General features: G+C 49.3%; 97 protein-coding genes across 97 annotated transcripts; 52 read left to right on the forward strand and 45 right to left on the reverse strand.

Moving 5' to 3' along the window:
• Positions 1–2503: 2503 nt before the first annotated feature.
• N7458_000349 (Zn(II)2Cys6 transcription factor) lies at positions 2504–4603 on the forward strand (the record flags this gene model as incomplete). The annotated part of the gene is made up of 1 exon (XM_056903743.1): positions 2504–4603. One exon carries the CDS (start codon positions 2504–2506, stop codon positions 4601–4603), a length of 2100 nt encoding a protein of 699 aa, XP_056771510.1.
• A 526-nt stretch (positions 4604–5129) lies between these two features.
• On the forward strand, positions 5130–6805 carry N7458_000350 (flavin-containing monooxygenase; the record flags this gene model as incomplete). The annotated part of the gene is made up of 2 exons (XM_056903744.1): positions 5130–6617; positions 6677–6805. The coding sequence occupies 2 exons, from the start codon at positions 5130–5132 to the stop codon at positions 6803–6805; spliced, it is 1617 nt and encodes a 538-aa protein (XP_056771511.1).
• Positions 6806–7544: 739 nt separating this feature from the next.
• On the reverse strand, positions 7545–8648 carry N7458_000351 (uncharacterized protein; the record flags this gene model as incomplete). The annotated part of the gene is made up of 3 exons (XM_056903745.1): positions 7545–8123; positions 8192–8551; positions 8616–8648. 3 exons carry the CDS (start codon positions 8646–8648, stop codon positions 7545–7547), a joined length of 972 nt encoding a protein of 323 aa, XP_056771512.1.
• An 18378-nt stretch (positions 8649–27026) lies between these two features.
• On the reverse strand, positions 27027–28805 carry N7458_000352 (sugar porter family MFS transporter; the record flags this gene model as incomplete). The annotated part of the gene is made up of 5 exons (XM_056903746.1): positions 27027–27408; positions 27476–27831; positions 27912–28392; positions 28501–28580; positions 28632–28805. 5 exons carry the CDS (start codon positions 28803–28805, stop codon positions 27027–27029), a joined length of 1473 nt encoding a protein of 490 aa, XP_056771513.1.
• Positions 28806–30719: 1914 nt separating this feature from the next.
• N7458_000353 (Zn(II)2Cys6 transcription factor) lies at positions 30720–32758 on the forward strand (the record flags this gene model as incomplete). The annotated part of the gene is made up of 6 exons (XM_056903747.1): positions 30720–31015; positions 31185–31379; positions 31472–31612; positions 31691–31706; positions 31781–32071; positions 32318–32758. The coding sequence occupies 6 exons, from the start codon at positions 30720–30722 to the stop codon at positions 32756–32758; spliced, it is 1380 nt and encodes a 459-aa protein (XP_056771514.1).
• A 210-nt stretch (positions 32759–32968) lies between these two features.
• Positions 32969–33166, forward strand: N7458_000354 (uncharacterized protein; the record flags this gene model as incomplete). Its single annotated transcript, XM_056903748.1, has 1 exon — positions 32969–33166. One exon carries the CDS (start codon positions 32969–32971, stop codon positions 33164–33166), a length of 198 nt encoding a protein of 65 aa, XP_056771515.1.
• Positions 33167–33701: 535 nt separating this feature from the next.
• Positions 33702–35485, reverse strand: N7458_000355 (arylsulfatase; the record flags this gene model as incomplete). The annotated part of the gene is made up of 3 exons (XM_056903749.1): positions 33702–33938; positions 34020–35209; positions 35311–35485. Coding segments are annotated over 3 exons (1602 nt in total), but the record flags the coding sequence as incomplete, so codon positions are not given.
• Positions 35486–36369: 884 nt separating this feature from the next.
• N7458_000356 (glycosyl hydrolase family 79 C-terminal domain-containing protein) lies at positions 36370–38291 on the forward strand (the record flags this gene model as incomplete). Its single annotated transcript, XM_056903750.1, has 4 exons — positions 36370–36550; positions 36610–36746; positions 36916–37394; positions 37457–38291. 4 exons carry the CDS (start codon positions 36370–36372, stop codon positions 38289–38291), a joined length of 1632 nt encoding a protein of 543 aa, XP_056771517.1.
• An 805-nt stretch (positions 38292–39096) lies between these two features.
• On the forward strand, positions 39097–40728 carry N7458_000357 (MFS general substrate transporter; the record flags this gene model as incomplete). Its single annotated transcript, XM_056903751.1, has 1 exon — positions 39097–40728. The coding sequence occupies one exon, from the start codon at positions 39097–39099 to the stop codon at positions 40726–40728; it is 1632 nt and encodes a 543-aa protein (XP_056771518.1).
• Positions 40729–43062: 2334 nt separating this feature from the next.
• On the reverse strand, positions 43063–45378 carry N7458_000358 (sterol desaturase family protein; the record flags this gene model as incomplete). Its single annotated transcript, XM_056903752.1, has 4 exons — positions 43063–43621; positions 43706–43791; positions 43867–44107; positions 45335–45378. 4 exons carry the CDS (start codon positions 45376–45378, stop codon positions 43063–43065), a joined length of 930 nt encoding a protein of 309 aa, XP_056771519.1.
• Positions 45379–45550: 172 nt separating this feature from the next.
• Positions 45551–46306, forward strand: N7458_000359 (uncharacterized protein; the record flags this gene model as incomplete). Its single annotated transcript, XM_056903753.1, has 2 exons — positions 45551–45567; positions 45667–46306. The coding sequence occupies 2 exons, from the start codon at positions 45551–45553 to the stop codon at positions 46304–46306; spliced, it is 657 nt and encodes a 218-aa protein (XP_056771520.1).
• A 2-nt stretch (positions 46307–46308) lies between these two features.
• Positions 46309–47728, forward strand: N7458_000360 (NCA2 family protein; the record flags this gene model as incomplete). The annotated part of the gene is made up of 3 exons (XM_056903754.1): positions 46309–47207; positions 47313–47438; positions 47494–47728. 3 exons carry the CDS (start codon positions 46309–46311, stop codon positions 47726–47728), a joined length of 1260 nt encoding a protein of 419 aa, XP_056771521.1.
• Positions 47729–48468: 740 nt separating this feature from the next.
• Positions 48469–49264, forward strand: srgA (Rab family GTPase srgA; the record flags this gene model as incomplete). Its single annotated transcript, XM_056903755.1, has 3 exons — positions 48469–48498; positions 48563–48830; positions 48951–49264. The coding sequence occupies 3 exons, from the start codon at positions 48469–48471 to the stop codon at positions 49262–49264; spliced, it is 612 nt and encodes a 203-aa protein (XP_056771522.1).
• Positions 49265–50226: 962 nt separating this feature from the next.
• On the forward strand, positions 50227–52569 carry N7458_000362 (putative AAA family ATPase; the record flags this gene model as incomplete). Its single annotated transcript, XM_056903756.1, has 2 exons — positions 50227–51768; positions 51844–52569. 2 exons carry the CDS (start codon positions 50227–50229, stop codon positions 52567–52569), a joined length of 2268 nt encoding a protein of 755 aa, XP_056771523.1.
• A 411-nt stretch (positions 52570–52980) lies between these two features.
• N7458_000363 (RNA-binding protein with serine-rich domain 1) lies at positions 52981–53962 on the forward strand (the record flags this gene model as incomplete). The annotated part of the gene is made up of 3 exons (XM_056903757.1): positions 52981–53250; positions 53315–53420; positions 53490–53962. 3 exons carry the CDS (start codon positions 52981–52983, stop codon positions 53960–53962), a joined length of 849 nt encoding a protein of 282 aa, XP_056771524.1.
• Positions 53963–54331: 369 nt separating this feature from the next.
• atrA (protein kinase MEC1) lies at positions 54332–63234 on the reverse strand (the record flags this gene model as incomplete). The annotated part of the gene is made up of 24 exons (XM_056903758.1): positions 54332–54523; positions 54587–54705; positions 54761–54845; positions 54899–54986; positions 55085–55207; positions 55260–55348; positions 55389–55546; positions 55599–55796; positions 55852–56329; positions 56396–56495; positions 56560–56721; positions 56776–56868; positions 56924–57021; positions 57081–57384; positions 57438–57915; positions 57998–58538; positions 58595–60073; positions 60167–60646; positions 60759–60855; positions 60917–61069; positions 61124–61522; positions 61580–61872; positions 61928–62592; positions 62652–63234. 24 exons carry the CDS (start codon positions 63232–63234, stop codon positions 54332–54334), a joined length of 7455 nt encoding a protein of 2484 aa, XP_056771525.1.
• Positions 63235–63774: 540 nt separating this feature from the next.
• Positions 63775–64648, forward strand: N7458_000365 (nucleoside deaminase; the record flags this gene model as incomplete). The annotated part of the gene is made up of 5 exons (XM_056903759.1): positions 63775–63864; positions 63924–64028; positions 64120–64328; positions 64386–64483; positions 64545–64648. The coding sequence occupies 5 exons, from the start codon at positions 63775–63777 to the stop codon at positions 64646–64648; spliced, it is 606 nt and encodes a 201-aa protein (XP_056771526.1).
• Positions 64649–64901: 253 nt separating this feature from the next.
• On the reverse strand, positions 64902–65732 carry N7458_000366 (putative NADH-ubiquinone oxidoreductase 21 kDa subunit; the record flags this gene model as incomplete). The annotated part of the gene is made up of 5 exons (XM_056903760.1): positions 64902–64976; positions 65065–65267; positions 65326–65531; positions 65594–65610; positions 65673–65732. The coding sequence occupies 5 exons, from the start codon at positions 65730–65732 to the stop codon at positions 64902–64904; spliced, it is 561 nt and encodes a 186-aa protein (XP_056771527.1).
• Positions 65733–65979: 247 nt separating this feature from the next.
• On the forward strand, positions 65980–66923 carry N7458_000367 (Chromosome segregation in meiosis protein 3; the record flags this gene model as incomplete). Its single annotated transcript, XM_056903761.1, has 3 exons — positions 65980–66203; positions 66268–66346; positions 66414–66923. 3 exons carry the CDS (start codon positions 65980–65982, stop codon positions 66921–66923), a joined length of 813 nt encoding a protein of 270 aa, XP_056771528.1.
• Positions 66924–67305: 382 nt separating this feature from the next.
• N7458_000368 (RCC1 domain-containing protein) lies at positions 67306–69116 on the reverse strand (the record flags this gene model as incomplete). The annotated part of the gene is made up of 2 exons (XM_056903762.1): positions 67306–68124; positions 68199–69116. 2 exons carry the CDS (start codon positions 69114–69116, stop codon positions 67306–67308), a joined length of 1737 nt encoding a protein of 578 aa, XP_056771529.1.
• Positions 69117–69758: 642 nt separating this feature from the next.
• Positions 69759–71620, reverse strand: N7458_000369 (RibD family protein; the record flags this gene model as incomplete). Its single annotated transcript, XM_056903763.1, is given in 2 exon segments — positions 69759–69903; positions 69915–71620. The coding sequence occupies 2 exon segments, from the start codon at positions 71618–71620 to the stop codon at positions 69759–69761; spliced, it is 1851 nt and encodes a 616-aa protein (XP_056771530.1).
• A 552-nt stretch (positions 71621–72172) lies between these two features.
• On the reverse strand, positions 72173–75614 carry nic96 (linker nucleoporin NIC96; the record flags this gene model as incomplete). The annotated part of the gene is made up of 5 exons (XM_056903764.1): positions 72173–72499; positions 72559–73283; positions 73386–74373; positions 74435–75083; positions 75157–75614. The coding sequence occupies 5 exons, from the start codon at positions 75612–75614 to the stop codon at positions 72173–72175; spliced, it is 3147 nt and encodes a 1048-aa protein (XP_056771531.1).
• A 450-nt stretch (positions 75615–76064) lies between these two features.
• On the forward strand, positions 76065–76539 carry N7458_000371 (cytochrome c oxidase assembly protein COX16; the record flags this gene model as incomplete). The annotated part of the gene is made up of 2 exons (XM_056903765.1): positions 76065–76388; positions 76459–76539. 2 exons carry the CDS (start codon positions 76065–76067, stop codon positions 76537–76539), a joined length of 405 nt encoding a protein of 134 aa, XP_056771532.1.
• A 1489-nt stretch (positions 76540–78028) lies between these two features.
• On the forward strand, positions 78029–80401 carry ptpA (uncharacterized protein; the record flags this gene model as incomplete). Its single annotated transcript, XM_056903766.1, has 3 exons — positions 78029–78524; positions 78603–79594; positions 79652–80401. The coding sequence occupies 3 exons, from the start codon at positions 78029–78031 to the stop codon at positions 80399–80401; spliced, it is 2238 nt and encodes a 745-aa protein (XP_056771533.1).
• Positions 80402–81121: 720 nt separating this feature from the next.
• On the forward strand, positions 81122–82905 carry N7458_000373 (F-box domain protein; the record flags this gene model as incomplete). The annotated part of the gene is made up of 2 exons (XM_056903767.1): positions 81122–82022; positions 82079–82905. 2 exons carry the CDS (start codon positions 81122–81124, stop codon positions 82903–82905), a joined length of 1728 nt encoding a protein of 575 aa, XP_056771534.1.
• Positions 82906–83228: 323 nt separating this feature from the next.
• Positions 83229–83898, reverse strand: N7458_000374 (uncharacterized protein; the record flags this gene model as incomplete). Its single annotated transcript, XM_056903768.1, has 2 exons — positions 83229–83301; positions 83387–83898. The coding sequence occupies 2 exons, from the start codon at positions 83896–83898 to the stop codon at positions 83229–83231; spliced, it is 585 nt and encodes a 194-aa protein (XP_056771535.1).
• A 1362-nt stretch (positions 83899–85260) lies between these two features.
• N7458_000375 (uncharacterized protein) lies at positions 85261–85907 on the reverse strand (the record flags this gene model as incomplete). The annotated part of the gene is made up of 2 exons (XM_056903769.1): positions 85261–85566; positions 85593–85907. The coding sequence occupies 2 exons, from the start codon at positions 85905–85907 to the stop codon at positions 85261–85263; spliced, it is 621 nt and encodes a 206-aa protein (XP_056771536.1).
• A 601-nt stretch (positions 85908–86508) lies between these two features.
• Positions 86509–88475, forward strand: N7458_000376 (FGGY-family carbohydrate kinase; the record flags this gene model as incomplete). The annotated part of the gene is made up of 3 exons (XM_056903770.1): positions 86509–86721; positions 86796–87356; positions 87417–88475. The coding sequence occupies 3 exons, from the start codon at positions 86509–86511 to the stop codon at positions 88473–88475; spliced, it is 1833 nt and encodes a 610-aa protein (XP_056771537.1).
• Positions 88476–89022: 547 nt separating this feature from the next.
• On the reverse strand, positions 89023–92678 carry N7458_000377 (calcium/hydrogen antiporter; the record flags this gene model as incomplete). The annotated part of the gene is made up of 5 exons (XM_056903771.1): positions 89023–89275; positions 89336–89499; positions 89576–90532; positions 90600–92455; positions 92531–92678. The coding sequence occupies 5 exons, from the start codon at positions 92676–92678 to the stop codon at positions 89023–89025; spliced, it is 3378 nt and encodes a 1125-aa protein (XP_056771538.1).
• Positions 92679–93274: 596 nt separating this feature from the next.
• Positions 93275–94622, forward strand: N7458_000378 (proteasome regulatory particle base subunit RPT6; the record flags this gene model as incomplete). The annotated part of the gene is made up of 3 exons (XM_056903772.1): positions 93275–93509; positions 93589–94264; positions 94364–94622. The coding sequence occupies 3 exons, from the start codon at positions 93275–93277 to the stop codon at positions 94620–94622; spliced, it is 1170 nt and encodes a 389-aa protein (XP_056771539.1).
• Positions 94623–97729: 3107 nt separating this feature from the next.
• On the forward strand, positions 97730–99673 carry N7458_000379 (uncharacterized protein; the record flags this gene model as incomplete). Its single annotated transcript, XM_056903773.1, has 4 exons — positions 97730–99301; positions 99358–99405; positions 99460–99552; positions 99623–99673. 4 exons carry the CDS (start codon positions 97730–97732, stop codon positions 99671–99673), a joined length of 1764 nt encoding a protein of 587 aa, XP_056771540.1.
• Positions 99674–100497: 824 nt separating this feature from the next.
• Positions 100498–102864, forward strand: N7458_000380 (putative ubiquitin fusion degradation protein (Ufd1); the record flags this gene model as incomplete). Its single annotated transcript, XM_056903774.1, has 1 exon — positions 100498–102864. The coding sequence occupies one exon, from the start codon at positions 100498–100500 to the stop codon at positions 102862–102864; it is 2367 nt and encodes a 788-aa protein (XP_056771541.1).
• Positions 102865–103318: 454 nt separating this feature from the next.
• Positions 103319–104475, reverse strand: N7458_000381 (transporter YIP1; the record flags this gene model as incomplete). Its single annotated transcript, XM_056903775.1, has 2 exons — positions 103319–103921; positions 104122–104475. 2 exons carry the CDS (start codon positions 104473–104475, stop codon positions 103319–103321), a joined length of 957 nt encoding a protein of 318 aa, XP_056771542.1.
• Positions 104476–104822: 347 nt separating this feature from the next.
• sam50 (SAM complex subunit SAM50) lies at positions 104823–106640 on the reverse strand (the record flags this gene model as incomplete). Its single annotated transcript, XM_056903776.1, has 4 exons — positions 104823–106030; positions 106094–106280; positions 106382–106498; positions 106563–106640. The coding sequence occupies 4 exons, from the start codon at positions 106638–106640 to the stop codon at positions 104823–104825; spliced, it is 1590 nt and encodes a 529-aa protein (XP_056771543.1).
• A 220-nt stretch (positions 106641–106860) lies between these two features.
• N7458_000383 (ubiquitin-conjugating enzyme E2) lies at positions 106861–107811 on the forward strand (the record flags this gene model as incomplete). Its single annotated transcript, XM_056903777.1, has 3 exons — positions 106861–106887; positions 106951–107030; positions 107088–107811. 3 exons carry the CDS (start codon positions 106861–106863, stop codon positions 107809–107811), a joined length of 831 nt encoding a protein of 276 aa, XP_056771544.1.
• Positions 107812–108338: 527 nt separating this feature from the next.
• Positions 108339–110637, forward strand: N7458_000384 (uncharacterized protein; the record flags this gene model as incomplete). Its single annotated transcript, XM_056903778.1, has 5 exons — positions 108339–108393; positions 108735–109232; positions 109288–109631; positions 109690–109814; positions 109869–110637. The coding sequence occupies 5 exons, from the start codon at positions 108339–108341 to the stop codon at positions 110635–110637; spliced, it is 1791 nt and encodes a 596-aa protein (XP_056771545.1).
• Positions 110638–111068: 431 nt separating this feature from the next.
• N7458_000385 (holocytochrome c synthase CYC3) lies at positions 111069–112183 on the forward strand (the record flags this gene model as incomplete). Its single annotated transcript, XM_056903779.1, has 3 exons — positions 111069–111146; positions 111201–111868; positions 111922–112183. The coding sequence occupies 3 exons, from the start codon at positions 111069–111071 to the stop codon at positions 112181–112183; spliced, it is 1008 nt and encodes a 335-aa protein (XP_056771546.1).
• A 394-nt stretch (positions 112184–112577) lies between these two features.
• On the reverse strand, positions 112578–114741 carry N7458_000386 (ABC1 kinase family protein; the record flags this gene model as incomplete). Its single annotated transcript, XM_056903780.1, has 3 exons — positions 112578–112755; positions 112818–114157; positions 114235–114741. 3 exons carry the CDS (start codon positions 114739–114741, stop codon positions 112578–112580), a joined length of 2025 nt encoding a protein of 674 aa, XP_056771547.1.
• Positions 114742–115532: 791 nt separating this feature from the next.
• On the forward strand, positions 115533–116831 carry N7458_000387 (uncharacterized protein; the record flags this gene model as incomplete). Its single annotated transcript, XM_056903781.1, has 2 exons — positions 115533–115853; positions 115944–116831. 2 exons carry the CDS (start codon positions 115533–115535, stop codon positions 116829–116831), a joined length of 1209 nt encoding a protein of 402 aa, XP_056771548.1.
• Positions 116832–117319: 488 nt separating this feature from the next.
• N7458_000388 (cytochrome b561 domain-containing protein) lies at positions 117320–117955 on the forward strand (the record flags this gene model as incomplete). The annotated part of the gene is made up of 1 exon (XM_056903782.1): positions 117320–117955. One exon carries the CDS (start codon positions 117320–117322, stop codon positions 117953–117955), a length of 636 nt encoding a protein of 211 aa, XP_056771549.1.
• Positions 117956–118502: 547 nt separating this feature from the next.
• On the reverse strand, positions 118503–120871 carry N7458_000389 (uncharacterized protein; the record flags this gene model as incomplete). Its single annotated transcript, XM_056903783.1, has 6 exons — positions 118503–118595; positions 118648–119840; positions 119896–120030; positions 120085–120204; positions 120263–120397; positions 120454–120871. 6 exons carry the CDS (start codon positions 120869–120871, stop codon positions 118503–118505), a joined length of 2094 nt encoding a protein of 697 aa, XP_056771550.1.
• A 778-nt stretch (positions 120872–121649) lies between these two features.
• N7458_000390 (dolichol-phosphate mannosyltransferase subunit 3) lies at positions 121650–122089 on the forward strand (the record flags this gene model as incomplete). The annotated part of the gene is made up of 3 exons (XM_056903784.1): positions 121650–121697; positions 121775–121843; positions 121928–122089. 3 exons carry the CDS (start codon positions 121650–121652, stop codon positions 122087–122089), a joined length of 279 nt encoding a protein of 92 aa, XP_056771551.1.
• Positions 122090–122578: 489 nt separating this feature from the next.
• Positions 122579–123446, reverse strand: N7458_000391 (xanthine phosphoribosyltransferase; the record flags this gene model as incomplete). Its single annotated transcript, XM_056903785.1, has 4 exons — positions 122579–122627; positions 122699–122811; positions 122892–123204; positions 123307–123446. The coding sequence occupies 4 exons, from the start codon at positions 123444–123446 to the stop codon at positions 122579–122581; spliced, it is 615 nt and encodes a 204-aa protein (XP_056771552.1).
• Positions 123447–123870: 424 nt separating this feature from the next.
• N7458_000392 (thermophilic desulfurizing enzyme family protein) lies at positions 123871–125274 on the reverse strand (the record flags this gene model as incomplete). The annotated part of the gene is made up of 3 exons (XM_056903786.1): positions 123871–124384; positions 124448–124921; positions 124979–125274. The coding sequence occupies 3 exons, from the start codon at positions 125272–125274 to the stop codon at positions 123871–123873; spliced, it is 1284 nt and encodes a 427-aa protein (XP_056771553.1).
• Positions 125275–125784: 510 nt separating this feature from the next.
• Positions 125785–126620, reverse strand: N7458_000393 (uncharacterized protein; the record flags this gene model as incomplete). Its single annotated transcript, XM_056903787.1, has 3 exons — positions 125785–126185; positions 126256–126442; positions 126495–126620. Coding segments are annotated over 3 exons (714 nt in total), but the record flags the coding sequence as incomplete, so codon positions are not given.
• A 2286-nt stretch (positions 126621–128906) lies between these two features.
• N7458_000394 (uncharacterized protein) lies at positions 128907–129851 on the forward strand (the record flags this gene model as incomplete). The annotated part of the gene is made up of 1 exon (XM_056903788.1): positions 128907–129851. The coding sequence occupies one exon, from the start codon at positions 128907–128909 to the stop codon at positions 129849–129851; it is 945 nt and encodes a 314-aa protein (XP_056771555.1).
• Positions 129852–130314: 463 nt separating this feature from the next.
• On the reverse strand, positions 130315–131978 carry N7458_000395 (tellurite-resistance/dicarboxylate transporter family protein; the record flags this gene model as incomplete). Its single annotated transcript, XM_056903789.1, has 4 exons — positions 130315–130675; positions 130738–131148; positions 131206–131521; positions 131594–131978. 4 exons carry the CDS (start codon positions 131976–131978, stop codon positions 130315–130317), a joined length of 1473 nt encoding a protein of 490 aa, XP_056771556.1.
• A 1215-nt stretch (positions 131979–133193) lies between these two features.
• On the forward strand, positions 133194–134420 carry N7458_000396 (Short-chain dehydrogenase ptmH; the record flags this gene model as incomplete). Its single annotated transcript, XM_056903790.1, has 6 exons — positions 133194–133237; positions 133310–133534; positions 133606–133613; positions 133673–133824; positions 133890–133984; positions 134051–134420. 6 exons carry the CDS (start codon positions 133194–133196, stop codon positions 134418–134420), a joined length of 894 nt encoding a protein of 297 aa, XP_056771557.1.
• Positions 134421–134848: 428 nt separating this feature from the next.
• On the forward strand, positions 134849–136607 carry N7458_000397 (succinate--CoA ligase (GDP-forming) subunit beta; the record flags this gene model as incomplete). The annotated part of the gene is made up of 6 exons (XM_056903791.1): positions 134849–134902; positions 134994–135077; positions 135169–135241; positions 135315–135414; positions 135525–136410; positions 136473–136607. The coding sequence occupies 6 exons, from the start codon at positions 134849–134851 to the stop codon at positions 136605–136607; spliced, it is 1332 nt and encodes a 443-aa protein (XP_056771558.1).
• Positions 136608–136931: 324 nt separating this feature from the next.
• N7458_000398 (F-box domain protein) lies at positions 136932–138810 on the reverse strand (the record flags this gene model as incomplete). The annotated part of the gene is made up of 3 exons (XM_056903792.1): positions 136932–138290; positions 138355–138520; positions 138575–138810. The coding sequence occupies 3 exons, from the start codon at positions 138808–138810 to the stop codon at positions 136932–136934; spliced, it is 1761 nt and encodes a 586-aa protein (XP_056771559.1).
• Positions 138811–139917: 1107 nt separating this feature from the next.
• On the reverse strand, positions 139918–140679 carry N7458_000399 (F-box protein; the record flags this gene model as incomplete). Its single annotated transcript, XM_056903793.1, has 2 exons — positions 139918–140454; positions 140536–140679. 2 exons carry the CDS (start codon positions 140677–140679, stop codon positions 139918–139920), a joined length of 681 nt encoding a protein of 226 aa, XP_056771560.1.
• A 653-nt stretch (positions 140680–141332) lies between these two features.
• Positions 141333–141596, reverse strand: N7458_000400 (uncharacterized protein; the record flags this gene model as incomplete). Its single annotated transcript, XM_056903794.1, has 1 exon — positions 141333–141596. One exon carries the CDS (start codon positions 141594–141596, stop codon positions 141333–141335), a length of 264 nt encoding a protein of 87 aa, XP_056771561.1.
• A 54-nt stretch (positions 141597–141650) lies between these two features.
• On the forward strand, positions 141651–143680 carry N7458_000401 (heat shock factor family protein; the record flags this gene model as incomplete). Its single annotated transcript, XM_056903795.1, has 6 exons — positions 141651–141976; positions 142049–142147; positions 142199–142266; positions 142327–142670; positions 142723–142792; positions 142851–143680. The coding sequence occupies 6 exons, from the start codon at positions 141651–141653 to the stop codon at positions 143678–143680; spliced, it is 1737 nt and encodes a 578-aa protein (XP_056771562.1).
• A 953-nt stretch (positions 143681–144633) lies between these two features.
• N7458_000402 (uncharacterized protein) lies at positions 144634–148994 on the reverse strand (the record flags this gene model as incomplete). The annotated part of the gene is made up of 5 exons (XM_056903796.1): positions 144634–145144; positions 145230–145527; positions 145663–145855; positions 145927–148635; positions 148695–148994. The coding sequence occupies 5 exons, from the start codon at positions 148992–148994 to the stop codon at positions 144634–144636; spliced, it is 4011 nt and encodes a 1336-aa protein (XP_056771563.1).
• A 1324-nt stretch (positions 148995–150318) lies between these two features.
• Positions 150319–150996, reverse strand: N7458_000403 (oxidoreductase-like domain-containing protein; the record flags this gene model as incomplete). The annotated part of the gene is made up of 1 exon (XM_056903797.1): positions 150319–150996. One exon carries the CDS (start codon positions 150994–150996, stop codon positions 150319–150321), a length of 678 nt encoding a protein of 225 aa, XP_056771564.1.
• Positions 150997–151300: 304 nt separating this feature from the next.
• N7458_000404 (uncharacterized protein) lies at positions 151301–153217 on the forward strand (the record flags this gene model as incomplete). The annotated part of the gene is made up of 1 exon (XM_056903798.1): positions 151301–153217. The coding sequence occupies one exon, from the start codon at positions 151301–151303 to the stop codon at positions 153215–153217; it is 1917 nt and encodes a 638-aa protein (XP_056771565.1).
• A 913-nt stretch (positions 153218–154130) lies between these two features.
• On the reverse strand, positions 154131–155312 carry N7458_000405 (60S ribosomal protein eL13; the record flags this gene model as incomplete). The annotated part of the gene is made up of 5 exons (XM_056903799.1): positions 154131–154547; positions 154645–154803; positions 154949–154995; positions 155124–155157; positions 155310–155312. 5 exons carry the CDS (start codon positions 155310–155312, stop codon positions 154131–154133), a joined length of 660 nt encoding a protein of 219 aa, XP_056771566.1.
• Positions 155313–156465: 1153 nt separating this feature from the next.
• N7458_000406 (uncharacterized protein) lies at positions 156466–157737 on the reverse strand (the record flags this gene model as incomplete). The annotated part of the gene is made up of 1 exon (XM_056903800.1): positions 156466–157737. The coding sequence occupies one exon, from the start codon at positions 157735–157737 to the stop codon at positions 156466–156468; it is 1272 nt and encodes a 423-aa protein (XP_056771567.1).
• A 1847-nt stretch (positions 157738–159584) lies between these two features.
• N7458_000407 (uncharacterized protein) lies at positions 159585–162656 on the forward strand (the record flags this gene model as incomplete). Its single annotated transcript, XM_056903801.1, has 1 exon — positions 159585–162656. The coding sequence occupies one exon, from the start codon at positions 159585–159587 to the stop codon at positions 162654–162656; it is 3072 nt and encodes a 1023-aa protein (XP_056771568.1).
• A 246-nt stretch (positions 162657–162902) lies between these two features.
• On the reverse strand, positions 162903–164061 carry N7458_000408 (uncharacterized protein; the record flags this gene model as incomplete). Its single annotated transcript, XM_056903802.1, has 2 exons — positions 162903–163501; positions 163545–164061. 2 exons carry the CDS (start codon positions 164059–164061, stop codon positions 162903–162905), a joined length of 1116 nt encoding a protein of 371 aa, XP_056771569.1.
• Positions 164062–164664: 603 nt separating this feature from the next.
• Positions 164665–166265, forward strand: arp6 (actin family protein; the record flags this gene model as incomplete). Its single annotated transcript, XM_056903803.1, has 4 exons — positions 164665–165169; positions 165242–165938; positions 166000–166062; positions 166127–166265. 4 exons carry the CDS (start codon positions 164665–164667, stop codon positions 166263–166265), a joined length of 1404 nt encoding a protein of 467 aa, XP_056771570.1.
• Positions 166266–166437: 172 nt separating this feature from the next.
• Positions 166438–166868, reverse strand: N7458_000410 (uncharacterized protein; the record flags this gene model as incomplete). The annotated part of the gene is made up of 2 exons (XM_056903804.1): positions 166438–166544; positions 166616–166868. 2 exons carry the CDS (start codon positions 166866–166868, stop codon positions 166438–166440), a joined length of 360 nt encoding a protein of 119 aa, XP_056771571.1.
• Positions 166869–167063: 195 nt separating this feature from the next.
• Positions 167064–168289, forward strand: N7458_000411 (BRcat and Rcat domain-containing protein; the record flags this gene model as incomplete). The annotated part of the gene is made up of 3 exons (XM_056903805.1): positions 167064–167464; positions 167523–168047; positions 168121–168289. The coding sequence occupies 3 exons, from the start codon at positions 167064–167066 to the stop codon at positions 168287–168289; spliced, it is 1095 nt and encodes a 364-aa protein (XP_056771572.1).
• Positions 168290–168592: 303 nt separating this feature from the next.
• N7458_000412 (3-hydroxyacyl-CoA dehydrogenase family protein) lies at positions 168593–169707 on the reverse strand (the record flags this gene model as incomplete). Its single annotated transcript, XM_056903806.1, has 3 exons — positions 168593–169323; positions 169433–169532; positions 169582–169707. The coding sequence occupies 3 exons, from the start codon at positions 169705–169707 to the stop codon at positions 168593–168595; spliced, it is 957 nt and encodes a 318-aa protein (XP_056771573.1).
• A 245-nt stretch (positions 169708–169952) lies between these two features.
• Positions 169953–173655, forward strand: tof1 (putative DNA repair protein (Tof1); the record flags this gene model as incomplete). Its single annotated transcript, XM_056903807.1, has 4 exons — positions 169953–170039; positions 170110–170347; positions 170409–172541; positions 172601–173655. The coding sequence occupies 4 exons, from the start codon at positions 169953–169955 to the stop codon at positions 173653–173655; spliced, it is 3513 nt and encodes a 1170-aa protein (XP_056771574.1).
• A 924-nt stretch (positions 173656–174579) lies between these two features.
• Positions 174580–175698, forward strand: N7458_000414 (GFA family protein; the record flags this gene model as incomplete). The annotated part of the gene is made up of 1 exon (XM_056903808.1): positions 174580–175698. One exon carries the CDS (start codon positions 174580–174582, stop codon positions 175696–175698), a length of 1119 nt encoding a protein of 372 aa, XP_056771575.1.
• Positions 175699–175986: 288 nt separating this feature from the next.
• On the forward strand, positions 175987–176958 carry N7458_000415 (PhzF family phenazine biosynthesis protein; the record flags this gene model as incomplete). The annotated part of the gene is made up of 1 exon (XM_056903809.1): positions 175987–176958. One exon carries the CDS (start codon positions 175987–175989, stop codon positions 176956–176958), a length of 972 nt encoding a protein of 323 aa, XP_056771576.1.
• Positions 176959–177116: 158 nt separating this feature from the next.
• N7458_000416 (SRPBCC family protein) lies at positions 177117–177602 on the reverse strand (the record flags this gene model as incomplete). The annotated part of the gene is made up of 1 exon (XM_056903810.1): positions 177117–177602. The coding sequence occupies one exon, from the start codon at positions 177600–177602 to the stop codon at positions 177117–177119; it is 486 nt and encodes a 161-aa protein (XP_056771577.1).
• A 441-nt stretch (positions 177603–178043) lies between these two features.
• N7458_000417 (uncharacterized protein) lies at positions 178044–179018 on the reverse strand (the record flags this gene model as incomplete). Its single annotated transcript, XM_056903811.1, has 1 exon — positions 178044–179018. The coding sequence occupies one exon, from the start codon at positions 179016–179018 to the stop codon at positions 178044–178046; it is 975 nt and encodes a 324-aa protein (XP_056771578.1).
• A 463-nt stretch (positions 179019–179481) lies between these two features.
• On the reverse strand, positions 179482–180039 carry N7458_000418 (GNAT family N-acetyltransferase; the record flags this gene model as incomplete). The annotated part of the gene is made up of 1 exon (XM_056903812.1): positions 179482–180039. One exon carries the CDS (start codon positions 180037–180039, stop codon positions 179482–179484), a length of 558 nt encoding a protein of 185 aa, XP_056771579.1.
• A 767-nt stretch (positions 180040–180806) lies between these two features.
• Positions 180807–181742, reverse strand: N7458_000419 (PLP-dependent cysteine synthase family protein; the record flags this gene model as incomplete). The annotated part of the gene is made up of 1 exon (XM_056903813.1): positions 180807–181742. One exon carries the CDS (start codon positions 181740–181742, stop codon positions 180807–180809), a length of 936 nt encoding a protein of 311 aa, XP_056771580.1.
• A 984-nt stretch (positions 181743–182726) lies between these two features.
• N7458_000420 (uncharacterized protein) lies at positions 182727–182924 on the forward strand (the record flags this gene model as incomplete). The annotated part of the gene is made up of 1 exon (XM_056903814.1): positions 182727–182924. One exon carries the CDS (start codon positions 182727–182729, stop codon positions 182922–182924), a length of 198 nt encoding a protein of 65 aa, XP_056771581.1.
• Positions 182925–183074: 150 nt separating this feature from the next.
• Positions 183075–184161, reverse strand: N7458_000421 (uncharacterized protein; the record flags this gene model as incomplete). Its single annotated transcript, XM_056903815.1, has 3 exons — positions 183075–183623; positions 183688–183955; positions 184019–184161. The coding sequence occupies 3 exons, from the start codon at positions 184159–184161 to the stop codon at positions 183075–183077; spliced, it is 960 nt and encodes a 319-aa protein (XP_056771582.1).
• A 1456-nt stretch (positions 184162–185617) lies between these two features.
• On the reverse strand, positions 185618–186349 carry N7458_000422 (bZIP transcription factor; the record flags this gene model as incomplete). Its single annotated transcript, XM_056903816.1, has 1 exon — positions 185618–186349. One exon carries the CDS (start codon positions 186347–186349, stop codon positions 185618–185620), a length of 732 nt encoding a protein of 243 aa, XP_056771583.1.
• Positions 186350–186810: 461 nt separating this feature from the next.
• N7458_000423 (uncharacterized protein) lies at positions 186811–187768 on the forward strand (the record flags this gene model as incomplete). Its single annotated transcript, XM_056903817.1, has 2 exons — positions 186811–187296; positions 187367–187768. 2 exons carry the CDS (start codon positions 186811–186813, stop codon positions 187766–187768), a joined length of 888 nt encoding a protein of 295 aa, XP_056771584.1.
• Positions 187769–188365: 597 nt separating this feature from the next.
• N7458_000424 (MFS transporter/GAL4/fungal specific transcription factor domain-containing protein) lies at positions 188366–192280 on the forward strand (the record flags this gene model as incomplete). The annotated part of the gene is made up of 8 exons (XM_056903818.1): positions 188366–188662; positions 188711–188810; positions 188891–189106; positions 189161–189427; positions 189485–189519; positions 189632–189784; positions 189874–190180; positions 190239–192280. 8 exons carry the CDS (start codon positions 188366–188368, stop codon positions 192278–192280), a joined length of 3417 nt encoding a protein of 1138 aa, XP_056771585.1.
• Positions 192281–195094: 2814 nt separating this feature from the next.
• N7458_000425 (sugar porter family MFS transporter) lies at positions 195095–196850 on the forward strand (the record flags this gene model as incomplete). Its single annotated transcript, XM_056903819.1, has 3 exons — positions 195095–195595; positions 195656–196189; positions 196245–196850. The coding sequence occupies 3 exons, from the start codon at positions 195095–195097 to the stop codon at positions 196848–196850; spliced, it is 1641 nt and encodes a 546-aa protein (XP_056771586.1).
• Positions 196851–197393: 543 nt separating this feature from the next.
• Positions 197394–198470, forward strand: N7458_000426 (uncharacterized protein; the record flags this gene model as incomplete). The annotated part of the gene is made up of 2 exons (XM_056903820.1): positions 197394–197459; positions 197511–198470. The coding sequence occupies 2 exons, from the start codon at positions 197394–197396 to the stop codon at positions 198468–198470; spliced, it is 1026 nt and encodes a 341-aa protein (XP_056771587.1).
• A 95-nt stretch (positions 198471–198565) lies between these two features.
• Positions 198566–200927, reverse strand: N7458_000427 (major facilitator superfamily domain-containing protein; the record flags this gene model as incomplete). Its single annotated transcript, XM_056903821.1, has 3 exons — positions 198566–199108; positions 199163–199185; positions 199244–200927. The coding sequence occupies 3 exons, from the start codon at positions 200925–200927 to the stop codon at positions 198566–198568; spliced, it is 2250 nt and encodes a 749-aa protein (XP_056771588.1).
• Positions 200928–201282: 355 nt separating this feature from the next.
• On the forward strand, positions 201283–201648 carry N7458_000428 (uncharacterized protein; the record flags this gene model as incomplete). The annotated part of the gene is made up of 1 exon (XM_056903822.1): positions 201283–201648. One exon carries the CDS (start codon positions 201283–201285, stop codon positions 201646–201648), a length of 366 nt encoding a protein of 121 aa, XP_056771589.1.
• A 1580-nt stretch (positions 201649–203228) lies between these two features.
• N7458_000429 (uncharacterized protein) lies at positions 203229–204761 on the forward strand (the record flags this gene model as incomplete). The annotated part of the gene is made up of 4 exons (XM_056903823.1): positions 203229–203737; positions 203811–204141; positions 204197–204469; positions 204525–204761. The coding sequence occupies 4 exons, from the start codon at positions 203229–203231 to the stop codon at positions 204759–204761; spliced, it is 1350 nt and encodes a 449-aa protein (XP_056771590.1).
• A 367-nt stretch (positions 204762–205128) lies between these two features.
• On the forward strand, positions 205129–206202 carry N7458_000430 (class I SAM-dependent methyltransferase; the record flags this gene model as incomplete). Its single annotated transcript, XM_056903824.1, has 3 exons — positions 205129–205521; positions 205589–205688; positions 205748–206202. 3 exons carry the CDS (start codon positions 205129–205131, stop codon positions 206200–206202), a joined length of 948 nt encoding a protein of 315 aa, XP_056771591.1.
• Positions 206203–207772: 1570 nt separating this feature from the next.
• Positions 207773–208590, forward strand: N7458_000431 (Major facilitator superfamily domaingeneral substrate transporter; the record flags this gene model as incomplete). The annotated part of the gene is made up of 4 exons (XM_056903825.1): positions 207773–208038; positions 208097–208179; positions 208234–208319; positions 208375–208590. 4 exons carry the CDS (start codon positions 207773–207775, stop codon positions 208588–208590), a joined length of 651 nt encoding a protein of 216 aa, XP_056771592.1.
• Positions 208591–209574: 984 nt separating this feature from the next.
• On the forward strand, positions 209575–211103 carry N7458_000432 (uncharacterized protein; the record flags this gene model as incomplete). The annotated part of the gene is made up of 4 exons (XM_056903826.1): positions 209575–210477; positions 210531–210719; positions 210770–210868; positions 210930–211103. The coding sequence occupies 4 exons, from the start codon at positions 209575–209577 to the stop codon at positions 211101–211103; spliced, it is 1365 nt and encodes a 454-aa protein (XP_056771593.1).
• A 344-nt stretch (positions 211104–211447) lies between these two features.
• N7458_000433 (uncharacterized protein) lies at positions 211448–212128 on the reverse strand (the record flags this gene model as incomplete). Its single annotated transcript, XM_056903827.1, has 1 exon — positions 211448–212128. The coding sequence occupies one exon, from the start codon at positions 212126–212128 to the stop codon at positions 211448–211450; it is 681 nt and encodes a 226-aa protein (XP_056771594.1).
• A 1362-nt stretch (positions 212129–213490) lies between these two features.
• On the reverse strand, positions 213491–213853 carry N7458_000434 (ribonuclease H-like domain-containing protein; the record flags this gene model as incomplete). The annotated part of the gene is made up of 1 exon (XM_056903828.1): positions 213491–213853. The coding sequence occupies one exon, from the start codon at positions 213851–213853 to the stop codon at positions 213491–213493; it is 363 nt and encodes a 120-aa protein (XP_056771595.1).
• Positions 213854–214400: 547 nt separating this feature from the next.
• N7458_000435 (uncharacterized protein) lies at positions 214401–216882 on the reverse strand (the record flags this gene model as incomplete). Its single annotated transcript, XM_056903829.1, has 4 exons — positions 214401–214611; positions 214673–216245; positions 216299–216430; positions 216855–216882. 4 exons carry the CDS (start codon positions 216880–216882, stop codon positions 214401–214403), a joined length of 1944 nt encoding a protein of 647 aa, XP_056771596.1.
• A 1622-nt stretch (positions 216883–218504) lies between these two features.
• On the forward strand, positions 218505–219809 carry N7458_000436 (putative phosphatidylglycerol specific phospholipase; the record flags this gene model as incomplete). The annotated part of the gene is made up of 1 exon (XM_056903830.1): positions 218505–219809. One exon carries the CDS (start codon positions 218505–218507, stop codon positions 219807–219809), a length of 1305 nt encoding a protein of 434 aa, XP_056771597.1.
• A 181-nt stretch (positions 219810–219990) lies between these two features.
• Positions 219991–221145, reverse strand: N7458_000437 (DUF3431 domain-containing protein; the record flags this gene model as incomplete). The annotated part of the gene is made up of 4 exons (XM_056903831.1): positions 219991–220108; positions 220182–220757; positions 220817–220958; positions 221022–221145. The coding sequence occupies 4 exons, from the start codon at positions 221143–221145 to the stop codon at positions 219991–219993; spliced, it is 960 nt and encodes a 319-aa protein (XP_056771598.1).
• Positions 221146–222807: 1662 nt separating this feature from the next.
• Positions 222808–223581, reverse strand: N7458_000438 (uncharacterized protein; the record flags this gene model as incomplete). Its single annotated transcript, XM_056903832.1, has 1 exon — positions 222808–223581. The coding sequence occupies one exon, from the start codon at positions 223579–223581 to the stop codon at positions 222808–222810; it is 774 nt and encodes a 257-aa protein (XP_056771599.1).
• An 898-nt stretch (positions 223582–224479) lies between these two features.
• N7458_000439 (uncharacterized protein) lies at positions 224480–226704 on the forward strand (the record flags this gene model as incomplete). Its single annotated transcript, XM_056903833.1, has 5 exons — positions 224480–225104; positions 225173–225403; positions 225562–226229; positions 226289–226345; positions 226408–226704. The coding sequence occupies 5 exons, from the start codon at positions 224480–224482 to the stop codon at positions 226702–226704; spliced, it is 1878 nt and encodes a 625-aa protein (XP_056771600.1).
• Positions 226705–227072: 368 nt separating this feature from the next.
• On the forward strand, positions 227073–227969 carry N7458_000440 (F-box protein; the record flags this gene model as incomplete). The annotated part of the gene is made up of 1 exon (XM_056903834.1): positions 227073–227969. The coding sequence occupies one exon, from the start codon at positions 227073–227075 to the stop codon at positions 227967–227969; it is 897 nt and encodes a 298-aa protein (XP_056771601.1).
• A 475-nt stretch (positions 227970–228444) lies between these two features.
• Positions 228445–229386, reverse strand: N7458_000441 (uncharacterized protein; the record flags this gene model as incomplete). The annotated part of the gene is made up of 1 exon (XM_056903835.1): positions 228445–229386. One exon carries the CDS (start codon positions 229384–229386, stop codon positions 228445–228447), a length of 942 nt encoding a protein of 313 aa, XP_056771602.1.
• A 935-nt stretch (positions 229387–230321) lies between these two features.
• N7458_000442 (TFIIH/NER complex subunit TFB2) lies at positions 230322–231952 on the reverse strand (the record flags this gene model as incomplete). The annotated part of the gene is made up of 3 exons (XM_056903836.1): positions 230322–231549; positions 231620–231707; positions 231763–231952. The coding sequence occupies 3 exons, from the start codon at positions 231950–231952 to the stop codon at positions 230322–230324; spliced, it is 1506 nt and encodes a 501-aa protein (XP_056771603.1).
• Positions 231953–232083: 131 nt separating this feature from the next.
• N7458_000443 (PaaI family thioesterase) lies at positions 232084–233197 on the forward strand (the record flags this gene model as incomplete). Its single annotated transcript, XM_056903837.1, has 9 exons — positions 232084–232110; positions 232174–232214; positions 232294–232306; positions 232370–232435; positions 232549–232591; positions 232652–232857; positions 232915–232933; positions 232985–233063; positions 233128–233197. The coding sequence occupies 9 exons, from the start codon at positions 232084–232086 to the stop codon at positions 233195–233197; spliced, it is 564 nt and encodes a 187-aa protein (XP_056771604.1).
• A 501-nt stretch (positions 233198–233698) lies between these two features.
• On the reverse strand, positions 233699–238204 carry N7458_000444 (RNA helicase aquarius; the record flags this gene model as incomplete). The annotated part of the gene is made up of 4 exons (XM_056903838.1): positions 233699–234129; positions 234194–237670; positions 237738–237838; positions 237903–238204. Coding segments are annotated over 4 exons (4311 nt in total), but the record flags the coding sequence as incomplete, so codon positions are not given.
• Positions 238205–238524: 320 nt separating this feature from the next.
• N7458_000445 (THO complex subunit THO1/HPR1) lies at positions 238525–240814 on the forward strand (the record flags this gene model as incomplete). The annotated part of the gene is made up of 4 exons (XM_056903839.1): positions 238525–238764; positions 238840–238918; positions 238975–239093; positions 239150–240814. The coding sequence occupies 4 exons, from the start codon at positions 238525–238527 to the stop codon at positions 240812–240814; spliced, it is 2103 nt and encodes a 700-aa protein (XP_056771606.1).
• Positions 240815–244255: the final 3441 nt, after the last annotated feature.

The following is a 244255-nucleotide window of genomic DNA, read 5'->3' on the forward strand; positions in this document are numbered from 1 at the left end:
AGCTTGGTTGATTGTATTGAATCTGCTTGTCTATATGATTGATAATTGACATGATTTTTGTAGAGAAAACAGGGCGTATATATAATCAATATTTTATGCAAACTTATCAAACCTCTTTCGCATGTGATTTATCTAGATCTAGGATCTAGATGCATGATGATCTCATGCAGACAGATCTAGATGCATAGTGATCTCATGCAGTAGCTGTTTGATCGGTGGTTGCTTGATTGTACGATGTCATTGATCGTAGTGATGATGTAGATCGTATACAATAGTATACGTCTTTTACGATATCATTGACCGTAGTGATGATGGTATAGCGATGTCATTGACCGTAGTGATGATGGTATAGCATAAAGCTTATAGAGATTCAGCCATCTTGTATAGGCCTTATGAATCTAGCTTGATATGCTGCATAACTGCTGCATGACGGTTTAGGCATCTTGCCCTATATCTCACAAAACTGCTATATAGTATATCAAGGCAGATTCATAAGTCCTATACAAGATAGCTAAATCTCTATAAGCTTTATACTATACCGGTTAATGATATCGTACAATCAAGACGTATACAACAGTATACGATCTATATCATTACTACAGTCAATAATATGATACAATCAAGTAAGACGTATATAACAGTGTACGATCTACATTATCACTACGGTCAATGATATAATACAATCAAGTAAGACGTATACAACAGTGTACGATCTACATTATCACTACGGTTAATGACATCGTACAATCAAGCAACCACAAATCAAACAGCTACTACATGAGATCACTATGCATCTAGATCTGTCACATGCAAGAAACAAGTTTGATAAGTTTGTATGAAAGATTGATTATAAATATGCCCTGCTTTCTCTACCAAGATTAGAATAATGTTTTATGATATACAAGCAAGATTCAATACAATCAACCAAGCTTCATTCCTACCTTACTTTTCTCTCATCTTACCTTTATGATTCTAAGCCGAATTGATTTTATCCTTCCTATTCAATCAAGGGAGAAGATCAATCTATCTTCTTCTTCCTCTCTACCTAACCTGCGCAGCATCGCTTGCTCACACTATCGAACAAAGTAATCTCAAAGAAATTGAAGGAAGAAACTAGAAGATCCTCTATATCGTATAAGCAGGAATAATCGCTAGTCCTATAGCTAAACGCTCGAGGCTAAGGCTAAGGCTAAGGGAGGGGGAATCTCTATTAAGTAGGTAGACGTATTTAATTCTATCTAGATAGTAATTAATAGAGATTTCCCCTCGGAAATCCCTATAGGAGATTCCTTAGAGATTTCTAGGGTAGCGCCTAGCGTTTACTAGTAAGGCCTATTTAGGCCTGCTTCTCTCTCTTCTTCTTCTACTTCTATAGATAGTTCTCTTATAGATTCGAACTAGATCTATTTACTCTCCTTCTGTTTCTTGCTTCCTTGCGTAGAGGCGCTAGATATCTTGTTGTTTTCTTGGTTCGATTTTTCAGACAAAAAAGCGATATCTTGTATGCATATACTTCGCTCGTTATGATGCCACCTGTTAGATAGTGGCGGTCGAGCTTTTACGCAATACATATCTTATCTCTCAGACAATTTTGGTATCTGGAAGTACTGCCTCGTAAGCTTAGAGAGAAGCTGTAGCCAATGTTTTAATTCGCCTAGGGATCCACTAATCTACCTCAATACCCAAGTCGAAATCGGAACCATCTGCCAATTACGGGGTAAACCGTAGGGTAAGTTAGGTACTGTATTTCTTGAAGGGTATCCCATCCCACAAAGGGATCTTTGTTCTTGTGGTAGGTCGGCTTTTGCCCATCGGAGTCCGAAAGTTTCGGGTCTTGGGCTCGGAAGCTACCTATCCTAGACAGTTTATGTGAGCCGGGTCGGGCTAACCTACCCTGCCTTGTCCGATAGCCGAGTGCCTACTTCTACAGGGATCTAGAATTGATTCTCCTCTAGGATAATCTACTTTTTCCTATCCGTAGTTTCACTGCAAATTAATTATAAACTGATACAAAGAAACAATATAGATGACCAGTATTGCTTGCTGGCGCGAGGCTATTGGCGTCTTCTGTTCGGAAGCGCCGGGGACTAATATGAACTATACCACGCGCATATATTCAAGTGGCATCGAGTCTTTCTACCTAAACGGCCAGTGTGAGATGGAGCGTCCCACTTAAGATGTTCGTGATCATTTAGAATTTGATTGAGGCCGAAGGAAAAGAAATTGCCACTTTACTCTGCACATAAGGCTTCATTGCAGTACCCGACCGACAATTGTTTTAAGTTCAGACATACTGGTCAAGAGGATAGTCATAGGCAGGCTAAGGTTCACAATTAAACTTAAATATCTTTCTCTTCCCAATGAATTATCGGATCTATGGGTCGATGATGGCGGCTCCATTTACCCCGCAACCCCTAATTTTGATCCACCGATTTCCCCAGAGTCTTTCTGTCGGGGATGATGTTTCGATTTCTTCCTCGGCAATAGATCCCTATCACTATCAATGACTCAACGAGTTAGCTCTGCGCAGCAGCAAACCTTTTCACGTCGCCGCAAGGCCTGTGAAAATTGTCGGCGGCGCAAAGAAAGATGCGATGGGTTCCATCCTTGCGGCAGATGCCGCACCCGAAAAGTTGAGAGTCAATGCAAGCAACTGCATTCTACGGAACATCCAGTTTCGCCGCGGCGGGATAGCGATAAACAAGCTTCTGTGACTCGTGCCACTTGCAGCAATGACGATGTTCCTATGGTACTTGCACGGAGTTTCGGATTCCTGGATGCTTGGCAAGGTCTGGATAACAGCACAAGTCCTCCGTCCCGGATGACAGTCTCTCGAAACCTCTCTATCTCGTCTTCTGTCGGCTCAATGGTGTGTCACACGTCGCGTTTGATTTGCAATGATCAGGGCGAGTACATCTTCCTAGGTCCATCTGCCAACCTCTCCGTACTTCAAAGTATCCGCCAAATTATCCACAAGGCGCTCGGTACAAGCCAATTTTCCAAGGTGCCGGCTGAGGACGACCCGATCAATTCAAGTGCAACAAATCCACTCAATAGCATTGAAACCAGCACAGAGCCTGCTCGGCCCTCAATAGAAGATGCCCTGTACTATATCCGATGGTTCTCTAGTGCTACAAGTTGTGTCTTTGATCTCTTTGGACATGACGAACTCACTACGATGATAGTTCCCTGGCTTGAGCAACCTTCCACAACCGACGCGAACACTTGTATTTATTTTCTTGTCCTCGCCATCGGAGCTCAGTGTGGACCAAAGAACCGCGATGATGAGGCTGAGGCATATTTCAACTACAGCCGCTATCTATTATCCGCAAGGCCCAGCCAGACCACGAATATTGCCATTGTCCAGATTCATTGTCTCATCGCTACTTATCTCCTCAACGCAGCATGCCCTCAATCGGCCAACATGCAGCTCGTATTGGCTATACGGGCTGCACATTCCCTGGGTATCCACCGTGCCGATATTAATGCTCTTTTTCCGCCGGCGGAGAACTTGAAGCGTGAGCGGATATGGAAGATCCTTCGTGTTCAGGATCTTTTCCTGAGCACATCACTCGGGCAGCAGCCAGCTACAACGGAGACTCGTCAGAATATATCTCACCAGGGCTACTCGGCATCCACGGATCTATGCCATATATTTGAGAAGATCCTCTCCGAGGTGTACTCGAAAGAGGAGGTGCCTCCAAGCGTTCTAGAAAATGTCAGTCAACATCATCGAAAATGGGCTTCACGCTTTCGAGAAGGTCTTGTTACAGATCACATTTCGGATGAACATGAAAGCTCAGACACTGGGGAAAAAAAACTCAATATTGGTCTATGTCATCTCAAAGAAGCCTACTACTGGACCATCATGCTTGTAACCCGCCCTTATTTGATGGATCTTGTGCAAAGGCAACTCGCCAACGAAGAAGACCCCTCGCTTCTACATGCCACTGATGACATGCATTCATCTTCGGCAAATCCTTCTAGCACTCTATTGGCCCATGCTTCAGTGAATTCGGCAGTCCTCACAATCGACCTCCTGCAATCCTTCTTGCACGAAAAGGAAATCCCGAAAAGGCTTCCCTATGTTGTCAACTCAGTCTTTAACTCAGCACTCGTGATAGGTATAGGCTATCTCGCAAACCTTGACTCGCTCTACCCCTTGAATAATGCTATGCATCTAGCGGAAAGGTTACTAGAACGCTTCCAATTCCACGATGCATTGGCAAAATGGGGTCTCAAGGTTATCCGAGATCTTCATAATACGTGCCATGAATATGTCCGAAGACGATGTGACCGTCAATTGAAGCATCAAGGCGCTCTATTAGAAGGCCTTTTTGGTGACGTGGAATCAGTTGGCCGTCCAGAGCGGCCACTTTATGTCTCTCGGTCTTGTCCGGACGGTATCTCTCAACTCCGAAGCCAGTCATCGGACTTCGAAGACTTGTATCATCTGCCCCAGACTGCGTTTTCCGAGTTACCCCATGATTTACAGATTGAGGATAATGGAACCACATGGGATCATTTGTTTTATGACTCCCTTCCCGGTCCGCTGTGGGAAGCAAACTTGGAGCCTGGCAGTCTGCCGTTTGAGTGGCCGTGATTATGTGTATCTAGTACAGTCGTTTGGGGGTTTTTTGAATTTGAATATACTTTTTAGGTCTGGTCATATTTGTTCCTCTCTCAAGAGTCCAGTGTATGACCCATCACCCACCTTCAGCAACGTGAAATAACGAACTAACTCTCGATTGTGCAGAAGTTCTGAATTCCATCATCGTACCATACATTCTCCTCCGAAGAGATCTCCGAAGTGGGGGCTTTTCGGCTTCCTCTTAAGGTTTGCGACCACTCCCTCTCCTATCGAAGCACCTGGTTTGGTTCACATTCAAGTCCGAAGGAATCATTGGAGGAGATCAATACTAAAATACTGACTTTACATGTTTCGAAGATCCGGGGGTCTTCCCCGCATTATTTGTCGGGCTCATTCGGGATGTTTGCTCAGTGAGCCGATTCCTGGGTAGGAATATGATTTATATCGATCAAAATCTCCCAATAAATATGTGAATTCCAATTCATCTACAGCTTCTATCTTCTATTTTGACTTTGGATTTCTACCTATACGTGCAACTATGGGTTCCGTGACAATAACCGAGCCTCTATTGGACGCGCTGATTGTTGGCGCGGGCTTTGGAGGTGTCTATCAACTCAAGCAACTTCGGGATCATGGCTACAAAGTCAAACTCGTCGACTCTGCCTCGGACTTTGGCGGCGTTTGGTACTGGAATCGTTACCCCGGTGCGCGAGTCGACAGTACAGTCCCGCATTACGAATTCTCTGATGCAAATCTATGGAAAAACTGGTCATGGAAGCAACGCTTCCCGGGTAGTCAGGAGATTCGGGACTACTTCGCCTATGTGGCTGATGAGTGGGATTTACGGAAAGACGCCGAGTTTAACACCTTCATCTCGCGAGCTATTTTCGATGAGCAGAATAACATCTGGCATGTCTCGAGCTCGGATGGGAAGGAATTCTCCGCTCGATACCTTCTCCTCAATACTGGTTTCTCTGCCAAAAGACATATTCCTGACTGGAAAGGAATCGACAAATTCAAAGGAGAATGGATTCATCCGTCATACTGGCCCAAGGAAGAGCCAGATCTTCGTGGCAAAAAGATTGCCGTGATCGGGACTGGCTCGACGGGAGTGCAGCTCGCCCAGGAGCTGAGCCAAGTGGCGAGCGAATTTGTACTCTTCCAAAGAACTCCAAACACTGCCTTGCCGATGAAGCAGATCAACTTCAAGGAACGAGAGCACATTCCTCCCAAAAGCACTTATTCCGAGTTATTCCAAGGCCGACGGACCAGCTTCGGTGGATTCAATTTCAACTTCACCCCTCGTTGCACCTTTGATGATTCTCCAGAGAAGCGAAAGGAGATATACGAAGAGTTGTGGAAACATGGAGATTTCCACTTCTGGCTTGGTACCTATCAAGACATGCTCTTCAGCAAAGAGGCCAACAAAGAGGCCTACGATTTCTGGAAAGAGAAAGTCAGAGCACGCATTCAAGATCCACGCCTTCAGGAGATCCTGGCACCAGAGATTCAGCCTCACGCCTTCGGCTGCAAACGTATTTCCCTTGAGAACGGCTTCTATGAGATCTTCAGTCAGCCGAACGTTTCGCTTGTGGACGTCAAATCTACACCGATTGTTCAAGTTGTCGAGCAAGGCATCCAAACTACTGAGAAAGTGTGGGAATTCGATTATGTCGTCTGCGCTACTGGTTTCGATGCCGTGACAGGTGGTCTGCTACAGATGGGTATTCAAGGCAAGAACGGCCAGCTTCTAACAGACAAATGGAAGGACGGGACGAAGACGTATCTCGGTATGGCCGTCTCAGGCTTTCCTAACATGTTCTTCACATACGGACCCCAAGCACCCACAGCGCTGTGCAATGGTCCAACCTGTGCCGAGTACCAGGGAGACTTTGTTATCGCGATGATGAACCACATGAGAAGAACGGGCTCCCGATACATCGAGGCTAGACCTGAGGCTGAAAAGTCATGGGGCGCGGAGGTTCATAAATTCGCTTATTCTTCCTTGGTGCCAGAGACAGACTCGGTAAGTGATTGTCGTTGACTACGATTCTTTCAACTAAGATCTAATCAATTCTTGCTTAGTGGTACATGGGAACAAACATTCCCGGCAAGAAACGCGAGCCTCTCATCTATTTTGGTGGTGTCCCGAACTACTATGCGAGTCTTGACGCTTGCGAAAATGGTGGATTTTCCGAGTTTGAACAGTTCTAGGTTACTTATGTGGTGATGGCTAGCCATGGACTGGGCATTTGCTCGAAGATGCGGAGAATATAGTCCTTCCCCCCGGTTTCAGCCATAGTCTCATGGTTTTATTCTTAGTGTATTTTTTTTCAATCAAGTCTAGTTTCGTTAAATAGAGCTTGCTCCATACTTTTACTCCTATCCATCTCCCTTGTGAAGATTCCGTCTTTTTGGACGTTGTCGGAACTACTTTATATAATTGATGACATGACGCTTCATCCATTCTAATCAAGTTCAGACAACATCGAGCAAATTTAGTCTGTAAAGTGGTCAGTTGTCATCCATAATTTTAGTGCAAGGGTAAAAAAGTAATGTCATCTTTTTAATCTTCAAATCAGAATCACAGTCTATGTATTCTTTGATTTTGTGGGTGTTCAGAACCCAAAGTCTGCCGCCGTACTCTACCTCCCCAGAACCGGGCATGCCGCTGGGCGTGGTCAGGAATTTAGTGCCCTTTTTCTGACCACGCTCAGCTGTAACTCGCCCAGAACCTTGAGCATCATTCAGTAAGGGCAGCGGGATCCCATTTCTCAATAGGGTTTCTGGCACCATTGTGTTTATTCACTAAGCCGAGTCTCTAGTATAATTTCCTGCGGTTTCCCATTGGTCCAACATGAGACAGCTCTACCTACTACTTGAAGAAAGTCCACCAAAGATACATAAAATTGCTGGATGATATCTCAACACTACTGATACTAGAGAATCTGATTCATTGCCTTTTTGGACAATTAATCCTGTCTTGAATCCACGAAACAGCAGTCACTGTGTTCTTTATGAATACAGTCCATTCAGGAAGAGCATGGAAGAACCAAAAACAGTGAGGCAGGCCCTGGTAATCGTCCTCGTGAACAGTAACTCCGGCGTCTTTCAAAGCACTCGCCAGAATTTTGCCATCATCTCGCAAAAGGTCACACTCCGCAGTCGAGATATATACCGCTGGAAATTTCGGGAAGACCCGATCGTCAAGCAAGATGAAAGAGCTGGCATCATCAGGCACAGCACCAGCATATTGCAGAAACTGGGCCAGAACAGAGCGCGTCAGAACTGGTGCACCTTCTCCAAACTCTTCATATGACGTATGGAGCTGCTGATATTTCACAGGTATGTTGTCGGGGTGAGCAGTGAGTGGGCTTATTGCAATCACACCACATAAACAATCCGAAGGCACCGAGGATAGCCCGGATATAATGTCTCTCGCAGCTAGCAGAGCCAAAGCCGCACCAGCTGAGGTGCCGATAGTGTAAATTTGGCTCCTGTCGCCGCCGTAGGATTGTACATTCTCGTATGCCTGCCTCGAGATGTTAGAGATTCATAGATACAATTGATGAGTTTGGGTGTTCATGCCCATTCAATGACTGTCAACGCATCTTGGAGCTGTGCTGGATGCTTATGCTCAGGTGCCAAGCGATAGTCCACACTAATGATTATAGTGTTTGCTTCCTTACAAAGTGTACGGCATATCGTATCCTCGGCTTCTAGATCTCCCAGAATGTAACCACCGCCGTGCATGTATACTCCGACAGGAATAGAAGTGCCCTCATCTTTCGGTATATAGATGCGGTACGGGATGCTCTTGATGACACCATCCGATACTCTCAGCTCGTCTGCAAAAGGTTTATAGCCCAAGGAAATGGCGGCAGCGAGCTCAGCAAACTGTTTTCGGATATCAAAAACGTCACCTTGGAGGGCTACTCTGCCACCAAAAGCATTCTCCAACTAGAGAGAATAATATCCTTAGCCAACCCAAACAATTCAGATCCTCTTATGGGACAGGAAATACCTTGAGCCAAGATTCTGCATAATTCGGTGCCATGCTTCGGATCTGTGTGACAGCGGTATATGGTGCTTAAACGTTTGTTCGATCAGAAGCGAGAATTGGCAGGTCTCTTAATTTGCAAGAGTCAATGCTTTTTAATATAAATTGAAGCATGATTCAAAGTGATGACCACGCTCATACATCAGCAGTGCCTAGAAAGGCCTTCGGATGTGATTTCGGAACATGGGACTTTTAAGGTTTGCGGGGTTTCGGACTCCGATATAGCTTTCGGAGAAGATGGGGAATTGAGATTAATCAGGATGGAAGCCTTGTTTGGCCTGAAAGATGAGTCCCTATGTAGAAAACCTGGTTCCTTCCAGTATATCTTTCCGAAGGCCTCTTTCGAGTTGTTTTTGTCTTTTTGATGCGTCTCCAAGCTCGACTAGCCTGACTGCGTCTTTTTACGCTTGCGACAGCTCATCAACAGGGTGGGGGAAATGCCAATGGAAATTCTCTGGGCAAAGAGGGAGACAGGCTGCTCGAAGGACTCGAGTATGCTGTTCGCTTGGCCGAAAGAGCCCACGAGGCCCGTCAAGCGCAGAGCCTGCGTCACCGAGGTGCTTTTCTAGACAGCTAGACCGGATACTGACCCTATTGTTGTACTCATTCACAGTGTTGTGCTCATCAAGTAAAAGACGGCCAATATCTAGAGACAGCTCTCCTTCCAGCTTCAGGTTCGAGTTGTCATCGAGCAATTCGCCATCGGCGTAGTGATAGACAGACCATCCCCGGCGTCGGAGCGTGTCAAGTTCCTCGATTTGCCAGCGTCCTCTCAAAGGGCCACAAACAATGGTGTTCTTTGCATGGGAGGTAGAACTGAAAGGGCAGTATAAAGCCTTTGAGGTGATCAGACATATCTCATGGGTCGCAAAGAAAGAAATTTTGGCTGATTTGACCAACTCCACCCTGACGCTCTTTCCGTCCGTGAGTCTGCGATACGATGACCCAAAAGACTCCTAAATATATCACGTTAATCAAAGAAATGTTTTGAATAGCGGGGAGTATTATACGTCTGTAGCTTGATAGGAGGCGCTAGTGGTCAAAAAACGATGCTAGAGGAAGGCAGAGACGGGCAACGGTATGTATATAGTAGCTCGTGCCTGCATTATGGGCCCAATGGCCAATATGGCACATGTCTCCTTCATCACGGTCTCGGCATGGTACGATTCACCAAAAAAGAAACCTAGCAAACCAGGGCCATTTAACGCATTAGAAACATGGCCGGGGTAGAAGATATTGTAATGTGACAGGTGCTAAGTTAAATAGAGTGACCGAGGATGACTACTCTTGGTTCTTCAGAAAGGGAAATTTGAAATTAGGTCTATAATGAAGACAGAACAAGGAATTCTTTATAGTACTCTCAGTCCTAAAGCTAGTGTTACCCCCGTATACTCTCTTGCTCTTTCCCTAACCCCACGCAAGGAATAATATGTATAGGCTAGGGCTAACTTCTAACGTTATAGCGACACGTTAGTGGCTAGGCACTTATTGCTTTACTATTTTCGTACTAGCGTAGGATTAAAGAAAGAATAAAAAAGCGCAAGGTAGTAATACCGGTTTCGGGGTAGATATTATCACAGAGTCCGTAATAATTAAACGATTAGGTGCTAATTTAGCTTGCTCCTAGGAGCCCTGCCAACCCTTAATTATTACCTTACAATTAATTATGTCTCAAAATTTTCACGAGCTAGGAGAAAGGGATTAGAGTTAGGGTATTCCTAGGAATAGTATAATTATTCCTATTAAAGTTCGGACGTGCTTAATAAGACGAAAGGCCGGATTACTATATAGAGGTATAAATAAAGTCGATGATTAGAATGCTAGTCTTAACTATAGCTCTAAAAAATATTTAAGTAACCTTCTTTTATCTACTTCTATCTATAGCGGACCTAATTTATTTTAAACTAATATCTACTAACTAGAAGGTGATCTATCTAAATCTAGATTAATCGTTTTAAAAATTAATTACTATATTAGATACCTCTTCTCGATCTTCTCCCTAAGCTTCTATTAGAGATCGGTAATAGCCTATAGCTAGTATATATACTTACCTTATCTTATATAAATCGTTTATTTTAGTCTATGTTTCTACCGCTCTTATATAAAAATAATATTCTCTACTAGAAAAGCTCCGCTCTTATTTAGGGAGCTAGATATAGTATATATTATACTATAAAGAGGATCCTCGATTATTACGATATAGAAGTTAATACTTAGGACTAGGATTTACGTACTATAATATTCTACACTATCGAAAATTAAAATAAAGCGATATTAGATATACTTCTTAACGACTCTTAATTAAATATTAATTACTACGACCAGGAATAGTAGACGCTATTACTCTACGTATTATCTTACTGTAAGAGCTCTATAGTATATAGGCTACTTAAACACTATAGTATCTCTATTACTATAGAGGATAGTATAGGTAGAATAGCTTTATAGTATACGATAGCTACCTACGAAGAGTGCTTTATATAATATCTTCTTTAGAAAGGGAGTAGCGTTAATATCCTAGATATCGATAGCTTTAGCCTATTAAGTATAGCTATTTACTAGGGAAATCTTTCCTTAGTAAGATAGCTTCTCTCTTATATAGTATAATATAGATAGTATAGGAGAGGTTTTTCTAACCCTAATTATTTAATACCTTTTCTATATTTAGCTATACGAAAGGGATAGGGAAAAATAGGCTAATTATTACTCTCCTATAGAGCCGATATAAACTACCGAGATATATACGAAAGGTCCTCTTTATATATAGTAGTAGAAATTAGCGATTTAAAGATTACTGCTATACTTCTTAATTAGGATAGGGTCAAGCTAAATACGACTAATATCTATAGTCGTACTATACTCTATATTACGGTAGATTAGGGATATAACGAAATATTTATACTTCTTCTAAATAAAGCTAGTATAGATATTAATACTATTAGAAATACGTCTAGTACATATGTGAGATATAGGGCAAGATGCCTAAACCGTCATGCAGTATATCAAGCCAGATTCATAAGGCCTATACAAGATGGCTGAATCTCTATAAGCTTTATGCTATACCATCATCACTACGGTCAATGACATCAAGTAAGACGTATACAACAGTATACGATCTACATCATCACTACGGTCAATGACACGATCTACATCATCACTACAGTCAATGACATCGTACAATCAAGCAACCACCGATCAAACAGCTACTGCATGAGATCACTATGCATCTAGATCTATCTGCATGAGATCATCATGCATCATCTAGAATGATCACATGCAAGAGACAAGTTGATTATAAATATGCCCTGCTTTCTCTACCAAGATAATAATAATGTTTAAAACATACAAGCAAGATTTAATACAATCAACCAAGCTTCAGTCCTACCTTACTTTGTCTCATTTCATCTTTATGATTCTAAGCCGAATTGATTTTATCCTTCCTATTCAATCAAAGGAAGAAGATCAATTAATCTTACTTCCTCTCTACCTAACCTGCGCAGCATCGCTTGCGCACAACATAAAACTATAGAAGAAATCGTTCGTGCATACTAATCTTAGTACCACGATTATAGAAGAGAGATGAATCAGGATAGAACATAATCAGCTAATCAGACAGAAGAATCAAGTAGTAGAAGGTTAATTTAGATAGTCTACTATGCCTAGTAATTCTACCCGTAATAAAAGAGATATTAAACTTGTTTATTCTAACTAGGAAATAGAGTGTAATTTATAATATAAGGAATATAATAAATATTATATAAGGAAATTAAGAATATTCGAGGTTATCTTAGAGTATTACATAGTCTCCTACCTAGATATTAATATAATTGTTAAAGATTAATCTAATATATTAGGTAGGGTAAATATAATAATATTTTACTATAGTAAAGATATAGAAAAGGTATATTAAAAGGAGGATATAAGATAGTATTTCTCTATAGTAAAACTAGAGAGGTTACTTAGTAAGTAGGTAGATTTTAAAATAGTAATCTAGGCCTAAGGCCCTTTATATACTAATATACCTCTTTAGCTCTTAATATAAGATAAAAGATAAGAGTAAAGTAAGAGCTAAATAAGAGGAAAGGAGAGGATAGATAATTACCTAATACGATAGGGATACTTCTATACCTAGCTATCTAATAAAGACGCTATATTTTTTACTAGGTAGGTATTTTATAAGTCTATTAGCTAGTATTTCGGTTATTTTAACCTATTAGACTATTAGCTACTTAGCCTAAACTTCTTACTAAATCTAAAGCTAGTAGATATCTATATAGTAAAGTTTTATCTAAAATACTAACTTCTTATAATTTAATAGGTTAATAGTTTATTTATTATTATAATTTAGTATCTCTAATTAGTTAGTCTCGAATTATATAAAGGAAAAAAAGGCGTTTTATCTAATATAGCTACTTAGCTATATAGCTAATCGTAAGTAATTTAGCTTTAGTAGTTAAAATAGTAATTTTTTTTTACTTATAAGATTTCTACTCTATTAGGCTACTAAATAGGTAAAAGATAAATCCTTTAGAGCTTCTTCGATTAGGATTATTAGTAAAGCTTATATCTAATAAAAGAATAAAGATCTAGTTATCTAATTAGCTACTACTAAAATAGATTACTAGGTCTTTGTGAGTGTGAGCAAGCGATGCTGCGCAGGTAGAGAGGAAGGAAGAAGATTGAATAAGATAGATCGATCTTTCTTCCTTAGATTGAATAGGAAGGATAAAATCAATTCGGCTTAGAATCATGAGAGAAAAGTAAAGTAGGACTGAAGCTTGGTTGATTGTATTGAATCTTGCTTGTGTGTCTTTTTATTATTGACATGATTATTATCTTGGTAGAGAAAACAGGGCGTATATATAATCAATATTTTATGCAAACTTGTCAAACCTCTTTCGCATGTGATTATTCTAGATCTAGGATCTAGATACATGATGACCTCATGTAGATAGATCTAGATGTATAGTGATCTCATGCAGTAGCTGTTTGATCGGTGGTTGCTTGATTGTACGATGTCATTGATCGTAGTGATGATATAGATCGTATACAATAGTATACGTCTTCTACGATATCATTGACCGTAGTGATGATGGTATAGCGATGTTATTGACTGTAGTGATGATGGTATAGTATAAAGCTTATAGAGATTCAGCCATCTTGTATAGGCCTTATGAATCTGGCTTGATATGCTGTATAACGGTTTAGGCATCTTGCCCTATATCTTATACCCCCCCGTAATCTTTATACTATAGTGTAGATAGTAGTAGAGTATAGAGATTAGTATAGAGTAGATAGGATCGATATATATATATACTACTATAAGATAGCTAGATATATATCTTCCTAAATCTCGATTTCACGGAGGTTAGCTAGATTCTTTAGGTCTTTAAATATTTCTCTTCTAACGTTTTTTGTTAGGAAATCTGCTAATTGTAGTTTAGTAGGGACGTATTAAACATCGACCCTTTCTTGTTTGACCTGATCTCTGATATAGTGATATTGTATATTAATATGCTTCGTCCTTTTATGAAATTCAGGGTTTTCGGCTAGCTTAATAGCTACCTTATTATCTACTAATATAGTAGGCTTGCTAGGCGTATAGCCTAGGCCTAATCTATCGTTTAGATAGTTGAACAGGTTAGCTAGATAGATAGCTTCCCGTATAGCTTCTTTTATAGCTATATATTCGGCCTCGCAGGTAGATAGAGCTACTGATTTTTGTAGTATCGAATTCTAGCTCACTATATTATTAGTGGCTAGATCTCTAGATAGGCTAAATATATAGCTAGTAGTGGATTTTCTACTATCGATATCGCCTAACTAATCAGTATTAGAGTAGCCTTTTATATATAGGTCTTTCCCTGTACAATCGTAGTGTAGGCCTAGATTTAGCCGATATTATAGATATTGCTATATCTTCTTTAATTTAGAGATATGTGATTGGTTAGGATTACTTATATATCTTGAGCAATAGGTAACTGGATAGGCTATATTAGGCCTAGTCTTTAGGCTAGTATATAGTAATAAGCTAATCTCTTTTTGATAGAGATTAATAGTTTGCTCTGAAGCTTTTGATTGATTTTTTCTTAGGTAGATCCCTTCTTCACCCGGCGTTTTCTTTGGCCGTTTGCTACTAGTAGTAGCGAAATTTGATAAGATCTTTGATATATAATCATTTTGATCGATAGTTATCGATTGATCTTGATAGTTTAGGCTGATATTATTACCTAGGAAGGTGGCTAGTTCGCCTATCTCTTCTAATTGAATATACTACCTAGCCGTAGTAGCTAGCTTATTTATATAAGCTAGATCTTTGTGTATAATGATTACATTATTAATATGTGTGATGATAATGGCCTGGGTTTTGCTATTTATATATATTCCCTCGTCGATAGGAACTCTATCGAATCCGAGGTTCGCGATAGCCTTTGTAAAGAATTTAGACTAAAGCCTTAGTGTGTAACGGGCTGTTGCCCGAGAGTGGCCATATGACTATGGCCTTCTATATTGCTTTTGCCTGCCTCCTTATGGAACCCACACTAGCTTCCGTATGCGGTAGTATATTGTCGTAGCTATACACGAACGCCCCCTTTTCCTTCCTTTCCCCAAGATTGTTGTAAACAGTTCGTGGCCTAGTTAGATTAAATCAAATCGGCTTTAGCCCTTTATATACAACAATCTTCCGATACCCTATCGTTAAACGCTCACGGAAGCTCTCGAAAAGTCTCGGACGTAGCAGAGAAAGTCTCTAAAGGCCTTAGAGCACACGATTACCCCTAAACGTATAGACGCTTAGGAACGACGACGAAGTAATAGGCACGTAAGCCCCGACCTATATAAACGAAGACGAATACTAGCGGTTACTATAATATACGAACGGCTAGTATAGAAGCAAACGAAATACTAGTTTAGGCGCGAGCGCTTATTAAATAGCTCTTAAATTATTATTACTAGCTTGTAGACCAACAGGCTTAGCAGAACGAATGCTTCCTTCGGATTAAAGAACAACTTTCCCGTCAAGGTACCCTAGTAATTAGCGATAGAACTATTCCGAACCTCCCTAACAGGGCTACGACGACTCCTCTTCCCGAATCCCTACGATCGGAACTAGTCCGCCGTCCTCGAGCACGCCTACCGGACCTGATTATATTCTCGGGAAATATAAATAACTAGCCGGCCTAGAAAACCCTAATAGAAATAAAACTACGTACTAATACGGAAGCGATTAGAGACGCTCAGGATTAATTCGCCTACGTCTTTACACGATTAGAGAAACTAGTATAGAAGAACGCTAGTACCTATATTCGGAGCTACTAAGGAACAGGGACTCCTAGGAGCCTCCTTGCCTACCTCGAATAGATATACGGAGACCCGAATACTCGGGCCCGTGCCGTAAGACGCTTATACTAGATACGATAACCCGACGATATAGCTTTCTGGAAGTTTCTACTACGGATCGAACGAGAATTTATAGACGCAGGCGCCCTTATATAGCTAGACGAAGCTAAACGGTAGATTCTACTTAGCGTGCTTAATTCGACTATAATATAATCGCTTATAAGCCGTAGTATTCTACCTACGTTTCTAGGGCTAATCGACTGACTATATAAAATCTTAAACGATTAAGACACTCTTATTATTAATAACCCCCGTACTAACACGAATATAGGTAGATAGCGTAGAACGAGCCCTATTTAGATAGACGAAATAGACTAGACTCCTACGGTTAAAAGCAGCCGTACACGAACGTACGATCTATAAGCGAAACGGGCTAGATAGGTTAAAAAGGATAAGATAGACCGACGACGTAAGGAAGGCCTCTACTTCTGCTACGGCCGCGAAGACTATTAGGTTTCTACTTACCTATTCCTCCTAGCTATTAGGCTAGATGCTAAAGTCCGGAAGGCTAAGACTGCTACTAAGAGGGGCCGAAAGAGCTAGTCTAAGGACGAGACGGGCTCCGATAGTGATTCGGAAAAAGAGTAGCTCCTGTTCTTAGCCGCGAGCAGGAGCGTAAGGGAGTAGAGGATCTTATACGGAAGGAATCGTTACCGTTCTACGTCGACGCCTAAGTAAATAGAATCAAATTTACTAAAGCTCTAATTAACAACGGCTATACTAGTTTTGCTATAGTAAACGGTCCCCTCGCGAAATCCCTTAATCTCCTGCGTATTCGTCTAAATACCCCTAGACGGCTAGATAGCGTAGTCCGTAACTAAGGATAGATCACGTATATAACGTATTTTAATATAGATATATATAGATATAAGTAACCGCGCGTATTCGTATATATTATTAAAAGCTAGGAAGACGAAATAATACTAGGCGACGCTTAGATAAAACACGTTAACAGATATTACTCTGCACGAAAAGGATACCTCGATATCTACGACTAGGACGGAGAACGAACGCGCTGTTAGAATCGTGTAGACCGTACGATAGGTCCTATAGGCATCAAAACGCTACGCTTACATAAATCCTCCGCTAAGAAAATTAAAGCTATTCTAGATAGCGCTAAGTACCCGAAAAGCTTACGAATTAGAAAGGTCACTCTCGCCGATATTAAATAGGCTCTATAGAAGAAGAAGTACACTAACCCTAAAGAGAGGCTTCCAAGGCACTATTAGAAATAGGCTAGGGTATTTAGCTAATAGCTTACGAACGCCCTACCACCGAATCGACCTAGGATCGACTACTAGATACTGCTTAAGCGCGATAAGAATAGATAGGAGGAATCGCCCCTATACGGTCCCTTATATAGAATAAATAAAGAAGAGCTATTATATCTACGGAAGACGCTCACGGATCTTCTAGATAAGAACTTTATTCGCGTTAGCTAATCGCTAGTAGCTACCCCCGTCTTACTCGTACGGAAACTAGGCGGAGGCGTACGCTTCTATATAGACTATCGTGGTCTAAATAAACTTAGTATGAAAGATCGATACCCCTTGCCTTTAATCTACGAGACACTACGTAACTTAGGAAGCGCACGATAGTTCACGAAGCTAGATATTATCGCCGCCTTTTATAAGATCCGAATCTAGCCTAGAGAAGAATAGAAAATAGCTTTTCGGACCTGATATAGCCTTTTTGAATAGAATATTACGCTATTTAGACTTACCGGTATACCTACCACTTTCTAACGGTTTATTAATCGTACCCTTCGAGAGTTCCTAGACGATTTTGTCTCCGCCTATATCGACGATATTATTATCTACTCTAGCGGATCGAGAATAGACTACCGCCGAAAGGTCGCGAAAGTATTATAGAAGCTCTAGAACGCAGAGCTATAGTGTAATATTAATAAATTAGAATTTGAACAGAATTCTATTAAATATCTTAGCTTTATTATTCGCGCAGGCGAAGGCGTCTACGTCGACCCGAAGAAGGTAGAAGCAATTCGCGTATAGGAGATACCGAAGACAATCAGGGACGTACGGGGGTTTATCGGCTTCGCTAACTTTTACCGAACGTTTATTCCTAGATTTGCCGACCTCGTAGCTCCCCTAACTAGATTAACCCGAAAGGACGCGGAATTTTAATAGAACGACGATTGTTAATATACGTTTAACCACCTTAAGGAGCATTTTATTAATACCCCTATCCTCGTATATTTCGAAGAGGACCGGGAGACCGTTGTCGAAACGGATGCTTCTAGACAGGTAACCGGCGCCGTACTATCGTAATAGTAGCCGAATAGAGACCTTACCCCGTATACCTACCTATCACAGAAGTTCTTGCTAGCAGAAGCTAACTACGAAATCCACGATAAAGAATTGCTTACGATCGTACGGGCGCTAAAGGAATAGAGACTAGAGCTAAAGATAGTATCAAAGTTCACGATTATTACTAATTATAAGAACCTACGATACTTCCGGAAGGTATAGTACCTAAGCGAGTAGTAGATACGATAGTCGATATTACTTTCCGAATTCGACTACTATCTTTAATATCGCCCTAGTAAGCTAGTAGTTCGACCTAATACGCTATCACGAAGGAGACAAGATATTCCTAAGGATATAACTAATAAGAGACTATCGAATAGGTTTCGGACGCTGCTATATTATATAAGGATTAAACTAACCCGTACGGGAACGATCGCAGGCGATAAAGATACCTAATTAGATTTTAGGACTAAGGTCCCTCTGTTCGACTAACTAGATATACAACAAGAATAGACGCGATCGAGAGCCGAAGATCCTGTATATTACGCTATTTCAGTAGTACTATAGAACGACTACTGACGAATCGCTACGGAATTAAACGTTAAGACGAGTTTGTCCGAGTGCTATCTAGACGAACGTAGCCTTTTGTGTTTCCGGCAACGAATATAGATTCCCGAGAACGAAACCCTCCGCACACAAATTATCTAGTAAATACACGATTCGTACGTTACTAGTCACCCTAGCCGAGATATAACGTACGCGATACTATTAAGACGCTTCTTCTAGCCGGGAGCCGTAAAGGATATACGTTAATTCCTACGGAATTATACTATATACGGCCGAAGCACGATTTGGCGAGATACGAAACATAGGCTATTAAAGCTACTACCGATTCCGTAGCGAATATAGGCTGAGATATTAATAGATTTTATTACGGATCTACCCCCGTTAGGCCCTATAAGCGCGACTAACTATCTTATAATCACCGATCGGCTTACGAAAGGGATTATTTTAATCGAAATAGCCGAGATTACCTTAGAAGCAGTCGCTAAGACGTTCTTAACGAATTTCTATATATACTACGGGCTTCTACTCGCGATTACAAGTAACCAGGGGCCCTAGTTCGTGAGTGCGTTCTAGCGAATCGTATACGACCGACTTTCTATCTAACAACGACTATCGATAGCCTTCTACCCGTAGACGGACGGATCAACAGAGAGGGCTAACTAGGAGATTAAACGGATCCTACGAGTTTTCACCGCCTACGCACAAGACGACTAGAGCCTTTTGCTACTAATCGTAGCAGGAGTAGTTAATAACCGCGACGCTACGTTAACTAGCCTATCCCTGTTCTTCTTTATACACGGCTATCACGTCGACCCTATCGCGCTTAATAAGATAACAGACAGCACGACGATACTTATACGCCTAGAAGCAGCCGGGCAAGCCTTCGTCGAACGCTTATAGGAAGCAACGGATTAGGCGTAGTTAGCGATAGTAGTTACGTAAGATCGCTAGCAAGAGCAAGCAAACTAGAATCGCTAGCTAGCACCGGTTTATAAAGTACACGACCGGGTATAGTTAAACCTCTGCAACGTACGCACATAGCGGCCGTCAAAGAAGCTCGATTAGTTACACGCTAAATATAAGGTACTCGACGTCCCCACGCTATATATAGTATAACTAAACGTCCCTACAAGCGTCCACCTAGTATTCCACGTAGAACTAGTCCGACTAGCAGTAACCGACCCGCTACCCTCACAGGTAGTAGACGATTCCGAGCCGCCACCGGTAGTGGTAGACGGCGAATAGGAGTATAAGGTCGAAGCAATTCGGGATATACGGATACGCCGTCGCGGGCGCCGCTCACGGATAGAAGCGTTAGTTAAATAGACCGGATACCTAGAGCCCTTATAGGAACCGTTTGAAGCTATACAAGGCGTTTCCGCACTAGACGAATACGAACGAACGTATAGCCCGGTGCCTATAGAAGACCCGACAAGCCAAGAAACCGTCCGCATTAGCTTCATGCGTCTATACGCCCCTGAAGGGGGAGGAGAGGGGTATATAACAGGCTATTGCCCGAGAGTAGCTATATGACCATGGCCTTCTATATTGCTTTTGCCTGCCTCCTTATAGAACCCACACTAGCTTCCGTATGCGGTAGCATATTGTCGTAGCCATACACGAACGCCCCCTTTTCCTTCCTTTCCCCAAGATTGTTGTAAACAGTTCGTGGCCTAGTTAGATTAAATCAAATCGGCTTCAGCCCTTCACATAGTGCTTGCTTTAGGCTATATAGGGCCTTCTTTAGATAGCAGTACTTATTTTGATGATCTTTTGGCCTATATAGGCTAGTTAGTAAGATAGTATATATATCACTATCGATATTAGTATATACGAATGCGTTTTTAACGTCGTATTGCCTAATATACTATTTTTTATTTATCGCGATTATTAGTAATATATACTAGGTTTCTGTTCTAGCAGTAGTAGAGAAGGTTTCTAGGAAATCAACACCTAATCGTTAATTAAATCCTTGTATAACCTATCTAGCCTTATAGCGAATCGTTTTGTTCGTATTTGTAATATAATTAGCCTGGATGCCTGTGGTATTTTTTATAGGCTTCTTTTTGAATACCTATCTGCCCCTAATAGGTGTTATACTAGGGGGTATATCAACGATTTTATAGGTTACCTAATCTATTAGGCTTTGATTTTCGTCCTGACAGGCCCTATACTACTTATTCCTTTTAGTTGATTGTATAGCTTGATCAAAGGTAGAGGGTTCTTGATTAGTTCCTGCCGATAATATATAATCGGTAGGCTGATCGTTAATAATAGTCTTTATAAAATCTCCTAGCAGCGTATTAGATATAGTATATATATCTTTGCTAGCAGATAGGATTTAGATCTCTATCTTATAAGACGGATCCGCTGCTATAGTAGCTTCCTTACTAGCAGTTTGCTTAGTAGGTTTACTAGCTGATTTACTAGTAGATAGGCTAGTAGATTTGCTAGTATATCTAGCAATCTTCTTTTTAATAGGGTTTACTACTTATTTAGCAGATCTTTTCTTGATTCCTAGTTCCTGATTAGCTAGATTAGATTAATTCTTTAGGAATCTACCTTCTAAGATAGTAGGGTCTCTTGACTAAACTATCTTCTTCTACTTCAGGTTATATAGCTTATAGTGCTTCTACTTACTATAGCTAATAATAATAGCTATAGATTTTCTTGGCGATAACTTGCTAGGCAGGTTTTTGTTTGTATGATAGTAGGCAATAGATCCCTAGGTCTTTATATACCTAATAGCAGGTAAGCGCTTGTGATATATCTTATAGGGTGATTTGATTTGAACCCTAGAGCACTATATAGGGTTATATTATATAGATAGGTAGTAGCTAATAAGGCTTCTCCCTATATATCTTCTTTTAATCCTGATTAGATTAATAAATATCTGACCTTGTTTATAAGTGTTAGGTTTATGCGCTTAATTAGGCTATTTAGCTCTTTCGTATAGATAGGCGTAGTTCGGTGTATAATACCGTATCTTCCTAATAATATATAGAAGTTATTATTCACGTATTTAGTACTGTTATCGGTAAATATCTCTTTAATCTTCTTATTAAGCTAGTTTTCAACTAATTGCTTATATAAGGTAAATTTCTTAATAGCTTCGTCTTTCGATCGAAGTAGAGATATATATAGATATCTTAATACTTTGTTAAGAAACGTGATATAGTAGCGATAGCTATTATAGGTCTTAGGGCTAATAGGCCCTCTAATATCGCTATATATTCTTTCGCCTATACCGTATTCGGTAGTAGAAGTAGAAGATTTATTAATCTTCCTATTATATTTTGACTATATATATATTTCGTATATATTTTGTATATAATCTCTTATCTCTGTATTAGATAGAGATATATTAGCCTGGCTTAATAGCCTTTATAGTAGTATTAGGCCTATATAACCTAATCTATTATACTAAAGTTTTAATATACTAGTAGTACTACTAGTGCTTTAGATAGATTAATCTTTTAATTTTGATTAGCTAGAGTCTTCCTTATATAGCTTTGTATATATTATATATAGGGTAGTTCGATATAGATTATCTTGCTTATGCCTAATCAGTATAATATTTCGATATTGATCGAAAATAGTGGCCTTTTCTCTATTAAATAGAGATACTGAATTTTTTAGTGTATATATACTTAAAATATTGATTCCTAATTATGGGATATAGAGTATATTAGTCAATTTATAGACTAGATTAGTATTTATCTAGAAGATAATATCTCTAGCAAGATTAATAGATAATCTTTGTGTATTTCCCTATATAATAGTTTTATTAGTTTTATATATACTATCAAACAAATCTAATTTAGATACTATATATATAGTAGTAGCTGTATTAATAATGAAAATCACTTTTGTAGTAGAAAGATCTGAATTTATTAGATTATATACACTTTCTATAGTGATATCAGAATTAGTTTCTTGGTTTGTTTTGATAGGTAGATAAATTACCTAATCGGTTTTATACGAGAAGTCATCGTAGAGTAAGAGACTTCTTAGTATATTTACTATAGATTCATTACTCAAAAATAAGTGATCTCTCGTTAGGTTTTGATTATCAAAAATTAGTAGGCTATACTAGATTAGCTATACCTCTATTATAGGTATATCAGATTCTATCTAATAATTTGATCGATAGTCAATTAGACTAATCGGTGTATAATCAATTAGATTATTAGCTAATAGGCTAGTAGATAGTAGGTTGCTAGCTGAAGTTTCCTGATGGATTTCTTCCTTGTTAGATTGCTTATTAAGTATTATAGTGATTATCTTCTTTTGTTTATTAATCTTTTAATGATCGATTTGATTAGATCTAGGCTAATTTGCTCTAGGTATCTAATTAGCTAGTCTGCTAGAAGAATACAGATACTAGCAATCTACTACTATATAGCTTCGTATATTATAATACGTATAGTATTTGCTAGAATTTGATAGTTTTTTCCAAGGTTTTTTACTAATTCGACGTTTTTAATTAGCTTGACGATTTGATTAGTGCTTTACCTGATATTTAGGCTTGCGATTAGCCTGAGAATTACTTTAACGACTGCTTTGATGATTACTTTAACGATTGCTTTAACTAGTAGCTATGAAGATTTGCTCGCTTGATTAAATATAACCGCGCGATTCGTTAATAAGATTAGCGAATAACGATTTAATCGTATAGGAATCAGAATCTCTACGAAGAGATTAAATAATATTTTGTATAATTAGTATATAAGTTTAATCGAGATTATTCAAGACCTATACGAAGACGATTTGCTTAGGGAAATCGATTCCTAAGCTTGCTAATTCGATTAGTAGGCGTCTTATCTTAGTAAGATAGTTATATATACTATCGAAATCGCCTAATTAGCTATTAAATAGGCTCTTTAACATAAGGAATTCGGTAGTAAATCCTTTTAGCCGATATTAGGTAGCTAAGGCTACCTATACTTAATAGGCCGATATAGTATCTCCTAGCTAAAAAAGTAGGCCGTCTTTGTATAATAGCTTGATTAATAATAGAGTATCTCGATTGATCTAATTAATAGTTTTGAATTTATTAGATAGAATAGCTAGCTTATTTTGACCTCTCTTAGAGATAGTAGGGCTAGTAGATCTTCTAGGTCTACTAGATCTTCTTCTTTCTAACTAAATTACAACGCTTCTATAATTAGGTAATCTTTGATTAGGTAGTAGAGTAATTGCTTTTTTATAGGACTAGTATTAATTAGGAATCTAGCCTTGCTAAATAGCAGGAAGCTTTGTGTAATCATGTTGGATTACATTAATCAGCCTTTCTTGATCAAGAATCGCCTTGATTCGGATTGACTAGGCAACATAATTTCCTTCTCCTTTAAGAGGATCGATATTATATTTGTTGATTATTTTGAGTTAAAGAAGCTTGATTAAATATTTGAAAAATGATTGTTTTTGTCAAGAAAGTTAAGATTTCTTAGTGTTTCGTATAGAGAAGTAGACGCGACCAGTAAAAATCGAGTATAAGTTTTTGAAAATAAGAAGTCGGAGGGGCTTTTTGTTTCTCTTTAAGAGAGAGAAGTTTCTCTTAAAAGTAAGGGATTCCTCGTTAAAGATAGAAGATTGAAGAAGTGGTATAAGCCGAATTGAAGTAGGATCAATTCGGGCTCATAACCTGTGAGCAAGCGATGCTGCGCAGGTAGAGAGGAAGGAAGAAGATTGAATAAGATAGATCGATCTTTCTTCCTTAGATTGAATAGGAAGGATAAAATCAATTCGGCTTAGAATCATGAGAGAAAAGTAAAGTAGGACTGAAGCTTGGTTGATTGTATTGAATCTTGCTTGTGTGTCTTTTTATTATTGACATGATTATTATCTTGGTAGAGAAAACAGGGCGTATATATAATCAATATTTTATGCAAACTTGTCAAACCTCTTTCGCATATGATTATTCTAGATCTAGGATCTAGATGCATGATGACCTCATGCAGATAGATCTAGATGTATAGTGATCTTATGTAGTAGCTGTTTGATCGGTGGTTGCTTGATTGTACGATGTCATTGATCGTAGTGATGATGTAGATCGTATACAATAGTATACGTCTTCTACGATATCATTGACCGTAGTGATGATGGTATAGCGATGTCATTGACCGTAGTGATGATGGTATAGCATAAAGCTTATAGAGATTCAGCCATTTTGTATAGGCCTTATGAATCTAGCTTGATATGCTGCATGACTGCTGCATGACGGTTTAGGCATCTTGCCCTATATCTCACATAATCTCTATTAAAAAGAGATTAGCTTACTACTATATACTAGCCTAAAGACTAGGCTAGATATAGCCTATCTAGTTACCTATTACTTACGCTATATAAGTAATCCTGACTAATCGTATATCTCCGAATTAAAGAAGATATAGCAATATCTATAATATCGGCTAAATCTAGGCCTATACTACGATTGTATAGGGAAAGACCTATATATAAAAGGCTACTCTAATATTAATTAGCCAGGCGATATCGATAGTAGAAAATCCACTACTAGCTATATATTTAGCCTATCTAGAGATCTAGCTACTAATAATATAGTAAGCTAGAATTCGATACTACAAAAATTAGTAGCCCTATCTACCTGCGAGGCCGAATATATAGCTATAAAAGAAGCTATATAGGAAGCTATCTATCTAGCTAACCTATTTAACTATCTAAATAATAGACTAGGCCTAGGCTATATACCTACTAAGCCTACTATATTAGTAGATAATAAGGCAGCTATTAAGCTAGCCGAAAACCCTGAATTTCATAAAAGGACGAAGTATATTAATATACAATATCACTATATTAGAGATCAGGTCAAACAAAAAAGGGTCGATATTTAATACGTCCCTACTAAACTATAATTAGCAGATTTCCTGACTAAAAACGTTAGAAGAGAAATATTTGAAGACCTAAAGAATCTAGCTAACCTCTAGGAGATTTAGGAAGATATATATCTAGCTATCTTATAGTAGTATATATATATATCGATCCTATCTACTCTACTAATCTCTATACTCTATTACTATTTACACTATAGTATAAAGATTATGGGGAGTGTTAAATATCAGGCAAGATGCCTAAGCCGTTAGGTAGTATATCAAGCAAGATTCATGAGTGTTAGATATCGGGCAAGATGCCTAAGCCATCAGGCAGCATATCAAGCTAGATTCATAAGGCCTATACCAAGGCTAGAACGATGTTCTGAATCTCTATAAGCTTTATGCTATTATATTATTATTATCTAATCGGATAATCAGGCATGAATAGACGCATCCTAGTTATACGGTCTATATCATTATTACGATTGAATTACATCGTACAATCAAGCAAATACACATCAAACGGCTACTGTATGAAATCACTATGCATCTAGATCTATCTGGATTGATCATATGCAAGAAACAAGTTTGATAAGTTTGCATAAAATATTGATTATAAATATGCCCTACTTTCTCTACCAAGATCTCATTATCATGTATATATATGTTCATAAGCAACAAGACGATTCAATACAATCAACCAAGCTTCAGTCCTACCTCACTTTTCTCTCATCTTGATCTATTCTAAGCCGAATTGAACTTATCCTTCCTATTCAATCAAGAGGAAGAAAGATCAATCGATCTTATTCAATCATCATCAACCTTCTTCCTCTCCTATCTACCTGCGCAGCAGATCGCTTGCTCACAGGAGCTCCAAGGAGCTCCGTAGTGTAGATAAGGATCCTTACGGACATCCGCAGCGCGGATAAGAATCTCGAGGAGTATCCGCAATCCGCAAATTACGGATTACGGATCGGCCTTAGGATCTAATAGAGCGGATATGCCGTAGCCTAAATATACCTTAGAAATTTATACATAAATAAACGTTAAACACTCTTTACTAGAGCAAATACTATCTAATAAGGGTTACTCTGGATTATAGGATCGGATTTAGATACTTCTAAAGATTAGGTAAATTACCCGATTTCCTAGTTCCGTAGGCTATTATAGAAGGAGCAGCATACTCTTTAATATTATCTTCTACTCCCTGAAGACTGCCTTATAGATATGATAAATATAAATACCTAGACTAAATACTATAAGCAGGTATTATTAAACACCACCGACAGATGAAGTGGAGCCGACACTCAAGCAGCTTTAACACTCTCCACAGTCTCGATATTGTTATACTTGTGCTCGTACTCCTCCTCATATATCTCTTCGGCACGCCTCGTCCTAATGCCCTTAAACTTGCGTAGGGGTACACCGCTAGCGAAGAGCTGGTCCACTTCCTCAAGGGTGCGGCCCTTGAGCTCGGGAATGTAGAGGAAGGCCACGACGACCATGATGATGTTGATGCCACCGTAGATGAAGGCGACCTTGCCACCTAGGTTGGCGTACTGCGCGTTGATGAGGTAAGGGATGGTGAATGAGGTCACGAGTGTCGTGAGCACGGAGATAACGCAGGCAAGGAGGTTAGTTTTTTCCTTAACGCCCTGGGCAGCAGCTTCCGAAACAAGGACATAGGAGCTGCATAAGCTGAAGTCAGTATGCCAATAGAAACGTCGGGGCGAGAGTCTTGGTGCTAAGAACTTACGCTGGAGCCCAAGAGAGGTTGTAGAAAAATTGGAATAGCATAATGGAGGCGACCATGAAGCTCTTCTCTGAGGGGTTGAGGTACCCGGGGGCAGAGCTTACTCCACCAAGAATGAAGAGGAAGGCCGCCATAAGGGTACCCCCCACCATCAACAAGGGCCGACGACCAATGCCGTCGATGAAGAACCATGTAAAGATAATAGCGACCAAAGAGACAACATTTTGGATAATATTGAACAGGAAAGACCTGTCACCAAAGCCCTGAGACTTGCAGAAGACTACCCCATACTGAGTTGGGAAGGCCTGTCCAGTTATTTGTTGGCCGAACATAGCCAAGATAGCCACGGCGGTTCGAACCTAGTACATGTGGTGTTAGCAGGATAATAAGTCTGACAAACTAGACTCCTGTTTGCTCCGAGTCACACGGAGACACTTACCCTGTTAGTCTTGTCGAAGACCTGGGTCCAGGTTCCCTTGTGCTCGTTGGCATGTGCGTAAGCAATTGCCTCAATCTCAATCTGGATGTTCTCCTCAGACGCATTCTTGCGCAGCTTGCGCGGGTTCCTGGCGCAGTCCTCGCGGCGATCGCGACTAAGCAGCCAGCGGGGCGACTCGGGCACGAATGGCAGAAGCATGAAGAGGACCGTTGGCAGAAGCAGCTGTAGGCCGATAGGAATGCGCCAGCCGGCATTGCCCCCGATATTCTTAGTGCCGTAGGTGACGCATATGGCGACCACCTGTCCTAGGATGATCATGAGCTGGATGGTAGAGCTGAACATGCCACGGAGAGCCTCAGGTGCCGTTTCGGCTTGGTAGATGGGCACGACGACAATGGCCATGCCGGTCATCCCGAATGTGATGACACGTCCGATGGTGAACATGGCAGAGTCAACCGCCGCCGTCTGCAATGTGACACCACTATTTTTGAGTAGTAGCATCTGGGTCAGTATAACAAGAAGACGCACAAGACTGTTGTTCGAGGGCAAGATGCGGTGATATACTGCGCCAGGTGGAGGAGCAACTTACATGAATGACACGATGCAAAGGACCAAGATAGCCATGCGACGACCCCATCGCTCAGCGATCCAGCCGCCTGACATGCAGCCCTGTTCTTGTGTGTTAGCTTGGTGTGCTATTCATGTGCATGAGCGACATACAAGTGCCTTGCCGAGGAACGGCGTTGCGGTCATGACGGAGGACATCCATCCCGGAAGCGCCCAGGCGCCGGTACTTTTGTTGTACTTGCCAAACCGTTGATCGAAGCTAGTCATGGCCTGGACACCTCCAAAGGTACCGACATCATACCCGAAGTTGAAAGCACACATAGCCATGTATCTGACAGGTCAGACCGGTTAGTCAGGTTGCACATCTCTCCAAATCCATGTTATGGTACGTCTGCGGTGTGTAAGAGAGCAGGGGGAAGGGTGGAGCGTACAGCATGAGGAAGATGAGCATGGCATTGAAATGATTTAGACGCTGGAATAGCGTTTCGTTCGTCGCATGATGAGGAGGGTTCGCGGCTGCCTTTTGAGATTGAATTCAAGAAGCACAAATGCACGCCGCCTAGAAAGAGGATGATGCTGATGACGATACCGTGTCCTGCGTGCCCTGACGAATCGGACCTCTTGAGCCCCTGGGAGCTTGGATCTGGGTGAAGGAGGTTAATGTTGTGATCTAGATACGAACTTCAAGTCTGCCAGGGCTTTCTCGAGCGGCTTTTATATAGGAGGAGGGCTTGTTTGGCTTCGCCAGGGGAGCGGCTTCTCCCTAGTGGCCGTGACCCTAGGGAGAAGAAAACTCGATCCCAAGTAGGGTAATTGAGGTGGATGCTGAGCGTGTCCTGGGGCCCCGCATCTTCCCCGGGCCTTGGAGATTGACGGTTCTTCATTCGTCGGCCATTGCCTTCTTTGAGCCAACTAGAGTTCTCACTCATGGGGGCGATCTTGTTGGGGACCTTTTTCAGCACAGGGCCACATCGTTTTGGTCGCGACTTGCGGGCGAACTCCGATGCGAGTTCCGGCAAACCCCCCCCCCCCCCCCCCCCCCCCCAAAAAAAAAACCAAACAAAACCGAGTTGCGAAGCGGACAAACGGACAGTACTCCATACCTCCCCACGGATACTACTTTGGCGTAACTAAACCAGCCCAAAATACGACGAATGGAATTGCTCGTGCTCTTTTCCTATGACTTGCGAGAATCCTTGGCCTCCTTAATCAGATTATCGGGTATCCCCTTGCGATACCAGACAAGCTCTGGTCGACGCATGGCAAGGTAGATATTCTGCAAAGCCTCCTCATACGTGAGCTGATTTTTGGCTGGTAACTTACCATTGACTTCTCCTTATAGTTATCACCAGGACGCAAAACAAAGTATATGGTATTAATTTGATATTGTGTGGATAGCGATTTCCATCGTGTCCTCGTTTATTAGGAACCCTTGTTATGAGAGGGTTAGAGGTGGTCACTTTGATTTAACCGCTCTGCTATATTATACAAAAGACCATTGATGGATAAGAGGGAGAGAGAGAGTAGAATGGTGAGTATACATCTAATTTCATTTATCAATCTATCTATATATATATATAAAACTGTATGGTGACTTGATATCACTTTGGTAGCCTAATCACATGACCAGGCCACGGCAGTTGTCCTGGTTATGGATAAGCCAGGTCCCAGTACCCGCGGTATCTAACTGGAGGTGGTCAAGCCCAAGTCATCAAGCAGAGCCTCACACAAATCTGCTTCATCTTTGTATCCGAGCAGGCGTGTCATCAACTCTGAGCTCGCAGTATGACAACTTGTTCTACCTCTGTATCCCCCCCCCAATGGAGAGGCCAACACCAACACCAGCACCAGCGGCCCCGGCGGCCGCTAGAGGGGAGTCTGGCCGGAGCTCGTCAGGTGCCTATGCGTATCTCATTCCTTTGTTGCATAAGAAAGGAAGGGGGCTCCATAGACTGACAGGATGGATGCGTTGAGGCTCAGGGCCAGCGTGCCTAGTTTGCCGGTCTAGGAAGGTACGTATATCTCGATGCGGCTGCTGGTCATTCACCATCTCCACCACCACCGATGAACCAGCGGCCTTTCACATCTCCCCCAGCTCATGATATGGATGGATGCTCAACACCTTCCAACCATGCTTAGGTCCGCTGTGACAAGGCTATTCCCGCATGCCGAAATTGTGTCCGTCTTGGTGTGGTGTGTCCCGGCTACGATGAGGGCCGCCGGAACATCCCCCGTGACCAGATGGCCAAGTCCACCGAGGACATCTTCAGGGCTGCCGGCAAGGAGAAGCGGAGGATAGGTTCCTGTGAACAGTGCCGGGCCACCAAGAGTCTCTGTACCCGCAACCAGCCTTCTTGCAAGAGGCGTATCCTCCGCGGCCTGAGCTGCGTCTACCGGACCAAGCTTGACAACAGGTCGCCCACTGTCACCCAGCCGTCGGGCCGTGGAACCTCCATCGGCAACTCACCGTCTCAAGATTTGCGGGGCCCGAATGTGACAGCCCCCGTAATCTCCGGCCTCGAGGTCGACTATCAGCAGTTAGTGAATTCCTCGCTAATCACCTCACTTTGGTAGTAACTCCCTCATATCGGCCTCGGCCATCTATTAGGGGGTAGATGGCGGCTTAATTTCTTCTTTACTACCCGAGCCTTTGGGATGCTAGTGCTTTTGATCCCATGCTGATGATGACATTGTGTCTTGTGCTAGACTGTGCTCTGAAATACTCCCCCAAGATGCCGGCTTGAGGTCTAGGCTCATCAGCACCTACTTTGATCGCATCCACCCCTTACGCTGTCTCGCGTTTATTCATAAGCCTTCATTTCTGCACGCATTAGATTGCGACACGGTCATGGAAGACTATGGTGAACCACTTTTGTATATCATGTGTGCTCTAGGCGCTAGGTATGGGTGGTTCCCTGAACAGCGGACCGGATTGCATTCAGCCATTCTTCCTTCCCTCTCCGCTAGCTAGATCCTTTCTGACAACATGACAGGCTTATTTTCCTTGACTCGGTGCGCAGTGGGGCATTAGTTCACCCACCTGGCTCCACGATTCCTGGTGATACATGGGCGGAAAAGGCTCGGAAGGACGTGCTCTCCGAAGCACACTTGTTCCAAGTGTCCAGCATCTCATGGTGTGTCCGCTTTGCTTCTCATTGTCGAGAACACACCATCTCTGCGCTCTTGAATGTTGCCACTAACTCATTCTTTAGGCTCTTGTTCTTCTCTGTGAGTATGGGCTGAGAACTGACCAAAATGCCATGGTCTATGTCCTCTGTGGCTACCTATTCCGTGCCATACAGCTATTGGGCCTTGACTCGCCGCATCAGCAGACCACAGTCTCGGGGTTGCCGTCTGAGATCCTTGAGGGGGAGGTGGAGAACCGCATTGTCTGGGCTTGCTATCAGATCGATCTTCCTTTAGCGTCCGGCGTGGACAGAAATTCGCTTTGGCGCGGTGACTTCCCCACTATACCGCTCCCTTGCTCCGATCGAGATTTCCTCTCTCCCATCTATATCTCTCCGCAATTTCTCTCCGATCCTGAGGATCCAGATTCGCTCTCTGTCCTGGGCCAATTCGATCTCCCCTCGCTTGTGACTGTCTTGATAAAGATACGAGCGACGGTCCTAAGGTAATGATAAAACCCATAATTTCGAGCCTACTTACGCCGGGTAGCCTATTTTCCAAAGCGTAGATTGATTCGCACAACGCCCCCATCTGAGCCCAATATCTCAGATCCTTCATCCCCGTTTATGAGCTTGATTCGGCAGCTGGAGACGTTCTAGGAGCACATACCAGATATATTCCGCCTTACTCCACTTAACTCCTACATACACAAGGAGCAACATATCGCAGGAGCAGTCTTCTTCCTCCACATGATCTATCACGCAGCCGTGTTCGACTTGACCAGGATTTCACTTGCTGGCTTCAACTTCCGGCTCGCCGGCGCCTTCGCCGGCGCGCCGCCCGACTTTAGAGCCGATTGTCAAAAACGCTGCCGCTTCCATGCAAGCGAGGTCTCAAATGTGATTCGACAGGGCTTTAGACACGGTGCAGCTGCCTTTGACCAGCCTTTCTGCGCTGACGTCGCGCTAGAATCCGCCAAGATCCAAATAATCTACACTAGCACGGTGGCTAATGACGCCGAGTCGGTTGAGTTGACGAAGACCAATCTTAGGACGAATCTCCAGCTTCTTAAAGTCTTACATGCCGGCAGAGATGGCCTGAGCCCCTATGTGAGTGCTAGGCAACTGAGTTGGCGGGGCTCACCGCAGCGCTAAGTTTGTTCATTCAAATCAGATTCGGGCCATCATACCTCGGTCTGCAGGATATCGCAGTCGAGTGGCGAGCGCGTCACATGTACGGTGGTCCCCTCCCGCTTTGATAATTCCCTGCCGAAATGGGTACAAGGGAGGCTAAATTCGTTTGATAGATCGCCGGATAGTCAGGCCGAGGTGACTGGGTCCGCTGACATACATCACCTATCTACGATGGCTCCGTTCCGTAAGGCCAGGTCTGAAGTTCGCGCCAAGCAGGTCGGAAGTACCAGTCCCGAGACGATATCCTCAGGAGGACCGGCAGGCTCGCCAAACACGTCCGTGTCGGATCAGAATCAGCAGCTGTTGTACAATATGGAAGAGCGCATTCCGACGCATGCCAATTTAGTACTACCAATCAAGGGTTGGTGATGGGGGCGGTGCATGCAAACCACCACGCGATCTACAGCATGGGAGCTGGTGGACTGTCATTAATAACCCAGGATGCATCAATGCAGCCGGAGCAGCCGTCAATGGAGGACTACATTTGAACGGCCGATGAGATGGGAAATTACCTGACATGGGATGTCTCTGACTTATCGGAGCTGCCCCCATGGATCACGTTCGACCTCCCGTATCTACCAAGCTAGGCAAGATGCTAAATAAAGTATATAATTCATGTGGACGTCTCTATTCTAATGCTATTTCCCTCCCAGATGCTTTATCATACAGCTTCTAGCTCATTTAGCGCCTGGGGTATCCGATGATATCGTAAGCGGTGGGCTACATACACCTTGGGAGGGTATACTTTGCCTGCAAGCTCAATGAATCTCGGCCACCTGAGGAATGACTGCCTTGAGCCTCTCCGGCGTGATGTCTGGCTTGCCAATGTATTTGATCCATGCATAAGGGTCGTCCATCTCGTCAAACACCGAGCCCTGGCCCTGAATTGGCGTGGGGTACTCACCGGCGACACCAACGACGCCCACGTCGCTCTTGTATTCGTCCCAGAGCGCCAGAGCGCCAGCATTTCCTTGAACAGCTCCCGCTTCTCCTCGGCCAGGTCGCACACCTCGCCGGGATCGTCGCGGATGTTGAACAGCTCCCACCGCTGCGGGCCCTTGGGCGCTGGCACAAAGGTGATCTTCCAGTCGCCGCACCGCAGGGCCCCCGAGCCAGCGATCTCGAAGCCCATCACGTAATCCTGCCCATGGATTTAGTGGGCCGAGTCCTGTATTGCTGCTGTTGTCGAGCTCCCGTGGTGGGCGAGCGATAGGAACTCGACCCAGCTACGGCCGCGCAGGGGTGCGATCTGGCGCCCCTTGTACTGCGCCGGGTGCTCGAGGCCAGCCAGCTCCAGGAACGTGGGGACGATGTCCATGACAGTGCAGAAGGCGTCAGTGATGAGGCCACCGCCGCCGGATGCGCCGGTGGCGACGCTGGTGGGCGGCTTCACGACGAGTGGTACGCGGCAGCCGCCCTCAGTGGAGTGCATCTTGTAGAGGCGGGAGGGTGCGGTGGCTGCCTGAGCCCATCGGCACCCGTAACAAACGAAGCTATTGCCGCGACCGATGTTGTCGAGGCTGTTGTCATAATACTTGTCCACGTGGGCCATGATGCGGCCGCCGACAAGCGGCATGGCCTCATAGCTGGCACCCTCGGCGCCGTTGTCGCTCATAAAGAGGACGAGCGTATTGTCATACTCACCGCGGGCCTTCAGGTACTCGATCACGCGCCCAATATTCCAGTCCATGCGGTCCACCATGCCGGCATAGACCTCCATGGCCCGGCTGGACGCCTGGCGAACGTTCTCGGGCAGGTCATCCCAGCTCTCTGGCTTCTCGTCTACGACGACCATCGGGTGGGCCTTTACTCCAGGGTCGACCATGCCTAGTGCCTTGAGCTTCGCAAGGCGCTTCTGCCGGAGTACCTCAGGCCCGCTGCCGTAGAAGCCCCGGTATTTGTCACAGACCTCCTTGGGCGCTTGTAGTGGCCAGTGTGGGGCGCTGAAGGGTAAGTAGGCGAAGAAGGGCTGCTGCTTCTCCTCTTCAGTGCGGTTGTCTAGGTACGCCATGAGCTTGTCGGCATAGGCGTCACTACTGTAGAAGCCGTCGGGTAGGCGGCTGAGAAGGACGTCATCCTCGGCGTGCAGTGCGCGCGTGGCCGTCTCGAAGAACTTGTCAGGCTCGGAGCCTGGATCCTTGTACTGCGGCTCGTAGGCATAGTGGTTTGCACACCCCGGCAGTAATGCGAACGACTTCTTGAATCCGCGGCGGATGGGGTGATGCTCTGGCTTGAGGCCCAGATGCCACTTGCCCGACATGCAGGTGAAGTAGCCGCCGTCGGAGAGCAACTCTGGCAGCGCGACGACTCGGTGGTTCAAGTAGCCCTCATGTCCCGGCTTGCCAGCATGGGCGGGCGATGCCCGAGTGATTTCTTGAAGCTGGCCGAGGCCGGCAATGTGGTGGTCAGTTCCTGGCCCATCGTTGTCAGCGCCCGCATATAGAAGCTCCCAGATGCATCACGGGCTCGGAAAGGGAAGAGCGCAAGGAAACTTACCGGTCATCAACATCGACCGCGTGGGGAGCACGCCGCAGCAACATGGTAGTTGGTGTATCGCAGGGCATTGCTCTCGGTCGCCAAGGCGTCTATGTGAGGAGTTGAGATCTCAGACCCGAAGCAGCCACAGTCGCTGAAGCCTAGGTCATCTGCGACAATGACAAGAAAGTTGGGGCGTGTGTCCTTTTCCATTGTGACCGATTGTTGTCTAAACAAGGTGAAGTAACGTTGATGTCGACGAAATGGGTGACGGTCCTGTCTGTGCCTCGGCGCTCCAAGTCAGCTCTCAGTTCAGCTCGGGAGGTTCGTTCTCTTTCTGAAGTGGCCTGGCTCAATGGTCTGTCTACTTGACGAGAAGTTCGGCGTTCGTTTACGTTTGCATTTGTGTTGGATGCGTCTTTTATCGGCGCACTCGAGCATGCTCTCTCTCGCCACCGCGACTCCAGATATTACTAGAGCAGTATTTCCTATCCCCGCCGCTAGCTAGCTCTCCCAGCCGACGCGACGAGGTCCGGGATCAACGACGTGGAGTGTGGAGTAGTAGAGTAGTAAGTAGTACATCGACTGGATCTTCAGGATCCACCATGCCGGAACTCGCACGCTGCCGAAAGCCGGGCCTGGGGAGCTCAACTCGGTCGTTCTACACAACACCAGACTTGTGAATGAAAATTATTCTTTTTCCCCTCGCCATCCCCGTGGGATTGGCAACGGCCCCAGTGGCAGGGAAAGTGGAGAATGCGGAGAAGCGTGGACCACAAGCAGTCAAGCAGTCCTCAATTAGGCTTCCCCAGACTGCCTCGGCCCTTCAGACTAACAAACTAACTCGACGTCGATACGTCGATGGAGGAGAGAGCTACAGGAGGAGACGAATGACGAGCCCCTAGTGTAGCAATGCCTTGATTAATTCAAAGCAGCAGTCTGCCTCCTTCTCGTCTCTCTTTCCGGCAGAGCATAAATAGAGCACGGGGTGGTCAGTCACACGGCCATTCACAGAGTCAAGGGTGTGCTTCATCTTGCCTCTGCCGCCCTCTCTCTGCCTCTGCCCTCCGTTGCTGCAAAAGACAGATCAATCGAACATGGCTCCCTCTCTTGCTTCAGCTTCTCTCCTTAGTCTCGCCGCTATCGCCGCCGCGAGTGCCTCTCCCTCCCCTCTAGTCGTATCATCGCCCGCAAAGGTGCCAACTGGTGCTTCTTGGAGCGTGCCCCATGATTTTGCCTCCTTCTCCTTCCCGGCTCACTTTCTCAAGGACTATGCTGGTACGATTTCACTATGCTGGAAACGGATGCCCATGATAGCTCTGAATACCCGGCCGAAGCTACAGACGGATCCAATTCCATGCAGGCAAGCAAAGCTAATGGCCATCCCACAGGCAACACCACGTACCCTAATCTCTTTTCCCGAGACATCTTCGATCTTCTTTATTCCAAGACCGGGGCTCACCCTTTCATCCGAGTAGGTGGTACCTCAACGTGCGTCTGTCCCCTTGTCCAATTCCCCCGCAATTCGTTTGACCTCACCCGTATATTCAAATGCTATGGACCAAGTTGGTCTCCTGAATCTCCAGCCCTTGCTTTTTGTTCTTTGGGTCGATATCTTTCAACTGGACTGCTGACTCGGCGAGGACCGCGGCTACAGTGATCGGGTCTGGTACAATGCTTCTCAAGAGGTTGACTCGTACAACTGGTACAACGAGTCATCCCCAACGGCCGCGTTGGGCATCGCTGACCGGGTCTACGTCGGGCCTGCGTTCTTTGGGGGCTTTAACAACTTCCCAGGCACACACTGGTCCTGGCAAATTAACAGGGGCACCGACTACAGCGGAGAGGGCGGCCTTGACAATGCTATGGAGGTGGCCAAGCTCGTCATGAACCACGTCCAGGATCGGCTTGAGAGCTTTGAGATTGGCAACGAGCCTGAGTTCTTCGTTACATTAGGTGAGCGTCAGAAGAACTACACCATAGACGATTACGTTCGAGACTGGAACAAGTATGCCGACGCAGCCTCGGAGCGTGTCCTAAAGGGCAACAAGTACAGGCTTGACGAGACTCGCTTCTTCCAGGGCGGTACCTTCATAGGTGGTCAAGATGAGGAGTGGAATGTGTGAGTGTCAATCTGAGAAACGCAACGGGTAGAAGGGATGCTGACCCCCTCGGAACACACAGAGAGAATGCATTTGCTCACGGCATGGACGGCAAGGGCCACGTCAAGACTATGTCGTACCATCAGTATGCCGCCAGCAACCAAGGCTGGGTACGATTACAGAATTCGTACATGAACCACACCGCCGTCACAGACAACGTGACGCAGTATGAGAGCGCGATTGACTTCTGCCACTCGTACGAGCCCTTTGTGCCGCTCGTCCTTGGCGAGACCAACAGCAACGCGTACAACTTGAACATGTCACAGGTTGAGGGCGTTTTCGGCTCCGCCCTGTGGCTGATTGACCACCTGATGACAGGCATGGTCCACAGCATCACCCGCTACAACCTCATCCAGGGCACCACCTTCGGCTACAGTGGCTGGGTGCCCGTCACCTCGGGCGGCCGCGACCCATACGTTCGCGCCCCTCTGTACGGCCAAATCTTCGCCGCCGATGTTCTCGGTCATCACCCGAACGTCCAGGTGTACAACCTCCCCGGCCTGCCGTGGAACATGTCCGCCTACGGCGTGTATGAGTCTGGCCACCTCGCGCGCTACGTTGTCCTCAACTTTGACGAGTGGAACGCAACTACACCTTATGAGCGCCCCGTGCAGTCGGTCAGGCTGGAAGTACCCCGCGGCGTCGACAACGTCAATGTCAGGCGCTTGACCGGCAACGGCGCGAGCGCGGATGAGGGTATCCAGTGGGCCGGTCAGAGCTGGAACTATACAGATGGCAGGCTGGTCGAGAACGGCAAGGAGATTTGGGAGACTGCCAGAGCGATCAACAGCGTGGTGCACCTTGACATTCCGAGTACCGAGGCTGTGATGATCTCGCTGGCACATAACCCTAGGTAGTAGTAGAGTGCGCCTGTAGTTGCCTATCAGGTCCAGTGCAACAAAATAAGTGAGAAGTCAGATCTGGCGAATACAGCATCCGCTAATTCATTGTCAGTTGAGTTTTTGTGGGATACTAGCTTTCAATATAGCAGACTGTCCAATGTGTGAGTGGCTTGCCGCCTTCTGGGGCTGTACGATCAAAATCGTAGTCTTTATTGTTGAAGGGGTTGTCAATAGTTTAAAACGGATGGCTGCTATTATTAACTCGTCTGTTCAATCCGAGTATCTTCTTCTTATATCAAGGCCAGTATGTGTTCGCCTGACTTTTCTATCGCTTCGTGGTTGCGCAGAGAAATCGAATCAGGTCATTGTTGCGCATCTACTAGCTGCCATCTATTTGAGGATTTTGTAACCGTGTTGATATGAGTAGCGGGAACGCGATTCCACTAGTGGTGTATTTCTGAAGACAGACTGGAATAATAGATTTATTTGAGTTATTATCATAAGTCAAACTGGATGTGCATACTAGACTGTAGCGGCAACTAGGTCAATCTGGTAGAAACCTTAATGAACCAAGCTGGACAAGTCCTACATAATCAACATATTAGCACGTACTATGTAATCCCACTCGCATTATTATTGATGGGAAATACATATACATATAGTCCATGAAGATCCCCCTGATTGTTCTGCTTCCTGCCTGCCACGTGTCAAGTCGACCCGACCCTGCAAATTGTGCTGGACTATCTTCAAAAAATAATTCATCAACATTGCCTGCTAGGCCACGGAAGGTCACACTTTTGGAAAAATCCTCATCTCGGCCATGACCAATGACTATTCGGACGTTACAGCCTGTCCCGATACGATAACTCTGACTGAATTGGTATCTGTACCACAGCCTGCCTCGTCAACGGGACGGTCAGCTATGAAAGAAACTTTCTCAATCGTGTCGGCTGAGCAAGCCGAACCTGTATCAGATGTCTCCAGAAGTCGAGCGATTGTGATTATTGCATGTATTACTTGTATCACAGGAATTGGAAACCTGTTAGCAGGACTCTTGACCGTAGGGATTCCTGTGATCGCAACAGATTTGGACATTCCCCCGACGCAACAACTTTGGCCCACCGCAGCCTTTGCGCTTGCATGCGGTTGCACACTACTCCCATGTGGTGCAGCTGCCGATATTGTTGGCCCTCGTCGTGTGAGTCTACTTGGTGGGCTGTTTCAGGCCGCTAGCGCTTTAGGCGCTGGCCTGGCCACTACCCCAGTGCAGCTTATTTTGCTGCGGGCTACGGCAGGTCTAGCTGCATCCTGCTGTTTACCCGGAGCCGTTGGGGTCGCAGCAAAACTCTTTCCTGTCAACAATAGCCCTCGCCGCCGCAGCATCGCCTTTGCAGCCATGGGAGGCGGCCAAGCTGTCGGTTTTGGGTTGGGCTTAGTGCTAGGGGGCATATTTTCAGACACTGTCGGTTGGCGATGGGGCTTCTATGTTACCGCGATCCTCAACGGTGCGGTTCTAGCTCTTGCGCTGTGGGTGTTGCCACGGGATATTGATGGTGGCCCATTTAATCGGTCGTCGTTCTCACGTCTCGCTCGTGAAGTTGACTGGATCGGTGCATTGCTCATTAGCACCTGCCTTGCCCTTCTTTCATACGAGCTGGCTGTGGCCACGGGATCAAGTGCTGAAGGGAGCATACGTCAACCTCTACATATTACCATACTATGTACAGCAATAGTACTCTTGCCTGCCTTTGTTCTGTGGATGCATCGACAGGCTCGCCTCGGTCGCCCAGCGTTGATTCCAAACTCGATGTGGACCAACCTGCCTTTTGCAGCAATCTGCGTTACTGTTTTCTTGGTCTGGGGTACCTTGAACGCAAGCGAACAGCTCACCGCACTATACCTACAGGACGTCCGTGGTGCCTCTGCTTTTACCTCGTCCTTGTACTTTTTACCTGCGCCAGTTTGTGGACTATTAATGAACATCGCCATCGGCGGCTTACTACCATATTTACGGCCCTCGTTTGCCGTACCCGCAGGTTGTCTTGTCAGCGGCATTGCGCCATTACTGTTGGCCACCCTCTCTCATCTTGATGGGCCCGGGTATTGGCATGGTATATTCCAAGCCATGGCCCTTAATCCACTAGGTGCGGATCTGATATATACAATTGCAAACCTGGTGATGACGGCAGCGTTTCCAAGCCAGACGCAGGCCCTGGCAGGAAGTGTCTTTAACATGCTTGCTCAGATTGGGAAAAGTGTCGGTATCGCAACCTCCGCATTAATTGCGCGCCAGATAACAACAGCGCACTCAGATTTTATGGGCCAGAAAGAGGCGCTATTACTTGGTTATCGAGGCGGTTGGTGGTATAATTGTGCACTGAGCTTTCTTTCAGTGGCTATCAGTTTCTATGGGTTGAAAGGCCTAGGGAAGCTCGAGATAAAAAGGGATTAGAATTCTATTGCTATGACGGCGAGAAGAATTGGTAACTTATATTCACACTTTCACTGTATTGGGATCTGTTACGAAGTGAGCTTATTCTTGATTGGCCTCTGGGAGTTGTAGGTAGAGCAAGAATTATGGAGGCAACCGCTATGGACTATCCTCCGAGTAGTCACAGCTTGACATGGAGTTCTCAAATCATACAGCCTCGGAGCAAGGTTTACAGTCTGACATACGTAAAGTAAACATTACTATACATGCTATATAGTACCGAGACGCTTCCAGGAATCATTTCAATTTCGAAGCCTGCGTGCTAAATTGCAGCCTCAATACACCTTGCGCACGAGCGACGTATGTACACCATGACACTTTTGGTCAGCTTCTTGCTGGAAGAGCCCTAATTGAGTCGAAAGAAACTCCTAGGCTCTATTAAGACATCAAATTGATCGAATCCCGCAAGTATGGCGGCTGGTACACTAATTTCGGTCCTGTCCTTTCAAAAAAACCCTGGCCATAGTTCAGAATACTGAGATGAAGCATTGTCAAGAGCTAGCATTGGGCTGAGGCCAACTTCTGAATATCGGAGGGGCACGATGAAGTAAGTAGCCTCAACGAACATCGTTGATCCAGAAGATATGCGAGAGAATGTCATTATCCTAGAAATACGTTGGCAATATCTGATATTGTTAGTCGCATCGCAGTGGAAAAGTGATGATTGTATTGGGTGCCTATGAGATAAGGAAAAAGGCGGGAAAGTTCTCTATCTGGATGAATTTCTTAATATTGATCTAGCAAAAAGTCTACCGCCCCACCATGACCAAACCCTCGATGGTGTAGTTGGATATCACGTTCGGCTGTAATGGATGATATATAACCGAAAGGTCACCGGCTCGATTCCGGTTCGAGGGAGTATGAAGTTTTTGTTTCGCGGCTACCTGACTACCAGTGGTCAGGCTATTATATTACGAGATATGGGCTATGTTGCCAGGAGTACTCCGTACAGCTATAGCCGCACCGCCCAAGACACCAAGTACTCACTCCTATAAGTAGTTAGTAAAACTTATAACTTTAGTTAACTCTCCGTTAGAATGGCACTTACGTCAAAGCGCGCTGTAATTAATTGGGGGAATCCGGCCACCACCCTCCTACACAGCCAATGCTGGTAGCTGCTCATACTATTCAACTTCATCATGTTAAAGTGGAAGTTCGTAGAGAAATTCTTAGCAAGGATTGAAAACACAATTAATTAAAATACGATTGAAAAGTGATATTAAAATCAAAACTGAAACTGAATAACTAAAGAACCAATGAAGTTTCCATGAAGAAGAATAATTTTGATAGGGTAAGCCATTAGAATCTACCCACAGTAGGACCATTTACATACATAAGGCTATGTTTCTTGGAAGCTGTCAAATTAGAATATAATGATAGGTAGGGACTTTCGCATCGCAATCAAACCCTCGATGGTGTAGTTGGATATCACGTTCGGCTGTAATGGATCATCATATAACCGAAAGGTCACCGGCTCGATTCCGGTTCGAGGGAACATTGCTTTTTTTATCCCCGATGTCCTTTTTTAGCTCTTTTTACCTTCACATGTGACGGTAAAATGTTACTTGAGTAGTAAAATATGGAAATACTCCTAGAACTGCAATTACCTGACCTGACTAGCCGGAATCTTATTCGCGCTGGTAAAGCTCGTAGACAACAGTATGTAGGGGTCTACCTCTTGATGATCAATCACCCTGCTCATATCCAGCTTCATCTGTCGCCACTTTGCATTCCACCCAGCTCCATTTGATTGACTTCCTCTTCAACGAAAACCATTCACTTCTCTCAAACTATTCTCTACTAGACAGAGCTTGGTCGATCTACCTTCAACCGGATTCGCACCTGCCGCCAAACCAAGAATCTAGACAACAGCAATACAACGGGGGCTTTTAAATCATAGGCGTCAAGATTTTGAGAATAAACATGATATTGGCCCGGACTCTAGCACCGGGGATTCATCGCAAAATTAAGTAGATACATTAGAACATTACTAGTGGTCGCGGCGCCGCATTGCACGAGGATGTGCTATACACATAGGGCGTGTTGGTTGGGAGGCTATCCGACTATGCGCGAGAAGTATCGCGCGTCATGCCATCTTGCCAATTGCCTGCAACAAGTGGACATGTCGTTTCCAGGTGAAGGGCCTGAAATTGCACCCATGACCCTCGTGGTATCAAAGAGGCAGACTAGAGGACAGGAAAAAAAGAATGGTAGAAAAAGCAGCACCTCACACGGACTATGAGCAATTGATCCAGCAGGTCAGCTTTCTCTGGAATGAGAGGTTGTCAAGTTGACTCATTGAGCCTTCTTTGACGAAGTCTGGTTCTCTCTCCGGCGCTTCAGAGCATCAGGGGTGTACTCGGTGTCCAGAACGTAGTCCCACCACCGGAAGCTGCTAGAGTAGTTGCCAATGAACTTTTCGTGGTGGAGATCATGGTGGTCCGCACCAGCCCAGAAGGGAAGAAAGTGGTGGAGACTCCAGGGGAATTCGTAGCCGCTGTGCGCGTCGATTGCCTGGAACAAGCGCAGGACAATCCAGATGTACATGGTGAGAATGTGCAAGTCACCGGTGAAGGCACACCAGACGATTGGGCAGCCGACCGTTCCGAAACCCAGAATCATGACCTCGATCGGGGATGCATATTCAGCGGCCAAGCCGAACGGAGCCGAGTATTGGTGGTGAATCTTGTGAATGGCCTTGTACAGAGGACCCCAGTGCAGAGCACGGTGGGAAAAGTAGTGCCAGGTATCTTCCATCACGAAGAAGATCGCAATCTGGTACGCCATGGTCCACACGGAGGGGAAAGGAACCGAAGTTGAGAGACCGAAATATTGAGCCATGGGGTGGAAGAGCCTGCCGTTTCAAAAGACCAATTAGTTTTGCCACCAGGGTCGCTGTGAAGACCTCGAGGGTCCAAAAGAAGATGGTCAATCTTACCAAATCTGGGGGAGTTCGACGGTGAAGTGACTCAGGAGCACGAACTTGGCACAGTCCCACTGTTCGCGCAAGGAAGGGATCTTGCTCTATCGAAGGATTAGCCCATCCATTCAAGTGACGGTTCACCTGGCCCCACGCTGGAGTCTCGGCATGTAACTTACGCTCTGAATCTTGTAGCCCTTGAAGAGACCTAAACTATCAATGAAGATCCAAGGCAGCGAGCGGCCAAAGTAGACCAGCTCGTGCATCATGAAAGACATGATACCGGTGGCGAGGACATCGTTCTGCATCCACGCGTACCAGGCAGCCCACAGCCGCTCGGCAACGTTCAAGTGGGCATTGTATTTGCCAATCTCCTCGAATTGGCCCCAGTAGGTGACCGAAGACAGCACAGTCGAGTTCCTATACGTGTTCCGAGCAGGTAGGTTAGCACGGCCATTTCGAAAAGATCGTGGGGAAAGAGGGAGGAAGGAGGCTCTGGCAGGCCGGAAGAAAGGTCACGAACATTGTGTTTCCCCTTTAGAAAAGGTGTCACCAGACGGGATTGGAGAAAGTGAAAGGAAATCAGTGGAAACGAGGAATAGAGTGGGCCAAGTCGAGAAGTGGGAGAGGTGATAATTAAAGCCAGAGGCTGTTTAAGAAGGGGAAGGGAGAAAAGGGAGTTGGAAAGTGCAGCAGATATATGAATAAGATTTATTTGTTCGACCTTCGGGGCGGGCAGGACCATTCCCGAAGTGGCGAGACCCGTTTGAATTGGTAATTTCCCCTGAAAATTAAAAAATCAAAAAATCAAAAATTAACCTAACATCCAGTACCTATTGGACTCCGGAGATGCGGGTGACACCAGTTTGTCGGGTTTGCACCTGCCAGTTGCCCGCGATAAAGGGGGTTGGAGTACTTGAGGCTATCCTCCGACCAACCATCGGCCTGCTAAACTGGGCAACACCGGGCAGGACTGGGTAAGGCCACTGGCGAGCCGATCACCATCCGAGATCCACCCTGCGACAAGAATGGAAATTCCGGGTCTCTGGTTGGCTGGTGCCTCGTCAGGCCATGCCAACTTGCCAACTTGCCAACTTGGATCTTTGCGCTTGTTCGCCCCCCGCCGAGATCGCCTTGCTCAGCCCATGCGGAGCGTAGCAGAAGATAGAATATATCCGCACGGAAATAGTAGTAACAGCTAATAACCAGAGTCTCTATACTTACCTACATAAGACATATACAGGAGATACGAGGTACGGGCATTCACTACATAGTATGCTTCTTAAATTGTATATAGTATTAGTTTCTTCATTCTTGCTGTAGGAGAACTACTGTAGTCCACGAACCCAACTCAACCATAGGATAACCATCATGATCATAATCAAAAGATCATTCAACCCCGGTTCGACGTGTTCCGTCTCTCATCAGGCTGCTCCGTACAGTAGTAGTAGGGCCCTCGGACACACTACAGTACTACACTGTACTCCGTGCATAAGTATATTTCGTACTTTGGTTGCCAAAAATGATCATCCCACCTCGGGAGGATTGGACCGCGGAGTACCGTGTACTTTCGAGTACAGTCGGGAGCAGATTGCCTATTTGCACTGTTTGCACATTACCTGACAAAGGTCAGTGCCGACAGCTTACATAACATCGATCCGCCGAAAGGTATTTGTTTGCTTGGTTTGCATAATGACGTCATGTGATTCTGCAGACCAGTAATGCCAACCTTATGGAATGATGCCCATGGCCAATACCAATACCAATACCAATACTAATATCAATACTGGACTACCAATTCGAGGGTAAATGCTGACCCGGACGTAGTAGTCGAACCTGTAGTCGACGCTCTTCTAGGCCGCCATGTCGATTGTCCAGGAGTACGTCTCCTGATCCCTCTCCGATTTTTCTTTTACCTCCTTCCGAGATGATCTGATCCCTCCATGGTTGTTCCAGCTGACACCGTCCTACCCATCTAGAACGGCCTGCGGCGTCAATATCCAACTCGATCGACTGCAACAGCAGATTACACGTCCGGAGAAGCTTCTGTATACTGAAGATGCTCCCCCGGTGCTCGTTCGTCGCCTGCAAAATGTCATCGGGTCTATCTCGGTGACCTCCAAGACCCAGTCTTTCCTTCCTGCCACTCGTCTCGTAGATTTGCTTACGGACCCATCCTTGACGCGTCAATTACCCGTCCCCGCAGACGTCCGGGTCGAGGCAGAGACTGAGACTGAGGAGCATGTGTCGGACTATCTGTGGCTGGTTGCTGCCAAAGCCTCGGTCCAGGCATCAGGCCTGGTGATGCACTCCCTGTTGGACCAGACGCTCCGACTTCAGGAAGAGACTTACTACTGGAACGAAGTGCTCGGGTCATTCTGGAATAGTGGTCTCTATACGGCCCAGACAACACCTACACGTCTCTGGCATTGGTCCAAGGGCCTCCCTTCGCTCCGAAACGCCTCCTCCGCCTCACTCTCGAGGTCCTTGGCGGCTCAATGGGCACAATTTTATCAAATCGCTCGACAGAGCATGTCGGAGTCCCCCTCCGACTCAACTGGTCCTCTCCCATCCGATCTTGCCGCTCCGAGGCTCGCCAAAAAAGAGACCGCCTCGTAGCCATGACGGACATTCATACTAGTAGCCTGGGTCTGCTTATGGAAAGTTGGCACGCCTTCCAACCCGAGAATATGGCCATGGACGGCGCCCAATTGCCTCGTGATCAGTGGCAAGAGACGGTCACCCGGATTGTGATTCTTACAGAAGCTATTCTTCAGCAGGCAATCAACCAGTCAAATGTGGGGGGCTTTGAGGAACGGGTGTTCACGACCCTCGAAGAGGACCAGGCCGGTATACACACGCTGGGCAATGGTCTGTACTCTACGCAAACTCCAGCGGATTTGATTCAGCGGCTGGTTTCCGTCCTTCGTGATCAATTGCCAGGGCACAGATCTTCGATGTCAACCTTTGTCACTTTGCATGGGCGCCCGTCGAGAGTGACTCGGTATTGGATCCCAGTCTCGCTGGCGGTCCTGTCGGGCAGTGCGTCCCTGGAGTTCTTGGCCCAGCGACAGGACCGGATCCTACAATGGATCATGGATCTCGGTGCCACTATCATCGACTTTGGCGGCAACTGGGTGGTGGACCCCATTCGTAAACTAATCGGAACCATTCGACACGACGAGAAAAGTGAAATTGCCATCATGAGCAAGAACAGCTTACTGGCTGACCGGGCCAGTCTGGAGCGGATGGTCATTGATTTTGTCAATGACCGTCCAGACACCAGCCAAGGGCAACCGCCCGTGGAAGACACAACGGCCATTGCGAACGCGGTCAAGGAAGGGGACTTGACTCCAGTCCTCAAAGCCTATGAGCGAGATCTCCGGTCACCCTTTATGGGTACCATTCGTGGAGATTTAGTGCGCGCTCTTTTGATCCAGATCCAGAAGACCAAGGTCGACGTTGAAATCGCCATCAGCGGCATTGATGCTCTCCTGAAGAGCCAAGAGCTTGTCTTTGGGTACATCTGTCTCTCTTTTCTTCTCCTTCCTCTTTCCCCTCTTCTTCTTTCATTTTTTTCTTTTTCGAATGCCTGATTACGCATGGTCTGACATATTCGGTCTAGTTTCGTTGGTCTTACCCCTGGAATTCTGGTCTCCTATGCCACTTTACGCTGGCTGATCGGGCTCTTTGGCAACCGCCGAGGTCTGCAAAGGGGGAAGAAACGACATGAGCTTCGTCGGGGTCTGAGGTAAACACATATCGAATCTGGAAGTGGTGAGGCATGCAGCTGACTGACGAATTAGGAATGTTACGCGTATCCTCACATCTGCCCGGTCGTCCGATGGGATGATGTCCTACAAGGAATCAGGTCGACTCATCTGTGAAGCCGAGGCCCTTCTCCAGAAGATCAAGCTAGTCCTGGGGGGTATTCAATACCAGGAGTTCCGAGAGGATGTTCAAGACCTGCTCGACGTCCAGAGCGGCGTTGACAAGCAGCTACGGGTTGTAGAGAGGATGAGATGGGCATACTTCCAATAAAATAGAGGGGTAGTAGTGATATTTTGGTATGATAGTTGTTGTGAGATATGAATATCATTCTGTACAGACCCATCGTGGGTACGGTGGAATATCTTTGTCCGCGTCGAGGTGCACCGTATTGTAATATGTGGCTTATTCCTTAAGTAACGATCCATGATGATTATATTATACTGGCTATTAAGTCTCTATATCAAGACATCTCCTACCCTTAAGTATACCTAAGCCTTAGCATGCCAATTGTTGCCGCCTAGCTCATCCACCTGTTCTGTTCAACGTGGGCCTCAATCGGGGCTGCTTACATAACCGGTTCATCGATCGCAGCAACGCAGTACCGTCATCACTCCGCTCGGTATTGACCACTCTAACCTTTCCCTCCCCCTCCTGGCCTTCCCCCGACGTGCTTGTGTTCTAAATATTTGAGGCTGATTTAAAGTCTCTCACATATCCAACAATTTACATTTGATTCCCTGCTTTCCTGCAGCAGCGGGTGATTTTGAAACCACCGACCCAGCGCTCCTGATAAAGTCCCTGGAGGCACCAGGAACCTGGTCACCCTAATCTCCTGCGATTCACTTTGCGATTGCTCTTTACCGACATCTTCTCTTAGCATCCTTGCAAGAGCCACTGAACAAATTCATACGATTTCCCCGTCCGACCGTGGAACGTGCTGACAGTCTTGACTGCCTCCTATCTGAAAACAACGACCCCGTAACGCCGACCGACAAACGAACCACCCCATCATGGCTGGCACACGGAATTATGACTTCCTGGTGAGTATCTTCATGGGCTGCTGGGTTCCTCCAATCACCATTTCTAACCAGAAATGTCTCACAGATCAAGTTGCTGTTGATCGGGGACTCCGGCGTGGGCAAGTCGTGCTGTCTGTTGCGGTTTAGCGAGGACTCATTCACTCCGTCCTTCATTACAACCATCGGTATCGACTTCAAGATCCGCACGATCGAGTTGGATGGAAAGAGAGTGAAGCTGCAGATCTGGGACACAGCTGGCCAGGAACGTTTCCGAACCATCACCACCGCCTACTACCGTGGTGCGATGGGCATTCTCCTGGTCTACGATGTGACTGATGAGCGGTCTTTCCAGAGTAAGTATCATATTTTCCTCCCTCTACTATATGGCTCTTGTCCTCTTGTCGTTGTTGTTCTTCCTCCAGCAAAGACACCCAGCCCACCCAAACCCATCCGTTCTAACTTATTTTAAACAGACATCCGAACCTGGTTTTCAAACGTCGAGCAACACGCGAGTGAGGGGGTCCACAAGATTTTGATTGGAAACAAGTGTGACTGGGAGGAGAAGAGGGCTGTTTCCACCGAGCAAGGCCAACAGCTGGCGGATGAGCTTGGCATCCCCTTCTTGGAGGTGTCTGCAAAGAACAACATCAACATTGAGAAGGCCTTCTACAGCCTTGCATCGGATATCAAGAAGGGCATGGATACCTCCAAGAGCGAATATGCTGCGCCACCGCTTCATATAGACCAGGGATCGGGCCAGAGTAGCACTGGAGGGAAGTGCTGCTGAAATACCCTGTACCATCACCACCATCATCGCCATGACCACTACCGCCACCTCTCCTTTTCCTAATTCCTTTGCCCGTGTCTGTTTATCTTTGCCGCGCACGCCTTCTTGATATTTTTCTCGTGCCGCACTTGGTCATTTCCCGCACAGCTGTTCCCCTCCCATATCCTTTCGCCTGCAATTTCATGTTTTAAGATTTGAAACTCCATCCGTTTTTATGGGGACCTGGCGCCTGTTACAGTCGAGTATCGTACATATCTGTCCATACCCCGTGGCAACTCGTATCCTTTTCTTGATGCTTGTATATGCCAAGTAGTGCTTACTGAGTAGTCGGTCGATCATTGATATCCTGTCTGTCTGTAGAGGATATGTCTATAGTTCTTTCTTAAGTAGCCTTCCTTTTTGAGAAATCAGTAGATATCATCCATGCTACAATAGTAGTTAATAATACATAAATGAAAAAACAGGGAACATGCCGTTTCGGCACAAGGTCTCCTCCAGATGGCCTCCGACTCGGACCCACTTTTCTTCGTTCCTATCAGTCGCCCGATAAGAGCCCTCCAGCTTCAACCCCCCACTTTAAATTTCTACAATCTCCAACAAACCAGATACTGAAAGAACCCAGGACACCGTGGAGGAGCGGACTTGCTGTACTCGGGGCCTTTGAAAGCGACTGAATTGGGGTATTGAGGTTTTTAATTCGACCAATTCCCGCCCTGCGCGGCATCAGGCACGAGTTAACAGGTGCGCTTGTTCATTTGTTGCGATTCTTGAGTAAACTTGCTAATTTGGCAACTTCAGGTTCCAGTCCAACGATCGAAAGCCTTGGCCGTGCGTGTTGCGCGTGAATATACTCCTGCAAACCGACTATCGAGAGGTACCGGTGATTCAGACTCGCTCGTTCTTCATTCCGTTTCGCGACCCGTTCGTTTACTTCATGCTCCTTTGAGTGTCCCGTCCCACACATGGCCGACGTCCGCAGTTTCACTGCTCGACCACTGTCGAAGCAGGCCCGGAGTGATCTCAAGGATGCATTCCGTATCTATCTGTCTTCCTCCTCACTGGCTGCTCTGAGGCTCCGCGCAGATGACCTATGTACCCTGTCGTCGGCCGAGGGGTCCCCGAAGACTGCAATTGCTTGGACCGCAGTGGAGAATATACAAAGTACGGTGGTACAAACATCAAGAGCTCTTCAGGATTGCTACGGTATAAAAATCGGAGAGAAAGTGGCCATCACCAAAATCGATGGGACACTTGACGATATCGAATCAATCATTTTGGTGGACTGCTCCGATCCCGAGAAGATTGAAAAACATGGCCCCATTGCCGACGGTGAAAAAAGCCACTGGGAGTGGGCTCTGGAGTTCCCGCTTCTAAGAAGCGAGGTTCTGGCGACTGGGTTGGTCTTCGAGCTGGAGCTCAAGGGTCAACGCCGCAGCTTTCGGGTGGTCAGTATACATGCCCCTGGCGCGAGCCCGAACCGTACCATCTTCCGGTTCACGAAGAACTCCAAAGTCTCGATTGGAACGGAGGTGCAACCGAGAGAAGAATCGCGATCGAGCATTGCCGTTCAGTCCGTGGGCCTGGGTGGTCTCTCGCGTCAAATCGAGGACATCAACGAAAGCCTGTCCGACTTCAACCTTGATCCACGTAGTCCGGCTATGCCGTCATTCTACGAGCATAACCGGGGAATTCTTCTATATGGTCCCAAGGGAACGGGAAAGACGGCTCTCCTGCGACAGATCGGGTCTGCTGGCTGGAAGCAAGTGTTCAGGATTGGTACATCTTCCCTGGGTCGCAGTACCAGCGAAAGCGAGTCGAAGCTCCGCAATATATTCCAAGAAGCTGCGCGTGCCAAGCCAAGTGTGATCTTAATTGACCAGTTGGACTTTATCGCACCAAAGCGAACCTCCTTCGAATCATCATCCCTGGTGTCTGTTCTGTGCGAAAATCTCGATGCGATTCAAAGTGGTTCCGTTCTTGTGGTGGCGGCCACACGGCATCCCAATAATGTTGACGATGCTCTTCGAACCCCTCATCGACTGGGAACCGAGATCGAACTACAAGTTCCTACCGCCCAGGATCGGGCCCAGATCCTTCGTGCCATTCGCGGGCCCGCCTTTGCAGGACTTAATGATGACCTGATTGATTTCATTGCTGAAAAAACACACGGATACGTTGGGGCGGATCTCTACGCTCTCCTTCTGCTCATCTGTCGGAAAGCTCGACAACGACAGCTGATTGAGCAAGGCTCCACCATTCTACCGGCAAAACCACCCTCCCAAGAAGGGGATTCATCCCCTAGTGACCTCAGTGATGCTAGCAATGGAGAGGTGTGCATCGACTTAGATATTAGAGAGACGGATATCCTTGCATCCCTGCAAGAGGTCCGCCCAACGGCCATGCGGGAGGTCTTCCTGGAGACACCCAAAGTCCGGTGGTCGGACATTGGAGGGCAGCATGAGATTAAAAAACGCCTCCAGCAGGCCGTGGAAAGACCTCTTAAGGTAAGCGCTCTTCTTATTGAGCTTCCTCCCCCTTCTTTATATTGTTTTTTGGAACCAGGCTAATTATCATCCTAGCACCCTGAACGAATGCGCCGACTCAACGTGAAGAGTAAAAAGGGAATCCTTCTATACGGCCCTCCCGGGTGCTCCAAGACTCTTACTGTTAAGGCACTGGCAACGGAAGCTGGTCTTAACTTCTTGGCTGTCAAAGGAGCAGAGATCTTGAGTATGTATGTTGGCGAATCTGAGCGATCGCTGCGAGAAATTTTCCGCAAGGCCCGCGCGGCACGGCCAAGTATCATCTTCTTTGATGAGATCGATGCCATCGCTGCTCGTCGCAGCAGCAGCTCCCAGGGCGGCGTTAATGTCCTAACCACTCTTCTCAATGAGATGGACGGTATCGAGGAATTGCGGAATGTGTTGGTAATTGCTGCCACGAATAAACCAGATGTCCTTGACCCTGCCCTCATGCGACCTGGTCGCCTGGATAACATCCTTTATATCGGTCCTCCAGACTTGGAAGCTCGACGAGAAATTCTGCGGATCTGGGCGAGTAAGTCCGTCGTCAGCCCAGAAGTTGATCTGGATGAGTTGGCATCTTGCACCGAGGGCTACTCGGGCGCCGAAATGGTCAGCATCTGTGAGACTGCAGGTGACGCAGCACTGGACGAAGAGGAGGAAACACAACAGGAACAAGATGTGAAGCTGAAGCATTTCGAGTACGCCTTGACTCAGGTGCGGCGTCAAATTACCGATGCCGTTATCCAAGAGTATGAACAGTGGCGAGATGCACAGAAATAGATATGATAGACGACCTGTGAACTTGTTAGGTTGTTGATACCCCCTCTATCGTTGTAGCCCTTTCAATAGATTCTGGTGCCATATGATTCTGACAATACCATTTTCGCATTGCAATAATTGTGATACTTGCAATCATGGAGCTTCGCTCTCTACTGGGCTTCCTCAACGTTTTTAAGATTAATTTGAACCGATCAATTCACAATTGGACCAAATTGCTAGTGACATCAAGGTGATTACCCGATGCGGCTAGCGTGGCTCTTCTCCCTGCGCCCTTGATTTAACCTCGCGGGCTCATGACTTGACATGCAGCATGCAGGTACAGCTCCTTTCTCTTTCTTTCAACCTCACGTTTCTTCGTCCCTCTCTCATCTAGCCACCCCTCGCTCAGCAACCATCACCAGAGTCCCAGCCATGTCACTGCGATCCCCTCGGGGCAATTCGCCCATGCGTTCTCCAGATCGCAACCCGGCAAGATCACCTCGAGGAGATCACCGACCACGAAGCGTTACACGAAGCCCAACACCAGACCGTCAACGACGCACCAAGAGCAAAAGTCGATCCGTATCGCGAGGGCGATCCCCTTCGCGCTCTCGCAGTCCTAGCAGAGGGGGTAGACGGTACAGGAGCGCAAGTTACAGTCGCTCTCCTAGCCCAAATCAAAGTCCTCCACAGAGCGCAAAGGTAAGATAATCTCATGCCAGTTTTGCTGTCTGATGAGTTGTGCTAATGGTACTCGCTTTGATAGATTGTGGTTGAGAAATTGACCAAGAACGTCACGGAGAAACATCTTCGCGAAATATTCGGCAGCTTTGGAGATATCGAGTACCTCGACCTACCGATGAACAGATCCTGTACGAACATCCTGGATGAATGTCGCTGATGCTTTTCAGGTGTACTGATCCCTTTCTGCTTTCATCTAGTTATGACCAACCGTGGCACCGCCTACATCCTGTACTACGACCCGGCCGACGCCGAGGCAGCCATTGCCCACATGCACGAGGCTCAACTTGATGGCGCTATCCTGAACGTTTCAATCGTGCTGCCTCGTCGAACATTCTCTCGCTCCCCACCACCGGTATCGAACAGAGGGGCTGGCGGGCGCTCTCGCTTTGGCAAAAGGCCACACGGAGACTCACCTCCTAGGAGACATGGACGTCCGCGGCCTGGGGAAAGGCGCGACACATACCGCCCCCCCTCTCTGTCGCGATCACGATCACCGGTACGATCGCGGTCTTATTCTCGGTCTCGTTCCCCTCCTCGACGGGGCAGCCGTCGCCCTGAGAGCCCGCGACAGCGCCGGCGGCGGAGCCCCAGCTACAGTAGCTACGGATACAGCAGCCGCAGTGACAGGAGTCGAAGTCCAGTGAGGAGCCGCAGTCGGAACCGACACTAGTCTAGCCAGTGGATTACAGACGTGCACGAATGAGTTCTTTGAAACGATTCCTGGGCGCTAATTTATTCGCCATGGATCACCGTGCCGTCTGTTTAATCATAATTGTTAGACGAACAAAAACAATAACAAGATATGCCCCCCAAAAGGTCCTCTGAGAAAAGTGAAAAAGTAGCCTGCCTAGTTGGCCACTAATTTCACATATTCCAATTTCAAGATGCAAATGAACAAGTACCGATTTTCAGAAAATATCCTAAGCTTTGCTCTGTGATTGCTTGTATTTGAAATTAAGAGTTGTTATTGCCAATATGAATTGCCCCTAACGATGGATTTTCAAAATCAAACAGGGTGATCCGCAGGTCTTTGTGGAGCTCAGAAAAATGCACACCATCCGACATACATTGATGCAAGGTTCTTTTTGTCAGTTGCTTGCATGATCAGCTCATCCACTTGCCCGTCCACAGAGAGTGGAATGGGCTGCTTAGACATGAATCCCCGAAGTTTGTTGCGAACATCTTCCAAGACCCCAGCTGGTGTATCGGGCACGTTGACATGCGTGCGACGCTATAACGAAGAGCTAAGGTTAACAAGTAGACTCTCTCGCTCTGTCAAGCATATAGGACTTACTCTTTTCCCAATGAAATCTGTTGTTGGGTCGTGAAGAAAGGTCTCCAGAATAGTCATTAGTGCGTCTTCATTTTGCCTTAAGAGACCGAGGGTGATCTCGCAGGTTCTGCGGAAGGGTCCTAATGATATTATGTCAGTAGACAGACAATTGAATGGTATATACATACTACTCACCGTTGTATCCGTAAGCGCCAAAGGCATCTATCATGTTATGGGTCAGGCGGAATGGAACCACCTCTGGTTTTTCGAAGGTTTGGCCCTGTTGAAATCAGTATGATGACAATACGAGGATAGGGCTCATTATAATCATACCTTGTCGAAGAGACAGTTGAAATCAACGTGGAGAATGCCGCCTGTTCCTTCTTCAAACAACAAATTCTCACCATGCCGGTCGCCGAGTCTATTGAGGAGAATGATGAGTATAACAAATTTGATAGGCTCCAAGTCCGAGGCATTGGGAAATTTTTGCAATTTCCTCCACGGCCAAGCGTGACGTACCCTAGAACGTATCCAACCATTGACATTACAGCCGCGGACCGCGTATACCGCAGTCTTGCCGTGAACCACGATTCGGTTTCGGGGAACATTTCGATGAACCATTCGTGTAGCACGGAAGGAAGCCTGTTCGCATCAGTACTGATTGCGTTTGAAACATCTATCTAAGAGATCATACTTAGGTAGGATCTTCGTGTTCCAGAGGGACAGCTTCGAAAAGGTTCGGTCCGCGCAAATCTCGTCGAGGTAATGTCTGATTTCGGTGTACTGTTTGTTGAGATGCAGAAGTTAGCTAACCTAGCCACACATACAAGATCGAGCAGGGGCATGGTAGACTTGCATTCGGCTGGATTCTTCGTTCGCGCAGAAGCTTCACGATAATGTCCCTCAAGGTGCGAAGATTGTCGACCCATTCGATGATACCGCATTCCTCGTTCAAAGGAGTCACGGCATACGTTTTGATGTCTGGCTATCGGTCAGCTTAGATCAAGGCCAATGTTAGACAGGCGTTACGTACACATTCGTCGCTTGCTTGACTCGACGTCTCGTTTCAAGAAGCGATTGATCATGTTGTTGAATTCCATCAGGCGTTGGTCCTTGCGCAAATCATCTTTTGGTTTGCAAAGCGCATTATAAATTTTTCCGTCTGAGCCTCGAATGCTGATCTTGCGGGGTTTTTGAAGAGAGTTCAGAATTTGAGCTTCGTCGAGAACGGCTAGAAATAGTCAGTACATCCTCAGGAATAGATCAAAACTTGTGTTGTATCGTACCCTCTATTGTCGTTGGATCCCGAGGGAAAGACCGGAACCCTTTCAAGTGCTCAGAATCTTGGATGACTGGGAGGCTGGGAATCAACATTGCCTGGAAGGGAACCACCAAGCGACAGGGGGCGACTTTGTGATTGAAACCGAGGTTTCGAGCAAGAGTGACCTTGGAAGCTCTTTCTTCCACACGAGCGAGACAGAGTTGGAGCAACTCATCTGAGAACTTTTGGCCTTGCTGTATCATACGGCGGATATCGGAGGCATCTTTCTTCACCTTGCTGTTGGATTCTTGAATCTTGGCGAGGCAAGCTTGTCCTTTGAGGGCTCGATCCTTGTTGGAGGATTTGACCACAGCAAGAACAGTCCACAAGCCCTGCTGTGGGAAGCTTTGAACAGCTTTTATCACCATCCGTGATAGAATGTCGTAGACAGTGTTGTTGCGATGACAGATACGAGCTACTACTTGAGGCAGGATCGTGAACAGCTGCGGTTGTCAGCCTATAGTCCTAAATGTTGCGACAAAGCTTCATCACAAAATAAGATGGCTTACCAAGAAGGCTTGAATGCGAGTTAACATGTACTTTCTCAGCTGATTGTGTATCTCGTCCAGACTCTTAAGTCGCTGAGCATGGGCATGTTGCCGGAATTCCCTGGTTGATTTGGTCCCGCAGGTAAGCAAGAGCAATGATACCGTTGAAATTGGTGGGTACGTACTCATTATCGCCTCGTTTCGGGTCCATCGGCTGGTCGACGACAGAGGCGTGTTCTAACCACAGTGTTAAGATCTTCGGCAGTGTTTGGAACACGTATTTGCAGCCATATGTCAGCGAGCGTAGGTAGTTATCAATCACCAACTTCGTGGCTTCTCCACTCAGGCTAAGAGAAATCGCGTCAGTCATGGACTGAGCATCAGTCATGGTAAGCACATACTAGATCTGTGCCTCTTTTCCCATTGGTTTGACCTTTTCCAGTTCGAGGATTTTGTTGTAATGCTTTCCCAGGTAATAATGCGCCTTTTCCCATCTAATTCTCACAGTTAAAAGCCACCCTCATAGCTGAGGTCAGTTCCATCACATACCTGGGATATAGTCTGATGGCTGCCCGATATCGCTCAACGATGGCACGCGAGTGCGTTTGTCCGGCCCTGTCTGTCCATTTCGCTAACATGAGATGTGCCTGATTGTTGCTGATCAGTGGACGGTCAAAACGAAGTTCCAGACACTACGGAAACATACCACAGCAGCAGTCTCGTTCTGATTCTTCCCACGACCCGAAAGAAAGGAGGCGGTCTGCGAGTCAACAGACGAGGTTGTTGTGTTTGATTCATTAGACGCTATGGCACCCTCCAGGGTCTGAATTGCCTTTCGGTGGTGTCCGTCTTTCCAAAGCAACCTGGCGTGTTCAATGCTGGCTGAACGATCCTTTAAGCGCGCAGCATGCAGCATCGAGTGGTATGCCTGGCCAGTGAAATTACCCTTTCTCGAAAGATGGGCACTAGTCAACCAAGCAGCCGATATATCGGAGTTACCAAAGCCGCCCCTAGAAGAGTAAGTCAATAAGGAATACCCCTTATAGCATCAACGCAAACATACGCTAGCTCCATTGCCGCTCGCCTCAAGCCCAAAAGATACTGCTTGTCAGCAAGATAACCCCCAAGCACATCTAACCGCCGATTCAGAGTACGAAGCAAGAAGTCCTTGGAAGGATGAGAATCGTCAGGCCCTGCGTGAACTATAGCTTCCACATCAGCCAATGCATGTAATCGAAGCATGTCATCATGGCAGGACTGTAACGATGCTACAGAATTAGCCGTCAATGACTTTGCCACACTGAGTCTGAGTTCGTTGACAATCTCCACGAAAGCAGAGGTCCCTTTTTGGCGAAGTGCATTGAGAGCTGATCCAATGCCAACGTTAAACTCCCCAGTCCATTTGCTGGCACACAGTTCCAGGTAGCCCTGCAGTTTGTCCCACCTGCCGGTTATCCATGAAGCTTCAACCGCAAATGGTAGAAGCCGAGAGGCAGCGGATTCGTATTGCTTGAGGACCTCGAATCTGGTAACAATTGCGTCTGAAAAGGTAATCAGCAAAATGCTAACAAATATTGGGAGCAAAGAGAGATAGGAGAGGAAGCGCAAGATATTGAATATTACCTTGCTGGCCGGATTCCTTGAGACAAGTGACGAGATTCCACTGAGCATCAATATTTTCGGGTTCCTTCTCCAGTTCCAGTTCATACCAACTCTGTGCGGTAGCCCATCTACCTGCCTTCCGATGCTCCAAGACCTGTTGATCAATACTGAGTGCTGATAGATGGCTTGAGATACCTTCGATTCCATCGGGCTCATCAATCTGGCTGTAAATATCCTGTAGCCTCTCATACAGCTGTTCAGAGCTTGTTGTTTCCTGCGGTTCCAATTGTGATTTGCACTTGTGGATGTACTGTTCCCAGTGGAAAAGAGCCCTGGAAAACGATTTGCATTCGACGGCTCTCTTCGAAATGATTTCTGGTGGGATTGAGGCAAGTAGAACTTCTACAGATTTGATCTGTGAAGCATACTTGTCGAGCAGCGCATCACGACTGGTATCTTTATGAGATCGACTCGATTGATACGACTGAAGATTTAGGGCATTGAGCTGTTTTTTCTTGCCCTGAAGCCATCGTGACAGGTAATCTAGAACCTCGAAAACACTCTGTGCGTCATGTACATCAGTACAATATGCTGTAATGATAACAGAAGAAGACTTACTTGGCTGCTGCTGATGATTGTTTCACGGAAATTGTTGTTCGCCTCAGGGAGAGGATGGGAGAGTACATTTAAGAGTTCGAGCTGAAGATCTTGCTGTTCCTGCTCGGTACCCCCAACAATGCGATTCAAGGCAGCGAACGGAAAGAGAAACGAGGAAATGGATATGTCTTGACCCTTGACAACACGGCTACATACTGCAAATATGAGCTTTGCGTTGTCTCCATTACCCGTTTGGAGCAGATCTTGCACCAGAGTCCGAAGCCATTCACTGTGTGTTGTTTTAGGTGACAGCAAAGGGTATGTGACCTTTGAATTTGTTGCGACGACAGTGACAGTGTATGTAGACGTAAGAAATGGAGTAAGTGTATTTCGAACACTTTCTGGAAGCTCCATCCACCGTTGATACTTTTCATCGCCTTGGAGATCGCGGGATCTTTGGGTCACAGCCGCATTCAGATTGCAGATCTTGAGGAGACCTTGCATGGCGTAGGCTAGGAATCCCTGCGCTCGCGTATTGGACGCGGATAAGAATGCTTCGACGAGAACATGCTGAAGGAAAAAGAGAATGAATTCCACAGTCTCCTCCATTCGGTCAAAGTTCGACAGAACAAGGATGTCCTTCTTTTCCTTGATTGTTTCCACTCGATTTGGATCGAGGCAGCCAACGAGGCCCAAGCATTGCGACGATAATAAAGTAATAGAGTCGGAACTGGTGCTGAATTTCACACAGCAATCGAGCAATGCTCGCGTCAACTGTGCAACCACGGGATCGGGCTGTTCGCTGAGAACAGACACATGTAGGAATTCTTCATTGTCAGAGAGGAAAGGCATCAGTTCCCTCAGAGCCTGCTCAACGACAGTTGAATTTTCACTTTGACAGCGGCGAATGAGAGCTAGGAATCTGCTTCTAACATCCATTTCCGCTCGCAGCTCACTGATCTTGGTCTCGAAAGCGGCCAATTCGGAGATGGAGGCAAGCGAGGGCATGGTATTGAAGGTATCCCGAACAAGGTTGGGCTGGTTGGTTAAGATGTGGTCAATGAGTTGATGAGCTTGTCTTCTGCTTTCATCGGTTAGCCTGTCCCAATATCTGATCACAATTGCCCAGGTTTGGTCGATCAGAGGCTCGATATCCTCCTCGCTTAGAGAACGAATCAGTGTCTTCCAAGCTGAAAATGCATGGTCGCACAATTCTTCAATCTCAAGCGCAGATCGGAGACAGGCGCAGACTTGAGGTAGTGCATTGCTAACATGTCCTTGAGCAATGTTGATCATTTCTTCGATAGCCTTGAGGTTCCGCCGTTTTTCGGCCAGAGTTTGCCTCACTTGAAAATCGTTGATTGCATTTGCAAATTGAGTGATAATTCCGAGAACATGCTCTTCGATGAAGTGGCTCAAGAGATCTGCTTTTTTGGAGGAGCTTGCATGCAGGAATTTCCGGGGAACGAAGGTCGCAAGGCGACGGAGGGCTTGAAGGAACTGATACCAATTTTTTAGTAAAGTGCCTGCCGTCGTATTATTGTCTCACAATGACAATCGTAGGGCCTCGGAGAATCAAGTTATCATACTTACCCTTTCTTTGTTCTGCTCTCCAGCATCTCCAAGGCTCTTCAGCAAGTCACAAGCAATGAGAATCGGTTCGATTCGCACCAATTCAGCTAAGGACCGACCCTTGAATGCAGGGTCTATTTCCGCAAGAAGCGACATGATCATGGCTTCCGGATTATCAGACTGCTGGGCCAGAAGGAAGGCCAGAATTGCAGCAAGGTTATTTTTCTCAGAACAAACATCGAACGGCGATTCGCCTTCGTTGCGGCTTGCCCCAATCCTGCAAATAATATCTCGCTTTCTCGTCAAGACCAAGTAGGGCAGCACGTGGACCTCTGTCAGCCGAAGAAAGCCGTCAACTTTCATCCCCAGTAATTCACAGAGTTGCTCAGCCATGTACGGGCGAGTCTGAAGATTTTTGACGACTGCTACGGAGAGCGTTCGCCAGTACGGCCGGAACAAGCCAGCGGGAGTCAAGGAAAATTGCTGCGCGAGTTTAGATAGCTGATAAAGCAGGTCAGTCTTGGTAATATTCTCGAGCACAGATTGCGCAAGCAGATAAGGCAAAGACGGGCCCCGCTGCCAAATCATTGATCAAATCCACTACATTACTTACTTCATTGTAGGCCACGGCACAGACATAGGGATTTGGATGACCAAGGTACTCCAGCAGACGTAAGAGGATGATATTCTTCTCATCATCTTCCGAGACCCTGATGATGACGCGATGAGCTGGGTACTATCAAAGGAAGAGCCTCATGATAAGAAACAGACCTTGCGAGACGACATAGCGTCAAAATGCATGCCTCTTGCAGAGGCATGTCGTTCTTTTCGGACAGATTTCTCAGCCATTCTAAAATGATCACAAAGTTGGCCCGGCGAACGTCCGGTTGGAGGGTTGGTCGCACAAATGCTACCACCGAGTGTCTACAGAGACAAGTCAGTCTGGATCATTGCCAGGACGCCGTATTGGGAACATACCCGGTTGCAACTCGAAGCTCGCGTATGGAGCTCCGAAGTGAATGCAGGCAGAACTCCCCAGACGCAGACGAGGAGAGGTGCATATGGTTTAGATTTGGGGAATGCATCAGTATTCGCCTTAAAGCGACCATGGCAGCTATCCGCGGACCGGGTGTACGCGAGAGTCGAGGCAGGACGAAGTTTAAGATTGTCCATAGGTCCTCATAGCCGGCGATATCTTTCCCGGGTATGATGTCCAATTCATGCTGGTCACTGTCACACCTTTGACAAAAAAGGGTGTCGCTCGTAATAAGGCCTGATGGTTTCCGCACTAAAGTTCCCACTACTGCACATGAAAGTTTACCGAGAACTTGAAGGAACTGTGTTCTTTGGGGTTCGGACACTCCTTCGTAAAGGTTCCTATGTTGATATATGTTGAGTATCGAGTTTCGAGTCAAGATGAGCATCCGGACTTACTGTACAGCAGCGCACAACTCTGTCAAGCTTGCTGCACACTCACAGCCCAAAAGCGTTGAGAGTTCCTCCAAGAACATTTGAATCAAGTCCGCAACGGAGGACTCTACCGATAGGCATAGCCGCTTTGGTGCTCGTACTTCTTCGTCACCTTGTTCTCTGTCTTGGTCCATGTTTCGTTGCTTTCGGTTTACGACGGATGAACCAACATCTGCAGATGCCGACGACACACCAAAGGAGTGCAGTGAAAGCGTGGTGCTATCAAGCAATTGTGCATAGAGACTGCGGATGGAAGTCTAGGAAATTAATTAGCCAACATGGATATCCAGCGAAACGGAGGATGGTAATTACTCCGAGACAGTTTTCCACTATCTGAGGATTAGAGTCTTGGGCCCGAATGTCCGTGAGAACAGGCAGAAGAATATCCCTCAGCTGTGGCACAGCCAATCTAGACTGTTTGATAGCTAACATCACTTCGTCCAGAAAATGGCTCAAGTCGAGTTGAATTGCGGGCATTGGGAGACAAATGCTGAGAGGAAGAAATTCAGCAAGGCATTGAGTCCATGTGGAAGCCAGACTCATGTCAGACAACAGGGTGGCCATTGATGACTCGGACACGCAGAGACGGCGGGTGTATATCAAGAATTGCGAGAGGACCTGCTCGTCGCTTGGCGTGACCTTTATACCCGGGGTCTGTAGCCATCTAACAAGCACTCTTCGAAGGCGATGGTATCCATTCAATGCCCATGGGAGGTTCTGTCGAAGTGTGCAGTTTCGCCGCTTGCCCACATCCTGAACCGACGCCTCGGGACTAAGAGCGTCCAACAAAACTGTGCCAAGAGCAGCCGCCTGGGAAAATGTCCCTAGAGTCAGGCTGCGTTTCAGCAGACCACGAGGTAGGCCCAGGTTATCCAGGTCTATCATCAGGGATCCGCTTTTGGATGGGATAAATAGCTTCACAGGCCGGAAACTTCGCAAGTCCACATCCAGGAAGCCTTCCAGTGAACACAATATGTCTGTAACGTGTTAGTTACTTGCGAGGTACACATTATGAACCAAAAGTACACCAGCTTACCTAGTACGCAACTCCGAAGGAATGCCGAGATCCCATAGCACGACGGCGATGAACGGACTTGTTTGTACTGCAGACAAGCCATGCTGGTGAGAATGGAATGGACCCTGTCCTGAACAGCCTCGACGTGCCACATGCAGGACAGTCTGATCAAGCGCAGGATCAACCATGAGAACAAGGGTGCCTGGACATCTTCACTCAAGATGAGGGGATCTGATACATCCCATAAAGCCTGGGGAGCTTTGTCAATGCTGACTTGGATGATCTCCAAACAGTCCAAGACTTGGCCTTCCAAGTCTTCTTCTGTGCCGCTGCTAGTGGGGCTAACTTCCAACCCGGCCTTGAGAATGATGCATATCAGCTTATTGATATCGGTGATTCCCTCATCCACGCGAAAGTGGGTATATTTTTCACCCAGCAGCTCCTGTCGGAGCTGTGAAAATGCCTCCCGAGACAGTCGCTGCGGCTCATGCCCTTGGGTTGCTAGGCGTGGAGCAAAATGCGTGGCCAGGATAGACGAGGCTGGCTCGGCAGGTCTCTCATCTTCAAAGGCAGAGCCTTGAGCAAAGTCCCCTTCAGCTGCCATCACAGGTGTCCATAGCCATGGGAGGTTGATTTTCCCAGACTAGATGATTCGAAGATGAACGCGAGCTGAAGAGTGAGCCACCAATACGCGCTGCCGATAACGATAAGGGTGTCGCGGACACCTCAGGCCACAATCTCCCCCCACCACTTTTGCCTCTTTTGTCGGAATCCTCAAAAGAAAAATGTCGAGGGTGCTTATAGATGACCACAGACAGGAGAAATGGGTATTCATGGTGACGTGAATCATTCTCATTGTCATTTTCTGAAGAGAAAGATCTATAGGAAAGGAATAACACAATTATTGTCGAATTGAAGCAGGTGGAAGGCTTCTTCAGGTTTTGCCTTAACTTTCTGACTTTTACTTGTGAGCTTGTTCTATTCACATCCCCATCGCCCATGATACCTCACCACCCTCATCCTTTTCTGGCACCTGCCTCCGCCTAGTCATAACAAAGACGACGTGCATGGTGTCACCCTTCACGTCTTCTTTTTTCCTCTCCAACATACTCATCATATCCCCAGACAAGAACCCGCCACCACCATGGACGAACCTATCACGGAGTGTGTGATTACCCCGGCAGTATCCGAGGACTCCAAGCATGCCCACTGGATGAAGGAGGCCCTGAAGATGGTAAGTCGCTTTATATCCTTGTTCCCGGCCAGGTTTCAAGGACTGACGATGACTCCCAGGGAGAGACAGCCCTGGAGCATGGAGAGACTCCAGTGGGATGTGTCCTGGTCTACGATGGCAAGATCGTGGGAAGAGGCATGAATGATACCAATCGGTCGATGAATGTGGGTGATCGTCTCCCCCTATAAGCTCAGGCTTCACTCGGCTTGCTCGATGCAGACACAAAGAAGCGTTCGAATGCTGATAGTCTAGCAGGGAACCCGCCATGCCGAATTCCTGGCCATTGCAGAAATGCTCCAGAGCTATCCCAAGACTGCTCTCCAGTCCACCGATCTCTACGTGACTGTCGAGCCCTGTGTCATGTGTGCCTCGGCCCTCAAGCAATACCGGATCCGAAGTGTGTACTTTGGCTGTGCCAATGACCGATTTGGAGGCACCGGTGGTGTTCTGACCATTCATTCCGAGTCAGTAGCGAGCCTCTTAACTTGAAGCTTGTAACCGCTTACTGACTTTGCCAACAGCCACTCAATCGACCCAACCTATCCGGTCTATGGTGGCCTGTTTCAGAAGGAAGCCATCATGCTCTTGCGCCGCTTCTACATCCAGGAGAATGACAAAGGTGAGTTGAACTTTTGGTTTTGAAGTTGGACATCTCTCGCAGTGCTAACATCCCTCGCCAGCACCCAATCCCCGACCCAAGAAGAACCGCGAGCTCAATACTGCATTCGACAGCGTGCGCGAAATCGTGGCCACCAGTGGAGGCGAAGTACTGCCAATCTCTTAGAAGGAGAAGCAGTTGCTAGCACGTGCTTTGATGTGGATAATTTCGAGTTCACTTTATCAGGAGTTAAGGAATGGCCCAGGCTTACAAGGCTTCCCACCCACTAGGATTCGGACATGAACGGATAACTATTTTAATTGAAAATTGCGCCTGGGAGGGAAATGAAACAAACACAAAAGGATATGTGTACAAAATTGGTGCAACTCCAAGTCCACCCTCACGAGTGGTACCGTAGAGATCTCATGGGTGAAAAAAACTAGGCCTTGCTCAGACGCTCTGCTTCCAATTCCCGCTCCGCTTGCTGGTAATATTTGGCAGTGTCCACACCGTGCTAAGTCGAAAGGTCAGCACAAGTGACAATGAAGTTACGTGGAAGAGTACAGTGGTCATAGTGGGGTAGGGAGAGCATAGAAACTAACCTGGTCGTGGTTGACAACGTTGATCCACGGCAGGACATGGATGAACAGCTCCGAGTACCGAGAGTTGCGAGCAGCGACACCCTGGAGATAGGATGACATCTGGGATGTGCCGTACAGGGGATCGCCCTTCTTCACCTTGTCAACCATCTCACGCATGTCCATCTCGACTTCCCGGGAGTTCTCCGTGAATCCGTAGAACCGTTCTGGAGCAAGCGTTAGCTACTCATTCAAGAATCAAAAGACAAACCACGGTCAACATACGGCAGGAACGCTGGTACATGATGTGGAGACCACCAAGGAGGCCGACGGCGGTGGCCAGACGCATCACTGGAGAGAAGCCACCACGGCCAACATGAGACGGACTCACTCGCTCCATAACCCAGAAGGCAATGGGGGAGGCAGAGGCAGCGGCACCGGCAACAGCATAATCAGAGGAGCGCGCATATCCAAAAACGCGGCGCAAATGCCTAGATAACGTTGGTGAGTCTCGATTCAAAGGAAAGCCCGGGGGGAGTATCGGATATCGTACGGGTCGGAGTCAATCAGCTGCGGGGAGAGAAGATGGTCAGCTAGGAGTTCTCAAGGGCCCCGAAGGGATCAATTCCTACCGGGTAATCAGTGTTAGCCCGCTTGGGGGGCACAATGGCCGTGCTGTGATCGGAAGCCATGATGCAGTTGGTGGGGATTGTTGTGCAGAGTCGAAGTTCGAAGTTCGGAAGTTGGAGGGAGGAGGCCGCTAGGCCGCTTTGGGGTTAGCGCACGCCGGGCGGGCAGCACCACCGCTGCCAATCACCTTCACTGATTACTCGGCGCGTCTTTTGGTTCCTCGGACGCGTTCTCTGGTGATCGTGAACAACGAAGTGAAGAGCGGAGGCATTGAGCTATCGAACTGTTGAGAAACTACTACTCGCTGCAATGGAAACCACCCCGGAGCCTGCACGCTCTCCCACTAATGTGGATGATCTTTTCAACTACGACGTGGGCCTCGACGAGATCTTCCAAGAGCAACCCAATACTACGCATAACGCCGATGCGTCCAAACCGGCCACGGGCGATCCCACTTCATTAGGTCTTGGTCTTGACGAGGAAGTCAAGGTTACCAAGAAACGACAGCCTGCACCAAAGCTCGATGAGGCCCGGTATGCCCTCCAACCACTTTCCGCTTTTCTAGGTCTGGAATTGAGACTAACGAATCGTTCACAGCCTCCTGTCACAGCCAGGAATCCCCAAGCTACGCCGCACAGCCAAGCGTAAGCTCAAGTTCAAGGGCAAAGGCTATGAAGTAAGTTAGCTCGCCACATGCCTCGAAAACCATGCCATTGAGACTGACGCAATCGTTGGTTTGTTAGTTCCACGACGCCGAGCGACTATTGAACTTCTATCAACTATGGCTGGATGACCTCTACCCACGCGCCAAATTTGCAGACGGATTGACCATAATCGAGAAACTGGGCCACACCAAGCGCATTCAAACGATGAGACGGGAGTGGATCGACGAGGAGAAACCGAATTTCTTCAATGATACAATCAACGTGCCCGACACCCGTGATCTTACCATGGGTGTTTCCGCCGATCAAAATGGTACAGATGCACCAGAACCTCGAGCTTTCAACCCCTCCGGATCCAATCAGGCTGGATCAGACACGGCCGACCAAGACTTGTTCATGCCAGATCCTGAAACAGAGACTAGACCTAAGGTCAGTCATCCCGAGCCCGATGATGATGATCTGGAAGATCTTCTCCGGGAGCAGGATGAGGTCATGTCTGGGATGCCTGAGCCAGCTGCTTCAGGACCTCCAAATACTAGCCTGGATGACTTTGATGCCGAATACGAAGCTATGAATGAAATGGGCATGTAGTGATGACCCTCGAGCTACTGTACTTCTAATGATGATGAAAATGAATAGCATAATGTACAAGATATTTTCGTTCATTCAGTGAAACTTGGGTACAGCTACCCGAATCTTGTGTAGAACATTGACTCGTGGAGTGATGAAAACTGGACCTGGGATATTACTCTAATATTCCTGAACAAATCCTCAGGAGTGGACATACACGCGCCGAAGAATATGAGTTGAGAAGAAAAGCCAACCCCATAAAAATCAAAAAAAAAATCCAGAAAGAAATCCAGAAAGGAAACCAGGAAGAGAAAAAAAAAACGACGAGAAAATAGAAATCAAAAAGAATCAGAGATGACCAGCGAGACGACCAAGGACCGAAGGGATAGGAAGGGAATCATGCTCAGGCAGGATCAGTGAAGATGGAGAACTGGCCACCGGCACCGGCCCAGTTCAGTTTGCGGTCCCGAGTGGCAGTGTTGTCAATCTTGGTGGCCACCTCGATATCATCCTGGGTGCCCTGTCCAGTCTGGTAGGTGGCGGAGAAACCCCAAGACCAAGCACGACCATCAGCGTCAATAGCAAGCGAGTGGTCGGAAGCGGCGGCAACAACGACGGCGTTGATACCGGGGATTTGAGTGGGCTCGATCAGAATGCGAGGAGCACCATGGTCATCCTTGATGACTGAACTATCGGGGAGAGAGTCGATCTTGAGGCCGCTCTGGTGACTGTCGCAACGGCCCCAAATCAGGCACTTGCCATCGGCAGTGCGGGCAATCGAGTGGTGAAGGCCGCCACTGATCTGAGTGATGCCGCGGTTGGAGAGCGACTCAACGGGGACTGGGTGGGCAATGGCGGCTTCATCGTCACCAGCGTTGTCCCGGATACCAGTGGCACCGAAACTGTTCAGACCCCAGGAGTAGACGGTGCCGTTGGCGTGGACGGCGAAGGAGTGGTAGGAGCCGGAGGCCACGTGAACAATGTTCTTGCGTAGGCCGAACTCGCGAGGCTGCAGACCATGGAGCTTAGTGCGCTCGACGATGCGGCGACCAAGTTGGTTCTGCTGGCCAGAACCCCAAGAGAAGACACTACCACGGTCATTCAGGGCGAGGACGTGGTTGGCGCCGCAGGAAAGTTGCTTGATCTTTTTGAGGGCGGGAATGGGGATGGGGGTGGTCTGAATGTGGTGATCGGGATCAAAGCCCAGGACTCCGTCGTTGCTCTAAATAACCCAGTCGTACATTAGTATAATGAGATCAAGCTAAGCAATTGGTGAAGGAGGGAGTGTCCACTTACTCGGAAGGTTCCCCAACCGTAAACCTGACCATCATCAGTCAGGGCAAAGCTCGCACTGTCGGCGGCGGCGACGGCAACAAAGACAGTTCCCTCAGGGAACTCGCTGGAAGGAATCGCAGTGGGAGTCGATTCCCGGGGGTTCAGACCGCTGTCGTCGTCATCCTCATCCGATTCCGAGTCACTGCCGGCATCCTCCTTGATCTCTTTGTAACCACCGTCCCAGGTGGTGTCGCGTCCGAGTGCGCCTTGGTCGTTGACGCCCCACGTCAAGATCTTGTTGTCGTGGGTGAGGGCCAGGCAGTGCATGCCTCCCACGGCGACTTGGACGACGCCAACTTCCTGGGCATCCAGGAACTTGTTGAGGCGGGGCCGCTTGACGTCGATGGCGGCCTTTGCGGCACCCAGGCCCAGCTCGCCAGAGCTACCTTCGCCACAAACAAAGACGTTGAGGCGGGTCTTCGGGACGTCGTTGATGACGACCTTGGCCTTGACGACCTTGGCCTTGGGCTCGCGGATGACGCGAGGCTTCTTGGGCGCGCGAGGCTTCTCCTCCTCGGCGTCGTCGGCCTTCCGCTTCTTGGACACGGTGGTCGACATGGTGGTGGCCTTGGTCGAGGCCTTGGTCGCGGCCTTGCCCTTGGCCTCTGGCGCCTTCGCGGCGGGCTGCGTCTTCTTTGTTGTCGCGGCGGGCTGCGTCTTCTTTGTTGACGCGGCGGGGGCGGGGTCCTTCTTCATCACCGTCTCGGTGACCTTCTTCACCGAGGCCTTGGTGGTCTTGGTGGGTTGGGTGGCCGTGTTGGTGTCGGTCTTCTTGGGGCGACCACGGCCAGTCGCGGCGGGCTTGGTTGTTGTTTTGGCCGCTGAAGCCTTTGCAGGCTTGGCAGCCGCGGACTCCACATTCTTCTTCTTGGGAGGCATTGGAGGAGAGGAATGTGAACGTGTTGATATGAAAAGGGGGTGGGTGGAATCGAGAAATGAGTAGGGTGAGAGAGGAAGCTGAGACGCGACGAAGAAGAGGAAGAAGTCGGTGCCGGGAAACGTGAGGGTCAATAAATAATTTTGGCGTTCCGTCCGAAAGCAGCGGCAAAAAAAAAAGTTAAGGCACTAACCGCGATTGTCCACCAGGCAAGCTCTATTGATTTCCTAATCGGGCCATTATCTCGACGTGTTTGCCTTGGTCGACGAGCGTGGCCTCAGGATTTACAGTGGCCAGCTTAGCTCTACAATTGTTGCCTCGTAGCCAGAGGAGGCAGCTCATCTACGCTGCCTTAGGGAGGCAGACCCGACGTCATTCTCTATTCAATGTCTGAATGATAAGGCGGTAGCCTCACAATACAACCAAAACAACCGATTGTTGCCTCTTCTACCACCATCTGGTTGATTGTTGTGCCTCACGTAGGCTAATGTAGCCCTCCATGCTGTTTTCCACCTTACAGCCCGATTTCGGGATTGACTTCCTTTGTCATGTTTCATTGTCTCGTTGTCATTGTCATGGCTATCGTAATTACAGGAAAATATCACACGATCACACTATCATACCACTCCGTTACCATTGCGCTCTCATACAGCATCTTCTGGTCGCTCAGGCTCACGTTGTCGAATATTGCCACACATAATGACATTCTGGCCCAGCGGTGTCCATTTCACATCGCGAGGGTTCAACGCTGCATTGGGCTTGCCCTCTTGGTCCAGCTTGGAATCAGGACTGACACTCACGCCCCCCGACCAAGATAGGTGGGTGCCACCGTCACAATGATCGAGTCAATGAAGTTGGTATACTCCGGGTTCAAGAGCTCGCTCAAGACTGTAGCACCACCTTCGATCATGACACTCTTGATGCCTTCTGAAGCAAGGGCTCGTAGGACAGCTTCCCACCGTAATCGCCAGTTCTGATTGTATTCCACGATTCGGAGGAAGTCACCACCGTACCCCTTGAGCATCATCAGCCTTTGAGGATTGATCTGGGCTCCGGGCGATACAACAACCCACGGAGCTTTGCCTTTACCCTCCACGGCCGTTCGAAGCATGCGGCATTCCGGGTGTATAGGCCAGCGACCCATGGGGTCAATGACCACAGGACGAGGCTGCCACATCCGACCAAGTCCCCCAAAGCCGCCAGCTCCTTCGAGGCGACAATTCAACCCCGGGTTGTCGGCAAGGACGGTGCCAACTCCAATGAGGATCGCATCGTGGCGGGAGCGAAGATAATGAGTCATGAGCTTGGCCTCAGGTCCCGATAGTACCGTTTGCATGCCCGGCAGAAGAGAAATTTTGGAGTCCATGGATGAAGCATAGGACAGTGTGACATGAGGCAGTTCGCGTCTTTCGGCGTGATTAGGTAAATAGGGCTGTAAGAAGTCTAGAGCGAAACTGGGGAAGGATAACGTGTCCGGCGGTAGATGAGAGGATGAGGTCGGCGGGTTGGGTTGGGTCGGTACAGCTTCATTGGTATTGACAGCGTTCGCGGATTTGACAATCCCGTGGCCCTTGACCAGCTGATACCCATCATGGGGAATAAGCTTGACTTCGGGGTTTTGAATGCGCCACTTGGCGGAGACGTTGCGCACGTCCGTCACGGTGAGGAACCGCCCTCCAGCTTCATTCAGCTTCTCTGGTTCCTCCTGGAATTTGGTATAAATAGAGGAAGGCAGATAGCCCTTGACAGACTCTCTGCGTGCGAATTCCATCAGTCCCGAGTTGCGCTTGACATGGTCGATATAGTCCAACTCATGGGAATGAACGCTACCACTTCCAGGCGTTCTCGCAATGGTAACCGTGGTATATGCGCCATCAAACCGGACCACTTTGATCTGGAAATTGCAGAGGCCCCCCTCTCGCACGCGTTTCTTCCGGGGACGTTTCCCCTCCGGCAGCGGACGAGTTTCGGATGTGCGATGGGTTGGGCGTCGTAGCCGACACATGTAGTAGTCTGTGGTGCAGTGGCCCTCTTTGCTAGCATTGGTCCTCTGTTTAACCCATACATTGTCGATAAACGGCCAATATGTTTCGAATTCCTCCAGGCTGATCTCGATTGGGTCTTTGCACTCGAACAGAACTCGGCGAATCCGTGCAAGGTTTGGCGGGTTGTCGAACATGCTTTGAGCTGCTTGCATACCAGAGGTCCTAGTCTCAGCTCCACTAAGCTCGGTCGTGGTACTTTGTGGCATAGACTCATGGGTGTTTCCTTGTTGTGCTTGTTTTGCCAACGCGCTGGACAGGTTGATGGGGGCTATGATAGGTTCGGATGGGGTGTCTTCGTCCATTGTATCCTCTCGTATAGTGTTTGGAGGCGGCCGGGCCTCTTGGTTGCGGGTTTCCACGACATCGCCAGTATGTCCGTCCTCGTGCGGGGAGATCGAGCCACTTCTTACTGTATCCGCCGACGCGCTCGAGTCCGATGCGCGGGGGGGAACATCGTCCATGGTGGGCTGAGGCCCGACAGTGACGCGTGTAGAGGTCAGTCAGTGGCCGGTCGAGGTTGATAGTGGCAGGGGCAATTTAGGGCGTGATCGAAAAGGCGGATCTATCAGCGGTCAACGGGGACTTTTTGCAGCGAGTGGATGTCATGTTGCAGGCCCCCCCAGAGTCTTGGCGCTCTTAGCGGAACTGATCCGTGGGAACCGCGGCAATTTGGCATTCAGTATACAACACATCGGGTCATTGCTGATTTGAAATTTGAACTTCTGGGTAACTTTTTGAGTACAGTGACTCAAATATATCCAAAAACTCCCGGCTCTGAATTTCACAACTCATACTCTCTTTTAGACCCTCACGGCGGCGGAAATATATGTCTGTTTTGATCGCTGACTACGGATTTGCCTCTCCATCTACTTACCGTAAGGTTGAGGTACGACGGATGGTACTGTGCAGAGATACGCGACACAATGAGAGAATTATCCGTTGTTCTAAACAAATGGGCATCTGTATTACTTGAAAAACAGAAAAGTACATGAAGCGAGCTCACTGGCGGTTTCCTAATACGCGCCAATGTCTGCCCCGGCACGCGCAAGAGCTTCGTAAACCTTGGGGGGCAGCTTGTACTTCACCATGCCAGAGAAGATCATCAGATCCTTGGCCATGACCAGCAGTTGATCCGCAAAGCCTTGGTGCATCTCCGTCTCATACGGACCGCTCGTCTGCCGGCGTCGTTCGTTCCCAATGCACGCAATGCTCCACATGATGACATGTCCAATGTTGCGAGAAATGATCTCCGGCAAGGATGAGAACGCCTGAGCTGCGCTACGGACCTTCTGCATGACACCCTGAGCCTGCAAAGGAAGGATGCCCAATGCGTTGATGCACTGTGAGACAAAAGTTAGTGTCAAAAAGGTATACAGACTGCTGAGCAAGAGTGACTTACATCGAGTGCGGGCGCCCATCGCCCGGCTTCAACTTCATGCTTGGCCGTCAGCATGCGGAGAAGAAGGCCACAAGAATCTCGGTTGATGGGACGGATTTGTTCATAGTACATAGGCTTTCCATCGTAAAGGCTGATCATAGTTTTGCCCAGTTCGACGGGGTCGTCAACAGAAGTCAAGCTGAGGCTGCTGCCCGGGTCGATGGGGCCTTGCTGGCCTTCTTGCAGCCGTGGGCGAAGAGGTTGCAACTTGGGCATGGTTCCTCCCAACTCAATGGCGATCGCGTCTGACAGAGCGCGATTGATGATATCGATGACACGATCATAGTTCTCTGCCAAATGATACAAGAGGACCGCGTCGGTAATGAGGCCTTTGTCGTCTGCAACGCCAGCAGCTTGAATTGTGATGTTCTTCAGGAAGTCCTCCTGATCGGCCAGGTTGATCAAATCAAGGCGTTGCTCAATGATACCCTTAATTCGGGTGCCATCGTCACGAATATCACCCAGCAATTTGGCAAAGTCTCTGGTCTCAAGGATGAATTCACGGAGAGCTTCATGACACACAGACGATTGAGACTTGCCAAGAGCGCCCCCGAGGTCGGCATTGAGGCAGATCAGGGAGAAATAGTCAACGGCAGCCTCAACGTACCCAGTTCGGAATTCGCGAGTGTATTGGGTGATGAGGTATCCGAAGTTGATCTGCGGGTATTGCTTCACCGTGAACGACACTACAAAAGCCGGAGCCATTAGTCAGGACCTTTAATAGCGTGGGGGCCACAAGAGAGAAGCATTTTGGAAGCTTCCCATCGGCGTTGGGGGGCGCAACTTACAGATCTCTTCTCCTGAAGTGTAAAAGTCAGACACACGCAACAAGCCATAGTAAGCCAATGCAATGGCAAAATGAACGGCAGTAACTGGAGCGTATGTGCCAAGATAAGCCACAGCCTGCTCGAACATGCCTCCCAGGATCTGAAGGAGGAAGAAAGTTCCATAGCCGCCGGGGGCATCCTGGCCCTGGCCCTTGGTGAAAACCCTCTGTCCAATCTCAGCGATATCCGTCTGAATATCCTCCAAACCAAACACGTCGCCCGCCACCTCCTCCGCACGATCATCTTCCCGAGCGAGACTGAACTGCAGCCACATCCAGTCTTCAACACTCTGGTTGATACCTTCCAGCCGACGGCGGGACAAGTCACAGCGGCCAATAATCTTGTAGCAAGCCATTCGATAGGGATCGAGTGTGTTTTCCGGCGCATTTCGCAGTCGTTGCTGGTACTCGCCGTTGACTTTTTGCTGCATGTCCCGCCGAAGTCGTCTGTCTTGCACATAAGTTGTCAAATAAGTCACGAACTTAGCATCCAGCGACCGGAAACCGGGATCATTCGTCGCATAGGTTGCTGCTTCCTCAACAAATCCACAACGAAGCAGGTAGAAGATCAGAATCCAGCAATAGTCACCATTAATCACCTGGAGTTCTGTTCCATCGGGAGCCAAGTCTTTCCTTGCGGCGCGGAGGCGAATGTATGCCCGAATCTTGTTGACAGTACTTGGGATACCGCCCAATTGAGCTTCACGTGGATTCTTAGCAATAGCGTTTTCTACCTCGCTGTAGAACGACTTTTCCAGGAAAGTCCTTGAGCCTTCCAGGATCTTGTTCTTGAGGTTAACCGAGCTGCGGGACTTGGTCGACTCCTCCAGGTAGTCAGCTGCGAACTGTCGTTCTCTCACCGCACCGGGGTCAGTCTTGTCAGTGATGCTAGGGTTCTCTTTGACAATGGTCATCAAAGCCCGGTATGCAGCTAATAGCTGTTGAGGTACCTGGAGTAATGGTTAGCGAGATTAGATGGGGGAAACAATGAGCTAGTAGCGCGAGTCTTACATCACCGCCGGCATGCATTTCAACTTCCGAAAAGTTGTGCAGGATAGGATATGCCTTGCCCCGAAGCCGAGTAAGATTCAAATCCTGAACCTTCTCGGCGTAGTGGCCCATCTTCTCGCGCAAGAAACGGAGATCAGGCGAGGAAGTCGCAAGTCCTTCGCTTCGTTCGGCAGGGTCTTCGAAAAGCTTGCGGCTTGCAAGGCCAGTCCCAGGGGTCCCGATAACAGACTTGTCCAGACCAGAACGACCAAACACACTTCGGCGAGATCCACCAGGAGGGCCTCCACCTTGTTTGGATTGTCTCGCCGATCGACCAAACGCACTACGCGCAGCCGACTTCAAATCACCAGCACCGGATGCGTCTTTCTGCGACAGCCCAAAGTGTTGGAAAATCTTATGGCGCTGCTCTTCCCAGTCCATGTCCACTTTCTCTTCCAAAAACGTGTCAAAGTCTCTTTGCGCGCGAGAAAGACTCTCGTCGATCATCACCTGGCGGCCACGCTGCTGAATGTTTCTCAAAAATCGCTGATTGTCCGGATCGAAGCTGTCAGGCTCTCGCACCGGGGCCATAGAAGCTTGTGGGCCTAGAGACCGGAGGTCTCGCAATGCTCGACCCGGAGAAATACCGGAGGAGGCGAGCAGATAATGACTATTCGGAGAATAACGTGATCAGACAAATATGCAGGCAAAAGTATAGACGATACAAAAATTTAATAACTTACGCCTTGGTAGCGGTGCCATTCTGCAAGGAATCCTTGGTCCCAGATGTTCCTAGTTCCCTAGCCTTTCTCCGAATGTCATCCAAGCCCAATTGCAGACTGGGGACCTCTTCGAAGTTGCCATTCTGCACAGTTGCAGAGAGCGGCCGCTTCTTACCACGTTCCAGGAGGCTGTTGAAGAACGCAGGCTGGGTTCCTTGAGTCGAAGCTTGTGCTGGGGCTTGCGCGCTGCTGGCTTGCGGCTGGGGCTGACCAAGAATAGAGGACTGAGCTGGTTGCTGAGGCTGAGGCTGACTCTGACCAAATAAGGACGAGGGTTGAGCACCTTGTGCTGGTGCGGTCGAGGTGGTTCCAAAGGCACTGGTCGCGTTGGTGGTCGAGCCGAAGAGGTTTGAAGATTTGTTTGCTGTGGACCCGAAACCACCGGCTCCTCCGAATAAAGAGCTTGAGTTTGAAGTCATGATCTTGTCGCAAGCCAAAGGTGGTCACTAACAAGCTCTGGACTGGCTTCGATGAGGATGGGTTTCTGGCTGGCGTTGCTGAGGGGAAGAGAAAAACTGAAGTCGCGAACGCCTTAGGAGCAAGACACAAAGACCGGATACGTCCAATGTGGACAAACTGCTGCCTTCAGAGTCAGCTTCAGGCAACTCTACAAGTGTCTCTGCTTTTGCCCCAGTACGGCCCTGGATGAATGCAAAGAAGGTCAGCTCTGAAGAAGCTCATGCTTGTCTGCAATGCGCGGCCCAAACAATTCAATCCCGGTATCACGGACAAACAATTTTCCGTCCAAATTAGTCTTCATCTTTCCCTGGCTTGGAATGGCACCACTTTAGTTTGAACCTTTTCTTTTCTATTTGACAGCATCGTTTCATTGTACTCTTTCTTCGACCTACAAGAGTTGCTATTTCACAATGCCTACCTTTCAGTCCAAGACTTTTCGTCGAACGACCACCGCATCATCCTCCTTCGGAGAGCGTTTTGGAGCTTTTTACCGGGCCCGGCTCACTCGACACCCTTTTCTTCTCTTCGGCCTTCCTTTCATGGCCGTCATTGTGGCCGGATCATTTGCTCTGACGCCCGCGGCAGCCCTTCGGTACGAAAGATACGACCGTAAAGTCCAACAACTCAGCAAAGAGGAAGCTTTCGAATTGGGACTTAAAGGTCCTGATGGAGAAGAGGGAATCAAGCGGAACCCACGCCGCAGAATTATTGGCGACGAACGGGAGGAATACTATGTACGAGCTTTGCTTACCCGAGACTGTTCAATTGCCAAACGATTGGACGCCGTACTGATCGCATTCACAGAGACTGATGGCGAAGGACTTGGACAACTGGGAACAAAAACGAGTCAAGCGATTCGAGGGCGAGCCTGATGGAAGGCTATAATGTGGAGTAGGACTGTGAATACTAGAAGAGTGCTTAGAGACTGTGATCTGCTGGTGTTAATTGGCACCCGCTTGACGCCTCGCACGTCCCCGGTGAAAGGGTGCTCGTGCCCGTCGCTCCTGACCAGGAAGCCTCCCTATGCAGGCAGGTACAGTGTAGGTGGAGAGCGCATGGTTCAAAATGGACGTCATCCTGTGTTCAGCACGGCGTACTGGATATCCTATGAGGTCCGCTCGGTCGTTTGGCTTTTAGCCCACCTACCTTGGCCATCAATTCATCACGAACCCTCCACTTGGCAAAATCGACGAGAAGAACTGCGCCGGCGTCTCGGGAGGCTGTAACCAACGCACGCGACCGGAAGGCGAACGAGGATCAACCTCGGCCCTGTCCATATTTGTCCCTCAAGGATGTGTCATGTCCATGTTGACGTGCGAGAGATGATGCTAATCAGGGGGAGTGGAGACATGTGCACTTGGGGCTGGGAAATTCAGGTAGCCTGGTTGGATATTCCGTTATTCCCTCAAGATGAGATCATGTGGAGAGCTCCCAGTGGGTATTGAGCATTTGGTGCGGAGACCTCCTGCCTCTCCGGTTGCCAAGGAAGGTACAGGGCAGAGAGGCGAATATCGGGGATTCCGCAGGATCGTTTGGAATGTCAAATACTGTCGGGTACATCGTATATGCCCCATTCTGCCGGATTGTCGCTTGGTCGGTCTAGAGGGTTCGATGGGCACGGCCTATGACCAGGAGGCGTTCAGGACCGTGGCCGGATTCGGCAGACCATGCGCTTTCCTTTGTTGATCGGGCTGGAAAGCAAGGACTTCTCGGTCTGTACAGTAGATAGGTAATCTTTAGTCCATCCCCATTGATCATGTTTAATTCTTGAGCATCCAAAAGAGAAACAGTCCATCATATCACCATAGTTACCATCTTCATCGTAGTCCAGTCGTAGCACGACGTAAGTTGATCCAGATGGGTCTAGGCCGAACCGAGGGCTGACCAAACTCGTGATCCCCACACAATAACGTCATAGCTGCCCTTTTTTTTCTGGAAGCCCCCCCCCGTGCCTTAATAATCTTATTAATCATGGAATGACACCGATCTGTTCTGATGCTAACTCCCCTCCTCCAGGTCAAGCCCTACATTTCATTGGTTTGTTCATTACCTTCGTTGGGCTGGACCATCCCCACCCCCCTTCTTCTTTCGCCTCTGCCCATCTGACTGTCGACTTCCTTTTTCTTCGCACTCGCACTTACGTCAGTCATTTCGGGGCTCTGCAGTCGATGTCGTGGTGTTCCTCGTCGCTCTAGACCTCAGGATTGCCAAATCTTGGTGACAGGTCTCAAGTCAAAGGTCCCTGACCGCTTGACTATCTATTCGGTACAATTGCGTAAGAGTTGAGCCGATGGTATAGCGAAGAGACCCCGTTGCTTTTTCCGATACCACCACCACCTTCATCCAACTCGGCGTCAAACAGACCGTCATCATCATGACCGGTCCAGGGCGATCACCCTCCTCGCCGTGGGTGCAGAGTGTACAAGGCAGAGCCAACCAACCTTTTCATCCCGGCTTGTCACCTTCCCAAACGAGTATGCAATCAAGTGCAGAACGACCCAGCCCCAACTACTTTGGTATCACCGTGGAAAACTCCAGTAATCCCCCCACGTCCAATCCAGGACCCCACACGCAAAAGAACTGGGGAGCATTTCAATGCTCTTTACCAAGCCCCAAAATGCAGCTCTACTCCCAGGAGTCGGTATCTGAGGGCCTGTCGAACCTCCTGAGGTCCGAGTCAGACGTTGATAAAGGGCGCCGCGAGTCGGCTCTACAGAGTTTCTCTACAAACGGAGATGCGCAGGGTAATCGAATATGGTCGAGGACCTCTCATTCCTCACCAACGAGTGGGCCGTTCAACAATCGGGTACTGGGATCCCCGAGTGGGTATGCCATCAAACCCGCACAAATTCCAAGGGCATCTTCACGAGGTGAGTCCCCTTTCAACAAGCTACATTGATCTTCCCACAAAATACCTCGCGTATGTGCTAACTTGCTTTGGCCGATAGATAACGGGACATCCATATCATCTCACTGGATCACCGCGGAGCTTGTCACTGAGCTGATCAAATCCAAGACACAGAAAGTTTTGCTTCTAGACGTTCGCCCATACGCCCATTTTTCGCAGTCCAATATCACTGGCTCTCTGAATCTATGCATCCCCACCACTCTTCTCAAACGTCGCTCGTTCGACACGCAAAAACTCGAGAACACTTTCACCAGTGATGATGACAAACGCAACTTTGCTCGATGGCGAGAGTGTACCATGATTGTTGTCTACGACTCTGCTACATCAGATGCCAAGGATGCCGTCCCCTTGATGCATGTGATCACCAAGTTTCAGGCAGAACACTGGAAGGGAGAAGGCTTGATCTTGCAGGGAGGATTCAAGGCCTTCTCAAACCAATTTCCGCAATTTGTCCACCGACCACAAGCACAGACGACAGGACCGTCACCGAAGAAGAAGCGTTCACCGATGAGCATCGATCTCCAGTCCATTGCTCCAGTTGTCGGAGGTTGTGCACTTCCCGATTCCTCATCCGCCGTCAATCCCTTCTTTGGCAACATTCGACAGAATATGGACCTTATGGGAGGAGTCGGACAAATACCTTTGAAGCTACCAGATGGGATGACAGAAACGCAACGACGAGAACTCCCCCCGTGGCTACAAGATGCATCGGAAGTCAAGGATCAAGGTCACCTTGTCTCTGAGAAGTTCTTGGATCTTGAAAAGAAGGAACTGGCACGGATGAAGCAGGCGTTGACGTACGATGCAAACTCGGCATCGACTGGTGGGGTTTCCAAGAAATATCGCGTTGCAGGGATTGAGAAAGGCACGAAGAACCGCTATAACGACATTTATCCATTTGATCATTCTCGCGTCCGTCTTGAAGGTATTCCGTCGGGGGGCTGTGACTATGTGAATGCAAATCATATTCAGGCCGAGTTCAGTAATCGACGATACATCGCCACGCAGGCTCCAGTGCCTGATACTTTCAATGTAAGTCACCTCTTGCTCTTTGCTTTTCGTCACTAATTACTGACACCCGTGATACAGGATTTTTGGCGCGTGGTATGGGAACAGGACGTCCGGCTGCTCGTTTCTTTGACTGCCGAGATCGAGCGAGGCCAGGTCAAGTGCCATCCCTACTGGAAGTCGGGAGACTATGGTCCATTCAAGGTCAAGGCCTACTCAGAGAGATTCGTCAATGTGAATACCAAGGATCGATTCATTGACCCCACGGCGGAATCACCTGTCGGGCCTGGCCAGCAAGCACAGAACCCGGATGGGTCGAATGAGAACCCGGTCATCATCGTACGGCATTTCAGTCTCTATCATACCGCATTTCCATTCCAACCTCTACGGGATATCACTCAGCTTCAATATCCCTATTGGCCAGACTTTGGGACGACATCTCAACCGGCTCACCTACTGAATCTGATTGAGCAGTGTAACAAGGTCATCCGTGCTACCGGTACTTCCAGTTTCGGGAACCAAGATGCCGAGCCAAAAGGCCAGCGGCCCATCTTGGTTCACTGCAGCGCAGGCTGTGGACGCACAGGGACCTTCTGCACAGTCGACAGCGTGCTCGATATGCTGAAGCGGCAGCGCATGAACAACGCTAACGCAGATTCCGATATCGGGGCTCTTCAAAACCCGAGTCTCGACCTGATTGTCAAGACTGTGGAAGACTTCCGAACTCAGCGACCCAGCATGGTTCAGAATCTGAGTCAGTTTGTACTCTGTTATGAGAGTGTGCTGGAGTGGCTCGTCTCCCGGATGCATGATGAGGACGATTACATGTAACACGACGAGAGGCCTGGCTCCTTCTTCTCCTCTTTCTCTCCTTGATGATAGCGAATACCCTTTTTTCTTGTTTTCGAAGCTCGATCGGATCTTACGTATTTGCATTGTGGGCGTTCGGCCTGGGAAAGGCGGTTAGCTGGACATATGCATCAAAGCAACGAATTTTGATATTTTCTCGCTCATGACAATATGCCGTCTGTCTGTCTCTTCTTTGTAGTCGATTCGTAGATTCGTCAGTCGGTATTGGTCAGGTGGAGCCGTGTAGAAAAGATGAGCCAACGTTTGACAGTCGAGTAGGGGCAGAAAGGAGTAAGGAGAGATCAAGTACATACCAAGAGTGTCTCGCGTGAAGTTCATTGAAACGTGGAAGTGAGATTAGAGCGGGGCTCTGCGGAATCAACAATCAGCCAGAAAACTGAGCATCAACTCTCCAAGATCCGACTCGTCCAACAAACTCCAGCGCCCCAACTGGAAATTGCCTGACGAGAGAATCTCCGTCTCCACTGCGGCTCTCTCTGCCTAAACGCGGATCGCGGGCTGATCTTTCTTTCAGTTTAGCTTCCTCAGTCTATCGGACCCTCCCAGGCAACAAGGCGGCTCGTGCGGCCTCCCGACTCTATAAAACCTCCTTTACACATCCACCAACGTGAATTCTTTCTTACTTGCAACTTCTCCTACGACCATTGTCCTCACTTGAGTGCCATCTCAAAACCCAATAAGATGGTCCTCAACCTCCCCACCGAGCTGGTCCAGCTCATTTTTCGGAGCTGCGACACTCCGACGTACCTGCAGTTGGCGTACTGCTGCCGCAGTCTATACGAGATGGCTACACAGAGCCGTAAACTCGTCCTACACCAATTGCGCCAAACCCCTGGCGGCACGGAGAATGTTGACACGATGACAACCCCAGAACTCGTCCACCGACTCAAACTGCTCTCCCACCAAGAGCTCTTCGGCACTGAGCACTTTACAGACCGCAAGCTCATCGACTTCCAGGGCAAGAAGCTCAACACCATTGCTTCCTCTCTGGAGGCCCCAATACTGAGAAACAGAGCATTACTTGGGTTTCAAGACGATGAAACAGTCTACTTTGTGGATATTCGAGCTGGAACTGTCAGCCTTCGACGCCGTCTGGAATCACCCGCAAAGCGGTTCGGCACTATCGAAGTGCTACACACAGCCTTCAATAGCAATGGAGCCTATGTTTTGCATCGCTTCCAGCCATTTGTCGACAAGCAGCTGGATACTACACACCCATTCGTCAAGCAGGCAATGCAGTCATACTCACAAGGGAGTATCTTCTTGGTAAACTATAGCTTTGGGTCGAAGGACATCGTGAAAATCTTTACCTTCCCAGACGAGAATGAGTACGATCCCATTGCTCTTGCTGCTCACCACGACGAGAAATTCGCAATCTCTTGGCAACACCGACAACGTGATCAGGATCACCACGTTGCCATCTATTGTATGGATGATACCGATGATGAAGACGAGCAATATGAGGAGGACGACGAGGATGAAGAAGAGGATGAAGAGGATGAGCAAACTGAGCAGGAAGACGAAGATAGTGACGAACAGAAGGCTTCGGGCAAATCACAAAAGACGGTGCCCAAAATCATCTGTATAGTTTCATCCTCGATCTTCAAAGAAGTGATTTTTACTGACAACGCAAATCAGGGTCTACATTCGACGCCTACAGCTTGACTGAAATAAATGGTGAAAGAACCAGCGACGCAGCCCTCGTGGGAAAGGGTCCCACCACCAAACTCGTCTTCAACGACCGCGGAAACCAAATGCTCCACCACTACGGAACTAACACGCTCTTCAGCTCATTCCAAAAACTCCATGCCATCCCTGGAACGCCAGAGCCAACCGTGCGAAACAACAACTGCGTGGTAGAATACTCGCCCTCTTTGATGCTGCAATTTGAGATAGGCATCCCCTTCTTCGCAACCCATCGTACGGGCAGTGAAAGCCCCATACCCGGCACTTGCCACTGGCAGTATCTGGCAGTGGCCATCGCTACACACCGAGTCGAGCACTGGACGGTGGCATGTCTCTTGCGATCTGAATCCAACCCGCAGGCTTTCCGGTGTAACCACTTCATGAACCTCGACCGAGGACGACGCTTCGAAGATTGGACCGCCGTGGCGCAGCTCGGCGGATACGACGAGCACAATGCCACCCAAGCCTCCCTGATTGCAGCCTCTCCATCAGGCACTCGAATTGCACTTGCCAGCTGGAAGACTGTGACGGTATGGGCGCTGGAGCCGCGGGTGTTGATTGACGAGGAAGCTGGTCACTACCCGGAGTCGTGGACCAATTCGGCCGGACTGACGGAGCTTCGACCGGCAAAAATCGAGCTGGATGCTGTCTGCTCGCAGCTGAAGTTCACAGAAAACGAGAACGAGCTGGTTGCCATCACCGATCGCGGGCTGATGTTGCTGGACATCAGGCCCTCCGGCCGAGGTGTCGAGACCATCGAGCCCCGGAATATTTTCTAAATCAGAGCTCATCACCAAGAGGACTCGATATCGTACTTGACTGCATGGGATCAGGGCGTCCTTTTGCTTTTCTTTTCTAAGCATTTGAGCCTTTGCATTTGAGCCTTTGCATTTGAGCCTTTGCATTTGAGCCTGGGTTTCCAAACTGAAGCCGTCCAGCGAAAGCTAGTTTTCCTGATACCACATGCATAGCGTTTTGGTTTTAGCTTTGATTTTCACACATAGCAAGAAGGGAATGAAGATTGTTTCATTTTCTCCGAAAGAAAAACGCATTGGAAAATCGGATTGAAAAGGGTCATTGATTAATCGTAGACTATAACGGTTTATTGCCCCTCTCCACCACCACCACCACCCGACATGGTCAAGAACACCATGATCAGAAGCACCCACCAGTACCTAATAAAAAGAGAAGCATCAAATTAGCCAATGTTTCAACACAAACACACCTGAATCCCTTGCAATTGATCACTGAAACACTTACTTTTGAAACAGAGTCTTCTCCGGCACCTCCTCCGCATTCTGCCCATCCGGACCCACGACCACCGGCCGATTCAAATGCGGCTGCACCCCCTGCTCACTCGCAACCAATTCCACATTAGGCTCACTCGTCTTCGCAGAAGCAGGCTCAAACGCCGCCAGCGATACATGGTACACCTCACTCGCAGGACCCAAATGCAGACGCAACGTGGGCGCATGCTCAGCGCCCGCCAGGGACGAGAGCGAGACAAGACTTCCAGTCCATTGTTTGGGGTTTGTCGGAGTCGCAGTGTAGAGTCCTAGGCGAACGAGACTGTCGGCGTCGTTGGACTTGGGTGGGTTGTAGGCTAGGACGTTGGACTTTAGGGAGGTTGGATCGTAGGCGACGCGGGCGAGGATGGAAGGTTGCGCGGCTCCGACGGGCCAGTAGAAGATTTCTGTTGAGGAGGGGAGGGAGTCGGCGAGGGTGGAGGTGATGAGGAGCGTAATTGCCCCCAGGAGGGGGAGGAGGTGCATGGTTATGCGGTTGTTGAGGGAGAGGAGAGGAGAGGTGTTGGTGGAGGTGGAGGTGGAGATTGGGAGGTCATCGTGGTTTTCGGAGGGTTCGGACTCGGCCCGTGCTTCTCTCCGTCATTGTTAGTTCAGTTATTTAGACGACGAAGCAGTTATCGAGTCTGTAGTATGAAATTATTTGCAAAGAAAAAATTGCGTGTCATGGCCTGTATGAATTATAGCTGTTTCTGGTAGATAGAATAGTATTTGGTCCTAGCTACTTTACAAATATGTACTTAGTTCTTAGGTTCTCCAAGCGGATCAATGGCTGTCTAAAATATGTATATTCCACCCGGCATTCTACTTTGCTATTTTCATGTAGCTCTTTATCTCTTTCCGTATCTAGTCGTGCTCCATCCTAGTACTCCATAGTGTAGCGTCCAGGTCTCTAGGTTTCCAGCCAGTTCGGACAGCCATATTCCGACATATATGCACTCCAGCTTGAGAGTTTCAGAAAAACTCATAGATCTTTATCTCCTTTTCATACTCGACGTTCGCTCTACTAGATCTGACATGATGTACCTTGTGGTCCTTGTCACCAATCTGGGGGAATCCAGTAATCTCTCCAGGCACCATTGCCATTATCTGCATCGCGGAATGTTTCGATTCCTCCTTCCACACCTTCTTCACCCACTGTCCATACACCACTCTCGATCAGCTCGGTCCACCGATTGAATAGCCTCTCCATCCTCTGTGACCGCCAGGAACCTCCAAATGGATGAATTACGCCATATTGAAAAAGGTCTGTGAATGAGCCTGGGGCGACTAATCGACCATCACTCATCTGCGCGCGTCCTGATCACGTATATCAGGTCGTAGTGCAAAGGGAAGCACCAGGCGGAATCCTGCCTCCTCTGTGCTGTCGTGGCTTTGAGATGCAGGCTCGCTGTATAATCCCGCAAATATAGGAGTACCGATACTTATAGGCACATCTTGATTGGAAAAGTGTGTGAAGAATATACCTCGTCATTCTATATTGAAGTCCACAGTTCGGTCTATTGCTGCAAATATCAAGACTGCTGGTATAGTTCCCTCCTCGTAAGTGAAACGGGTGAAGTTTTGGCTTCTCACGAACGCCTCTTTATCATACGGGACCTCTAGTTTAGGGGCGATAAATCTGAAGCGCGGGGCCTTTAACGGTGACAGAACCAAGCGAATAAAGCATTCCTACGGTACAGATTCCGCGTCTACTTCAGCGTCTGTGAAGAGAGCCCCGGTCATAGGTAGAAGTGAGTCTGCGGGCATTCGTGACTCGACCATAACTACGTAGCGCTCTATTGTAGCTATAATGCTATCAACCTAGGCATCGTAATAAGGAAGCCACGACTATAATCCCTCCTGATATCGGTGCCTCGAATCGGACTCGGGCAGCCCCGCAACTACCTTGCCTAGACGAATCAAGAAAATCCAGTGGGTAAGAATAGTCTCTAATGGGAACCACAGGTTCTCGTGTTTATCAACGGGCTCTACGCTTTCAGAGTCGCCGATAGTCAAACGGAACGTAGCCTTATGGAGCTGCTGATCGTAGACCACGCCGAGGCAATATGAGTATAGGTCAGGCGTAGTATTATAGATCATGACAAACCACGCTTTTTCTTCATCTTCAAGCTCATTGTCTTCCAGGCAAAAAGTCTCGTCTCAGGACTCCATTAAAAGACCGACGATCCAGTAGAAGAGCCCTGGTTCAGGATCGTAGATCGTATCCAGGAAAGCGCTAAGCGACGGGTCCAGGTGTTCACGGTCTGCATCTCGATTTGGTTCTTTTCGCTGAAGAATCTTTTCTGTCTAGCTAGCGCATCGAGGTTGGGCGTGTCTCGTCCATGACGGACCATCCACGCATATGCGACCAGGTAATTGTGTAGTCTGGTACAGCGCTCATAGTCAAAAGTGACGTCATCGCGTGCTGGATGGTCGTCTGAGACCAAAGGGTCTTCAATATTGAGAAGCTGCACGACAGTCATATGTATGGCCATGACGATGTTATCGAGGGATATGTTGGGAGATCTACAAGAAAACAAGGTTATACAGCGTGAGTAGCCTTTACTCGGGAGAGGTGTATGTATGGTATGGGCCGTACGACCAAAATTACAGGAGGAGGGCATGTGAAGCTTCTGTCTTTTGCAATGATACTTTACAGGTACTGTGAATTACGCATGGGGTCCTGTAAGCTCATTACCATGGATTGAAGCATCTTACGGTGGAGATTATCTTATTATTATTATCTTATTATTATCTTATTATTACAGCATGTCCAGTGCCGCTGATTAGGTACGGAGGATTCGAGACGGGGTCACTAGTTACCTTAGTGACTTACCAGTCTGACACGCTCGACAGCTTCCCCTCATAAGCACAAAAAAAAAAAAACAAAATCTGGACCCCCGCCTTGTTTCTTTTTCCTCAACTCTTTGCTGCTCAATCTCCTCACTCCTTGGACATCCTTATCAGTAGGTTACCCCGCCGAGCTGCCCAACTGTTGATCGACTCTCTGACCGCATACTCTATAGACAGCATCCACCTGTTCTACTCTCCACTGCCCCTCCCCCATCCGAAGTATAACCCACTTTTGACGACACCATGGCCTCGCTGCCCTACCGTCGTCCCTCTCGCCAGGCCTCCCGCCAGGCCTCGAGCGACCCGCGCGAGGACATACAGGTGCAATTGGACCATTTCATTGGCATTGACGTTGGAACTGGCAGTGCCCGCGCCTGTATCATTGATGCCAAGGGCGACATCGTCGGCCTGGCCTCCGAGAACATCGGGCTCTGGCAGCCGGAGCATGGTTACTACGTAGGACATTCCCAGAGCCCGGACAACCCGACCAACTCCGGCCCAAGCAACAATCGACTGACTCGCGAGCCCAGGAACAATCCACCTCCGACATCTGGCGCTGCATTTGCATTGCCGTGCAGCGAGCCATCAGCCAGCACAACATCAACCCCGAGACCGTCCGGGGTATTGGGTTCGACGCTACCTGCTCGCTAGCAGTCTTTGACCATGAGACCGACGAGCCCGTCTCGGTAACCGGACCAAACTTCGACTCAGACCGCAATGTGATTCTGTGGCTGGACCATCGACCCGTCGAGGAGGCAGCAAAGATCAACGCAACTAACCATAATCTACTCCGATACGTCGGCGGGAAGATGTCCATTGAGATGGAAATCCCCAAGGTGCTTTGGCTGAAGAACAACATGTCCAAGGAGCTCTTCGACAAATGTAAATTCTACGACTTGAGCGATGCGCTGACGCACATTGCCACAGGCAATGAAAAGCGGAGCTTCTGCAGCGTCGTCTGCAAGCAGGGCTATGTGCCCGTCGGCGTGGACGGCAGTGTCAAGGGATGGCAAGAGGATTTCTTGAACGAGATTGGACTGAGTGATTTGACGGAGGATAACTTTAAGCGCATGGGCGGAGTCAACGGGGTGGTGAGCCTACTTCTGGGAAATAAGTGTGCACCCAATTCGCTGACTTTTGAATCCTTCTAGAATGGTGATTATCTGAGCGCCGGAGAGCTGGTCGGTACTCTTTGTGAAAAGGCTGCTGCGGAGCTGGGCTTGCCGGCTGGAATTGCCATTGGCAGTGGTGTCATTGACGCCTATGCCGGGTGGATTGGCACCGTCGGAGCCAAGGTCAGCCTGGGTGCACCCCATTTGAGTGATGAAGTCGCCAAGAACGACAAGACACAAGCATTCTCTCGACTGGCCGCTGTAGCGGGAACGTCGACATGCCACCTGGCAATGTCTCCAGACGCGGTCTTTGTGAACGGTGTCTGGGGTCCATACAAGGACACTATTCTACCAGGCTACTGGATGGCCGAGGGTGGGCAGTCCGCGACAGGCGAACTGCTCAAGCACGTAATCGAAACGCACCCAGCATTCAACCAAGCCCACTCGATTGCCGAGTCCTACCACACCAATATCTACGAGTACCTGAATGAGCATCTCAAGGAGATGGTGCAGGACCAAAAAGCACCTACAGTCTCGTATCTCGGCCGCCACTTCTTCTTCTACGGTGACCTCTGGGGCAACCGATCCCCCATTGCAGACCCGAATATGACAGGCTCCATCTTCGGATTGACCAGCGACAAGAGCGTCGACGGACTGGCAATGTTCTACTACGGTACATTGGAGTTCATCGCGCTGCAGACCAAGCAAATCGTGGAAACGATGAACAAAGCCGGACACAATATCACCTCGATCTTCATGTCTGGCTCGCAATGTCAAAACGACATCCTGGTACATCTGATCGCATCGGCATGCGACATGCCCGTCGTGATCCCTCGCTACATCCACGCAGCCGTGTGCCACGGTGCCGCCATGCTTGGCGCCAAAGCCGCCAGCTCTGACTCGGAGGGTCGGACGGAGGATCTGTGGGAAATTATGGACCGGATGAGCAAGCCTGGTAAGAAGGTGATGCCTACGGAAGATCCCAAGGAGAAGGCTCTGCTGCAGGCCAAGTATAAGGTGTTCTTGGAGCAGTGCTTCGGGCAGCAGAAGTACCGAGAGATGGTCGATGAGGCTGTGGGCGATTGGGGATCTGCCTAAACAGGAGAGGGGTGTTTCAGGACATAGGGCAATCCTGACTACGACTACAAGGCTCCAGGACTAAACCTTGAGAGTGTTAAAACAGTACACGAACTACGTAATGATTATATGAAGAGTTTCCAAATATGACGGTCATTACAGCACGTTGACATACAAATCAAGGCCAAAAAGTAATATCACGTCTAGCACTCCTTTATGTCCATTTTAAAGCAGCGAGTAACAACACCAAATCAAGAAACGGGCAACGTTTCGGTAGAAGGAACGATACAAAAGGTTCCCCATCATCTCCCGACCAGCAAGGAGCAAAGCCTAAAAACAAGGTACAATAATCACAAGAAAGCCAAATCAAAGGGGGGGGAAGACGAGCCGAAAGAAAAGAGAAAGCCATTGGGGGCCATGATGCAAACTTCAAATCCGTTATGCAAAGAAGATTATGATACGCGAGAAAAGTTCAGCCCTGCTGTTCCGTGCTGAACTTCCCGGAAGAAAACAAAACATTGCCATAGCCATTAAGTTGAGTTTGGGAGGAGAAACGATTATGTTCAATTTAGTACGCCGCGCCAGCTCGGGAGCGGCCGACAGTGTAGAACTTTTCGCCTAGGGCGAGCGTGTCGAAGCGATCCACGCCCAGAGTGTACATGTTGCTGTAGCCCGAGAGGTAGAAACCGAGCACGACGACCAGGTAGGTCAGGACAAGGACGGATCCTTTGAAGTAGTTGCTCTTGCCTTCGCCGTAGACGTAGGATAGCAGGAAGACGCAAAGGATGACGGTGATCATGTCCCACTGAGGGAAGATTAGACTATCGAGAAAGTTAGATCGGGTTTCGATGATTGAGAGGGCTTGAGAGGAGAAGTTTTACTTGAAGGAGTGGCTGACGAGCTCGGCGGGGTCGATGGATTGAGTATAGAGGGCACTGAAGAGGACCACGGCCGGCACCTGCAATAGGCAGACTTGAAGTGCGTAAGCAGAACCAATCTCCATAGACAAAGCGATATTTCCGTTCATGGCGAATGAGATGGCGTTCTGCGAGAATGTTAGCGATCAACCCCTCGAATTTGGTACGAAATGTTGAAACTATTAGAGCAGGGAATTCTCATACCAGGAACTCGGTAGTGTTCGGCACCAGGGCAAACAGCGTAATACCAAGGAACTTTTCATCAATGTCCACACTCTCCAATACGACATCCACCGTATTGACCAAAATCTCAGCAATAATAGCGTAGAGGAAAGTAGCACCCAACAAAATGATGGAACTTTTCGCCTTGCTCCAGTTCGGAGCATCGTGACCGCCGCTGTGGGCAGGTTCCGCAACAATACCGATGTCTTCGTTATCCTCACCGGGAGGATGAGTCTTTGCCTGGTCTGCCTGGGTACGATAAGCTTGGCGTGTGGAGGAATTGCCTTGTTGGGCCGAGTACTTGCGACTACGAGCTGCATCGCGAGCAGCTACTGCAGCCGCAGTGGCCGCCACTTCGGTGACTTGACGCACGAGTCGCTCGTTTTCCTCTCCAGAAAGGCCGTGGATAGCCTTTGGCACATTGGAACTTCCATCTCCGCCAGAACGCGGAGGAACCAGATGAGGAATGCCAGCCTTTTTATCCGATGGAGAGCCACTTTCCACCTGATCCCAATTGGCGCCACTAGTATCTTCCAAGCCAACCTGTCTCAGTGATTGACCAAGGATGCGCTTGTAGAGTTGCGACTCGCGAATGGAGTCTTTGTGGCTAGAGATCGCGCCCGATGCCTCGGGACCACCAGGCGGGAAGAGTAGGTGCCTAGGCTCGAAAGTAAACGAATCAGAAATCGGCTGGGCGGCCTTCTTCTCCTTCTCCTCGTTCTCAGTAGCCCAAATCAAGGCGGCGTGAGTACGCAGGGTAAACCAGAGACCGATGACGTATGACAGGAATAGGAACACGGCGCAAAACCATGCATATGGCTGGACTGCCTTTTCAAAGAATGTATCATGAACAGCTGCACTCTGGGAAAAGTAGCAACGACGGCAGTCTCGGCTCTCTGGGTCAAACTCGCGAACGCATGAATGGCAGTTCAGCTCATGCTATTGGATGGGTTAGCTTTTGATCACAAAATTGGAGGGCAATGCCAATGCTGGGCGAGAAACTTACACTGCCATATACCTGGTAGAAAAGAGTAGGACCAAAGGCTGCGATGACCGCAAACAACAGCATGGTCGAGGTCACACCGGCGGACTTCACATTAAATCGCTGCGTCTTGCGCTTGATAGCACCGAAGCACATGGACAACCCGGGCAAGAACAGAATACCCGCGAAGATACTGCCAATGATACTCCCTTCCACAAGCTGGGCCTTGCCTTCAGTCAGGGCGACACAGTAGAGATACACTTCTACGATGGTGGAGAAGAAGGCATTAATCGCGGCACCCAGGCCCATTGACGACTGGGCTGAGATGGATGCCACAGCCTGGCCGATGAAGTAGGCTAGCGGGATGATGGAGAATAGGGAGAGAGTAAAGATCAGTCCGGGGTGAGTCAGCCAGGACTCAATTCCCAGGAAGGTGTCCAGCACGAAGTAGTCGAAAATGACGAAAGCGACGAGAGCTAGCAAATTGATAAAGAAGATGTTGGTGCCGTCAATGGTGTATTTCCAGTATCTCGTCCCTGCCGCGCGATACGTGCACAGAAGGATGGATGAAGATGAAGAACCCGTGGCAAGTCGGGAATAAGAGGTATCGGAGTGGAATGACAAGGCTAGAGGATGGCGTCGCAGGTGGCTCACCAAGATGGTAGTGACTCGGCCCATTGGGATCCAGAAGACAAGCAGCCAGCAGACCAGGGAGACTATGAGCATCAAGGGTCCCACCAAGAAGTAAAAGAATACAAAGAACACAACTCGACCGAGAGTCCATTCACCACGACCGAAGAGGCGGCGTTTGGAGGGGCTGAATTGTAAGTCCTCGCCTTGTCCACGCTGGGGCCGGCCGAGGAGGCTGTCCTGCTCGCCAGCAGAATCCACGCTGTTGCGCCGCCGTCCGACAAGAGATCGATCTCTGCGAGGTCCGAAGAAAAGTCGGCCATGCTCCAAGTCACCGTTCTGCCATTGTTCATATTCGCTGATACTGCGGCCTTCTCCTTCGTCTTCCTCGGCATAATTATCATCTGTTCTGAGGAGAACAAAGGAGCCAAAGGGGTAGAGCAAGTAGCGCGAGAGCCCAGCGAAAACCCTTCCATACGCGACAGCGCTAGAAGAGAAAGCACAGAAAAAGCATGCGATCGCAGCCAGCAAGGCCGCTAGAGCCAACCACCACCCAAAGAGCACTGACCATAGAAGGTTTGTCAAAAAGAGCATGGGACTGACGCGACCCCCGGGAGATGAGTGGATATCGCCCTCGGCAGTCTTCTCAACCGAGCGGCTCTTCTTGTACAGGGCGGGCTTCCAGATCCTGATACCGAAGGGATGGGTCTCGTTGATCGCTTGCTGGCGGTCCTTGAGCGTAAAGCTCTCAGCATCACTAGTCTCCTCGTCATCCTCATCGGCCACATGAGATTCATCCCCACTGTCAATATCACTACCGCCATCAGACTGCCTTATCGACGGGGCATCGTCGGGTAGGTCGAAGTTGGGTTTTGGCAATATGGTATCATCCTCACTCAGGTTGTCTGATTCACCTCTAGCCAATGGGCTGAGACGGGCGCTAACATGACGGCGTAACGTGGAGCCCTGAACCCGCATGGGACGAAGCCTCGGAGACAGCTGCTGGGTGGACGAAGCCTTATGTAGGGCAAAGTCCTCCTCTACTTCTTTGACATCATCGTCGGTCGAGAATCCCTGGCCCTTGTGGGGCACTTGTCGTTTCGACGACATGCGACGGGTGACCGAGGGCTTTCGAGGCCGATCAGGGACCATAGATGAGGAGGTAAACGCGCGGCTCGAACTATCCTCCTGAGTGGGCTCATCGTTGCGTATCTCGGATGCCGAGTCGACGGATTGCGCATCCAGGGTTCCTGATTTCCCCCAGACCCAGGTCAGCACAAAACGTTCCTTTTTTGCTTGGGGTTACACGAAATCGTCAAGCCTACCGTAGCCTCTCCGAACCGACGCCGTTGATCGCATGGGAGGTATGGATGATGCAGAGGCGTAGTCGCTGCCTGGTATACCCGATACTCGAGAGGGCTCAGGCTGGTCGGGGTCCCTCTTATCGCCCGTCAAGTTTCTTGGATGATCCATCGACGGTCTAAAACACCAAAAAACGGCCGACCGTCCAAGCTCGCAGAGAGGGGGAGGATTTAAATCAAGGCAAAGGGGGCTCTTGGCAACTCCCACTTCACATTGCGGGGTTCAACAGGGAACCAAGAAAAGAGATAACCCCGGATACTTGGATCATCTGCTTTCTCCTCAGCTGAGAAGCGTACAAAAGACGATCAGAGTAGCACGGCCGCGTGGAGAGCTTCCAGATGACCATTCGACGGTTGTGCCAATCACGGAGATGCTGACTCATCCACAGTGGGGAGCTGCCGGGCTGCCTGGGGTGCTCTGTTTGTACAGTTTGTCTGTTATGGAAGCCTAAATTCTAAGGCCTGTAGCTTTAGTCATCCTAGCTGGCGTTCGGCCACTGCCCGCAGCTTCAAGCTGTCCAGCTCCAGATCTCATCCCAAACATCGTCATCGCTCCTCACCACCCGTTCCTGTTGCGTATCTTCAGGCTCCTATACTTCTGTCTGGGCCAAACTGTGGAGGCTCTGTACACCGGATTCATTCTTTCGACTCGTCCACGGCATTCCCCTTTGACTTCGCTTGCCCGATAGCGTCATCCCTCTATCCGCCATGGCGCTGGACAACTACTATCGGAATAAGATCGAGAGCATGAAGCTCGAGATTATCCAGGGCCAGGCAGTTCTTCGACGTCTAGAGGCACAGCGCAATGACTACAACTCGCGAGTGCGCCTGCTACGGGAGGAGCTCGGTCTGCTCCAACAACCCGGCTCGTACGTCGGCGAGGTGGTGAAGGTGATGAGTACGAAAAAGGTGCTGGTGAAGGTACACCCAGAAGGAAAATATGGTAAGGGATTATGATTCACTCGCTTAGTTTCGGACGATCGGACGTATTTCTAACAAAGGCTCTTTTCCTCTATCTACAGTGGTTGATATCGCAGACGGCGTGGACATTGCCAAGCTCACTGTCGGCAAGCGCGTGGCCCTGCTCTCAGATTCCTACAAGTTGGAAAAGATGCTGCCATCCTCAGTCGACCCGCTCGTATCCCTGATGATGGTGGAGAAGGTTCCGGACAGTACATATGATATGATCGGTGGATTGGACCAGCAGATCAAGGAAATCAAGGAAGTGATTGAGCTGGGTCTGAAGCACCCAGAGCTGTTTGAGTCTTTGGGTATCGCACAACCGAAGGGTGTCCTGTTGTACGGCCCTCCCGGTACCGGTAAGACGCTGCTGGCTCGTGCCGTGGCTCATCACACGGACTGTCGTTTCATTCGTGTCAGTGGATCGGAGCTGGTGCAGAAGTACATTGGTGAGGGTAGCCGCATGGTGCGAGAGTTGTTCGTCATGGCCCGAGAGCACGCTCCCAGTATCATCTTCATGGACGAGATTGATAGCATTGGCTCTAGCCGGATAGACTCGGCGGGCGGTGGTGACTCGGAGGTGCAACGGACCATGCTGGAACTGCTGAACCAGCTGGATGGCTTCGAGCCCACCAAGGACATCAAGATTATTATGGCCACGAATCGACTGGACATTCTGGACCCGGCCTTGCTCCGCCCAGGGCGGATTGACCGGAAGATCGAGTTCCCTCCCCCATCGTGAGTGGCTGTCCAAGCTCCCTCTGGCTTTGAAGTCTTAGTCTTCACGTGCCGTGTTATACGTATACTAACACATTTCCCTTTCCTTTCTACTTGCAGTATCGAAGCCCGTGCCGATATTCTACGAATCCACTCGCGGTCGATGAACCTGACGCGCGGAATCAACCTGAGCAAGATTGCGGAGAAGATGAACGGGTGCTCTGGTGCGGAGCTGAAGGGAGTCTGCACAGAGGCCGGCATGTACGCCTTGCGCGAGCGGAGAGTGCATGTTACGCAGGAGGACTTTGACCTGGCGACCGCCAAGATTCTCAACAAGCACGATGATAAGGAGGTTGCGGTGTCGAAGTTGTGGAAGTAAACCAGGACTGTTTCATGGGTGAGAAACTGCAACCTCTCCCAAGCGCCAAGCGAGGGCGTGCAGCGTTCATCCTGGGGAAGACCCCGACCTTGAAAGGGGGTGATCGACGACCTGTACCACTAGTTTTTAATCCTATCATTTCCGTCCGAATTTGAAATGCATTGCATAGTGGTGTTACGGCGTGTGTTGGCATGAAACGGTCAGGATGGAGTGTAGAGAGGAGATAGAGGGTGGTATAGCGTGGGGTTCTATAAGTTTGCAACAACCAGGAAAGTTCAAAATCATCTCATCAGCCATACTTTGAAAGCCAAGTTGATGAATAGTGTCCTGGTTATCTAGAAAGACGGTTCAAAAGACATTCAGAAAGATCTGTTAAAGACATATAGTTGAAGCGTATTAAATGGTCCTTTTTCTTGGTCTCTAGATTCAGACTTTTGAACTACCACTGTATACCTTGGCACGGGCAACGGAACGCATCGTGCCGTGCTCTAATTGGGAATCATGTTAGTAGATTGACCGTTGGGACGCTTGGAACTACTCAACTGGGCGAGATCTGTAATGAATAATGCTGTAAGTAGGTACGGAGTACTGGACCTACCAGTAACAGCTACAGTAGCACTCGCCAACCGTTAGTCCTACCACTAGCAGTACAGTATCATCGTGCCATGTATAACTAACTTGTTAAGTTACTAAATATCATTACTCATAAACCACAGCCATGGTCATACTCATGACAATTTTTCCGGCCATCAGCTGCATAATTTCCCCGGAGGATAGATGCCCGTTGACCGTCCCCTCCACAATTTGCCTTCAAGCCTCCGACAGGAAACATCGCTCACCGGGCGGCTAAAGTGGGACTAGGGGCGGGAGATCTTGTTTGAGCGGGCATTCGATGGACGCAAAGTGTAAGCCACCGGTAACCCTGCGCAGCCCACCTTCGCGTTAGAGGGGGGGGGGGACTTGAACATGTCCAGAGTCGGGCTGGGCCCCAATTGGCTTGGCTTGTCATCCCTTCCCTTCCGTCTTAGCCACTCGGCTAAGTTGGATCGGTTAACTTGGATTTGAGGAGCGATGGTGCAATGCATACTGGGATTGGGGGAACGGGAGTCAGCACGGGGATATAATCGTCCGTGTTGGTTTTTTTATTGCTAATTCATGTGGGATGGGCGGATGGCGGAGATATCTTCATTCTTTCGAACACTCTATAGAAATATAAGGGAGTACTTTAGGTAGGAGTAGTAGTACACTTGGCCCGAGGTCCTTGGCGTGGAACTATAAGCTAAACTATACTACCAGGGCAATAGTACAGAACATTATAATTATCAGTTGCTTATCATCATCGTCACCACCATAGCAATCAAAAAATAGAAAACGATGATCTCTCCCCAAGATGATCGACCGCGTAAAATGCCATCATTTGCTTGGCGAAGATCTCCCCAGCGTCGGCGGCAGTGCAATGTGCATCTTAGGATGACCAGCTATTGTCTTGGCGAGATAACTGCAGTCTTCACAGCATGGTGAGCATCCATTGCCAAGGATCCAAGATTCTTGGGCCTGTGAGTGTGTTTCTAAGGGGTAGGGGGTTGGAGGTTGCACAATTCAGGATAATCCATCAGGTATAACGTGCTTTGGAAAGGAGACGAGTCTCAATCGGTATAGTGGGCAGTACCTAAGTACATGATCTCATAGACGGGGCATTCCTGATGGCGGCAGAGATTCCAGATAAGGATATACCTAGTGAAACTGCATCAATTAGAGGATAGACTGCATCACAATATGTATATAGGTATGGGCCAGGCCTCAGTACAGGATGTACATACATATGGGCAGTCGAAAGGAAAGGGTTCTTCTCCCCCCACGCGCCAAAGCCATTGGACCACGACAGCGGACCCCTGGTCCCTCGCCACTACTGGAAGGGTATCTCGCACTACTTACTGCAGTGATGATAAGCCAAAAGAATAATCAATTCGAGAAGAAAAAGAAGCAAGTGGATCGGTTGCACTGACGCGGCCCAGAAGGATGTCCGCGTGACTGGCGGATCAGTGGGGACCGATTGACAGGCGCAAGAAAAAGAAAAAAAGAAAGGAAGAGAGGATGTACAGCACTCTGTGGTAGATTTGAGGAATTAGCTTAGGTATCGTGGGATCGTGGTGATAGGGGTATTAAGTAGAGATTTATCATAGTATACACTCAAAGTATAACTTTTGGAGGGTATGAAGTGTGTAGAGTTGGTAGTTAGCGTATTTGTAGCTTAATAAGTAGCATGACTTGGGTATACTTTGTAGGTAGAGACAATAGCCTTGAGCCAAGGACCCCTTTGGACCCGCCGCCAAGTCTTTCTAGGTACCGAGGACTTGTTCCCTTTCTGATTGTACAGTATGGAGACAGGAGAATCTCTTGAACCTGCCACGATCTTGATGGGCCCACTCCCTTGTTTAATTGGACTCTTTCTGTTTTTTATTCTTTTCTTTTTCTTCCGTCTGTCTGACCATAATAATCCAGGCTCATCAATCATCTCCTCCGTACAGAGTCCATACTGTACATTGAAGTATAAGAACCCACCCGAGACCCCCGGACTTGCTGCATTCGGGCCTCCCGAACTGTCTTTTTTAGACTTCCCACCGACCACTTTGACCGACTGTTCCGCCAGCCTGTACCCGGTTACATTGCCAGATTACTACTCACCTTCTATACTCCTGTCCGTTCCCATTCGGGCACGTCTTATCATTACTCAATTGAATAATCCAATTTCTAAACTTCCCCCCTCCCTCTCCCTTTTGGACTACTCCACCCCGGATCTCAGTTTCCGTCTCCACTGGAGCTTTATTGGTCTGGTCCCCCGTTTCTCCATACAATTGCCATCCCCCATCTGGACGGAGGACTGGAATCTCTCCGCGCATTCGTCCTTCTGACTCAAACGGTGATCCGATCCGGTCAATTTCAACCGCCATTTTATCATTTTACCATTTTATCCGTCCTGACTTCTGCTCCTTGTCCGATTTCTTTTTTTATTTCTTCCCCCCCCCCCCACCCCCCATGGTGCTTGTGGATCCACCCTTTGTTCGTCGTCAAACCCTTCTGAAGTCTGAACTATAAAGGACCGGACTATGTCCGACGATCTTTGGGTTTCTTTGGTCTCCGCGATTCATCCCACTCCCAACTCCGACACCATGCCCGCCCTTCTTCAATCGACCATTCACCTGCTCGAGTCCGAGCTGGTCAAGGCTCGCGCGGCCCTCCAGGAAATCCATCCTCATGCGCCACTCTTGCGCATCGGCGATGAGGTCGCCGTCGGCGCCATGGCCGCTTATCGCCAGAATCTAATCAGTCGCGCCCCAGATTTCTATGGCTCCCGACGATTGACCGCGAAGGAATTGGGCCTCGAGCCTGTCGTACGAGAACTCCCGGTGGAGCAGATTGCACCTGCAGAGCCCATTCCGCAACCCAAGCCTACACCCAAACGACGAGCACCGCTAGAGGACATGCTCACCAACAGTCTGATCCTCGATCATATGTCACCGTACCTGGGTGCACCCTCGCTGATGGCCCTGGCTTCAACCTCGCGACTCCTCTATAATATGATTACGGGCACTCCCTATGTGTTCAGGCATTTGGACTTGACCCGCTGCCGAGGTGCGCAGCTATCCAACAAATCGGCCAAAGAGGATGACATGCAGACGGAGGATGAGATATACTCTGCTCCATTGCGGCGCATCTTTGGTAGCCTTGAGAAGCGGTCTATCCTACAAGATGTACGCACACTGGTCCTGGACGGTCTTTCGGTCCCAGCCGACCTGATTGCGGACATTATCCTGACCGATCGATTCAATGTCAACATCCTATCTATTCGCGAGTGCCAGCACCTCAATGAGCGCAAGCTGATCCAAGTCATTCAACATGCCGTTCGTCCCACTCGCCCAGAGGGAACCCCGAAAGTGAAGGGAATCTATCATTTCTCCCCAATGCATAGCCCACCGCGCACTGCAGTGCGACGTCGATACCGTGACTGGTGGGGGTCCCGGATGAGCAGCTCACGAAGTTCCAGCCAGAGCCCGTCAAACAGCTCTTCAGACAACGAAGAAGAGGAGACAGAAGCCACAGTGGCTCGACGATACCAGCGAAACGAATGGTATACCCCTTCAGGTAAAGTGTTCAAGCGCAGCCTGGACGAAGGCTGGGCACAAACCATCCAGAAATGTGAGGGCATCATTGCTTTCGACGCAGTGTTATGCCGCGGACCACGCCATGATGTCAACCTCTACTCCAACGCAGATGATGAGAACCCCGCCCCCGAGGGCCGCTTACTTGGCCCCGCCATCGCCTCCGTAGCCCTGGGCCCACGCGGGTGTGATGGATGCCATAGTTCGCCCGAGGGGCCGTCAATCTGGGGCCAGTCGCCAGACACCCAGTTCCCAATGCTGAGTCCCGTGCCTTTGCATGTGTCCAGTGTTGCTGCAGCCAAGCGGCCGGAGCTTATCCCTGGTGAGCATCCCGTCCTGATCGCGCGGTGTACAGACTGCTTGACGGATCGCTGGTGCCACCGGTGTAACAAGTGGTTCTGCTCAAACTGTCTGCCACACCCGCGACACGTCCAGGCCAGCCTCACGCCACATCAGACTGCGATTCGACCACCGGGTCACCGTCCCCACGGGACCGCACCGGCTCAGGTTGAGCAAGAGGTATGTGATGAAGATCTTGATTCCCAATTTTAAGCTGTTACTAACTTTTCTTACAGAGACCCGAGCGAGGTGTGAGCAAAGATTGCTGGGAGTGTGGCCCGACTGTGAGTATTCCGAAAACAGTATAAGAAAGAGTCAAGATGATAACATCTGTCTAGTGTGGTTCATGCAAGCGGAACACCCAACACACCTGCCGGAGCTGCGGTGGCGATTACTGTATCGAGCATAACGAGGGATGCTCGGCGACGATGGTACGTCTAGAATGCAAAAAAACCTAGTGTCTAATCTTTTGATACGGTGAGAGCTAACACATCAACTTAGTGCGACTGGTGCAACACCAGCTCTCGCCACCGAATGCGGAGTTTCCATTAAACCAGGAAGGGCGGCATTGATTTTGGTGCGCTGAACAAATAAGATATAATTCCATGGGATTTATAAGCCGGGTATCTCACCTAGCATGTACATTTCCTTTTTTATTGACTCTAAATCATTTGAGTCCTGTACTCCATACAATACTCCGTATAATCCGGTGACGGTGAATTACACAAAAGAGTTTAGCGTCCCATTATGCGGTCTCGAAACCTCCCCTCTGTTGCTATGACTTAAAGACTTCCCGTCCTCGTTATTTTTCCTACTATCCTTTTCTTTGGCGATTTAGGGGTTTAGATGATATCAGGCATATAGCTTCTCGGGTACGACGGACGATACACGACCAACATCAATCATGGAAGCTCATTGAAGACCAGCGCTGGCAATTCGAGAATCCTAAATTTTATAAACGAACTAAATATATAGATATATAATAGTACAATATAAGAGATTAAATAAAGCTAAAACAGGAATATATAATATATCTTAACTAAGAAGTAATTAGCTAATATACTTGCTAAGAATCTATATTCTCTAATGTATAAAGAACTAAACTTACTAGCTAATCTAAAAGAGATATAGTATTCAATACATATATATACGATAATCTATAAAAAGATATATAGTACTAAGATACCATGTCGCCCATATGTTCTCCGTATGTACGGAGCAGTCGATCACTAATTATAGTGGGGGCGCGGGGAGACTCTTCCAGAACATCCCGCGAGCTTCCCGCGCCGCTCCACGTTTATAATCTTCAAATACTTTCAAGCTCTTCTGCTCTCTCCCCCCCAAATGCCACCCTTCTCTCATTACACCCCTCCACCATGGCGGACAATACTCTCACACTAAACTGGTCCGCCCAACTAGCCGTGACTGCTCCCCAGCACGCGCCCCGCCTACCAGGCGATAAGATCACTCTACCACAGTCCGCACTGGAACAGCTCCTCGCCGCCGCACCGCTTCAACCCGTCTCGACTGCGCCGAACAACGCTCGCGTGCACACGTCTACCTTTGACCCGTTCAACCCACATACGTTCGCCGCCGAGTCGCGAGCGCGCCAGCAGATCGAAGAGCGCCAGCAACAACTGCCCCACCCGTTGACATTCCGTATCGTGAACCCGCAGAATAATCGGTTCGTGTACGCGGGGATTCGCGAGTTCTCGGCCGCCGAGAATGAGGTCGCTCTGAGTGCTATTTTGCGCGAGTCGCTTGGGATATCGGACGATCAGCTCGAGAGCGCTGTTCAGGGACATGTCAATTCCAATGGTGATAATGCGCAGGACGTGTCAATGGAAGGAGACGGGGACGACGTGGAGGGACAACCAGCACGAGCACGAGCCGAACCGGCTGTCGTCACCGTACATGCGAAGCAATTGCCAAAGGGCACGTATGTACGACTACGCCCGCTCGAGGCCGGATATGACCCTGAGGACTGGAAAGCACTGCTCGAGCGACACTTGCGAGATAACTTTACGACGTTGACGACGGGTGAAATCTTGACTGTACCTGGGACACGCAACGAGTCCTTCCGGTTCTTGCTGGACAAGGTGTTCCCCGAAGGTGACGGAATTTGCGTTGTGGACACCGATCTGGAGGTGGATATTGTGGCGCTGTCTGAAGAACAGGCCCGAGAGACACTCAAAAAGCGGCTGGAACGGACAGCGCGAGCTCCCGGCACGACGAGTGGCAGCTCGGTAGGGGGTGAGCTGGGTATTGGAGAGGAGGTGGCTGCTCAAGTGCTAGCTGGCGAATATGTGGATTACGAGCTTCGCGAGTGGAACCGGGAGGATGAGCTTGAGATTGAGCTTACGACGGATGAACCGAATGTCTTTCTTTTCGCAAGTCCTCTTGGTTCGCGTCAACAAGGTCGGCCTCGGACAGATATGCATGTTTGGGGAGACTTTTCCTCGCAGTCTCCGAAGAGGTTTAAGATTCGGCCAACGAACGTCGCTCTCGAGGGGGCGGAAGCTATCTACATCTCTGCATATGCCAGTGCCCCTGACTCTAACGTCGAGTCCTCAACATCAGCACAAAGGCAACTGCCTCTCAAGTATAATCTACGGATAACATCAAATGCTGTGGACACCGCAGATGAGACGGTAGATAATGGAGCCACCGAGGAGCCTCATGCACCAGGCGATGTGCAGTGCAAGAATTGTCAACAATGGGTCCCAGAGCGAACACTCGTCCTCCACGAGAACTTTTGTCTACGAAATAATATACTCTGCCCGCAATGTGGCAATGTCTTCCAAAAACGCTCCGCCGAATGGGAAAACCACTGGCACTGCCCACACGACTCCTTGCACGGCAACGACGCCGCAAGCAAACAAAGTCACGACTCAATATATCACAAACCATACACCTGCCCAGACTGTCCAGCTCAAGTCGAAGGCCTCCCCAACCTCGCACAGCACCGAACAACCGAGTGCCCCGGAAAACTAATCCTCTGCCAATTCTGCCATCTCCTCGTGCCCCAAAAAGGCGACTCCGATCCCGACCTCCACGATCCGGAAGTAATGCTCTCAGGCCTAACACCCCACGAACTAGTCGACGGCGGTCGAACAACAGAATGCCACCTCTGCAGCAAAATCATCCGCCTCCGAGACATGAACACCCACCTCCGGCACCACGATCTAGAACGCGTATCCCGACCACCACCACGTATCTGTCTAAACCAGAACTGCGGCCGCACACTCACCAGCACGGGAAACAAATCCCTCGGTCTATGCAATATCTGCTTCGGACCTCTATACGTCGACACATACGATCCAGAAGGCAAAGCGCTCCGCCGCCGAATCGAACGCCGCTACCTCTCGCAATTAATGACGGGCTGCGGGAAACCCTGGTGTCAGAACGGATTCTGCAAGACCGGCAAGCAGAAGACGACAACTGGGACCGTGGCAGCGATGAGCGTGGCCGATATCACGAAAGTGATACGCCCGCTCGTCGAGCCCGTTATTGTCAACCCGGACGTGGCTAATACCGCGCCTTTCTTTTTCTGTACGGATGAGACAGGCCAGCATCGTCGGAATTTGGCGGAGATGATTGCTGCCGAGGGCGTGGCTGGGGTGGGGAAAGCGTATGAGTTGGCGTGGTGTGTGGCTGGCGCAGAGGCTGCTGGTGGCGATTTGGAGAAGACCAGAGAATGGCTGGGCAAATGGGCGCCAGCTAGGGGGGAGACTGCGACTTGATATTGGTGCAGTCGTGGGTTGTTAATAGATGAAGATCTTCTTTTATCTTGTCTGCTTGGTAAATTATCCAAGCTATACTTCCGGGTTTTGTCTCATCTGATCTGGATCATAATTGCGTTGCATTATACAAGGATGTGAACTGGATACATTACAGGAGTTGGGGAATTTGAATAGAAGAAGCGCTGACGAGTTCTAATGAAGATGAAATGCATAATGATATATATAACACATGGTGCTAGTCTCGTAATATTCATGATTAAATGCAAGCAGAAAAGGCCCCTGCCAAACTTCGCAGGGAACAAGTAAATTCCCTACACAACCCCCCGTCTAGCCCCAACCCATCCGTGTATTTCGCCATACCCCCACGAGCAAAACTAAAAGGCATGGGGGAATTCGAAAAGGAAAGAAAAAGAAAGAACACCACGCTTTTGCAAGACACTGCCACGGTACTGCTTTACGCAGCACCCGTCTTCGCAGCTAGCGAGCCCGTCCCCCGAGACGAGAAGATGCCCATAATACCAAACACAACATAGAACAGCGCCAATGGGTACGCTACCAAACCACGCATACCACTCATACGTGCCACGGCACAAAACATACCCGACGAGCTATACGTGCACCAGCCCACCGCCGCAGTAGTCAAAAGGTACCCGAACAAGGTATCCATCGGAATCAGGATACCGATCAACGCAGTCAAGACAAGCGGCAAGAAGCAATAACCCAGCACGCTCGCGGAGCGGGGGAAAGTCAAAGTAGCAGAGAAATGGCCAGCAGCGGAGGCACCGGACAGCGAGGGCTTGTGGTGGGGGTTGTAGTTTGCGGGATCGCCGGCGTTGGGGGGTGCTGCTGCGTCCAGAACGGGGGACATCAGACTGAGGATAAGGTGGAGGGCGACGGTGCCGAAGACAGCGACGCCGTAGATGTAGCCGTAGAAGACTTTGCCGGAGAGGAGGAGGAATGTGCCGTAGAGGACGATGTAGAGGAGGGCGCCGTAGAGGTCGCTGTCGTCCATGAGGTGGTTGTCGATTGAGGCGAAGGGGTTGAGGACTGTTAGGGTCTGGGTGGGAGTTAGTTTTGATATCTTGTAATGCCACGATTGATCGAGTAAGGTTCAGATCGAAGGGGAGCTGATCATGCCGCATGGGAATGTCCAAGTAAGAAGCCAATCGAGGTATGTACTTCTTGTAGGTCCCTGGCGCATTGCAACTCCCTCCACTCTCTCCTTGAAACCAAAGGCTTCGCCGCAATTCAACTAACCTTTGTCCGAATATGCCCAAAGTTCACACCCAACTCCTCCAACAATGGCGGTTCACCATCATAACCCTCCGTCCCAAATGCAGCCAACCAACCCGTGCGCAAACCACCCTGTTCCCCCATCCTCCCACTCACACCTGCCGCGGGAGACCCGAAGCCTCCATAGGCGGCGCCCACCGGATAAGCTTGGGCAGAGGGATTCGATGCGCCGCCAAAACCAGCACCATAGGAGGCTTGTGAGGGAGTTGTGTGGCCGGAAACTGAGGAGTAGGACGAGGGGAAGAACTGGAGATTCTGTGCGTTGGCTTGGGGCGCGTAGCCCGGCTGCTGCTGTTGATTGGAGTAGTACTGAGCCATTGCGGCTAGATTGGCGAGGAGTCAAGGCTGATGTGTTTGCTCTTCAATGAGTGTAGGAGAGTGAAAGGGACTGGCGCGGGGGGTTTGATGTTGGCAATGGGAAAGCTGGGAGAGCTTGAGATGCTCCAGCCAGCTGGCGGTTGCCCTGATGCCTGCTGAGTCAGCCCCGCACCTCCAGGCGGACCCGCGCGAGTGAAGTATACGAGGCTAAACATTATTATTGAGGGAAATATCTGAGCAGAATCCATAACTAGTAGATGTTGTAGACACAGTGTATGGCTTTTGATGTAAACTGAGAAATAAGGTATAATTTGACGCCGCTAAGGTCTAATAAAAGAAATGTGTTTCTACAGGAAGTTGATGCCAATTCCCAACTGCAGGCCCTTGCGGCCCTCCTCGCCCTTCCGCAAAACCAACGGCAGAGAGAAGTTGAGCTCGAAACGCGCTACTGGGTGGGCATATACGATACCCACGCCGGCAGCGATGCTAGGAAGGCCAGTTTGCAGGTCCTTGACGGTTGAGATCACGGCATCCTGCACCTCACCGTTGGTGGTAGGTGCAGCCTTCTGGGACGTGCGAAGGGGCAACAGGCGGCCGCCGTTCATGAAGAGTTGCAAGCGCAGGGGCTTGTCAGCGCCTACGCGGGGGAGGGGGAAGAGCAAGTTGGCGCTACCGGCAGCGTACACGTCACCACCGAGAGCATCGACGCCCTCACGAGGGCCAAGCCCGCACAGACGGAATCCGCGAACATCGGTAGGCCCACCGAGGAAGAAGCGGTCATTGATGCGGGAGAGCTGGGGGCGTGGATCAGAGTCCAAGCCCAGGGGGAACAGAAGACCAGCACGGAAGCCGGTGGTGAGGCTGATCCCGCTATCGCCCTTAATTCCAGGAATCGGGATGGGGAGGGCGCCTTGGGTCTCGATCTCTGACTTCCAGAAAGAGACATCACCCTTCAACGGGCCCCAGCCAGCTACCTCGTTGAAGATCTTAGCGTAGTAGCCGCGAGAAGGAAGCATGGCATTATCACGCTGGTCATTGATCCAGCTGTGGAATATGCTGCTCTTCACGTTGTCACCTGCATCCGCGCGAACAGTAGGAGAGGCGTTCTCCGCCAGACCAGTGGTTTGCCTCCAGAACCCATTGTAGCCCAGTTCGTGGCGGTGTCCTGATTGCGACAGCCAGCGGAGCTTACTCCAACCGCCCTTAAGCACCTCCTCATGACTTGACCAGGACTTCTGAGTGGAACTGGCGATACCACCTACCTCCAGGCGGAAGTCGGGGTCACACAGGATCGGGGTCTCGAAAGCCGCCTGGTAAGCGGACCGCGTGCGTGTGCCCAATGACGCATTCAAGTTGAGGGTCTCGGCACCACCAAACACATTGCGCCACAAGAGGTTACCGTAGGCCGAACCCTCGGCGTTTCCAAGATCAGTGCCGGTCTTCAAAAGCACCCGGGACTTCTCCCGGGTTGCCAGAAGAACATCGATGTTCCGCAGTCCGGAGGGATCCTTGCTCGACTCATCCAGGTGAACTGCGATTGGCTGTTGGAACAGGTCTATATCCCAAGTTAGATATATCAAAGCAACAATATCCTCCGTATCGTGCCTGGCTCACGAACCAAATCGTCCCAGCTTGTCTGCCGTTGCCGAAATCTCCCGCAATGCCTCGGACAGGGTATAGGGTCGGTCCTTGTTCTCGCTGAGGAGGGGGCTGACGACTTTCTCAAGGAAACCACGTCGGGTATGAGGAGCATTCAGCACCTGAACGGACGAGATCGCGCATGGCAAGGTCGAGTTTTGATCAAGCTGATAACGAAGTTATGGTTAGCCGAAAGCTCCGAAATTCGTTCACGCCAGCATAATTGTTATGCGATTGGTGCTGAGACTAGAAATAGAGATACTCATACCAGTTCTGAAAGACGAGCTTGGGCCTTCTGGAGAATAGCTTGCGTACGCTCGTTCACAGCCTGCTGCTGCTCTTCCAACACCTTCGGATCCTTGCGCTGCTGCAGGCGCTCGAAGATCTGCCGCAATGGTTAGTACGGCGAGACAGGGACAACACATAAGCTGTATTGAAGGGTTTCATACGTCTTCATCGTCGGCAGAGAGGAGGAGGAGGACATTGTGACGGCTGCAATGGCCAGAACCTGTGGTTTCTGGGAGCATTTGATCGCGTGGGAAAACGGAGCTGCACGTGACCTTCAGGACCAGTGCGGCGTAACGGCGACATCTTGCGCATCCCCCGACTCCCGACCCTCGACTCTCCAACACTCTCAACACTCATCGGTCGGTTTTGCGTGCGGTCAGTATTTCTCTGCCACGATTTTCATTTTCTTTGAATTTATTGTTCTCGCAAATCGAAAATCCAGGATCACAATCCTCGAAAATGGCGACAAAGGCAGCTTTCAAGCGGGTAAGTGGCCGGACGTGACTTCCTGTGTAGGCAAATGTCGCAACCTTCTGACGGTCTATACAGCTCACTCGCGAGTACCAAAACATTCAAAAGAATCCACCCCCTTTTATTATTGCCCATCCATCTGAGACAAATATTCTAGAGTCAGTTCATTCGCGCTGTTTATTTTCTCCAGTTTCTCGATACTGACGTCTGCCTAGGTGGCACTATGTCTTGACCGGACCCCCTGGCACCCCATACGAGAATGGACAATACTGGGGTACCCTGATGTTCCCTCCCGAGTACCCGTTTGCGCCTCCTGCCATTCGAATGCACACTCCGAGTGGGCGTTTCCAACCGTCGACGCGACTGTGCTTGAGCATTAGCGACTTCCACCCAAAGTCCTTTAACCCCGCATGGGAGGTCTCGACAATCCTGATCGGATTACTATCATTCATGACCAGTGAAGAGATGACCACGGGCAGTGTCAGCGCCTCCGAGAGCGAGCGCCGAGTGCTCGCCGCGCGATCTCGATGGTGGAACTCGACCGGTGGCGGCTCGCATTCCAGCGCCACCCCCGGTGTGACGAAGACGACCAAGGGAATCAATAATGTCAAGGCGGGAGATGGTGGCCTGAAGTTCCGCACCGAATGGCCAGAGTTAGACCAGGAGAACTGGGCCTGGATGAAGGAGCATCGCATCGATACCAGCACCGGCCAGATCCTCCCGGACCCCAACGCACCTACCAAGTGCTCTCCAGAGACCAGTGCCCTCCGTCGCCGACCTAATGGCAGTGCCCCCGGGATCGGGGCCGTGATGGAAGGGGGACATGTGGCTCGGGAAGCCGGACAGAGTTGGGCTCGACGAAACCGACTGTGGATCGGATTGGCCGTACTGTTCGGTTATGCGCTGCTGTCTCGACTGGTCAGTGACGTACAAGGATGAGAGTTGAGCTGAGGATGCTGGGCTGGTCACTAGACATCTTTTACTGTATTTTGCTTTTGATTTCTCTTCGGCCTTGTCGTTAGCGATTACTGTATTTCTTCTTTGCTTTTATTTTGACAGCATCCCGTGGCGCATTAGAGATATTTTGGGGGGTACGACTTGCTTGATTTTGGCTGCATGCAACGGCGCCTTTGTCCTGAATATTCAATTTGTACCCATTCCTGCTACCTCAAGTAAACTATTTAATTCTCCACGAGTTTCGCGCTCCTCCCAAGAAGAACTGGTCGTTACACCGGACATCACCGGATCTGCCCGGTGGACGAGACGCTCAATCGGGCTGGCGCTCGTCCCCTCCCCCCCCCCCGCAATTATTGTCATCGTAACTACTCCTTTTTTCCCTTCTAAATCCGCCTTCCCCCACACTTCTCTTCTTCATTGGTTTGTGAATGGTCTTGTCGGTTTGCTAGTCTGCTTGATCTATCTTAAGCTGCGAACTTTTTTACCGACCCCTGGCCTTCGGGCCCACGATGGATCAGCTGCAGCCTTACAGCTTTGCGGCGGGTTCTCGGCCTTCCCATTCAGGTTTGTGCTCACTACTTCATGCATTGTCCGAGCTAGACCCACCACTATTTCCTTGGGCTTGGGCGTCCTCGACACTAACGATCTGTGCTTGATGCGCCTGGTCCGCGGTGATGCTCGTATAGAGGAACCTTCGGTGGCTTGGAGCTTGCTTGAGCTTCGTCCGCTGTACGGTGGCGAATTCGTTTATCCTCCTCCGGATTTGCCTTGCGAGGGCCTCATCATCATCTAGTCCTTGCTGGGTAGATGATGTCTGATGTCCAATGGCCCCTGGCAGATCCAACAAGAATAATTACCAGTGGTGAACTATTGATTCAAGCTCATGTACTAAATCTCGAATCCAGATAAAACTTCGAAACCCGCTGCGCCGCTGGATCGTCCATCGTTCACCTTCATTGATCACGACGATGACTTGACGTCCAAGCGGATCAAAGATGCCAGTGCTCGCAAGGCCATCCGCTCCCATGTCATGCGCGATGTGCGCCGTCGAGAGAGGCTGGCTGGCCTGAAACGAACCTCTAAGCGCGACAACGGGGGTCAATCAGCGGCCACGAATTCAAAGTTCATGACAGGTGAAGAGCCCAAGGAGCAAAGACTAGTCTTGAGATCGGCTTCTCCTTCATCGGCCTCCTCATCCGCAATCGACACCGAGACCGGCAGTGGTTATGTTCATTCTAAATCTCGGCGAGGTCGACCCGCGAGATGGAGTGCTGGTTATCCATTGTCGCCTCAATTGAGCCCCAACCCAAGATCACTACCAAACTCGTGGTTCTTTGATCCCTTTTGTTCACTCCCGGGGACTAGTGAGCTACCTTCTATGGTTGCACATTTGGTTTACTACTGTAAGTATGAGCCGGGCTTGTAATATTCATTACCTTCGATTTGATCCGTTCAAAGCTAACAAGACCTCACAAGGGAAATCTGTCTTTGTACCAATGACATTCCCCAGTGAGCTCAATGGCCAAGAATCCCGGGAAGTGGAATTGATGGTTCGATCCTCATTTTCAGACCCTGGAAGCTTTTTCGGTCTGATGACCATGTGCGCGGCACATCGGGCCATACTGTCTGTTGACCGCTCTGATGCATCAAGCTCTGCTCAGTCAAGCACGATTGTCAATGACCCGGATTTCTGTATTATGAAAGCAAAATCCATTCGAGAGATGAACGCCAAGATGCGAGATCCTAACCGGGCATTGAGTAATGAGGCATTCGATACGATCGTGAACCTGCTCACAGGCTCGGTGCGTTCCTGCCTACGATGCTTGAACTTGACATTGGGTTGATGCTAACCCTGTGCAGTTAATTGCTGGTCTATTTGATGAAGCTCGTATCCATCTGACTGGTCTTAAACGTATGGTTGAGCTGCGTGGCGGTATAACGGATGAAAGCATTCGTTCTGCTTCGATGTTGTCTGCAATTATCACGTATGTGCCTGAACCACGCTCTTCTGATGAAGCTTGGCTAACAGCTTGCTCCAGTACCGATGTGAAAGCGGCTTCTGGACTACTGGTCAGGCCAGTTTTTCCCCTCACCTGGGATGCGCAGCCCGTGCCCCCAGATATCCAGCAGCGCATCCAACCTCCAGCTACTTCCCCAGCCCATCAACTTGGGTCTGGGTTCTTCTCTAACATGTTGCTAAGCTCTCCACTCATCCGCATCTTACACGTGATACGCGATATCATTTACTACAGCATTACTGTGCAAACGAAACCCGAAACAATCCACCAGGCTGATAACCACTTTTTCCGAGTGCTGAACTGCGAAGCAGAACATCAGCTCCTGAGTTATATCTATCCTGAAAGTCAGGACACCACAAGCACTTCCCCGCCCACTATAGACAGTCATCCTCTCGAAGCAGTCACACGAGTGGCTACAATCGGCTTCCTAAACAACTTCTTGATCGTCTCTCCTCCATCGTCAGGTCTCGGCCGGGCACTCACAAACCACATCGTCGCTGCCGTGAACAACTGCGAACTCTCCCTTCTTCTCACCATGCCCAAGGAAAACTTCGGATTATTTGCTTGGGCCTTGTTTGTGGGGGCACAAGGATCGGCCGGCCGACCCGAGAGACCCTGGTTCGTGGAACGACTGGCCCGCGTTGTAATTATTTGTGAATGGAAATCCTGGGACCAAGTCTCAAGGATCATGTCGGATTACTTTTATCTTCCAGCTCTCCATGGCATGGAATGGAGGTCTGTATGGAATGAGGCGATGACTGGATACGTGGTCTCGGCGGACGAATCATGAAAGCTAGGCGCTAGATGTGCTATACCAATCTCTTGCCAAACAATGTACAACTCCAACGGTCAAATGTAACTGTATTTATAGTGGGTGGACTGAATTAAGACTTGAGCTCTTTCTTCGTCTACTTCAAGGGTAAAAGGAATTCAAGATCTAGATGGTTTCTTTGCAATTTTGGGATAATTTTCAGATCTTTACATTGAAGAGAGTCGGGAGCTGCTAAATGTTAAACAAGATAGAAGAAAGAGTGATGTGAGACTAATAATCTGCGTTGTTACAGTCAACCGTGAGATGGCTATACTTCGGCATCGGGAAGCCGATAGAGATCACGTGACCATTATGTCATCTCCGCGATTTTCTCCCCGATCTTTTATCGCGAAGGGCGATTTTATCCTGTACACGTCTGACTTTTTCAAAATTTGAACGTCTAATTCAAAATGGGCTGGTTCTGGGCCGATACACAGTCAAAGGCGCCTGTACCGCCACACCCAACAACACCTGGCGCTCCTATTCCTGTATGAGCCTCTGAAAAGAGAATGATTGTTTCGCAAACTGACCCTTATCGACAGCCCGGATGTCCGATGCACGAGTCGGCTTCGGCATCAGCTGTTGCACCCACTGCGGCACCTCAGACTGCCGAGCCTCCTAGCAACTGCCCAATGTCCAAGGCCAAGGACTCGCCCTTCTACGCTGCCCCTAAATCCTCCAATGCGCAACCTCTGGCAGCGCCCGCCGCACCCCAACAGTCCACCCTGTCCAAGCTGAACCCGTTGAACTACATGTTCTCCTCGATCTCCCAGGAGCGCGCACCCCAGCAGACCGTCGACCTCTCCGTTGACCGTGAGAAGTCAACGATTCCCCGGGGTGACTCGGAGGGTAACTGGGAATACCCTTCTGCGCAGCAAATGTACAACGCGATGCTGCGCAAAGGATACACAGACACTCCCCAGGATGCGGTGGAGTCGATGGTTGCTGTTCACAACTTCCTGAATGAGGGTGCTTGGAATGAGATTATTGGATGGGAACGCACGTTCGCAAAGGGTCTTGGGGCCGGTTGGGAGCGATGCCGTCGGGGTGAAGAGAATCTGAACTGGCAGTTGATGAAGGACGAGTTGACAGGCAATGTGGACCAGGCGACTGAGCCTCGTCTGATCAGATTTCAGGGCCGACCTAAGGAGTTGACTCCCAAGGCTCGCATCTTCCAGGCTCTTGGATGGGTGTATCCCACCAAATTTGAGTATGTACTGGCTACACTGGGCCTTTGGCAAGCATTCGCTAACTTTACAACAGAACTCCTCCACCCTTCGACCGCCACGACTGGTTCGTCCAGCGTCAAACTCCTTCGGGTCCTAAGGAGGTTCGTTACGTGATCGACTACTACTCCGGCGATCCCGAGCCGAACGGCGAGCCCGTCTTCTACCTTGACATTCGTCCCGCTCTTGACTCGCCCACCGCTGCCGTCGAGCGTCTGATGAGATGGGGTGGTGATGTGTGGTGGAAAGCCAGTGGCGGTGCTGTCCGCGAACCTGGCCACGGCCACGGTCACCACTAAACATCTCCAAGTCGGCCTTGAAGCTCGATGTTTCTCCACTCCCCCTTTGTAAATTGTATAGACATGGCATAGGCGTTCTTCGGGTTGTTCTCTTCACCTTCGATATTTTCTTTTCTTCTTCCCCTGTCTTATATCATTTCCGTGTCTTACTATCTTATTGCCAACTACTTATTGCACCAGTGGACGATAATCGAAGAAAAGCGATGCTGTGTGGATGCATTAATGAATCTGGAGTTGGTTTTTGTTTTCATGGCTCTATCTTCAGCTTCGAATGAATCTATTTCAATCTCTAACCTGCTAATATGGTACAAAACGCTCGTCCTTAGTGCCAAATGTCTCATGTCATTGAATTCTCGTGTGCAAATCTATAATACAAGAGAAGAATGGTCTATTCTCAAATGTTCGGTGACAGCAAATCATACTTGACGCACCGTTCTACGCTTTCAATGCTGGCCTGCAGCAACCCACGAGCTTCCAAGCCAACCCACACCCGAAGCATCGACGTATCACCCGAGCGCACTGTCTGCAAGAAGGTTTGGCCAGTACCAAGTTGTCGGAGAATGGGAAGGGCACTAGAGTTGACCATTAGCTTTAGAACTAAACGGAATGACTTGGAGCAGGATAGAGTACTCACCTCTGGAAAAGATCCAGATTAGGATTGAGGCTTCGGCCAATTCCTTCAAGAAGGAGGCAAGAGATGACGACATTCACAAAGTCACCTTCAAACCGAACGTGGTGGCCACGGACCATGGTGAGGACTTCACTGAGCACATCACCAATCTTGATATTGCCCAGGGCAAATGTGCGAGATTTGATGCTGAGAACCAAGTGTTGCATCTTTAACGCGAAGATCTCCGGTTCAATGACTTCTTCTGGTGTACGGCACCGCTCGACCATCAGATGTCCAGCATGATAGCCATCAAACTCAGCAATGGCTCGGAAGAGATCCAGGAAATTCCGTCGATTGAGCTCATTGAGCTGAGTGACGAGGCCCGTATCAATGAAGATCAACTGGGGACGGTAACCCTCATCATTGAGTTTGGCGAGCGCAGACTCCCAGGCAGCTTTGTTGCCCATATGCGGACGTAAGCGCGCCAAAACTGCCTCTGTCACGTCTACTTCAGCCCGAGTGGGAGCCTCTGTGGCGCGTGTGTGCTTTTGAAGAGACAAGTCAAGTTCACTAGGCTTGTAAAAGCGAACCATGATATTCCCTGGGTGCAGATCGGCATGCACAAAGTTATCGATCAGAAGCATGTGCAAAAAGGCATCCAGCCCTTCATTGGCAATGTCATGTTGGTAGATACCTCCACCAATATCCAAGAAGGTCGCTAGCGGGATACCTTGTGCGAATTCCTCAATCAACACCTCCCTCGTCGTATAATCCATGTAGGGATGCGGGAACCAGGCTGTCGTGCGAGTCTTGAATTTATCGCGGAAAATCACAAGATTGGTCGCTTCGATGCGCATGTCCAGCTGGAGCTTCATCATCTCCCCAAATTGCTGGACCTCATCGGGGAAAGAAAGCCAATGCATCGTTGGGATAGCATTGATCAAAGAGGCGAAGAAGCCCATAATGCGCAAATCGCGGTGAATCATCTTCTCAACCTTGGGGTGCAGGACTTTGATGGCAACGTACGACGATGGTACTCGCTGTGGTGAGCTCTTCACCAAAACGTCCATGTTCTTCCGCACCTTCTCTCCTAGCGTGATGGGTTCCTGTCCTAGCTCCTGGTCGCTAGTGGCCAAGCTTGGCTTTAGTTTCGCCTTGTACACTTGGGCAATGGCGCCAACACCGAGAGGTTCCTCCTGGAATTCCTCGAAGATGTCTTCAAAGGCCATGTCGTTGAATGCCTTCCGAATGATGCGTTTGGTATCCTCGAGCGAGTGCGCGGGGGCATTTGAGTGGAGTGAGGACATGATATTACACATCTCCGGTGGGAATATATCGGTGCGGGAAGCGGCCCATTGTCCAAGCTATTAGGAGATAGATATTGAGTCAGAAAATTTGCGATCGAATTGTCTTGGAGATGAGTTCGTCTCGGATAACCTACCTTGATAAATGCAGGACCTGCTCGCTCCATAGCATTCACCAGGAGCCGATACCACCATAACGTGCCGGTCTGCGCAGTACTGCTTCCCTCAACCCTCCGACCAATCCAGATCACTGGCACTGTAATCACCACTGGTATGAAAATGACGGCTAGGTGAAGAAACCGAAACCCCGTTGCAATGGGATCGTAAACATAGTAGTACCAAAACACGCGGATTGATTGGCAAAGTCGCGCAAGACCCCGCGCATCTTTTGAGACAGTTTTCCGGATCTCCTCACGGGAAGCTTCCAGCATTTGCATCTCGCCGGTCTTCTGATCACCATCCGAGTCCTCCGCAAGCCTGAGAAATGCACTGGGTGCGAGGGCGGCCATCACCAGCCCAGCGACCACCGGTGCCCTTCTGGGAATGTGCTTGACTGGCGCACGCCATGACTGTGTAAATGTGTGTCGTGGTAGGTTCGTAAAGCCGCGCCTTAGACAGAGCCGGCCTAGAAGGACGGCCCTCATGGTTGATCGTGGTTCATGGAGGAGGAAAGTGAGCGGCGCGCGATAACAGGCTGATAACTGGCACGTGTTGCGACGTCATCGAAAACCGGTTCCGTGGGCCGAGGATGCATAAGCTTATTGTGTACTCTTGACTATAGCCATCTGAGAATCAAGATAATCTAGTCTGAGATGATGAACATGGAGAGATCGTCAGAAGCAAGTCATAATAAATCACGCCTTTCAAAAATGGGAGTGTGGTAATTAGCGAAAGTGCATAGATTCACTCTCTGACCATCCCGAACTATACAAACGCCACCCAAGCCTTTTTGCTGAACTATACAACCTTTGGGCCACACAGATTACAATAAATTTAGGTCAACTAAACAGATTTCGAAGTGTCTCAATTTACCAATCCTCAAAGACACAATGAGATTTTGCACGGGTCCTGCAGCAGGGACCAGCGGTCGCAAAGCCCCAGGGTCTCCACATTCCAGGGAGCATTCTTCGATCGTCGCTTTGTCCGTTTTCCACCTCCCCAAGCCTTTCCTATTCCGGGGCATCTGTACTAATCATTCGGCTAAAGTGAAATCAAGTGCTCATCCGTCGATCATGGTTATTTGCAGCGGTTTCATGTACCATCGAGAGTCCTGCTACCCCGAAAACGGGACATAGAAGCTCGAGATCGATGAAACAGACTAAGATCTTGCGTAGTAATTAAATGGGAGAAGGTGACCCTATGCTCACAATGGTGTTTTCCTTCTCAATCTTTCTAAAGTCTACCTATCACTCGACTTATGTCTGGTTCCTTCACGATGGGCCGCTCACAGTATCTGGACGATCTCGAGGCCATCCACGATGAAGAAGAGGAGCTTTGTACGTGGCGTGACTGGGTAGCTGTGCTATCATGGAGTCTGCTAGGCTATCTATGTATCATATTGACAGTCATCGGCTATTATAATCCGTCTCTATTACCATTTGACCCGACATCCTTGTTGTTCAATAAGGATATTTCGCCGTTCCTTGCATTCTCACAGGGTTCGGGACATTACCCGAAGCCTCATGGGTTTAAGGTAGTTGCTCTGGTTCCGTTCAACTACCATGAGCGCGCTGCCATTTTGGACTGTTACTTGCAGGTGAGTTTATTCTAATTTTCAGAGAAGTGACTTTCGGATTTAACCATTTCTTAGAAAAATTTGGTCCACAACCATGGATTCCTGGATCAGGTTGTCTTCATCCCTCAAACACAAGACGCTGTTAGCCTCCAATGGCTCAAATCATTAGTGCAGCAAACCCCCGAATACGCCATCTCCCTCTCTGGTCATGATATGGACTGGAGATTTACTCAGGAGAATGTCATGTACATCCGCATTGACGGAGATGTCGTCTTCTTTGAAGACCACACTATCCCCACCATCGTCAAAACAAAACTGGAAAATCCTGGAGCAATGATGGTTTCCGCAAATGTTATCAACGAAGGCACCCTCTCTTCTCTCCATAGCCATCCTGGTATTGCGTTACCATATTTACCAGAACTACACCACGTCGAACAACCTTCTCGGTCAAAGTCCCAGCTCAGCAGCGATTGGAGGGCATCAAGCCTTCCACGATGGGAAGGACCTGGCAGCTTCAGAGTCAAGAAAGGTTTTCAGCCACCCTTCCAGGGTCATCGGTGGCTACTACCAGCCGGTGCAGGCTCAGACCGAGATCCCATTGCGTCTTCTGTGTACACAGAGACAGGCCCGACTTTGCAAGATTGGACAGTCAGTGCCCAGCAGCATTACTCGTTCCTTGATCACCTCGAAACAGATACTCTGAGTCAGTACAAGTTTCCGATGTGGGTGAACCCGACCGATCCTGTTAGTAGCAGTTTCGGGTGTTTCTGGGGCAAGGACGCCGAGGCTTTGCGAGAGATCTTCGGCCACAAATCCAGTGAAGAACTATCCAAGTCGTGGACTGCAGCAGACGGATCTCGTCCGAACGTGACGATCGACGGCAAAGGCCTAGTCTCACATTATTCCTCTCAATTAGGTGCTGATGGCTTAGATGCGACAGATCTTCTGGAGCGGTATCGCGCCTATGCACAGGAAAGGATTTGCCGACAGACCATGTGATGAGACTGAGAAGGCGAGTTATGGGATGAAGCTTGGGGTTGTGGAGATTATTCGATAAGTTTATGCACATATATAGAATATTTGGACATACAGAAACATTAAATTCATCCTATTCTCGATGTGCACATTAGGATCCAGAGGTGCCAAGGGAAACTGACTTGGTACCTTGGGTTTGTACTTTGTCTTGGCGTTCTCGATGTCACGATGACACTATTGTGGACTTTAACATCGGGCTATTTTCTCTAGTCGGTCAGCAGATGTTTTCTCTTCATCTGCTGAGTTTCAGTGGCGACATGATGGATAGCAATCATTTTGATACAGTTTCGGAACGCATTCCGCAATCTATTCACGATGACCATGGTATTATATCACCCCCCTGGAAGCTAATTCATATATCGAGGATGTGATGCTACAACAAGATTACCTCTTGACTTTTCGTACACGAGTATGTTCCTTTTTACTGGTCTCATTAACCAATACCATTCAACATGAGCGAAAACTATGCTACCTCACCGGCAACGGCTTCTAAACCTGCTCCAGCATCGTCATCGTCACCCGCCTCTTCTTACAGCGAATACTCATCCGCATATGTTCCTGTTCCTGCGCTTATAGCCCATGGCTTCCTGATGACTTTCGCCATTGGCTTATTCCTCCCAATAGGTGCCATGGTCATGCAGGTGGTGCCCTGGCAGAAGAAAGTGAGTCGCATTCATGCACCACTGCAAGCTTTCGCCCTTGCTATGCTCGTGTCTGGGATGGGCGTTGGCATCTATCTAGGTGTTTCGACATCTAAAATAGATTATTATCATCCCATCATCGGCTTCATTGTTGTTGGAGGGTTGTTGCTCTTCCAACCTCTCATGGGTCTCTATTCACATCTGCACCTCCGCAAAACCGGGGCAAGGAGTAATTTTGCATACGTTCATCGCTGGTTTGGTAGGATTATGGTTATACTTGGCATTATCAACGGGGGCTTGGGTTTCATGCTCGCAGGGGTCGGATCACCTGGAGTTCCACTTGGTGCGGTCATCGCCTACTCAGTCATCGCTGGAGTCGTAATAAGCGCCTATCTGGCTGTTGTTGTCTTCGGTACTGCCAAGCAGGTGGCCCATCCTAAGCCATGAACAAACCTATAACATCTGTGAGACTGTGTGGAATTGAGAGAGACTTCTACAAAATTGTTCTGGGCTGCTGTGGCCGTGAATGCGGCTGTTACACGTAGCATCCTTTGTCTTCACAGAGAAATAGAAGCATCAGGCAATGTAAAGTAAAATGAGGATTCTGCATCCAAGATCAAGGGCTTGAGCTCACAGAGAAAGAGAAGGAGCAAGTATAGGCAAGGTTTCGAAGACACGCTTTGAGCTAGAAATCAAATACATGCCCATGGAATGGCGCGAGAGTATCAATGACTCTCAAAAGGCTTTGAGCTCTATCCTGGATTCAGAACTCTCAAACTCATCATGACACATGACCCACAGCTCTCATCAAACGCAGGAGATACCCTGTCTCGCTCACTTATGAGATTTTCCCTGCTCCGATTGATATTGTAATTTCCTCTTGCAGCATTCTAATTATCACCATCTGTAGTGCCCTGCAAAGTATTCCAGAAAATTGACTGAATATCACATCATGTCATAGTCATTATGCACTCGCTCAGCCCGGACCAGCGCCTCAGGCATTCTGCGCAGGCTTCAACTGTCGCAATGCGCTGTTCTTCGCTAAGTCTTCTATCGCCTGCCGATGACTCATTGGAAGTGCGCCAGCCTGCCATGTAATCAGTATACACACATTTAGGATCAAAGTGTAGATGCCTTACCTCATTCTTTAACAATTCCTGCACAAGAACAAACGCATTATCGCGATCCTTGGCAACTTGGGTGGTATTCGGTTCGTTGGAGTCGTTCGAAACATCCGAAGCAGAAGACTCCCCGCTCGGAGTTTTCTTGAGTAGCATTGCAACCTCTTCGTTGTGCAAGCAGTCCACCACAGCTATACAGCCTGACTGGTTGTTTGCCATCAAAGCCAAAGCAAACCATCCTTCACTTCGAACAACAGGCCATTGAGTTTGAGTAATCATCGCACCGACCGGTCGAGCAACACCCTCGTGAAGGGTATACAATTTCTCCAACAGTGACTTGGCTTCCTCATCTCCTTCACGAGCCTTTGGAGAAACCGTTCGGCAAATGGAAGCCACGGTACGTCCAATCTCTGTCTTGATAGGCGCAGAGTCAGTCTTTTCAAAGAGAGACAAGAGTAAAGAAAGATAAGTCCGCTTGTGAGCAGGAGAATCGGGATCTTCCGACAGCGGAGCCAGTAGACGCGAGATATTGTCCATAGAAGAGATGGTTACCTGGCGAGCAATAGTCGCGGCAGAGAATTGGACCTGTGGCACAGACTCAAACGCCCATAAGCGGGATACTGCCGGGATAATCCCGGCTTCCGCAAGGCTGACCCGGTTATCACCAGCGATTGCAAGGTTCTTCAAGAAACCAAGAGCCGAGTGAAGGACGGCACCGCGAGAGCCATTCTTGAGGACGGAGATCAACTCTTCATGAATTTTCAAGTCCCGCACCATCACTTGGCAGACCTCATCAGATCGAGCCAGATTTCCGAGCATAACGCATGCGCAGATTTGAAGTTGATCTTCTTCCGCGACAATCCATGACTTTAATGTGTGGGCTATGGCTGAGTCAAGCGGATAGTGCTCAGCGAACAAAGACGAGGCTGAAACTTCAGCAAGGGCCTGGTTGATTTTGAGCTTAATCTGGGCAAGACCCGAAACCTCCTCTTTGGAGGACTCGTCGATGTCGATCGAGAAGGACCGACGAAGGACAGATAGCACGTCCTCGACCATGTCATTCGAAATACAGGCGTTTTGGAATCGCTCCTTTTCCAAATAAGCCGAGAGACTGTTCACTAGCGATGAGAAGTGTTCGAACTCGGTCTCTTCTAGGGCGAGCTGCGTGAGAAGCCAGACTGTTCCATCAGGGGAGTTTTCAATGCCTTTCTCTGCTCCAGGTTTGATAAGCTTGAATCATTCAACAATTTATTGTTCATGTCTTACCTTGTTCTGAGGCCAGCTCCACCAGGTCATAAGAGAAGCTGAGCAGAGCACCATTATCCTTAATGGCACCATCTTTGAGAAGTTTCAAGATGATGTACGCCGTTCGATTCTCAGCCATCTGGGCATGTGCGGGCTCTATGTCCTCATCAGTAATTGCCATGGTTTTAGAAACCGGAGGATTTTTCTCACCGTAGTCCATGCAGATGTTGTAAATGACTGGAATCGCGACATGGACCAACTCAGGATTGAGGAAATGCCGGATAATCGGGAGTGTATAGGAACCCTCCACAACAATCTGCCTGTTCTCATCTACGTTATTGTATTTTGTTAATAAGGCAATAACGAGATGCATATCACATGAACATACTTGTGTCAGCGCAAGAATTTCCCACAAGCCGCAAAGAATGAAGCAGTAATTTGACATCCAAATCCTTCTTTGATGAGATGACCTCCAAAAAGAATTTTAGAATCCCGGATTGCCCAATTGGACCACGCCATGATACTAGAGATCTATCAGTTTGTATTCCAGTCAAGAAGAAGAAAGCAGGGTAGGCTCACGGTCCCGACTCCCATTAGCCAGAATCTCAGCGGCCTGGGCCAGGAATTCGGAATCACTGGCCCATAGCTGGTTAATGACCTTCAGCACACTCTGCAAGGACTCCGAATCTCTTCGACCACGTCGTGCATCCGCATCAGCCTGTTCCAGCGATGCATGCAGTTCCTTGAGATCAAAAGCATTTCCAGCCTCCGCATCGGCACCCTCAATGACATTTTTCAAGGCACGAAACATCTTCTCTTGCTCTTCCAAGCTGAGCGTCTCCGTGCCTCGGTCTGACAAAGATGAAGATGATTCAGGCAACTCCGAGAGAACGTGTTGCACAGCAGGTAAATCAAAGGTAGCAGCTGGGACAGAAGGCTGGCGAGCAGCCTCTGTCCCGGCAGCAATGGCCATAGATATACTATCTGTAGAAGCCATACTGTGCTCTGCCTGTTTTTGAGCCGCGAGTGGTGATGGCTGCCTTCGAGTGATTTGAACAGATGTGGAGTGTGTTGAGGCTCCTTTCCCAGACGGGTATATAGACCCTCCGAGTGAGAAGACCAGAGGAGCCTAGATGGAAGAAATTAGGGGCCAAAGTGAGGACGCTAATGAGACATTGAGTCATGCAACCTTGCTGGTGGGGCTTGGATATGTTCACGAGGGACTTGGAGTGAACTTGAAGGGCTTTGAGGCAAGAGAGACTAAACCTTTTGGCACGCGGAGTGATCCAATCGCGCGAGTGCTGCCTGAGGTGGATTCAGGCACCCACCCTGTTTAGGTAAAGTGTGGACAAGTTGGCGGGACAAGTGCAGATGGAGAATTTGGAGAATGGATCTTGATTGGAAGAGAAGAACATGCTAAAATTTAGAGTAGTAGTCAGCTCTAGTAAATAACTATGACACGATTCGTTCTTACGGTAATTGTACATGGTATCGTCGCACTAGTGACCCTTCACAGTCCCAGACCATCGACATGGACACCTGAAACGGCGGGCCGCAGGGGACTTCCGCCTTGCCAAGCATCGCCGCAAGCTGGCCTCCCCCGTCAACTCGACAACCCAACAACCCAGCAGCACGACAACTACCGACCCCGTCTCTCCTTCATTCTCTGCGGTCAATTGGATCTGGTATTGAAATTCCTCATTGATCTGGTCGCCTCTTTCCTTCCTATTCTTCAATCTCCATTTTGTCAACTCCCCTCTCTCCTTGCCTTCATCATGACACGCGCTCAGCAGACTCTCTCCGTCCTCCTCCTCGTCTCCTCCGTATGTCGACAGCCTCAGCACATTCACCCCGACCCGCGCAAAAGAATAACCAAATTCGTTGCTAACATGCTTCATAGCTCTACCTCTCCCTCTACCTCGGTCTGGTCCCCCTGAACGAGACCGTCCAGACCGAGATCATCCCGGTGGTACGTCGCGACAAACGCAATCTACTCTTGACACCACCTGCGCAAAAAGCAATCGAGACTAACCCAACATCTTTCAAACTATAGCTCCCTTTCTACGCGCTCATTGTTTTCGGCTGCTACCTCCTCGGTCGCCTCGGTGTCGCGATCTTCACTTTCAACGACGTCCCCGAGGCTCACGCCGAGCTGCAGAAGGAGATCGAATTGGCCAAGGTCGACCTGCGCAAGGGCAATATCGAGGTGGACTAAATTCTGATATACAAAGCATGTTGCGTGGAACTGGATTTCAGGCATGGCCGGCTACCGGGGTCGACCTCGCCTAGAGCTTGAGTGTATGTGCTTAGCTCCGACCCCAGGAAGGGGTGGGGAGGGGACCTGCATCAGGGCATTATACAACACGGTGCCGATTTAATTGCTGTTTTTGTTTTTCTTTTTGCCAACAATAAACGTCCCGTTTGATACCCTTGACCTTTTTGGTTTTCTCTCGGATCTTGCTTGCGGGAGACCGTCATTGCACACTTGTACCCCGGAACCGGTAATCTTGATTGAATATGTATGGGGGCGGGGGATAACTTTTCTAAAGTCATAAGGATATCGTAAAAGGGACATGCCCGGGTTCTACTTCCACGCCGGGAAGAGGGGGGCCATCGTAGTCAAACTGAGGCACCAAATAGCCACCAACAGTATCAGAGCGCCTCGCAGAATGGAATGCAGTTCGCCAATGCAATAATGAGCCGCTTAAATGAGCGGGTTCTCCTTGGCCAGAGCATCGTGCTCATCAATGTCCCTGTAAAAATTAGATGGTTAGCTTTAACGGACCTTCCCGATGAATAGAATATGCGCGTAGTGGGCACGTACTTAGCCTCCCAGGGGTAGCAAATCCAGACATCGTCGGTGGTGACAGAGGCATGGTAGCGACCGCTCTCCATCATATCGGCGGGCAGAACACCCTTCTTGGGCTTGTTCTTGTTCTATTATAAGCGAAAAAAGTTGGATTAGCAAGCAAGCTCAAAAGCCCCACTAAAGTAAAGGAGTGGACGAGATAACGTACGTGAAGAACGTAGACGAAGAAGTTAGTCTTCTCGCCCTCACGGCCAAGCTGCTTCTGCGCCTCCTGGACATCCTTCTCCAGCTCGCGCACGGCATACTCGAGAGTTGTCCGGGTGTCATCGACCTCATCGACGATCAGGATGTTCTTGCCAATCAAGTTGGCCATCTCGAGGGAGCTCAGGTCGAGCCATTGAGTGCGGGTGACCTTGGTACCTGGGACCTCCTCGGCATCACCACGGCCGAGATCCTCATAGAGGGACAGACCGATGGCCTGGATGGGGATGTTGGGGTCACCGGAGCGCTTGAGGAAAGAACTAGAATCCAGGGCAAGGGGATGTTAGAAAAATAGACCTTGTTGCAGCTGTCCCCGGCGCACTGGTTGCATGCACGTGACTTGAGGCGGATCAAGATCATACCGAAGAATGCGGGCAGGGACATAACCACCACCACCGATGGCAATCATCAGGTTGGGGTGGAATTCCTTGAGGATAGCATCGGCAGACTGCTGGCACAGCTTGTGCACCTGGTTGTAGGTGACATAGAACTTCTGGGACATTTTGACGGATGGAAAATGATGGGGAAGAACTCGTAAAAAGGAGGAAATAGGTCGGCTTAGAGGGGTATATGCAGCAGATGAGCAGGACAAAATCCGAAGAGGGTAGACCGAGTAGAAAAGAAGATCTCCAAGAAGCCGAGGAAAGTCGAGGCCCACAGAAGGCAGAAAATTTTCGGATCGCCAACTTTTTTTTTTTTTTTTTTCTGTTTTCCCTTATCGCGTGGGCGTGGGGAGGCGCTTATCTCCGGCGGGGTCCTGCGGCCACACCCAAAATACTTTGACATCTTGACCCTCTTTTCTTATCAGGGTCTACTCGATATACACTTTGATCAAGTCAATAAATTCATAAACTCTTCTTATTACATGATCTCATCTCATATACTCATCATAACCACGCTAATAAGTCCCCTATGATCTCCCCCTTCTACGTATACCACGTTGGAGCGGGGTATTCCTGCAGGAGCACAAACCGCCCAAGTTCGCGGTTCTTATACGCCACCGGGTCATGGAGAGTATGAGTGCGGATGTCGCGCCAAAATCGATCCAGTCCGACTTTCAATGCAGTAGCCCGCGCACCAGTCACCTCGAAGATTCCCGACGTGACTCGAAGCCCAACGTCCGTGGTGACCACCTTGACGCTGACAATCCATTCGGCAACTTCACCTCGCTCGTCCGCAGTAAGACCAGACCTATTATCCGAGTATCGGTTATATAAAGCGGTAATTTGGTCACCGGCACGATCAGCTAGAGCTTCAGCACCTCGGAGATGCGCAAAGAAGTTGCCGTAGCGCTCGAGGATGTAGAACTCGTCTGTCGGGGACTCCTTGTTATCACCTCCAAAGGGCCACGCCCGGGTCGAGGTTGCAGTATACTTGGCAGCAAATTCCAATGCGCCGATAGCAATACCCAGGTAGAAATTGCTGAAGACGAGTTGGATGCTAAGCACACACGAGACAGTTAGCCACACATCACAGGCGAGCAATAGAAGACTGGAGACTTACGTTGGCAGAAGCAGGCTGGCAAAAGGAATAAGCAGAATATCCTCACGAGGCGTCTTGCTAGACTCATCCCAACCCAGCGCGTCAGCCCATGGCACACGAATATTCTCAATCTTGACGCCACCGGACTCCGTCAAGCGCAGGCCAATGTTGTGCCAATTATAGGCAAACTGGATACCAGGCTGCTCGGTAGGAACCAACGCGAAGATATGACCATCAGTTCCTTCGAGGACACCCTCCAGAACGGTGAGATCAGATACCACACCTCCGGTGTTGAAGTGTTTAGACCCATTGAACACGATGTGGTCTCCGTCAGAAGTAATCTTGAGGTCGTTGTCACGAGGATTCACAGCGCCACCCACAAAGTAGTTGTTTGAGAGGATCAGTTCATGGGTTCGCTCGGCTTGTTCGGGAGTTCCAACGATACTGGCGGTGGTGGACCACAGGAGATGGTAACCCAGCAGCATACCAATGGACCTAGAGAGTGATGCGATGTTAACAGCTGTTTAAACCGTAATTTGACGCATGTCATACCCATCTGCCTTTGCAACCTCCCGAATAACTTTATATCCAACAGCCCAAGGCTGTTCTCCTCCACCATACTTCTTAGGCCCAAGCAGCTTCAGTAGGCCCGAGTGCTTGAGCAGTGCCACCTCAGCGCGAGGAGACTTGTTTTCTTGATCTCGTTGCGCCGCATCCTGGGCCAGAACTTCTGCGACCTCGCGTGCGCGCGCCAACCATGCGTCCGCAGTGTCAGGAAGAACAGACCATTTAGCCCGGTACTGGGCATAAACAGCCGGGTCTGTTGCAGGGACGTTGGCCTGTGTCATTTTTCAGGTGTCGTAATTATAGTAAATAGAAGATCAAGCTGAACCACGGTGAGTGTGCGATCGGTTTAAGGCAGGGGAAAGCCCGTATATGTAGGAATCGCTTCGCGCGCTTTGCGCATACATGACATGCTGTTTACACCAGATGATGCGATATGGTACTCGCCATTCTCAACTCAAAATTGAGGAGTCGGGATTCAGATGTGCTCGTCAATGCTGTGGAATATGTCGTCATCGGGATTTGGGGAGGGGAGAGATGATCACCCAATCGTTCATGCCCCACCACGACGGCCAAGTGGGAGCCTTACTCGAACCGCCAGATGCAGATGCGAAAGAGAAAATACTTTGCGCGAGCATGGTGACTGGGCGAGATTTTTGAGGTAGAATTCATATTGACAATATTGATGCGCGAGTTCATGTGCCCTTAATCCTTCGTATTATCTTTCCTAATCCACTTGATATCTCCTATATACCTCTAGATACAGTCAATACTTTCTTAATAATTTACTGACCCTTCCTTTTCTTACCAAAATATCGCGAAGTATCACCCAATGGCAAATCCAGAAGCGAGTCCTGCAAAAGCAAATGAAACACGATATACCACCCAATCAATCCCGCAAGGAAACAAACCACGCCTCCTGACTTCTGCAGTGCAACAGCAGCCGCAGCATGGCCATCAGCTTTAGCAAAGTAACTCGCCGCGACGGTAAGAAATCCGAGGTCAACCAAGAAGAAGACCAGAATATACGCGATGTTACTTGGAAGCGAAGCGACGAGAAAAGTGAACACGAAAACAGTCCACAATATCATAAAGAATCCCACCGCGTTGTTATACTGCGCCGTATCATCGCCGTATGCCTGGGCGATACCAAAAGCTGGTGTCAAAAGGGCACCATAGCCTGCGTAGAAAAGACCTGCAGATATTCGATAATCAGGATTAGCTATACTCTCACGACGGAAGGCAGGGAGACTCGCCGAAAGCACTGAAGACCGTGTAGGCGAAACCATTGCCAATCGAGAGCTCCCACTGCGCAGTGATAACCAAGCCGAAAGCTGCAATGAAAAAGAAGTTTGCGACAAAGACATTATTGGTCGTGACACCGCGCCATTCCATGAGACTCAGCGAAAGAGTTGTCAAGGTTGTTCCGAATCCGCCTAGAGCTAGAGCAGACTGTAGTCTATGTCAGTAGTTGTTTGTTTTTGCTAGATAAAGAATGGCATACTCCTGCCCCCAAAGATTTTGATGCTTTCGTCTCCCGTTGAATGGGCGTCCCTTGTCTCTCGACGTCTACAGGATTCCCGACGTTCTTGCTGCCATTTGCAGCGTTTTGGAAGTGCGCGGGAGGCATTATTCGAGCTCGAACTTAAATTTGATCGGGGTTGCAAAGCAAAAATACATGTATATGGCATCGCGAGATACTAATTCTAAAGAGGACCTACACATCATATAAATTTCTTAAAGATGGTCGCATCATCAGAAGTCTAGATGGCGAGAACTGTTCTAAGCATCCTACTAGACAGCCTTTTCGAATGATCGACATAACCAGATTCATGCTCCGAACTGACTCAAAAATGAAACCAAGATTATTCCCAAACGTCTCCTTTTTTGTATTGCTTGGGCTGTTCTCTGCGGCATACTCATCGAGTGAAGATCCCGCATTGCATAATCGTACCCCATATGATGTGCTCGTCCCGCCCCGGAAACAGGAATCGAAGAGCCAATCTAACACGCGGAGTCGGCACTTACCTTACGCAATGTACTCTTATATCGTGCATTAAGGTGGAATCATGCATATCCTCTCGGCCGATAAATGCATGAGTCTAATTGCTCTATGGCTCCACAGAGAAATAAGGTTCGAATCTAGCAATACTTCCGGCTAACGAGTCTGTAAGAATATGCATAGTTTTGGATCCAGTAGTGCGAAATAGTTCAAATACCCAGAGAGGACATGGAGTCAGAAAGTCGTTTGCTCGTTTCTTCTTTGGGTAGTTCTTTATCCCGAGGAAAGACAGCCCCGTGAATTCAAAACAGCTTTCCTATATTATGACCAACTTTGAGGATTTCTTTGTCTGTAGAAGTCCTTGCTTTGAAATGGATAGTGAGACTTTTGAACGGGGAATTCTACTATCTCTCCGACATTAGGCTTGGTGATTTGGCATAAATCTCTGTTGAGAGCGGATCTATTGTAGTTATCATTCAAGCCTCGCAACATCGACTCTAATCATGCTTGTGCTTGAATAGCCACCAATATGGATCGGTCTGATCTGGAGGTGAATACGCCTATTATGTAGAGTGTTTTCCCTTCACCACAACGAGGTAAAGACAGAGTTTGATCAAACTCCAGGACACTATGCAAGATCGTTTCATCTAAAATCTGGAAGCGTTATGCAAGCATGTAATCACCCGTGCTCCGCTCTCATGAAGATTGAAACCAACTTGATGAAATTGTCCAAGTCACAAATAATGTACTAGACTCTTGTACGGAAAATCAAAAAGTCCCGTTCTCGCGAAAAATAGTCCATAGAGATTCCGTCGGCTGGCTAAGTAGGGGTGAGATCACGTGAACACGATCACGATCACGATCACGTGGCTACTCTGGCCCTAGCTTGTTGCTGGAACTATATCCGCGACTTTAGCAAAAGAAGAAAGAATCTCGAGTCTTTGGGGTATCAGAATATAGATAATAAGTTCCATGTATGTTGCTTTATTACTCTAGTAACTGTATCTGCTCATATTTGGTAGTACCCCGTGAGAAGCATCATGATATCCATACTTTCAATAATCGCTGGCCATGTTCGAGACAAAGAATCAAATAGAAATGCTGCAGTTTGCAAAGATTCGCATTTCAACATAATCTTCTCATACTTGTTTAATTAATAAATGACATTATGTGTGGTGGTGCGCTTTCAAATCGGTATAATTTACTAGATACTCTTTTTAACCAATTTGATATTGCGTTCTCTACTGCTCGCTGTATGAACGCCACGGTCATGAGTGCTCTATTGTACTGTAATCTCTTTTAACATCCTCTTTATCACTCTCAAGTCTAGTTCCAATACAAATATTCCAAGATTCAATAGGATATGTGCTTGCCAAATGTAGAAACCAGCTCGTCGCCGTATTGTAAACCTCCGTAGGCAATGGGAGTAGAATGTATAAACGAACTCATCGCGTACTGTAAATCTCCATGGGAAACGACAGTACGGTCGGTTTGATCAATCGTCGCATGATACAGCTTTTTCTGGAGATTATTGAGCAATCGTAACCGTATTCATCTCGAGGGTCAAGAATACGACCTGTTAAACGTTGATAAACGAGCTTCACACTTCTCCTCTCCCACGATCTTTCTCCTCGTCAACGCACCCACCCTACCTTTCATCTCCATCACTTCCACAACAGAAAACGCGAATTCTCAGCGTAAGTTATCTGAGTATTCATCTAAGCAGCTCTCATCGTGAGTGTTGTGATCTGATCCTTTAGACTGATCACATCAGAAAGGAAAGAATGTGGTCCTCCTCCAGCATGTCCAGCATGGACTGGGAGGTTGCTCTCCCCCACCCCTCCGAGGCCGAGCGGGCCAAAAACGTCAAGCTTGAGCAGCTCCGCATACAGCTGCAGACAGCAGTGGCCCGAGATGAGGGCCCTCCAAGACGCGCTGTTCCGCCGAGCCCAACAGCCGCCAGCAGTTTTTGTTCCAGATGGAACGATCCAGCTCCTTCCCGAAGGGTGCGAGATCAGACTCGATACCGACAGCCAAGTCCCTTTCGGTGGTCAAGTTCTGCAGCTCCAGCCTTTCGAGAGGGAGCTGCCGCAGTGGAACCCACTGCAGATGCCGACTCGCCTTGTCGGAAAAGTGAAGGCCTCCTTCACTGCCGCCCAATACCGCAATCCGGGCAGACGCGTCGAGCAGTTTGCGTGCCCTCAACAGACTAGCAGTCAGTCGCAGGCTGCTGAGTCTGCTCCCGTCATTTTCTTGGTGGTCGACCCGCCAACCCCCACCGCTGGACGAGACGTCTTCCTCCACCCCAAGGCCATTGCGCCGTTCTACTATCTCGTCACTGAAGACATCGTCATCGATATCGATGATGTCGAGTTGACCGAAGACGCCAATGAAGAGATCAAGCGTCTTGAGATCCTCGCAACGCTCCTGGAAAATTGGGACACGGCCCTTTCTCTCCAATTTTCAACCTTCGCGCTTCAGGCAAGAAACTGGCGCAGGGAGCGTCGTGAGTGGGAACTGGAGGCCGTGCAGACGATCTTCCTCAGCGGAAACCTCGACATGCTCGCCCCCACCTTCGGCATCTCCGACTTGGTCAATACCCGCCAGTTCGTCGACATGGAGAACGAGCTGGACCAGCTCGGAGATGTGGAGCCGTGGGAGAAGGTCTGGAACGAGGAGGCTTGTGCTGCCGCGCAGGTACACAACCATCATGTGAAGCACACCATGTACAAGGTCAAGCGCATCCTGTTCGACTTGATCCCGGCGAGCGAGCGCCACCTCGAGCGCAACCGCGACCTCGTGCTGGAGATGGGGGTGTACGCCCGTTTCCTGGCCAAGTTGGCGCGTGAGGGTTGTTGAGGTGGATGTCGATATCAGATGTGAGAGTATGTGGGGACAAGATACCTGGTGGAAATGTGGTTTCGTTTTTCTTTGTTTCTTTCTATTTTCTTTTTTCAATTTTCCTCTCCTCTCCTCTCTTTTTTTTTCTTATTCTTCTTTCTTTTTTTTATCTCTTTTGTTTCGAGTCTTCTGGTTCGAGAAGTGCTTGGCAGGATCAATTTGACTTCCAAAGCCCTACGGGGAGTGAGTCAAGCCTGTCCCAAGCACTATTAATGCCAATGTCAAGTTCGTCCCACAAGCCCGTGCTACTAAACTAGTCACCTTAAGCACTAATCTTGTATTCAATTTGTAAATCAGCGGCACATGATATTTTGAACGTCAAATTTTTGGACAATGTACAACGGGGTATGGGTATAGTAACATGACTATGTAAATGCAAACAAAAGATTGAAGAATCTAGCCTCGGGGGATCACCTGTCTCTCAAACAGCCATTCCATTGATCTCATCGGAGATCTCTGCATCCGCCTTGACCAGATGAATCTCGAACCCGCCCTCATCTCTGTCTTCACCCTTTTGCGGCCACAGAATTTGATGCGTAATGATGGCCCGAGCCATCATGTAGCATACAAAGAAGTACATGAGTATCAACGGGAGGATCGCCACGCATCCAATGATATTGATCTCTTTGCATGAGAAGGCCTTACCAATAGCGAATGTCGCAGTAATCAAGGCAGTATTCGGAAACACAAACGAGAACCAAGTCATTGAAAAGACCATTCGACCTGGGCCTATAGCTGACCAGTGTGCTGCGCTGGCGATGATGAAAAAGAAGATTGCCAATCTGATAAATGGTTAGCCCTTGTGGTCGGCAGCAGAAAGGAAAGATGGAGGAGATGCAATTACCCCCACAGCCATAATGCAGCAAAGTCGACCACCACCCTCAACACATCAGCAGCCAAAGCCCCATTTCCCATGAAATCCGACGGAAACGAACGCTTTGCAGATGCTGCCATATTCACGATTCCTGCGACAGTGAAGCCACTGGGTCCCACGGAGACGAACATTCCCGGCCGGATATTTTCTTTGGGGAGTTTCTGCGTCATCAGTCGATAGATAAAGGCCGAGTAGACCATCAGCGAGACCAGAAAACCAACACCCTGGATTGTTGTTCCCCCAATGATAATGCGCAGGCAGCGAGCTTGCTCCAGCTTCGCACTTAGTATACCGGCGTGTGGACCAATGATGAGCATGGGATAGGCAGGAAAGATCCAAATTGGGGTCATCTGGGCGATAGTGAAAGTTTGAGTGGACCATCTGAGGGGCTCATCAGTGTCTAGAATTTGGAAAGCTAGAGCGGACATTATCACTCACAGGACGAGATAGATGCCAGCAGAGAATAAGACAGCAAGAACGGCATCAATCCAGAATAATATGCCGACAGCTTCCATCAACCATGGGCCTGTATTACCAGGGCCGTATTGGGAGATGTTGATCAAAATGGTACCAAAGGAGACCACACAGGCAGGAACGAACAAGGACTCGGTGGGATGCAGAAATGATGCTTTAAAGGTATACGGGTAGTGATAGAATCTGGCGAGTAAAAGTCCCCAAATAAACAGATACAGCACAATGTTGATCAGAAAGACGACCGTTCCAATTGTATCCAATCCCCGGAAGCGATACGGGACTTGTCGACAACACATTAGCGCAAGCGTAAAGACCAGTGAGGCAAGTAATATAGGGTTGGTATGAAAATTACCTTCGTATAATACATTCGCGAGCCCTCCAGTAGCCATAGTCAAAGTGAAGTATGCCCAGGTGACATGGCGAATGCGTTTCTTCCAAGTGAGCTTGGACGCCGAAGCATCTGTCACTTTCCTTGTAAGTTCTGGACCATCACGATCCATACAATGGCTAAACTCCTTGTTACCAGCTGTCTGATCAGTCGCTCGAGAAGCGACCTTCTGCAAAGCGGCTTCCAAAGCAGAAGTATGGACTTTGCGGGCATTGCTACCCAGACTAGGAGCATCCGCTCCGCCCCGAACGGCCAGAGTTCGCTCCGCATCTTCGATAGTTGGCGTCCGATAGCCATCATCGCCGGGGCTCCTCAGATATCTGGGAACCAGCAGCAGGTCGGAGGGCATGGTGATGGACAATCGGGATGTCCTTCTCGGAGACCAAGCCGATTCCAAGTGGAGATATTTCGTTTCCCCTCCTACCAACACAACCTTGGTATATGTACCACCAACCTGATAGCAATAGGACCATAGATCAAGCCAGGAGAGAAAGAAATATACTTATCATCCAACGACGAAGAGAAAAAAAAGAAACGAAAGCACCTCACGGAAGCCACCACGAAGGCTAATATGACGTCTCACTGGAGAGAACGTGCGATACAGCGACAGCGACCAACCAAAAGCGCCGCCCTCATGCGTCAAGGCGTAGGGCCATTTACGGTGGAGAATGCGGGACTCGGACACCACGATCCTTCAGTCCTGGTTGGCGACGAATAAAAACGGGCGGCGATGACGTGGAGCGAGAGAGCCGGGATCGTGAGATGCGGGCGCGGGGAGGTCAAGACACAGGAAATGGACAGCATCTTAAATCTTTAGCCCTTTTGAAACAGGTGGAGGTACCCGAAGCTGATGATCGCCGTGATGGGCCGCTTTTTTTGTAGTTTGAACTTTAGGAGCTTTTTCCATTGGAATCATTGGCCGCGTGAATTGAAGTTAGGTTCTCCTCGGGAATCGGCACATAAACTGGGTCAACGCTTAGCGGGGATTTCCGTCAACTTCGGAGAGTTATACTGGAAATGTAAAAGGCATGGCAGCCCCACGAGGGACGTGGTCTCTCGTATATTGAGGATGGCCTTTGATTGGCGTAGTAGAAATTGGTAAATCGTAGGTAGACCTTTGGAAAGTAGTAGTAGTATGTGAAGAGAAATATAAATAGTGGAAGAATGGATTGGATCCGCCCACCACAGGATCCTTCACAAGCTTGGCAGTAACCTGGCTAGTTATGGACAAGTCAGGAACTAGTCAATTCTTATTTGCTTAGCTCGCACAAACAGTGATCTAGAAAAGGGAGCAACACCACTGCTGTGTTGCTAATAATCCGTGCTATTTCCATTATGGAAGTACGAAGTACAACCGCATCCCAAAGAAGCAATAGGGCTTAGGGCTGACCATTCCAGCTTACTGTGATAAGCCGAGGTTCATAAGAGCTCGACCATCGATCAACAAGGAGACCCTGAACCTCCTTATTTCTCTTCGTAGAATCACAGTCAACAACCTAGTGCCATTTCTGGAATATTGAACTACCTGCTTACTCACATATTATACTCTAATTGACGCGCGATCATGCCAGGAGTCACGGATACTCGCAAGTCCGTGCTGATCACGGGGTAAGTAGCACAGTCTGCGCAAGACGCCCCTCAAGATGCCAACGCGCAGGACAAACCACTGACAATACACAGGTGCTCACCCGGTGGTATTGGCAACTCTCTTGCACGAGAATTCCATCGAAATGGACTGCGCGTGTTGGCCACAGCTCGACAGGCTGCCACCATCGCCGATTTGGCTGAGCTTGGCATCGAGACCCTGAGTCTGGTGGTTGATGACCAGGAGAGTGTCAAGGCATGCTTTGCCGATGTTGAGAAAAGACTGGGTGATAAGGGTCTTGATTATCTCGTGAATAATGCGTGAGTTTGCTATCCCCGGGCTACCGGTCTGTTTTGTTTTGTTTATGCAGTTGGGCTAATCACGGATATAGTGGCCGGAGTATGTTAATCACGATATTCGAAGAAGCTGATTGAATACTACTGACGTGTTGATACTAGATTACACTGTTCCTGCCATGGAAGTGGAGTTGGATGAGGCTCGTCTGACATTTGAGACCAATCTCTTTTCTGTCATCAGCATGTGCCAGACTTTCTTGCCGCTCCTGATCAAAGCCAAGGGCACGATTGTGCAGATCGGTTCTATTGCTGGGGTATGTCTCTACTATTTTTCAATCATTATAACTCAAAAGGGAGGCTGAATGCTAACTCTACACAGATCATTCCCTACGTGTTTGGCTCTGTCTACAATGCCTCCAAGGCTGCTCTTCACTCCTTCAGCGATACTCTCCGTGTCGAGTTAGCTCCTTATGGGTATGTATACCCCAAAAATGATGACATAAGACTATTATTGAGTTCGTACAGCTGACATTTGAACAGCGTCAAGGTGGTCACCGTGGTTACTGGCGGTGTCCAATCTCGCATTGCCCGTACCGAGCGCACGTTGAAGCCAGAGTCTCTGTACATGCCTATCGAGGCAGAATACAATCGCCGTGTGGTACATAGCCAAAACAATGCCATGCCCAACGAAGAGTATGCCCGCAGTGTGGTGAACCAGGTGCTGTATGGGTCAGCACCATGGCGTTGGCTGTGGCCCTGGGCACAGGGTCGCAAGACCACCATCTGGGAAGGCCACCGTAGCTGGGTGATCTGGCTACTGGTGGGTGGATGGGCCTGGAATGGGCTCTTTGGCCGGATTATGACCAATATGTTCAAATTGTGGAAAATTAAGGCGGCGTTGAAGAAGTAGATAGTGGTACTGATTATGCTGGCTGAGATGGGCTTTTGCTATATTCTGGGTAATTTGTACATCAATGCAATTGAAGTATTTGCAGCAATATGAACCTCCTTGTTTATATCATGTTCGTGAGCTCTAGGATATACTTCTTGTTCTATTTCCCCCATAACCAAGCTGAACCGAACCCAGTTCCGTGATATTCGCGTCTGCGCCCGAGGTACGGCTGAGTCAGCCAGGGACCGGGCGCTGGTTGGCTGCGACACCCGATTTTACCGCGACGCAATGCCATCCCGAGAAAAAGAAAGCTGTTCTCCCGGTCCGACTAACCTCCAATTCTCCCTGAAGGGTTCAAATCCACCTCCTCTTTACCACTTATACTCCCTCCTACCTACCTCCCTCTCCCCTCTCCTCTCTTCCCTCCTATCCTTTCTCATTCCATAATGTTCAAGCTCGCCCGCGGTCGCCCAATTGCCGCGGCTCTCAGGGCTGCGACGGTGAGATCTGCCCCAAATGCCGTGCTATCGGGCCGTACCCGATTTTCCTCGAAACCTGCAAACTGATTCATGGTGTTTTCCATCGATTTAGGAGTCCTCCGTCTCGTCCCGTCTGGCTCAGCAGAAGCGTAACCTGTCCATCCACGAGTACCTGTCCGCCCGTCTCCTGAAGCAGGTATGTTCAGCGCGTTCGGATCCTGCGGTCGCGGAAGAGATCGCTATCATTGATACTGTTTTGGGGTCTGGGTGCTGATAATCGAGAATAGTACGGTGTCGGTGTTCCCAAGGGCGAGGTTGCTACTACCGCCGAGGAGGCTGAGAAAGTCGCCAAGTCTATCGGTATATTATCCCATCTCCGGGCTTTCCTGCCTCCCCCTTCTTCACGCTCTCTCGCCTGACACTTCACGACTAGGAAACGATGACATGGTTATCAAGGCCCAGGTCCTGGCTGGTGGCCGTGGTAAGGGTACTTTCGACAACGGTCTCAAGGGTGGTGTCCGGGTGATCTACTCGTAAGTATTTTTCCCGCCTATCGCAGGACGTGATATCCCTCGGTAGATCAGGTTCTGTCGGGACTGGGATTCGCGGAAGAGTAAGCTAATCGATATGGTTTCTTTTGCAGCCCTGCCGAGGCCAAGATCTTCGCCAACGAGATGATCGGCCACAAGCTCGTCACCAAGCAGACCGGTGCCGAGGGCCGTGCCTGCAACTCCGTCTACATCTGCGAGCGCAAGTTCGCCCGCCGCGAGTTCTACCTCGCCATCCTTATGGACCGTGCCACTCAGAGCCCCGTTATTGTCGCCTCCTCGCAGGGTGGTATGGACATTGAGACCGTCGCCAAGGAGAACCCTGATGCGATCATCACCACCCCCATCGACATCCACACCGGTGTCACCGACGAGATTGCCCGCACTATCGCGACTGACCTCGGCTTCTCCGAGCAGTGCATCGAGGAGGCCAAGACCACCATCCAGAACCTGTACAAGGTCTTCATGGACAAGGACGCCACTCAGATTGAGATCAACCCTCTGTCTGAGACCTCTGACCACCAGGTCCTGGCCATGGACGCCAAGCTCGGCTTCGATGACAACGCTGAGTTCCGCCAGAAGGAGGTCTTCTCGTGGCGCGATGTTTCCCAGGAGGATGCCGATGAGGTCAAGGCTGCCGAGTTCGGCCTGAACTTCATCAAGCTGGACGGTGATATTGGCTGCCTGGTCAACGGTGCCGGTCTGGCCATGGCCACCATGGATATCATCAAGCTGAACGGCGGTACCCCCGCCAACTTCCTTGACGTCGGTGGTGGTGCTACCCCCGCTGCTATCAAGAGCGCTTTCGAGCTGATCACCAGCGACCCCAAGGTGTCTGCCATCTTCGTCAACATCTTCGGTGGTATCGTCCGCTGTGACGCCATCGCCCAAGGTCTGATCAACGTTGTGCAGGAGATGGGTCTGCGCACTCCCATCGTTGCCCGTCTCCAGGGTACCAACATGGAGCAGGCTCACAAGCTGGTATGTCCCCACTCTCCTAGTTTAACTTCTTAAGCCTCTTACTAACATAATTCCTTTCCCAGATCAACGAGTCCGGCCTGAAGATCTTCTCCATCGAGGACCTCCAGAACGCCGCCGAGAAGTCCGTCCAGTTCTCCAAGGTCGTCAAGATGGCCCGCGAGATCGACGTCGGCGTCGAGTTCACCCTCGGCATCTAAACCGTCGAAACCCGATTTTGAATTTGAATGTTGTCTGAGTCTGTGGATTGGATCTGCTAGGGGAAGAGAGGGCCATGCATTGGGGGCCTGCGAGCCGGCTTCAAGGGTGCATTTCGACGTCTTTGTTTGTTTTTAATCTAGAGAACACCACCCTGTGCTTGGCTGCGGCGCCTGTTCCTGTGTCATTTACATTTCTTTTTTGTCACTGTATTCTTGAGTGTTTCTATGATTTTTATTTCATTTCCTAATTGGAAGAAGTGAGATGATGAATTCGGAGATTCGTAGACGGAGAGATAAGCTTGTAGTTGTCAATGTTGACAGGTATCATGTCCCATGAGTACGATCAAGCCCCGACATCTTGCCATCGTCATCTCTTTCCGCGCCATTCTCATCCATCGCCCAGATGTCCAAAGTGCTCTGGCCCAGGAAAACCATAAATTGGGCATCACCAAGGATACGAAGAGGCTGCTCCCTCTTCTCCATGCGCTGGATGGAGTAGTCATACCAGGTGTACGAGTTTGAAGTGCTTGGCATGATCCTAGCCTTCAAAATTGTCCACTGTCGGTGTTCTTGCTCATCGCCCTCAACGAAAGAGGCATAAAGTATACCTCGTTCAGGGCAGACGAACTGGCCTTCTGAGGCAAGCTCTCGTGGCATTGTGTGGATGGCGACCTGTCCGTTTGGTTCAACCGAGACATAGACCAAGATGCCATGTTTCCTGTCCCTGTCCCCCCTGTCTGTTTCAATTCTTTCAATCACACTACTCTGCCCGGGATTTATCGCATCCCTTCTCGCACCGATGTTGCCAAGAATCCAGTACTCGGGGAAGAACGACCGTGGAATCGACTCGCAGCGTGAAAAACATGTGAACCATTCGTTCTTGCTGTTTAGCGCGTATGTTGTCGTCTGTAGCTGGTACGTCGGCAAAGCCTCGATCAACGGGCCCTCTTCTCCACAACTGTCGACATACATCTCCGGTTCCGAACAGCGCTTTTCATCCTCCCGACAAAAGTGGACTAAAGTAATTCGATCCTCCAAGGGATGGACAGCTAAAGCCACCGCAGTCTCTCCAATGTCAATAGTCCGGGCGATTCTTGTATCCCAGCTCCAGTGGACGAGATAATCCCCATAATCCAGGACAATCCTTGTCTTATGGATCAGGATATGGTTACAGTCCAACGAGGGAACCCTGAAAGAAGAGGGCTCGGGGGTATCATAGTTCCACACATGGCAGTTGCCCCGAATCGAGAGCGCAGCAACTAAAGACTCGGAAACTCGGACCTGTAATAGCACTTCGCGGTTGGCCGTGGTGAACTTTTTTATTCGGCCTGTTAATATGTTCAGGGTAATGACATAGGTGTTAAACCCGTCTTCACCGATCCAGGCACAGATGCCGTTGGAATAGCTGAAGTCATTGGCATCATGACCATCACCATCTTCGTGATCCAGTGGACTGCGCATTGAGATGACTTTGTATGGATTTCCCTGTTCTAGGCGGGATCTCCTTCTGACGAAATTGGCGAATGAGGTAGTAAAATCATGGCCCGATTTATCGGGGATTATACCATTCGAAAAGATGACTGGGTCTGGAGAAGGTATCCAGGGGTCTATCCCCAATGTAGCCCGTGTCGCGGCACGACACAACAATGGTGACGAGAGGAGAGAGTGCCAACGCCTGGAGACCTATGCTAGTGTGTTAGCATCTCGATGAAAATGAGGCTAATATAAACCAGAGCAATATACATACCCTTCGAAGGCGGATAACGTCAATCAGAGGCAGGTACTCTGCGACAAGGGACGCGATTTCCAGAGGCAGTTTGCCTAGGATGTCATATTGAAAAGTATGAGTATCAGCTTGGGCCTTGATTTCGCGCCATTCCTCTGGCCGTAGCTGTGCCAGAAGGCCGCGATAGCTGTAAGTTGTTTTAGCTTAGATGCTTTGCTAAGATGGTGGGGACATAACGTACAAGGCTTGGCGTCTCAGCTTCGGCAACGTCTGAAAATGTTCTAGAAAGGCCACATCTTCTGGATTAATGTCCATGAAGACTCTGCGGGTTAGAGAATCGGAGTAATTATCGGAAGGCTTGAAATCTGCCGAGCGGCCTATGAGATGAGGGCAAGATTGTGTGCGTGTTGTGAGGAGAACTATGAGTGCGACCAAATACTGGGGGGTAAGAAGACCGCTAGTCCAGACTTGTTCCATGAGTCGCGGGTAAGTTCCAGTGCTGTGGGGTTAGGTTTGGAACTTCAACAAGACTTCAGGATCATCCCATAAAGTCACGAATTGAAGGTAAACCAGGAAGAGTATACATGCGATATTAACAAAGATAATTTGAAAGACATTTAGAGCCACATTCGGGAAGGGAGGGGGAAGTATATCAGGGCGGGCTGTTTATCTGGTCTCTAGATTCGACTGTCACTGTCCGGTTTGTTTCTTATAGCATTGGAAAAGATACTTGGTTATCTGGCAGACAATGTTCTCATCGAGCTTCCATGGCCGGCGAGTCGACTATCAATTAACCTCCTCCATAGTCCACACAGTCATTAATACTTTATCAAAGAGGACCATGAACTGAGCATCGCCCATGATCCAGGGATTGTCGTCAACTAGGTGGATGCGATGAACATAGTAGTCATACCATACATACGAGTTTGAAAGGCCCATTCTCGTTTTGGTCTTTAGAATTGCAAATATTGGCGGGTCTTGACTGAAAAAAGATGCATAGAGTATACCTCGCTCGGGGCAGACGAGCTCAACCCCGGCGGTGCAGTCTTGGGGCAATGTGTGGAAAGCGACTAGCCCGTCAGGTTCAAGGGACAAGCAGAAAAGGCTAGGTTTCCGTGGTTTAAGTTTGTTGTTGTCTTCACGCCAGTGCAACAGTATCGCGTTGTTCTGGCCAGGGTGTTTTATTCCATATCTGTCCAAAATCCCGGCAACATCGATCCATCCCCCGCCAAAAACAGAAACCGGAAGTGGCTGGTGATGCGAGGAAAGTAAGCACCATTCATTCTTGCTGTCCAAAGCATATTTGGCTATATGCAGATAGCACTCCTCGAAATACACTGTATCCCGGTCACGTCCCCCTGGTTTTCGACACATGCGGACCACAGTCATCTGGTCCTCTGAAGGATGAGGAGCTAGGACGACAACAAAATCTCCGGTCTGTATAGTCCAAGCGACTCTTGTGTTAAAGCACCAGTGCACGACGTAGTCGTTATACTGGACCACGACTTTAGTCCCGTTGATGAGTAGAAGCGAATAATCCAAGGACGGAATCCGGAAGGATGATGATTGGGAGGTATCAATATTCTAGACGTGGCAATATCCCCTGATCGACACCGCAGCAATATAGGGCTTGGAAAAGTGAAGAGTGCACAGTTTTTCTCTATTATCGGTAGTAAATATCTTCCTTTCGGTATTCGCTAGGTTTAAGACCATCACGGTGGTTTGGTTGTCATTCATCCCCAGCCAGGCACAGCTGCCTTTGGAATAGGTGACAACGGCCTTAACGTCAGTGTCCTCTGGGAGAATTTGACCGAAAATTGGAGATGGACTTTCAGTAACTCTGTATGGGATTCCTTGCTCCAGTCGGTGTCTTTTTTGAGCAATCTTATCAAACGAAGGAGTGGAGTCGGAGGCGAAGCCAAGGACCGAGCCAGGGGTATTGGCAGGGGCGAGGGCATCAGAAGAGATGATTGAAGCTGAGGTCGAAGCGCCAGGGGCAGCCGTGTCCATTTCAGAACTAGAATCGGAGGCATGAGCCCAGAGATCCTGGCTGAAGGTTGCTTGAGCCGCAGCACGGCACGACGAGGGCGCAGACAGTACTTGCTGCCATCGTCGCGAGACCTTGTTTTATAAACGAATTAGCCTCTTAGTGCAGAATAATGCTCTCTCCTCTTCTTTGAAGCATATATGAATTCAGCATACTCTTCGAAGGCGAATGATATCGCCCAAGGGTAAGTTCTCTGCGACAAAGCAGGCAATTTCTGGGGGAAGCTTGCCCAGGATATCCCACCGGAAAGTGAGAATATCAACTTGTGTCTTGACTTCTCGCCACTCATCTGGGCTCATTTGGGCTAAGATGCCACGCCAGCTATAGAGTTTCTCAGCGTTTATACGTTGTGTATGTGCCAGGGCAAAAAGCAATGCCCTCGGGTGGATATATACATAGCTTGGCGAGTTGATTTGGGCAGGTTCTGGTAATGTCTCAAAAAGGGTTGATCCTCGGAATCGGTATCCATGACCGAGCAAGATAGATCTTTATCAAGATTGAAGATGTCTTGAGGTATGCCAGTTAGATCAGGAACGAGTGTGGTGGCGGGCCAAAGAAGAGAAAGCAGGTGAGGCGACGAGAGGAGTATAACTGCGGGAGGTGGAGCATCGCCGTCTCCTTCCTCCTTCCTTCTCGCTCTCGACCAGACAACCCCCCTTTTCATTCTCCCACCTACCATCGCTTCGCTGACAACCATCGACCTCCACTTCGACTCGTCGTCTTCCTACTACTACTACTACTACTACTACTACTACTACCACCTCTGTGGCAGTGCCAACCTCGTTACTCGCCCGATCCTTGAGCTTCCTCCTCAAGCGCTGCAGATCCCGACCGACGCGCTCTGCTCCGGTTGCCTCCCCTCTTCCCCCTTCCCCGCAGCTTTTCAGAAACCTCAAAGCGCAAAACCTCGACCCCCGAACTCTCTCTCTCTCTCCTCAATCCTCTCAGGACTTCAATTCGCGGGCGCAATGATAGACCTGCTCTCGCTCCTTCGGTGTTGATCTGCGCCTCGCTGGCCCTTCACGAGACCTTCTTCCCCCGTCGCACGTTCTCCCGCCACGAGCGGGTTCCAACGGTCGAATCGATCGCGTCCGATTTGCCTTTTCACCAACTTCCTCAGCCCGTTTCCCACCTCCTTCTCCTCACCGGACCCTATTTTTATACTGGCGACGATCGTGCGCTCGTCAGCCATCGTCCTCCCCGTCGCCATCGCCATCGCTCTCGCCCTCACCTTTCGCTGTCTTCCTCTGGCCTCCCCTTTTCGCCCGGCATGAGTGGTCTCGCCGATCCCCCATCCTCCAGGGCCACCACCTTCGCCGGACCTGCAGATGCTCCCGGCAAAACACGAAATCTCCCTGTCCTCTCGCAATCCGCCCAGCAGTCCCCTGCCGCAATGGACATCACTCCTCCATCCTCCGTCGCAGCTGGCGGGATCCCTATCCACAGCAGTCCCGATAGCGACCGCACTGGCGCAATCAACAGCAATGGCGCCGAAGTCGGAATCACCAGCAATCCCCAAAACTCGGCCGTTGGGGCGGCTGCAGCAGCCCAGCAACCCAAAGTGGTACAAACCGCATTTATCCACAAGCTCTACAAGTACGTCGACGAGTCTTGGTCGCGCTTTTGGATTTTACTAGGGTTTGCTAACATTAGCCAACTTTCGAATAGCATGCTTGAGGACTCCAGCATCCAGCATTTGATATCGTGGTCCAGCACCAATGACAGCTTTGTCATGTCGCCGACCTCTGAATTCTCCAAAGTCCTAGCGTCGGTCTCAACCCTTTATCGGAGTCATTTTGGTCGCTAATACCCCACCAGCCAGTATTTCAAACACACCAATATATCGTCCTTTGTCCGTCAGTTGAACATGTACGGGTTTCACAAAGGTTCGTTGCCCCAGCAGGTCAACCTGAGACAAGGGGACAGTCGCTAATCGCATCTGGCAGTGAGCGACGTCTTTCATACGGGCTCTCCGGATTCTGCGCTTTGGGAATTCAAACACGGAAATGGCAATTTCAAACGGGGTGATTTGATCGGTCTACGCGAGATTAAGCGGCGCGCATCTCGACATGCTTTGATTCATCGCGACTCATTCCCCGGCCACAAGGCCACTGTGTCACAACCAGGCACCCCCGCCGAGCCTGTCCCCGATGCGACAGAAGCTAGGCTTATGAACCTCGAATACAGTCTACACGACATGCATGCTCGTCTGACGCGTGCGGAAGAAGGGAACGTGGCTCTGAGCTCAAAGTGCCAGAACATGGCTGAAGGGCTCGCAAAATGCTACCAAGTATGTCTTCCTTTCTGGCCGAGAGTTTGCCGTTACTAACTGCCATCTCTAGTGGACGCATTCTATCTCTCGCTTCCTACAAGGAGTCGTGCCTAATCAAGAGAGTCCCCTCTATCGTGACAGTACGAGAATCCACTATCTGCGCCCCCCAATATCACAAGCTACTAACGACCCTCCCAGTCATGAATATGCAAAGGGAGGTAGAGAAGCATCTTGAAGCAGTCCGTGCCATGGATGCTTCCCACGATACACTCATGCCACCACGCCAACCATTCTTCGGGAACTTGCCAGTAGAGTCTGGACCCCCTTTGTCCCCTCGCCAGTTACCTCAAGACGACAGCCGACGCCAGTCTATGATCCGGCCACCCGTCCCTCCTCATCTAGCTGTGTCTCCTCGTCGCTATGGCTCCATCGGAGGTGCCAATGCGCCTATTCCTAACTATAATCGACTGCAACCTCCTCCTGGTGCTGGTTCTGGCACCGCTGCTCCGCCTCCCCCGCAACAACAGCCGCAACAACCCACGCCTCATCCTCTATCCATATCGACTCCTCCCGGGGCCCCGAATCTAGGCCGCCGCCACACCTTCGCGGATATTCGGCAAGCCGATTGGCCTCCTACCGGTACTTCCCCTTTCCCTCCGGGACATACCAGTGGGGGTGGCGGAAGCAGTGGTCCTTGGCCATCCTCTCCTCATCGTTTACCAACAAGTAGCGAGCAACAAGTTCGGGATGTGCTCGCTCAATATGAAATGGGTGCGCCTCGACGCCTCCAGGATCAATCCCGTCATGCGACACCGCCAACTGGGGCCGAGCCATCACCGTCAATGCTAAGCGTTGACAATGGCTGGACCCTGGGAGGCTCGAGGTTCCCCCGTCAGGAATCTTCACTACCTGCCACTCGCCGCTCGAGCATGGCAAGCAACGTCCATTCACTCTTAAACCCGGCTGATACTGCGGAACGGCCAGACGAAGATCAACAAGAGGACCGGAAACGAAAACGGTTGGAGTAGATTTTGGTAGAAATGCACCGTTGACGGAGTCCAATACTACCAACCGATCCGACGGCTTCGCCCTCCTCCGGCTTCCTCATCCTCCTGGTGGATTTCACCACCCACACTATACCATACTATTGGACGCTCTCGGCATAACTTTCTGGTCCAATCAACTCTCCATATACCCAACCATACTCCCTGGCTACCTGCCTCATTTTCTTGGACAGCATCTGTATACCTGAACACCCCCACAGCCACACCTCATCTCCAGCTCGTTGGAGGAGCCAAAAGCTCGACAGCATCCCATCCTCGACTCAATCATCCATCCAATTTCCTACCTTGTGTTTGTAGATGTGTCACTTCTCCCATTTCCCCCTCCTTTCTCTATTTCATTTACTGTTTTATCTCCATCTCTCCTTCTCTCATAATCCCTTCTTTCCTTTGGAGATCTTCATGCTGTCGGTGTTGAGTGATGAACTTGGCTTCCTGGTTTTTATATTTCATTCTCGCAGCATATTTTATATACCCTGGTGTCGGACGGAGCAAAGAAAAAAACATCATGGTGGCATCTAGAACTGTCTGGGATGGAATTTTGTATTCTATACCTGTGTCCACTTCCATTTGATTTGAATTGAGAAAGTTTTGTGAAACCTTGCCGGTTGACTGGTTGGGAAGGGAAGGCTCTATAAGAAGCAATGCCTCTTCCGGCCGGGTTGGCGTAAAGCAATCAATGCTGCTGCCGTGTAGGATCATTCTTGGGACCTCCAGACCTGTAGATCAACGTTGAAGGCAGCCGCATCGACACACGCCTAGACCTTGTGGCCGGGTCGATGCTCGAGCTGCCCTTGTCAAGAGCGTACCTGCAGCCAGTCTAGACCGACCGACTGGAACTCCCGACAAGGCCCAAGAGTCCCGCTCGGATAATCGAAGAGACGAGAGAGGAGAAAGAATCGGATGCAGTGCAACCACATTCACCGCTTCTTCCTCTTCTTCGACCGCTCAGCCAACAACTCATCCAAGTAGCTAGTAGCCTTCTTCCTCCCCTTAGCCGGCGCCGGTTTCGCCTTGACAGCTCCCTCGGTCTCGACCGTTCCATTTTCCGTCTTCTCAGCTGCATCTTCAACATTCCCCTCTGCAGACGCAGGCACAGGAGTCCCACCAGACACAGTACGATCCTGACCAACCCTCCTCTTCTTATTCTTCTTCCCAACCATAGAAACCCTCCCCTCCTCATCATCATCCTGATCATCTTCCTCATTGGCAGCCGCAGCACCAGAAGCACCGGGGCCAGTCTTCCCCGCTGACGCCGCCGCCGCACTCTTAGCAGCAGCAGACGCTTGTTTAGCTGCAGCATTCGCCTTCATAAATTTATCATAGTTCCTCCCAAGAAGTTGTTTCCGTAATTGATCGTTCGAGCTTAACTCCGTGCGGTTCCAGCTTCCGTCGGCTGCTTTTTCGGGGAGGGGGGCGCCGACGCCGAGACTGGTTTTATGGAAAACAATCAGATTTAGATCCCAATGAACAATCTTTATGTAGATGTCAATTGAAAATGAAGGGAAGGACTTACGTCTCAGGTACAGCTGTGAAAATCTCATCTTCCTCGCGTTGTATCTCCTCTTCGGACTTGGCGTTTGCGAGTTCGTCGGCGGATCGGTCGGGGAGCCATGAAGCAACGAGGCGCTGGCTGCGGGCTAGAGCGACATTTGCCCGGTTTAGGATGATGTCGGACTCGCTTTTGGAGAGAGCCATTCCCTGTGGTTTATGCTTCTTTGCGTTGTTGGCGTAAAGTGGGAGTTGGACTTGAGCTTGAACTTTTTTGGCGATAAAGATATCTAAGGCGGTGAGCGGGGATCGCGCATTGAGAACTATACAATCAGTGAGTAACGTAGGCAATTAGAAGTAGTTTAACGGTTTATGTTCTATTTTGATCATGAATTGTATGTAGAAGTAGAGAATCTATTGTACATGAGAGACGTGTTTCGCTCAATCAGAGTATCTACTAACGTCATGCTCATTCCACGCAGCAGGCGTGGATGCTCGAGCCGGGTTACAGTCGCGGTCCAGGACGTCTTTGATGGTTTGCTGCAAGGTCGCCACGAATTGGTTACGGGTCTTGAAGAAATTTCCCTTTTTCTTCTTTATTTGCATCATTTGAAAATCGCTTTGGTAGGCATCGAACGTCGTGGTCAAGGCCTAGATTCGAATCAAGCAAGTTAGCAATAATGAAACGATGCACATGACGGACTAGAGCAGCTGATGCTTACCTTGTTAAGGACTTTGTTCAACTCGACCACATCGTTGATCACTTCGTTTGGCGTAGCTGGGCTGTCAGTGACTTGGATACCAGTCCGCATCCACGAGTCCATGACGATGGAAGAGCGCTGTCCTGCCAGTTTGCCACCAAAGAGGCACGCTGCGAGCGGAGTCACGATAGAAGCCTCTTTCAAAGCCGTGATCTTCGGCGGGTTTCCCCACAAGAACTTGTGATTGAAAACCAGCAGAGCTCGTGGCGGCTGCTTGCCATTCTTGGTCATGCTTCCCGTGTGCAGAACTGCCTTTTTCTCGGTCTGAGTTGTAAATGCGGTATTGGAATCCGGCCTCGGTGCAGCAAGCCGGGGGTAGAGACAGTGAAGCAACAACGCTTTGATGAGAGGCACATGATTCGAATTGACATTTAATTTTGGCCCACCAAATCGGCCTTCGGGGTCCTTGCCGAACGACAGCCATTTGTTGATGACCTGTGCTTGTTCCAGCTGGCGCAGGATCTGGTTAGACGTGAGGAAAGCCTCCCGATAGACGGGGAGATAGACATTCTTCGAGTATGCGAATCTTTGAGCAGCTCGCCAGCCATGCTCGATCCATTCAGAGCGAACAGCCTTGAAAGCATTGATAATGCTGAAATGATCGCTGGAACTCTGCCCTGCAAACGCTGCTTGGTCATTCCAGGCCTGGACTCGTTGCTTCTCGTCATTGCCCCGATAGAAGAAATTCGATTCTTGTCCCAGTGTTGCCAGGATCAGGAGAGGATCCAGGCACTGGAAAATAGCGCCTAGAACGACCAACTTGGCAAGGTACGGAGGTAGGATAGGCATATGACTGACTAGAGAGCCCAGATTGGTGAGACCCTCCTCGTCATCCAGGGCTTGAAGTTGCTTAAGAGAATCGATGGCCATGTCAACGTCGGTAGCTTCTGGGGACTCGATGGCCTGCTGAAGAAACTCGTTGATAGGTGTAGTAGGATTTGACAGTTTGGCTCGCAAGCAAACCGATTGAAGGTCGCTTCGAAGGATTTCGGGAGACTTGGTGATACGAAGCGAGTCGAAGCATTCCTTGTTTCCAAGGAAGAAGTACTCCCCGTCCTGGACTCTACCTGCCCGCCCAGCTCGCTGGACGGTACTTGACTGGCTTGCCCAGCTGCAAGTCATCTGATGAGATCGGGTCCGAGGGTCGTACATCAGTTGATTCACCTTGCCCGAGTCAATCACATACCGTACATCAGGGATTGTAAGAGATGCCTCTGCGATATCAGTTGCAAGGAGGATTCGTCGACAACCTTCGGGCGGGTCGACATCCAGTTTAGCGAGCTCTTCCGGAAGACTACTGTGCAATTTCAAGATTCTGAATTTGCCTTCATCTGAAAAGTCCAGTCCCAGCATTTCCGCGGCCTGTACGATTTGGGATTCAGCGGCAATGATTTGACTGAGGCCAGGCAGGAAGACCAAGACAGATCCGGTGTCCCTTGTGCTCAGAAGATAGTGGGTGACGGCAGCAATCAGCCCAGCTGGAACAAGGGAGGCATCGTCCACTCGCTTCAAGCTCGTGGGACGTGACAAAGAGATTGCTGAATTTGATTCTTCTGGAGATGACGGTGCATCCAAATCATCGCCGGCTTCATCGGCGAGATCTTCGGAGGCAAAGTTACGGTAGTGATTTTGTAAGAACTTGACTGTCGACGGCTCTTTCAAACACCACGCAAGAACATCCTTCACAAGTTTGTTGGTAATGTCGTCGAGAATTTCATCGAGATAATGTGATTTCACATGGAATTGACGTCCGGGAATGGAAACGTGTGGAGCAGGTAATAATTCACCATCGGGTCCCGAATTACGGAAGTAGGAGGCGAAAAGGTCAACGTCAACCGTTGCACTCATAACCACGATCTTGGGCGTGGGGGTACCGGCTGCTCGACACTTGTTAATGTGGTTCTTCAATAGCAGCATCACGAAATCAATGTCAATATCGCGAACATGGACTTCATCAAGAATGATATGGGAGAACGAGTTGAGTAAGTCAGGATCGTCCTGCAACATGTTCAAAGCGAGACCAGTGGTGCAGTAGGTGATACTACCACCTTTGGCTGGCCGCTTGATTCCAAATCGAATCATATAGCCCACCGTATTGCCAATGTGTTCAAGCCTTTCATGAGCAACCCGTTGAGCCAGCAGACGGGCTGCGATGCGCCGCGGTTGAATGCAAAGCACGTTGCAGTAGCCTCCAGAGCTCTCCTCAATGGCGTCGTTTAAGATCATCTGAGGCACTTGCGTCGACTTTCCCGATCCAGTCTCCGCAACAATGATGCTGTACGTGTTGTTCTTGATAAGATCTAGGACCGTTTCCTTGTGTTCGTTTACAGGTAGGCTGCTCGCTGCGGACTGAATAGCCACCACCTTTGGATCCTTGGATTGGCGAAACTTGCGAAGAGCTTCAGCTAGTGCCTCAGATCTCTTTGTTTTATAGACGTCTTGTGCATCTTTATCTCTCTGCGATAGTCGGCGTCGCTTCTCCTTGATTGTCATGAATGATCGAAGATTATCGTTGGCTTCAATCAGGCTCTGAGTCCCAAAGCGCATCATGTAAAGCAAATCGTCGTTGACAGTAAGTCTGGCATGGTCCTGCAGCACAAGTTGTTCCCAGATTCCCGTCTCTTGAAGCCTTTCAATTAACGTTTTGATAGCCTCTTCTTTTGCTTCTCGCTTTTGGGAAGTTTCCATTAGTACAAGCAATGATGAAGACACGCGAGATCAAATCGTACCTTTGTCGTGCCATAGCCAATAGCTCGCAAATCCCGCTTCGGATTATTAACCGAGCATACCAAAAAACAGGTCATGCCTTCAAATTGATTGCCGGAGAACTCCAAGTCCAGCTGGAGGCACTTTCTCTGCGCCAGGGCGATGAAAGTTTTACGATCCTTGCCTAGTTCAAGTGAAGAGGCAAGCTCTTCAGCACCATTCTCTTCGACACGAGAGCGCTCTTCGTTAACAGTATGCTCATCAGTAGGATGTGAAGGCTCTATAACTGCAGGCGAGGGCTGACTATCGGTAGAGGAGAGCATATGTCCTTCATGAGCCAAAGAATCCCACAATCCCTCTTCTTTCAATTTTGAGATCATGCGCAAAAAGGCCGCTGTCTTTGCATCTCTCTGTTCGCATTTTGGTCAGATGAATGATAAGCGCAATTCGCGTGGGTAACAAGTACGGACCTTGTTAGTGGACTTCAATTCGCCCCGAACTCGCAACTTCCTATCTCCGCCACTATGCACCCCTTTCAAGATGCGCAAATTCATTATGAAGTTCGAATGGCCTTCATCTTCGCACACCTTGAGGCTTTTGGATACGTGGATGATTCCTCGGTTCCATATATGTCTGAAGGTCTTGATATCGTTTATTGCTGACGACGACAATTTTGTTCCCAATGAGTCGGTGTTTTCCTCCCGCCCGGCATTCAAGCTATCTCCAGTTGAGATATCTGCATCTCCAGTCTTGGCTTGCAAGCTTTCCTTGGCGTCCTCAGAGGCACTGAATCTCGATGCATGCGTACTTAAAAAGCGCCGAGCCTCGCGAGGGAACGAAAGCGACTTTCGGACCGAAAATGCATGGCTCCTGCGCTCATCTAGCTCCAATCGTTCTCTAGACACGGGTTGCCTCACTATGGCCGAGCTTTGCGACGATTCCAAGGTTCGGGGGGTTGCGTGTAGGGCTCGACGAAACCGCGGGCTCGAATTGTGGCGACTGAAGTCCCTGCAAGAAGTATAGATGTGCAGGTCATTTCTATAAGAAAAGGGCGCTTGTTTGAAATGTCGGATACAATTGCATGCGTTCGTTCGCGGAGCCATTTTGCGCGGAGGAAGGGAGGTTCACGGTGGGCTAACGAACCAACGGGGGGGGGGGATTCCGAGGCGGGAGAACCGATCCATCTGCGCTCGTCTGGGAATTCTCTGAGATAATCACAAGACCAGGATCCATATCAATCAACCCATTGCTCTCGAAGAGACTGGCAGTAGGCAGGTTGAGGGAGTTTCGTGGGAAAAAAAGGTAAAAGGGAATCCTGCGGCGCGGCGCACGGACTCTGGCGGCGGGCAAAGTCCGGGGCAAACGCGCTGTCACGTTCGAGAAGACCAGCGAAGTCAACTAGACCACAGATTCTCTCAAGATCATAGTTTTCTTGATAACCAATTGGACTTCCAGATTTAAAGAAATGGGACGTAATTGGAAATGCTAGAGTTCGTTGAATCATGGAAAATTTGGTTCTATGTACAGTATTTACCATCCAACTCTGATGGTCTATCCACACGCACTTTCCAACAGCATTCCCAGTATATACACAGCAGCAGGGTATTGAAAGGCGCAGTCACAAATCAAGCATCCATATATAAGTTTTCATGGCGTGGCTTCCTCGTGCTTCAACCGTAACCTTTTCTCCGTCTTCATAAACTCTCGAATACCAACCGGAATACTGGCAAAGAGATCATCCTCTTGATTCGGTAAAGTCCAATTGGTCGCGCTTCCACCACCATCATCATCCATACTGGCACTAGCCGAGTCGACCTCGGCTCGGGGCGCAGCACGCATATCTGCAGTGCCTTTCTCAGGCCCACCCTTAGCCTTGGCCTTGGCGATTCTAGCAGCCCATTCTTCCATTTCGTCGCGGAAGTCATCCCAGACGCAATGGACACAGCCACTCATGCAGCAATTGTCTGGTTCCTCGGGACGAGGAGGGATAGGGACCCCATTGACCGTTCTCCACATGGACTCAGGTGGCGCCTCACCAGGATTGTATCGAGACTGGCGGCCAGGTCCTGCAAGACGAGATCCAAAGACAATGGCCATCCTTTCTTGAGGAGTCTTGAGCTTGGACGCAGCGGCTGACAACGGGGACGGTTGGTCCTTGGTTGGAGCGGCAGTCGATTGTGCTGTCGTTGTACGGCCACTGTATGGCAAAGGAGATGTCAGAATCAAAGAATAATAACCTGACAATGGCTGAGCCTGTGACAACGAGGCGGCTCCCAAGAGACCATTGCTGTCATATGCGGAGGTCGACTGGTCGTGTTCGCGCATGCGTCGGAGCGTCGGAATCAAGGCATATTGACGAGATGAGGAAATAGAAGGTACGAAAGGTACCGATTGATACAGAGAGGGTCCAGAACAGACTCTCGTCCTTTGGAGAGACTGTCTGCTTACCGCAAGACACTTCATCGTGTGCGGGCAGACGGGGGAAGATCCTCGAGCTGCTGTAAGATTAAGTCATAGATGCAAACACTGCAAACACCGTTACTTCCGATGTTTATGCGCCCGCTCCGCAGAGTGGGCGCGCGATTCGGACAATTGAACATTGAACATTAAACCATTATATACCCCAACGATGGATTCGCCTCCAAAGCGCCGTAGGACGGGCGAGGCCCTGGAGGTCGCCATTGGCGCGTCGCAACCCCCTGCACTCAGCAGGGAGTCGCGATCACCAAGTCGCACATCCTTCCAATCACCCACGAGGGCAAGCCTGGCCAGGTCGCATCCCGAAGTTCTCGAACGCGCACTCAGCAGGTCACCCAGCAAACAGTCGCCGAGTCGAGACAGTCAAAACAAAAGTCCCCAAAAAGATGACGCCAGAACTGTCGGTCTTCGTGATCGCAAAGCTCTTCGGCCCTCATTGAATCCTTCGAGTCCTCTCAAAGCACCAAGAACGTCCGGATCACCAATGCTATTGTCACCCAGCAAACGTCCCAGTGGCATCCAAGCATTCTCGAAACCGCCTCGCCGACTATCTAAGAGAATTTCGGCTGCAGACTTTACATTTGGCTCGCCCATCCGCAAACAACCACAACCGACAGAAGCCCTCTCAAATACCCCAGAGGACCAACTAGCTTTAGAGCTGGGTACTGCTACACAGGGAGCCGACATGGACGTTGATATGGACACCAATGACCTTGGTGGTGGGCTTATGGAGGATGATGATTCTCTGGAGCCAGATTTGCCTCCAACACCAACACAACTAGGTCTGGTAAAGGCACCAGATCGACCGAGGGGACTTCTTAGCAGCAGCCCGAGTGCAAGGCATGAAAAGAGAATGAAACGACAAGCGACGGATGTGCTTCAGGGAAGCCCATTGAAGACCTTGAAGTTTCAATCACCCACGGAGGAATACCCTGATACGGAATTCACACTAGGCAATGTCTCCACAGCTTTTCTCGAAAAACGGAAAACTCGCAAGGACCTAGAGGCAGAGTTACGCGCATTAAAAAACGACTTGGCGGATTTAAGCAAATGGGCTGAGAAGATCGATTCGGGTATGAACTTGTCAAGTGACACGAAAGAACTCAATAAGTTCTTGAATCTTCTCGTCGAGGAGTCAGCACATATCAATGAACCAGTGCCGCCGAGAGCCCCCGTGTCCATGTCAGCACTTCTCTCTACTCTCCTCCCATTCTCCGCAACCCTTCCTCGCCCAGTCCCCCAAGCCTCTCCGATGACAACAAACCCATTCGCCTTGAAGGAAACGTCAAAGGCACCGTCGTATCTTACAGTGTTTGCCCCCTTGACACTTCGGACAAACACAAGCCGCACGGCTTCCAAGTCGGCTTCTTTGCTGGAGACGCACACCTTAACATTCTCTGCACCATCTCCATTCCCACCCTCGCTGTACAATGTCTCTGTTGTATACGAAACCAACCCGGAGACACAGACTGTGACCTCTGTCTCGGTCCCAACGGGCAGTGACAGCAAAAAAAGAAGAGTTCCTGAGGCACTCCGACAATGGATCGACTCCCGGCTAGAGAATCCACTTCTCGCCCTTGACGTGGCAACTCTCTGCTGGGGCATTAACCGCTACTGGGAAGCATCAGTAGCACGGGCACAGCTATGGGCACGTATCGATAATAACCACGGCACCGGCTCTGCTAAGCGTACTAGGGAAGCTGTCCCCGAGTCTCAAGATGGCATTATCACAGTCTCTGAGCTTCGACGCCTAGTTCCCCACCTGGAGCGTAGCACCATGATTATCAAAACTGGGTCCTCCAGCAACAACGGCCCTCGCGTACTTCTCTCAAACGCCTTGGTCATGGATGAGTGGACTGGAGAGCCACAGCTCCAACCTGAGCTCAGTGTGTCAACCTCTGGTGGGTCGAGCAAGAAAATCGATCAAGAGACCCGGAAACTATTTCAAGCGCTGCTTCGCGAGCAAGAGACCTCTGATACTTGGGTAAATGCGGCCGGGGGTGTGCATGCGGATGCGATTTTGCGAGCAACTGAGGGTGCTATCGGCGCTTTGTTAGGTAATGCTTGATAAGTTGATTTGTTTTTGTTCTGTTTAGGGAGCGTCGGCGTTGGGGTTGGATGGGTATGAAATGAGATTAAGATACCAGTTTCACTTGAATGGGGCCGGAGTAATATTGGAAGATTGAGTCAAATGCATTTCCCTCTCTATTCGGCTCTATAAGGTTGGAGGCAAATCAACATTCTAATGTGTATACATCCTGCCAACATCCACCCATGCTCGGCATATATATCGACATCCTCCTCGCAGCACAACTGCCCAGTCACATAGAGTGTCGTTGACATATACGCGAAGTAATCTACTTGGAGGTTCTCGACTGTCTAGAGATATATATTGCTGCGAGTTTCGCATATGAGCCACAGTACTATACACAAATACTCAATCTACAAGTACCCATCTACTGACCGGACATCATTGGAACTTTTGAAGCCTCTTGTCATTGCGAGGACTATCTGAAACGCTCTAATGAGCCCATGGCATGACCCTCAATCATTTCCCATCCCATTTCCTTTCACCTCCAAAAGGTTTCATATCTCCTCGCCCCTAAAAGCCTTCCAAGAAGCAAAATCACACCCAATACAAAAACTCGACCATAGCGTCCAAGGTTCAGTATGGATTCGAACCAGTGCCCAGCCCAAAATAACCAACACCAGAACCAGAAAGCCGACGAGAAAATGAAGGAGAAAAAAATGAAGAAAAATTGGGCGGTTTTGCATTTCGAGAGGATCTTCCGAGTTCTTTCTTTTTAGAGACAAAAAAAGGGAGGGGGTAAAATGGGGATAGGGAGGAGGAGAGGTTTAAGAGAGGGATTCAGTTTGAAAGGAGAAAAGGAAGAGGCGCCACGCCATGCCACAGTACACTCATCCCCGATCCGAAAACCGACCCGATCATCATCATCAGCACGAGCAGAAAATTAACACATTTATTTCTTGGCAGCCTGCTCCTCCTCAACCTTGGCGCGGGCACGCTTCTCACGCTGGCCGCGGTGGCGGGCCTCAGCGCGGGCGTCACGGAGACGGCGGTAGGCAGCCTCCTCACCCTTGGGGAGGGAGTCGCGGCTGATCTCGGTGACGGCGGCCTCGAGGGCGGGGTTGACAATGGGGAAGGAAGCGCCGACGTTCTTGGCGATACCCTCACCGGCCTTGGCGGCCTTGACCTCCTCAGCGGAAGAGTCGAGCTTCTTGAACTGACCGCTCTTGCGGGGGAAGAGGATCAGGCGGGCCTTGTAGTCCTTCAGGCGGGCGACGTTGTCAACCAGGGACTCCTTGGAGTAGTTGGTGCGGCGGTGGTCAACCGAGATACCAACGGTGACAGCGAGCTTCTTGGGGATACCGGCCTCCTAAATTGTGGTGAAAAAGGTATTTGTGAGTGATCTGTTCTTGCGGTCCATTTGTCATGGGATTGAATTGTCCCAATTGCATCAGAGGTCGATTTACCTTCAGCTCAGCGAGGGTGAAACCACGGCCAGCACGAACACGGCGGTTGTACTTGACAGTAGGGCACCGGACAACGGGACGCAGCTTGTCGACGGGGCGAGGAGCAACGGCGGCGGCCTTGGCGATACGGGCCTCACGACGGCGGTGCTTGCGGCCGGGCTAAAAATTCGAGAAAAAAAGCGCATGTTAGTCGACCAAGTTCTGTCGAGCAAAAAGATTTTCCCATTCAATGCCGGTCGGTCGGGAGTAGGGTCGTTCGGCGGGAAAAGAAAAGAATTTTCGGGGAGTGGAATCGTAGTCGTACCTGGTCGAAGTGCACACGCACACGACGCTGCCAATCCTTGCGGAAGTCTATTGAAACTCCGTTAGCACATCACAGCCTTTGATATTGAAATTGAAACCTTGAATCAATCCAGCACCCAGGAATTCGAGGAGAAAATAACGAGCGCCGAATTGCAAGACTGTCCGGGGCCACTCACGGTTCTTCTGGATTTGGTTGTTGTGCTTGATCGCCTATAAATCCCACACAAGTTGAATCAGCCCATGAACCTTCAACATTTCCCCCAACAGCCCCTTCACTTTGTCGGAAAATCGAGCAGAGTGATCGCAGAGCATTTCATTCTTCCATTTCATCTTTCGCAAGCCAGGATTCGAAGGGAACGCACCATGGTGACGGATGGGGATCGAGCCGGGTGGTGGTCGTCGGAGGGTTGCTGGTCAAGTCTCCCTTCACGGCAGAAACTGAAGTTGCCATTTTTCGTGTGGCCGCTTTCACCTCTCACCGCTTCGCTTAGCGAGCCCTAACTAAGCCCTTTCGGGTAATTTGCCAGAACAGGCTGACTCATCAATCTTTTGGGTCTCGTCCCGCATTTCAACGCGCCAAGACCTGGAATCAGTAGATAACACTTGATAAGAAATAATCTTAGTTCAGTCTACAATTGAGCAAGACGGGGAAACCCTGAGGCATGACAGGAGAACAAAGATCCTTTTCTCAAGTTCTTTGATATAGTTCTTCAGCAGTATTCGTTTGAAGGTAACTTGAACAATAACCATCTAGAGTTGTCAACAAATTGGATGTACATAGTAGCGATCTGAGGCTGGTCTTGCAAGTATGAACTCAATGCCAACCAGAGGTGTAGCATCAGATAGTTCAGTTAGGCATTCTTGCTCCTGAGTGCTCTGCCAGTTACCCTTTAATATGAATTCCGGGTCATCATTCAAAATTTGAAGTACTACTACAACTACAAGCTTAGAGGAAGTGCGAATTATCAACTCCACGTCGAGAAACCTACACTCCTCAATGAAGATTAGAGATACATATGGGGACTACTGATTGGAAAACTGTTTCTCAATGATTGAATTCAGTTCTATTCCTATGGTACAGCCATGCAAAGTAATGCAGTCTGAAACAATTTCCCAATCTACCAATCCCGAAAGACCCGGCCCCGTCCTTCGAGAGGCGGCCAGATCATCCCATGACAGTCCATGTTGAAAAAGCAAAAAAACAATGATCCCGGTATGAAACGCCTTTGCCTGATGGACAAGAAGAAGCCATTCAGACACTGCAAAACAAGAAAACACACACACACAAAAAAAAAAAAAAAAACCTCAAATTTCAAATCGCTATCCAAGAATACTGCATGCCATAAGATGGGGTTGTTCATCATTCATAATTCCCGAAAGAAAGCAGGTCGTCACAGGTGAATGCCAAAGGGCCAAGAAGCAGCGCTAGTTTCATGAGTCGTATCCAGAGTGGGCATGCACAGGACCACGAGTGTCAGTGCGGACGTGCACCCGAAGGGTGGGGGGAAGATTGGGCTCTTAGGTTTCGATGCCCAGACCCACACCAGCATTGGTCCTGGATCTCTTCGTGGCTGGACTGCTCTCGCCGGAACCGGCCTTGCGCTTGGAAGATTTGACACGGTCCACACCGGGCTTCTTCACATGACCAAATAGCTTTGTCTGAAGAAGAGTGCTGGTCTTCGGGGCGGTAGTCCGCACGTGCTGAGGTCTGGACTCCACAGCGTCGTTTTCAGACTCGGGAGCGGACAGGGACACGGTGCTGTCGCTGTCGTATTGGTCGCGGGCATTTCGGCCTGGCGTCAGGTAGTGACGATCCTGACGGGCAGAGCGCGGCTGGTTGGGCGTCACGGGGACAGAAGAGTGAGCGCCATACGAGCCTTGCGGCTCATGGAGGCGGTTGGTAAATTTGTCGGCAAAGAGAAGCGCTGCGAGGCCATCGGTGTGCTCGCCGCGGCATATCGTGTGCAGCTCGTTCTGCATACCGGGAGATAGACCTCCGTAGTTGTAGATTTGGGAGAAATGGTGACGGTTGTCCTGAATGCGACGCTTCAGCATCTCATTTTGTTCCGCCAGCTCCACTGAGCGGGCAGTGGCATCGTCAATGGCACGCTTGGCATTGCGAAGGCGGCGATCCAGAACGAGATTGGCATTCTCGAGTTCCTGCGATCGGTGAAGGACGGCCAGGTAGTCGTCAGTGGGAACCGAGTGAGATTGCTTGGGAGTCAAGGGTTCGGCAGGGCGCGAGCGACTGCGATACTCGGCGCTCTGAAGGATCTCAACCTCCCGCTTTGCGAGCTGCTGCTCGACTTCGGCGCGCTTCACTGCCTCGTTACTGGCAAATGAGACCAGACTATTTTGGAGCTTGAAGTGCAGTGCAGACATGCGAGCCTCTTGGGCCACGGCGAGAAGATCCTTGGCGATTTGTCGCAGACGGGTCTCGCTGGCATTGTCGATCTCCTCAGTCGTTGGAAGGTTGTCAGACGCCCCGTAAGCGTCGCACAGTGACTTGTCCAGGTCGGCGGGGGGAACAATGGCAGGGCTTAGGGAGCGCGAGTGAGACCGGCGTAAAGGCGCTCCAGGAATCTGGGTTGAAGGAGGCGGAGTCATATCGGATGATGAGAGCGGGGGTGGAGACAAGAACTTCTTGTCTGATTGAGAGGAGCGATCTTTGAGAGCGACACTGAGGTCTGGGGAAGGAGAAAGAGTGCCGCGGCGGACTGGGGTTGCCGGGGCAAGAATCTCCGCCGGTGCTGGGAGGGGACTTGGAGATCGGAAGGCGGTTTGAGACATGACCGATGGGGATGTCGCCAATACAGAAGTGGTATGACGACTGGGAATCAAAAGTTTTCAAACGTGGGGAAGGCAATCCTCGCCCTGGTAATTGGGTCAGTTTATCAGGCCGCTATCGATAGCGATATGAACGGTGGTCGATCACATACCGGAGATTGGAAGGATTCGAGAACACACGCGAAGCTCGATGACTGACAAGACGTCAAGAATGGATCTCAGAATTAGGAGGGGTGGAACAAAGAAGAACAGGGGGGGAGGGAGCGGATAAAGGGAGGGAAGGGAGGAGAGCAGGGTTGTGGGAAATCGGAAGTCGTGGTGGTGGTAGTGGTAGTGGGACGGTTTTGGGTTGATATCGTGGAGGAGGGGGGCTGGGAGGCTGGGAACAGGCATTACAAAGTGCGGCTGGGGACCATTTTGGGGGAGCACACACTGGACAAGCGCCAGTTGGAGCTTGAGGGGCTTTGCACCAGCCTCCGCTGGGAATCTGGGCCAATCATGTGACCCACATGTGACCCCACTGGGCTCAATGCAGGTTAGCGTGTGGATCACGGGACGCTCAAGGCAAGTAAACATCCGCGAACAGCGGGATCCAGCTAAGGGTTGGGCTGGCAACCGCTAAATTGGGGATACTCTAAGCTAGAGCTTGGTTTCAGCTCATTTTATCGTTTCGTTATTTACATCATCATCATTGTGCACGTCCCTAGCTTCAAAATTGGATATATAGCGCAAGAACTATAAGAACGTAGATGATAGATAGCTGATTGATAAAGATCGAATCGGGTCCATTGGAAATCAGTGACAAATTATTCTATCCTTTGTTACCGTGGCAATCAGACTAAATCCTCTCAATGCCTCCATGACGTAAGACTGAATGGTGTCAGTGTACCTGGCAGATGGGTAGCTACAGGGAAATTGAACCAGGTGGAGCTGCTGGAGATGACTTTCCGTAGAGGTAAGTAGAGGTCAATGATATCCAAGTTTGCCAGTCCGCTACCTAGTCCACTGGTGCTGGTGTTTTGCCTCTATACGTCATTATGAACTAGAAGATTGGAAGTAGTTGGACTCCAATGTGGAGCTCTAGGCCAACACACGAGACAGGATTTATGGACAGCTGTGGCTCTTCTTCTTTAGAAAGATAGCAACACCATGCTTCTATAATAGACGATGCGGTATGGGCCTTCGTAGCAAGAAATAGTATGTTATCTACGAAACCAGTAACCTTTGTTCTGTTGGGCTTTAAATTACCTACCTCTACTGCTCTGAGATCACATAACAGTATCCACCATCAACAAGTAACTTCTGGAATCATGAGCAATGACTGTTGCCATGCATGCCACGCGGTTAGATGGGTCCTTGTCATGGCAGCTACCCGTCCATTCCACGCTGACACTGAGAATGAAAAAAAGTAAAATTTGTTTGCCATAGGTCAGGCAACATGACACCTGTCACCATCCGTAGGCTATGCATAAATCATTAAGCTGCGGCAAAACGGTAACATGAAACCTGCAATATATGTCTTTCCCTGAATCGTCTCCCAGTTCCATGATTAGTTGATGCCTCAGGCCGCTATCGCTGGAGATCTCGGATGACATGTAAATGTAAACAATCAACCTTTTTAGCTTCGATCGATCTCCCTTCCTAAATTGACGGCGCCCCAGGGGTTCCTCTACTCTTTCTTGTATTTTACCAGGAGAGGGAACCAACCAGAACACATTCAATCCCCGCCCTTGACTTCCCCGCACACCTGTCGCATTCCTGGCATTTCCTCAAGCGTGAGGCGTCCCTATAATTTTTCTGACAGCTTGACCACCTTGAACCCGAGCTTCAGGATACCGAGCACATCAGAGATGGAGGGCCAACCGAAAACCACTATCCGCCCAGCAAGTGGTATCCCACGGCTAGCGGCGTCCAGACTGCCCCTGCCAACGTCCACAGCACCGAAATCCATCCGCCCCTCCCCCTCCCGCGATCGATTGCAGGCCGACCCTGGACTGGATCATAGTCGTCTCCGACGACCGTCCCGAGAGTCGCTTCGAAAGGAACCGATAACCCCACGCTATTCCTTGCCAGCAAAGCCAATCATCCGACCTTCTCCCAAACGGGATGAGCCTCAAACGGAAACAAACGGAACACAAACATCAGATAGCGCGAGCTTCTTGGGTGGAGACGAAGAGGATAACGGACTTGCGCATGAGCCTCGGGGTCGCCAACGGGAGGACGGTCCGTCTCTTTCGGAACGGACAATAGAGACGATCTCGCACATCCCACCATCACCAGCGTCTGTGAAAAGACAGTCGAGCTTCTTCAATGGAGCCAGCCCGATACGATCTCCATCTAGGACGCCATCCAATGTGTCCACCTATTCAAGATCACCATCACGGTCGTCCTCTGGTCAAGCAAACGGGAATGACCTCCTGACACAGCCCGTGTCCAAGCTTCGATTACCTTCCCGGCCCCGCGCGTCAGTGCCTTTAGCCTCATCTTTGGCATCGGGCAAGGTTTCAGAGGCCAGCGAAAGCCCTTCGAAGATGCGGTTCCCGTCTGCGAGACAAAGCATTGGACCTGGAAGTAACATTGCCGAGCCCAAGAAGACGGCGCCCGGCAAAACCAGTGCTTCGGGAGGGGTACTTGCGAAGGCGTCGCCTGCTCGCCCTTCCCTAGCAAAGAAACCTTCAAAGCCCGTTTTGTCAGACATGGGTCCTCCCGAACGGCCCCTCCAGGTGCGGAAGACCAGGAAACCTCAAACAGATTCTCCTGCCTCAATGAGATCGCCATCGACCGCTTCGCGATACGTGTCTGCTGCATCAACCATGCAGGATGAACCTACGCCAGAGCAACAGGCGCAAAACGAGGCAAGGAAAGCGTCCAAGTCATCCAGCGCTCTGCGAGAAAGTATTGCAAAGGCCAAGGCCGCTAAAAAAGCGGCAGCAACGACGGCAAGCAAAGACGCGCCGAAACCGGAAGTCGTCAATCCGTCTATCAATACGTGGAAAAGCATTGATTTTGAAGACCCCTTTAACCAACTTCCTAAGGGATCCAACACAGCTGTGCTCAAGAAGCGCGTTGAGGGCGCTCGCACGTCCGGCACATTGAACATCGCTGCAATGTCGCTGACAGACATTCCCAAAGAGGTGATCAACATGTATGAGTTCGACTCTGAGAACTCAGCCAACTGGTTTGAGAACGTGGACTTGGTCAAATTCATTGCTGCGGATAACGAATTGGCTGAAATCGCGGATGCCGTTTTCCCTGACATCGACCCTGTGGATTTCGACCCTGACAGTGATGAGCGAGGCCCTCAGTTTGGCGGGTTAGAGACACTGGATCTACACGGGAACAAGCTCCTTTCTCTTCCAATGGGAGTTCGGCGGCTTCACCAGCTGCGCTTCCTTAATTTGTCGAATAATGAGTTGACTATGGACAAGCTCGGGGTCATCATGGAAATTCCATCTTTAGTGGACTTGAAATTGGCATCCAATAAATTGGAAGGATCTTTCCCTTCGGAAATCGGTCGCCTCCGTCAATTGGAGAGTTTGGATTTGCGGAACAATGGTCTCACTAGACTGCCGGAACAGCTTTCAGAGCTTACCTGTCTGAAGGCCTTGGATGTTGGTGAGAATCAATTGACTAGTCTGCCGTTCGCAGCATTAAGCAAACTTCCTCTCAAGACCCTGAATGCCCCCAAGAACAATTTGGAGGGGACTTTGATCCCTGGAAGCGTGGATCGGCTGGAGGAGCTACAGTCTCTCAATGTTGCAAACAATGCATTGGACGTTCTTGCGGCCAACGATATGCTTTCATTGCCCAATCTTCACAGCCTCATTATCAATGTGAATCGTATCAAGAGTCTTCCTTGTGTTTCTACATGGCAATCTCTATCAGTTCTCGCAGCCGAGGAGAATCGTCTTACGGAGATTCCGGTCGGTTTCGTGGACCTCAAAAACGTCAAGACAGTTGATTTTACTGGAAACAACATCACTCGAGTGGATGAGAAAATTGGGTTGATCGAAAGCCTTTCGACGTTCAAGATTGCCAATAACCCGCTTCGTGAGCGGAAGCTGCTCAGCATGAGTTCAGATGAGATCATTCAGGATCTGCGGAATCGATGCGAACCCGACCCTCAAGATACAGATGACGAGGGATCGGTAGCGACTCAGTTCACACTGGCTCCGGAGACACCAGAGCTGGAGAACGGGTGGCGGGTCAAGCCTGGTGGTGTTCTTGACAGATCATACTCCGACCTGACAGACCTCGAGACAGACAAGATAGCGTTGATCAACTCGGAGGACATTCGCTGCGTTTACTTGCAACATAATGAGCTGCAGTTCTTCCCTGTTCCGGCTTTGACGATGCTTACACAGGGGCTGGTTGAGCTTGACCTCTCGCACAACCCGCTTAAAAGCTCAGATCTCATGTCTTCGTCACTTGAGCTGCCGAAGCTGCAAAGTCTCAATCTGAGTGCGGCTGGCCTCACATCCCTGGAGTCGCTTCTGAAGTCCCTGCAAGCCCCATCGCTCAACTTCCTAGATGTGTCTAAGAACCGTCTCACTGGACCGCTCCCACACATTCGACGGACATTCTTGGAGCTTAAGACTTTCTTGGCCTCGGACAATCAGATTTCCAGCGTGGAATTCGAGGCAGTGCAAGGCTTGCAGGTCTTGGATATCAGTAACAACGACATTGATTATCTACCCCCAAAGATTGGCTTACTCGGTGCTGAGCGTTCCCCGCAAAATTGGGGCACAGGATCAGCCTTGAGAAGGTTCGAGGTTGCTGGCAATCGATTCCGGGTTCCCCGTTGGCAAGTTGTCGCTAAGGGAACTGATGCTGTGCTGGAGTTCCTGAAGGATCATATTCCGACCCAAGATCTGCCCGAGTGGGAGCATGAGGATGCGGCAGCTCGTGTTGACACCTTCTAAGCCAGTGGCTTGCTGTCATGCTCTCCCTTTGATTTTACTGATGAGCCTTTGCCAGTTCATATTCACCTGCCATTTGTATTATATCTTCCCCTTCGTTTCCTTCAATGTACATATACAATTTTGTGGCGAGGTATCCCATTTATTATTCTATTCATTGAGATAATCTAGACAGGACTAGCGACTTGTTCATCCCGCTAGCCCATTGTAAATCATGTTATGCACAGTGCCAGTATTGTAGTTGAGCGTCTATCCGCTCGCAGCAGCGTCGATGGGCTTGCTGACTTCATCCATGACCTTGAGCCAGGTCTTCGACCAAACGGTAAACTTGTCACTTGATTGCTGCTCGCCGTCTGCGCTTTCAGCGCCAGCCCATGGAGTAGCAACCAAGTTCACAGCCTGCGCAGCATGCTTCTGTGTCTGCTTGAGGTGATATGCCGCTTTGTCCCAGTTGCTCTCGTACAAAGCCCCAGCAGCTTCATCAACCTGATCAGGTATGCTCTGCAAATTGATCATCAAAGACTCGAGCTTGGCGATGCCAGCCGCCGAAGACAAGGGCTTATCTCCAGCATTCTTAAGACGGTAGGTAAGAATGGCAGGATAGACCTGCGCAACGGGTTTGAGGAAACGGAGCGTCGACTTTTTCTGCTCCTGCAGCGCAGCAGTATCCTCCTCATCCCCATCCTCATCATCACTATCAGAACCGCCATCCTTGTCCTCCCCCATCAATTCATCAAAGAACTCATCATCCTCCTCAGGATCCCAATCCTCAAGTTCCTCAACAGCATCCCTCACAAGATCACGCCACTGCTCAACCCGACGCATCACAAATCCCACAACCCCCCTTACTCGCAACCTCCGAAACCGCATCACAAGCATCCCACACCCGACCCACAGCAACAGTAACACCATCCTTCTCCGCCTTCGAAATCCCCTCCTCCTTCTTCTTAGGGTCCTCCTTCTTCGCCGAATCCTTCTTATCAGCAATCCCCTTCACACCCTTCACTAGTGTAGCGAATTCCACCAAGGCCCTCTTGGTCAGCACAAGAACCTCCGAATAAAAAGCCTTCGTATACCCAGCCGGCGTCACGAGCAGCGCAGCCGTAACCAGCGATGGGAGGACAGACTCATTGCATGCGCGTAGCACCGTGCTAACGGCAGAATGCGTGAAAGGCGCCGTGATAGCCAGCAGCGAGAGCTTGGTCACTTGGGCTCTAAGTGCAGCAGCGGAGTTTGACAGGAGGGGCAGGGCGTTTGCGGCTGCTTCTGTGTCTGTGTCTTTGGATGGCGTTTGCGGTTGAGTGCCTTGTGCTGTTGCTGTTGCGGTTGTGGGCGAGGCGAGGGTGGCTTGGAATTGTTCGAGGAGGGTGAGGGTGGTGGATATTATGACTGAGAATTGTTGGGCCATTTTGAGGGGTGTGGTTGAACCACTGTGTCGTGAGTTTGGTGGTGGTTGTTTGGTGATGGAGAAATTTTGGGCGGAGATTTTGATTGAGAGATTGGCCGCGGGGCTCGGCGGGGCTCTTTGCTGGAGGTGGGAAATGGTTTGTACGGCTTTTGTAGGATTGAGATTTGATTGCCCAGGTTTTTGTTGATTTAAATTCAAATGGTGGTCAGGCTCTATATTATGCAGATTGATTTAAGTTTGATAATTTGTTGGACTTTCTCGGTTTCTTGCTCTTTGTATAGTATAAGCCTGATGTCGCGATTCAACGTACATATATATCTCAGGCCATTCAGCATCGGGGGCGATCATTGACTGCATGTGTACATACGCACGCTTGCTTTACTTTAATCAAGGTCATATAATGAAATTTCCACTCATGATAATTTTCAAATACTTTACTTCGAATCACTAGTGTTAGTCTTCGTTGCGACGGTCACCAATATGGAACCTGAATCCTCAGGCATAACAAAAAGTTCCCCATCAATCAAACACGACAAACACCGACGGAGCATCTGAAGAGCTTCGATGCTCACCTTCTTTCAAGGCATTCAACAATCAGCCAAAATGGTAACAACAAAGTCGCGCACCTCTACGAAGGCTGCAAAGAACTCTCCAGATGTCCCGACTCGAAACCTGCCCGCCAAAACCTTCATCATCGACAATGGCGCCTATACAATGAAAGCGGGCTACGCCTGTGATCCCTCGTCCTCCTCCGAAGAAGCCCTATCCAACTGCTCCACGATACCAAACGCGATAGTTAAGACTCGAGATAACCGGATATGGACCGCTGCACAGCTTGCAACCCATGTCACGGACTGGAATGAGGCAGTGTTCCGCCGCCCGGTCGAGAAGGGATATATTGTGAATTGGGAAGCGGAGAGGGAGATTTGGGACCAGACGTTCTTCGAGGAGAAGGCGACAGCGCGGAATAAGCTGCTTCGAATTACTCACCCGGAGGAAACCACTCTGGTGCTTACCGAGGCTCCAAATAACCTCCCGGTGTTGCAGCGAAATACGGATGAGATGGTTATGGAGGAATGGGGGTTTGGAGGCTATGTGAGATGCTTGGGTAAGATACGGAAATACTGGTATCACAGTATTTGTGCAACTCAGATATACTAACCCCCATGTTTTACCAAAGGTCCGACACTCAATGCTTGGAATGAAGTCAATTCGCTATTCGGTGACCCTCTCACCCAGTCCGACTCCGATATCATGCCCAAGGACTGCCTCCTGGTCGTCGATTCGGGATACTCCCATACAACAGTGACACCCGTATACAAAGGCCAGCCCATTCAACGTGCCATCCGACGGCTCGATGTCGGTGGCAAGTTCCTTACAAACTACTTGAAAGAGATCGTATCCATGCGCCAATACAACATGGTAGACGAGACATACATCATGAACGAAGTCAAAGAGGCTGTCTGTTTCGTCAGCAATGATTTCACGGCCGACATGGAACGAACCTGGAAGGCTAATCGCAAGCGCGAAGAAGCCCAAAGCGTGGTAGTAGACTACGTGCTTCCAGATCCAAATGCTCACAAGAAGGGCTTCATGCGCCCACATGATCCACTCTTGCATGCAAAGAAAAAGAAGGGTGCGCTTTCTGGTCTCAGTGCAGAGATTTTGTCTGAGGATGTGCTGGTTCTGGGCAACGAAAGGTTTACTGTCCCGGAGCTTCTGTTCAAACCCAGTGATATCGGGATGCAGCAAGCTGGTATCCCAGATATGATTCTTCAGAGCTTGTCGGTATTGCCGCCTGGATTGCATGCCGCCTTCTTGGCGAATGTGTTAGTTGTTGGTGGTAATTCTTGCATTCCGGGCTTCATGGAACGGCTGTAAGTGTAGATTTTTTCTACCTACAATCCAGACAACTGATAAGCTGATGTATCCTCGCAGTGAAAATGATATCCGCGGGATTGCCTCATCAGAATGTGTGGTTCGCGTTCGACAGGCCGAGGAGTAAGTTCCATCCACGTGATACATCCCCATTCTACACAATCACTAACCATTCATTACTGCTTAGTCCTTTCCGCTTTACTTGGCTCGGCGGGTCTCGTTTCGCGAGCAACCGTGAGGAACTTGGCAAGTTGGCCATTACCCGCCAGGAATACCAGGAATATGGATCAGGATGGGCTGGCCGACGATTTGCCGGTATGATATGATTGGGAGGTTCAACTGTGCACTTGTCAGTCTTTTTCGGAGTTTCAGGAGCTGTGTTAGCGCACGGCCTTAGTTATGCATTATGATACCCTTTTATTTGTCTAATTGATGGTTTTCACTCCGATCAAATATTACGGCGGCTGTTTGCGTTTCGTTCCATGGTTATCCACAGATCTATCCCTGGTCATAGTCTCCACAACGTAAATAAAGATACTCTGAAAGTTTCGTCTCGATCTCCTTCACGAAGCAATCTGATGACGCTGCTCTGATACGCTCTCTTCCTGGTATAATGGTCTGTAACGTACAACCACGGTTAGTATGAAAATGCTTTGGTTCGACATGGGAAGTTTACCTGAAGCCATCCCGCCATACCAAAGCGGGACCTGCAACCCACGCTTAGTCGTTCGTAACGGCCAGGTACCGTGTCTCCAAAGAATGGTCATGCTATAGTCACCTCGCGTTGCCTTGCTCACGTTGCCTTTGCGGAATCCAAAAGAATTGAATGTCGTCGATGCCTCATGCTTCAATGGACCAGCTGCGGGCGATGCCTGTTGATCTGTAGTTGTATATGCGTCCACGGAATCGTTGGGAATCCTCCGACTCATCGTTGGGAGGCGTGAGTCGTAGCCTTGCAGGGGAAGAAAAGATATAATTACCTCCTTCCGATTTCTCTTCTTGTCTCGAATCTTGTCGTCGTCAACGTTCACACACAGCCTCATTTCCAAACGCACTCTCACACACAAGAACATCGTCCCATCCACTCCAATCTCTGGCTTCCACTACCAACTCGTCTTTGAAAAATGTCCTTCGCACCCTTCCAGTTTCAGTTTCGTGTTCCTGCCTTCGACGTGGGTCTGCAGAGACGAACTCGCAGGACAGCATCCACCAGGGAGCAACTCTCAGCGTTTTGGAAGACTATCAGAACTCGCCACCCGCCATGGGTTGAAGCCGCTCTACTCGCAGGAGGCAATGCACCCAACCCGCTTCAGCAGATTGCCAGACCTCGCGGGGGCGCACCACAGCCTGAGGATGCAGCACCTGGAGCAAGCAATACACCGGATCAACCTGATCCCATTGCAGCGGCGCCTGTCCTTCCCGCCATCACCTCGGGCGATGATCCAGCAGAGGATGATGAAGACAAGAAGCTCGGCTTCAGAGAAAGACTGAAGGCTGTCTTGAAGAGCGGAATGTCCAAGAAGAGGTCAGTATCCACATATGATATACAGAGAAAGGCACTCACTAACACTCCCTTTACACAGCCCATGCGTGGCCTGCGACGAGCCAGTCAAGTCAACCAATCTCGTGAGCGGGGGATGCGAGCACCAGTACTGCCGCCCCTGCATCCGAGAAATGGTGAAAGTCGCATTCCTGGACAGAAGCATGTTCCCTGTCCGCTGCTGTGGCCAAGAGATCCCCGCCAAGCAGCTGGTCCCGGCGCTGCACCTGCGCGTCAGAAAGGTCTACATGGCCCTCGCGTCTGAGCGCACCACTCCTCCGGCCGAGCGATGGTACTGTCCGGCAGCCAACTGCCGCACCTGGATCTCTCCCAGGTTCCTACACCCAGGGTCCAAGACACAGAAGTGCCCATATTGCCGGGCCGTGATCTGCTCGACTTGTCGAGATCTGGCTCACGGACGCCAGCAATGCACGGAAGACCCTGGGCTGGGAGCGATCTTGGATGTGGCCCGGACTCAGCAGTGGCAGAGATGCTACCGCTGCCATAGCTTGGTCGAGAGGAGGGGAGGGTGCCCGCACATCAGGTGCAACTGTGGAGCAGAGTTCTGGTATGTATCTGAGATGAAATTCAGGTCTATGTTCAATCAGTTCTCATCAGATTTGATGCTGACTTGTGAGTAGCTACGTGTGCGGCGCAATTTGGGGCACTTGTCATTGCTGGCAGGCGGCAGAGGTCCTGGACGATCATCCGGTGTGGGGAGGAGAGGGCGGTCCCGACCGTGCAATGGTTGTGGCGGCGTTGCAGGTTGCCGACGATGGTCCTGCTGGAGCCGTCCACGCCGATGCATAGGTCGGGACTGGCCCAGTGGTGCTAGGGAGGAGAAGAGAGGAGAGAGGAGAAAGGGGGGGGGGATAACGTGACTGAGAACTGAGATTGCATAGCCCAAGTGAGCGGCGTGCACATCTAAACCAATACCAATCTTAGTATGTTCTCAGGTTTCATCGCATATCTGGAAGAATAAGTCCTTTGTATTTTATGTATTGATGGCGTTCAAAAAGAACCTAAGAATGGTAGCATACAGAAGGTATCTTGTGAGGGTACAAATAATGATTTTGCGTCGTCAAGAATCATACCAGAGCAGGCAGATACAGATCAATAGTCGTAGAAGCCCTTGCCAGACTTCTTACCCATCCAGCCAGCATCAACCATACGACGAAGGAGGCCAGCAGGTCTGTACTTGCTATCGCCAGTCTCCTGGTGGAGCACATTCATGATAGCCAAGCAGGTGTCCAAGCCAATGAAATCAGCCAGGGTTAAAGGACCCATGGGGACATTGGTACCATTCTTCATGATGTTGTCAATATCCTCACGGCCACCGATACCGGTCTCGAGACAGATGACAGCCTCGTTGATGTAGGGCATGAGAATGCGGTTGGCCAGGAAGCCGGGGGAGTCGGCGGACACCGAGGCCACCTTGCCCATACGCTCGACAAAAGCAATGGCAGTATCCATGGTCTCCTGAGAGGTCTGCAAAGCCCGGATAATCTCCACACCCTTTTGAACGGGGACAGGGTTCATGAAGTGAGTCGAGATCACCCGAGATGGAGCCTGTAAGTCGGTTGGGTCTGTGGTGGTAGCAGCGGCAATCTTGGTGATGGGAATGGACGAAGTGTTGGTGGCCAGGATAGCGTGTTTGGGCGCAATCTGGGCAAGGTTCTTGAAGATGCTCTGCTTGAGATCTGGGATCTCGGGAACGGCCTCAATGACAAAGTCAACCGAGGAGAGGTCTTCCATCTTCAGGGTGGGGGTAAGCAGGGCACGAGCTGCATCGGCGGCTTCTCGAGTAATGCGCTGCTTAGCGACATCCTTCTCAAGAAGCTTGTCTGAGTGAATATAGGATTTAGCACCGTTCCTCTGTAAGGGCCCCTGGGGACTTTGCGAAGCCCAACAATTGGAGTAGCCGCGGGCGGAAGGATGAAAGGGCATATTTACCGGCGAACTTGAGACCCTTGTCCAGCGAGGCTTGTGAGGAATCGACCAAAGTGACAGGTACTCCGGCCTTCTGTGCGGCAACGAGAGCAATTCCCAGACCCTACATTTCATTAGCGACGAAAAACTTTCAATCCGTGCATATTACTGACCATCTGGCCAGCACCGATCACACCCAGCGATTTAACCTCGGCAGCGCTCGTAGCAGCGGTCGAGCTGAAGCTACGGGCCACTGAAGAGCCATTGCGAGTGACGGAACGAAGCGAAGAAGCGAACATATTTGCAATCGCAGGAATCACTCGGGTTTGTAGAGTACAAAAGAAAGAGAAGATTACAGTCGTATAGATCTTCACGTGTCGGTCTGACCGACTAAAGTTAATCCGACGTCATCGGCTATCTTCGGCAGCGGGCGGCGCTTTCAGTTTCTCCGAATCGCCGAGGCAAACGCGTCCGAGACGCGTTGTCCCATTCGAGTTACAGTGCGCTCCAAGTGGTCCATACTCAACAAAAAGGTATTCCCACCATGGAGCAGGAGGTGACCTCCGTGGGCCATGATGTCCAGGTCATTGACCCGGACGTGCGCATCCATGTTTACGGCCTGGTTACCGCGGTATGTGATCCTTGTGACTTTCTCTCCTGATTATAGACTGACCGGGATACTGACGCGACCTCATCTTTAGCTGGGTGGTTTCAATGGCGAAGATGCAGACCGTTATATGCTTGGAGATGATGCCCTCTCCTGTCTTCGTGACATTAGAAGATGGCTGAGGCTCTACGACCAAAGGAACAATCGAATGGACGTGGTGCGATGTCTCGGAGAAGCCAACTTGGTCATTGGTGATCTACTTCCAATTCTCTCGATCTGGTGGGCCAATGGACAAAACAGCAAGCATATGACACGAGTTGCTTTAGCATGCTGTAAGTGACGACCTTATATACCATGGGAGATTTAAGGATACTGAAGGGCTGACCGGAGCAGTGGAATTGCTGGTACCTTTGACCTGGCCCGCTGAGTATCACAGCCAGATGACCGCCAACCACCACCGCCATACTCCATACATTCAGCAAATCCAAGTGCAATACAAGCGCAGCATTCTCAAGTATGGCGGATCCAACCTTTTGCGTGCCGTCATCCGCATTGCCCTTCCGAGCATGGCTATCCCCCGGTCCGAGCGCGAGTCCCGAGATGATGGGATCCTCAAGTTGATGCTCTATCTCTTGCGAAATATTGCGATTATCACCACCAATGATCGACTTGCGGCCGAAGGTGACGAGGAGGAGACATCTCGCGCAGCCACGATCAATGCGTTCCAAGACCAAGATGCATTTGCGCTCATTCTGACCATGTGCTCGAATGTCGCCGATGACTTCAACCAGCAGGATGTGGTCTTACTCGAGATCTTGTTTCACCTAGTCAAGGGTGTCAATGTTGACAAGCTGTTCCTGAACGACGAGGAACGGAAGGCAAAACGATCTGACGAGCTTGGCGATCTTCTCCGCAAAGAGAGCCAGGTCAAGCGAGAATACGCCAGGAATGCACCTACTCGACATGGTAGATTTGGGACCATGATCTGGGTTAAACGAGACGAGCATAAAGTGACTACGGTTTCCGGGCAAAATATTCTGCGAGACGACCAAGCCAGTCTGCAGAAAATGGATGAGACCAAGAAGTGGAAAAAGCCCCGACCCCGCCGAAAGAAGGACGATGGCGTCCAGTACAATGACTTTAATATTCCTGCTCATCTCTCATTACTAGCGACGAAAAACTTCCGAACATTCGTGGAAGAGTTCCTCGACTCCGGCTTTAACCCTCTGTTCACCCATGTGCGAAAGGCGATCGAGCGGGAGGCGGAACGGGTAACAGCGATCAATGCTCGGCAGTTCTTCTACACAGTCGGCTGGTTCCTTGAAGCTGAGCGTGCGCGACGTGCCCGACAGGTTATGCAGCATGCCCAGAATGGGAAGTCTGCGAAGGAGGTGGAGCCAGACAGCTATGGTTTGGTTGCTGGTGTGTTGAACCAGGAAACATTCATCTCCTTGAACAGGGCCATGCAAAATAGCCTGGACAACAAGGAATGGGACGACTTGACTGCACAGATGCGATGCTTTACGCAAATCCTTTTGACTGTGCAGGAAATGGCCTTCTCCCCGATTGAGGAAGATCAAGAAATTGCCGATAATATTCAGAACCGAATCTTCTACGAAGAAACTACGCACGACCGAATCATTTCCATCGTGCGAGGATACAAAGATCAAGGGTTTGGGTATCTGGATGCTGCAACGGAGCTTGCACATGTCTTCTTACGCATGCTGGAGCGTTATTCCAAGACAAACGTTGACTTGCAAGTTCGATCTAAGCGGCGAGCCAGAAAGCGCAAGAAGGACGCCGCTCAGGCTGAAGGCCAAGATGGTGAAGAGAACGAGGAGGACCTGAATTCTGAAGACGAGGACTTGATTGATTCTGCGCAGGTGACCAAGGAGCGTGCATTTGATTTCAAGCGATTTGCTGCCAAGTTCTGCAATCAAAGCTGTGTGAACACGTTTGTCGCTTTCACTGAATTCTATCGCGAGTTGAATTCGGAGCAACTGAAACGAGCCCACCGCTACTTCTACCGCGTCGCGTTCAAACAGGAGATGACCACCCTCTTGTTCCGCTTGGACATCATCAACCTATTCCACCGGATGATCAAGGGCCCTGGAGCTATGGACTCTACCAAACCGGTTTTCAAAGAATGGGAGGAGTTTGTGCGGCAGATCATTCGTCGATTGGTGAAGAGGATTGATCAACGGCCTGCCCTGATCACAGAGTTGCTATTCAGCAAGATGAACTCGACGGTTTACTATCTTGAGTTCGGGCATGAACGACAGACCATGTCTACTTCCAAGCGGCCCCGGGGGGAGCTCCAATTCATTTCTAAGGAGACTCTCACCAAGGAGGCCAAACAGGGTGTGGTGGTGGGTGCCCTCGTCCTTGACGGGCGGGCGGATCTCGTGACGTGGCTCGTAGATGTGTTGAAATCGGCCGCCTTCGAACGCGAGGCCTGGGAGGCTGGTGACGAAGCTCGTCGTGCAGAGAACCCTGAAGCTACCAGCACACCCAACCCCTTGATTCGTATGTGTTGATTCTCAAAACAACTTCGAGAAACTAGCAGCTAACTAACACTCATGCAGACGTCAAACCTAGTGATGATTTCGTCGAGAATTCCATGTTTTCCAACGCCAAGCTCCGTCTACTTATGGAGTCTGTCGGACTCGAGCGACTTGGCCAGGAGGACGTGCGCGGTGCTCAATGGGTCGTTCCAGCGGCCATGTCATCGACTGATTTGAACGGGATTATTTCCACCATCAACAAGTCAGTCGAGAATCCCATACCCGAGGGCAGCGCCGAAGATCCTCGCCAACTGCTCCGCCGCAAGGAGACAAACAGTGCGCGGGAAAGCCTAGCTCAGGGCACACTCGACGTGCACTTTGGATCGGATTCTGAAGGAGAAGATGTTCCCGATGGGCCTTTATTCCCGCCGAACCTTCGGACAAAGTCTAATGCACTAGATGAGCTTAAGAAAAAGCGCAAGAAGAAGACACGCAAGGTCGATGACGCTGAAAAGGAACCCCTGGATGATGCAATTCTGGAGGAGCGTCGCCAGGCCCGTCTTGCCAATGCGCTGGCCCGCCAAAGCAAGATCAAAAGTGATCTGTTCATCCATGCTAGCGACGACGAGACTGACGAGGAAGCGGACCGGGAGTTCTTCCGCCTCGAAGAAGAACGGCGCAAGGAGCAAGCGCGGAATGTTGAGAAAGCCATCCTCATGGGTGATACTGAACAGGTGCAGTCAGAGAACACGAACAAGGGCAAGAAAGCGAGTGTTCGTAAGCGCAAAAGTGACACAACTGCTACCGAGTCGAAACGACGCCGTCGTGGATCAGGATCTACGGGCAGTGACGGTGACGATGACGACGACATCCTCATGGCTGATCTGGACGATGTGTCGCCTCGCTCTCAGCAGGAAATCTCTACCAGCCACGGAGCCGGAGACGAAGACACGCCACTCACTTCCACGGAAGATGAGATGGATTTCGACGATGATCTTGTCTTCAGTCGGGATCGACAAACCAAGCCCACAGATCCCGAGCCACCCGTCGACAGCGACGATGAAGAAGAAACGCTCGTGGCGCCTTCTAGTCGCCGCATGCGAGGCGGGTTCGTCATTGAAAGTGATTCTGAGTAAAGGAAAGGAAATGCGCAGCTTGTGGAGCTTGCGGACGATATGTTTTATGATGACCTTATGAGGCGTTTTGCATTGGGGAGGAATTGTAACAAAGTCGTAAATGGAGGATACGAGGATACCTAGTTTCGGGCATTTGGGTTATATTGCATGCCTATATGTTTGATGAGTACATTATTTATGGAATATTGGATATTAATTCGATGGATTGCCCAGCTCGAGGGCCTGTCTGTTTGGATAGAATGTCATACATGGAAGTAGTTATAGTGCACCGAGTAAAATAGTTCTCAGGATTTAGTACTGTACCATTTGATTTGGACAAAGTCAAACGATAGAGGACTGAACTAGAACCCTGCGATGGTCTATAGGACTAGACACCACCTTCTGATACCGGAGGCTAACTACCTCATGGACGATCGAGTAATGATGTAAGTAGATTTCCCGTGTATGCCCTCAAAGCTAATCCGACTACATACCTACGAGTATACTGTCTACCAATCGCCATCCTAACTAGAGATTGACATTTGCTCATCCCACTGTTTTCTATTCTTCGAATTAATAACCAACAAGAAGCAAACTTTAGGCAGAGTCTGGGCATCATCGCGGGGTAAAAGATCACCCAACCCAACTAAGATGGAAGTAGCTAGATCCCCGACCCGACGAATGATACAGCTGCATGCAATCTACTCTTGCCTTGATCCGATACATCCAGATCCTGCGAGTATGACTCCCAATACGAGCTTTGCAGGATAACGGGATACCGGCCCGTGCGTTCCGTCTTTGAAGGTTTAGTAGATTTGGATCATTTGAAGAATACAAAAAGAATCGATCATTCCCCCACTAGGGCCACTACTAGGTCCTCTCATACTCTTCTGACAACCACGATAAACTAACCGCCATCATCACCACAACAAGCGTCCTACAACAATGGCACCAACCAAAACCCTCAAAGCATCCTGCCACTGCCACGCCATCCAATTCACCATAACACTCCCCCTCGAATCCCTCCCCCTCAAAATCCACCTCTGCCACTGCACAATCTGCCGCTACGTCCACGGCGCACCATGCTGTTTCCATGCACCCCTACCTGACGGCGTCGATCTGGACTTCATCGCGCCCTCCGGCAAAGACAAGCTCACCTCGTACACGCATCCATCCTTTCGTTCGCGGAAATGGTTCTGCAGTACTTGTGGTTGCCATATTGGTGATAGTTCGTTGACGAAGGATGTGTCGTGGATGATTTCGTCGTCGCTCTATGATGCGAATCGCGGCGAGGAGGGCGTTTGGAAGTTTAGTTCGCATATTTGTCCTGGGTCTACCGGGGATGGGGGGTTGTCCGGGGTTTTTGGGAGTGTGGATGGGGAGGTGTTGAATATGGTGGATTTGGATATACCGAAGACTATGACTGCGACTTCTGCTTCTGCTTCTACGAATCCGTCTGCGTCAGCTCCAATTATGGACAAACCTGTTTCTCACGAGGGCAATGCAGATGCATCTGCCAGTGCAGACGAGAAATTACTCGCGCAATGCCACTGCGGCGGCGTATCCTTCCACATCTCTCGACCCCGCGACTCCTTCATTGCCAGCGAAGAAAGTACAGGCTGGCTCTCCCCCATCGACAAAAAGCGCTGGCTAGCCAGCATGGACGTCTGCGACGACTGCCGTCTCACCACGGGGACTAACGTGATCGGCTGGATGTTCGTGCCTGTCGACCACATCTCGCCAGCGCTTCCATCAAACCTCCTGGTCGGATCATCCAAGGCCTACCAGTCGACGGAGGATGTAGTGCGGACGTTCTGTGGGACGTGTGGTGCGACGGTGTTCTACTGGTGTAAGGAACGGCCGCAGATTGTAGATGTTGCGACGGGATTGCTACGTGCGCCGGAGGGGGTTATGGCTGAGAAATGGGCTATTTGGAGGGCTGGGCGGCCGGCGTGGCCAGAGAATGGATTGAGGTATCACGAGGGATTTGCGAGGGCGTTGATTGATGGGATGAAGAGTTGGGGGAGGGAGAGGGGGCATGCGGATGAATTTGTGGTGCCATAAATGGATGATTTAGATTGATTTGGTAGTTAGTATCCTGCTAAGAAGAAATTGTTAAGATCAATGCCTGGTTAGTCATTCCATATGACTCTCTGACGATTTTGTAGATGGATCCTGGTGTTGGACCTTGTCGGCTGCCGAGTTTAAGCGGGACCTTCGGCATCGGCAACCCCACCAGAAATGAGTCAAGGGCGTGGGCAAGGAGCTATATCTTTCTTGCTGCAGCCAAAGGGACTCGAGAATACGATCTGAATCCAATTTCTTCTCCCTTTCAAACAACCAACCCTCACCATGACACAACTTAAGTTCGTCACTCTCGACGTCTTCACCACCAAACCCTTCAGCGGCAACCAACTCGCCGTAGTCTTCCTACCCGAAGAGCCAACCCAGCAACTCACCCAACGCCAAAAGCACATCATAACTCTCGAATTCAATCTCTCCGAAACCATCTTCGTCCACCCAGTCACCGACCCCACTAAGCGCACCATCGACATCTTCACCCTTGAATGCGAAATCCCCTTCGCCGGCCATCCCACCATCGGCGCCGCAAACTGGTTCCTCTGCCAATCCGGCGCAGACGCAAATGCAACCGCCAACGCAGGCCAAGTCACCAGCCTCATCACCAAATCCGGTGAAATCCCAATTACCATTCAAGACGCGCAAAGCGGGACTGTCGCTGCTAAGATTGCGCATAACACGCGCATTCATGCACAGCGCTTCCCTCTATCGGATCTGTTGTACCTGCATCCAACATTGAAGCCGTACTTTTCGGCTACTGGTACCGAGGAAACTAGTTTCCCTCTCTTCTCTATCGTTAATGGCATGAGTCAGACCTTCATCGAGCTGCCCACCCTTGAAGCTCTAGCCGCCGTCCCCCGCGCCACGGGCGGGGATCTGGTCTCGGTTTTGCAGTATCTCGATGCTGGCTGGCAATCTGGACTTATCTGCGTGTACTTCTTTGTGCGGGACGTAGATGACGATGTCACGGGCAAAAAAGTGATTCGCACGCGGATGATGCTGGGTGCATTGGAAGATCCGGCGACGGGGAGCTCGGCGAGTGGACTTGCGTCTTATTTGGCGTTGACGGAGGGGAAGGCGGGAGAGGCGTATCGGTATCATTTTGTGCAAGGGGTTGAGATGGACCGGAGGAGTGATATTGGGGTTAATGTTGTGTTGGATGGGGAGGGGGCGATTGGGGAGGTGGAATTGACGGGGTCGGCTGTGAGGGTTTCGGAGGGAGTGATTGCTGTGCCGGAGGTTTAGAAGGAGTATGTATTTCAGGGTATAAGCTCAGGATACAATAAGCTTGGGATTAAAATTAAGGTTAAGGTAGTTTGATAGTCCCTCGAGTAAAAGTACTTTCACAAAGCATCATATTTTCACATTTCCCATCTCATATCACAGGACGACGCTATCTCCAATCAAAGCTTCCCTTCTTCTACGAGCCTCCTCAAAACATTAATAGTCCCCTCCACAGCCTGCCGACTCATCCGCCTCTCCCTCACCAACGCATTCTCCAACTCCTCCTCACTCAATCCCGGATGTCTCCACTCAAAAATATACGTCAAATACAACTCCCCATCCGCCCCCTCACTAACAACATTACTAATGCGACTCCCATCCGGCTGTTCAAACTCCACCCGACAAGGCTCAAAGGCAGTGACGACTTCCTTCACCAGCTGCTGCGACTCGCGGAAAAGCACTTCCCGAACGACGACTGTGTTGCTGGTGGTCGGGTCGATGGTGTCGCTGAGCACGGTGGTGGATTGGATGGCGGCGGGCACGAAGGTTTCTGCGGAGCGGCATTTGAGGAGGAGGCCGGCCCAGATTTGGGAGGTTGAGAGGCGGGTTGGTGTGTTTGGTGGGTTTAGCGGGGCTGTGAAGGCGAGGTTGTTTGTTGGTGCCATGGTGGTAGAGGTAGTAGTAGTAGTGGTAGTAGGACTGGGTGTGGAATTGGAAGGAGTGTTTGACTGAATAGACTGGTTTTAAGCTGGTCTGTAAATATTGAAGAATTGTAGGCTACATGGAGTGATTTATATCGAAGATTTCGTGACATGGGAATATGACGTATGCAGCTAAAAGGCGATTATCTAAAGTGGGGGTTCGGTCCCCGCAGCTCGTAAGCTCGGGCTTTTGGCAGTGCGCGGGCCGAGATTAGTCATGACACTTAACAACCGGGCTAGTTAACTCCATGAGTTAACTAGGTAGTGTAGATCTAACTAGTTAATTATCTCTAACTAGGTACACATTGAGGACTGTCCTCTATCCCGAATCTTATGGATTGCTCTTCATCTGGTTTATTGAGGGCTACTGCCTCTTTGACATGAACTTCTACCCATTCTCTATTCCTATTTCTCTGGGGTATACATCACATCCGTCCGAACCGTATACTTGACTCCGCGAAAAACATCATCACCACTATGCATCAGATTGCGCTGTTGAAAGATCAGCAGTGATCCCGTCTTAGGAAACACTCGCACCGAATCTCTCATTCGATAGTCATCACCAAAGGAAGTAGCACCTCCAAGTAATGCCTCCTGTTCCCGGCCAGTCCCACTTCCACTCCTCCCATCACCATTACCATTTCCCTCTCCTCCGTCTCCCTCTCCATCTCTATGCCCTTCTCTCTTCCCCTCAGCGACTTCCCTCAAATCCACCATCCCATCCTCGCCCTCAAAAAGATACATCTCCCGATTCACCTTCTCAACCTCCGGCCCCAAAACCTTCCAATCCTGCTCCCCCTCCCCATTCAAATACAAATGCACCGTCAACAGACTCCTCCTCTCCCTCCCATCCCCATATCCACCCCCATTCCTATCAACATAACTCCCATCCCAATGCGGCCGAAAATAATCACCCCCCTCATACCGCAAAAACCGCATCCGCTCATTCAACCCCGCCAGCACAAAGACCTCCCCCCGTTTTACGGGACCAAGACCCGTGATAAGAGGCTGGTTTTCGATGCGGGTTAGTCCGAAGGAGGTTAGGAAGGGTGTTAGGCGGGTGAAGAGTCGGGATGCGATTTCGGGGGAGTCGAGGATGTAGCGGCTGCTTTTGCGGCTGGAGGAGAGGACTTGGGTGCCGGAGCCGGCGTTGACGAGGGCGAGTTCCCAGGTTGGTTCGAGGGGGTTATTGTTGTTGTTGTTGTTGTTGTTGTTGTTGTTGTTGTTGTTGTTGTTGTTGTTGTTGTTGTTGTTGTTGTTGTTGTTGTTGCTGTTGTTGCTGTTGTTGCTGGTGGTGGTGGTGGTGGTGGTGGTGGTGTTTGGGGGATGGGCGGATTCGCCTGCTAGATGGAGGAGTTGGGTGCATTCGGCTGGGGTCATGAAATTGTCGATGACGGCGGCGAAGTGGTTCTTGTATGCTGCGATTGGGGGTGTGGTTTTTGTAAAGTCTAATGGGTGGATGGTTGCGTTTGGAGGGGGTCTTTGAGGAAAGATGGGGGGATGTTGAGAGACGCCATTGTGGAGTGATTGATGGAGATATTTTGTGATGACGAGGAGTCGTGAGAGAGTTTATAATTTCGGAATGGATTAGGGCAGGGTTGTTGTTATTTGTAGGATAGACTTGAAGGATGATCATCTCCCATGTCAGCCTGGGGCAGAGTCATCATGTAACAAGCTAGTCAACCAGCGAGCCTACTATTCGCTATACGCTCACCGTTTAATCCGCCCCCACTTGCGGCTCTGCGCGAAACCGTACAGTCATTCCAGTATAGTTTTCTTCAGACACATAGATTCGATATCATTAAGTCGTGAGCCTATACAAAACCACGTAGTATCGACAAAATCAAGGACCCCCTTTCCTCCCCTTCCTCCCCATCATAACAGGCCCATTTTCAATCTCTCCAGACTGCAGAACCGCCATCCCAAGCCTCTTCACATACGCATCCCGACTCTTCTCCATCGAAGTCCTCAACATCGCCCACCGCAAATATGGCATCTCCTCTAACATCTCGCCAATACAATCAATAATCCACCCTCCAACACCCTGACCCTGATACTCCGGTAAAACATAAAGATCCGTGAGATATGCAAAGGTAACCATATCGCCGACAATGCGCGCGAACCCGATTTGCTTCAGATCTTCTGCTTGGAAGGTTGGTTCTTGTTGTTGTTGTTGAGAGGCATCCGTGGTGTCTTTGTGGCTGGTGACGATCTCGTAGAGACCGAAACAGAATGAATTGTCGACTATGCTTTGCATGACGTCGTCGGGAACGGGCTGAGCCCAGTATATAATGTCTAGGCCGAATGCGTGGTTGATGGCTGGGATTGAAAGGAGTGATTTATCGGTTGATATGAAGAAGCCTGGTTTTTGCCAGGAGCGGGGTTCTTTGGGGAGAGACATGACTTGTACTCTTTTTGATCAATTGGTGAATATGGAATGGAAAGTGTCGATGGAGGTAGACGTGGGGGAAATTTAAAGTGTTCGAACTTCAGAGAGTGTTTTAAAGATGGCGATGACTCAATCAGAGTCCTCCTGTCAAAGCTTGGCAGGAACCGAAGATCTAAGGATCTTATCGGGCGAGAAGTGAATCACCCCTTATTTATTATTGAATCTATTTAAGTAATTCAGTAGCTGAATTAACGCTAGACTAGAAAAAGTATGGTCGACTGTTAGCGAGCTGCATAGAGACCCTATTGTCCAGTGAAAGCACTCGGAAGCTCGTAAAAGCCAAGACTGGCCGCTATCGAAGGTCAATTTTTCGACTTGTGAATTTGCATGACTCATCAATCAGGGGATGTATTCCGGCGGACCCCGATAAAATAACTGATAGTCGTTTCTTTATATGCAGCTTCTCGACCGAATGGTGAAAAGTATCATGGCATGATAGGACGTGTTTAATTGTATGGGCACTAGATGTCGTAGTGTGATTTTGATCAACACAACCCTCCCGTCCTTTCAGGAAACCGACTCATCGGGTGAGATAACTAAAATGAAGAAAGACCACACCAGGAACTCCAACAGATTAAAAGGGTATCAAAGTCCACTGTTATCATCTACAGCACAAGTATTTCCATAATTGATCCTTAAATTCCATTTTGCGACGGCCAGATGAACCCATCGTCTTGATTCTTCTCGTGACGCATGCTACTGAAATGTTAATTTGGCTGTCACGCATCAATTTCCCGCGAGAAAGCCTTCAAGTACTTCATACCGGTATCACACATGATAGTAACAACAGTGGCATGTGGTCCAAGGCGCTCTGCCAGGCGCAGCGCAGCCGTGACGTTAGCCCCAGTAGAAGTACCACAAAACAAGCCTTCCTCTCTCGCCAATCGAAAAGCCATTGCTCTCGCATCATCCGTAGAAACTTGGTCAATCTCATCGGCCACACCATCATACCATAACGGCACAATATAGCCAGCTCCCGTGCCGTCAATTTTATGCGAGCCAGAAGGCCCCCCCGAAAGTACAGCAGATTCCGCGGGCTCAACAGCAACACAAGTTATACCCTTATTCCGCAGGCGCAAACTCTCCGAAGTTCCACGAAAGGACGCAGAGGATCCTACGCTCTGAACAAACCCATCAATACAACCGCCTGACTGTTCCCAAATCTCATCTGCAAATGTGGTGTATGCTTGCAGCTGATCGGTATTCTCCATCTGTGCCGTGATATATGCGCCAGTCTCCCTCGCAATGCGATGCGCCTCGGCGATCATGTCCTTTGTGAGTTTCTCCGTTTGCTTGCCATTCTCACTAGGCAGGATAGTCAGGTTGGCGCCTAGAAGTCTCATGTGGTCGAGCTTTTCTTTGGAGAATGCGTCAGACGAAACGAGATGAAGTGGGTGATTTTTCACGGCGCAGATAAACGCAAGGGATACGCCAGTGCTGCCGCCAGTGTACTCGACGACTGCCCCGCCAGGCTTGAGTCGTCCGTCGGACTCGGCGGCTGTGATCATCGCCAAGGCCATGCGGTCTTTCATGCTTCCCGTTGGATTTTGGCTCTCCACTTTCAAGAGAATGCGTGCCCCATTTGTAGGGCAGATATGGCGCAGTTCTAAGAGTGGAGTGTTTCCGATTGTGTCGAGGATAGTGTTTTGAATCATTTTGATTGGTCTTGTGATAGGTGCTTCAAAGGGAATGAATGGTGTTGATTTTGGATGAAAGGTTGCCAAGCTTAGAATGAGGGAGGAACGAAGAAAATATCAATAACAAGGTTACCAACGGGGTATATATACACCATTTACTCACCCTATCAATAGGTACTCAACAAAAGAGGGGATTCATTTAGTAAAAACCATTCTCTTGAATAGAGGCAAGTAGGTGCCGCGATCTTCATGTTTCCCAAAGGTCTATGGCATAAACGGGATACGTGCCCCACAAGTGTTTGGAATCATCAGCAATAGCCAGCCCCACCAGCGCCATTTAATTGGATCAGTTGAAATAGACGTAAATTACGAGGATGGCTTGACCTTGTGATTGGCGAGCAAATTTTGCATCCGAGCATCTTTCTCACCAGCAGAGCCTGGTTCTTCAAGCGACACTGCTGTCTGTCATTACGCTTCCCGACATGAATTTTGTATGTTGATATTTACTCCAAAATGCTTGTGAATGGTCCTTCCAAGTTTATGTGAAGCGTTTCATGGGACAGCTGCGGCCAGCGAATTCAACCTTGCTCTCCGGAGAGTCTACTTGCCACCCTTACTCAAATAAAAGACATTTATCTTGGAAAATAACAAAATATTCCATTGAAAAGACCTCTATCAGTGAATGCAAGAGGACAACCAGAGACAAGTGACTGGAGATCCAAATTTGTAGGATCCGGATACTTCAGACGAAGAAGCCAATCAAAGACTCTACATCTATACCTAATATATCCGTGTCAAAGCAAACCGACTACTGTACCCCAGATTCTTCAAGTCTCAAAGAGTCCAGAAGATTACTTTTTCAGGACCCTTCGGCCTGAAATCGGAAATCTCTCGGTCATGAGCCGGGTACACTTTAGCGGTTTGACCGGGTTTCTGATCCGCCCTGTAAAACGCGGGGAAAGACTTAAGCCATATACAAAGCCAATAAAATCTCATAGCAACATGACACGCAAGATCCTTGAACCTTTCCCACCATTTAACGAGTGGACGGTGCCCTGCTGCACACTGTCCGGTTACAAGCGGGCTCCGGGCCGGCCACGCCTCGGCAAGTGGGGTTTGTTTGATAATGGCATTCACGATGAACGAACCGATAAGCAGCGTCCACCCCACAATGACAATGCCAATGCCACAAAGAGCTGACACGCGATCAGGCTCGGGAAAAATGGAGAGGTGACTGGCCGTATAGCGAGAAGGACAGGGATAAGAAAAGGGTATATTGATCTATAATTTCTATAAGAAATGCTATGTTATGTTCAAAGTTATATGCAATATGCAAAGCGTAAGCCCAGCTCATGACGGCATCCGCCGCTCATCCAACTGATCGTGCAAATAAAGACGGCCCTCCGTATTGAGGAACCCACCAATACCAAACGCAGGGATAATGCGGCACATGCGTAGCAGTGATGCACCGATCCAGTCACGACTGATTCGGCCAATGCGCTCTTTGGTGGGCATGGATTGGGGCCGGTTGTACAGGTCCAGACCGAAGAGGTGGATCGGGGTGCTGATGAGTTGGATAGAGGCTGGGATGGCGAGTTGAGCGATCAGGATCTTGAGGTATTCCTGGGAGGCGACGGAGTCTGGGATTGCCGTGGAGAGCATGGCGGGCAGGCTGAAGGAGCCGAAGATGGTGAGGCCGTCGCGGAGGAGGAAGGCGGAGTACGTGGCGAGGGGGGATGCGAGTGCGGCCGATGGAACGAGCGGTTTTGGGGAGGGATGAGTCGGTTTTAGGTGGTGTGTTGGATGCGGATGCGGATGTAGTGGATGCAGAGGTTGATGCAGATGCAGATGTAGATGTTGATGCAGATAGGGGTTGTGAAGGAGCTGGCGCTGGCGTAGCTGTCGTGGATGGAGGAGAAGGAGGAGCATTATTCTTATGGCCGAATAGCTGGGCGAATTTCACGTCTTTCCAAATTCCGACGGAAGAGTTGACCACAAACGTCGAGGCAAACGTGGTCATGCCCGCAATCGCATGGTCGATCTTCGGGTAGACCTTGCTCAGCAGGGTCTCGGACATATTGGCGGTTGCAAAGGTGGCGGTATAGAGTGACCAGACCAACAGGCTAGGTCGAGACGTTAAAAATGTAGCGGGCTGTGTAATGGAGAACCATAGATGTCGGCGGAAGGCCGGGAACATGGGCTGGTTATAGAAGGATTTTTCAACGACGAGTCTGGGAGTTGTTTAGCCGAAGGTCAGTTACTAGGATGAAATATTTGTGTAGGATGAAACATACCGGTCAAAGATCATCACCGCTGGGGTGATGAGGGCCGATGAGCCTGCTGCCACAAGGGTGTCGGCCACGAGAAGTTCAGCAAGTCGACTTCCCGTTCGGTGGATGCCCAGGGGCAGGGTCTGGTCTTTCATATTGTGGTTCATAGTGTAATGCTCAAATCAAGCCGACAAAATTGTCAGGCTCTATTGGCGAGACCGGATAGGCAGGTAGAAGTTGGATATAAGGATAGAACAAATCGAGCAAGTGTACTTGTAAAGATAGGAAATTGTCTCCCCCTCCCGGACTCGAAATCGATCTAGAGACACAACACATCCTCGATTAGATAAAACAAATTCAACGCGGGGCAGTGTCTGCCTTGTAACATGAAAGCACTTACTGTGGATCAGTCCAGACACAAAGCCCTAATATGCTTTCCGGTGAAGGGGTACAGGCAAGCAGGTTTCAAATGAAGGGGAAAGAAGTTGGCGAAAAAGAGGTTGGGAAGAAGGGAAGAGTATATGAACCATATGAAATCCCACAGATATAGTTTCCCGACCCGAAATCATGTAATGCCAACCATCTTATCGCCCAACAAGTGCATATCAAGGCCATCTGCTTTTTTGGGGATTTTTATAGATCGTAACCCCTCGTCGGCAGTGGTGACCAATCAAATCTGACCGGCTCTAGCCGGTGATACATCGGGGCTTCTGATTGGTGCATACTTCCGCAATGATCGCCCTGAGATTCCAGGAACAAAAAGGCGTTCTAGAAGAACGGTGAGGTTATGCGAAAAAGTGGTGACAACTTGACAAGTCGGCCTGTGCTGGACGCGTGGGATTGCCCCAAGAGGAATGATGTCGTGATTCTTCCCCGCGTTCCCCCGATTTGATCCTTCTCTTCGGATAAAGGACTGAGGTATACGGAGGACAATACTTTTCGGCGTTGGCTATGATGACTACGAGTTGCTCCGCCTGGAGCCAGTTGGCTATAACCATTCGTCACCGACTGGACGGAGTGGGGTTGCTTTCTGGCCCTGCCTTGAAATCGGGCTGGAACAGAAGAAATAGGCTCGATCGGGTCAATCTATGTATTAGTTGTTATGTCAAAGCTTCGCCTTGGAAATCATCCAATAGCGGGCCATCGGGACATTAGGCAAGGGCTGCTGCATTGGGGGACAACCATCACGGCAGTTGTATAACAGGATTGCGTGCCCAGACTCCGGGGAATGTGCACGGTATCTTTTGAGCGGAGATTTCCCCGCTGGAGTATAAACTGTTAATAATGAGAATCAGGTAGCGCCGTGAGTTTTGCCTTGACTCGGCAAACCTCTGGGTTTACATAGTGAATGCACAGTCTAATCTTCCCTTCTCGGAATTCAGAGACATATATCTCCAAGCCTATGATCTACCTCGATGGGATTCAACGACTGTAAAGGCGATATCTCCCCATTTGTTTCATCTGATTGAACTCCTCAGAAAGAGGGCGACAGAACGAATATGAAACAAACTCCGCGATTCCTCGATAATTGGTGGTCATCATTCCAGCGGCTCAGAAGCGGATCCTGCTTTACATGGACAGGGTATCAAACATATTAATTGAGGCCACATGAAGAGTGAAGTATTATTTATCGAGCATCTCGAAGAGATTCAAATTTTTGACCATACAACTTGCTTCCCCACCACAGCCAAGCTCCGATCGTAGGTCATGGGTATCGCTATCGCCTCGCAAACTGGCAATCATCCTGGCGGCGCTCTCGCACGATGTGAAATGACCTTTCTCACGATGGGCTCTATTGAATTGTTGGACTGCCGATATATTCGCAGGTATGTTGGCCGGCTGTGGTGTTGAAGTTTGGTTCATTGTCAATTCATGCCCATTGGCAAATGTACGAACTTCAATAGGTGGGCCATGGAAAGTGACCTGGCGTTCATCGATATCTTGGGCGATCGGTAAAGTGTTTGACTTCTCATCGGAAATCTCTTGTGAAACGCCAAAATATATAGATGGCCCAAGCGATGGCGTTACGGGACGACTTATTGCAGATGCTGGGCTTGGGACAACTCGTGGAGTATCTTCTGTGTGTGACTTGAGAAAGGTTTCGATTTCATCCTGAGTCACCCCACGAAGCACTAGCAGTGATCGGAGAAGAGCATTTTCTTTCGCAACCTTTCTCCCTGCTTGCTGGATTTCCTTGGATGCGACAACTCCAAGGCTTTCAAAAGATCGTAGCCGTTGCTCGAGGCTTTGAATATACTCCTTGCGACGAGCACGCGATCGCCGTTGATTATCGCGGACGCGAGTCAATGTGGGGGAGCTGCTTTCATTCTCCGTGGTATTGTTGACTTTCTTCATCTGTCCAGTTCAAATGAGATCGCAAATTAGAGAAATGTGGTCATGGAAAAGTCCGGAATAAATTCGAACTTAAATTACCATCAAGAACGTGGCTTTCAATATGACTGACCCTTCGATTATGATACGGGGAACTGTAATGACAATACACATAAATCCTGCGCCAAGTTCGCCCCAAGCCTTGGATTAGAGTTCTGACTCGGCTTGATATCGCGACATCTGTATTGTCAATACCGCAGGTATTTCAGTAACCACCAGCCAATCATCATCTGCCAATGACAGACTTTCAACTTATGCTTTGCACAAAACGAGATGTCCACGGTCGTTTCATTCCGATTGTTGTTAATGCAGATATGCGCTTTTCTCATAGTTTAAAGCTCACGTTCCTCAGACCATTCTTGGGGATAACATCGAGACCAATCTTTCTCTCAAGGCAACCATTCACTCAATACGGCTTTTCAAGAATGGCTGTTCACGCTCTTCCTCAACAATCAACGGCATCTGCGATTCAACTCGATGGCTCAAATGAAACACGAGAAACGCATAGCCTGCAGACTCTCGCATTAAGTCCTAAAGAAGACAACAGCGAGGTTCGTGAGAACTATCGACCATTTATTCTTTCCGAAGATGCCGCCGAAGACTGGGTGGAGAGCCTCGAGCTAACCACTGCTCTAAAACTGGCTGAAAGTAACCTCCGACTCACCAACCAGAGGTTAAAGGTGCTTGTACTTTACGGCAGTCTTCGCTCGAGGTCATATTCCCGTCTCGTGGCCTTTGAAGCTTCACGAATTCTTTTCCGTCTCGGCTGTGACGTGCGCGTCTTCGATCCTGAAGGTCTTCCAGTCAAGAATGACAGGGATCATAACCATGCCAAAGTCCAGGAGCTCAGAGAACTCAGTAATTGGAGTGATGGACATCTTTGGGTTTCCCCCGAGCAGCATGGAAACTTGGTAAGTACTACTCCTACATTCATACCGAATTATAGCATCAAATATATTAACGATGCTTCGCCATTACTAGACCGCAGTGTTCAAGAACCAGATTGATTGGATCCCCTTAAGCACTGGAAGCGTCCGTCCAACTCAAGGCCGCACACTTGCCATCGCTCAAGTCTGCGGCGGATCTCAATCTTTCAACGCAGTCAACTCCTTGCGTATTCTCGGCCGGTGGATGCGCATGTTTACTATCCCAAACCAATCCTCCATCCCACAGGCCTACACTCATTTCCCGGATGAAGGCCAACCGGGAGATCAAAGGCTCAAGCCTAGTGGGAATCGGGATCGTCTGGTTGATTGCATGGAGGAGTTTGTCAAATATACCATTTTGATGCGACCGCATCTTCAGCTTTTCGGTGATCGTTTCAGCGAAAGGGAGGAGAGAAGGATTAAGGCTGCAAAGGCGCAAGCTAACGCTGCCATTTGAGAGCGACAGTCATATTCCATAATGCATCGCAAGGCGTGAAACTGTATGCGATAGAGTTTTGGGCTTTTTGTACGATAGACACAGGTCGCATCTAAGACTAAGCGCAATTAGAGACGCGATTCAACCGATACGTACAATATGTACATCACGGCACAGGTGGATCTCGCTCTTACGACCCGCCAAATGCCAGGCAACAAGATAACTATCAAGGCAATCTATGAACCAGGACTTGTCTCCATTTTTCGAGACTGTCGTCCGCTAGCTAGAATGTTCGTGCCCAGGGGAAACTGCATCATTAAAACCCGTCTCTTCAGCCCTACGAGGCGAAGTGGAGTCTGGCCCCCTCGTCAAGGTGCTTCACTTTCCCGCTGCTATGCGCAGCCTTTTGTTTCGGGCTATTGGGAATGTCAAGGGGTAAGAAGGAGGAGAATTGAGCAAAAATTGAACGGAAGATGCTAAGCCACTCATGCCACGGGACTTGACGAGGGCCTCATTTCCACCACAGTTGCGCAAGAATCATTCATCCAAGGATTTAATCTTCGTGCCAGCTATCTCGATGCATCTCAGCAAGCCAACCGCCTTTCGAATATCACATCGATGGTCCATATCGGAAGTATTCCGGGCGCCCTGATCGCCTTTCTTCTTTGCGAACACATCGGCATGCTCTGGTCAATGCGACAGTTTTGTCTACTTTGGTCGATCGGTGTCGTGATTGTGATCACTTCTAGTGGGAGCATCGGACAAATATACGCAGGCCCATTCATTATGGGTCTTAGAACTGGACAGGCTGGTGTAATTGTGCCGACGTACCTGGCTGAAGTTGCGCCGGCCTATGCTAGGGGAATGCTGGTGTCGCTGTTCGGGATGGAGGAGTATATTGGGATTATGGTAGGGGTGAGTTAGAGAGTGCGTTGAAAAGCTATGCTGTGCTGACGGTTGCAGCACTTCTCGGCTTGGGGAGCTGCATTGCACATTTCTGACAGCACTGCTCGGCAATGGATCATACCGCAAAGCATACAGGTTATCGTGGCAGGCGTCTTGGGTGTATCTTCATTTTCATGTGAAGAAAGTCCTCAACGACTATGCAAAATTGGAGAACCGACCACGCTAGGCGATCCCTAGGGAGGCTGTGGGGTCTCCCGGTCGAGCACGAAGAGATCTCGTTCGAGATAGAGAGTATTCAGAGCCAGTTGGACACTGATCAAGGGACTACCGTGTACAAATCTTGGATATACTCACTCAAGGAGTTGCTGGCAGTCACGACCAACCAGAAGAGAGTACTTTTTGTCATCCCCGAACAAATTCTCAGCCCGTGGTTTGGAGCCAACTCAATAACAAGTGTGTATTTCCTCAGAAGATCAATGTTGTGACAGTGTTGCTGATTGCCTGAAGCCTATGCACCCGAGCTGTTGTCCTTGCTGGGCCTGACAGGACAGTCGGAAAAAACTGTTTGTCACAGCAATTTTGGTGCCGTGAAATTTGTTGCATCGCTACTTTGTGCAATCCTGCTAATTGAACGTGTGGGCCGAAAGGAGTCATTGATGTCTGGAACCTTTATTCAGCTGGTCGCCATGCTGTACATCTCGTTCTTTCTTAGCGTCGAGTCAGGCATCCGATGGCGAGTCCCCATCCACCGATCGGGCCGCAATTGCCGCGATCGTATTCATATATCTTGTCGGAATAGGATGGGCAATAGGATGGAGCTAAATCCAATAGAGATTCTCATCAATGCAGAGATATTTCCCCTGCATGTGCGCGCCACCGGATCGAGTCTTTTGATGTGCTTTCACTATGGCAACCAGTATGGCGTGTCCAAGGCTGATTGGCCTCCTTTTACCAGTGTTATTCAGCTGACGTTAATAGGCTGTACAATCCATGTTACTGGAGGATACTTTTCAACCAACCGGAACATTCTGGTTCTTTTCGACTGTGACGCTTTTTGGGATCGCATGGGTTTGGTTTCTGCTCCCCGAGACTGCTGGCCGGACATTAGAGGAGGCAAATGGCTTATTTGGTGTAAGATGTTGTGATAAGGATCTCCGTGCAGATAGTAAAAATTAGACGGAATCTTTCTCCAAAGTGCTTTGACAACTTTGTCCAAACAGGACGAGTCTCATGTCGATGTCAGCACAATCGCCAATCAGCCGGCGTCCGATAAAGTCCGACCACCGATATCGCGGGTCTGTGATTGGCCGATTGCCAGTGCGGGGGCGGTCGAGTCGTCACACTCGCCCGCAGAGGTTCCTTCCGTCTCCCTCGCGATATCGACAACGGCCACGAGCAGAAAAAGGGGAGCATCGTCGAAACACGACTGTTTTCTCTTTCAAAATACATCCACTAATGCCATGACCGGGTCAGCTGATGCTGCTGGCCCACTCCGCGTCTCGCAGCGGCGGCCCCTCGCGTGTCGAGGTAGATCATCCGTTCCCGTCCCGAGTGGAGTTATGTACATGAGACTGACGTGGCCTAGAATGCACCAAGCGGAAAAGAAAATGCGACAAGCAAATCCCCTGTTCTAGATGTCGCCGCCTGAATCTCGAGTGCTCAGTGGAGGCCGTGCGACTCCGGCGAAATACTGTGCAACATGCGTCTGAGATTCAATTCTTGGCCTCAATACTGGCGGAGCTGGATACTGGCTCCACACACAAGCTGCCTGATATTGCTCAAAGATTGAAAGATAGAATCTCCCAGTTACAGACTGGGACATCAACGCCACCGACCGATGAAAATACTTCTGCCTTGCTGCAGGAGGATATCAAGCAACCCGACCAGTTTGACGAAAGGCAGGCCCTGCATCGACTGGCCGAAGCGCCTCCTGAGAATACAGATCCACCAATTCTTACAGCCATAGAGCATCTTGCTTGGGGCCGGAACTCTGCAGGATGCTTCCCCCACAGAAGATGCGCCTGTCAATATCGTCGAGATAACCCGGAGATGCTATCGATGAACAACGGGTCTTTCCAAATACATGGATCTGCTCTGGAGTCATTAGTATTCGTGCCCATATCAAACGATGCTCAAAAGCTCGTCAAGTTTCATATCGGCCATTTGGCCTGGCATCACAATTGCTTCCACGGAGAGACGTTCCTCGAACAATGTGATCTATTCTGGAGCACAGGAAGATGCGACAATCCTCTCTGGATAGCACTCTACCTCTCTGTCTTGAGTTGTACGGTCAATTCAATTCAAAATAGCAGAAAGCTTAAAACCCTGCTCGACGTCGATCTAGAGAGCATGCAATCCGCCCAGCAGCTTTTCTCCGCCATGGTTCAAACGTTGTATCATTCGCATTTTCTGAATAATCTTTCCATCTGCTCTGTTCAGGCCATTGTCATATCGACGGAGGTTGCGCACAACCTTGGTCTCAGCCAATTGAACGCTACAATGTTCAATGCTGCCGTTCGAATTGCCGAGTGCTTGGGACTTCACAAAATCAAAGACCACCCTTCATCATTAACACACACTCGAGATCAATGGGAAGAACGCGTGGAGCGGGAAGTTGGAAGGCGAGTATGGTGTCAGATGATTATTCAAGACCACTTTGCCATACCTTTTACGGATACTTACAGCATCTCTCCGTTGCATTATTCAACCGGTCGCCCTCTAAATGCCGATGAGCAGAACCTCACTGAACTCCCCACCAATATTCCCACTATCAGCACCTACGTGCGGGTGCTCGTTGAATTGGCTGCTCTGATGCCAGGTTTAGTTGATGGACTTGGCCCAATGAGCAAGCGCAAGTCTCGTCGCGAACAATATGAACATATACTGCAGGTGGATCAGAAAATGAGAGCTGTGGTTAAAGGTATACCATCTTTTCTTCTACGACCCGACAAGGCCAAAGAGTCGAAAATACCGTGGCTTAGTATTGTCCGTCGGAGTCTTGCCATAACGGCGGCTGAAAAGATCATCATGATACACCGACCATTTCTATTCCGCTCATTTCACGACCCAAACTATGGCCACTCAAGGCGTACCTGCATTGCAGCCGCGATGACAATCCTGCGTGAACACGAGACAATCGCCAAGGAGGAAGACCTGTCGATCTGGACACACACTGCCTTTGCTATTACTGCTGCGGTCATTCTATGCTTCGAGGTGAATGCTACGGTAGAGGACCCATCTGATGGGAAAATAGAGATGTACAGAGAGGCCGTTTTGTCTGCCCGCGAGCGTCTCGCTCTACGAAATCACGATGTTCTCGCCCAGCGTGGTGTTGCTCTTATCGACGCCATTCTGATTGCCGAAGAGGCCCATTTTGGAGCCAGACAAAGGAAACGCGGTGGTCACATTGACTTTAACCGGGTCTTTGCCAACTTTTCGACCTTGAGCCGGGTGATTTTAAATCCTGAAGACGATATGGCATTTGGCAAATTTCCCGGTAACAGCCCGGATGACTTTCGGAGTGTGGACGCCAATGAAATGCAATTCTCCTGGAATCAGGATGAGATTGACTTTGATATTTGGTTTAATGGAATCTTCAACGACCTCCAGCCATCTCCAATGGGATGAGGTTTTCGCAGCGTTATTTAGAACTGATTTTCTGGTATTTCAAAGATTGGTGATGGGAATATGTCATTCCAGGCTGTATGATCAGACACTCATGAAACGTTATGGAGCTTATATCCACATGCTTCCGCAGGAAATTGTAAAAGTCGTAAAACCCGGGGATCGTTACTATGTTCCAAAAACATGCAGATCGCAATGCACTCTCCCCTTAGTCTCCCTTCTATCCATGGCTGCCACTGTGACAAGCAGCACATGAGACCCAACCAGTGCGCCAGAATGATAAGAGCGGGAGGATCTCTTTCTTTCAACAGGTTGACAAAGTCGCACTCTAACCGGCCCATGAAAGAAGTACAATGCCCAGAGTTCGGGGCGTCCCTTTCTACTTTCAACAGGGGAGTGAGGATGCGAAGTGGACTGTAATAAATGCTGGTGTTTTCCGTCGTAAAATCATCGATCTCGCAAAGATCCGCCAAATCCGGATCAAGACCTTCACGACCCTGTTGGACGTTGTCGAATATTTCGTCTTCTTCTTTTCCGATTCCTGCAAATGCAGTCGCCCAGATACTGGATGGTATATATGGGGAAGCGAGAGATATAATACACCGGAGTCCACTTTGTAGACAGAGCCAATTCAAGGCATCTGGTCTGTTCGTGAGGACCCAGGAATCTGTGGGTTGAAAATTCTCAGGGCAGACGGTCATGACGCTCATGAGCATACAGCTGGATAGGAGGGCATCAACGTTATCTTTGCGGACATTTGATGATAAAGCTTTTTGGTAATGTTGAAGGGCGTGCTGCCAGAAATATGATTCTGCAATAGATCGCTCCTTGCTAGGCGAGGCCCGATTAAGATGTAGCATGCCGACTGCGAGAATGGTGTACATCAAGTGCGAGCTCTGTCGGGCTGCATTAGAGCGTTTTGCAGAGAGGATAGATGGCATTTAGGGAACACTCACAGAGAAGGAGACCTGTACCATATCGGTTCTCATTACATTCCGAATTGCACGGCTAACTATTGTCGCCGTTGAACATCTAACAAAGTTATGGAATGCCACGGTACCCATAGAATATATGGAATTTTGATTCCGCAACGCAGCGCACTTCCAATTGATATCCAGGCTCAGGGTCTCCTGAATGTCTTTTGTGACGTTGTCAAGTGAGAGAGAGAATAAAGTCGAAGTCAGCACTTCTTTGGATAATTTTCTGTTCAAGGAATTTGTATCACTTCGAACAATTTCCTCCGAAGTATAGCAGCATGTGATGCCTCTTTTCTGACAGTTCAAACATTCCGGCCTTTGTTCATCACACTTGGATACTTTAGCGACCGAGGCTGATATGTATTTAGTTATGGAACGTACCTTGACTCTTCGCTTTTTACAAGTTGAGCAGCCGGCTCGAGACTTTTTATGAGCCCGTCGAGGATGGAATCCAGATATCTCCTTTTTGGGTTGAAGTGTCACTCGAAAGACATTCTGTAGCCTTTTGGCATCATTTGTCCCTGCATCTCCAGATGTGGAGGATGTATCGTCGGAAGGTGTGTGCTCTGAAGACATGGTTCTTTTGACCAAATACCCGCAGAACGGTGGAAAAAAAGTTGTCAAAAACCTGTATGTATGTGTAGACTGAAATATTGCATGTTCATTCATTCAGCTTGGGATAGGGAAATAAGGTTGGCGCCTGCATCGCCACGCTCGTAAATGTCACGTGCATTCTGCCTTGCAAGACGCCCCAAATCATGTGACTCTGCTTGGCATCAACAGGGGCAATCCGTAAGAACATGACCTCGACAGACAGCCAATATTGAGAAAGGCAACAGTGGATTCTGATCACATATATGGTAATTCCCCTGGAAGATTTTCCTTCTCTACCACCGAATTGTTTCAACTTGGTTTGTCTGCAAGCAGAGATATAGAGCGCGGTCGGGCCCCTTGAAAATTGCTAGAGAAAGGACTAGAAGCGCAAATCCACATCGATCGGAAGCGCCCAATGCGTATTTTTCCAATAACCATCTTAGATATAGGAAAGGAAGCATTGCCAGTTGACTTATTGAATACTTGCCCCTGATGGCAACCACTCCGTAATGACGCAAAGACAATCAGAATCTCAGGGACATACTACCATAGGAAAAGCCCTCAGGCAGACAATTGCCTTTTCTTAGATAGGAAACCTCCAGCTATTCGCTCATCCGTTATCATTGGCAGATCCCTGCCATCAAGATAATTCTCGGAAATCAAAATTCGCCGTTGCGGTCACCGGGCGACAGCCAGTCGGACTGCTGTTCAGGATTCTTTTCTCTGCAGAGTCATGATCCCCAGAATCCGAGCTTGCACAATAGCCGTAGAAGCCGATACAGAGAGTCTAAGACAATTCGATGCCTGCCGATGCGAGAACTCTGGATGTGATAGGGGAAAATCCCATCTCGAATCCTTGTTATACATATCGGCAAATGAACAAAGACCGGCTTATCAAGTGCGGTCCGACGGGTCGGGCGCATCGAGAGTTTGATTTTTGAGGTATTTCGGCATGGATCTCTATCGGGGCAGCTTCCCCGTTGCAATATGAGCGATTGCCAGTGTCTGAGAGGGAAATTCTCGGCGAGAAATACTAAAATCTGGGGTGTGGGTCTTTCCGGGCCAGCCTTCCCCAGACTACCCCGCAAACTAGCCAGGATTACAGAGAATCCCATTCGCAGGTGACGAAAGCTAGGTCAAGGAAGTGAAGAGACTATAAAAAGGGCATCAGTCGAATTTATATTCACCCCAGATCAGCTGTTCATTTAGCTGCCTATCTAACTGGACCCTAGTGGGTAAATCAATCATGGCGACCGACAAACTTGACGACCCTCTCGCTACCAAGCCACAGCATACGGGTAAGGCAGAGGCAGAACACGACGAGACAATCTATGCGGAGCCAAGCTTTCTTCAATCCATTTCTTATGGCCCTGGTGGCATCTCTGGTCTCGTTAGCTCTCCATATGTCTCTGGTGCGGCTGTCCTCGCATCGCTGGGCGGGTTCTCAATGGGATACGATATGGGCGTGATTTCAATCATCAATGTGATGGATCAGTTTCATACGAAGTATCCATTTGCAGAAACTGCTTTTGGGAAAGAGTTTATGACTGCGATGCTGTTGCTGGGTGCATTCGTGGGTTGCATCTTCATGCCTTACGCTGCAGATCGATACTCTCGGAAGTTGGCATTGACCGCAGTAGTGGTGATCTTTGACATTGGCGCAATTATTCAGACTGCGGCGCCAAACTATGGAGCTTTGGTGGCCGGTAGGTTTATCGGAGGGATAGGCGTTGGAACATTGGCAATGGTGAACACTGATCCTTGAGGCTATACTGTCACCTTTCGCTAACAAGATTCATGGGAATAGGGCGCACCTCTTTACATTTCAGAAATTTCGCCTCCCAATATCCGTGGAACACTACTCGTTCTTGAATCAATCTCTATTACATCTGGTGTGGTGATAGCATTCTGGATCAGCTATGGATGCCGAAGCATTGCAGGAGAAGCTGCGTTCCGGCTGCCATTCGGGCTCCAGATGGTCACTGCGACTCTTCTGGGCGCAGGAATTCACTTCTTCCCCTATTCCCCTCGCTGGCTTGCTCTTGTGAATCGCTCAGATGACTGCCTTAAAAGTCTAGCGAGACTCCGAGGATTACCCAGTCACGACGAGAGAGTGCAAGCAGAGTTCCACGGTATCATGGCCGAAGTTAACTTCCAGAGACTCGCCCAACAGAAGCGACACCCGGGCATGGGTGGGATCAAGCTTGAGCTTGCGCTGTGGGCGGATCTTTTCAAGCGCAGATCTTGGAGACGCACAGCAGTTGGCGTTGGTGTCGCTTTTTTCCAACAATTCTCAGGGATCAACGCCTTCATATACTACGCGCCAACCTTGTTTACTTCAGTAAGTCTAGGCGGTTCATCAAACAATTCTGATCTCCACTAATGATAGTCAATAGTTGGGACAAACAAATGAAATGTCGTTGATCATGTCGGGCGTATTCAACATTCTCCAAATGGTCGCTGCGGTTGTATGCTTCCTGATCATCGAAAAGGTCGGTCGTCGTCCATTGGCGATATTCGGTGGATTTGGAACGGCCGTGACATACGCCATCATCGCAATCCTATCCGGTTTGTATCAAAAGAGCTGGGAATCCCACCAGGGCGCGGGCTGGGCCTGCGTAGCAATGGCTTTCCTATTCATTCTTACCTACGGTGTCTCGTATTCACCACTCGGATGGGCCCTTCCGTCTGAGGTCTTCTCTACTGCCTCTCGATCGAAGGGTGTTGCGCTCTCAACTTGCGTGATTTGGCTTTGCGACTTCATCATCGGTATCTCTGTTCCGAGTATGATGGAAAACATCACCTATGGCACATACATATTTTTTGCTGCGATGTGTTTCCTGGCAGGTGTCTGGGCATACTTGTTGGTTCCAGAAACCGGTGGCAAAACTTTGGAGGAGCTTGACGAAGTGTTCGGTGACACCAGTGGACAGGAGGAGAGGAATCTCGTTGCGGAGGCCATGCAAGCCACGAGACGTGCTGCTGCTGAGACAACCGTTTAGTGTCCCAACAGGCATCCTTCATGGATTTCCATTGTCAATCAGTGTTTAAATACAAGGCTGAACCAGCTAGAATAAATTGAAATGGATTTTCATTATCGTCGAGGTGTCCGGATTTGCTTTTCTTAATGTTGTCAAGCTAATAAACCCGACGACACTACGCCCTATCGGGCGCAGTTAGCTGTTTTTCCGTCACCAGAAACAAGGAAAAACAACATGTATTCTGGCTGCCTTGGAGGGGACTTTGGGTTCAATACCAATAGTGGCGTTGCAAGCCTAAGATTGCCCAGCTTATTGCCACGTCCAAAGACTTCGGTGCCTGCAGGTCAAATCAGCCCCTCGGAATATATGACCCTGCGTGCCTTCAGGTGCATCGTGCAGACTTTATCACCCGGGTTGCATGTCGCCCAGGGGCTGCTGTTGATATGAGATGACTGTTTGACCGGAAGGCAGACACCGATAGAGGGTAAATTCAAGCGAGCCCGCCGTCTTGAGCGCGAATCAGGGGCTGTTGAGGTGTCGTCGCTATCTCAGAATATTTGCAACATGGAACGAGTATCTCCAGAGGAGATGGAGTGTTCAAAGAACAGCAAAGACTCCGCGGAGAAACTTGTAAGTGAAGACCGCCATCTATGATACCTAATCTCTGACAACCATAACCAGGTTCTTTTCAATCCGCCCTTCAGAAAGGATTATGAATTGCAGAAATTACGACCAAGCTTTCCGCCTTTTCATACAAGCAGTGGGTTTAATCCTCAGGGCGCCGTGTCAAAATTCCTCGATCAAGACCTTCGAACCCCTGCCCTGGACAAAATCTACTCGCATCTTTGGCTAGCCGGACTCCCTAAAGCAGCGCGTCCCGTCCATCGCCAAATTCTCCTAGGCCGAACTATTATTATTACCGAAAATCCTAACGAGCATCTTGTCTGGAACGCCACTCGTATATTCATAAAGCCCATACCGGAATATCTTCTTTCACGCGATTTTTGGACGACCGAAGGCAATGCCCTAATTCAAGACCGACCACTATATCAATCCGCGTGCGGATTTCTGCTATCGTACTGCTGGCTGATATGCACCAAGTCCGATCTGGCTATTGCTCAAGATGTTCGGCTTGTTTCATCATCAATCACCTGGGAGGCGTGGGCTCTGTTTGTCACAGATTTACTCACAAATATCGACCCGGACACACTTGACACTGTCTCAAAGCGCTATCATTTTGGAGAACTGCGTCTGTCCCGACTAAATCTTATATATCGCTTTGCGCCCGGTATGTTTTCAGGTCAAAATTTTATGCGGGGCTTTATGTTAGAGCCATTATGGACGACGGCTTTCTTGGAGCGAAACTTCGCCTGGCTGTTCTCCGTATTCGGTTTTGTCACCATCGTCGCTGGGTCGATGCAAGTTGGGTTGGGAACCGACTCGCTGCATGGTAGTGGTAAATTCCAAAGCGCCTCGGTGGGGTTTACTGTGGCAAGTTTAATTGGAGCGATCGCAAGTGTCTTACTGGTGGGCATAGTTTGGGGATTCCTGACAGTGTACCACGTCCTGCGAGCGAAGGAGAACTTGAAGATCGTAAGGAAGAGAAGAATTGATCGGCAAAACAGCCGGGACAGTGTATAGTGGGCCGAACCTCATATACTGGTGACAGTATCATGCATGGTTGAATAGAAATTATACCTACGTATTTTATTTGGTTATCGATTGCCTGCCATGAGCTAAGAGTACATTTCGATTCCGTCTTGTGAATTTGATCCACGGGCATCATTCCCCACTCGTATGGGTTCGCCAGTTGTACCCGTCCTTTCACCAGGGAGACCCGCTGTGCTTAAGACCCTTCTCTTGCCTTTGTATCGAAGGTATACCCATGTATCAAGAAGCTTGTTTGAAAAGCCTAGCCTTTGATTTTCACCTTTGGGAAGACGAGTGCGCGGGTCTCGAGTTTGGTCAGTGCCATTAGCGAACTTCCATCCCTTCGCCAACAACTCCAAACTCTTGTTGGGCAGTCGCGGCAGACGAAGTGCGCGTGCATTACCGGTCGGTGGTGTTTGTAGCTCCGGGATCCATATCCATGCAAAGAACGCTCCGACGGCCAGTGGGACCGAGAAAGCGCCAAGAAGTTTGTCCAAGGCCCGGGGATTAGCGTTCAGTATAGTCTTCTCTGTGAGAATGAGAATGACGATGGCGCCAAGCTTTCCACAGGCAGCTGAGATACCATGGCAGGTTGCACGGAATCTGGTGGGAAAGATCTCTGCGGGGATCTTGGGAGAATTAGTGCCAACCCTTGAAGGTGATTGGGATATGGAGGAACTCACGATATAAGTCAAGGTATTTGGACCTGTAAATATCAAAGCGTAAGTAGGTGAAAGAAGCCCAATTTAGATCAGAGAACTCACCGAGATTGAATAAAAATTGACAAAACGCGTAGAGTACCACGTTGGCCACATGAGCCTCACTGAACTCGGTCGCGACCAAGACCCCTCCTAATATGGCGAACCAGATACTCAGTAGTAAGAATGAGCATACCAACCAGCTCTTGCGCGGAATGAAGTCAATGATCCAGATTAATACTCCACTGCCGACCAGGGAGGTAATGGAAATGGTAAGAATATAGAACTTTGCGTTGTCAGATAACTCGGTGAACATGTTTTTTGTCGGGTTCCAGATATTTTGATAGTCGGGAACATGGAAGCTTGAGTCTGTCGCTGCCACCAGGCTAGTAATCGTTGTTGTTGGGGGTGGTATATTTGCAAGAATGGACGTCGTCAGATTGTAAATGTTCCCATTGAAGGTCACTGTATGGGTAAAGGGAATCGTCATGGTGGTTGTGGCAGCGGGAAGTACAGAAGTTACGGTGATGTTCGGGATCTGTGAGGCCCACAGAGCGGCAAGTGGTCGTGGGGAGTTGATACCGAGACCATAGAAGCAAAAGTCGAGCAGAAACCAGCAGATAGAAGTCGCTGCAAGGTATCTGATGTTGCCTTCAACGAAGAAGAAAGTCCAGAAGCTCGACTCGTTATCTTGTGCTGGGTCAGGAGTGGCACCAAGCGCAGGAGAAGTCGGGAAACTCCGAGGATTTGAAGGAGCGAGAGTATCGCCCTCGTCTGAAGAAACATTGACCGATTCCAACAACTGCGCGGTGCGTGGGAACTGACGTTTTGTGGCCATTATTGCTTGTTTAGGGTCATCAACAACATCCATGGTATACCGAGGCGACTCTGGAACAGAAAATCTCCAAAGAATGGCAAGTAGCGCGGGGATGCAACCAACACCAATAACCCAGCGCCAAACACTATCGAGTGTTGACATGATCTGATGCTGCTGCTCAACTGATAGTTGATCAAACTCAAATCCGCGGTCTGCAAGACTTTGGAGACCACGCGATTGCATCAGACCTGTCAAGACTCCCCATCCAATTGCAGCAGCGAGAACTTGTCCCAATGGCTGCATCAGGAATACAGCAGCCATCATTCTCGCACGGTATTTAGTGCTGGCAAACTCCGCGGTAATCACAGCACTGAGGGGATACTCAGCTCCAATTCCCATTCCGAGAAAGAAGCGATAGAATATTATCCAGCTCAGAATGTTCATGTTATTGTACATGCCATTTGAAGCCTGGGACATCCCTAGCGTTGCGAATATGACCAGCACCAGCTCTAAACCATAGAGCTTTCTTCGTCCCAGTCGATCAGTCAACCACCCAAATAGTAGCTGCCCGACCACCGATCCAGCCAAAGTCGCAACATTGATATAGAGCTCGGGTAGTCTGTCGCTTCGAGTTGGCCAATACAAGAATGCAAGCAGAGGCAAGATCACATTTGTCGCGAAGAGCGAGTATGAGTCTGTCAAAAAGCCCGACGCCGCGACGATGAAAACTTGAATGTCGAAGCCATTATGATCAAAGATGTTGATCACTTCTTTCCGCCAAAGTCGTGGATTCTCGTCCTTCTCTTCAGGAGCCCGGGTAGTGCCGTCGATCCACCAGGGGTGGTCGCCAAAAGGAAACGGCAGCCAATTGTTTATCTTCTGCCACGTTGAGATATTATTTCGTTCATCGTCGATCCGATGAGGTGTCGCCATAACCAGACGGCAAGACTCAGGGGCATTGCAGCATATTCGTGAAACCGGTTAAACATCTCAACAACCCCAAGAATTTATACTTTCCTTGGACACGAGGTATCATGCGGACCACGCGGAGCTGATTGAAGAAAAGTCCGTGCCTAACGCCACTAGCGCTACGAGCGCATCACAACTCATCAGAATCATCGACCAGTCAGCGCTTGCAATTAAGGAACGTGTTCTGTTCTTCTTAAGAGCCTCTATGCGTTTTGATTATGATTGGGACGTGCTCATAACGACGAAAAGGGGACCTCGAGGTAAATGTTATTAATATCAATTTCTTCCCCAAAATGTTCCGATCTTCGCTATTTCCGCCATGTCACAGCTCTCCGTTGCTTGTGCTAAAGCAGGCCCACTTGCCGCGCTGCCCCCAGACAAGCTTCAAGGGATTGCAAGACGTTTCCACGCCTTCTACCGGACTTTTAGGTGCTTCCGCCGGATCCTGCGATATCAGCACACGACTCTCGAGTCGTACCATGAATACCAGCAAACCTGGGATGAGTGTAATGATTTTCTTCATCACAATCCAGGATGGCGTCCCCGCGACACAACGCCTCAGACGAACTTACTGCATCAAACCGCCTGCTATGTCTATAGCCCCTCCGACTTGGACCTCCTCGAGAGGCGCCTTGATTTGCAGCTACATATCATGAATGCAAAGCTGGATGATATCATTTCGTAAGCGTGGAAACTAGCCAAGTTGATTCTTGTCGCAATCGTCTGAAAAGTCGCTAATCTTTGCTCGAGCGTAGAAATCTGTTTTGCGTTGTCGTCCGACAGTCCGATCTACATCGCATGCCTCAAGTGTTGTCCGTTGAAGCCGCTCCTCAATACGAAGTCACCTTACCATTGGCTGAAATATCTGTGGAGGATAATACATGGCCTCTTTTCCGACATCTTGTTGAGCTTCTTGAGGCCCTCAAAAGGAAAAGGGCACCCCCTCTGAGTGCAGTGCACTGTGAGAAGCTGTGGATCCTTGTGGTGGCCAGATTTCGAGATCACGAGTTGCCTTCCCCTGGATCCCAGCTGATGTTTTCAAGAGACTTCAAATTGAGCGATAGAAAGTTTCTGCGCGAATACTCGCAGCAAACCTTGAAACAACGACAGTCAAGCTATCGCACCCAGAAACCCTGTCCATACCTACGGCGGCGTGTCTATACTCAAGAAAATAATGGGCCTTTGGCAACTCTGTAAGAGCTAGTATCCGCAGACGAACCCGAACAGGGTGTAGCTTACAATGTTGCATAGTCAACCTGACTCTCTTCAAGAAGAGGAATGTCTTCATACAGTTGATGTTGTCACTCACTTGGAGAAGCGATGGGTGGTGAGTAACGGAATTGATAGAGAATGGGGACATGTACAGCATCGTGAGTCTTCCTTTCAAACAGTTTTAAGGACTTCAGACTTATCAATTCACAAAAGTCCCTTCGATCAGTGAGATCCACCCGTATACCAAGCATGAGAGTTTCCATGCCTCTGAGATTCGCCTCTTTGAAGCCTGCACGGTTGATGTATTTGATGGTGTTGATCTTTGGCGACACACGGGACGCAAACCATCATATAGATTTGATTGTGATGCTGATGCTACTGCTTTCCAATGTGCCCTCCGAGGAAAGATTTTGATGCATACGTTTCAAGTAGAAGATATCACTTCTGGAAGGGGCTCAGAGAGTACCGCTCAGCCACTGAAACTCTGGTCTGATCTTGACGGCCGAAACAAATCAATTTCCTTCATGGTGCAACAGAGCAAACCATACTATCATATAGAGATCCCTTTGCGGGTTCTTGGAGATTCAATTCACACAAATGAATCAGGAAGAAAAGTTCGAATTGAGTTTGCTTCTCAGAAGACCAAAAGAGGCAGAAACTCGATGAATAGGGGTGGTATTCTAAGACGCTTTAGTGACTTGCTACGTCACTCACCACCCGACGCAGAGCAAGACATGCCCAGAAGAAACTCAAGACAGGAAATAACAGATACCATTGCTGAGGATGAGCTCCCGGCACAAGATACCCGATTTTTATTTTCTCTGGGCTACCTTCGATTTGAGTTCTCTACTTCCGATGGTAAGATCACCGGGTGCCTTGAAGTAATGCCTCGGCGCAGTCGCGGTCTTCTGATTCACTTCTACAGACGCAAGCCTGTTCCAGGAAATATTGGAGAGTTTCTTTTTGCAAATTCGCGAGACAGAACTGACTCCTGGACAACCTATTTCCATTTCACGAGAAAATTCTGAGAGGGCGGGATCGCCATTGACCACGATGCTTACTGATCCTCACCCTGACGCACCACCCATGAGGGAATCCACGGACCCCCGATTGAACACCCCAAACGAAGCTGACTCCGTGCCTGCTGGAATTCTACCCAGGCAATCCAATGGTGGCACCAACCCAGCACCTGCCTCGACATTCCCTGTGGAATTACCCCAGAAGGCGCCTTCACCTAAGGCTACCAAAGATATGGACTATCGGGTACAGGGAATAAAGCTTGAAAACGCTGTCCCCGATCTACTTTCTTATCTCAGCCGGAAACTTGGTATCGAGCCAACTGTCGTTGGACGTATCAAAGCTTTGTCCACAAGTCAGACCGGAGACAAGGTAGCAATTATAGCATGGAGGCCCCAGCCAGCGTGTTTGTCGGCACCTGGCATGGATGAATGGCACTTTGGGCCTACTTCTGATGATGACGATATACATATCACCGTCGATACACATTTCCGTGGAGTGACAGTTCTCTACTCGCCTCCTCCCGATATTCCGCACATGATCGAGTAAGTACTCACTTTGTCATTGCCTTCTGTATCGCTTTCGGGATCAGAGGCTAGACGCTGATGCTGGATCTAGTATATGCGCCGTTGCCGGTCTTGGTGGCCATGCTTGGGGGTCGTTCAAGTACAAGGGTGCATCTCAGTCTTTCATGTGGGTCTTAGACGGACTCCGAGAGCACTTTCCAAATGCTCGGTTGATGACCTACGGCTCCAAGACAAAGCTCGACGGAAACGAGTCATCACAAACATTGGAAGATCTCGGTAAGCTTTTACGCGATGAGATGCGGAGCGTAACGAGGCGTCGATCCCAGTCAGTCTTAAGCTCTCCTACCTCTCGCCTTGGAACTGCCTTTGCCGTTCCTTCGTTCTTCATCGCCCATAGTCTGGGGGGACTTACTGTGAAAGAGGTATTTATCAGCATTGCGCCAACTCAGTTTGAACTAGAGCTAAATCTTGAAATAGGCACTATTACAGGAGAGGAAGAATCCCGAATTCGGTAGTTTCATCAACAAACTCCAGGGTGCTTTATTCTTTGGTGTACCTAGCCACGGCATGAATGTCGAAGTTCTTGAAGCTATGATCCGAGGACAACCCAACGAGTTTCTCGTCAAGTCCATCACTTATCAATCTCCAACTCTACGAGAGCTCAGTCGAAAGTTCAAATCCAAATTCGCTGTGGGAAAGCCGAAGATTATATACTTTTATGAGATGGAGCCGTCGTTCACTCCAAAACAGGTATTCGGACCCCTCTTTAACCTCTATATTGAGGGAATTGCTAACAATTTGATAGCTTGAAAACGGGCAATGGAAGATGGAAGGCACCCCGAAGGAGGTTCTCGTCGATCTCGATTCCGCTACCGATGGCGAGTTGTGGAGCCAGGGCTACGTCAATACACATCCCTTAAATCGTAACCATTCCGATCTTGTGAAATTCAGCAGTCCAAATGATGCAGATTTCCAACGTGTTCTCGACGAATTAATCAAGTTGGTGGATCATGCCGAGACCAGAGTGGAGGAGGAGGACTGATCCCAGCGAGCGACCGGGGGGATGAATCGACTGAGACGGAATAACTCATCTACATGGTTTTAGACTTTCCATAATTCAATTAGTCTTCGGGCATCTGTGACAACTGTTTTGGACACACTGAAGAATAGAAATTCTAGCAGACATGTTCTTCCGACTTTGAGGGGCTACTTAATAAGATGCGCTTTTGGCTTAAGCTTATTGGCCGCTTCAAGATGAGTCACAAAGTAAACATACTTAACTAACATGTTATAGGGGCACGCATGATGCCATTTGGTCTTTACCAGAAGTTCGGAGATTTCTGCCTAACAAAAAAGTCGATAACAGGAATCCATCCGGTTCAACAGTCTGACGATAGCTTATTAAAACCATGTCGCCTCAGTCTGACCCAACATTCCGTAAATACGATTGCCAGCAAGCCCAAAAGTATGCAGAATCTCGACTGTCATATCCGGTTCAACTTTACAGCACCATAATCGACTTTCATACCCAATCCAGCGGGAGAAAGCATATTATTGCCGATGTTGGCTGCGGCCCGGGCAACGCGACGCGCGACTTGGCCATTCACTTCGATCATGCAATAGGCCTGGATCCCAGTGTGGAGATGATAAAAATTGCTGGTCAATTAGGCGGCCGCACAAAGTCTGAGGTACCATTGAAATTTGTGGTTTCTACGGCTGAAGACCTTTTCGACAACAGCTCAAGTGCTTTGCCAGCTATCAAAGAGAATGGAGGCGTGGACCTGTTGACGGCTGCGATGGCGGTATCATCTCAATCCCTTTCTCAATACTCCACCTCTAGGCCACCTGTTGACTTCTTTGGCTTTATAGGCCCATTGGTTTGATATGACCAAGTTTTGGAAAGAAGCTGCTAGGATTGTGCGGCCCCAAGGAACAGTTGCTTTATGGACATGTGCATCGCTGTATTGCCGTGAGAAGTTCCAAATATGTTTTCGGCCTGTTCGAGCAAGTGCTAATCACTGGATCTAGATCCTTCAACTGTGAATGCAAAAGAAGTTCAAGAGATTTTGTTTCACCTTGAGCGCAATGTTCTGGCGCCATACTCCCTTTCGTCAAACCAAATATCCAACAACCTATATGAGACCCTCGTCCATCCATGGGAGTTGAGTGATGAAGATTTGGCGCACGCATTTTCCAAATCCAGTTTTAGGAGGGTCGAATGGAATCGTAATGGCATTCTGGGTGACGGGGAGGACTTTCTGAATGCAAGCAAAACCACGCTCAATGAGTTGGAGAAAAGACTAGGGACGGCTAGCATGGTCACTCGATGGAGAGGGGCCCATCCAGACTTGGTAGGAACTGACCAGGATTGTGTCGTGAAAGCTATCAGAGATATTCGGACGGTGATGGGAAAATCAGGGCACGAGAATCCGTCCATAGTCACCGGCAGTGCGGTTGCCCTGTTGCTGTTCAAACGGAGTTAGCAGAGAGTGAGTATGACTTTGGATATGTCATAACTAGTCGAAAGTCCACAATGAATCCCCTTGACGTAGCGGTGGAGGGGTAGGCAATTGAGGAGTGGTTGCTTTTTAAATTATCGGGATTATTATTGTTTGGGCATCTAAGCGCTCGCACTTGGAACAACGTTTCACCCTCAACCACATCAACACACGCCTCCTTGGGACCATCACAACAGGGACCATTCCCCTACTTTTAAAACAGATAAGGCTAAAATTATCGGCCATGTTCCATGCGCTAACTTCATTCCCAATCAACAAGACCTTGCTTGCACAAGAAAAAATATGAGAAAAACATGCATCTTGCTCGCTAGGCCCTTGCTCTCGCCCGGATTTTTTCCTCGTCGTGGCCTTCTCTCAGAGAAGGCAAACCCGCCATGTCTTCACTGCCGAAGCTCTCGTGCATTTTATCTCACCAAGTTCAAATCAATTCTACCAACAATAGCCTCGACCCGTGTATTGTACGAGCCTATTGATGATATGGAAAGAATGGAATATTACTAGGGCGGGGGCTATTACCTAGTAGTAATCGGGGATCGTTTCAACGATCGTTATCGGGTCATTCATAAGCTCGGCTATAGTATATACTCGCCGATTTAGCTAGCGCAAGATGAGAGATCCTACACATACGTCGCAGTCAAAGTCTATATGGCCGATTCAAAACCACACGAGATTGACGTCCTATCTAAATTCTCGAAGCATCATCTGCTATTAGATATAGGCAGAACTATAGTTCCCTTAATTTTGGATAACTTTATTATCCATAGCCCAAATAGTAACTATGTCTGTTTAGTAACTAAGCCGGCAGGATAAGCCTCTCTGATACAAAGAATAGATCATAGGTCAGTCTTTTCCAGCTTAAGGTCGCCCGAGCCCTAGCTATGTAGCTTGTGATCGCTGTTTAGTATATCTATTCACAGAGATTCGTCTATAGAGACCTACATCGCGGAAATAATCTCCTTCAACTATCCTATGATTGTAATCAGTTATCTATAGATAAGTTATACGAGTAGTATAGGGAGCCGGTACTTAAACAAGTCAATCGATTAGATAGCTAAAAGCTCCCACCAGGCGTCCTAAAATATTATATACAACCTATCTGGCTTAGGGAAGCAAGTGAAAATATTACACTCCCCGAAGCTAGGATTATCCTTTCAGACTTTGACGAGGCATTTTGTCCGGCGCAAGAAATAAAATACGAGTCTTATATACCTCTTCTAACCCAACGAAGACGATATAACTTGCTAGCAGATTGATACACTTAGCCGTTGCCGAATGAATAGTGGGGAAAGTGGGAATCCCATCGAGACAGATTTACCGAGCATAGAGAACCAATAATCCTATCCCGATCCTCATGTCAATCATTAGAGGAATGCTTTGAATCGAACGTGCAGCGACTACGAATAGAAGAAGGAATGTCGCCTCTTGAACCAAGCGAACGAGATTCACTTTTGTCAATGTTGCGCCCGATGCTTTCCTTTAGGCCGGAGAATCGTCTCTCTGCTCGGCAGGTTCTTGAGTCTGAGTGGATGGTGAAATGGGCTCTGCCTCGCGAAACCTGTCCTTGATTCTGGGAGGATGCAACTCGCTTGCCTATTTGGCGGGGTCAATCATTCCTCTCTGGAGCATGGATCGGTTAGATCGTCGATCTCCCCTCATGATCTCCGCCGCTGGCCTCTGTATGTGCTTCGTTCTGGCAGCCGCTCTCTTGTCGGTTGGCACCAAGCCATGCGCATATGCAGCAACCGTCTTTGTGTTCATCTTCCGGCTCTTCTTGGGCATTGGATATCTACCTGTGCCATGGTCAGTTCATAGAGAGTATGGAGAATGAGGATGAGGTGGTCACTAACTGGAATCGCAGGTTTTACCCGAGTGAAGTCACAACTACCCGTATTCGTGCTCGAGGCCAGGCCTTTGCTGGCTTTGTCAACTGGTTGTGTGTCTGTACGTTTTACCTTATCTTTGACCCCAAATAAAGGCGCTTGCTGATCGCGATAGTCATTGAGGTGCAAATCACGCCCACGGCGATTCATAATATCGAGTGGAGAACCTTCATTATTTTCGCTTGCTTCTGTTTTGCATGGGTAAGCTGCCAGAATACAATTGTCCCTCTCTATTGACAAATGCTAACTCAAATAGATTCCTATGGCGTATTTCTTCTTCCCCGAGACTAAAGGACTGGAGCTGGAAGATGTTGACTATCTCTTTCAGAAAGGAGGCATTACAGGAGGCGTCTTCGAGTCCAGGGGTTACCCGGTCCAACCTGGCCACCACTGCACAGTCAATACTGACCCAATTGAGAAGCCAATCGGTGTGGAGATTGGAAATGTTCATGGGGCTGAAAATAATGTCTAGAGGTGAAACTGGGTCTGGGCACCAAGGCTTGTCTGCCTTCGCTTACAGCCAATGCCCTGGCTCCACAATTTTGATATGTATATCACAAAGAAATGTATTGCTTTGGATTAAAGGATTCGGCTGTCAGTCATGAAACAACAGTTACCTTCTTGTTTCCACGGGGTCGGGTTTCTGCATATCCTATTTTAGCTCTCTCGTGCCCAGTCGATTGGATCAGAAGCTAACCGCCCCCGCGCGGCTAGTTTCCGGACGTTGGGGGCGCAAATCTTCGATGGTCTTGCATTGAATCCTTTAGAGCTGGCTTTGAAAATCTGTATTTCACGTGTCGTATGTGCTATATATCACTGGCTCAAATAGTCGACATCTTGATGTGCCCTGCCCTTGCTCTAGTGCTTATCATCCTTGATGCACGACACGCCCTGTGGCGCATATAAATTTGGAAAAAAAGGATCAGGTGATCATCCAACAATGGCGTGACATCAGTGGTGATGGCCGCGGCATTAGTGGAATTTTCAAGAAGTTCTAGTCCTCCAAAAGCTATTGTTGAAAGTTGAAGATAGAGTGCAAGGGAACTGAACGACATCATGGTAGGTTGTCATACGGACAGCTGCAACGAAATGTTCCAAGTCTCACTCAGAAATGAATTCAAATTTCTTGAGCAGAAAGAAAAATAATCGTTCAGAAGAAAATAAGTTAGACGTCCCGAGCTGAGTCTCTTTGGCCAATCGCCCTACTCATACGAGCAAAGGACGATCAGTGAGCTGAAGGATTCGAGACAAGGATAGCCGTCTGAGCCCCTTTGGTCTCGACGATCCACTATGAGATCAAATATAAGAGTTGATTTACTTGATGTCTTATTAGACTGGTTTGTATAAATATCTCTGAATTTGTCCTGGGCTTTCGCATAGCTGGCAATCGGTAGACGCAATCAACTTCCGAAATCTACAATCATACAACCTTCCGTGAATCAAGCCAAATTCCAAGATGAGAATCAGTCTCTTTACTATATTTGCTATAGCGGCCACTGCTACCGCAATCCCGCACGATAACAGCCGTCGCGGCAGCCCAGCCGTCATCGAGGAAAGGGCTGCTGCTTCAACCACCACGTCCGCATCGTCGAAATGCACTGCTGGCGATACTTCGACCACAGCTGGCGTCCAAGCTATTTTGGACTCCACCGGTGCCATTGATTGGTTAGATATCATGTTTGATATAATGCCAAATGGCGAGAAGGATTGGGTCAACAACCTCTGGAAGATTATCTTCCCCAACGAGGGTACTTCCCCTCTGACTGGCTGCGGTGATATTGGAGGCGACTGCAACCCTGACGATATGTGCTCCGATTATTCTTCCGTGATGGCATACTGGGTTATGCGCTCCGTTGGTATCTTGCATAGCAAGATCAATGCCGTCCGCGATCAGTTGCTTTGGACCGGATGGTTGGATGGCCTATCGATCGATCAGATCAGCAAGGACTTCTCTACTGTCTCGCCGGACCAAGAGTGGGCTAAGTGGATATCTGCTGCCTTCAGTATGGCTGGCGGAATTGCAACTGGTGTTGATCTGAGCAAGCCTCTGCGTGGCATGATTGGATTTGCGGCTGCAGGTCTCACGGATGTGTCGCTCACAAACGGAGGATCGGATACCGTTGACAAAACATCTGTGGAAAACACTCTGAGAAATATCGTAGGTGCTGCTGGCAACTATGTTGCTAGTATCTTGACCAATGCCACTGGTGGAGGTGAATCGACCACACTGCCCATCTACACGTATACGACCCTCGAGCACGGTACTTCTCGATTCCTCGCGGACAATACCATTCTTCTCGATGAGAACAAGGACAACTCATCGTTTGTCGCAGCTTATAAGACCTTCGCGGATAACGTCGTACGTCTACCTGATTCCATCTGATAATACTTTGTACTGAACCACCGACACAGGAGAAAAAGTTGGTCGATGCTGCCATGAAGACAGCCTGGTACGTCCTTGTGGGTGAGGAAGATACCAAGGAGCAAGACTGCATCATGACCGGTGCCTACTGGCTCGAGGCCAAGAGCGGCGAGTACCGTTGTTTCTACCTCACACGTCCCAGCGATTCTCACAACTGTGGCGACAACGATCCTAAGACTGTACGACCACTTACCCTCAATTCTAAAGATCTCTACTAATCTAAATACAGTGTGTTTCCGATGCCTGGCAGCAGCCCTACGGCGCCAATAACAAGATGGACACAGGTGTATACACTAAATTGAGCAATACATATGGCTTCGACCTGAAGGTGGGATCCAAAGACATGAGCCCTTTAAATTTGAGTACCAGTTATACTAATTCAGCTGTAGGCGTACTATGTGTCGCTGATTGACTGCTATTTGAACGGTAACGGCCAAGTCGATACGACCGCTACTACTAATAACGGCCAAATTCCACGTTGTTTCTACAACGGCTATGTGAGAAGTGGATACTGGTATAATGACGGAACGCTGATGTTGAATCTCTTCTTTACCAATTTCTGAACTCCAATAATCTATGAGATGTTGGGATATGCCATGGCAGATGGGGCTATTGTTTGCTTTGTGATTTGTTGATTTTCGCGAATATAACCTGCAAATGTTTACTATTCTAAAGTACCGGAATTAAGAAATGACACAAATGCTCCTCATTGTCATTCCTCCTATTGTAAGCTAGGGTATCTTTGATCAGCCTTCTGCAACCAAGCAAAGCAGATATCACGTGGCATTTGTATAAGCAACAAACGGCGCCCATATTCCGTAATAGAATATGAGCAGGTAACTTGCACCGTAAGTATGGCCAGGATGATCATGATTCAAATCGACAGATCACGGTAACCGAGACTGGGTTAATACCATCCGGAGGGTCCTAAAGCCATGTGCCTTCCCTTTCCAACATAGTCGGCACTTTGAGATTGCTTCACACGCTCAATAGTCTCCTGGGCGACCCTCTTCTTCCAAGTTGGAGACAACTGACGCTCATAATGGTGCCACAAGCGAGGCAGGATATGGACATCCTGTGCACAATATGCCAGGATGCTGTCCGGAAGTGGGCGGGCATTGAAAACCTCAAAACTTCCTCCCAGCTCTGGAGCGAACAGTTCCCGACCCTTCTCCTTGGATTCTTTCCAAATTTTCCTTTGCGTCTCAGTAATGGGGGCATCACGCTCGATGCACTTGGCCAATCCATTGACGCATCGCTTCGAGGAAGACCGGGTGGCCAGCTCCATAAGTTGAAGGCCAATGATACCGGCCAGTCTAACACCAAAATGACTGAAAAGTGCATCAGAGTCATTTCGAACATCGAAGAACACTTTTGGTATATCAGGCGATTCGAGTATACTCAGAAGGGTTTCGCCAGAACTCAAACTCGACGCTGTGAATGCCTTCCGCTTGAGCGTATGGATATCCACAAGGTAGATTTCATCGAGCGGGGAGATGAAGATTTGCAAGATTGAGATATTACCATGCCGCGACAGGTTCACACCTTCAAGATCAAGGTATAGCGAACGGTGGGTTCGTTGGGACATTTTCGATCGTTTCAATGACTCGGCGTAAATCATCCTCCATCTCAATAAACTTGATGGACTTCTTCCTGTCATCCAAGCCCATTTTTTCCAACGCATTTTCAACTGAAGAAATCTCGGAAACCGTTGCAACCGGCGCACGCTTGGTTGCGGCTTTCGGATCCGTGTTGAGCGTTTCGGATTTTCTTGCGGACATGTTGGGCGATCCTCTGTAATTGCGTTATAGGAGGTAGTATGCTCAACACACGTTCTTGAATAGGCTCACGGATCAAGTTGACGTCGGGCTCACTCCGATCCGGATAGTCAGAGAAAGCAGAGGAAAGGTAGAGGGGTGACCGAGGATGAGGGCGATGAGCTTAACGCGCTTATATAGGTCAAGTGCCTGTCATCCCCTTGCCACAGCCTCGCGTGATTGCGGAGCGTAGAGGAGCTTATATGTATCATATGGACGATAAATAATGCGGTTTAGTCGCAAAGGGACTAGTCTAAACTGAAAGTAAAGTCGGGTCGATGGATCAGTCGAGTAGGAATCGATCGAATCCAGAGGCAGACATGAACACTGGATCTAGGATTCCCGACCGTGGTTCAAACCCTTGATGCTAGAGTTTAATATAGATCAATGCATGCAAGATGAATTTCGCGAGCTGAAAGTGCCTGGACCGAGAATTAGAAAAACGTGGCAGAAAAACCGGACCATAATATGCTGTTGAAGGAACTCCAATAGGCGAGTTTCACCCCATGCGTGTAACGCATACCTAGATTTCCTAGGATTCCTCGGCCTTTCAGACAAGTTTGTGGGATTTCGCTCGCGGCTCGAACCCTGGTACTTGCATGGATGTGCAATTCGATGCCGGAAATTTGTAGACGGGCGAATCACAATTGCGGGGATAATGAGCCTCGCGTAGCCCCGCACTCGTAGTTCTTAGCCGTTGTCTAAGAGTGCGTATTGCTTTTGGGAAAGAGGTAGCGACAAGCCAGGCTCTGTGTTTATTAAGTCTACCTAGGAGCTGTAGTTGGCTATCTTTATTATTTTTTTTTTCATAAGCTGGTGGTAGTTGCAGCCAAGTCTGTAAATCCGCAGCTTAACATAATTCGGTTTGGTAGTAGGTAGAAAGGATGGCGTGAAAGGCAAAAAGAACATAGTAAACGAGCCAAGCACAATGTCTGAAGGGAAGAGTTTCCAGAGAGAAGAGAAGAACAACTTGTGGAGGTATGAGTGGTGTTGAAAGATAAAACAGGTGCGGTCATATTATCGAGCACGACTTTAAATTATTCCCTCTTATTTCATGTCAATGCCTTGGTTGCATGGACTATCGGCACAATTAAATTTTAGTGAGTTGGCACAATTTTGGGTGCTTTCATACCTTATTGTTCGTCCATGGCCTCGTTGCAAAATCGATCGGCAATCTCGTTCTCCTCTCTCGGAATCCAGACTCGACGCTTCCCTCCTCTTTCAAACGCATATCTAGAGTCAGAATAGACCCGGACATCTAGGTGTGGATTGGTGTCTAGCTTTCGAAACTTGGCCAGCGCTTCCTCCAGTGCCACAATGATGGCAGTGATTTCGGCACGCTGATTTGTAGGTGGAGGGTATGATGGCAATACTCTTATCCGGCCACGATATTTTCCATACTTTGTCTTAAAAACGGCGGCAGCGGCTCCTATTGCTCCCGGTCGCCTGTTGCCCCTGCAGCCACCGTCGGTATAGATTTCCATGGGATAGACCATGATGAAGAGGCCAGCTAGTGTTGATAGTGTCATCCACAAATATATGTGATCAGCAGACTTCAGCACCTTTCCCCGTGTGGAGTATCGATGCTCTCTAGGGCCGAGCCTAATTAGACATATGAGAATCTCCCTTGCGTCAGCGTCTTCGATATTCGTACTTACCTGTGCTGTGGATACTTTGCTGTCGAATCCAAGGCTGGTGGGTATGGTAGAGGAAGGTATGTCCGGGAAAGGAAGGAGAGATTTAAATTGCTCAAGTTGGCTCCGTTGTGCGATGGGAAGATCCCGTCTTCGGGGGATGTACAGCGGGGTGTAAACAAGTGCAGTACAAACGCGTGAGCCCGCGCGTGGGGACCTGGATCATTCCTTCTGATCCGTGGATCCTTTGTTGGGAACCTGAATCGTGGTTGGGTAACTATAAAATCGTACAGATCATTCAGGTACACCTAAAATTCAATGGCATTGATCGATCTCTCTGGGCTTCTTATCAATTTATCAGCCATTGGCCATCGGATCTACAGAGTTTGCCAGAATTTGAAGTGACTGATCACATTCCAGGACTGAACCCGTCAACCTTCACTGGCCAGTCTCGGGGAAAGTGCGCCCCTTCCGCTCCATCCCAGCCCCCAGCCATCATGGCCGTCGCGAGCAGTAGAGACGCAGCATCCGGCATATACGGAGTCGGAACACGACTTCCCCCCCTCTGGATATCCAGCGTCATCAAATTGGAATCGCGGGTCGAGTAGATACGCGATTGCCTGGTCAATATCACCAAGTCGTAAAGAATTCAGTGCTAACATGGAGAAATCCCAACCGTACGAATCCTCCAGCGCCCACAGCTCCTTGACCTTCTCGGCTGTTTTCTGAACTATGGTCAAATTAATTGGCGGACCGGTTGACGGAGGTGGCAAGAGACCATAAATCCCAGTCATGGCTGGGTGGTCGTTTGTCGTGTCGTTACTAGTCCACATGTCCGGGATGCCTTCGTACAGGGCATAGGCATCGTCCACAATGGGAAGCGGCGCCAGGTTCTCAAGAACCCGAGTCCACAGCTTTGGTGCCGATTGGCCTTGTCTTTCCTTCCAGCGCACTGCAATATCGAGTCCAAATCGCCAGTATGCCAGCTCAAAGGTCGGATTGACAGTTGCATTGGGCGAGGTGTTTTCAGACACGGGGTACATGGGCGGTCCTAGGTCATAAACGGCAGTAGAAGTATTCCACCACGCAAAGGAAGTCATGAAATCCGCAGAGGCAGTGAGAATGGCATCCCACTTAGCCAGTGTTGCGTGATTCGAATGCGCTCGATACTCAAGCTCTGCAAAATACATTGGATGCGGTTGTTGCCATATAAGGAGGGCATTGATTTCGCCAGGAGCAGATCGACCAGTTGGATCCGTCATCTTGCCCCATCTTGCTCCGCTGTACCCTTGCTCTTTGGCACGCACAATGCTCGAAGGAAGAAGCCGCTCGTAAATCGAAGGGATGCTGCGCTCCAACAGATCAAAATGGTTCCAGCGGGCGAAATGTGCCAGGTGCCACAGACTCATTTCAAGATGGAACTTGCCGTACCAGCCATTATTGACCAAGCCCGACTCCTGTGGCGGATTTGCCGAGGCTTCGTTCACAGCAACGAGGTACTGTGAGAGGATCGTGCGACGCTGCAGCTCGGCCGCGCTACTATTGACGGCCGCTGCAGCTGATAGATCAATGAATGCCCCTTTGCACCAGTAGGATTGCCACCAAGATTCGGATGACCGCTTAATGTCTGCAAGTTTGAGATCATTACTCTGTTTGCTTGGTTCAAGAGAAAAGCTGACAGTCATGCGCACACGACTACTGCTTGAGTAGAAATGGTAGCGATGCGTGCCATCGGTTGGACCAGAGATAACACCTGGGTTCTCCCAAGTGATCGTCACGTAGTAACTATTCTCATCCAATGTGTGCTTGATTTCGGCAGAGTGAGAATTGATTGTTGTCATTTTCGTGGAATGATTGGAAGTCGCATTCCAAACACCTACAAACGGGGCGTCGAATTTGTTGAGGTCCGAGTATGGGAAATCAAAGAATATTCCCATGCCGTCTTGGAACAACTTTGATTCCACGCTGATTGCGACAGCATCGGAGGCTGGCTCCGCAATTGTCTCCACCGTAACAGATGTATCGTTGTAAACGAAGGATGAGTTGATTGTTCCTGACCACAAGTCTAATTCTTGACTCTTTTGTTGAAGATCGGCCTCAGCGACGTCGACGCTACCGAAGGAAAACCCAGTCCTTGCCAGATTAAGTCGCTGTGGATTCTGAATCAACCAGTTGGAGATGTCATTTTCAGCCGGATTGGGCATGTCGTAGTTGACAAGTCTCCCATGGGTCCACCAATCAAGCCCTGTGAAGTCTATGTGGTATTAGTAGTTGCATCACAATAGGAATAGCCAACGTGAGTCTTACCATCGGGTGACGTTTGCCCTACTGTAGTCGGTAAACTAAAATTGTGCCATCCCCAGGTGGACATGATGGCAAAAGGTGCGAAGGTTTGGAGGCCGGTGATGTCGGCACCGAATGCAAAGTTCCCATTGCCAACTTGCAATGGCGTTGAATTCGAGCTGGCATTCCTCCTAACATTCAGCGATTTGACGATTTGCGATCTTCGATTACATGTTATCTCTGAACGTGAGGTCCCTACTAGTAGTAAGGACAGGAAGAGAATCTTTTGCATCATCTGTACTCAGCTAACTCTTGTGGGGAGCTGTTGCTTCTTATGTTTCTGGTCCTCGATTAGAAACCACCCCCAATTCCTGAGAGAATCCTCAATGGCTTTTGTATTACACACGACCCCAATAATTCTCACGGGATGACTGGATTCTCATGGGCCCAAGATTTCCCCACCGCCGATCGCGCTCAGGCACGCGGGGAAAGACCTTCAAAAACTTTCGGGCTTTGCTTCACCGAGATGGAAAAGTTGGAATCAAATATGAATTCACTGAAGATACTGAAGAAAACTCACAATCGAGGCCATCGGAATCTTTGGCCATGCTTTGACCGGGTCCGAAATAATTTCATACTGCAAACCCAAACAAGACGAAAGAGCTGGCATCGGTGAAGCATCTGCCGAGACCTTTGGGCATCTCCTGATGCTTATTCATTTCGGAGGTAGATGATGCACCAATGAATTTACTGGGATGTCAAGCTATCGATTTAGGAGAATTGAGGAAATATTTCTCTATCGGCTAATTTAGTATTGGCTAATTCCTACGTTCCTAAATTAGGCTATACTGTCTTCCGCGGGATCAGATACTGATGACAAATACAGCAAATTCTTCACGTTTCGCTAACTCGCATGATAAGACTTACTGTATGCGCAAGTAAACTATCATCAAAAGCCAATACAAACCGTGAGGTGACAGCTTTAAGTCGACTACAGTAGCAGTTCAAAATTCTACGTGAATCTAGAGACCACGGAAACGGTTCAACTAAATACTCCTCAACTTTCCCCATCTCAGAATTCTTTCGAGCCGTGTTTCTAACCGGCCCAGGAAATATACTGTATGTCCATATATTTTCATATCATGACTGAGGTGTGTGATTTTGATTTTCCTCGGAATTTCGAACTGTTGCACGAACTTGGGAGGATCCATATGGGTATTCGTAAGGTTGGCTTTTGCTACCGAGTCCACCTCAAAGATATATTTCCGTCATCGCTTCCCGTATCGTAACGGAAGAATCCCACCTCAATCACAAACCGGCCTTTAAGGGAATCCAAAATATTTTAAGTGAACCTGTTGCCTTAATATCATTAAGGGCAGGAAAAGCTCCGGGTATTTGCTGTCTAGTTGAATTGTTTCCATGACTAATCAAGGGACCTAGACCTGGGCTTGTTTATATGCTGGAACCATACCTGCTCATCAAATGTCATCGCAGGTGACTGGTTGACCTTCTTGTGCAACCTTACATCCCCGAAGCGAGACGATTCGCATGCATGATTAGTTTAGGCGATGTGAAACTCGATCTATTTCGATTTTGCCTACCTATCGGAAAACCGGCAAGTCCGCGTGCCGTACGCGTGGCTTCGGGGAGATTAGCGGCGCTATTTGCAACGCTTCATCGCAGGTCAACAAGTTTTCTTGGATTGGAAATCATCAGGAACAGCCAAACTATATTTCTAACCTGGGGTGAATCTCGTTAAAGAATGACTCCAACACAACACCCTTTTGACCAAGCTCCCACCAGGCGTTGGCGATGACAATGATATCTCATTGGAGATAGTCCCTCTTCAACACTCATTCATATCATCTATTATCTCTTATAAGGGGTGCGAGTGTACTGCAACACTTGTTTCGTCGGACGGCGGGTCAAGCTTTGGGGCCAAAAAGCTCTGCAACGTCGAGTGACGATCATGGACGGAAGGTTGGCAGACAACCAATCGGAGCGATAATATGTAGATCCAAAATGTTAGGGTCTCGCATTTAGCGATGCGGGGGTCTCTCAGGGCACTGCTAGTGGATCTACACGATAAATATGCGGAGACATCGGAATACACTCACGATGCGACATCGATCCGTGTTTGTCCCTGGCAGAGGATCAACATGGTTGACGATTCATAAATAACAATACAATTCCTAAAGCGAATCAATCATCCACTCTGCACGCCTCAGCAATGTCCTTTTCACTTGCATTTATTATACTCAACCTCGGTCTTGGTACCGTCGCTCGACCACATGCATCAGGCATGAAAAATATCAAGAATGTCGTCGTGCTTGTGCAGGAGAATCGGTCATTTGACACCCTCGCAGGCGGTCTTACCTACAATCCCGATATTGATGGATTGGTTAACAGAAAGTATTGCAATCTAGCCAATGTTTCGGAACCAAATTCAGAGAACGTGTGCGCGGCCGACATAGCGAAAAACGTCGCGTCGGACGACCCTGATCATACTATCACCGGTGGTAACATGCAAGTCTTTGGCACCTATCACCCAGGTGTGGATGCGAAGTCGTCCATGAGCGGGTTCGTTACCGAGCAAAGCTATATGTATAGCCTACAAAACAATATGATGGAGGCAGCCGAGGTGATCAATTACTACAAACCCGAGCTTGTCCCCGTCACAAACGCTATGGCAGAGAATTACGTCCTATTTGATCGCTGGTTCGCGGCCATTCCGGGACCAACGGATCCCAATCGCGCGTATTTGACATCCGGGACGTCTTACGGCCATGGTGATAATGGAGAGGTGTTCTACAATTCCGGGATGCCCCAGAAGTCGATTTTCCAGCAGCTGTCTGAGAAGAATATTACTTGGATCAACTACCAAAACACTACTGACATTGGACCCTCGAGCTTCCCGCCAGATGCGATGTTCTATCAATGGACTGCCAAGTCTGGAAAAGGCAAAACAAATGTCCTTCCAATCGATCGCTTCTATACAGATGCCAAGGCTGGGAAGCTGCCCCAATTCACCTGGATCAACCCGGAATGCTGTGATTACATGTCGATGCACCCGAAGTCGCCCATCAATATGGGTGAAAATTTTATGAAGGGTGTCTATGAGGCGTTGCGAAGTTCTCCTCAGTGGAACCAAACCTTGTTCATTATCACCTGGGATGAACATGGAGGTTTCGCTGACCATGTTCCCCCGCCTACTGGCGTCCCTTCTGGTGATAGCCTCACTTATACAGAAGAGGCAAGCGATGGACAAAATTATACCTTCCATTTTGACCGTCTGGGTGTGCGAGTACCAACACTGCTGATCTCCCCCTGGGTCGAGAAGGGTTTGGTACAGAACAAGCCCAGCTCCGGCAATAATGATTTTACTCACACCTCGATTCTCAAATTTGTGTCTGAGCTTTGGGGGTTGGAAAGCCTTACTCCCCGAGTTGAGTGGTCGCCCTCATTTGGAAACTTGATCACCAATAGATTCCGAGCCGATACTCCAGAGACCCTGCCGAATGCAGCAGGATACTAAACCCGTCGTGCGCATCGGATCTTTTGTGTCAAAGTGTCGCTGTGTAGGTGGGAGGCGATTTGAACATAGGATGATATAGAGTACAAACTTCGCCAAGCGGCTTTGGCATTCTAACTAGACCGTGTGACTCGAGGCATCCGAATCAGCATTCTATTCATAATTTTAATCTTTTCAATATCTGCTATGTAAGAGGGCCTTCTCGGGGAGCTGTCTTGGTGACTGCTTGCAGTGACTCTCCTGATGGCAGAGGCCCGCACCATCCGTAAACATCGCACCGACATTGCTCGAACCGAGGGCAACTGAGAGTAATATGATCAGTACAACAAGATAGTGCAATAGTGGCAACTAACCCGGAAGAAAGTCAAGACTCACTATACTGCATCCATGCCGAAGATGATGTGCCAAAGCTTTTCCATGACCCAGCCAACGCCAAAATCGTTTGTCAGGCTAGTCGTCGCAATCCAATCTAGAATCCGTTCGTAGTCTTCCTTGGGCCGTGCTCTAATTCTGTCCCTGCTAACGGCAAATTGCCCGCAGCATACATTTCCTATAGCATCGGGGACTTTGTCTGCGGTAACGCTGAAAATTTGCTGGTAAGCGTCTGAAAAATATGCGCGAATGTCGTGATTTTCAATGTCGACCTGGCTCGGACTGAGCGGGTATACGCCCGTTGGACAACCTGGATTGTGCTGGCACCGAAGATTCACATATCCATAGGCATCGATGGACTCGAATCGGATATTTTTCAACGTGTTAAGCGTATAAGGTCCGAAAAGGTCATTGTGCCATTGCTCCGGAAATGCGTGGACGAAGATAGAGTATTCCGGGAGATGGTCGTAGAAATCAATAACATAGGAAAGATAGGCTGAAGCCTCACGGCCACGGATCGTTGGAGGGACTAGCAGGCCAAACTCGGGAGATCGCTCGGTCGTATAAACAAATGGTACACTGCCACTAAAATGGGGCATAAGCCTCCGCGGATTCAATAGCCGACCGAACCAAGTTACCTTTCGGTACAGTAATCCAGAAGCCACGTCAAGTCATCGGTGTGAATCGACGCAAGGACAAGCCCAACACTGGCGTTTGCGGATTTCGAGGTGTAAGAGTTGGTCAGGTCGACAAGTTGGTTGACGATATCATGCCGACGAGCTGCCCCGGCGGACGATCATTAGAAAAGTTTCCAGGATGGATATATTCCGGGGAAATAGTCACTACCTTGCCTAGGTTGCAAATAACTGCGATGTAAGAAATAAGAGATTTGGAGGGTAAAAATCAGTATACAACCAACTATAGCCCTCCTAGGAGTGAGCCAAAACAATAGTCGCGGTTTCTGCATACCGAGCAGCTGAGGGTCCTGAAAGGAGAGGGAGGGTATACACGTAAAATATTTTTCTACGCCGTGCTAGCCAAGAACTCCTCATTCCCTGGGCAGGCCAGGTAGAGGATACGCGGAAATAATTTAGTACATTTCAAAGGGGGGGCAAAGAAAATAATGTTGTACAATACCCTACCACCTAATTGTTAACGTGGGACTTCCGGTTTTAATACAAGATGGTATCTTATACAAGTGAAAACGGCTCCATACAGTCAGCGTTCAAAAGGATTTGGAAAATGCTACATGCCCCACTTATTTTTCTGCCGGCTAAACCACCTAATTCATTCAATATTTCTATAACTAGTATACCATCTGTTGTATCTAATGACCTCCTCTCCATAATGAGGTATTGCTCTAACTAGATTAACAAAATACCAATAATCTAAGCGAATTTACTAGATTCGACCGCTTGCGCGAGGACGCGTATGGCCAATTTAAGTAGGCGGTGTAAAAAAGCGGTATGGGCCGGAAGTACTGTGTTCCAAATACTTTTGAACGGCCACTGTATCCTTGTGTTTACTAGGAAAGGTCATTTCCAAAACATGAGATTACCAATTAGCTAAGGCCCAGAACGGTTAGCTCAGGAGTCCCACTTTTAACAATTATCTGGAAGTACGGAGTACTGTAGCCCCAATGGATAAAGCCTGTTCTTAGCGCTTAGAGGAACTTAGGGGAATTAAATTGTGGTTCACGACTCGATCCTGGACCATAGCGCCGCTACCATTGGGTTGAAACTTATAAGTAGAATCAGGGAGCACAGAATGAGCGCAACTCCTATAAAAATATGCACCAAATGGTGATTTGGACGCCAAGTGGGGAAATTTGGGCGCCTGATGTCCTACTATTGGTTTACAAACAGGGCTGATTTCTCACTCGTGAGATGGAACGGCAACGCCCGGAAGAGCCGGGTTTGTTCTTATTGTGTTGGTGCTCCACTGCCGAAGCCCCCTTTGTAGTCGGGTGCGGTGCTGCTCGCAAGCCTCGCGTGCTCGATGAACCTGTTCGTATTCGTATGTCGCACACCAATGACCAAGCAAGGCGGAGAGTGGGAAAGTATTATCAGGGCACACAGATCGGTCTGATCGCAGATGATCGTTTGAAAAATCGGCTGCTCACAGAGTCAGATTTGTATGACGCTTTTCCTGGCTAAGCATAGATGAATCACTAACTGAATCACTAACTTGGCAGCCAAGCTTGATGTCTTGGAGTGTCATTTTGCTTGGAGTGGGCATCTTTCCTTAGTTGGTTGCTCCTCCTGCGTCTGGTTTTGTCTTCCAAAGCCTCTAGTGGCAATGATGCAACTCTTCTGCGAGCATGCCACCATTACAGGGCAGATTCTGGACAGTTGAAGGTAAACAGATGCTTTTCAGCCACATGGAGCGAACAGGTTTCTGTTTCTTAGTGGCGTACAAGAAGGTAGAAATTGATCTGCTAGCTGATGCGCATGTCGTAATACCCAAGTCTGACCCTCAAGTACACTGCGTTCCACTACGGGCTAAGCAGTTGGTCTTGCCGAATCTAAAATGGTTATTCTCTTGTCGAAAGTAGGATTGTGAGTGGAAACAAAATGATCTATTGAACTTGCGAAACATGGTGAGCTAAAATTGCATGTCATTATCACATTCAAGAGTTTTGGCCAGCAGCCAGGTCGTGTGGCTCGTTCTTGAGGTCATCTAGTAGATGGCAGTTCGCAACATCGTCACAGTAAACAGCTCCCAGTCTTTCCAGAACCATCGAGCGCTCATCCATTGTCAATGAATTTCGAACACCAGCCATTCCAATCGGATATCTTCCAGTCTCCTTATCTTTACCAAGGACCCATACGCCCCCCTTCGCTGGAAATGCGACTTGGCGGTCAATGGAGAAGACTGGCTCGAACTCATCAAGCTCACTGCATTCTCCGCCGACCCAAAGATCATCAGGCGACTTTGGGTCATACCAAGAACCACCAAACTTGCGAAGCTCGTGACAAAAGTGGTCTTCTTCGGATTGGTTCTCTGATCGCTCGGTGGAATCAAAACGGTTGATGCCCAGGTATTGTAGCTCCACGGGGCCTAGATCTGCTAGCCAGATACCGCCCGAGGAAGGGTAGCATGATGTCTTGCCAGTTTGGATGTCGTAACGTGTGGTAGGTAGGGAGCATCTGCTGTTAGGAGAATTGATGTTGTGATCCTCGACCGAAAGCTCACCGAGCGGATCCGGGCCTTCAGCTACATTTGTGTCGGGGCGGTAAGTGAAACCACGACGAAGGGGCTGCTGAAAGGTCCAAATAAGGATAACGACAGTGAATACAAGGACTAGGACTTTGAAAAGATGAGTTGATGACAACCGTGTTCTTTGAGCTCGTGGCTGCTGTTGACCTTCATCTGCCTTCATGGTCTTGTTGCTCTCTGACATATTGACGGCGACCGAATGAAATTTGAACGCAAGGGGCCGTGAGAAGACCCTGAAATTTTCTGGGAATCAGAATACAACTTCAGCTTGAAACTAGGTAAGAAGACCCCTTGGCTTGGGGGCAGAAGTATGTTTTTGGGGGTTGAAGTAGAGCGAAGTCGTGGCCAGTTGTGAAGGGTGAAAGAAGTCTTGGCACCTCCGCCAAGCATAATGCCCACCCCAAAATAAGCCTCAGCCTCAGTCAGCGAGACCCTCCATGGCTGCTTACGGGCGATTTATGTTTGTTCAAACTCTCGACATGATCCGTAATCATACCGAGATGGAGAGATCCTAACCCTATGCTGCGTAATACCCCAGATATTGTCAGCCTGGGAGAGGCTACCTACACTATTCAATGAAGTTCGACCACAAAGATTGTGCTGAAATAGTTGGTAACTATAGCTTGAATTAATCCAAAAACAATCACTATTATGATCTTATCGCCCCTGCGTCGGATCTTTGTGGTGCCGAAAGTCGCGCGGAAGAGGAGATGTGATTCGGCAAAACGGATGAGGCTTTTGGGGGCGGGTACTGTTTTTAGTCTTTGGCTTTTCTCCTGCATTTATTTTACGAGCAACAGTTTCAAAATGGATGCAGGCACACTTAGCATCCAGGAACTCTATGGCTGAACCAATGGGAAAGTATTGCTCTGGCTATGCACACGGGAAATTGGGCTAAGCTCAAGTATGTCAAACGATATTGGAGGCTGTGCGGCTTCCTGCTCTTATTGTTGCTACTACGTTACGTCTTCATGTATAAAAGGCTCATGTGGGGGAGGAGAAAATCGAGTCAATTTCTGCAAAGCAGTCGTTGATTCTATCTTTCATTAACATTGCGGGCGTTTGTGCTGGCCTTACTCAAAATGATTACTTTACGGCGCCTACCAATTCTTCTTGGTTCCACGCTGCTTTTGCTCTCTTCTACACAAGCTGCTCCTGCCCACGAGTCCCCTATCCAAGAACGTGACGATGGGCCCAACGCTCTGTGGACATGGTTAAAGTTTGAGGGCTGCTCCACTGACCAGCAGACGGCAATCAAAGCGGCCCACGAAGATGCAGTCACAATGGCTGAACAAGTCAAGACTATTGATTTTGGCAATGACCCCGGTGCTCTTGACTATCTGGGACCTAGTGCGCTGAACAAGGACTGGCAGAGCAACATCCAGTCCGTGTTCGAGCACATTTCAACTTTCCGACTCAGTGGCGTTTGGCCAGGCTACCAGATGAATGCTCGTTGCGGCTCAGCAAATGATATCAAATATCAGAATCGATGTAGAAAGCAAGGCGTTATTGCCTACCAGTGGAATACCAAGAAAGATGCCACTGATCCCAACACCGCACCTAGCTATGATCAGGCGGATGCTGTTTCCAACATGCATTTCTGTGATCAGTTCTTCTACTACAAGAAACTCGACGAGGCTGTTGATGCTGTGAAGAACAACGACGACTTCAAGTGGAGATACGACCTGACAAAGTACAAGAATCAAGGTGTGGCATACTCCGTTCCGTGAATACTTCATAGCAGCTTGATCTGACCGGCCACGGTTCTTGATTAGCATACATTATTCTGCACGAATTCATGCATGCTACAGTCATGACATACTCGCAAAACAAAAATCGCCGAATCAAGGATTTGAGTATGTATGTCTACGAGTACCAGCGGCACGACTACGATCGTGGATATGACCGGAAGAAAGTCAAGTGGGATGTTTATCAGCCACTGCCTTGCAAAATCCTGGCTCGGACTGCAAGACAGTATATTGCTCAAGATGGTATCACCATGAATGGTACGGTCAATCCGGCCCCTTAAGTATTTCTTTGATAGCTGACATGTCATTTTCTCGTCGACAGCGGACAACTATGCTCAATATGCTTTATGTATGATTATTTAATCTCATACCCATCAAAGTGATTCCAGAATATTGTGTGCTAATCTATCACAAAGCCAAATACGTACAGTCTAAGCTGGATGGGAATCAGTACCCCTGGCTCCCTCTTGCCGACCGCGAAGCAATCGAATGGCAGCCAAAGACCAGCGCTATGTTCTTGACCCAAGGCAATGGAACATTCGGTATCAATGGAGGCGAACTTTCAGCAGATGATTTTACCACCAACGCAGACGGAAGCTATGTGGCAAACGATCTCGATGATAGCGACATTATCACACTCTCCGACGAAGCTGATACCGACACCCTCGCACCGGAAACTGACTACCCTGATACATTTATAAACCAGATGCGAGAGTTCAGCTCTTATGTCAATACCCCCGACCCTACGTGTGCCAGTTCAAGGAGTGGTACCCCCTCAGGTCGGTCGGCATTCAGTGTTTCGGAGGCCGATGCGAAGATCAAAGATTTCTGCAGTGATACAAATCTTTACAACCACGTCTTCACTCCTCCAATCGATCAAGGCTGTGGAACCACAAAGGACGGGAAGGGCAAGTCTCTCGGTGCGAGTGGTAGCTATAGCATCAACGGTGGCAAGGACAACCTGTGGATTGGCGCCTACTTTGCCTCTGGTGGCTGTACGGGAATGACCACTTGGCCGCCCCAGGGAGAGGGTCTTCGTGCCACTGATCTCTGCATGGACCGGCTGCGTACCATTATGAACGGGGTATGTCGAATCTTCCACTTGGGATTTATAATCCGATGCTAATCAGTCACTTCAAACAGTGTGATACCTCGACAACGGATCAGAAATATGGCGGAAGTCTCCAGGAAGTTTGCCTGGTAAGTGGCTCACCCTGACGGCGCTGCCAGCACGTCGCTTCACGTACTAACAACATCAACAGGTCTACCAGATCATGGCGGTCGGCAGCAGCGAGGCTGACCCTACCGGTGTCGGATCTGGCGGCGATCATGGTGACGTGAAGTGCAAAGATACTGACACTTCAATCCTTGGAGACAGTTTCAAGAACACCTGCACTTGTTGGTTTGAAAAACTCCCCGACCAAACGGATATCTTCGGTATGCCCAAATCGGGTGGATGTGGCTCGATCAACTTCGTGCCGGCTTGGAGCTACTCTGAAGATCCCAGCTATCAGCCAGCGGATATTAAGCCTGTTGCCACAATCACTGCATCTCCATAATCTGTGGTGGAGGTCTAGCATTATAGTTTGCGCGAGGTAGGGTCTTGGACCAACACGTATATTAATTCAGGCAATGTCTATACTATGAACTGTACTCTTTATAACGTCATCCTGAAACTTGTGCCCGTAAATTACAATTCATACCTCAAAGTCCAATCTAGACAGGAAAAAGAATATCCTCAAAAAATGCGGGGCGGCTTGGACCCCTGACCTGGCTATAAACCGCGCTAGCCAGACAAGAGAACCAAAAGGGGGGGGCACGCTCGGGAGGCGCTGCACTTTATCGCACATCGTGATCGCCATCCACGGTCCCCGGCTCGTGAATACTTCCAAAACACGAATCCATTTAAGCTTGCCAAAAGCATATGATGGCCCGCCAATCATTACCGAACGAGCTCCTCGAAGCTATTCTCACGCAAGTGGACATGCAAACCATCCTCCTCGCCCAACGGGTCAGCCGCCAATGGGCCAAATGCATCCAAGGATCTTCAAAAATCCAGCAAATTCTATTCTTCCAACCAGCACCGACAAGTACCCCACGCCAACAGAACCCCCTCTTGGCATCGAAATTTCCATACTGGTTTCCCGCAGATGGCGGCAATTCATGCGCCACTGCCTTTGGTGCTGGCGATATGCAAGATTTCCTGGAAAGCAGCGACACATATCGACGACCGGAGGCGAGTTGGCGCCGAATGCTTGTCCAGCAACCGCCCATCATGGCGGTTGGATGGGTGGAGCGCAGCATCGCAGTATCAAACATGACAGACGTGCACCGCTGGGAGATTCCCCTCCAAGCATTCGGCGGACTGCGAATGAACATGCTCTACGACCTCGTCATCCATACTTCAGAGGTTGCGTCGGAATACTTTTATTTCAGAATATTATGGTCACAATACGAGACCTTTGCATCTCCGTTTGCTTCGTTTCGTTCATATCCAGATCCTTCGTTCTGTGGGCGTAGGATCGAAGGGCCACTCAGGAATGCAATACAGAGTGCGGATGTGGTTCTTGACATGTGGCATACAAGTCAGATGCCGGTTCATATTCGGGAAGAGTGGTGGAGAGATGTGTGGACATGGGAGCTTGTGCGAGGATTTCAGGCGGCTATGGGTGATTTGGATGGTGATGTTGTGCGGGACATGAGAGAGTTGAAGGAGGTCAATAGCTGGTCTTTAGCGGATGAGGTAGCTGACTGGAGAGCGGAAGAGACTCATGGCTGTCCCCACGGTATTGAGTTGCCTGGTTGGGATCCACCGGACCTATGATGATAAGGATTTGGGTGAATGTGAAAATCATGATGTTATATGATGTTTATACTGTAGATCTATGTCGTAATTTCGTAATCGCTATGCACAGTAAACAACTCTAGGTCTGCTTTTGAATCCCCCATCACTTCGACGGACCGAGATAGTACTGATCCCAAGGAGTTTCGACATCGGGATTGTTGATGTTTGTTTAGTTCTGGGATTTTCCACACCCTTCCAGGCCACGGGTAGTCGTCATATATATTGGGCGAATCTGCGAGACGGGTTGTAAACCTTTTATCACAAAGGACAAAGGGCGCGTGGCTCAGTCGCAGTGTGTAGGCGAGAGAGGTGCTCGAACTGACGGCATCTGACTTCGAAAGCCGCAGTGGCTAGAGGACAAGAGTGTGTAGTATATACCATATCGTCCGTTCTGAGGATTGGTCTAGGACAATTCAGGCTGAAGAGGCGGGTGAATATCTTGTCGCGCGCTGGCTCATCGAACATCATCCTCATAGTCCAAATCATGTCTGGTCTCCCTGCTCTTAGAGCTTTGGCCCGTCCCCATTGACTCTGGATGACTGTAGTCACCAGCACGGAGGGTTGGGTCCACATAAGAAGGAAAGTGACCATTACCCGCATTGAATGGTGACACATAAACATTCTGATGGGCAATCTTGACCAATTTTCCCAGGACGGCAATTTCCAGTTTCAACTTAATGCTGTAAAGCGTAGCTTTGAGAGTGGTTTGGTAGATATAGAAATTCATGAACTCGATGACCATCAACGCGATATCCATCAGGATACAAGAAACGTTGACGGCAAGCAATTGCAAAATGGTCTTGCGACTACCAGCATCAGAATTGTCATGCAGCATTCGGTTGGTCTCCCACATGTAAAAGCTGGAGATGATAACCTCCTGGACACAGAATCCGGTAAGTTGGATTTTCTCCATAATATCGTACCCCGCAACGGAAGTGGGGGATTCAGAAAAGTTGGCGGCATAGGTGAGGACAGTAGTTGGGACGTGGAGCAGAAAAATATTCATGATGATCATGCCCTTGACCATGCGCAGGATGCGCTTATTCTCCTGCACCAAATGCAGGCGCGAATATAGCACAAAGGACTGGCCAGTGACCATAGTCCACCAGCCCACGGTCAGTAGCGTGACAGGGACCCATGTCGCCGAAGTGAGGCCGAAAAACTTGATCAAATAGCCGACCGAGTATGGCAGGATCCCGATGGAGGAGATGAGCATACTCCAGAAGTAGGGGCCATGGTAGCGCTTGAAGGTGAGGAAGATGAGCACGACTAGCTCAATCACATTATACCATGCGACGCCCACAAAGGTCGCAATCGTGATGCGCACCCCATCGCTGTTACCCGTGTAACTGCCCACGATCCAGTTACCGGGACTGGCTTCGCTGGCCGAGGTCATAGTCCAGGCCGGTTACACAGGTGACGATGTATCGCGAAAGGGGGAAAATTGAGTGACGAAGAACGGAAAGAGCACACACGAGGCGATGAAAAACCGGTAAATTGACTTTTCGCGGGGCGATTTCGAGTCCAATTCGGGGCTGGTTGACTGTTGTTGTTTGGTCTCCCCTTGGCGGGTTGAGCCACAGTGGGGCCCGCTGCTTTTGGGTCGCTCTCAGGGACCGAGTTCTAAGGTTGTGGTTTGCCAGATTTAAGATTTGGCGATAAGCTTCTACGCCTTCGTCAAGCGGTGCAGGGGATGATATCTCCCGATCGCGCTATCGTAGATCACGATCGCGATCAGAATCAAATCTATCTTGAGCGCCGACAATTTCATAGCAAAGCAACCGACGCCATCCCCGTTCAAGGCCCAGCCACAGGCCAAGACCAAAGTATTCGGTTCCTTGGCTCGTCTATTTACCCCTGAATGGTGTCCTTTTTTTGGCCAGGACGATCCGGTGATCATGATCATGATCTTTATGATTCAGGGGGCCAAAGGGCCATACCTGACCAACTACGAGCCCCTTCCAGCTACAAAGTAGAAGTCGCTATAATATCTGCTGTCGACCGGTACAATTTCGTGGGCGAACACTTCACCACTTACAGCGGAATATGCGCCAACAACAGGATGTGTCGTTTATTGTTCCTGGCGCGAGCAAAGGTTTGGGAGAAATATAGAAGCAGGGAATAAAATGAGTAAAAAAACCTTTGTATTGTACAATTTGACGGGGAAAATGGTATGAACTAAAAATATCATCGTGATTTCGTTAAATGCCCCATCGAGGTCTCTCAGAACGCCAGCCTGGTACCAGATGCTTTTGTATCAAATCCCCAAACCAATCGAATGCAGAATACCCAATAAGATCTGGGATTGCCCCCAGACCGAGATACCCGTCCTTATTTCTTGCTTCGGAGGAATGCGGCAACTTGCTCATGCCGAGTCACGAAGAACATGCGCTTTCGGTCCGACTTCCACACCAGAACGCCAATCTCCGCCGCATACTGACATGGAGCCTGGTATTCCTGTAAAGTGGTGAAGTCCTTGAACAGAAATCCGGCAGTAGCTCGGAGCCGATCTCGCTCCAACTGCCACAGTCGAATCTGATCTGTCACGGTGGGCGGAAGGACAGAGGGCGGGACGCCTGCTGTATTGGAGGTCGAATGGCCGGCATTGTGCTTGCGTAGTTGCGGGTGCGCGTGAGTGTGTAGATATGAAATGATCTGGTCCGCGGTAATGCCCATATCGATGGCGCGGCGCACTGATTGCCGGGTGACTTTGCCGGTGACCAAATTTGGGAAGCGGTACTTGAGGGTTGTGAAGAGGGAGATCAAGGAGATTTGAAGTGGCGAGGATGTGTATGCGTAGACGCGGTAGTTGGTTTCGATGACGATGAAGCCCGAACCTGTACCCGAGGCGCCGGGCTGGCCTGCGGGCCCAGTCAACGAGCTACCAACAGTGCTACCCAGAGCACTGGAGTCGGAAGTCAGTGTAGTCGCCAGTCGTGTTGGGTAGAAGCGGGTTGCTTCGGGCGATTCTTGATAAACGATGCCAAAGTCGGTGAGGTCGGCAAGGGTCCGAAGCTGAACAGACGAGAGGTACTTCTTCTCATAAGATTGACCTAGCTCCAAACTACTGAGCAGGAACAAGAATGAGAGGACCTCGACGCTGTCCATACCGATAGCCTCAGCGCTCTCGACATAGAGGATTAGTATATGCCAAACTTGTGTGCTGACGTCCTGCAGCACGAACCCGAAGCCATCCTTTGTAATGTCCACTCGGCGATCGCGAATCTCGACAAGATGACCAGCTTGAAGCAGTTGTTTGACACCCTTGCTGAGGTTTACATCCCGTTGTCCACTAAGAGCACTCGTTCCAACCATGTAACCCAGCACACCTTCCCACTGTCGTCGGGCATATTCATCCAGGTCGGTGATTGACACGGGGTGTTCGCCGGGGACTTGGGAGAAGACACCAAAAGACTGGGAATCTTCAGAGCCCATGAGGGCCTTTCGGAGAGAAGATGCGAATGGATTGGTGACCATGTAAGCGCTGACATTGTCGGCGGTGAGAGTCTTTGATAGAATATGAAGCCGGCCCAAGATGGAGAGTGCATTATCCCGCTGCCTTTTAGTCGATTTTCTAATATCAGCGACACCAATCTGAACAAGGAAGGTTGGGGACGATGCGCGCTCACTTCTTGCTCTCCGCTTTGACCCAGAGCTCAAGATCCTGCGTAGGTAAAGGATCCTTCAAATAAAGAAGTGCCATGACAAAGCATTTTGCTGTTCTCACTGTCAGTCTCAAAGCTGCGATCGACGTGTGGAGAGCTCTGGATACCCAGATCAGGTAGCATTCGCCGAAAGATAGCGAGGGCAGTGGATGGCTGTTGGTACAGCTTGTTGAAGGTCATTCCAGGCAGGCTTTCCAGGTACTCGAGGGGACGAGACGTAGATGCCGCCATGGTGGTAACCCGAGAGACCTGGAGTCTCTGTAGCTCAGTGCAAAGAGAGGTGCTCGGTGAAGTCATGCTTGATGAAGAGTGCTGTGTACGGTGACCGGTGCGGCCACTTGACGCAGTTTCCGGGATGGATGCTCCTGGCCATCTACCGATCTTCGGCTCTTGCTTCTCAACGTCCAACTGCTCGCAACTCTCCCAAAATGACCGCCCTGAGATTTGTCAAGTCTGTGAGTGCTAACTATTTGAGTTAGCTCACTTTAGGTCCATCGCTGATATGTATGTCCAATTAGGTCTGGGAGTCCTTTCGGGCTACTTCGGGTTTAGAGCCTCGGTAAGCTATACCAGTCATCCAATATCCTGAGAGAACCGAAGCATCCAGTTGATCGAGATAACTAACATCTTGTTGAAAGGCTGTTGAATAATGTAGGTCTTTGAAAGGCTTGTATATAGCGCTCATTTGTTAATGCCTCTGGTCACTGCATCTAGCTGCGCGTCACTGCGGCCAGACCCGGAACTGTCAATTTTGAACTGGACATCCAGAAGGAACATACTGTAAGCAAATTTCTTTCAATAATTGTGGTCACTTCGTTTGTTCCATTCAATTGTGCAAATTTGGCCAATACTTGATTTTATGAATTCTTCAGCTAACGTACTTCTCATCTCAGAACCGCTTGAATATCCTTCATGGCGGTACTATTGCAAGCATGGGTACGTAACTGGACCACCTATACATTGAAGACACTGGTTCGGACTGACATCACTTCCTAGTTGACCTTGGAGGTTCTTTAGCTGTTGCTTCTCGTGGACTATTCGCCACTGGCGTGTCCACTGACCTGAATGGTATGTTAGCCACGAGCAACACTGGCCTTGCGCAGAGCAAGAGCCTCCGCGTCTACTTACAAACAACTTACTCAAACTGTCGTTCAGTAACTTATCTCAGTTCTGGTGGTAAGATTGGTGACAAAATCATGGCAGTAAGTCTGATTACCTTTATCTTGTATCGGAAATACAGTATACTAACAAGCTTTTAGGAGGTCACCTGTGACAAGTGTATGAATCGACAATGATCTCTCGTGGTATAATCCTGCTAATATTCAACAGTTGGCAAAACCCTCGCATACACCAACATCAAGTTTACCAACGAGAAGGGCGATGTCGTCGCTCGTGGAAGCCACACCAAGTAAGTTGCTCTCTTTAATCCTGCGTTACTACATTTGTCTTGTGTAAACTAACTCTTCGAAAAGATATGTTAGCTTTGCTTGGAAGGATCCTCAGAACATTGTCGAGGAAATAAACAAGCTTCAGCAAGATTAGAAGCAATTTTGTGGAATAGAGAATACGAAAGCATTCAGCAGGATATCAATCCTCCAGCGACACCTTGGATGGGATCAGTACGAGCAAGTAGGGCATGAGGTGCCCATTCATCACTTCTATAATAGAGATAGAATGAAAGGTCTGATTTTCCCGGTCGAGTTGTAGCCGACATCTATCGTCGTCTCATAAACCAACTTGAACTAAAGTAGGCATCGGCTGGACTGGATGTCCAGCATCTAGGAGTTATCAACAATTACATGGTTCATTATAGGCAGCCAGGAATTCTTCACGCCTAGATTTAATCAGAGTAGATTCACTGCAGTCTGCAGTTCTCCCTCATAGCTTTCTAAGGTTGGAAATGACCTCAATCCTATCCATTCCGCTGTAAATTTCCAAAGGAAAATGGGTCACAACTCTGAAGATATCATTGAGAACATACATCTATTTGAAGTTTTTTGATAGCCCCTAAATTTCGAAGGGGCAATGTCTGGGAACGCATGTTCATACAATAATATCCTCATCCTGATCTTCGTCGGCACCAAGCATTTCATCGTCTTCCTCGACAGGCAGCTCTTCGCCATTTGCTGCGGTGGTATCGACAACCATATCACCATCGCCCATCGCTTTGACCTTGGCCTGGGTCATTTCGAACACATACTGACCAAGATGCTCAACACTTTCCATGGGTGAGCCCTCGACCGGAGCGTCCAGCGCTCGGGTGGTGGGGAACATCTCACCCGGAGCAAGCATCAGCTTATCCGGACGCTGCAAGAGACGGTCAAATGCGGGCTTAAGCTCATAGCACGACTCGAACACTTCACGGCGACCAAGGATGTACAAGCCCAGACGAGCGCGGGATAGCGCAACGGTGAGACGACGAACATCACGAAGGTAGCCCACAGTGCGAGTACGGGTTAGAGACAGAATGACGTCTGGGGGTGATTAATGTTAGCATTGGTTGGAATTCTCTTACTGAGGGAAGAAAAAAACACTCACAGTCATTCTGCTCTCCTTGGTATCTATCCACAGTCGTGACAATCTTGGGCATTCCGAACAGGGGGTTCTTTGCGCAGCGATGGCTCAGCACATCACGAATCAAAGCCGTCTGACCAGCATACGTCGCCAAGATTGAGATTTTCGCTGCCGGGTATCCCAAGAGTCGCATGTATTGGTACAGCGCCACAGCATACTCTGCCTCGCCCAAGTTCTGCATGAAGTGTGGCGTTGGCTCCCGCTCACCGGTACCCTGATAGTCAGGGACATTGATGAACTGGTAATCGTATTGGAACCCAGCATTTGCCTGCTTGAATTCCTCCACGGTTTCCACGGCTGCAAGATCACCCAGCTCATGGTAGCGCCAACGGAACAACTCGGCGATGCTCGGCCTGGAACGACCCTGCTTATCCAGTGTGATCACCGGAACACCAAGTCGCGCCAGTCGCAGGAAAAGACTCTGCTCGAAGTGTGCATATTGACGGAAAGCAATGTTCTGGATGATGGGGGAGTTTTGGAAGTGGTCGCCACATAACACAACTCGCTTGAGAGGAAGCTCGCCATTCTTCATGTTCTGAAGTGCAGTAGGAATGAAGCTCTCTATTTCGGTAATCTGCGCAGCTTCTTCCATAACCACGTTATCGTAATGGAAGCCCAAGTCCGCGATCTCCTGTCGGCGCATTGCTGCGTGCGTGGAGGTCATCGCAATCACTCGGGCTTCCTTGATCAGTAGATAATTAGCTTTATCTCGTGGCTGGCGCAGAATTTCAAAGGGCCGAATATCCTCTAGTTCAGAAAAGATTCGCTCGATGTGCCTTTGGCAACCAGAGGCAACATCCAAAATGGCCTCCTTAGACGCTCCTTCGCCAAACAGAGGTTGAGGAGCATCTGCAAAGAACGCATGGAATGGGAAAGAGGTGATAATGTCCTCTCCTGAGACTTCTTCAGAATGGGCATGATCCCAGAATTTCGCCCACGCCGGCTGAACATGGACAGTATTGAAATAGCCTGCCGTCTCGCAAGAGTTTCCATGAGCGCCTTCTACCTGAATTGATGCCGCAAGTCGCATGACTTCCGATAGGTAATAGTTTCGATTGTCAAGGAATGATTCGACCCGGCCGTACTTGCTATAGTTAGATTCGGTATCTAGCTCTTCCTCGCCGTGACCTAAACGGAGCAGGTGGCGTTCGTCGATATCAAGCGCAGTAATTTTCTCGAAGAGCTGGTTGAGCGCTTGATTGCTGTGGGCGATGAGAAGTGTGCGCTCGTTGGGGAAGTTGTGGTAAAGGTTGTTAATGATTTGGGTTGCAACATCAGTCTTGCCGGTACCAGGTGGTCCCACGATCACCGTCAGACCTGGCTGCGTGCCGGATGCAATTGCTTCTACTTGAGCAGGTGTAAAGCGAACTTTGTTGAGCTTGGGGGCATCAACAGGGTAAGGGCCCGGGTTGGGTGGCTTATACGTTGACACACGCATAGGAGTGGGTTCTTGCTTAGTCGGTTCGACTTGCTCTCGGCGGCGCTTTTTCTGCGGAGCAGTAGGAGCCGCACTTGCCTCGCCCTCAGCCCATTCAAGGACGTAGGGAGGACCAAAACTGGATGTTTCAGCGCCCGACGGTTCAATTGTCCTGCCGGGGAAGCTCTCAACAAGATGAGGCCAGTCCAGGAAGGTGTCCAGGAAATCCACAGACTGGAGTTTGTTTGACAGCTGTGTATACTGTGCGCCCGCAGGGTCTCCATATCCGAGGAAAACATCCTGAAGCCAAGACGGGAGAGTCATGTCTGAAACAATGAGCTTTTGCATAGTTTCAAGAACAGACTTGAAATTATTTTCCCTGGCCTTCCTCCGCGCCACAACGTTGATTGAGGGGTAGATGTCCGCCTTGCCGTGCGATTGACGGTCTTTGTCCGTCTTGAACGCCTCGACATCCAGGTTGACAAGGAGCTTGCGCACTCTTGGCCGGGATTGATATCCGTTTGTCTGACCCGCGGCTGGCTGGCGTAATGGACGGCCTTGTTCATCGAGAACCTGCACAACCAGCGCTGTGCGCAGGTGAGTCATGCATGGAGTGTCTGGCATTTGGTCCAGCATTCCCATTCGTGCGGGAGAGGGTGTCTGAACAGCTAGTAGATAGATCGCATCATCGGGGCGAAGAGCATCCCATTCTTTGCGAACGTTCTCTGCGAGGCGACCAACTTCGATGGCAATCTCGGCCCGAACAAACGCCGGGTTAGGAGAGCCAACCTTGGCCGGGGCAACTTCAACAATGGCAGGTTTGGAGATCGGAATAGCCATTCGAGAGAAGCCGTCAAATTTTACACTTCCATCCCGGTTTGCCTTGGGCTGCATCCGTTTCACAATCGATTCGATATCCTTGCGAATTTGGAAGAAAGCCTCAGACCGGTAGAGAAGGAATGAGCGCCAAAGGAAGTCCCCAATGCTCAGATACTGAAGATTCAATTTGGGGATTGCAAGGGGCCTCGATCCATCGTAGGATTCGCTTCTCAACAAGGCGGGGTCGTACAAGCTGTCTTCCGTTGGGATGATGCTGAGCTGAGCAGCGACTTCCTGGAAAGAAAGTTTTCGCTCGTAGAAAGAGGAGAGGGTCTCCAAATAAAGCTGTCGACCTGGAGTGATGTTCGACGACTTTGGATAGCTTGTCCGGAATCCTAGCTGTGTGCATAGTTGTTGGAGCTCTGGCTCGTCCAAGGAGGACAGTTGCCCTTCCAACTCCGATCGCTGTTCAATAGCACCCAGGTTCGAGAGTGCGAGTATCATCAGCTTCTCCTTGAAGGATTTCATGGCAGTTCTCTGCAGTCGTGCCAGCTCCTGGCAGTGTAGATCATAAACCGCCTGGGGAGAAAGCGCCTCGCCGGAGTAATCATCGATTGCAAAGAAGATGAAATGCTTGAGAAGGTTGTAAAGATCGCGGAAAAGCGCATTTTCAGGAATGTGGTAGAGCTGCGACAGGCGGATAACGGGCAGAAGGTTCAAGTCCTTCAGCAGTGTGTTCACGTACCGCCGAGTCGGAAGCTGGCTCAAAAGATCTACCAGCAACTCCAAGAAGCGCTCGCAGTACAGTAGATTCTCCGGTTGCTCTTTCTCCGTGCCGTTCAGCTTCTGCAAGAAAACAAGCAACATGGTATACAGCCATGACCGCTCGAACCGCATCTTCGCCTTGGCGGCATCATCTCCCGCATCGTAGCGCTTGCCCACCGCCCTCCAAGCCTTCTTCAATGTTGCCGATTTGGAGATTACGCGCTCCCTGGCCTCATCGCTGGCTAGATTGTGCCATATCGAGATTGAAACGAGCGGGGCGCATTCTTTTCGGATCAGGACATTTTCAAGCGATTGGAAGGCACCGATAATGAAGGAGACGATTGACATCCGAGACTGAGTAGACAATGATGGATCAATGCTCATGGACAGGATCCGATGGAATAGGCTTGAGAAATCATCGGCGCGATCAGAAAAAATGTCTGCAAGTTCCGGTCAGCGAACATGATCCCAAGGCACAAGCCCGAATAAATTGTCGCATTGACTCACCCCATATTGGCAGATGCTCGCGATACTTGACACTGACGACCAAGGCAATCAGAAGAACGTGATGATTCGAGGCATCCTCGGTGTACGTCGGCCAAAGGAACCTGCACGCGAAACTAGTTAGCCCTGCGAAGATATGGAAGCAATGTCACCGGAGGACAAACATACTTTTCCAGAACATTCAGGTTTTCCAAGATCAACAGCGAGCGATTGGTGAAGCCTTCCGCTTCCAAAGGATCCCATAATTGCTGTTTAATCACCGCAGGCTTGACCTTGCGGACCTTCTTTGCATCGGACCACTGTGCCTGGGCCAGCTTCACCCAAGGGTTGTCCTCGCGGAAATCCACCACGGTCGGCCGGGACTCCAGACTATGCGCCATCACAGCACTTGTCCCTGATCCTGAAAGACTGGGGGCGGTCGAAGGCGCGGTGTGGATCTGCGCACGTCGGGAACTTCCAAGTGAAGCTTGGGCTGTCAATTGAGATCATCTTGCCAAAAACTTAGTCAGCCACATAAAATGGCTACCGCTTATCTCACCGCTTGCATATTAAAGAAACATCGTGCGACGGAATTGGTTTTCTGCCAGTCCGAAGACACTTACTAAGCAGAATTCCAAACTGAGCGCAACAGGCGGCCTTAGCTGGGGGGAGCTTTTCCAACAGTCTTGGCACTCCTCTCCGCCGAGCCGCAAACTAACTGTCACCCCCGTGTTTTCATCTTCCTTTCCTCCCCTCAGAAGCTCCTTGCGACCACAATTGTCGCGTTTCACACTCCTCTCGCCTCTAAAAGATGGCGGCCCCCGAACTTGAGGCGGTGCGCCTCTACAAGGAGGTCGTCGACCGGCTTCTGGAGCGCGCAGCGCAAGTGAAGCCCAATTCTCAAATCGAACCGCCATTGACCGAGGGAACCCTGGGAGAACCGATCTGGCAGGTTCCTACCGAAAAGCAGGAAGTTGTGAAGGAACTTAACCCGCAGACCCAGTTTGCTGCCGTTGAGATTGCCTTTCGCGAGAAGTTCTACCGCATCCTGGTAAGAGAGCTCGGCGTTGACGGAAGCCCTCTACATGGCCGGCATGAATACTAAATTTCCAATCTACGAGTACAGGCCTCAACTTCTATCCAAGACCCTTCTTTTATTCATATCTGGAATCTACTGGACATTGTCTCTATCTTTTCCGACAACGGTCAGTCGCCTCCAGCTACGCGAGAGTTTACAAGCAGCCTCCCTAACACGTCACAGAACAATGTGAACCCGGCCTGATATTTTGGCTGATTGAGGAGCTCCTGGACAGCCAAACAATTGATGGCTGTCGAAAGGTTTTTGATTACTTGGAGTCGCGCCGCGACCGGAATATCAAGGTATGTGTTGGTTGGTCATTCTTGGTGAGATTTGACCCGTGTACTGACTTTCTCAGAAACATTTCAAACAGAAGAGCCTCGTCATCTTGAGATCTTGTAACGAACTCCTCCGCCGACTATCCCGCGCTGAAGATACGGTGTTCTGTGGTCGGGTCTTCATCTTCCTGTTTCAGAGCTTCCCACTCGGGGACAAGAGCTCTGTCAATCTGCGGGGCGAATTCCACACTGAAAATGTGACGACTTACGACGATGTCTCTAAGCAAACTGCCAAAAATGACGAAGACACAATTATGGCTGATGGAAATGAGGACTCTTCACCTACTGAGGTTCCAACAGACGGTACAACGCAGCCAGAGGTGTCATCACAAGTTCCAAAGGTGGTGGTCACTACAGACAAGAAGGGCAAGGCAGGGAAAGGAAGCAACAAAAAGGAAAAAGTTGACCTTGACACTCTTTATCCGGTATTTTGGAGTCTACAAGCCTATTTCTCTGCCCCAAGCAAGATGTTCGATTCGGAGCGATTCGCCGACTTCAAAGCCGGTCTTGATGCCACACTCTCTGCATTCAAGAACATCAACACTGAACTTGAGAGCAAGAGCGGCTCACGCTCGTCGGATGAAGCCCGAAAGACCCACAAGCGCAAGCGTGTCACCGATGATGCTGAGATTGGAACGAGCTTCAACCCCAAGTACCTCACGAGTAGGGATCTATTTGATCTCGAATTTAGCGACACGGCCTTCAGACGCCACGTTCTGGTACAAGCTCTCATCCTTATTGATTTCATGTTGTCTCTCACTCCAAACGCCAAGGCTCGCATGGCCGACGCGACAAACAAGTCTGTCCTGTACGGCTTTGTCTTGAGTGAAGAACAATCGAAATGGGCGGCGGATATGAGAAGAAGCATTGAGGGGTACCTCCGTCAGGGCGATGGTGGGAACTTTTACTTCCGGATGGTGGATACGGTGTTGTCTAGAGACAAGAATTGGGTACGCTGGAAGGCTGAAGGATGCCCACCGATCGAGCGGCCAGCAGTGTCTGTGCTCGATTACATGCAAGCCCGAGAGCATGCAACCAAAGCCTACGCCAACAAGCGACTTCGACCTTATCCAATGGGATCTCTGGATCTGAAGTTCTTGTCCGATAGCGAGGCGTTGGCTAACATCGAGCGGCTCAAGCAATCCGATCGGGTCGCCGTTCCCTCCGCAGATTCATTGATGATGGGTATCATGGACGACGAGATGGATATCGATATGGCTCAGGCCGCAGACGACAAGGATAGCGCGGAAAAGGCCAAATCAAGCAAGACTTGGCGCCTCCTCCGCTTGTCAGTAAAGACAAAGCTTGCCAGATTCGACAAATTCAAGGATGGGGAAAACCTCAACGCCCTCTTCGAAAGCCCGGAGGTCCCGACGGGGACCCCTCAACCCACCGAAGGGACTGAAAGGACTAGTCAGCCACCCGAGGAGGGGGCTAATCGAGACACGACAACAAAACACATCTCTTTCGGTGGCGATAGTGCGCAGGACGAAGAGATCAAAGACATCCCTGTTGCTCACGAGAGCCAAGACGTCATCAACGATCCTCAACAAGAAGAAACCCAACCAGGAGCAAAGCCTGAAGCCGGGTCGCTCGCACATCCCGAAGAGAATACGAGCGGCGCGCCGGAGGCAGTGGCTTCTAGCGCGACTTCCGGAGATAATCTCAAAGAGGAGCTTGCATGAAGCTGAAGGCTAGCCTATTCGGCAGACGTGTAGGGTTTGGGCTGAACGCTCTGCTGCTTTGACCCCTTCCATCGCCACTGCGGAGCGATACCTATAATGGGTATTGTCTTGCGGCGCATGGCTGGCCTTCGGTCAGCCACATCCACCTGTCCGAGATCGCTTATGAACAAGACTCCTATGCATCAATATCGTTGCGTTGAATGCAAGCCTTGCGATCGCATCATGGAACCAGGCATAAGGCGGTTTTGCAACCCAACATGTTAATCACGATGGCGTGTTTGATTCTTGCCAATAGCGCATGCCTAGTACGAAGCCTAGCGAACATGTCCGCGTCATTTTTCGCCTGTCAGCCCCAACGCTCTCCTTCGATTCATCAAGTATTGCGTATAAGGGACCCTCCTGCACACAAATCTGAAATCGCCGCGGCGATCTTATCCATCGCGGAAACCTTATGGGGTCAAACATTATTCCTATTTTCCTGGCATATCTCGCATCCTACATCGTGGGGTCCAAATCGCAAAAGAACCGCAGTGGCTCAAGGTTAAGGCTGACTCAAGGCTAAACGCATGCTGTGTGGTCATGTCGATCAAAAGCCAAGCCGGCGAACTCTGCGTGGCTGTACCTGCATGAGGAGAATTCTGCCCTGCCGGGAAATGGTCTCTGATTTGGAGCCCCTAGACCATTGGGTTCGGGTAATTAATTGGTGATGATGTACCGAACGGAGACAGACCGCGTTCTTTCGTTGTGGGACGAGGAAAGCCTGGCAGTCATCCGTGGGACCTGGCCACCCAACACTGGTTGTTTTGTTTGGTGCTTCTGATGTTGCACTCGCAATGATCCCAACGTGGGGGAACTAGAGAAATTTCTAGCTGATCGGCAACCCTATTGTACTCGAACGAGAGGTTCCTGCATGACATGCAGTCATCAAACACGATTCCAATCCCGTAGCTGTCGTAATCGCGGATTTATTTCTTTCCAAAGCATTCCAATGCCCCTGATTCCCACCCCCTCTAACTTGGTTTGTCTTGACTTGACTTGTCCAGCCTCCGCCTGCTCTGGACTTCAGTACCTCGGTAAATTCAACCAATTACCCCTGGAAAGAAGAAAAACAAATCAAAAGGGGTAGAAGAATAAAGTACTATAGTGGTTCGTGCCAGGAAGGAACGATCAAGTCAAGTGACAAGGGTAGGGCGCTCGCGCCGTCAGCCATGTTTCACATCTTCACCAGGGCCAGGGGATAAGATTCAACGGCAATGGCGCCTGAGGATCTGAGGACCTGTGCAGACTGCAGAGATGAGCGGGATAGTGAAGTGGACTCGCCGTTGTTTTGACTGTAGTCTTTGTCTCCACAAGCTAGAAACCCCCCCCCCCCCCCCCCCCGAACTGTTGTCTCAGGAAAGAGATGTGGGCACGGAAGCTAGGAGCAATTCCTCCGTTAGGAGGATGGAGTAAATGTATACGAAATAGAGGCTCCGTATTGGAGGAGCAACTACGAGATACAAGGATCGGCCACCGTAGCTTCGGGGTTTGGATGGAGTCTCACTAACTATACGGAGTACGGAGCATACAGAGTAGAGTACGGCAGACCACCACAGGAGTAGTAGGAGGACAATCAGGCTCCGTCTTCCGTGGGAGCCGGGCCATGCGGCGGGTGTTCGCTGCTTGGATTGTTCTCGAAAAAGGCGCACTGATCACATAGGGGAACCGCATAGCTCCCAGTCACAGTCACTGTCTCGGAGAGTTGCGAACTCCACTAGTGGAGCTCAAGGTCGGCGCTATACAGGGGATGGAAGGAGACTCAGTATTAGTGCTAATTGGCGTTCAAGAGCAGGAGAGGGAAAAAGAAGCTCGAGAAGAAGACGACGATATCTGTCAAGGGGGTTGACCCCGTAAAATTGACTTTTCTGCAACGACAGGATGGTTCTTCGTGGCCATGTCAGTGCGGCAGGGAGCTATGTGCTCCATAGCTAGGATAGCTTCCAAATGCTCCATTGATAGTTAACTAACTTAACGACTTGTCAACTCAGCTTAGTAAACCAAGCTAGTTCGTTTTCTTTTGGGGTTCTTTTTTTCTTTTTCTTTTCCACGCTCTCCCCGATCTGGGAAGCGCGAAGCACTGGCCATGAGTGCCTTGGAACTATATACGGATAAAACTTCCATTCAAGAAGATTGAATCACTGATTCAGGAATACAATACGAACAGCAACTCCTCCGTGGCTAACAGAGTCATAGCATGTTTCAATGCAAATTGATCAAAATTGATCCGATATAATCAATTGTTTAGTTGCAGGGCTCTGTCGCAACACATTCCCAGTTGAGGTGTTATAGGCGAGGCGAGCCGTGGAAAGCGAAGGTGTCAACCGAGTTTCAATTCAGGAAAAGCCGCCCCGCCCCGAAACGGTACCAGATAATTGGGATTTGCTGGCTTTGTTTTCCCCTGAGTTAGTTAGTTTAAGCCCCATAAATCTCATAGGTCCCATAGATACAGGGATAGGGAGTAAGCGCACACCCAATATATACCTCGAAGTTCGGAAATATACTCCGTCTATACCAAAATGCTCCGTGAGACAAGGCAGTTTCTGAAGTACCACTAAGGTACGGTGTACCGAAGAAGCGGTCACCACCTTAGCTCGTCGAGCAGAATGCAACGTCCTGACCGTAATCTTATTTTGATTGAAGGGATCACCATCAGCCAAAAAAAAAAAAAGGACTACTGGATGGAACATCGCTAAGGAGGAGAACTACAGTACAATATACTGTATTCCTTCACCCTCTGCAAATCTAAGTCTTCGATCTGCAGGGCCCTTTCTCGTCGGCCCATTTTGCCGAAACGTGCACGAATCGGCGTACGAGTACCCGCCAAAGCCAGCCATTTTTTTCCCTCTGCAATGACAACCTCCACAGCCCAGAGAGTCCACACGAGAACGAAGGGGCGTGCCAAGGGAAAAGACTCCCCAGCCAAGCGATCGGCTTGCGTCACCTCCCCCTCCCCTGCCACGATGACGACGTGCATGATTAGAGGGATCGCGGTTTCTTAGTGGCATCACGAAATGAAGGAGGGCCACAGTGCGGTCTTGGCGGCGCGCGAAGCCGATATTAAAGTTCCGCGCGATTCACGCTGACCTAAAGTCGTTAACTAGGCAGACTACTTACAGTACATATGGACAAACAGTATTCCGTCCTACAGTAAATCACAAATGAACTAGTGTACGGAGTAGTCTGCGCGGATTGGAATGCGATCGAAGCTCGCGATCGCGTTCCCCACACCGGTTGTTCCAGAATAAATACGCACAGGCACTACTATTATGGTGTTCACGGTAGTATAGAGCATGGAGGGACTCTTCGATAGGCGAATGCGGATTTGGCTGAAGGCAAATACGCCATAGTTGACCCCCTGTTGCTGAGTTACTAATTACAAACTCAGCATCAAAGTAAATTCCT

Source organism: Penicillium daleae, assembly GCF_028827525.1.
Source record: "Penicillium daleae strain IBT 16125 chromosome Unknown utg000001l_segment0_segment0, whole genome shotgun sequence".
Classification (NCBI taxonomy): Eukaryota; Fungi; Ascomycota; class Eurotiomycetes; order Eurotiales; family Aspergillaceae; genus Penicillium; species Penicillium daleae.